Source organism: Stegostoma tigrinum, chromosome 33, assembly GCF_030684315.1.
Source record: "Stegostoma tigrinum isolate sSteTig4 chromosome 33, sSteTig4.hap1, whole genome shotgun sequence".
NCBI lineage: Eukaryota > Metazoa > Chordata > Chondrichthyes > Orectolobiformes > Stegostomatidae > Stegostoma > Stegostoma tigrinum.
Window position 1 is genome coordinate 12,656,361 of NC_081386.1, and position 288,358 is coordinate 12,944,718.

Genomic DNA, 288,358 nt, shown 5'->3' on the forward strand with positions numbered 1-288,358 from the left:
TGTTAAAGTGGCAGGTAACTGGAAGCTCAGGTCCATTTTTGCAGGCAGAACATAGTTGTTCAGTGAAGCGGTCACCCCTCTGTGCTTTGTTTCCCCAGTGCAGAGGAGACAACACTGTGAGCAGAAAAATGCAGTGGACTGGATTGTGAGAAGTGAAGATGAAGTGTTGTTTTACCTGGAAGGTTTGTTTGGGCTCTTGGATACTAAGGAGGGAGGAGATAAATGGGCAAGGGTTACAAATTTGACGATTGCAAGCCAAAGTGCTGTGGTATTGTGAAAATGTGTTAGGAGTGAAGGAAAAGTAGACCAGGGTATCCTGGAGGAAACAGTCCCTGTGGAAAGCAGACAAGAGGGGGTGTGGAATATAGTGTGGAGCTGGAGGAACACAGCAGGTCAGGCATCATCAGAGGAGGGGAATATGTGTTGATAGTGGCATCTCACTGGAGGTAGCAGAAATGGCGGCTGCTGATCTTCTGTATATTGATGCTGGTGGGATAGTGGGTAATGTTGAATCTTGCTTCAACAAGATATAGTCAGTTTTGAAGTAGGGAAGATAACAAAGATTGAAGATGTGAGTGCAAGAAGAAAGCTCAAGAACACAGGAAGCCAAACATTCCATAGACTCAATGAAGTATATTTTAACTGCAGTGAATATCATTCTATAAGAATTTTTTCAGCGAATTTATACACAACTTCATTCGACAAACAGCAATGAGATAATGCTTCAATTATGTTTACTAAGGGATAAATATTGGGGAGGACACTCCTGCTCATTAGCCATTTTAAAAAAAAGCTAATGGAATGTTGACGTCATTAGCTAGGCCAACATTTATTGGTCATTTCTAAGAGCCCAGAGGGCAATTAAGACTCAACCCCTCTGGAGTCACATGTAGGCCAGACCAGGTAAAGTGACCAAATTTTCTTCCCTGAAGGAAAATAATGACCCTAGTGGATTTATTTTTTTTAATCAGCAGTGATTAGAAGGCCAGCTTGTGCAAGAGGCCATTGTGTTTGCACCAGTTAACAAAGATTTGAGGCCTTTAATCAAATTTTACAGTTTTAGGTCTACGACCTTGAAGGTTATGGCAACACAAGTGAATATCTAAATACTGCTTAAACGTTGTGAGAATTTCTGACTCAACCACTCCTTCAAGTAAAAACTCCCTCAAAATTCTAAGCGAAAACATTTCTCCTCAACTCTCCTCTTAGCTTCTATATCTTTTCTTAACTCTATGCTGCTTGGTTGTTGAGCTGTCTACTAATGTCCTCCTGTCCATCCTATCTTTTCCCCTTAAAATCATGTACACCTATATCAGCTCCCTTCTCAACTTTTGCTTCTCCAAAAAAGCAATCTTAGTTTATTCAACCCTTCTTCGTATCTCAGTCCTTCCAGACCAGGCAGTATCCTGGCAAACTGTCTGTTATCATCTTCAGTCAATCACATCCTTCCTATAATGTGGCGACTCGGACTGCATGCAATACTCCAGTTGTGTTTAATGCAGTTGTAAAATAGTGTCCTTGCTCTTGAATTCTATGCCTTGTCTAATGAAGGCAAGCATCCCATATTTTTAATGGTGATTTTTATTGAATTTGAATTTCACTGTCTGCCATGGTAGGATTTGAGCTCCTGTCCCCTGAACATTAACTTGAGGTTCTGAATTATGATCCGGTATCATTAGGCCGACACCATCCCCCCATTGCCGTAAGATCATTTACATTCTATGAGAGGAAGGAGAGGACCACAGTTTCATCTGAAAGACAGCATTTTCAACATTGCAGCATCCCATTCCAATACTATACTTGATTGCCAACCTGACTCAGAAACCAAAGTTTTATTTATTGGGCAATAACTAAACATATACTCCAGTAATTTTGGGTGATACCACAACCTAATTGTATCTATATTTCAATTTTACTACAGTCTTGATTACGTTCATGGAGAAAGCAATTTTTCTCTTATAATAATTCACTACAGAATATGAGCCAAAGGCAATTTTATCTGTTTTCCATTTCCCTTTTTCCTCAGCTAAGTATCCATTTTAGTTGAAAGATATACATATGTCACGGTGCTGATCTGAACAGCTAAACTTAAAAAAAAACACGGTCATGCAAGAGTTAAATCACAGCACTGTCACAAAGTGTCCTTGCGATGTGTAGGCAAAAAGTCAAAGCGTCCTTGGGTTCAATTGTTCCTTCAGCACTTCACTGTTCAAAAGACTACCTGGCATACTCTACATTATTAATGACACTCTCCACGGCCTCTTTTGCACAGAGCCTTGGCAGAGTGCCATTTATAACACCAGAGAACTTGATGTTTCTGTACACTGTATGATAATGGACAAAAAGATCAGTTTGCAGAACAATAATAATCTGCCAATTTGAATTGATTTTCAGAGTCCTCAGATCAATTGTGTTGGCAGATGGTATCTGTTACATTGGCCCAATAATCTCGGCTGTGTGGCATATTTTTACAGCTGTCAATCTGTTAAATTAGTTAGGCATGCTGTTTCTTAATATAACTATATTAAAAGTCATAATGATGATTCCTTTGTGGCGTATGTTTCCTAGACCAAACTGGAAAAAAAAATTCTTCTTGAAGAATTAAAAGATGTCGGATGATAATAATGGACTCCAGTCATTTGGAGGTGAACTGGATAGGTTATAAAGCAATGTGCATTACTTTTATCTTTGGAGCAAAGATATTTGAACACATGCAAATATCAGACAACATATTACCTTTTCAATTAAAATTAATAATTAATGTTTTAACTAAATAGAATAAATATGCACTCGTTTTGGATTATTTAACTTTGAAGTCATGATCACTGTTAACCTCTGCAAGGAAAGGCCTAAATGCTTATAGGTAATGTGAAATGAAATTATCTTGCTAGCAACCTATCAGTTTTGTGATTAAAAGAGGTTATTGACTTACTATGTACCAATCAACACATCTTACTGCAATTCCGTACCCCCAACTCATACCCACATTTGAACTGACACAAAAATTATAGGAGCGAAATATAATCAAGGAATATTGTTGTAATTCAATCATTAAGAACTTAATCAACAAGTTTGTAACTCCCCCTGTAAACTGGGAGGACAAACCCATCTTTGCTTATGAACGTAATGGGGATAAATAATAATCTGATTAAAATAATATAGAATTGGTATGAATGAATTTCAAAATAATTGTCCAAATTCCTTAGGCGACTTCCTTCATTGTAAGTTTATAGCAAGAAATCTAAAAACATGTACTGATATAACCACATTAGTTGCAGTGCAGTAGTTTTGAAACAGTGAGCAACATGACAACTGCTTTTTGGCTTCTGGGGTAATGGAATGGTTTCATCCAAAGGCAATAAAAAGCAGACAGATCATCCATAATGAGGCTCTTAGAGGTAAGAACTATATTGGGGAGGGATTAGTATTAAAGTAAATAATGATCAGACATACAGTTCACTGGATAATGTATTAAATCTATTTATAACATAAAACAAACATGTTAAGTTACACCAAAGTGTACATGTTTTCTCTTTTATCTAGGTCTGCTCTACAATACTATGCAGTGCCTGGAAAAGACATCATCATGTAATAATTGCTTGTGACGACATTGGCATTACAAGCTCATCATCAACACTGAAAACTGCACCAATGGGAATTCCACCAGAATAAGTGATCTATCTTCTACTTAGCAAACTAACATTATTATGCTTTCTACTGTGATGAATAGATTTTGTTTCTGGATCAGATCTCTGGAGTAGACCTGTACAATTGATGATGACTTTCTTGCCCCATTATTTGCTGCACTACTGTTATGCAAAAGTAACACAAAATGCTGTGTACCCACAGGCAAATGGTAGTGTGGACTGCAGTTCGAGTTTGACTATTCATTTAGGTGTCCATTTGATCCAGTACATTTCTACTGTTTATTGATAGTATCTAGGAGATTGTTGGTATGGTTATCATCTATACCATCAGACTATATCATCTCAATAGAAAAAAATGAGGTTCTTGGCTAAGATTGATACTCTTGGGACTTGGAAATAGCTCGAGACAGATAAGGATTTAATATTACATGAGAAAACAAAATGAACCCTTTTTAAAACAATTACTCCATACTTTCTGCTTGCTTCATCTTATAATGCCAATCATGTTGTTGTTCTGTATGGCAGCTACAAGGGACAAATTAATCTTCAAAACAAAATAGCTTGACATCCCTCCTTTTCTTACTTTATCTCCATAGTCTCAACAATAAACTGACACATGACTTGGCAGTTCAACTGATTACATACTCTAACTCCAGTATTAACTTAGTAATGTATTCCAATAAATACGATCAGATGAAAGATTTGTTCATGAACTGAAAAATAGTTCATGAGATCATATAAGTTGTCTTCTCTCTCAATTAGGATACCATCTAACATTGGGTGTAGTTTCATGTCCTTCACCTGCAAGGAGATGTTTGAATCAGATACAATGCTTCAGAATAGCTTTGCAGTGCCCTGAATGTTCAATTCTGTGTGATAATTTGTGACTGTGATTAGCAGTGATCTTAAATCCTTTGTGTTAGCAACAACAAATGGAGTCATATAATCATAGGGTATGGAAACAGACCATTCAGTCCAACTTGTCCATTCTGATCCAATATCCTAAATTAATCTAGTCCCATTTGGTGGCATTTGGCCCATATGCCTCTAAACCCTTCATATTCATATACCCATCCAATTGTCTTTTAAATTTTGTGGTTTTACCAGCCTCTACAACATCCTCTGGCAGCACAGTCCACACACACACCACCCTCTGCATGGAGAGGTTGCCCCAAATATCCCTTTAAAATCTTTTCCCTCTCACTTTAAACCTATGATCTCTAGTTTTGAACTCTGCTACCCTGGAGAAAAGACCTTGGCTATTCATTCTATCTATACCCCTCATGATTTTATAAACCTCTATGATGTCACCCCTCAGCCTCCGATGCACCAGGCAAAATAGCCCCAGTCTATTCAGCCTCCTAATTTAGCTCTAACCCTCCAACCCTGGCAACATCCTTGTAAATCTTTTCTGAACCCTTTCAAGTTTCACAACATCCTTCCTATAGCAGGGAGACCAGAACTGCACGCAGTATTCCACAAGTGGTCTAACCAATGTCCTGTGCAGCTGCAATATGACCTGCTAACTTCTACACTCAATGCACTGACCAGTAAAGGCAAGCATAACGAATTCCTTCTTCACTATCCTATCTACCCACGACTCTCCTTTCAAGGAACTATGAACCTACACTTGAAAGCCTCTTTGTTCATTAATGCTCCCAGGACCTTACCATAAAGTGTATAAGCCCTGCCCAATATGCCTTTCCAAAATGTATCACCTCACGTTTATCTAAATTAAACTCCATCTGCCAATGCTCGGCCCAACGTTCTGTCTGACCAAGGTCCCACTCTACTCTGGGGTAACCTTCTTGGTTGTCCACTGCATCTCCAATTTTGGTGTCATCTGCAAACCTACCATCCATACTTCCTACATTCACATCCAAATTGTTTATATAAATAAGAAAAAAAATGGACCCAGCATGATCCTTGCGGCACGACACTGGTCTCAGGCCTCCAGTCTGTGGTTGCATGCTTTCCAACATGGCCATTACTTTTCCCAAGCACCTTATCACCTGGCCTTAATGGCGTAACACTGAATTTCATGTTCCATTTTGCATTTCTGCCAAATTAAGTTTGAGTATCTTTGAAAGGCCCGGAAGTAGACGAACTGTAAACAACAGAAAGACTGGTAAAATCTCAAGAACCCACTTATTACCTTTATTGAAAACCATCCACCCTTTGTGTAGCAGAGCTTGTGGACCTGATATTGGAAGCTATGTCACAACACTGGAATGGAAGAAAGTCATTCTTGATCCCAAAGGACTGGGTAAGAAAACAAAGAAACTCTTTTGATTCTTTGTTCTCTGTTATGCTTGTATATATGTTGCTTATTAGCTGCATGGAGTTGCTGGGGAAAACATGTTCGCATTGTGTTTGCGAAAGTGCAAAATTTAATATGAGTGTAAGAATGTATAACCAGCTGGAGGCTTTCCAGTAGTCGAATGAGGAGTTGCTCTAGAATTGTGAACAAAACAATAGATTTTGTACTTTCAAATATAACTTTGCTGCTTTTCAATGTACACATCTCTCAATTTCTCTATTAGCCATTGGCCTATAAGGTGAGATTTTATAATAAGTGAAATGTAAGTGTTGACAAATTTGCTGAACTCATTGGGTTGAATGGAAGTCCATTGTCACTTATCACCACGCATAGAATTACACACAAGATGAAGGTCTGAGATGACCAGTTTAATTGAAGTGAGCATATTATTTTGTTAACTGTCTTCTGTGACAACAAGTAGGTGTGCACCAGTGCGCATGTCTGTGAAATCAACACTAATTTTGATCCATGGTTTGGAGATAGTTCAGATAGTTTGAGGGAATCGTAAAGATTTGACAAACATTGATTGACTTTAGACTCGACCATAAGATCAATTTCAGCCAACCATTCCTTCCCCTGAGGACTTTCTTGGTTTTAGCAGTTCCCCAGTGACCTACATGTGGTAAATTGATGACACATGCCCTTAAAGCATGTGGAATGGCAATATAGTTACTGCGTAATACGTTGTTGTTGTAACGTGCAATTTGATTATCAAGGCAATGAAAAATTATCAGGGATATGTCGTAGCGTAGAGCTAAGGTTAAAATCAGATCGACCATGATCTTATCGAGTGGCGGAGCAGATTTTATGGCCGCATTCCTTGTTCGCATGACTCTATGTTGTAAATTGTAGTTGTGATGATGAGCCCATTTTGAATGTTATGAAGACAGTGTGAGAGTAATTTTGTTTGCAGAGACTCCATTAATCACATCTTTCCAATTTTGTGATTCCATTCCCATTATAAACTGTTACAACACCTTGTCTTATTTTATTGTTGCCTGGAGTCAGCTGGTTTTAGCACTTTGGCATTGCATTTAGATTTATGCTGTTCAGATATTGCATCATACTGATATAGGGATTGTATATATGTTACAGCAATTATGTGTAGATCTGTGGTGATGTGAAAATTGATAAGTTTATCTCTGCTCCAGATATCAAAATAAAATACAATGTTGGTTTTGGCATTTTTAAATCAGACTGGCATTTTAAAAGCCTTGAAAATTTTCCATTGTTTTCTCTGGTGTACAGAGAATGGTGTAATTCTGAAATTGACAGAAACACCAGTACCTGTATCAGTTTCTACATCAATGCAGCCAATGGTAACTGTGGCATACAGCTTGTTTCTGTGTTTGGAAGAGACTCAGGGTCATCTGCCTCTACTTTGGCTGCATTCTGTCCCCCTTTAGCTGTGGCAGGCATATATGGTATCCTTCTGTTGATGGCAGTCTTCATAGTCAATATTACAGATGAGTAGTGAACATGAGAGTGGTGATAGGTTTTCCACAGGGTTTGCAGTGCCAGGCACTCTGTGCAGTGCAGATAAGTACTGCACCAATGGACATATCACACATCTGTAAAACAGCGGGTGCCTTAGTTTTCAAATACGAAAGTAATGAACAGCATTTACAGGACTTAAACTCGCAGTGTAGCCTTTGGTAGCTACAACTTCAACAGATTTGGGCAGCGATAACAACCTTGCAGACTCCAGCAGCTCTGATGATTTTCTACACTTCCTCACTGTTTTGCAGCATAGTTGGAGAGATATCCTTTGTTGAAAGTTCTATAATTTTATCTCATTTTAAATCTGTTCAAATCACAAAAGTAGTATTAACCTGCTAACATACAGGCATGCGAACAGGGAATGGGATTTGGTCATTCGGCCCTTCAAGCCCGCTTTGCCTTTCAATAAGATCATGGCTGGTCTGATTTTATCCTCAACTCTACATTCCTAAATATCCCATTGATACTTATAACTCTATCTACCTCTGCCTTAATAATAGTTAAAGACTCTGTGTGTATTGACTTAAGGAAGGGACATCCAAAGACCCACAGCCCACTGAGAGAAGAAAAATCTTCATCTCTGTCTTTATTGGGTGACTCCTGATTATTAAATCAGGATCCCTCTTCTGGATCATCCTGCAGGAGAAAATAACCTTTCCACATTCTCCCGATGAAGTCCTTTAGGGATCTTCGAAAATCTCAGGAGGTCTGGCAGCATCTGTGGAGAGAAAGTGGCGTTAACATTTCAGGCCCAGTGAACCTTCTTTAGAACTAATTGCAGCTGGGAAAAGATTGATATATGCAGAAGGTAGGAGGGGGAGGGGAGAGAGGTAAATGATAGGTGGAGGTGGAGGGTGGTGGGATAGAAAAATAAGTGAGCAGATAAAGGAATGGGTAAAGGACAGCTTGAAAGAATCAATATTAGCTAACGGGCACCATTAGTGTATGACAGTGGGTTGTTTAAAGTAGCAGCCCCATGTAATGACAAGGACTGGTTTGTGGGGGGTATGTGAGAGAGTACTCGGAGCCTAAAATTAGTGAACTCAATATTGAGTCCTGAAGGTTGCAGGGTCCCTAAGGGAAACTGATGTGATGTTCTTCCAGCTTGTGCTGAGCTTTGCTATAGCACTATAGCAAGCCTGAGACAGAGATGTTGACCAGGAAATAGGGTGGTCTGTTGAAGCAGTAGGCAACAGGAAGCTAGGGGTCATTTTTCTGGACAGGAAGTGGGTGTTCTGCAAAACAATAAACCAACCTACATTTTTTGTCCCCAGTATAGAGGAGATCACATTGTGAGCAGCAAATACAATAGGTTGGATTGGTTGAAGTGCAGATAAATCACAGCTTCATCTGGAAGGTGTGTTGTTGGCTTTGGAAAGTAAGGACAGAGGAAATAAATAGCAGATTTTACACCTTGTACAATTGCATGGGAAGGTGTCTTAGTGTTGTGTGAGGGCATGTTGGGAGTGGAGGAGGAATGGACCAAGGTATCCTGGAGGGAACAGTGCCTGCAGAATGCTGACAAGGGATGGCAGGGAACATTTGTCTGCTGGTGGCTTCCTACTGGAAGTGATGGAAATGGAAGCTTATGATCCTTTGGATGTGGATACCAGAGTGTGGGAAGTGAGGATGTTGGGCGCATTATTGTTGTTGTGGGAGGGAAGAGAAGAGGTGGGAGCAGAAATACTGCGGATGGTTTGGACGCAGGTTGAGGAAAATGTGCACATTTCAAATGCTGTTTGTAGAAGTTGGTATCGTCAGAACAGGTGTGACGGAGATGGGGGATCTGGGAGAATGGGAGTCTTTACAGGAAGCGGGGTGTGAGGATATACAGTTGAGGTAACTGTGGGAGTCAATGGATTTACAGTGGATATTGGTAACTAGCCTATCCCCAGGTTTGGAAACAGGTGATGGGGAAGGGATGGAAGGAGCCAGAGATAGACGAGGTGAACGTGAGATCAGGATGTAAATTGGAGGTGAAATGGATAAATTTTCCAATTCTGGATGAGACACAGAAGTTACATGTCATTAATGTACCAGAGAAAGTGTTATGGGTGCAGATCTGAGTAGGACTGGGAGAAGGAATGTTCCACGTGCCCAACAAAAAGACAGGAATAACTAGGTCCTCACTTATTACCCCAGCAACATCCACATCTAAAGCATCATAAGCTGTCACTTCTGCCATTCCCAGTGAGATACTGCTGCCAGACACAGGGTCCCCTTCCCTTCCTTGTCAGCCTTCTGCACAGACTGTTACATAAAAGACAACAACTTTTCCCAACACCTCCACGCAGCCTCACAGCACATTTCCATGCACTTGCGGAAGCTAAAACACTGCATGCTCAGTATGCAAGTTCATGGATACAACTTCCAGGTGAAGCAGCAACTTACCTGCACTTCATCCAATCTAGTCCACTGTTTTCGCTGCTCACTGTGTGGTCTCAACTCTGGGGAGAAGAAACGCAGAATGGGTGACCACTTCGCAAAACACCTATGTTAGGTCTGCAGAAATGATGCTGATCTTCTTGTTGCCTGCCACTTCAACACACCAACATATTCCCCAGTTAACACCCCTGTCTCGGGCTTGCTGCAGTGCTCCAGTGAAGCTCAGCCCAAGTTCAAAAAACAGGACCTCGTTTTTCATTTGGGGACACTACAGCCTTTTGGACTTAATAGCTAGTTCAGTAATTTTAAGGCCAAAGCCCCTTGTCCCATGCCCTTATTCCAACCCCTACACATCAGGCCTTGTCATCACAAATGTTACTACTTTAACAACCTATTGTTAGCGACAAATGGCCCCCATTAGCAGTTATTGATTCTCCCACACTGACCTTTACCCATTCCTTTTTCTGCCCGACTATTTCTCTCTCTCTCTCTCTCTCTCTTTCTCTCTCTCTCACTGGGCTCCATCTCCACCTATTGTTTACTTCCCCCACTTCCCAACACCACATTCACCATTAAGGGCAGTACGGTGGCTCAGTGGTTAGCACTGCACCCTCACAGCGCCAGGGACCCGGGTTCAATTCAGCCTCAGGCAACTCTCTGTGTGGAGCTTGCACATTCTCCCTGTATCTCTGTGGGTTTCCTCTAGGTGCTCTGGCTTCCTCCCACAGTCCAAAGATGTGCAGGCTAGATGGATTGGCCGTGCTAAATTGCCCGTAGTGTTCAGGGGTGTGTGGGTTATAGAGGGATGGGTCTGAGTGGGATGCTGCAAGAGGCAGTGTGGACTTGTTGGGCTGAAAGGCCAGTTTCCACACTGTAGGGAATCTGATCTGATAAGTACCAAACATTTCCCAGTTACAATCAGTTCTGAGGAAGGGTCACTGGACCTAAAATGTTAACTCTGTATTTTCCTTCACAGATGCTGCCAGATCTGCTGAGCTTTTCCAGCAAATTTGTTTTTGTTCCTGATGTATAGCATCTGCAGTTCTTTCATGTTTTTTGTATATTGTGCCAGACCTGCTGAGTTTGATGGGAATTTTGAGCATCCACAGATCTTTGGAGGTTTTTACACCCTCAAAATCTTACAAATTTCAATTAAGGCACCTCTTCTAAATTCCAGAGAACACAGACCTAAACTGTCTAATCCTTCCTCATAAAGTAATCTGCACATTACAGAAATTACTGTAGTAAACCTTCTCTGAACTATTTCCAATGCATTAACATGCTTCTTTAAGTATGGGTACAAATGAGGTCTCACCAATGTCCTGCATAACTGAAATATAACTTGTCTTTCTTTGCATTCAATTCCCCTCACAATAAAATGCAACACTCCAAAAGCTTAGAGATAACAAGGTGTGGAGCTGGATGAACACAGCAGGCCAAGCAGCATCTTAGGAGCAGGAAAGCTGATGTTTTGGGCCTAGACACTTCATCAGAAATGGGGGAGGGGAAGAGGGTTTCCTGATTATTGGCTATGATTAACCTTCTGCAATTAATTCTCTAGAATACTCACAAAGCTCTACAACCACTTAGATAATGTGCTTCCATTGTTTTTCTTTCTGCCATAATGGACAATTGCCACTTTCCCACCTTGTATACCATTTGCCAGATTTTTGCCCACTTGCTTAACCTTTCGATGTCCCTTTTTTGGCTCCTTATGTCCTCATCACAACCCAACCACTAGGTTGTGCTGCACGAGTTGATTGTCTCCTTGGTTTGTTGCATTGTGTATCTAAAAATAATCATCTCATATCTTGTATTTTCTTTCACTTGCAGAGGGCCCTTTTGGCACAATCATAGTGTCCCAACTATAGGAGCAGGCAACCTTGGTTCAAGTCCCACCTGCTATAGAGGTGTGTTACAACAACTCTGAGCAGGTTGCATAAGAAATGCACAATTTCTATGGCTTGAAAGAAGATGTACTTGCCTTAGCCACTGGCTAATAGTCATTTTGCTCAAGTACTTCAGAAATATCTTCTGCTTCTGCGCTGGTGTATACCCTTTATCCTTTGTTCTCTGTAATGACAAAATCTGCCATGTCTTCTTCAAAGTGCCTCAACCATCTTTGCCCATATGGGGATATGAAGAATAATTTAAATTTGCCCCTGGTGGTGTGCTGGTTAGGATTTTGTGCTTTCACTGTCACTGCCTGGGTTCTATTCTCAGTCAGGGAATAGAAGTTCTGTTGTGTTATTTTGTAGGGTGGCACAGTGGCTCAGTGGTTAGCTCTGCTGCCTCATAGCACCATGGACCCCCAGTTTGATTCCACCAGCTGGAAACTGCGTATGTGGAGTTTGCACATTCTCCCTGCGTCCGCATGGAAAGATGTGTAGGCTAGGTGGATTGACCATGCTAAATTGCCCATAGTGTCAAGGGATGTGGAGATTAGGTGGGTTATAGGGGGATGGGTTGGTGTAGACTTGTTGGGCTGAAGAGACTCTGTGAACTCCAGAATGTCTTCATAATGGAGTGAATTGGGTATATACAGTGCTTTTGTTACCAGCAACTTCGAGGTTCATTCTTTGTAAAACTCTCCTGCTAGCTAACCCTGTTCAGATTTTGTGCTTTGAATGTAGTCTGCAGCATGCTGTTTGAAATACTGCATGTGACATGAAATTATTTTCTCTGCAAATTCTTATTTAGCATTACCTTCATCAATAATATGTGGTGATTGTCCAAGCTTGAAGTTCCAGAACTTAAAAAGAGATAGAGATAGATCAAGTTTTAGCAAACAATATGAATCTTTTATTAAATGATTACTCCATGTTGACTCTTTCATTCATTTTGCAACTCTGTTTGTTGGCATTTTTAGGTATGGCAATTACAAGTGAAGAATATATCCAAATTACAGTTTGAAGCAACATGGCACTGAAGAAGGTAAATCAGAAATTCATTAGGGAAGGATCACATGCCAATTACAAAGCAAATCCAGATTTCTTTCCATTCAAATGCTCTGCCTTGCTGCCCAACTAGAAGATATTTTGTACCCAATTTTTTGGCAAACCATGTGGAAGGTGTTTTGAGGAGCGGTGAGTAGTGTGGCGTTGATTTCCATTTAATCGGCAAAACATTGAAAAATTCCCTTTCTATTACATATTGCTCTCTCCCTTGAGTGGGCACTTAGATCCTCAGATACCAGTCCAACACCACTGTCAGCTCTTGACAGCATGCTTCTTTTTTCCCTTCTTTCGGCATAAAACTTCTAATCCCTGAACCAACATTCGCTATAAAGATTACCCTGGAGATGTATCTTTTTTGTCAAAGGTAAACATGTCTTTCAACCTTGCTAAGAAAAATCCTCAATCTCAGCTGTCACCTTACTCCAGTCTTAGAATTTCAGCAGTATGAAAGCAGGCCATTTAGCCCACCCTGACCTTCCAAAGAGTATATCACCCAGGCCCACCTTAACCTTGCATTTACTAATGGTTAACCAACCTACTTGCACAATTTAGCATGATCAATCCATTTCACCCACACACGTATTTAGACTTTGGGAGAAAACCAGATCACCCAGAGGAAACCCACACAGACACATGAAGAACATGCAAACTCCGCACAGATAGTTGCCCAATTGAACCTCCACGCCTGGTACTGTGAGGCAGCAGTGCTAGCCACCGTGCCACTGTGCTGCCTAGGCTATGTGATAATCGTTAGGAGCTGGCTGAGTTCTATTCTCTGTTCTCTCAGAAAGGCCTGTCTGTGTAGTTCAGGGATACATTTTGGAAAGTAACTTAATACTAAATGTCATGTTATAGACTCTTATCCTCTTGAAGCTCATTTCCATGGCAAAAAGAATCACATGAGCCTTGTAGCCAGTTGGGAATGGTAATTAGCTATCTTCTTGATCATCAACTCTAACCCATTTTGCTGTTAGCAAATCTGACAACCCATACACCTCATTATGACTTGAAGATTAACGGTTTATCCTCCATCAGGTTTATATGCTTGAATTCCCTTTATTCATTCAGGAGATGAGGGTGTCGCTGGCAGCATTTATTGCCAATCCCTAATTGCCCAGAGGGCAGTTAAGAGTCAACTACATTGCTGTGGGCCTGGAGTCACATGTAGGCCAGACCAGGTAAGGATGGCAGTTTCCTTCCCTAAAGGACATGAGTGGACCAGATGGGTTTTTCTAACAATTGACAATGGATTCATCATCATCATTAGATTCTTCATTCCAGATATTTGTAGCATTTAAATTACACCTTCTGCCATGGCAGGAGTTGAACCAGGTCCCCAGAATATTATCAGGATCTCTGGATTAACAACCCAGTGATAATACCACTAGGCCATGCACTTTCTTCCCAATAAGACAAAGCTGTCCCCTACCCTTACTTTAAATTGTAGCAACCAGACCATTCAACTTTGCTATAATGATAAATTTGAAACAGGCAGCATTAGCCCCTTTATTTCTTCATTTTTCCCTTAAAGAGGCAGCCCCAAAACAAAGCAATCTTACAAACTTCATACACGTAACATAATTAATGTGATGCTTATGTCCCCATAACGAATGGATGAGTTGGTGCATATCACGTCAAATAAACAGTCCTGGATTCCTGTTTAATGTGTTTCCATTCTGAACTTATCATGACCTCTTGATCACAAACAATGGTTATTCTCATTACTCTCATTTTAGAACTGAACAATTTTCTTAATACCTTTTGCGTGTTAGAATACATTAGGTTCAAAACTAATAGACACCGATATTTTCCTAAATGTATTTCTGAGAATAAAGTTTGACAAAGGAGTTCCAAATTAATGTCACCTATTCAATCACTCTGCTGATTGCTACAGTAATGAAGGTGATTCAGTACTTTACTGCTCCAGTTAAGGATCCCAAAATAATGCCAGGTTATTCTTCTGCTCTAGATTCAACCCCTGAGACAATTGTGTTATTTTCAGTCGTTTATTTTAGAACTACCATAGCCTCGTGCTATAACTCTCTCTGAAATAGCCTGACCTCTGATACAACACACAGTATTTAAGATTGTTCACAGTAACACAGTAACTAACACAAAATTTAAGATTCCGTCACTAGCACTTTTTGATGTGGGCTTACAGTATAATTATTTCATCTATTGCTTTGAAATTCATCTATTTCCCTTTCTCATTCCCTTTCCTTACTACTCTCATAACATTTCTATGTATGCCTCTGCTTGGTTACGGTTCAAAGAAATTTTCTGCAGTGAATCTTTGTTTGTTATGAAAAACATTCCAACGTTTGGTGAGCTGGCCATTCAACCATTTTGCAAAAATGTGACGTAGAGGATGCTTGATACTTTGATGACCAGGGTGAATCTTCCTAGAACGCAATGCATCGCTTGTGAATCTCAGCCATTAGTGGCATCAATTCCTGATGCTGCATAATGTGGCCAATAATACTGGGGCCCAGGATTTGCACTCTGCACTGTAGGTTAATGCCTAGGATTCACACAGTGCTTGCAGATGTCTTCACAGAATGATTGTCTGTGCACTGCTTTGTACTCTAGAAAGGCCTGACATTGCTCACAGAATGAAATGCTGACTTGCCCAAACCAAGTTGGGGCAGCTATTTTCATCCCCGCTGCACATTGATGGAAGGAAACCGCTGTTGTTTCTCAAGCAGCGAGTCTCAGGCTCAGCCTTGTACCCTCTGAATCCCCCCACAAACTATACAAACTCCCTCTTTGGTCATTTTCCCTTAGCTTTCAATGACTCCACATTTCCATGCAACTTTTTCTATCTAAAGCTTCATCTGCTCACTGTATCACTTCACCTGTTGGCATAGCGAGTCAACATGCCAGATAGTAGTGTACTGACCCCCCATGGAGACCAGGATTGCCACTTATTGTTGACAACACCAGCCCTGTGTGCAAAGTGTCCTGGCAGCAGAATTGTAATATATGGTGCCAGTGCACTCTAAAGACAAGCAATGATGTGCAGAACCATACTGTAAGTGGAATGTAAATGTGCCATGAGTGTGTAGGGAGGCTGGCACATGTCAGATGCCAAGGGTTTGTGGATGGCTGGTGCTGGTAGTCACCGCCCATGGAGTACACTCCATGATGGTATAGCTTGGTGGCCAAAGTTGAGGTATAAATTATTTTTCATTTTCATGTTGGGAATTGATACAGTCTGGTTTCTGTCAGATGGGTGGAAGAATGGGATACTATGCATTAACGATGAGGTAGTAGTGAGATGTTAATGCATGTTAACAAATGCACATTGGTCTCTCACTGCTCACTAACCAGAATCTTGTCTCACCATTCAATATTTCGTTGGAAATTAGGACTTTTTGATCTTGAAGTCAACAAAGTCTTTGCTGGCCATCTCATACAAGTTTCCCAATTGTCTCACTGTGGTCTTCTGAAGCTGGGAAGATTCTACCTGATATTCTCATGCAAAATGCATGCTCTTCATTCATTTTTTTTCAATATCCTATTTCCCAAAGTACATGAGGGCTGTTAATTCGGATGCTGGACGGCTGGATTACAATGCAGAGTGATGCCGACAGCATTGTTACAATTCCCATACCAGCTGAAGTTACCATAAAGACTGCCCTTCTCAACCTCACACCTTGGCTGAGGCATAGAATCCCTCAGGTTCAACTACACCAGTTGTCTCTTTTTTTAATGAGAGAGTAGCCCCAAGGCCTGGTAAGACTATGGTGACTTTACCTTATCATTACAAAATACAATTTCATAGAACCCATCAAATGCTGCAGATAGGAACCTCTACCAGTTCAGTCAGCCTATCAGATGATTGCACTTCCTTTCACCATGCAGTTTACATCTGTGCTTTATAAACTGTCAAAACTGAGCAATATTTTACGTCTCCACATCCTATTTCTGTTGATAAGACATGAACTCAGGATTACTCTAAATATGAGACAATATCTCATGGTCTAAAAGCATCAGCAGACAATGATTTATTTTCCAAGACTAAAATGTGACTTAAATCTTCACTGTCGTGAAAAATAAAACAGCAAAGATTAGCCTTACGTTGCGCAGGTATATTATTCTTCATGGCTGTGGATAGGACAATGTGTCCTGCTGCATTCCCAAAAATCCGAAAAGAATGATGGCTTAGCACTGTGTCTCTATTATGCGTATGTGTAAGTTAATTATCTTCCTTGCTTTTGTGCTGAGCTATTTGTAATTTTTTTTTCTTTTTACTATGAACACACAAAAAAAAGCAGTTTTTTTAGGAAAGAACCCACCACAGATGTGTGAAATGTCTGACTAAAGCAATTCGGTTCATACAGAGTACTTGAACTAAAAACATTGATGTCCTACATCAGAATTGTTGTCCATACAAATGAATTTTTTAATTAAACATTATTGCAATGGTTTCTGAGCTAAGTAATGAACCAAGCTCAGATCAAACACAGAGCTACTATTTAAACTTAATAAATCATCACGCATAGATATATACAAATCCACAGAGCATCAGTCAAGACGTTAATCTTTGACATTGAAATTATGCTGTATGGGGATTAGCATGCAAATGATTAGTGCAGTTTACTAAAATTCCACTGTCCGCTGAACAAAATCCAAATGGTTAATATCCCCATTAAGGTAAATGCCAAGCCATATCACATGAACACATTTAGGATTTGGACCTAGAATTTACACAACCTAATTTCAAGGCCTTGTGGTTTGGTCATTGACACTATCCAGACATACACACAGACCCTGCCCTTCATTTGTCTTGATCAATTACAATGAATATCTGGCTTTCCAAAGGAAATTTAAATGGCCTATGAAAATACTGGCTGGGTACAGCAGGAGTTTTCGTTATTGGCCATGTGTTCTTCAAGTAAGACAACTTCAACCTAAGCTACTGCAGTTCAATAGAGGTCACATTAATTCTTATAAACAAAACTTTGAGTATGATTTTTATGCATTAATTTGCAACTCTTGTCCTAAAATAAAGCTAAAATGCAGGTTTCCAGGCAGTTTTGATTGTTGGAAAGAGGTTAAGTAGCAAAGCACTTTACAATATCTGTACTTATATTTTACAATGGATTAATAGAGGTCACATGCTACTGGCCATCTTTCCACTTTGATCAGAGTTAGCAATGAGTGATGAGCTTGCCTGAAGACAGGTCCTTGGTTCGTTGTCCACTGATGCTTCTTCCCATGACTTTCAGCTGCCAGGGGCCGGACAAGGCAACAGGTTCCAAGTGTAACTCAGCCACTACAGTAACCAAAGCTGCTCTGTTGGTGTTTCTCAGAGCCACACACTGGCAACTCAGTCAACTGACCAACTACCAGAATATACCCAACTCAATAAGTCACATCCATTTGGCTGAATTTTGCTAATAAGATGGACAGTCCAAGTAGCTAGAAGTGCATCTTGCTGTCATGTACAGACATGCAGCAGGTCCTCCATGTCAGTATTACAGTCAACAGGCTGTCATTATATTAAGGATGACATTAGACAAGGGCTGGTAGCACTGGAGTTTCAGGGTACCACCAGAATTAATGGTTGTATCTGAGGCAGGCTGAAGGCCAGGGATCTAAAGCAGGTAAGCCAAAAAAAATACAAATCAGAAGAAGTTCCTCCTCATCTTCGTCTTTAATGTGTGATCCCTTACTCTGAGGTTATGCCCTCTTGTCTTTGGCTCTCCCACAACGGGAAAGAACCTTTCTGCATCTACCCTGTTAGGTGCCCTAAGATTTTTATAGGTTTCAATAAGGTCTTGTCTCATTCTTTTGAACTTCAGCAGGTATGTGCCCAACCTATTCAAACATTTTCATAAGAAAATTCTTCCATACCCAAAATCAACCAAGTGAACCTTCTCTGGGGACTGCACCCAATGCCAATAAATCTTCACATATATACAGAAATAGTCTTGTATATAAGATGATAAAGACTGTTCACAGTATTCAAGGTGTGGTCTGATTGGAGTCCAGCATCAGTTTAGCATGACCTCCCTATTTTCACAGTTCATTATCTTTGAAATCAAGTCCAACATTCCATTTGCCTTGCCTATTACGCGCTGAATTTGGATGTAACTTTTTTTTGCATTTGCGCATGAGAATGCCAAATTCCTTTATACTGCAGCTTTTTGCAGTCTTTCCCCAGATAATAATATTCAGCTCTTGTACTACTTCTTTCAAAGTGCGTAAAGTCACATCATCCTACATTGTGCTCCATTTTCCAAGTTTTTGTTCACTCATTTAACCTGTTTATGTCCCTTGGATGATTCTTTATGTCATCCTCACTACTTCCCACCTCCTTTTGTGTTATTCTCAAACTTGGTGATTACACTTTTCACTTCATTTTCCATACCAAGTGAGGCAACAGTACTAACCATCTAGTACTAACAGTACTAACCAATAATCATGGCCCTAGCAATAATACCTAACAACCACACTACGAAAGTTAAAAAATGCCATCCTGAAAATTCCTTCCTTCATCCCAATTCTCTGTTTTTTATTATCTGGTTAATCCTCTATCCATGCGAATATACTCCCCCCATGGACTCTAATCACATTAAATATTCTTATGTGTGGTACCTTATCAAATGCATTTTGGCAATCTAAATACGCTACACATATTGGATTCCCTTTAACTGTTCAGCTTGTTACTTTCTCAGTGAACTCTCTTAAATTTATCAAGAATGATGTCTCTTTTGTGAACCCATGCTGAATCAGATTGATTATATTATATGTTTCAAATACTCTACGATAACTTCCTTGAGAATTGATACAAATATTTTCCCATGACAGCCATTAATCTAACTGGCCTATCATTACTAGTTTTTGACTCCCTCCTTCCTAAACAATGATATAACATTGACAGCTTTCCAATCCTCTCTCACTTTTTCAGAATTTTCTGGAAGATTGCAACAAGTGTGGAAGCATGGTGGCTAGATATTGCCTCACAGCGTTGGGGACACTGGTTTGATTCTACCCTCGGAGAATGTCTGTAAATTGTGCAGTGTCCAGGGATGTGCGGGTGGATTAGCCATTAGAAATACAGGGATAGGGTAGAGCCTTAGGTTTGGGAGAGATGCTCTTCAGATGGTCAGTGTGAACTCACTGGGCCAAAAGACCTGCTTCCACAAAGTAGGAATTCCATGATTGTAAATGCACCCAGCCTCTGCTTCATCTACACCATCCTATGCCTTTCAACTCATTTTAAAAGTAAGTGAGTCCTTTGGTGAATTCAAAGGCAGATTTTGCACTCACCCCCAGCATCTTTTGAGGTGGTGGGTTGTGCTACCATATTGAAATATACCTCTCCCCTCATTGCAAGGGGGCAAAGGAAATGCAAGGCACTTTCATCACATTCTAGGTGCTCCTAGTGACAGAATGGAGCCAGCTAGCACCCACAGTTCACCATAATCATAGAATCCCTATAGTGTGGAAGCGGTCTATTCCGCCCATCGACTCCACAGCAATCCTCCAAAGAGCATTCCACCAAAACCCTAACCTATCCCCATAACCCCGCATTTTCCATGGTCAGTCCATCTAAACTGTACATCTTTGGATTCTGGGAGGAAACTGGAGCACGCAGAGGAAACCCGCACATACACGGGATGAATTTGCAAACTTTGTATAAACTGTCACTCAAGGCTGGAATTAAACCCATTTCCCTGGCACTGTGAGGCAGAAGTGCTAAGCACTGAGCTACCCTGTCGCCCCCTGTTATCATAACACATGCCAATGGAGGAAGAATCATTCTTTTATCCCAAACAATAGTACAATTTGAAACTCTTCTCATTCAGTAACGAATGTTGGATAGAGAATGTACCAGCCTCCTAAGCAGCTGGTCCATTACAGAATTTTAAGAGAAGCCTGTCTATGTAGTTCAGTTTCCCCTTGGGGTGGATGGGTGGGGGGAAGGTGTGATTACGTGACTTTTATATCCCTCTCTGACTTATCGGACCATAGCCCAAATGACTTGGTGCCTATAGAGGTGCTCCTGGACCACCTCAGCATCTTCAGTGTGAACTTCCCCTTCAGAGGAAATCTCCCAATCCCCCACAACTGCTGTGCGAGATATTGTCTGGACTGTAGTGCATGCATTGTCTGGGCAGTCTTGCCATCTGAATCCAACCCTCAGTAGTCCTGTGGTTGGCTCTACAATGACCCACCTGGAGCCTCATGCAGTATCGTTCCTCTCTATGGTATTATTCTGTGGACTCCTGACTGACGTCGTGAGCCATGGTTTGAGGAGGTAGCCATCATTGCCAACCAAACATCTCCATATGTGTCAGCATGGTGGGGAGCTAAAAGAGGCAGGCTGCTGCCAGTGTTCTAGAATTAGACTCATCACTGCTCCCTAGATTCTGTGCACAAACTTGCATTATCCAGCCTCTGTGGTCGCAGAGAGGAAGCTTTTTCTATTGATGAATACTATTGGTCACTAACAAGGTGCTCTGATGACTATGTAAATACAATTGATTGTACCTAACACCCATGGAAATCCTGTGATGACAGCAAACCCACTAGCCCTGGCCAACTGACTCACAGCATCCAAAAATCACAAAATGGTTGGTCTTAGCAAGCTGAATGTCAATCAGCTTCTAGCTACATTTAAGCCCAGTAGACTCTGCAGAGGTCCTCAGTATCTCCCGCAAGTGATCCACAAGCATACTGAGGGTTACTGTCACTGTCAAGGCAGTTCGAATGGAATTTTCTCCTCATCCCTGCGGTTGCAGGTTATCATCCAGGAGCTGACAGTGTAGCGGAGAACATCCCAGGACTTTGTAAGGACTCTCAGTTTGTCACACACATCAAACCCTGATGACTTGGTTTCGGTTTCAAGAAACCTGAGGATAATTGATGTCATACAGATAGTCAATAACCTTGTAGGATTTCACATTACTACCTAGCTTCAGCATGCATAGAAAGGTCTGCAAATTACCATTATTTCCCACCTGGCCTCCCCCCACCCACACCACCAACTATGGATAACTGCTTCCTGTGTGACTTCAAAGGACACCGCTTGCGAGTCACATGAAATGTGCACGATGGCAGTGTGTATTGTCCTGGATATTGTAAGCATGCCAGTGCAGCTGCCTATGCACAATTGTTGGCTTCCCTTCAGAAAGACTGAAGAAGAGCCCTTCTAACGTGACCTTGGCATGATGGTGCTGTCTGCAGAACCCCAACCCTACCCCTCCCTTGATCAAAAACTCTTGCCACTCTTCCCCATGTTTGGCAGTGCCATGCAGCCAGGATGCAAAAACTTGCAGTGCTTGTAATGTTTGACTTATGTCATTAGGGCAATTTCCTACATTGGTCATTCCCCCCTCACTGCAATTACATGCTGTATACCTGATAGATCATGAGATGGCAGTCAGGTGAAAAGGTGCTTTGGATCAAGAGATCTTATTGGAATTTGATTACTTGCAACCTGTTGAAAATCTGATAGTGTAACAACTGTGGGCAGCTGGACCTGATTTTCCATGCACTGGGTTTCTGATTATTATGGGACTCCTTCAGTTGTCCAAAATAAAGCATAACTCCATTCCATGCCAAATGAGAACATCTCCAAATTGGGCTGCCGCAATTTCCACAGTGATAGAGCCTTGCATAGTTCATTTGAGAGACCCTCCTTCAGCCTGGTGAGAGTCAAAGAGATCATTGAGCCACTCCCAACTCATCTTGTGACCTTCTGTTGTCTCCCGTGTTGTTAACTGCCACTCTCACCATGACCTAGTTTGGACTGCATCACATCCGCTGACCCCCAGAATGATTGGAGCACAAACCCTGAATGGGCTGACTTGAGCATACTGTTGCTTGACCTATCCTTCTGCCCATTCACTGCTTTCATGGTTGTATGTGGTTCAGAAAGTAAGTTGCCATCTGTTTCCCAGGTGCCAACTGGACTTGGAGATAGCCCTGGGAGACAGAACGCCTGTGTCCCCTTGGACATGTTGATTGTACTTGGAGAAATGAAAGTGTGACTGCAAGATTCATTTCAAGCCACAAGACTAAACGCGCAAAGCAGCAAGTAATTACCCAGAAGTGGATGACAGAAACACAATTCAGCAATTACACCTCTGCTTTCTGCTGTCAGCTTTCTCAAGAATTAACTTTTTTCAATTGAGTAGCCTTTAACTGGAAAGGAAAGACTAATTTCAGTGAGCTGTGATATTAATAAGACTCATACTTCCAACAGTGTGTTTTATCTGATGTAACAATGGGTATGTTGTCTTCTATAAAGTAAGGACATGGGCATGGATATTGTGGTATTTTAGACATTTATTGCAATTAACTGTCTTTCTGAAAAAATCAGATTCCTCAGACATATAATTATTCCAGCTAACATTAAGATATGAGTTTAAAACAAAGAATCATGCTTTCAGGAGACAATGTTCACTTTCCTTAGCCTCTACCACCTACACCCTCCCTCCCCACACTATACCCCTCCTAATACACACTTAAATGTCTCTCAATGTTTAGGATAAAAATTTTTGAAAAAGCTCCAGTTCATGAAATGCATCAAGGTATTTGTTGACTCACCATTTTGAAAAGTTGAGGTCAAATGTCCAACTTGTATGGAGCCTGCAAGATGATTTCTTAGACTATTGAGCATCTTAAAGATCACATCTCAATATTTCACCCATCATTTTGCTTTCTTCACCATAGCTGCATCTTCCAATATTCCGATTCCTCTCCTCCCCAATTATCAGGTGTGACATGATGCATATCATGGGTGCTACCATTGTCACACCGAAACCAATTGTAATTATTCAATTCCAGTTTTGAACCTCAGGTTATGTACTTCCCACATACTTGGTTTCTTTTCTTTGTTGGTTTGGTTAAAAGCATCAAGACTATCATTCAGACCAATTTATCAATCCATTTACAGTAGTTGCATTGGGATTTTAAGCTTGACCCACAATAGCAATTTCAATTGCTAACAGAGTACATATAATGACTGCCACAAATATATATGCAATAATTATAGATTAAAGCAGCCATCACACCAATTATTTGAGGGTAGCCTCACTGCCATCTTTTGTACGTTTCGTGCCTTGAACATGTTTGTCATATGTCACATTTGATGAAGCTTTTAATCATTCTCAATCGAACACATGTATATGAAGCTATGTATTTCTTTCATCTAAACTTACTGTGATTTGTATAAGAGTGTGGTTTGTTAACACAGGCTTTGATGAAGCCATTTTAAGAAACAAGATACAGTCATTTTGAACTGATTAAGGAGTTCTAAGTGGCACTAAACATTTGAAGCTGAATTTAGGGCACACAACGGAGTAATTTGTAACAATTAACTACAACCAGCCACATGCATACATTCAAGGAATCAGGACCGAATGTGTAAGATATGCCACAACATTTCAGAAATCCTGACATGTAGACTTACCTTGGAGCAATGGATCCATGGTAACAGGGGGAAGAGAGAGTTATGGTCCAATCTTTGATTAGCAGAGAACATACAGAAATGTTTAATACACTCATGCCTCATTCTTCTGTCTGTTACTTTCCGTCAGGCACTAACCTGTTTAGTGTAAATGGGTTAACACCCATCTAAAAATAATAGTTGCCTTAAGAATCAGTACATGAACTTTGCCAAACAGACATTATACTTCATGTGTTGAAGTATTGCCAATCAGATGCTTATTTGCAATTTAACAATAAATAAATAGCACAATATCTACATACGAAAATAAAATAATTTTCTTCATTATTTTGGTTTAACATCTGGGATCTACTTTATTAAGAAAAGAACAGTGGGCAGATTTTGAGGTGGCTCTTTGAATTGTTCCTATGGTACAATACCACATTAGGCATTGGCAAACTCCAAGGATTTCTATGCATGATATGTAAAGATAACAGACATAATCATAAGCAAGTGTAGCTAGCACCAGGGTGTCAATGTTCTATATATGCTTTTAGCCTTGGACTCTCCCTGTATCCTGCTGATTTAAGGGCTCTGGTTAGAAGGGTAACCATTTGATGTGCCCTTTCTAAGCACATAAGTGATTCTTCAATATGCTGAAATTTCTTTTTTTGTGGGATGACCCTGTGAAGAATTTTTGTATTGAGGAAATATCCACCCTGCATCTGTTCCAAGTAGCAGATGCTGGGAGATGTTATCACCACTTCCACCATGTACTTTGGGTGTAACTTGCTGAACTTTTCTCCTCAAGCATTCTCAGAGCTGCTACTTTGAATGTGGCAATCATGAGCATAGGACTCTATGCTGTATAAAAGTTACAACATAAGGCTGTGGCTCTAAATTTTCTTTCAATTTTTGTCTGAAAGGCATATATTGAGGAAAAAATAACATGTGTCTCCATGTGCTATGCAAAGCTATATTTAGAATCTGTGCATTAACATCAGACACTGTCTTGGTAAATGATTTCACTAAACCTAGGGTTTGCATTTTTCTTGTCCTGGAGCTAATGTCCAATAAGCCAAATTAGTGCAACAAAGGCCAAAAACTTCATTTCTGGCTCCGCTGCTGCTAAATCTGTTTAACTCTATGACATTTCAAATGGACGTCCGAACTTGTTGTTGAAATTACTGTGTCTAATCCTCTTCTGTATTTCAAGCTCATTTGAAATATTACGTACATATCACATCTGATTACCTTATTTCAAAGGGTCTTTAGTATCTTTCCTCTACACATTATGGGAGCAAAATATAACTTGATGGATTCTTTAAAAACGATGTGTCCAGTGTATACATTCAAAACACATTCACAATACTGTGAGTAAGCAGTGCCACATGTGATCTACTCCTGTCTACTATGACACTCACTCACCTACTTCATTGAGACAGTTATTTCACCCTGCAGGTAGCCAACTAACATTAACTCTCTCCTTATTTGCTATAGTATTGTGGATAAAATTTCTTTGAAATACATCTTACAGGATCGCAAAGATGAACTGTGATGTGAAGGATCCATACCAATTGAAGAATGAAACCTTTTAAATTTTTCTGACAAAAAAAGGCATGCTGCTGAAACTCTTTGTCTTTCACACATCAGGACAGATGCAAGAATGTCAAATTTCAAAGAGAACAGCAATTTACACTGAATGAGAAAACGGTTCTGATTAGTTGGCAAGTCACATAATGACATATGGCATTTGCAATTTAGAAATTCATGAATGTATGAAACTACATGTCAGAAAAATAGAGAAATGAATAGAATAGCCCGAGACAATTCAGAAAAGATATTCCAATTATGGAATTAGCACTCTTAATGTACAGAAAATGTGTTGGCATAATTAAAAGCCATGAAAATATGATTGTTAAAATAGTCAGAATTATGTAACACAACTACATTGATATTTTAGAGTAACGATGTGGCCAGAATCATATTTGGAGTAATTGTGCATAATTCCTGATTGCCATATAACAATTTGGACATGCTATCATCAGAGAAGGGTGTAGAAGAGTACCCATAAAGATTCTGAGTGTATGGGAGCGAGATGGTTGGAACAATAAACCTTAATCTGCTCAAAAAAGAAATGGAAGATTAAGGAAGGAATTGAGTTGGATTTTCCATTGCTTTGGTGGGCAGTTTTGGGTTGGATAGCTGTTGGACTGTCTCTTTGAAGAGGTGACTCCTGATGTCAGACCTGTAGCCAGACACTGCAGCAGAGAGATTTTACAACCAACATCTGCAAATACAAACATCACTGAACAAGCCAACGATAGCTTGAAGATACATTTCCACTATCGTGGGTGATATACTCCAGGACGAAAGGCCTCACTTCTTGTATTGTAGGCATTTGCCGTACACAGAGTATCATAACTGTGCAAAAAAGGCTGGAGATGAATTGAAAGAATGGCCACATGCTTGCACACAGAAAGACGGAAATGAAGAAGAAGAGGAGCAATCCAGTACCTAACATTGCTGAGAGCATCGGAGGCATTATGGTGACTGGCTGGCTGGCACGATCACAAGTGTTCTTCCTTTTTTCCTTCTAGCTTCTTTTAGTTCTAGTTCTTGTAGCCACTTCTTCTAGCTTCACCTTTGCTCTGCTCACATTTCACATGAGACCACATCAATGCTGGTTGACTATCCTTCTCCAAATCACCCTGTCAGTCTGCTGTTTTTCCACTTCCATTTTGTTGGAGTATCTCACCATTATGTCTCCCCATCCATCTTAGATCTTTCTCTCCTCCCTCCGATTTGCTGTCCCATCTCCAGCATTCTTTCACCACATTTCCTCTCTCTCTTCACAACAAATTACTATTTCAATTGCATCTTGGTTACTTTCAAAGACTCAAAGTCTTCACCCTTCTCACTCCATTGGTCCATCTCAGTTGTATCCAGTCATTGTTCCTCTCTTCTTACATTGCTCTGTATAACAAGGCTGCATTCACACTGTCTTGCAAACATTTCTTTTCGGTTTCAGTGGTACTTTTCAATTATACAATGCTACAATGTATATTTTTAATTACTCTAACCAAAGCAAACCCATTGTTTAATTTCCATTTCTGTATTTTGAGACCATTGTTTCGCAGATACATAAAGTTAATCACTTGTTCCAAGTCTGAGGGATCTATTGTCATTCAAAACACTAAGATCTCCACTGCTAATTTTTTCCCATTGCTCAGACCACAGCATCACAGTAAACCTAGTAACGTCCCATCTGCTCACTGCACCCCTTAACTTCATGCCCTTTTCACATCCGTAAAGATTATCACAAAACCTTGAACAAAGACTTAAATAATAATTATTAAATCACTGGCAAACTGTGCCCTTTCCTTTTCCACTTCCAAGCTCACCCAGTGCTCTCCCTTCTACATGAGTTTGACACACTGACTGAGATGAATGTGTTTGAGCTGAAGGCATGGTGGAATGATGCGATAGAGCTAACCCAGAAATTTCCATTCCCCAGCAGCACAGACCAGCAGTAACTGAGATGCAATATATTGTTCACCATTCAGTAGTAGCCCTGTGGGAAACACAACAAGGCAGTGATGAGAATTTAGACTACACAGGATGTTGCATTTTCACTTGTGATGTGGACATCCCTGGCTGGGTCAGCATTTATTGTCCATTCCTAATTTATTGATCATTCCTAAGATAGTGGAGACTGATCTTCTTCAACTGGTAAAATCCTTGGGATGAAGGAGCACCCACTGAGCTATTGGTCAAGGAGTTCCAGATTTTTGAATCAGCAACAGTGAAGGAACAACAATATAATTCCAAGTCAGGATAGTGTGTGGATTGGAAGTGAGCTTTCAGGTGGTGATTTTACCACATATCAAACACCCTTGATCTTCTTGGTAGAGGTTGTGGGGGTTTGGAACATAGTGCCAGAGGAGCCTTAGTGAGTTACCGCAGTGGGCACTCCGCATTGCTGCCACTGTGATGAAGGGAATCAATGTTGAAGCTGTTGTACTAGGTCACATTCAGGTGCCTTTACATTTAACCCAACAGATAACAGTTGTCAAAGAGCCGTAGAATGCATTGGGTGTGAGTTTCCTCCGTCCTCTTTACCTGAAGACATTGATATTAAAGAATTCTGCTCTCAGCAGCATTCTAACTTACCAGTGCCCACGTACAGTCAAACGCAACCCTCGTGATTTCCTATGCCATCCCACTATGGTGTAAGAGTGTGGAGATCTGGTGCAGCACCGGCCATCAGAAGATTCAAGCTATTCAAGCTAACATGGAATATAACACTGCTCATTGACACCCACTGTGACTCACAGGTTAAGGATGTTGACTGTTGTTGCTCTGAACGATCAAGTTACCTGACAGAACTGAGGTGAATGATGGACACTTGGTCCGCTGAGCCCATAGGAATACAGGTGTTGGAGGTCTATCAACTGGATGTTGCTTGCCATTCATGGTCTAGATTATATTGGGCTGTTTCAGCAGTTTCTACATTGGATCTTTGCCTTTATGGCACTTATCTCCATTGCCACCTACAGGCAGACCCTCTTTGGGTCTCTATGCATGTATGTTTGTTTCAGACACAAACCTCCTGCCTAGACAGCCAGGAGAGAAAGCCAAGAACATTGTCTGTGTTCCTGGATGCCTACTTATACCAGCACTGATCCTCAAGGTCCCCACATCTCCTTTACATCAGTGAACAGAAAGCCAAGCTATAGCTTCTGTTTGCCATTCAAAAGGCCCTCATCCCCATTGTTAGGCTGTTCCTGGCACCACAAATTCAGCACTGAGTTCATCTTTGGGAGAACTAGCCACTTTGCAGTTGGAAATCATATGACATTGAAGCTGGCATGGTACAGGACGGTGTTAAGTTCCTCAATCAGGATTTGAAAATCCAGTCGACTGCTGAAGTGTTAGACATGTTAAATTTGTCAACAGAAATCTTGAAAATCATAATCCATTGAGAGGTCATAATAGGATGAAATCAGCTTCAATGAAACTGATAGCTGATAGCATGCGGAACGTTTCCAGATAAAGGGTGCTAAGTAGCTAGTAAAGGTACTAGGCATCATGTTTGTACCTAAGATGCACCATAAGTGGGAACTTGCAAATTTTTCACTGTATTCATGTGAGTACATGTGACAATAAAGCTAATTCAAACTGTGGAAAGAAAGACACAGGCCTGACACTACACAAGTATTTTTATCAGAGGTCAGAACAGCTTCTCATTCTTCAGTTGCCTGTCATTTCTTGTCTGCCCAATTTCTTTGAAAGGTCTTGTGTCTTGAATCTTGGTTCTATATATAACGGACTCTGTACCATCTGGAGGAACCTTTCTACTTTTCTCTTTTTTATGATGGATTTCCACTTGAAGTCGAACTTACAATTTGGAACCTCACATACTTGTAGCTGAAAGTTTTGCGTGTCAGGTACTATTAACCAGCGATATTAAGGAGATGGCCTAGAGGCATTATCACTGGACTGTTAATCCAGACACCCAGTTAATGTTCGGGGACCCAGGATTGAATACCACCAAGGCAGATGGTGGAATATAAATTCAGTAAAAATCTGGAATTAAGAGTCTGATAAATTTGATTATCAGGGAAAAACCTATCTGGCTCACCTTTAGGAAGGCAACTGCCATCCTTATCTGGTCCGCAGTGCATGTGACTCCAGACCTACAGCAATGTCATTGACTCTAAACTGCTCTCTGGGCAATTAAGGATAGACAATAAATGCTGGCCTAGACAGTGATGTACCTCATTCTGTAAATGATTTCTTTGTTTTAATACATTTATGTAATCTTTATTATCCGTTTAGATCTGAAGAAGTCCTTAGGTTTTGGCACCAGTAACTCCTCCTTCAGCTGAAACATATCCTAGTGGCTATCCTAGGTCACGGTGTTGTTGAAGATTTACTGAAGAACTCATTTTAACTGAAGGGCCTTTTATCCTTCCTTTATGACCAGCTGGGAAGACTGAGATAGCCTCCAAGTAAGTGGAAATGGGTGGATTCCCTGGAGAGGCAGTTCCTGTTAGCTAGATTACAATAGTTGTCATCTAGGCAATCAGAAAGGAGGGAAGCAGAAGAGACGATAAAGTACTACAGCTGCATGGGATGTAACATAAATGTAGGATGCTAAGACTATAAACAATTGAATGTAATCTTACATCCTACAATACACAGAACTGTCCCTGTGGGACACTCTACATTAACCCTCCATGTATAATCACAGTGATTATTTTCCTGCTTCATTTACAATTAAGTATGTATAGGTTTAAATTAAATGACAAATAAAATTTAAATACAATTACTACTAAGCACAAAATACACCTTTTACTGTTTTAAATTCTAACATTTAGCTTATGTGGAGAGTTGTAATCATTTTCTCCTCCAGAAATCTAATATTATCATGTGGAATGTTTAGACTCGAGTATTATGCTGTAGACTGAGATATTATTTGCAGTTACATTTAGCTCAGCAACACATAGTTTTGATAAGGAACCTGCTTCCAGTAAGCAGACAAAGGCTAATTGTTACCGCATCCATAATAAAATCATTTGATGGCTTAGTGCTGTGTCCTGTTACATGTGATACGTCTAGCTAGCTGAAGTATTGCATTTTATAAGATTGCACAAAGTAGGATGTGAAAAGTTGAAATGCATTTGCATGTCTGTGCTTCATAGGCATTGTAATCAAAAATAACAAACTGTCCCCAGATTGCCCCCATTTTCAAATCCCCACAATGTAAAAACAAGACATTGCAGATACTTGAACTCTGAACTAAAACCGAAAGCGCTGGGAATCTCAGCAGGTCTGCTGGTTGCAGCAAGAGACAGAATTAAAGTAACAAGTCCATCATGACTCTTCCTCAGAAATGAATCATCTTCTGAATCATCACTGTTAGCTTCTACTTTGTTGTCCTTATTATCAGGATTGAATGATATACCAATGTGTTTTTGCATGTCCATTTAATACATGTTTTTGTGATAAGAAAATAATACACAAAGATACAGAAGAGACAGCAATATCCTATCCACAATACAAATCCAAACCACCCGGTCAGATCTGAAGTGCACATATCACGGGTTAGAACTTCATCAATTCAGAAATACAACTCTGGATTCTCTGTTTTTTAAAGAGAGTGTCCTACTCACTAACTCAATATTATAGACTTATGATCCAAAAACCAAAATAGGCCTATACCAGCAGTAAAGTGTAAATAATTGTGCATGAAATACTAACTATGAGAGTCATAATATTTGACAAATATATCTTTTATCCTCACCCCTCCACCTTCCTCATTCAACATCACCCAATCTAGAAAATACATCTGGGATAAAAAAAATCCCCATCAAATACAGTGCAAAGTCTGGCACCATGGAAACTACTAGATAAAGGGAGGTTATTTTGGCCAAAAGGTGAAAACAGGATTTAAATGGATGCAATATCAATAAGAGACACCTTTTTGAAAGTCAAGTTTTAGGTACATAATTGTGCCTTAACTTCTGTTCAGTATAATTTGGACACCTCTACAAGAACTAAGCAGAAACCTGTAATATAACTGACTGATCCCATTGGCAGGATGGATACATTTGAAGCTCTGCAATCTGGTAATCATCTAAATGCTTGACAATCCAGATATGTATCTTCCCTGTTCACACAGCAGCTTCATAATGCAGACTTCAAATTCCAATACAGAGTTTCTGCACTAATGACTAAATCACTCCAGGTTTCAAACATATTCAAATTTTCAACCAAGGCTTCTTACTAACATTAAAAGACTTTACCTAACCTAATTATGGTTGTCACTTAAAAGAAAAGAATGTCATGGCCAAATTTACATATTTAATAATTGTTTTCTGCCACCGTTATGAATGGGGCAATTCAAAGCTGATCACATAGATTTCTCTTCATTTGGGCAGAGAGGCTATTCTTCCGCCTTTTGATTGCCTGTGATATTACTCCAGGGACCAATTCAATACAGGGCATAAGTGGTGCCTTTCATTAATTTCAGCACCACATTTAGAAATTCAACTTGTCAGTGAATCAATTTCAGGTGTATCCCAATGGGTAACGCTTGAAAACGCGTTGAAATTGATTAAGTCTAAGGGATACAATGGGATATGAAACGTCTTTCTGATGTACACAGCAAATACAGTTGACTGAGAAGGAAAACATTATTCATAGGTAATTTGTGGATTTGGTTGGCTTTTTTTGTGTGTATTTATGTATCAGCTGGCAGAACACCAGGATTCAGCAAGAAGAAACTGTGATGAAGACAAATATTACATAAACCTGACACTAATGGGATCACCGGGCAAAGCATAGGCACAATCAATCCTATTGTTCACTTATATCCATTTGCTCACTGTGTCTCTTGTTCAGATTATCCTGTATTTTGAATGTGCTGGTATAAATTGGGAAGGGAGGAAGGCTGAAGAGGAAGGAGAGATGGAAGAAGGACAGAAAGTGAAGGCAGCAATGAAATCAAAAGATTGAAGAAAGGGAGGAAGGAGAAAGGAAAGGAGAAAGGGAAATGAGGATGAGAGAAAGTAAGGTTGGAAGGGACACTTGCATTTGCAAGACATCTTTCACAACCTGAGGATATGTCAAATTATCACTGTTGTAAATAATTTGACAGAATATACAATTTATGCATGTGTAGCATGTTGTTAAGCAGTCAAGTCTGAGTAATCTATTGGTCCTTGTTATCTTTGCATCTCAGCTTTGTATCAGTCCCTCTGTTAGGAATCTACATGAACGCTTAATTGAAAACTGGCGGGGTTTAAATAAACTGATTATTGTACAGGGATGGGACCAGGTAATGCAGTTTGTGGAAGGAAGTGGACAGAGATTTAAAGAAGCTAATCAAAGCCAAAGGTATTTACTTTCACTCAGTGATGTGCATGAGTTCACATATGTCTATTGTGAAGGTGCAGTTTTGAAGTAATGATAACACATTCCTTTTGTCTTCTTTAATGACTGTCAATCATTTCTCCATTAAATTATTCTCTTGCTTCTCTGTACTGTTAAAGATTGAATGAAATAATCTCATTAGTAGATTATAGATAATGTGGTTGAACTGCTATGCTAAGAAATGGCCATTTGTCAGTCATAATTCTTTTGCTTACAATGTATATTTAGCAGTTTATGCCTTCTAAAGCATGAGGAAAAACCCAAGGCTTGACATTTCCCAATTCATGAAAAAAGCTTGATGCATGTGTTTTGTACTTAACAGATCCTGCTAACCAAGTTACCACAGCTTGAAAGCAAATTCTTAAGCAGTAATGACAAAGTAACAACTAATCATAAAGCAACTGCAATAATAATCTTTTCATGCTTCTGAAGCAGCTAATGAACCGCTCAATCCCCATAAATTTTGAAAAGTCCCAGAATCTAGAACATGAAATGATGGCAGAAATGGTTCAGCAACCAGCAGCCTGGAGCTACTTTCAGGAAGGCAGTTCTGCAAGTGCTGGCAACGGTGTTGGTGGAGAATTTTGGACAAATTTTTGATGAGCAAGAACAGCCCTTCATATGGAGCTCCCAGATATGATGAAATATTGGTCACACCATCAACTATTACTCATCTACTAAGACAATGCAAGGGAACATCTGGAAGAAATTGCATAATTTTAAGAGATGCACAAAAGTGAGCAATGAGTACTTATGAAGATAAGGCAAAATTGGACATCAATCTCATAAGGGAAACATGGAATATGAGAGAAAGACTTTATTTGTCATTGTAACTGGCTAACAAACATGACCTCCAGTCTTTACCTCCCTATTTTTTTCAACTGAATTTCACAAGACTATTTACATCCCTCTATTCATTTAAGAGCCTCACTTAAACTTTTCTCAAGCCTCATTTTTCAATACTGAATAGCTCTTATCCTTATGGTATAAGCCTACTCACTCTTTTCTGCACCTTTTCTAAAGGGACAATATATTTTGCATTTGAGGCAAAGTAAATTGGTTACAGTAGTCCATGCCTGAATGTGATACAGGCTTTAAACTGAATAAATAGGACTTCATATTTTGTGTTGATGTACATTGATCTCATGGTACTATCACAAAGGAAGCTCTGCTTGCTCTTCCATCCAATATTTATTTCTCCACCAACATCACTCAAATGGTGATGAACTCATTACCAGTTTTGGGGCTTGATGGTTGCCGCATTTTCTACATGTCAACAGTGAGTACTCATTAAAAGTATGTTATTTGTGGTGAATGTTTGGGATGTTCTGAGAGCATTAAATGCAGCTTATAACTGTAAATGCTTGCTTTGCATTTCTTAATGACAAGTGCATTACACTTCAGATGTCCATTTTAATGATATTTGCCACTCCAACAACACTCAGAAAGCTCAACACCAATCAGGACATAGCAGTCAGTTAACTAACACTTTCACCACCGATGCACTGTGGCAGAAGTGTTTATCAGTTACAGGATGCACTGCCTTATCTTATAAAAGGGTGTTTCAAAAGAATCTTCCAAACCAATGTCCTCTACCCCCTTGAAGGATAAAGGCAGCAGGGGGCAGGAACACCACCACCTACAGGTTCAGTTTCATACCACACACCATCCTGATTTGGGAAAATATTGCCTTCTCTTTGTCACTGTGCCAAATTCCAGGAGCTCTCTCCCAAACAGTACTGTGTATGTTCCTATGCCAAATGGCTAGCACGAGGGGTCATAGTTTTAAGCTGGTTGGTGGAAAGTATCGAGGGGATGTCAGAGGCAGGTTCTTTACGCAGAGAATTGTGAGAGCATGGAATGCGTTGCCAGCAGCAGTTGTGGAAGCAAGGTCATTGGGGTCATTTAAGAGACTGCTGGACATGTATATGGTCACAGAAATTTGAGGGTGCATACATGAGGATCAATGGTCGGCACAACATTGTGGGCTGAAGGGCCTGTTCTGTGCTGTACTGTTCTATGTTCTATGTTCTAAATGGATTGCAACAGTTCATGAAGATGGTTCACCACCACTCCTCAAGAGCTAGGTGGAATGAGCAGTAAATGCTGACCTAATAAACAATGTCCATGTCCAGTGAAAACACATATTTAAATTATGAACCGACTTATTGAATATGACTATGTCAGAGCAGATGATTGGATTTGAAAATACAAACATTACCTATCAATTGAAGATTATTTTATTTTATCACCATTAAAATATATAAGAAAAGACGAACAATTTTCCCAAACAAAGTTTTGGGGGACATTTCAACCCTACCTGCATGTAGGTGACAGTTAAATTAATCCTGACCTTCCCTCAAGCTTAGCAAATATGGCCAGTGCAATTTTTATGCTCTAATTCCACATGGGCAGTTAGCCTATCCACATGAATCAAGTCTGTTCTATATGTAGACTGCTCTACGTCGATCTCATCAGCACTGGCTGCAACTTTAATTCAAGTTTGAGAGGTGAGGTCAATGAGAGACACAAATCGGTAGCTTTTCTGCTTTTTGTGGGGCTATAAAACAGAAATGCATCCCTGATTTCGACTCTCCCCCACCATACCCTCTGACAACCTGCTTGCCTGATTGAAGACTACCACATAACACCTCCAATCATAAAGTGGCATTAATAATGAATTTCAAGGATTAACATGGGCTTTGTATGACTCGCACAGCTGCATGTAGGTTGCAAATTTACCTCAATATTCAAACAGGAGCTTTGCTGCTGTACTTCCTGGTGATCTGTTTCTTATATTTTCTTAAAATGGGATCATTTAATCCAATGGGTGGGATCAAACCATTGTCTAAGTTATATTATTTTATATTTCCTTCAGAACAGGATTGGATGTCTCATCACTAAGAACAATTTATATAGCTACATCTAGTAATACAATTTTAACCATTTGCCAATTCTGCAAAACAGCAATTGTAGCCTTGATTTCAGATGTGCAAGTTGATGCAGTCAGTTCATAAACAAATGTTATGTTTTTATACCAAATCTGTCCCAAATAAATGCTTCAAAACACAGTATTATCCAAAGTAATTGTTTCCTGGTTTCTAATATTATAAGAAAAATTGCAACCTTTTCTGTCATAAGCTGCTATTTCCTTTTCTAATGTAATCTTAGTATATTGGTTTTACTAATTCTTGATTGGATTTTACAATTGTCCCTGCTTTCTTAACAATTGAGTCTTATGTCTGTACATTAGTTCCTTATTTGTAGGTTAATTGCTCTGTAAATGCCCCTAGCCATTTCAGTTTCACACAAATTTGATTTGTTTCTTCTCTTGGAATAAAAGTGAATATTTTGTTCTTCAGCTTGGATTACTTCCAAATCACATCTAATCCCAAACTGCATTCTTCCACGTACTTCCCCTACGTTCTCTGCCACTGAGTGTAGAATTCATCCGATTGTAACTTGGTATTAGCAGTAACAGCATTCATTTGTCTCAACAATTTAACTGTAACAGCATCGTGATTGCTATTGCCAATGTGCTCCCCACAGAGAATGGGCACAGTTGCTGGAACCCTAATGAATGATCAACAGTCAAATTATTTTTATAGATCATAAGTCACAGTGAGAAAGCAGGCCATTCAGCCATCAAGTCTACAACAACCCTCTGAAGAGCAATCCACCCAGACCCAACACCTACAAGATACACATTGGGCAATTTAGCATAGCCAATTCACCTAACTTGCACATCTTTGGACTGTGGGAGAAAACGGGAGCACCCAGAGGAAGCCCACACAGACACGGGGAAAATGTGCAAACTCCACATAGACAGTCGCCTGAGGCTGGAATTCAACCTGGGACTCTGGTGCTGTGAGGCAGCAAGGTTAACTTTGCCTACACTTTAGATACATTTATAGGACTGTAGTAGCAAACTCCATAGAAATAATCTTGCATTTTGTTTTCAAAATTTTCCAAAAATATAAATATTTTGGCTCAGTATATACCAATGTCACCCTGTATGTGTGCTGGACACATGCTTCAAAGCATTTTAGAAATCATTAATGGTCCCACAGTAAAATATTTCTTTTAGTATTGGTTTAATTTTTCATATTGGGCGTGACAAAGTATGTTGAGCAGGGATGCAAAGAAATCTACGAGATGGTAGACATTGGAGTGGGATCCATTGCCAGCTTATCTATGTCTCTCTGTAACCTACAACATCCTTCGTCACTAACCACATCTACACCGACCTTAGTGTTTTCTGCAAATTTACTAACCCATCCTTCTATGCCCTCATCCAGGTCATTTATAAAAATGACAAACAGCAGTGGGCTCAACACCGACCCTTGCGGTACACCACTAGTAACTGGTCTCCAGGATGAACATTTCCCATCAACTACCACCCTCTGTCTTCTTTCAACAAGCCAATTTCTGATCCAAACTGCTATATCTCCCACAATCCCATTCCTCCGCATTTTGTACAATAGCCTACTATGGGGAACCTTTTCGAATGCCTTGCTGAAATCCATATACACCACATCAACCGGTTTACTCTCATCTATCTGCTTGGTCACCTTCTCAAAGAACTTAATAAGGTTTGTGAGGCACGACCTACCCTTCACAAAACCATGCTAACTATCCCTAATCAAATGATTCTTTTCTAGATGAGTATAAATCCTATCTCTTAGAACCTTTTTCACCACTTTACCAACAACTGAAGTAAGGCTCACTGGTCTTTAATTACCAGGGTTGTCTGTACTCCCCTTCTTGAACAGGGGAACCACATTTGCTATCCTCCAGTCGTCTGGCACTATTCCTGTAGACAATGACGAGTTAAAGATCAATGCCAAAGGCTTGGCAATCTCCTCCCTGGCTTCCCAGAGGATCCTGGGATAAATCCCATCTGGCACAGGGGACTTATCTATCTTCACATTCTGTAAGATTTCTGATACCTCTTCCTTGTGAACCTCAATCCCACCTAGCCTCGTAGCCTATATCTCAGTATTCTCCTGGACAACATTGTCATTTTCTAGAGTGAATACTGTCAAAAAATATTCATTTAGTGCTTCCCCTATCTCCTCTGACTCCACACACAACTTCCCACTACTATCCTTGATTGGCTCTAATCTTACTCTCATCATTCTTTTATTCCTTAAATACCTATAGAAAGCCTTAGGGTTTACCCTGATTCTATCTTCCAGCAACTTCTCATGTCTCCTCCTGGCTCTTCTGAGCTCTCTCTTTCGGTCTTTCCTGGCTACCTTGTAACCCTTAAGCGCCCTAACTGAGCCTTCACATCTCATCCTGACATAAGCCTTCTTCTTCCTCTTGACCAGAAATTCCACTTCCTTCGTAAACCACGGCTCCCATGCTCTACAGCTTCCTCCCTGCCTGACAGGTACATACTTATCTAGGACACACAGGAGCTTTTCCTTGAATCAGCTCCACATTTCTAATGTGCCCATCCCCTGCAGTTTCCTTCCCCATCCTATGCTCCCTAAATCTTGCCTAATCTCATTGTTATTGCCTTCTCCCCAGCTATAACTCTTGCCCAGTGGTATACACCTATCCCTTTCCATCACTAAAGTAAACATAACAGAATTGTGATCGCTATCACCAAAGTGCTCACCTACTTCCAAATCTAATAACTGGCCAGGCTCATTACCCAGTACCAAATCTAACGTGGCTTTGCCCCTTGTTGGCCTGTCTACATACTATGTCAGGAAGCCCTCCTGCACACACTGGACAAAAACTGACCCATCTATAGTACTCGAACTATAGTGTTCCCAGTCAATATTTGGAAAGTTGAAGTCCCCCATGACAACTACCCTGTCTGTCTCACTCCCATCAAGAATCATCTTTGCAATCCTTTTTTCTACATACCTGGAACTATTTGGAGGCCTATAGAAAACTCCCAACAGGGTGACCTCTCCTTTCCTGTTTCTAACCTCAGCCCACACTACCTCAGTTGACTGGTCCCCAAACATCCTTTCTGCAACTGTAGTACTGTCCTTGACCAACAATGCCACACCTCCCCCGCTTTTACTGTCTTCTCTGTTTTTACTGAAACATCTAAATCCTGGAACCTGCAACAAGCATTCCTGTCCCTGCTCTATCCACATCTCCGAAATGGCCACAACATCGAAGTCCCAGGTACCAACCCATGCTACAAGTTCACCCACCTTATTCCAGACACTCCTGGCATTGAAGTAGACACACTTCAAACCAACTTCTTGCTTGCCGGAGCCATCTTGTGTCCCTGAAACTTTATTTCGGACCACCCTACTCTCAACCTTTTCTATAGTCGAACTACAATTTTGGTGCCCATCCCCCTGCTGAATTAGTTTAAACCCACCCCAATAGCTTTAGCAAATATCCCCCCCCAGGATATTGGTACCCCTCTGGTTCAGGTGAAGACCATCCTGCTTGTAGAGGTCCCACCTACCCCAGAAAGAGCCCCAATTATCCAAGAATCCAAAACCCTCCCTCCTGCACCATCCCTGTAGCCACGTGTTCAACTCCTCTCTCTCCCTATTCCTCGCCTCACTAGCACGTGGCACGGGCTTCCTCGCCTCACTAAACCTGGCTGATTCGATGTAAAAGCGCACCTAATTCATCTGAGACCTATATAATTGGCCATAACTCCACTTTGGTCAAATTTAAAGACTGTTTTAATCAGTAAAGGAGTAAGTGCGCACTTTTAACCTTGGTTACAACTAATATTTGGGTGCTTATGCCTGGCATGGTTCTCATGGGTATAATGAGATTATAATTCTGATGGCACTTTTGTCCTTTTTCAAGTAATGCATTGCAAATGGCTGATTCATGAGATATTCCCTGTGGGTCTTTTAATATGTCATCATATATGAGTAGAGGCAGTGGTGCAATATCATTGATGCAATAGAGGTCTGGTTTTCTAGTTTGTAATTCATTGTGACAAAAATGCTACATGAATTAAAAGAACCTCATCCTTCTGGTTGGACCAAAGAGCCTGCCTCTGTGCTGTATGATTGCATGACTCTATGACTATGACTCTCATATTCCTTTATCAGAAATACCTGACAATGGATCTCACTCCCATGTTCGTTATCTGGAAGCTTGTTTTCACCCCTGCTCACACATTACAACTGTTCGACACATCTTTGTCATGCCCAATCTGAACTCTGGTAAAGTACTTTGCTTTCATTGTGTAATTCTAAAGTAGTTGTTCTTTTCTCAGCAAGCTCAATCAGCCTTTTTCCCAGCATTTTGCCAGCAGTTTTGAAAGCTTTCTTCCAGAAATAAGAAGATTCAATACACAACAAATAGCCTGCTGTTGTTTTCCTCCTCTGCTCAATTATGGTTCACACACCTTCACGCTTTGTATAGCTTCACAAATAGAGGAATATCACCCTCCAAACCAATATATTCAGCATTTGAAGAAAGTCAAAAAACAGTGCTTCAAGGCCTGAACTGCATATTTTAAAAAATGATGTAAAGGATAACATTCCCTTCTATCAAATAGAATTCCTTCTTCCTAAGCAACAATATGCTCATAATTCTCTCATCAAAATGCCATTAGCTTGCATCACGTGCGCAAAGCTAGACATGATAAACAAAATTCGGAGCCTTGACAGAAATCGTTGACAGATAATATTCTTTTCAACATTTCAAATGTTGGAGCTTTCAACCCAGTCCCAGTATCCGCAGACCCAACAGAGAGTACTCCTACCATTTGGGATAAATGGCACTTCGCAATACAAGCAAAATATTCAAAACTATTAAACATATACTGAAGATAAATGCATTAAATGCCTGTTAGAATTATTATCAAATACCTTCAATAAGAGCACCGTTAAGTAATATAAATAGAGCACTGGATGGTAATTCAGGCAGATTATACTCATTACCATTTATCAAAAGCTTTTTTCAACCCTCCCGAATTCCTGATTGAAGCAAGTCTTTGTTGTGACAGATTAATGACTGTAGCAAAAGAATCCAATGAATTCAGTGCTAGAGATCAGAAAGACTAGTGCTAGCCAGATTTTAACAGAGATACCATTAGTGCTTCATATAAATCACGCATGTTTAGAGTGAGGATACATTTTAAAGACCATCTGGACTTTTTAACCTCAGCATTTATATCCAGTACTCCTTGGCTATGCAATGCAACTTAAAATGAATGCATGGATTTCTTAACTCTGGAAGGACTGGATTGAAATGAATTTATTAGCAAGCTATGCATTTTTATTTTGGTTTGTTAATTTGCACAATGCCCAACTTAAAATCAAAGAACGAAGGAATAAGAATAAAAATAAGTGGATGATGAAAATCTGAAACAAACACAGAAAAAGCTAGTGAAACTCAACAAATCTGGCAGCATCTAAAGAGAGCGAATCAGAGTGTTAATGTGTTGAGGCTGACATGAGCCTCCTACAGAAATCCTCTTCCAGTTCTGAAGAATGGTCCTATTAATCTTGAGACATTACGTCTGATTCTCTTTCTAAGAAATAAAGAATTATTCCATCACTATTTGGTCTTAGATCAAAGATTTGACCTGTTTCCTTGCCATCACTTTGTGAGTCTGTCTATTAACCTGTCGATTCTAGGCCAGGAAGCAATTACAACCTATTAGATCTTGCATCATAAGCAAAGAACATCAGAAGAGATTCCATTGTGAAGAAATTTTAGCGGTTACTTCATCACATTTATCTGCGGCACCTGTGCTTCCTCAGCCTGTGAGAAAGCTGAAAGAACAATATGTTCACAATTGAAAGGTGGCCTATTCCAGTGAAGGAGATAACCTCCATAATAATTATTGGGTCCCTGAATTTCTAAGAAAGTTTTAGCAACCTGACAGTTGATAAACATACAATTAACAAAGTGTTTCAGAGATAGCAGGAACTGCAGATGCCAGACAATCTGAAATAACAAGGTGCAGAGCTGGATAATCACAGCGGGCCAAGCAGCAGGAAGGCTAACATTTCAGGCCTATACCCTTCCTGTGTTCATCCAGCTCTGCACCTTGCTATCTCAGTTAACAAAGTGACCTCTTTTGAACAGCCCACAGCAGTAGCTCGAGAAGGTAGAAGCATATGAATAGTAACAACGATGTTTAATTTGAGAAGAAATAGCAGGGAATATTGTGATCAGAGATAATGGGAACTGCAGATGCTGGAGAATCCAAGATAACAAAGTGTTGGCATGGATGAACACAGCAGGCCAAGCAGCATCTTAGGAACATGAAGGGTCTAGTACCGAAACGTCAGCTTTTGTGCTCCTAAGATGCTGCTTGGCCTGTTGTGTTCATCCAGCCCAACACTTTGTTATCTTAGCAGGGAATATTAGTCTGATTAGGGTTTTATTCAATGATATGCAAAATGCATCTTGCATGTAATACTTTTCCACATGCAATCTAAAAATAATTTTAATTGTAAGACCCAGGCTGGAGTATACACAAGGCACCCCACTGCCAAAATTATTTGGAATGGAAATTCAATTTAGTATGATCTGCCTGTAAAGCAGGTAAGACAACATTTCATCCATGTGACAATAATACATCAAATCAAAGTATAAGTCCAAAAAGGAGTCTGTGTAATTATGCCACTGCAGCTTTTCTCCTGAACATGCGCTAGATTTTGAATGGAAATTATATAAGTAAGGCTGAGGCATTGCTGGGAAGATTGTTACACAAATTGATAGCCCTCAGCCCAACCAGTCTCTGCTTGTGTTCACACTCCTCATGAATTTCCTCCCTCCCAAATCTATCTCATCCAATCAGCAGAAGAAAATTCTATGATTCTTCTTAAAACTTAATTCTCAACCTATGGTTATCACTGGGAAGGCTGGCATTTGTTTGGCATACCTACTTGGCCTGAGAAGATGGCAGCGGTCCTTCATTTTTTTGCCAGTGATGGCTCTTTAATGGGACTGATGGCTTGCTTATTCTCTTGTTCACTGTGCCACCAGGCCAGGGTGGTATGGTGGCTCAGTAATTAGCATTATTGTCTCACAATGACAGGGACCTGGGTTTGGTTCCAGTCTCAGGTGACTGTTTGTGTGGAGTATGCACATTCTCACTATGTCTGTGTGGGTTTGCTGCCGCTTCCTCCCACAGTCCAAAGGATGTGCATGTTAGGGAGGATTAGTCATGCTACATTGCCCATAGTGTCTGGGGACATCCAGGCTGGGTGGATTAGCCATAAAAAATGTGAGTATAGGGTACGGGGGATAGGTCTGGGTGGCTGCTCTTCAGAGGGGCGACGTGGGCTCGATGGACTGAGTGGCCTGCTTTCATGCTGTAGGAATTCTATGAGAAGTCAGTTAAGAGGAATTCTGGTAGGACTGGAGTCACATGTAGGGAATGTTGGCAGGTCTTCTTCTCTGAAGAAAGGTCAGTGGACTCAAAAGGTTAACTCTGATTTCTCTCCACAGATGCTGCCAGACTTGTTAAGTCTTCCTAATAGTTTCGGTTTTTGCTTCTGATTTCGAGCATCCACAGTTCTTTTTTTTGTTTGCCCAATGATTTCAAGCTGCTGCTCTGTTTTACTTTGAAGATTTATTACTGTATGTAATAAATTGTTCCATTGGGAATGCCCAGCATGGGTTCAAGCAGGGTAGGTCATTTTTAACTAATTTGGTGGAATTCTTTAAGGACATGACTTGCATGGTGGACAATGGGCAACCTGTGGATGTGGTGTATCTGGATTTCCAGAAGGCGTTTGACAAGGAGCCACACCAAAGGCCATTACATAAGATAAAGTTGCACGGTATTACAGGTAATGTATTGGCATGGATAGAGGATTGGTTGACCAGTAGAAAGCAAAGAGTAGGGGTAAATGGGTATTTTTCTGATTGATGGTCAGTAGCTAGTGGTGTGCCTCAGGGATCAGTGTTTGGACCATAATTGTTTACAATTTACATAGATGATTTGGTGTTGGGGACTAAGTGTGGTGTGCCAAAATTTGCAGATGACACTAAGATGAGTGGTAGACCAAAGTATGCAGAAGACACTGAAGGTCTGCAGAGGGATATAGATAGTCTAAGTGAGTGGGCACAGGTCTGGCAGATGGAGTACAATGTTGACAAGTGTGAGATCATCCATTTTGGTAGGAATAACAGCAAAATGGGCTACGTTTTAAATGGTGAAAAATTGTAGCACGCTGCTGTGCAGAGGAACGCGGGTGTCCTTGTGTATGAATCGCTAAAAGTAGGATTGCGGGTGCAGCAGGTAATTAAACGGGCAAATGGAATTTTGCCTGCCATTGCTAGAGGGGTGGAGTTTAAAATCAGGGAGGCTGTGATGCAGCTGCATAGGGGCCTGGTGAGTCCACACGTGGAATACTGTGTGTAGTTTTGGTCTCCTTACATGAGAAGAGATATACTAGCACTGGAGAGGGTGCAGAGAAAATTCACTCAGTTGATTCCAGAGATGAGAGGGTTGAATTATGAGGAGAGACTGAGTAGATAGGGCTTATACTCATTGGAATTCAAAAGAATGAGGGGAGATCTTGCAGAAACATATAAGATTATGAAGGGAATAGATAAGGTGGAGGCAAAGAGGTTGTTTCTGCTAGCAGGTGAAACTAGGACTAGAGGGCATTGCCTCAAAATAAAGTGAAGCAGATGTAGGACTGAGGTCAGGAGGAACTTCTTCATTCAAAGGGTTTGGAATCTGTAGAATTCCCTGTCCAGTGAAGCGGTTGAAGCTACCGCATTGAATGCTTTTAAGTCAAGGCTAGATAATTTTTTGAACAGTGAAGGAATTAAGGGTTATGGTGAGTAGGCGGGTAAGTGTAGCAGAGTCTCAAAAAGATCAGCCATGATCTTATTAAATGGTGGGGCGGGCTCGAGGGGCCAGATGGCCTATGCCTGCTCCTAGTTCTTATGTTTTTATGTGAGACATAAGTGGGCATATCCAAACTATATGACAACTGTTGCGTGAGACCAAACACGTTACTGCATCAGCCGGGAAAAATGATATATAATTACTTTCAACGTTGCTATTGCTTTTAGGGAAGGAATGTATTCTTGAGGAACTTTCTGAAGAACTATGATAATATTGACATCTGGGCAACATTTGGGCAGGATCAGAATTCCTGTAGGACTGAAGGCTGTTATAGAACAAAGATTTTGTGCTGTCCTAATTTTCTAATAGTCATTCCAGATAACAAAGCAGGTAGCTCACATCTGTACCAAACAAGGACAAACACTAGATTTGCCAAAGACAAGACATTGAAAGGAGGCATCAGCTTGACAAGACTTGCCACTTTCATTGAAAGGCAAGATTGCACTAAGTTGGCATTTTAATATGGTCATTGACAATATGGTCAATAAGGACGCAGCTGTTCCTTTTAATACTTTCATCATCAGTTGGGATTTGCACTTGCTCACTGTTCAAGGGCTGCATGGAGCAAGGGAAGAGATAGTAGTGGCTTTGCTTTATTCTTTCATGGGATGTGGGTGCTCCTGGCAATGCCAACATTTATTGCCCATGCCCAATCACCCTTGAACTGAATGGCTCACTATGCCATTTCAGAGAGCAGGTGTGCGTTAATTTCAGTCTTGAGGGCCTGGAGTCACATACAGGAAAACGAACACTTGATGGATGGGTTGGCCATGAACAGAGCTGTTCTCTGCATTCACAGTAGGCAGGCCAGCAGTTATTGATGCTCCCTAAGTACGCTTAAGAAGGTGACAAGGAACTGCTTTCTTGGACCACTGTACCTAAATACACTCACAGCACTATTAGGAAGGGAGCTCCAGGATTTTGACTCAGGAACAGTGAATGTACAGCAATTTAGTTCCAAGTTAGGATAGGGAGGAACTTACAGGTGATTATGTTTTGATGCATCTGCTGGCCTTGTCCTTCTAAGCATGCTGGAGGCCATGTGGTTAGAAGATGCTGTTGAAGGAATCTGGTGAATCACTCTTGTGCATTTGTAGATGGTACATGCTGTTGTCACTGTATATCAATGGTGAAGAGCACAAATGTTGATGTTCGTAGATGGGGTGCCAATCAAGCAGGGTGATTTGATTCAGATGGTATTAAGTATTGACCATTATAGCGGTCCTCATTCAGGCAATTGGAGAATATTCCATCACTTGTATTTACATAGTATCTTTCACTTGCTCAAACCATCCCAAAGTGCATCGCAGCCAGTTGTGCATTTTTGCAGTGTAGTCACAGTGTGATGCAAGGAAATTGTGCAGCAAATTTGTACAAAGAAACCTCCCCCAAACAACAATGGAATAATGACCAGCACATCATTTTAAAGATGATGATTTAGAAATCAATTTATGTCAGGACATCCCTGTTCTTCATATCATACCACAAGATGCGTTTTATCCATCAGAATGAAGAGATAGAGCTTCAATGTAACATCTTCTCTCGGAGATGGCACTGTAACAATGCAGCCCTCCTTCTGTACTGCACTGACATGTCGAAGTGTATTTTGTGCTCAAGATTCTGGAGCCAAAGATATATAATTCAGAACTAATGTGACATTCGCATAACTGCTGAATCCTTATGTATGTGTTTGCGGCTCAAACTTAAATGTTTGGTCAAACACATACATGTTTTATTTATCTAATAAGGTCAGTTATTAAAATGACTGAGATATTTGTGGCTTGAAATCATCCTGTGAGATATTGGAGGCAAATAAGTGAACCTGTTGGATTTGAAATTCTTTTATCTGCAATTAAATAAAAGAATTACTTATGTACACATGCATCTTGGAATAAGTTCTGGATCCTTACAATCTTTCTCAGAATTCCACCCTCCCCATGGAGCTACATCTTTTCTTAGCATTTGTCGTGGCTCTGTTAAAATTATAACTATAACTGGGTGGTTTGTATGTGGAATGAACTGCCAGAAAGAAGTAATAGAGACAGGTACAGTTACAACAACATTTAAAAAACATTTGGACAGGTACATGTATAGGAAAGGTTTAGAGAAATATGGGCAAAATGCAGGCAAAAGGGCCTAGTTTAGCAGGGAAAACCTGGGTAGCTTGGACAAGTTGACTTGGTATTTCTGTGCTGTATGGTTCTATGACTTCATTAGGTTCAAGCTAATAGTTCCTATTTTGAATTTATATCCACCTTTCGTGCTTTTAATTATTTGCCTCAAATGTGATCTGAACAGAATTTTTAATGAAGAAACACAAGATACAACTTAAATCCCTCTGGTGACGTTGACCATAACTCACACAAATTTCAATACCATTGTATAACCAGTTCAGACGACTTATTGGATATAAATCAGATCCCACAGCTCCTCACTGTGTATCTATTTGCTAAAACAGTAAAGAAACAAATGACCATGTTCTGTTAGCCAAGGTTAAGCTTCTCACTAAAAGTGAACACTCTTCTCTAAAAGAATTCAGAGTTAAAGGTCAGAAATTTCACAATAAACTTTATGGTTTTGGCATTATTTCAGGATGAACTTGAATACTGTGATTATTAAAGTGTTTGCTCTAACCTGTCTGGTCATTCACTTTTTCAGAAACATGAGGATCAATTTTAACCATTCCGTTCCAATTTCCTGCCTCCAGGATCCCACAAGAACAGTTAGAACTCCCTGACTGTGGACTCCTCCTACCTATCACTGTCACAAAACTGCCGTTAAACAGCTGATCCTAGCGCTTGTTCTCAATAGGCAGTCCCCAAGAATTAACTGAAGCCAGGCAGCTAAAAATGGATAATATTTTTGCAACTTGAAATTAAAGTCAGGACCACAATATTTGTTACAAGAGTTGCTTGGCAGAATGGCAGATAACCTCAGAAAATGTGGGGAGAGATTTCCTCAGACTGTTGGACATAATAGAATACCTAATACAGCAAATAAGAGAAAATATAGGTTAGAATAATAAGGCGACTTGGCACGAATATCACAGACTTCTACATAGCCTACATTCTGTGCTTAATGATTATTGCTGCACATTAAACTTAACTGACTGATTAGACACATCTTACTGTCACATTGAATGAGGTTGTGACTAAAGGTAAGGCAGGTCCCTTTGTACTAGGACATCACATGTTAAGGCATCATGTAACACATGCTGCCTTTCTAAAGTAAAAACCTGTTGCCTTTAAGTGGTCTCTGTTCCTCTGTCCCCTGCCTATTCATGTATCTGTCAAGATGCCTCTTCAACATTGCTGTTATATCTGCCTCCACCACGCCCTCTGGCAGAGCATTCCTGGCACTTACCACCCTCTGAGTAAAAATCTTGCCCCTCTCATCTTCTTTTAACTTATCCCCTTTTACCTTAAACCTAAGCTCCCTAGTGATTGACATTTTTGCCCTGGGAAAAAGTCTCCAACTATCCATACTACCCATGACTCTCATAATTCCATAAACTTCTATCAAATCATCCCTCATCCGTTGATGTCAAGCGAAAACAATCCGAGGTTGTCCAATCTCTTCTCATAACTAATACCGTCCAAACCAGGCAACATCCTGGTAAGAGATAGTGGGAACTGCAGATGCTGGAGAATCCAAGATAACAAAGTGTGTAGCTGAATGAACACAGCAGGCCAAGCAGCATCTCAGAAGCACAAAAGCTGATGTACGGGCCTAGACCAGGCCCGAAATGTCAGCTTTTGTGCTCCTGAGATGCTGCTTGGCCTGCTGTGTTCATTCAGCTACACACTTCATTATCTAACATCCTGGTAAACTGTTTCTGTACCATCCCCAAAACCTCTGCATTCTTCTGGTTGTGTGGCAACCGGAACTGTAATATTTCAGTATTTCAAAGGTGACCTAACTAAATATTGGATCAGGTTTTCTAAGGAGTGGTAAAGTCACCATGCTGATAGCTGTTTTGGTTTGCAGAACTGTTGGAGGAAAGCAAAACATGCCCCTCTTTTCTCAAAGATAACAAAGTGTGGAACTGGAGGAACACAGCAGGCCAGGCAGCATCAGAGAAACAGGAAAGTTGACCTTTTGGGTCAGGACCCTTCTTCAGATTTTCTCCTGCTCCACACTTCATTATCTTTGACTCCAGTATCTGCAGTTCTTGCTATTCCCTCTTCCCTCAGCTGTGAGCTGTTACATTCTGGGACTTGGAAGTTCAGAATCTCAAACAGCCAAGTGACAGCTGCTGTCAAATGGTAGGTAGACACTGTAGATGTCAGATCACAGTGTCAGGAGAGTACTGTGTCAGAAGGGTTAGAGGGGTACGATACCAGATATGTAGGGTGCCAGCTAGATACATTGCCAGTTAACTGGGTAGGGGTAGGATTTGAAGGAAATGGACGCTAGATGTATAGAATGCCAACTGGTAAGGGTTGCCAGGGAGAAGGACATCGGGTACTTACAACGTTAAGTGGGTATGATGTCACACTGATAGGGAATATGATCCAAAGAACAGGGTGCCACGGTATCATGTGGCAAAGAGGTCAGGTAAGTAATGAAGTGTTCAGTGTTGGTTGAGGTGGGTGGCACAAATTGGGCTTGGCACAGGTGAAGTGGTGTCAAGTCCAAGATGAGGGAAGGGTGATTGCGCCCAGGATGGGGGCAGGGTGGCTGGTCCTGGGTTTGTCAGTTCAGGGTCTAGGCTCTATATGTGGTCTGGGGGAGGTGTAGTTGAGGGTGTGTGAGGTAAGTATGGGTTTAGTTGAATAGTTACTTGGGAGTTCAGCTATGTCCTTAATGTTTTAACTTTTCTAGAGTATCTATTTAATTAATTTCATCAGAATCTCCTGATTTCTCCTAATTAAAAAGGTACTTTCAGAGGGTTCTGAACATAGATGAAATGCCAGAGGAATGTCTAACTTGTCAAGAAATTCCTTTGGAATTTACTACAATGGGGATTGCACAGGGTCCCCATGTGCAACTTCTGCCTCGATTGAAATAATGTGTGTCAGATCTTTGGAAAATTTGGGTCATTGCCTCTCCACATTTAGTTAATAACTTTGGCAGATGTAGCACATAACTAGTTTTAGTTCTTACTATGTTTTGGCAGTGTGACTTCTCTCTGCAGTGTGCTGTCTGTCATCATGGATGGATGCGTGTCATTTTGTTGTCGATGTGTGATTGCTGTCTGGATTGATATCTTCAGGATCTGTTCTGCATTTGTGTGGACGTTGTTGATGATGTACAGTTTGAATATGTGGACTTCATCACTGCTCATTACCTTAACATAGGCTGCAAAAATAGAAGTCGCTGAAAAGCTCAGCAGGTCTGGCAGCTTCTGTGAAGAAAAAATCAGAAAGTTTTGGGTCCGGTGACCCATCCTCAGATCTGATGGTGGCTGGGAAAATATCAGTTTATATGCAGGAAATAGGGAGGGGGGAGGGCCTGGGAGTAAACAATAGGATAGGGCCCAAAGTGAGAGAAGAATAGAGCTAGTAGGAATTGCAGACGCTAGAGAATCTGAGATAACAAGGTGTAGAGCTGGATGAACACAGCAGGCCAAGCAGCATCAGAAGAGCATGAAGAAGGGTCTAGGCCCAAAACATCAGCCTTCCTACTTTTCTGATGCTGCTTGGCCTGCTGTGTTCATCCAGCTCTACACCTTGTAATCTCAGGGAGAAGAACAGTTGGACGGACAAAGGAGTTGCCAGTGATCAGGCTGGGACGGTGAATAGTTGTTAATGGCAGCTGTCAGAGACTAACAACAGGTGGTATGTCATGGCACACTTTGTGATAACTAGGCCTGGTATGAGGGGTAGGGGGCTAGGACATGGGATAATTTTGGCCCTAAAATTAGTGAGGCTGATATCGAGTCTGGAGAGCTGCAGGGTCCCCAAGCAGAAAATGAGGTGTTGTTCTCCCAGCTTGTGCAGATCTTCGCTGGAACACTGCAACAAGCCAGAGACAGAGATGTTGGCGACGGAACAGGGTGGTGTGTTAAAATGGCAGGCAACAGGTAGCTCAGGGTCATTTTTTGTGAGCAAAATGCAGATGTTCTGTGGAGTGGTCACCAAGTCGACACTTCATTTCCCCAGTGTAGAGGAGACCACATTGTGAGCAGCGAATGCAGTAGCCTAGATTCTGGGACGTGCAGGTAAAGTGTTGCTTCACCTGGAAGGTATGTTTGGGCCCTTGGATACTGGGGAGGGAAGAGGTAAATGGGCAGGTGTCGCACCTTTACCAGTTACAAGAGAAGGTGTCAAAGAGCTGTGAAGAGGTGTTGGGGTAAAGGAAATGTGGACCAGGGTGACTCGGAGGGAATGGTCCCCGCGGAAGGCAGGCAAGGGAGGGGAGGAGAATATGTGTCTGGTGGTGGCATCTTGCTGGATGTGGCGGAAAAGGCATTTGACGATCATCTGGATGTGGATGCTGGTGGGATGGTGGGTGAGGATAAGGGGAACTCTATTGCTGTTGTGGGAGGGAAGAGAAGGGGTGAGCGTGGAAGTGCGGGAGATAGGTCAGATCTGGTTGAGGGCCCTGTCGACAATGGTGCTGGGGATTCCTAAATTGAGGAAGAAGGTGGGGCATGTTGCAGGTGCCCTTGTTGAAGTTGGCCTCATCTGAACATATGCGATGGAGACGGAGGAACTGGGAGAATGGAATGGAGTCTTTACAGGAAGTGGGGTGTGAGGATGTATGGCCCAGGTAGCTGTGGGAGTCGGTGGGTTTATAGTGGACATTCGTAGCACGAACAACACCTCATTTTCTGCTTGGGGACCCTGCAGATCTCCGGACTCCGAGCTCAAAGATTTTAGGGCCCGAACTATCCCACGTCCTAGCCGCTTACCACACACACCAGGCCTTGCTATCGTAAAGTCTACCATTACACACTACTATTTTTAGTCACTAACAGTCCCCGTTAACAACTATTCACCCTCCCAGCTGGATTATCATCAACTCCTTTGCCTGTCCAACTGCCTTTCTCTCTCTTTGGGCTCTATCCTATCCTTTACCCCCCACCTCAGCTCCTTCCCTATTTTCTGCATATAAACTAATGTTTTTCCAGCCACCATCAGTTCTGAGGAAGGGTCACCGGACCTGACACATTCTGTTTTTCCCTTCACAGATGTTGCCAGATCTGACGAGCTTTCCCAGCAACTTCTGATTTTGTTGCTGAATTACCACATGCACTGTTTTTCTTTTGGTTTTTACATAAAATCGGCTGATCTAGGCATGTCATCGCAACACAGTATCTTGCCACAAACATATGCGTTAGTCTGAAAATCTCAAACTCTCAGGCTCTGCCCTGGTTCGAGTTGGGGTAATTGCATGCTCATTGCCATTTTTTTCCTTTCCAACAGTGCATCAAGCCCATGTGTTTGAATGGTGGCAGTGTGGAAGGCAATAATTGTGTAGGCCTGTCTTTGAAACAAGACTGCAGCTCGTGAGGATAAACCATTACCTTGAGTAGTAGCATGTAGATTTAACGTAGGTGTTTGAAAATCTAGGCAAGTCTTTTTACATTTAACTAATGTGGATTTTGCTGTATGAAGGAATGCATCTTGTGATATTGCTCGACTGAGGGTAGTGAGGAGAATGGGAATGTTTTGAATATTCCCACTTCCAGCACAAGCCTTAGAAAGGTGCACTAATGTATTGTGGACTGCCAGCAGGCTCATTTTATTGAGCAACATGAAGCGTACTGAATATGCCAGCCAAAATATTGCACAAAAGGGAACTAGGGGAAATACCCAGCCTTCAGAATGTAATTGCATCACCAGGCATGGAAAGACATCAGTCACAAACTTGCCCCTTGGCTCAGAAGAAATTTAATGTAGGAGGAAAGGTTCTCCCGATTGTTCAGGTTGATGGATAGACTCAATGTTGCAATTTGGTATGTTTAATTTTTTTATCTCATGGATTGTCATAATATAGAGGTCCATGCATGTGGGAGTGTGTTAAATTGAGCACATATATTATCTAGCTAGGATCTGTAAGTTGTGATATTGCAGGTACTTCTCAGATTGCTTTGGCTTGCTTGTTTACATGGGTGAAACTTTAGAAGTCTCTTATTCCTCAGTTGACTTTTCTTCTCGTGCTATTGTGGGGCATTGTGTTGCACCTTGTGTTTACCTGGGCAATTAGATTCCTTCCACATTTTAGCTCAATGTCTTCTTGTAGAATTTCGCTTGCATATGTCATAAAATGCTGAACACTACCTTTCTGGGTGAGATAAGACATATTTTATTCAAGGTTTGGACATTTTCTGAAATTTTTGTTGCAATAGTGATGTAGAATCAAACACTGGAAGATGTTGCTGACTGGTTATGATTATTTCAGACTGACATGTTCTTCTAGCAATGCATCAATGACACGTTCCTTAGGTTTATCTAGATATGCTTTTCAGAAGTACTTTTTGAAGGATTTAATGGGTGTAGATGAAATGAACATTCTGGATTCTTTTCCGCTAAGATAACTGGTGAACTTACATTTTGTATCTTTACTTTGATAACCGTTGGTAATTAGTTGAGTCTTTTACCTGCCTTTTGTCAATACAATGTGATTTCAAGGCTGTATATCTTGAAATTAACTCAATTTTTACTTTGGTCTTCTAAAACTTGAAAAATTTGTTATGAACTTAGAGGCGATCATCAGACCTATCCAAGAATTTGATCCATTTTTATTATTTGTTTCCCGAAGCGATAAGGCTTTTGGCTGTTTGTCTTTCATTATCAGTGATTTGCTGGTCTAAAAATGAAAGATTGGTAATTTCTATAAATAATTAAAATTCTGTAAGAATGCTGATAGACTGCCATTCCATGCTTAGATATTCATTTTCCATCTTTACTGAGTTCTTGATGCTTTTTAAAAAATGCCTCAGTAAAAATTTGTGTTGTAATATACTTTATTTTCTTTTCTTTTAAGTTCCTTTGTTGTCTTCTCCTTTTCTTTTCTAGGTGTAACTTCAAAAGTAGCAGGCTGTGCCTGTATGTGATGTTCATGTCAAGAAAATGTGAACAGTGAAGTCACACAGGTCTTTTTAGTGTGTCAAGTGGGAAGATAATGATGTCTAGATACAAGTAAAGCCTTCTTTTGACAGGGATGTGTTGATATCAGTGCTTTCTTCCTCTATTTTGTTCTAGGATTGCTACAGTAGATTGGACCTGTCTTTTAGCACTTTGAAAACTCCTGTTTCTGTTTAAACATGGGATCAGTTACAGCTTCCTTTTTCATTTAAAGAGAGAATGTCCTTATAACTGTTCCTCAATTATGGTTTCTGCGTTTCAGTACACCTTATAGCACTTTATTCTTGACTGTTAACTTCAGGTCTGAACTCAAGTAGATGATGAGGAATGACTGTTGGGAAAACAAATCTTTGTAACTGTCACTGTTACCATCTTTACAATCTTTATTGCTAACTATCTGTCAATGACTAACTGTTACCATTAGCTTTTAATGCCCACTGATGCCATCATGAAATCATTCCTTGGGTCAAACACCACTGCCAGTATGATATGGTCCAAGTGTGGCCCTTTATACTAACACACTTGACACATACCATAAAGATCAATTCTTGTTGAAACAAATGTCTTGAAGTTTATGAACAACTACCTATAAATGTTGCTAAATTATTGCAGGTTTATACTTAATTTGGGTCCTGTACTTGCTGACTCTTATTGTACATTACATACATCTAACTGATTGCTGAATGCAGTACACTGACTGTTTTATTAAGATTGTGACTGAGAGTGAGGCAGAAACCTTTATACCAGAACATCACATTTACTGATATCATGTAACTATCTTAAAGGTATATGGTCAGTCTGGTCTTAAATCTGCAATAATACAAGACGGGTATGGGGATCTGTGATCAATGTTGGGGTGGTGGGGGGGAGAGGACTACACTGAAAATGGAGTCGACCCAAATTCTTCCTTTGTAAAAGAGCAATAATGGCAAAGAGGTCATAATGCAGAGACTTGGGCTGATGCATGTCCACCATGGGTTGATGTCCTACAATGGCACAGAGTGGAATGTAAATTCAATTACTGAAACTCAGAATTAAATGTTAACTTCAGTAATTGTGACATGGCTGTCGGCCATTTAACCCAGCTGTTTCACTGTCGTCCTTTAGGGATGGAAATCTGCCATCCTGACCTGATCTGGCTTAAATGTGACGCCAAGCCCACAGCAATATGTGTCACCCTTAACTAAAATGTGCCAAGAAAACAACTCAGTGCAAGGGGTTCTAGGGATGGTCAACAAACACTGGCCTTGCCAATGATACCCTCATTCCATGAAAGAAATAAAAGAATTTTAAATTATTTAGAAAACCAGACAAATTGCCCTACAGGGATAATGGGAACTGCAGATGCTGGAGAATCCAAGATAACAAAGTGTGGAGCTGGATGAACACAGCAGGCCAAGCAGCATCTCAGGAGCACAAAAGCTGATGTTTCGGGCCTAGACCCTTCATCAGAGAGGGGGATGGGGAGAGGGTTCTGGAATAAATAGGGAGAGAGGGGGAGGCGGACCGAAGATGGAGAGAAAAGAAGATAGGTGGAGAGGAGAGTATAGGTGGGGAAGTAGGGAGGGGATAGGTCAGTCCAGGGAAGACAGACAGGTCAAGGAGGTGGGATGAGGTTAGTAGGTAGGAGATAGAGGTGCGGCTTGAGGTGGGAGGAGGGAACGGGTGAGAGGAAGAACAGGTTAGGGAGGCAGAGACAGGCTGGACTGGTTTTGAGATGCAGTGGGGGGAGGGGACGAGTTGGGCTGGTTTTGTGATGCAGTGGGGGGAGGGGGTGAAGGGGGCTGGTTTTGGGATGCAGTGGGGGAAGGGGAGATTTTGAAGCTTGTGAAGTCCACATTGATACCTCCTGCAGTGTCACAATGATGCCAGCCGTAGGTTGCAGGAATAGCAACTCATATTCCGCTTGGGAACTCTGCAGCCCAATAGTATCAATGTGGACTTCACAAGCTTCAAAATCTCCCCTTCCCCCACTGCATCCCAAAACCAGCCCCCTTCACCCCCTCCCCCCACTGCATCACAAAACCAGCCCAGCCTGTCTCTGCCTCCCTAACTTGTTCTTCCTCTCACCCATCCCTTCCTCCCACCTCAAGCCGCACCTCCATTTCCTACCTACTAACCTCACCCCGCCTCCTTGACCTGTCCGTCTTCCCTGGGCTGACCTATCCCCTCCCTACCTCGCCACCTATACTCTCCTCTCCACCTATCTTCTTTTCTCTCCGTCTTCGGTCTGCCTCCCCATCCCTCCCTATTTATTCCAGAACCCTCTCCCGATTGCCCTATAGGCCTGTGATTCTCTGTAGTGTATTATCCTCTAGATGCTGCATCCAGCTCTGATTCATACTCAAAATACAGCACATGTGGGGCAATTCTAGAATAAGAAAGAAGAACACTGGAAGAAGCTCAGCAGTTCAGGAGGATTAGTTTTGAGAAGCCTTTCCCTTTGATGATCTTTGAAGGAATGTCATCAACTTGAAATGTTAACTCCATTTCACTGCACAGTTACATTCTGAACTGCTGAGTTGCCTCCCTCCGAAGCATTTTATTGTAGAATCCCGGAAATGTGGAAGCAGGCCATTCAGCCCATCAAGTCCATGCCAACCTTCTGAAGAGCACCTTATCCCTGCATTTCCCCTGGCAAATCCACCTAGCTAGCACATCCCTGGGCACTACCGGCAATTTAGCATGGCCAATCCACCAAGCCTGCACATCTTTCGACTGTGGGAGGAAACCGGGACACACGAAGAAAGCTCATATAGACACAGGGAGAATGTGCAAACTCCGCACAGCGTGAGGGTGGAATCAAACCCAGGTCCCTGGAGCTGTGATGCAGCAGTGCTAACTACTGAGACACTGTGCCACCCTTTGCGATTATCTCAGAATTTCCAGCATCAGCAGTATTTCTCTTTTGTTTTCTTTGGAAAGCCTGCCACCTCATCTCTTTATCTTTTCAAATGACCGTTTAAAACATGATACTCCATACACACTTACTCAACCACTGCATTGATAGTTTATCATTAATAAGTGCATACGTTGGAGATCAAGTGGCTTTTTATATCAACTAGGCTGGCATGCAAACTAACAGTTTATCTTTTCTTTGTTTTGCTGAATCCTTTTTACAATGGTGTATTACTGAAATGTTATTCAAGTATGATTTCTGATGTTCTATCAAGGCTGTACATCCTGAAAATGTCTAACACTTCCTAGAGGGAATGTTTCGGCTTGGGATACAGCCCTGCTTGCACACAATAAAACAGATTTGTAGCAGATTATTGACATCAGCACTTGCCTTGGACTGATCTATATATATGACCTGGGATTAAGTCCCTGAACACACAACAGGAGCAGCTGGCCTGAGTATTCTGACAATAAATACCCATTTTTTCAGACTTCAGCAACTTTGCCACTTCCTGGAGGGTGCAATTTCTTCCCCTTGAATTTTTCTCTTACTCAAACTGCAGCCTTTGTTTCAACGACTCACTGCTTCCACATGTCCCTGTTGCACTGAATTATCTGTGAAGGGCTATCTTTTGTTTCCCCTACCTCTGCACACAGGAAAAGGATATGAACAAGAGTAAATTACTGATTTGATTTAAGGGTCAAAGAGTTAGGGGTCAAAGCAAATCTTTTCAAGCGCCTTGGTGGGGCTGTGAAAGATGTGGGGCTTTTATGTACCTTTGCTCGGAAGTAACTTTTCATAGCAGCTGACGAAATTATGTAAACAGAGATAGACATATGGAGCACTCATGAGCTATTACTGTTAGAACAAAATTCAGCTGTCAGAGGCAGTGGCTTTCAATTTATATCCTGTAGTGTTTTCAGATCTAAAACACAAAAATAAGTGATGATGATTTAATTCCTCTCTTCTTTGGTGAATTGGCTGTAAGTGGAGTAATTTTATAGTTACTTTACAATTAATTACATGGACATTGCAGCATAGAAACAAGCCATTCAGCCCAATTTGTTTAGTTATATTAAAACTGAAAGAACTGTGGATGCTGTAAATCAGAAACAGAAACAGAAATTGCTCGAAAAGCTCAGCAGGTCAGGCAGCATCTGTGGAGAGAAATCAGAGTCAACGTTCTGGATTGAGTGACCCTTCCTGAGGACACTTGAGGAAGTTAGTATCAACTCTGATTTCTCTGCACAGATAGTGCCGAACCTGCTGAGCTTTTCCAGCAACTTCTGTTTATGTCTATGCTAGAACTTACACTCCATCAGCCATGGCTCAATTGGCAGCACTCTCAGCTTCTTGAATCACAAGGGCCCAAGTTGAAGTCTCATTGTAAGAGTGTAAGATTCTACATTGACAGTTCTGTCATAATGTTGTGGGAGCACTATACCACCAGATATGTCCTCCTTTGATGTTCATCCAAGGCCCCACCTGTCCCATGGCACTGTTTAGAAGAAGAATAGGTGTGTCCTGTCTAATATTTGTTCATCATATAGCATTGCAAAACCAGATTTGCAGGTTATTATTGCCTTGCTGTTTGCTGAGCGCAAGTTGCCAGCTATGTTTTAATATTGCAATCGTAATGAGACTTCAAAGTGACTATAAAGTGCTTTGAGTCATTCAGTAGCCGGGACAGATGCTATGTCAATGTAAGTATTTCTTTATGCTTTTGTTTTCCAGTATAAGTTCATTCCTGCTCTACCACATCTGACAGTTCTCTTTTCTTCCTCTTGTACTTGCAATTAAATTAATTTCACAAACATTTGTGCTTAGTTTTCCAGTGGATGATCTTATTTTGTCTCACATATACACGAAGGTGAAATTGTGAGGGAATATGAATGGATAATTGAAAAATTCCACATGAAGGCCAATGTATTCGGGTGGGGACCAATGCAAAATTCATGCAAATTCAGTTATGTAATTTTTTAGTTTAAACAATTGGGATTAGAGAAGCTCCAGTGTGTTGATTTATGACTGGTGATGATAGATTGATGAATGAAATATACTCTGAAGGATGAGATATAGTACAATCAGCGTTCTCCTCATCAGTGAATCCTGTGGGCACTGCAATTTCTTTTCACAAAATGTACATTTCTAATGTAAATTATTTTCTATTGGGTTGCACAATATAGAGCCAATCCTAAGAGAACATCAGTGCAAGGTGAAAACATCTGTGCAGGACATTACAAATGTAATGGGCTGAATTTGACAGTTCCAGGACAGTTTTCGCTGTCAGAAGAGTTTAGGGTCTGTACCCCTGGTTGGATAATCAGTGCATTGCGGAGATGTAAACCTCAAACCAAGATGGAAGAAGATAACTTTGAGCAAACCTGGGGCCACCTATAGCTACCTCTGCATTTTGAGCATTACCTATGAGCCAGGAGAGACTAGGTCTTGTCTGAGAACACCCTCTGACTATCCCTTTGCACAGAAAATGGTCACACCACATTTGATTTGCATATAGTCTGACCTCCTGTTGTGCTCTTGCCTTCTTTGAGTAGGTACAGCAAGGAGTCTAAGCATCATTGTGTTATGGAGGGAACGTTGCCATTAATCACTTTCTCAATGACATGAATTGGCTTTCCATCTCTGACTGCTCACATTAGGCTTAGCCTTTGCAAAAGGTGGCAGAAACACATCAGCAAGCTGGTCCAACAAATCTTACTCCAATTTTATTTACACCCCCTCCTTCAAATCTGCATCCAAACGCCTGATGAAGTTCCACCTGTGGAACATGATTAATAGTCAGGGCACACTTTCCCTATTTCTCCAACCTCCACTAGATCATTTTTTGCCAGTGCTCTTTTAATTTTGGAGACTAACTTAGCCAAATATCTGATGCCTTCATGGTGAATCCTATAAGTTATTGGAATATGATGATATGAGTAGTATTTTCTGGAAGCTCCTCTGCTGCTCTCTGAGCTCAAGTCCTGAGCAGTGGAGTGCCTACACCAGCCACCCAGCTGACGAGTTGGCACCAAGCCCACTTTTAGAAGTCCAGGGGTCCCCAACCTGCTCTTTCAGCTGTTGACCTGTTAATTAGCATAGGTAGTGGCATCTATCCTCAGCCGGGAGGGAAATGCCAGGGCCATCTGTTTGCCCGACTACTCCCCGGGCTCAGAATATACCTAGATCCAGACATACGCCAGTATTGTCCAGCAGGAGTCAGGAATTTGAATCAGGTGCTTGGAGTGCCAACACTTGAGTTGCGAGCTATGCCACAAGTCAATACCGAAGGCTACAGGTGGCACTTGTACTGACTTGATAAGCACATTTTATACAAACAGCTCTCAGTATGCCCACCGTAATGACACTCTGGAATCACCCAGAATGATGTAATTGAAAAGTGAAACTTTTGATAAAACAGAAGAGTACGAATGAATTTATTGTGGAAGGAAGACATAATTATGTATAATGTTAATGGAAAATCTTCAAGGCTCCATTTGTCTGATCCCCCACCTACCCCCAAAACAATGCAAAATGTTCTTTTCAAATCACAATGAAACAAACATTAATGTATTTGATTGTTCCATCTAAGCCATTGTATTGATACAATTTGTATCTATTTTTTAAGTTGTTTGCCTTGGATGATGTCAGCAATCATAAGACAAAATCTGCTTTCAGTACAAATAAGCCAAACATCTTCTACTTTCATGTTTTACTGATTTCTAAACAGTATGTAATTTAGCTACACATCCAATTAATTACCTTTTTCACCCAAATAAATTCAAGTACAGCTTTGAATAAAATGTCTCGAGGATGTTTAAGGCATATGTCACTTTGAGCTGCCATATTCTACCTTCCTGCAATCCATAACATTTCACATTTGTTTAGCATGATACAGAGCAAATATACATGAAATATGTAATTGAACAGCAGATTACTGACATGTACTGGGAATGCAAAATGACTCCGCAGACTGAGATAAATATGTTGTTTTGCAATGGAGCAAGGGGAAGAGGCTGTACACTGTAGGAAATGAGCAATCATGCAAGAGTCCCCATTTCCTTATATTGTAGTTTACCTAAGTGTAGTGCAACTACACGTCTAAGATTTATTTTTACAGAGCAGTACACGCAGATTTATATATTGGAGTGCTTTCACTGAGCTAGATTGAGCCAGAAGAATAAGATTTGCTGAAAGGGCATTAGCTCCATTCACTATTTATTGCTGTGGAGATTTTGTTTCATCTCCAGCAGTATCCCGAATTACAATGAGGATACATTAGGTGTCTTTGTGGAACTGTGAAATGCAGTTAAAATGGTACAAATGTGAGGTTGCTCCCATGATATCTGACAAAGTGAAATATCCTCTTCTCCAACAGAGGAAACAAACTGTAAAACTTGCAAGTGACACATACCAGTCTGACTCGTCTTGTATACTTCAAATTGAGCTCCAATATATCCAATATACTTATTTCAAAGCATTAGTTTTTTTAAAAAATAACTCTTTCTTCCCCCTCAGGATGTGGAGGTTAGCATGGGGGTGTGCCCATGTAATTCTATCTTAAGTCCCTTGACTTTCTTCCTGACCACATTAGCTCAAAGGTGTCCAGATAGCATTTCCTCCAGTGTCAATAAAAGGAGCTTTGAGCAAGCCTATAAGCAGCCACAAGTATCAGATTGGGGAAAAAATACAATTCTAAGGTTGAATATAGTACCTATAAAAATTGTGGGTCTTTAAGGTACCTTACTTAGACCTGCCTGATGCTGTTTTGGAGGTTTGATGCCTGAAACTTCAAAAGACTGCGATATCGAGTTCTGCACCCTCTTGCCATCCTGTAATTTTTTTGTATTGTTGACTCATGGGATATGGGGGTGACTGGGTGATCAGCATTTATTGCCCACCCCAGCACTCCTTGAATTGAGTGGTTTACTAGGTCACTTCATGGTGTAGTTGAGAGCCAACCACATTGTTGTGGCTCTGGAGTGACATGTAGGCCAGATCAGATGAGGATGGCAGATTTCCTGCCCTGATGGACATCAGTGAGTCAGATGGGTTTTTCCGACAATCGGCAATGGTTCCACTGTCATCAATAGATTCTTAAGTTCAGGTTTCTTATTAATTGTATTCAAATTCCATCATCTGCCATGATAGCATTCGGACCCATATCCCCAGAACATTAGCTGAGTTCCTAGGTTAATAGTCTAGTGATAATGCCACTAGGCCATTGTTCCCTTGACGAAGTTGTCATTTGGGAGAGTTGGTGTTCCCCTAGGGTCAGAACAACCGATAGGATCCAAATTAATTGTTTTCTGCCTCTTACAGTCGGAAAACAGAAATGTATTCCATTCTGTCAAAATTTGGGGTGACGACCTAAAGATAATGGGCTGGATCCAAAGAGAATCACAAAGATAACACCAGGGATGAAGTCTTAGTTATGAAGAATTATTTGATAAAAATGTACATTTTTCATTTAAAATAAGACAACTATCAAGCAATGTTCAAAATTATTGGAGGTTTTTGTGAGGCAACAAAGGAAGATTTATTTTTTCTGTTCAGTGATTCAGTAACTAAAGGAACTTAAAATTAATATCTTCGCAGAAAGAGGAAAGGAAAACATTTTGAAATGTATTTTATACACATAGGAGATGCAACATTCTACAGGGAATAGCAAATAAACAGAATTCACACTTCACTTTGAAAAGAGAAATGCATGAACTTTGAGGAAGATGAATTTGAAGGATATGAGGTGGAGCAAGAGAAATGACTATCTGAATAGAGCTTTCAGGTTGTTGGCCAAACCTATGGGCAAGGTAACCTGCTTCTGGGCAGGTTTCTAAAATGCTGTTTACTGCAACATTTGAGATTTATATCTCTCTCAAATACTGCTACGCGTGTCTGGACTTTCTCCACAAGGTGTACGCCCCAATGTTAGGAACATATGCTTCATTGGAGAATGTGGGAGAGCAGACGCCATCTTCCTTGAGCTGACCTATTAAATACCCACAATCAAACTCACTGTCTAACTAAGGATAGCATGCAGGTTTTAGAGGGCGTCAAGCTAATCAGAAGTGCCACAAAGAGAGGTATGTGGGCTGAGACATTTAATATTTAATCAGTGTTAGATAGATAACCCCTTCGATGGTAGCCTGGGCAACTCCTGTGTAGCCTGTGCTTCTCTTTGGACTGTGCTGCATCTCACTCTCCCCTGCTCATGGCCTTTTTTTAAATTGGTTTGTGCGATGTGGGCATTACTGGCCAGCCAGTATTTCTTGCCCATCCCTAGTTGCCCTTGAGAAGGTGGTGGTGAGCTGCCTTTTTGGGCCACTGCAGTCCTCCTGTTGGTTGACCCACAATGCTATTAGGGAGGGAATTCCAGGATTTGGACCCAGCGACAGTGAAGGAACAGCGATATATTTCCAAGTCAGGATTGTGAGTGACTTGGAGGGGAACTTGAAGCTGGTGGTGTTCCCGTATATCTGCTGCCCTGGTCCTTCTAGATGGAAGTGATGGCCTGAGAAGATGTCGCTCAATGATGGCCCTCAATTAGGCCTTTAATTGATTTAATTGGCCATTTACCTCCACTTGGGAGGTAGGAGTGAATTGCCAGCATTCCTACTCCTAAGAAATATCTCTAGCACCATTACTGTATCAAGAAGCACCCCCTGATTCAACATGGCTCCCTGGCATTTGGCCCATGTTCCAGCCTAGGACCAGGTTTTTTAGAGCAAGTCTAATGATGAAATGTATTAGAATTGACACTGCACCTAGTTCTAACTCAAGGGAGCCCTGAGGAGTTAAAAGACGTGACTTTCACCTCATCTGATGCGCTCATTCCACACTTAAGAAGTGAAAAAGGGCTTTTCATTCATGCACCAACTCCATTGCACAGTTGAGAATTTCAAAGGGGATGTGTCATCCTGCAAACAAAACTGACATGAAAAGTCTGATCTGAATTGTATTTCTATATGACTATACTCTTACAATGTAATGTCGCCATAGTCCCAGAGGACTGCTCTCTCATTAGGGAAAGACAACTGGTAGAATTTTAACTCGAAGGTTACCAAACCTTAGACAAGGGCGGACGATGGGAAAGTGGCACTTTCATGGTGACCTCAACTGGTGCAGGGATTAAACCCATGCTGTTGGTGTCACTCTGCATCACAGACCAGCTGTCCAACCAACTGAGAAAGCCAAGCCCCAGTTTTCATGCTATTATATACCTTGCTTGACTGCATTCCCAAATTCCAAACTTTCTCCCTAATGTTTGTACCATGAACACCAGTTTATCTAGTAACTTAAGCCGTCTACAATTTAAAACATTAAAAGGCCGTTATTCTTAGCTAGCCAGATCCAACAAAAAAAAGTGTAAACAGAACAACCAAAAGCAAAAGACTTCAGATGCTGTAAATTCACAACAGCTTCTTAGATAGCACCTTCCAAACCCACAATCACTTCCATTTCCAAGGACAAGGACAGCAGATACTTGGGAACACCACCATCAACATCATGATACCCACCATCCTGACTTCAAAATATATTGCCATTCCTTCAGTACTGCTGAGTCAAAATTAGATCCTAATGACATCATGGGCTTACCTATATACAACATACTGCAGCTGTTCAAGAAGGCAACACACCACCAGCTTTTAATGGGCAAATATAGATGGGTAATAAATTTTGGCCCATCCAGCAACACCCATATCCTTCAAGTAAATAACAGAAAAACAGAAAATGCTGGAGAAACTCAACAGGTCTGACAGTATCAATGGAGACGGAAAGACGGGGAGCATTTTGAGTCCAGTATAACTCTCCTTCAGCAGCGAGCCAAAGAAGAGTCATACAGGAATTGAGAGCTGCTAAATCTCTCCTGTTTCTTCTGTTTTTATATGTGTCAAAAGAGTAAAATCATTCTGAATAACTGAGTTCAACCTCTACGTTGAAGATAAGTTCATATGAACAGTAATTAAATCATTTCACCCTGAACATATCCCACTATTTAAAGAGATTGTGGCTGATGTGTAGCTTATATCTACCTTTGCCCCTTATCTCCTTTAACACCTTTGGTTAATAAAGATCTATCAATTTTAGATTTAGGATTAACAATTTGATGTAGCATCAATTGTCATGGGTGGAATAGAATTCCATGCTTCCATCAGCCTTTGTTTATGTAGAATTATTTCTTAATTTCTTTCCTGAATGATCTGACATTAATTTATAGATTCAAATCATCGCCTTGCACTCCCTCTGCAAGTGGTATAGTCTCTCTGACTAGCTGCCTTCATTCTCTTTTTAGGTCAGTTCATGAATTTGCCTTAAGATACATGAAGATCAGCACATTGACAAAAACATCACTATTTAAATTAACTGACATTAAGGTGTGAGGTATAGCCAGCAATTGAAATAATTGTTTACGTCTTACACATAGTAATCATTCATTCACCAACTTTGACTGTAAACTTATCATTGAAAATGGAATAAGTAGTTCACGCTTTCCTGGGAATATCCTCAGAAAGTGCTATAAAAAGTTATAATGCCTCTTTTGTTTGCAGCTTTAAAAAAAACCTTTTCTCTCTGTTTCGCTGCAGCACCATCTGCTGGCTCAGGTGATGTCTCCTAGTCACGAGAAAGGTTTGCTACATTTGGTCAAAGTTATCACTGTTGTCAATTGCGCACTCAGATTTTCACTGAAACTTTGTTAAACGGACCATCACAGTATCTTAGAAAGGAAGCAACAACCTGAGACTCTCTGTTAAACTTCAACAAGAAGCATACAGCCTGAGGCAAACAATGATTTCATTTGTAATTGAGGCCCAAGATATGTACACTACATGACAGAAAATAGTGCCCATCCTTTTCAATGACCTTTCCTGGCCGAATAATTGTATTTTAGAGACTGTGACCCATGTACTTCTGCTAGACCTGATCACATGCAATGACACCAGCAATCTGGCAGATCATTTATTGCAGCTGATGAAATTGATACTTCATTTTCATTCGAATAACAGTTATCGATCAAAACTCAATATGAAAAGAGGCTACACCAAATCATGACACATTGCAGGCTGCCTGTGTCTGTCACTCTCCGAATTAATTTAAAAACAGCTGTTATGAGAGAGAACTTGAACCAATTCATCAATGGGTTTCACTTGAAGAGAAGCAAATACAGTTATTTTCCAAAATTTCTCTCTGCAAGGCTTTAAGCCTTTGTCCTTATCAGAAAATGCTCCCATTGTAATGAAAAGTTTGAGTGAAAAACTCCTTCTAAATGAGAGCAAAGGGTTATGCCAAGTGGCAGTAAAACAGAGCACCAATACAGCAACTTATAAAGAGGTTTGTACATGAGCTCGCAAGGCCCTAGTAGTGGTTATGAACTCTTCCTCCTCCACACTTTTTTTTCCTTACTCTCTTTGTTCAACTCATTGGAAAAATTGAATAGACAGGTCCAGGTTTCAGAATGTTGGTGGTGTCACATTCGAAGGCTGTTAATAATGATCTTCCACTGTTAATAAAACTGACTGATTAGCCATGCAGAATGTCAGGAGGATGATCACATCAATTAATAATGACAAGCCCAGAGAGTTAGCAACCACTTTAAGACGTACGCAGTGTATTCTGGTTCAAGTTACACAAATAAAAGAAAGCATGTCACTTTATGCTGGTTATTAATTTGATATGAAAGCTGCATATTTCCTCAGACGTTTGACATTGTAAGAAATCAAGATATTGAGTGCACACATCATGAATGTTTTTCAAATTCCTCATCTTGCCCAGCAACGTTGACATTGCAGATAAGAAGGTGGATGAAAGTGATTAAAAAGCCCCCTCCTCTGCTCAGGGACTAGTACTGCTTCTGAATTGGAGGCTTACATTTGTTTTGAGAGAAAGTGATGTATATCAGCCTGGTGCACCCCTGTCTCCACAGCATCCAGCTGACAAATGATAAAACCCATCATAATTATGATAAGGAAGATCTGTTGGTCTCCACTGGGATTTGAATCTGCAACACTGAGGTACGGGCAACAGAGTATTAAAGACAAGCTGGGAAAGCCAGTCAATTAGTGAGCCTCCTGAGTGACATGCCTTCCAGACAGTTCTGTATCTCATGAACAGTACCACCATTGGTCTCTCTTCCTCTATCTTCCACTATGTCGCTCTCTAACGCTCTCAGCAATACATAGTTCGTAGCACATAATGCAGTGTTCAAAACATGCTCACTGATCCTTCATATTGATGCCTGATGTCTTCTCATGCATTGACATATCAGGGCTAGTAGCACACAGGACTATGATAATAAAAATGAGCTCTTTCTGTACTGGTCCGCATTAAATTAAGACCTGAACTGGAAAATCCAGGTAAATTCAGTTCTTACGCTGCAGTATTTGCTCTGCAGCTAAAATTAATTGAATTCCCCTTTCACCCCAGTTAGGCAAATCACCGTCGGCAGAATTATCAACCTTCCATCGCAACTGATCTGTCGCCACAGAAGCTGATTGCAGAAGGCCCTCTAAAGACATGTACCGTACATCTGCAAGAGACATGAATTGACTTATCCTGACAGGCTCAACTGGAATATTTTCCACGACAATGTTTAGCCTGCAAGGATTGCAAAACAGTACCATTAATGCTCCAGGTTGACTGCAGAAGTGACTTTGAAATGACAGCATGCAATGAATGAGTTAATGAGGCAGTCCCATGTTTCATCAGTCAGGGAAACTGTAATCAGCAGGATTTCTTCATCGTGATGACAGCAAACACCAAAGCCAAGTGATAAGGAGAGCAATTGTCTGGATCTGCATTTACACACCACTGGCTACAGGGGTAAGTTTTAACAAAAGTCAAACAAGCCCATCGTTTTTGTTAAAACCTGGTGAACGAGCTCTTTCCCAAATCTGATGCTTAGTAAAACATAAACTGCACAATCAAGATTTCCAAGTACTGTTTAAAATAACTTCAGTAAATGACGATTTGCTCAAAGATGACTGCTGTTTAAATCAAAGGGGTAGTCAGTAATATCAATTCCCAAATAATGTTGTGGCCTTACGATATCTGTCATTAGGCACTCTTATTCAAAAGAATTTTAATAACAGTTAAATTGCAGGGGTAGAGTTCTGTTTTCAGTTTCACCGATTTTTTTCATCACATTTCACCTGCGATTCACATAAATATCACAAAAGATTGCAAAATTTTAAGTGGAAATGACAGATGCAGATGCAAATCAAGTTATCATGATCTAGTTTTAACAACTATTGTGTTAGAAACAGGCCTTATCCACAAAAGCTACCTGTATCCTTAGTGTGAATTATTCAACATTATGAGATTTCACTCGATGATCTTGATTACAATGCTTAAAAAAAAGCCAGATATTTTGGGAGCATCGGCATTAATATGCATGCTTTAAAAACAACTTGCAAAATTTTATTTTATATATTTAATCAGAAATTGACTAAGTAGAAAGCAGCTCATCATTTGTTCTAAGTTGTTGTTAGAAGTATAAAATCGGGTTGCACATAGGTGGTGGATTGACGCAGATTTAAAATTTTTTGTGATAAGCATGCTTTTAGTTTTGCTGTGACCACACACAGAGAAGTCTGTGAACTATGAACTCATGTAGTTTATTTAGCCTCATTTTAGCTTTAGAGAGTACATTTTAAAAAAGAGCCAGCAGCAAAACTACAGTCTGAAGCAAGATAATGGCTAGTGTATTGCAGACTGTACATTCTCCAGTGTCTGCGCGGGTTTCGTCTGGGTGCGCTGATATCCCCTACCATCCAAAGATGAACACTCTAAGTGGATAAGCCATGGGAACTGCAGGATTGCAGGGATAGGGCACTGGGTCTGGGTGGTATGCCTTTTGGAGGGTCGTTGCAGACTCAATGCCTGAATGACTTCTTTCCCCACGTAGCGATTCTATCAACGCAATGGTTTAGCTTCTTGACACTAGCTCAATGAGCCATGGTCAGATTAATGATTGTTAAGAATATCCAAACTATAGCCAGAATCCCCTCATTGAGCTGCTCATGTAAACCTAGCGACACAAAACACATGCCCAATGTCCAGCATGAAACCTTCTTGGATTTTCAGTGCTGTCATTCCACTTTAAAAGCAACATCACAACCATTTTTGTCAAGTCAATTCCTAAAGCAGGTTTACAGAGGAGCTCTTGAAGCTGATACATTCTCTGTTCTCTCCAGTTCATCTACTCCAAAGTATCAAGGTCCTTCTTTAAACGTTGAGGGTAAGGTTATTTATTTAGAGGTTTTGAGTATAATCCTGTGTTTCCTAGCAGTATGGTGTGACACTTGCAACTTTGCAGCTTTGAAGTATAGTGGAAACATACAGAACATGTGCTCGCAGTCTCCCAGGATTAACTCTATACAATCAGTTGCACAATTTGTATTCCTCCATAATAAGAACACCATAAGCATTTCTGTGCTGACATTGAAACTTTACCATAAACTCAAATTTTTGTACTTTTTATATTTTTGTTTGAAGACTTGTGTTTGTATCTGCTCTTAGTACATTACACTTCCAGTTTTGAGAAATGAACTCTGTGGTTATAGAATACTGTATAAAGTCGATTCTTGAGTAACTTCCCTTATATTAAAGATTCACAGAACCTACCTCAGGCTTCTGATGGAGGGTATCTCACACAGTGAAATACTTAAACAGGCTCCTCAGTCATGTCATAGATTTTTTCATGTGTTTCAAGTCAGCTTGCTCAATTTCAAGCACATAGGCATTAAATCATAGTGCTAGATAACTAACTGCCACTTTCAGCATACCATGTGTGTTCCAAGAGTTTGTTCAAGGTTAGTTGAAATGAGTTCTGTGTAACAGGGTGTCAGCGTTGCCTCAGCAATCACACACTCACCTCCAACACAGAGGGTCAGAAGTTCAAGCACCACTCCAGGACTTGAGCACATAATCCAGGCTAATAGTTCAGTGCTGTTCTCAGGGATTTGCTATGTTGCCAAAAAAAAGCACCTTCATTTAGGTAGAGATTAAAAGATCCCCATGACATGGAATTAGATCAGCCAGTTCTCTCAGCAACCCAGCAAACATTTATCTGTCAACTGACAATACTAAATACAAATGAATCTCATTGTTCATTGTTGGTTCTTGCTTTGCGACATTTGGCCCCTCTCATAGGCCCAAATTAGCACCAACTGGCATCATGAATGGTGCTTGATGAAGCCATAACCAGGGTATGTTACTTGCTTTTTTTTCTCCATGATCACTCTGCAGCCAGTACACAGTTGATCACAGGAGCAACTTTCCCTGCCTCTCTTGGCCCTTTTAGCTCCGTGGAGCTGCTCTTGTTTGTTTCATTCTTAATTATCTGACCATAGCCACAATACCTCCAGCAACAGCTTCTCATCTTCTCCTTGCATCATAACTTCCAGTGTCCCATTGCACTCCTTTACGACTAAATGGTAGTGGCTATGAGTTTGGAATGTGCTGTATAAGGAGCTTCAGGAATAATATAGCAAATGGCACACACTGTTGCTGCTGAGTGTCAGTGATGGAGGGACTGAATGTTTGCGGATGTGTTACCAATCAATCATGCTTTGTCCTAGATGGTGTCAAACCTCTTGAGTGCTGTTGGAGCTGCACCTATCCGTCTAAGTGTAGAGTCTGCCACCACATTCCTAGTTTGTGCCTAGTGTGTGGTGGACAGACCCTGGGGAGCCAGGAGGTAGGTTACTCATTGTGGTATTTCTAGCGTCTGACTTGCTCTTATAGCCAGTGTGTTTATATAGTTAATCCAGTTTGGTTTCTGGTCAATGGTAAATCCCAGGATGTTGATAGTAGAGCATTCGGTGATGATAACACCATTGAATATCAAGGGACAGTGACTAGGTTGCCTGTTATTGGAAACATTCATTGCCTGGCATTTGTGTGGCTCACATGTTAAACAGATGCAATCGAGTTAATACATCAGTGTATCTTAAAGATACATGCTCAGGATATCACCTTTCTGTCATACAACAAAACCTAAAGGCAAAAATGTCTCTGATTCCATCTTAACTCAGGTCACTTGACCCATGATGGAACTATTGATGGAAGCATTTTCCTCTTTGTAACCAATAGCTTAACATTTGCCCAGAAATGGATTGTCTATGCATGTAATATTTGAATGTATTTGAGACCTATCATAAATGTTTGTTGTCTCTTCCAACACCATGTTAACTATGCCCTAGTTTTAATGCTATGAGAGGTAATGTAATCTTTACTGCATCAGGTAACGAAATGTTACTGCATACAAAACACGCATCGTGATGACATTCGCGGCCATCTGCAAAAGAAGTCCAAGATTTTAGCAGCAGATATTTGTTAACCAAATTGAAAGTCAACCAAAAACAGCTTTGAATGGTAATGAATTTGGATGTTTAGCAGCATCAACCAGAGTAAGCATAAGTTTGTGTGAGAAGAGTGACCAGTGAGAAGCAAGAGCTACTATCTTTTTGATGTCTCACTTAAAAGAGGTTCTCTCCTTAAAAGAAAATAGTGCTTGGAGTTCTGATAAAAATATAAACTACAGCCAAGGGGTAGTGACTTCAGTTACAAAACTTTCCTAAAAAAGTACATAGCAAAAATAAAAATTTAGGAAGCATTGTTCTATACTAACAAGCCTTATCTGTGTCCAGAGATCATTTGATGCTGCCAGTTTCCTCCAACAAATCAAAAGCAAAATATAGGGCATTTCACATCATACATTATTTGATGTGAATGACGTTTAGAGTCAGAAACATGTAGCTACAAGGCTGTAATTTTTTTAAAAATTATCGGCCAGTAATTCTTCAAATAACGATCTTAACTAGGCCAAGGCTAGCACCAAGAGAAATAATGGGGAACAAAGCAAAAGGCATAAGTGTAACTTTTTCAAAGCCGAACTGAGAGACTAGTTGAGCTAATCACCCAAACAACAATTAAAGATTTTAGCAAGCATCTCCTTGGCAAGAAAATGAAATATGCTATTGACACATAACTCAAGAGCAAACACAATTTGCAAGCCCATTTTCATTCTTTAGACTCAATTAACATTGCTATGGTCAATGAATTGCATAAAACCAACAAAATTGGCAACACGTGATTTGTCACAATGTTCTGAGAGCTGTCCAGCTTTTCTTAATAAATGGAAACCAGACGGCATCAAGGGACAGATTTACAGGGAATCTGTTTCCACAAACAAGCCAAACTACTGAGAAATACACAAGGTGGTCAAACAGTATTATAAAGGCAGCAAAGAAATTGTTAAGAAAGTACATAAATGCAAATACTTTCATGAGTCAAACAAGCAAAGAGGCAAATTTCACCAGATTCTCGAGGTTTCCAGATTGTTACCTCACACACTACATTAGAAGGCAACAAAACCTTTAACAACAATTTATATCATAAGTCCTGAAAATGCAGAGCAATTGACCCTGAGAGATATTGCCACTGTGCATTCTGAAAGGTATTTGACAATTAGATTAGATTCTCTACCGTGTGAAAACAGGCCCTTTGGCCCAACAAGTCCACACTGCCCCTTGTAGCAACCCACCCAGACCCATCCCCCCATAACACACACCCCCCTGAACACTACGGGCAATTTAGCATGGCCGATCCACTTAGCCTGCACATCTTTTAACGATGGGAGGAAACCGGAGCACCCAGAGGAAACCCATGCAGACATGGGGAGAGTATGTAAACTCCGCACAGACAGTTGCCCGAGGCTGGAATTGAACCCGGGTCCCTGGTGCTGTGAAGCTTCAGTGCCACCCATATACATATCTATATCAGCAAATGGCACTCCGTGGTACATTCCATGAGAAACTCACTTTATATAAGGGATTATGAATTCATGCAGAGGCAGGATCATACAAAACTGCTCACCTTGGCTTCCTAAAATGTTCTAGTTGGTTGATACCAATGTCCAGCAGTGGCAGTGATTACTGATATGCACTGATCTTGGTATCAACATAACACATTAAATTCAAGCCATACCCATTTAGTGGAACAGACAAGGCATGATTTAACTGAATCAATGGATGATCTCACACCCTGTACCCAGACTGGTGTGATGTGGTTAAAATAGTATCAGAGATAATGGGAACTGCAGATGCTGGAGATTCCAAGATAATAAAATGTGAGGCTGGATGAACACAGCAGGCCAAGCAGCATCTCAGGAGCACAAAAGCTGATGTTTCGGGCCTAGACCCTTCATCAGAGATGGGGATGGGGAGAGGGAACTGGAATAAATAGGGAGAGAGGGGGAGGCGGACCGAAGATGGAGAGTAAAGAAGATAGGTGGAGAGAGTGTAGGTGGGGAGGTAGGGAGGAGATAGGTCAGTCCAGGGAAGACGGACAGGTCAAGGAGGTGGGATGAGGTTAGTAGGTAGCTGGGGGTGCGGCTTGGGGTGGGAGGAAGGGATGGGTGAGAGGAAGAACCGGTTAGGGAGGCAGACCTCCAGGGCAAGAGATGAAAATGTAGGGCTTAATTTTAATCCGGTACTATCACACTCTACCGCTTCTCTGCTCTCCTGTATTTTGAGTGTTCTCACATGAATGGTGCTATTAATGTGAAGCATAAAATACATTTCTGTTCTTGGCGGCAGCCTCACACATTGTGGCATTAATACTATTTAGTGCAACGGGAATTCATCTCAGTGCTGAAGAGCTTAACTATCTCTCTTGGCATCCACATTGCTGATGCTTTGGAGAAAATTGGTCTCATTGTACATATATATTTCAAGAATATTGCACATTTATTTCCTGTAAGGCAATATATGACCTTTAATATTGTGCAGATAGGACCTGAGGAATTCCCATATTTTTCAAAACTTTCACTGCAAAGCTTCAAATCCATATTTTCATTCAAGCAGTTAGAGTTGTATACTTCAGAAGAAGGCAATAATTTCAATGTATTTGAAAGCCTTAAAGTAGAAAGCATGATTATTCAAACTGCTTCAATACATTCAATGAGAACTTTACTGCAAAATAAACTTTGCTTGCCTTCAGCAGACTTTTAAATGAAGATCCTTTGTTATATTTAAAGTCGGATACATGCAGCAAATCTCCTGGCAGTATATTCTGCTGATGTGAGAAATGTCGCAGACATTATCCTTGTGTGGACTTTATTTTATGGCCTGCAGCACAGCCACATGATGATAGCATAAAATTATGTGAATTGCCCAGTGTGCAGGTCTGAGAGATAATGACTAATATATTAATTATCAATCCAAATCAATGTTAAGCAAGTTGACTTCTTCTCTGTTACACTAAAGGAATTAAAAAGTTATTTTGCCATCACCATGAATAAAACACAGGAAACTACAAAGATGATGACTTGTGCATCTGTATATGTGACAGTAAAGTACTGTATGTGTTTTTTTATTCACTTGTGGGTCATGGACATAGCTGGCTGGCCAGCATTTATTGCCCATTCCAAGTATCCTTTGTGAAGGTAGTGGTGGGCTGCCTTCTTGGATCATTGCAGTCTACAACTGTAGGTTAACCTACAATGCCCTGAGGGAGAGAATTCCAGGATTTTGACCCAACACCTGTGAAGGAACGGAGGTATATTTCCAAGATGAGTGGCTTGGATGGGAATTTGCCAGAGGTGGTGTTCCCATTATTTCTACTGCCCTTATCCTTCTAGATTGAAGTGGTCATTGGTTTGGAAGGCTCTGTCTAAGGATTGTTGGTGAATTTTTGCAGTGCATTTTGTAGAAAGTACAAACTGCTGCTGTGAGTGATGCTGGTGGAGGGTGTGGTTGATTGTGGAGGTGGTGCCAATCAAGCAGGCTACCTTGTACTGGATGATATCAATCTTCTTGAGTGTTGTTGAAGCTGCACTCATCCAGGCAAGTGGGGAGTATTCCATTACACTCCTGAATCGTGCCTTCCAGATGGCGGGCAGGGTTTAGGGAGCTAGGAGGTGAGTTACTCACCGCAGTATTCCTAGCTTCTGACCTGTTCTTGTAGCCCCTGTGTCTATGTGATGAGTCCACTTGAGTTTCTGGCCAATGGTAACCCCTAGGATATTGATAATTGGGGATTAAGTGATGGTAACACCATTGAATGTCAAGGGATGGTGATTAAATTGTGTCTTCTTGGTGATGGTCATAGTATGGCTTTTGTGTGGTGCAAATATTACTTGCCACTTGTCAACCCAAGTCTGCATATCATCTAGATCTTGTTGCATTTGAACATGGATTGTTTCAGTATTAGAGGAGTCGCGTCTCGTGCTGAGCATTGTGCAATCATTGGCGAATATCCTCACTCTGACCATATGATGGAGGGAAGGCCATTGATGAAGCAGCTGAAGATGGTTGGGTCTAGGACACTACCCTGGGGAGCCCCTGGTATGATGGCCCAGAGCTGATGATGCCCTCCAACAGCCATGACCATCTTCCTATGTTCCAGGTATGACTGCAACCAGCAGAGAGTTTGCCTCTGATACCCATTGAATCCAGTTCAGCTAGACATTCTTGATGCCACATGTGGGCAAATGCATTTTTGCTGTTAAGGGCTATCATTCTCACTTTATCTCTGGAATTCAGCTCTTTTGTCCATGCTTGAACAAAGTCTGTAATGAGGTCAGGAGCTGAGTGGCCCTGGCAGAATCCAAACTGGGCATCACTGAGCAGGTCATTGCTGAGCAGGTGCAGGATGACAGTACTGTTGATGACACCTTCTATCACTTTACTGATGACTGAGAGTAGACTGATGGAGCAGTAAACAGCTAAGATAACAAGGTGTAGAGCTGGATGAACACAGCAGGCCAAACAACATCATAGGAGCAGGAAAGTTGACGTTTCAGGCCTAGACCCTTCTTCAGAAATAGGGGAGAGGGAGGAGGTTCTGAAATAGTAGGAAGAGAGGGGGAGGCGGATAGAAGAGATCCACTGAGGTTTTTTCCAGAGGGAGAAGGGTAATTTCTTCAGGAAAGGCATCCTTAGGAGGGGCTTCGCAGTGGGGTTAAAATTGTTTCAGAGATAGTAGGAACTACAGATGCTGAAGAATCTGAGATAACAAGGTGTAGAGCTGGATAAACACTGCAGGCCAAGCAGCATCATAGGAGCAGGATTATAAATAGCTGGATTGGATTTGTCTTGATTTTTGTGTACAGGGCATAACTGGACAATTTTACTCATTGTCAGGTAGATAGCTGTGTTATAAGTGTACTGGAAGAGCTTGGCTAGGAGAGCAGCAAGTTCTGGAGCATGAGTCTTCAGCAATTTTGCCAGAATGATGTCAGCGCCCATAGCCTATGCAGGATCCAGTGACTTCAACTATCTCTTGGTATCACGTGGAGTGGATTAAATTGGCTGAAGACTAGTATCTGTAAAGTTGAGAACTACTGGAGGAGGTTGAGATGGGCCATCTGCTCGGCATTTCTGGCTGAAGATTGTTGAATGATTCGGCCTTATTTTTCCACTGATGTCCTGGTCTCTTCCAGCATTGAGGATGCAGTTAATTGTAGACCGTTCTTCTCCAGTGAGTTGCTTAATTGTCCACCACCATTCATGATGGGATGTGGTAGGACGGCAGAGCTTAAAGCAGATCTGTTGGTTGTGGGATCACTTAGCTCTGTCTATCACCTGCTGCTTATGCTATTTGGTACACAACAGTTCTTTTGGTAGCTTTAGCAGGTTGACATCTCCTCTTCAGGTATGTTTGGTGCTGCTCCTGGTGTGCCCTCCTGCTCCCTCCTTTGAACAGCGGTTGATCCCTTAGCCTGATAATAATGGTTGAATCGGGGATATGCCAGGCCATGAGGCTATGGATTGTGCTGGTGTACAATTCCACTGCTGATGGCCCACTGCCCCTCATGGATGCACAGGCTTAAGTTAGTAGATCTGTTTGACTTCTGTCCCATTTAGTACACCTGATAGTTCCATACAACACAATGGAGGGTATTTTCAATGCAAAGTCGGGACTTCATCGCCTTAAGTGCTGTGCTGTAGTCGCTCTTACCAAAACTGTCATGGACCAGCAGACTGGTAAGGATAAGTTCAAGCATGTTTTTCCCTCTTTTTGGTTCCCTCACCACCTGCTGCAGACCCAGTCTGGCAGCCATGTCCTTTAGGATCCAACCAGCTCAATCAGTAGTACTGCTGCTGAGCTACACTTAGTAAACATTGAAATCCCTCATCCAGAGTACATTTTGCACCCTTGCCACCGTCAGTGATTCATCCAAGTGTTGTTCAGTATGGAGGAGTACTGATTCATCAGCAGAAGGAGGGCAGTATGTAGTAATCAGCCGGAGGTTTCCTTGTAATATGAAGCAGTGAGTCTTCATGGAGTCCGGAGTTAATATTAAGATCTCTAAGGACGACTCCTTCCTGACTGTATGCCACTGTTCTGCAATGTCTGTTAGGTCTGTCCTGCCGGTGAGACAGAATTTATCCAGGGATGGTGATGGTGGTGCCTGGGATATTGTCAGTAAGGTATGATTCTGTGAGTATAGTTGTTAGGGAGTTGCTTGACTAGTCTGCGATGTAGACAAGCCAGTTTGGCACTAGCCCTCAGATGTTAGTACAGAGGACTTTGCAGGGTCAACAGAGCTGTTTCTGTTGTTGTTTTCCAATGCCTAGTTTGATGCCAGATGGTCCATCCAGTTCCATTTCTTCCTTGAGACCTCAATGTCTTTGTCAATGTGACTGAGGAGGAGGACAATTGAACATACAACATTTCAAAGTGCAATAGTTTGGTGGCATGTCAGGGAATAATCATTGTAATGTAGCATTTTACAACCTACTTGTAACTATTTCAACAAAAATTAGTTCCAAACATGTTTAAAACCAATCAGTCTAAACTGTTGAAATTGGTGGTTCTAATCCTATAAGGGGAACTTTGATCAAAAGGAACTCCCTTCAAGTCTGAAAGGATTTATTGTTTTACTCTAAGTTTATTATTCACATTGTGGAAAACCATTCTGACCAAAGTGTAAGCACTGCTTCCTGCTGTTCTATTGGATGTACGTGAGTTGCTACCCAACATGCGGCAAGTTGATTATTTATTTTCTTTTACATGCTCCTCTTCCCCAGTTCAGGGTACTTAAATTGACTGAATCTTAGAATCCCTACAATGTAGAAAGAAACTGTTTTGCCCCATCAAGTCTACACCAATTCTCTGAAGAGCACCCCACTCAAATCCAGCCCTCTACCTTATTCCCATTTTTTACCATTGCTAACCCACCTAGCCTGCCCATCCCTAGGCACTAGAGACAATTTAGCGTGACCAATCCACCTCACCTACGTGTTTCAACTGTGGGAGGAAACAAGAGTACCTGAAGGAAACCCAGACAGGCATGGGGAGAACGTGCAAACTTCACACAGATAGTTGCCTAGTGCTAGAATTGAACGTATATCCTTGACAGTGCTAGCCACTGTGCCACCTGCTGGATTGTTCAATGGCTTAGTAGCCTGTTACTTCAAAGGTTTCATCAAAATGTTGCTCATAAGATTTGATAACCTGGAATATAATGCCATATTCTCACCTACTCCTTGATAATCTTTCAGTCATTGTTTATTGAAAAGCTACCTAACTCTCCTTTACAAATATTCAAATTTGCTGCTTTTGTCTCCTTCTGGAGAAAAGAGCTCAAAAGTATCACAGCCCTCTGTGAGAAAATAATTCTCCGTATCTCTATCTTAAATGGACAAGTCCTTATTTTGAAACAGTGACCCCTAATTCTAGATTGCTCGACAAGAGGAAATAATCTTCCTCTGTGATCTTACGTACATTAATCAAATCTTCTAAACACCAACAGATATGAACCTTGTCCCATCCAACCTTTCCTCATAAGAAAAGTTTAAGTATTCCAGTCAGTAAACCTTCTCTGAACAGTTTCTAACACATTCAAATCCATCCTTAAAAATGATGAATACCTCGGCGAGCAAGTCCACAACCTCATCCACAACCTGACCTCCAGGTCTTTGCCAAAACTTTGAAGATGTCTACCCTATACAATATCCCAGATGTGGTCTCACTGGTGCCCTGTGTTAATGAAGCATAACCTCCCTACTTTTGTATTTAATTATCCTTACAATAAATAATCACATCCTAATAGCTTTCCTAATTATTTGTTGTACCTCCATGCTAACCTTTGGCAATTCAAGCACAAGAACACCTTCTGCACCTCAATATTCTGTAAACCCTCAATATTTAGATAACATGATTTCTTGATTATCATTCCTGAAAGAGTATACAAATTCAAACTCCAGTGATTGGAACCAGGGTCAGATGGATCTCATTGACGATGAGATTTTTGATTCGGCTTGTTAACCTGGGACAATCAGGGAACCCTGGCTGACAGATATTCACAGGAGATTCAGGAAGTATCATCAGTCTAGGCTTTGAGCTGCCTTGTCAGATCCTTTGTACTGGCACAACTAAATAAGGGTTGATTTGCTGACAGGATACTAGCCTCTATGCAGTTATTTCACATAGTTTCTCACTGTATGTTCCATTTGTCAGATCTTAGCCTGCTCAGTTAATCTATCTGCATCCCTTTGTTGTCTCTTTATGTCCTGTTCACAACTCACTTTCCTAACTAGCATTGTGTCATCAGCAAACTTAGCATTCGCACCTATGTTCCCTTCATTCAAACGATTTACTTAAATTGTAAAAAGATGGGGGCTCAGCACGGAACACAGAAGCACACCAATTGTTAATTTACTATGTAGAAAATGATCCATTTATGCCTAATATCCATTTCCTGTTGGTTGGCCAATCTTCCATTCATGCCAATATGTTACCCAGACACCGTAAGCTTTTGAAAAATTTTCCACAATAGACTTTGATAGGGCACCTTATCAGGTAGCTTCTGGAAATCTAAATAGAGAACATCCACTGGTTCCCCTTTGTCCATAACACATGTCCTCAAGCAATAAATTGGTTAAATGCATGCTTCATTTCACAGGGCATCAATACAAGTGTGCAGAAAATGTTCAGTAGAAACATTTTAAAATGATATATTGAGCATCTGCCTCTCACACAATGTAATGTAGTTCCAGTAAGGAATTTAGGGAGGAATGCAGACATAGGGGTGCGATGTTAAACAAGGCCAGGACCTTTCTATATCTCTGGTCCTAATGGATGGAAACTCCCAGAAACAATTAAGGCTGCAAGTCTGTGGTTAAAATTTGTATTCCTCATGAGAGTCACAGTTTAAAATCAACAGTCCACTAAGCTTTTAAGCCAGGGAAAGGTACTCTCATGTGACAATGTAAACAGCTCCATAAGTCCCTCTCCCACTATAACCTCGATAACTAGACCCCTCCATTCATAGGCAGCTGGGATGCCTCAACACATGCAGATTTACTGCATGACTTGCTAAGTGCTCATGACACTGTCAAATGGCCCCATGCTTTTCCCAGCTTTGCGCAGCCTCAGACAGCACGCAGTAGTATATCAGCAGGCACAATTCCACTCTTCGTATTCAGACATACATTCTTCTGTGTAGTGCAGCTACCTTCCTCTCCCTATCACAATGATGTGGGTCTGTTATATAGGAAGAACATTTTCCAAAGCGGATGGATATTCCATTCACAGTGTCTATAACTGGGAACAAATTTGATTATCAGGTTCTGTATCCAAGCAATTTATCACCCCAATTTCTTGTGGAAATCTATCAGCCAGTGAGAATAGTCCAAAACAAGAAAGAAAGCAAGTATTTTCAAATCTAAATTCCCCTAATAGCCCAATCCTGCACACCCTCCCTCACCCCATAACCACTCCTCCCTCACCCCAGAAGCTTTCAATCCAGGTAATATCATTTCTATGTCATAACATAAATAGCTCCTTAGGCTCCCCTCACTTGGCAACTTCCAAGACTAGCTCCCTTGCTTCTGGACAACAGGAAGGCCTCCATCAATGCATATTTATGTAAGATCTATTGAGTATTCAAGGCATTGTCAGTATTTCAAGACTGAAACATTAATATTTCTGAAGCATTATAGCATGCTTTCAAAATATCCTCACCTTCAAAGGTGTAATTAAAAAAAAGTAAATTCTCGCAGTCTAAATTGGGGATGTGCATTTGAAATCTTAGCAGCTCGAAGGAGACAGTTTAAATTTGATTAATGCCATCTTTTTTCCACAGCCTTCCAACATGGTCCACAAAATGATTTTTCGTATTGCGGGATTTTGATAGTACCAAGACCTGGTGTGAATTAGGAAAGAAGCTGCACCAACTTGCAATAAAACACTAGAAATGGAATTCATTAGGTCGGTAGAAATCCTTGCAATTATTCTCTCCTTTAATTATCTATGAAAATGTTAGTTGATTACAGTTACATATTGATTAACAGTCATTCAGCTGACTAGCTATTAAACCCCAATCGTGGTGTCCTCTGTTTTAATCAGTCATTTGTTCGAATCAAAATCAAATTAATCTGGTTAAAATGTATATCATTTTCCATTTCATTTCAAAACAAATTTCACCAAGTAAGTCCAGTAACAATATCAAAATTATATTTAGCTTGAAAAGTATTATTCCCTTACAAATTCTTTTCAATGAATCAAACAAAAGCAGAAGAGGAAGCAGGTGACTTTATTAACAAAGAAGTGATTCTGGAGATCACTGTACTTAAATATTCAAGTCACAGCTTTAATGATTTAGGGGGTCTTTAAATGGAGACTTCAGCAGTGTACGGCTGCACTTAAGTACTGAGTGTTGTAAATTAACTGTACTTTCCACTAAAAGGCTAGCTCTACCAAGGTTGTTTCAGGTCTCTGAGGCCTATGTGTCTTCTAAAATGCGTTGATTACTCTCTGAAGAAAACTGCATTGGGAGATATTTGCTGACCAAAGCTATACATTACTGTCCAATTAGTATAAAGATTGCCAGGCAAGTGTTCACTGTAACCAATGACCGTCACATTCCCCTGAGGCACAGCAGAAGAAAGTGCAATGAGCTCAGATCAAATTAACCTCTGTTTAGAAAACTGAATGTCCATATTATATTATTTTCCTTTCAATTAATTCTTGTAAAGTAAAGTAAACAACAGGCACAATACAAATCTGTTATACAAACTAAATGTACATTCACTGACAAGGTACTGGAACTAAAATAACTCAGTTGCAATCAATGGCTACAGTAGGGCAGAATAACAGAATTATGAAGTATATCTGTGTCCATTACAATCACAACAAATTTATTTTATTTTCTTTGTCTTCTGGAGGCTGCAAATAGCTTCTTTGTAAATATATCCAGTTCTCGGACATTCCAACTAGATAGCATGACTGGATCTTGCTCCATTTACGCAAGTTGCTTTTCTGAGGGTCAGCTTTGAAGTGTATCTCTACATGTGGTTCTTGATGTCAAACCAAAGGAATTATCTGTGCACAGATGGAAGGAACTGCAGATGCTGGAGAATCTGAGATAACAAGACCCTTTCTGATGATCTTTTCTGAAGAAGGGTCTAGGCCCGAAACATCAGCCTTCCTGCTCTTCTGATGCTGCTTGGCCTGCTGTGTTCATCCAGCTCTACACTTTCTTATCTTGAATTACCTATGCAGTTTTGCATTGGTGAATGCAGTTACTGTATTTTAATGCAAAAAGGGACAAGTCATCAGCTTTATTTGAAGGAGATCACAAATACACCATCTATGAGGCTGTTAATCAGTAGATCAAGCGTTAACTCTGCTTTTTGAACAGTGTTAAGGAAAAGTTGCTAGCAATCAGGGGATTCAATGTGGTAAAAGTATTAGATGCTTATTCTGTTGTTTGGCAGTCACTCAATTCAAAAGCTGCAACGATTAATTAAGTTTTAACCTACACTTTAAATCTTTAACTGCAGTTACTTAACAGTTTGGGTTAACAAGAATATGCAGTGAAACCTTCTTTTTCTCAATGCCTCTGCAGCTTTGGACACAGTTAATCACAACACACTCCTTCAGTATATTCCATTTGTCCACCTCTACAGTTTCCCAAATTCACCCTTCACCCAATCTTCTTCCTTACCCATCTACTTTCCTTTGACAGTATGATGCAAGAACGTGAGTACAACAAGTATGCTAAAAACACATGATTTCCATCACCTCTCCTCATCATGATGGAACCATTTCAACTAAACGGCCTTGGGACGTGATGGCCGAGTGGTATTATTGATGGACTGTTCATCCTGACACTCAGATAATGCTCTGTGGACCTGGATTTAAATTCCACCACAGTAGAATTTGAATTCAATTTTCAAAAATCTGTAACTAGGAGCCTAATGATGACCATAAATTTATTGTGGATTGTCAGAAAAAAAGAACTCTGGTTCACTAATGCCTTTTAAGGAGGGAAACTGCCATCCTTTACCCGGTCTGGCCTGCGCGTGACTCCAGGCCCATGGCAATGTGGCTGGCTCTTAACTTTTCTCTGGGTAATTAGGGATGGGAAATAAATATTGCCCTAGTCAATGAAGCTCTCATCCTATGAATAATAAAAAAGACATTTTCACCAAATAATTGAAACCAATATAAAATACAATGGCACACGTAATTCTGATACATAAAAGTGACAATTTTCCTTCTAGATGTGGCAATCAGTCGTATGTTTGGATACTGAATTTCTGTTCCATCTTGACCTGCTGAATAAAGCATAACCCATTGTACTTTTTAAATGTAAATACTTCTCATAATTTCACAGTACGGATCATGCATTTACAGAGCCGCCACATAGACTAGCTTAATGTCGCAACTACGCTGATCAGATCTTCCAAAGGTTAACACATTTGCTACATTAGGCAGCTGAAATATGCATATACAGATATTTTGCTACCCGCTCATCTGAGGTTTACCTTTTCTGATGTAAAATAAAAGAAAATAAAATAAAAGAATAAACCCATAGAGCCAAAATGAAGTCATTCTGGCATGCTCTGCATGTTTGATGCTCTCCTTGTCTTTCAGTAAACCAGCAGCAAGAGCTACTAATGGCATCTGTATTTCAACAAACAGCACAATATTGAAGTGACCAAAAAAACTTCCCAAATAACTTAAGCTTGTGTGTTGTCAACTAGTTACAGGTCATGAATTCTTTTCAGAGCAGCAGGGTGAATTCTACAGACATTATACAATGTCATGTGGATCATCACTCATTTTGCCATTTTGTTTCTCGTGCAGCTTAAGTGTAATTGCTTTTCCCCAAGTTTAATTTTACTTTGCAATATTTTCTGTGCATGCATGGATTGAGGGGTGTACAGTGAACCAGAGCATAATGAAGCTATCATATGCTGGTACTGTGATAAGGAACTTTTCACCCACCACCCCCACCCCACCCTCCACACCATCACCACCACCACTAAAATATACGTTGCTTTGCTACCTACTGTACCTCATCTGATGCAAATTCCATGCAAGAACATACTTGATCTGGTTCAAGTGTTCCCAAGAGGATTGGCACATAATATATTGAATTAGAAAGTGCATGCGTACATTACAGGTCTGAACTAGGTCATTTTTTTATCAATTCCACCCAAGCTGTATGTGCACACTCTCTGCTGTTAGCTATCAGATACTGACGTTATTTCTCTGTTCTAATTGTGAGTTATTAGTGCACAGAAACAAATGTGTAAATGAGATACCCTAAGCCCAACCACCTGTGCTGAGCTGTGAAATAAATATGCTAACATTTCATGTAAGGTTTGACATCCAGCTTATAAAAGATAACCTATTATAAACCAACCAAAGGGAGTAATGCCTTTTCCTAATTTAGAATCTGATTTCAAATCCCTTAGGGCAAAATAGGCTCTGGTGTCATGCTCTGATGTCTAGAGAGAATGACAGTCTGACCTGTTTGGGGCAATGTCAATTAATGTCACCAAAATATCTGTGTGCAAGTACTTCCTTGCCAACATGAGCTTTAACTTCTACAAATATCCACACCCACCCACAAAACATTCAAGCTATTAGCTGATATTATTTGGAAAATAAGTACTAGTGAAACAAATTTTCTGGTAAGTATGCAATCACAACATCTCTGCATGTATCAAATTTTGCATCTTATGCACTGAATATTTCTGAATATATCAATCAAAAATGTCAGATGTTCTCATTTTATAAATATTTAGCATTGATATTTAAAATGTTATATTTGCTTGATCCATGTGTAGATCACATGTTTGGAAACAGCTTGCAATTCGTTGTGTTTTTACAGATTATTCCAGCGGTTATTAAAAAGTTAGTTGATTGCCGCACAATCAGCAGAGTCAACACTTGTTGTAATTTCAATGTGCATGCTCATTTCCAATGGATCATCCAACCTCTGTAGAGATAGACAGCATATCTGACCTCTCAGGTCACCTAATGTCACAGAGATCATTCCACACAACTGAAAATAATCCTTTACTGCCGCGAATGTAAAGAATGCAGAAGAAGCCTGACATTAGCAGGTGCACTCTGTCAGCAGCGCTATAACTTTTTGTCCAGTGTCCAGAATAGTTTCAGTAATGCTCTGTCACTATGTCAAAATCCCACAGTGTGGCACACCATCTGCCCTGAGACCAGACTTTGTGGCACCTATGAGGTCAGCACAGCTATAGGCTTCTCTCATTTAAATCTCTTGGAGGTCTGAAATTAGAATTGCTAGCATATATATGGACTGTAACTACATACCATTAATTGGTATCCTCTACACAACCTCTAGAAAAGAAAGAGAAAATGTCACTTCAAAAAATTGGCAAACAGAACTCCACACTAATTTACTTCAGAAAGTGTTATGCATTATTTATATGGCACACTGATTGTCAAAAAGTCATAACTAAATACCTTGCAATAGCATTATACTGTGCAATAGATTGCCAATGTTCATCTATTGCAACGCAAAAAAGAATACAAATTAGGGATTTAGGTGTCAGTTGGGCATACTGTATGGCCATTAACAGACAATAATTCCCACTATAATTTTTCTCTGTGAATTTATTGGAATGTCAACACAATTACATTAAGTTACACAGCAGTATAGTTTGTTTTTATTTTGCTAACACCCAAGGGATAGCAGGAACCAGATTGACAATATGCAATATTACTGGTGTCAACATGTAATATTTGTGTCAAACAAACCAGGCGTAGCAGTAGCAATCGCCATTCTATTTCATTGGTGCCAGATGTGTTTGTTTTTAGAGGTGCTGCCACCTCTACCAACTGTGCCCATTTAATGATACTACCTTTGTTAATGATCTCTGTTGTTCCAACTGAGTTAAGCCATGACTAACCACAATTTAATTTGGACTGTGGCAGCTGTGTCACCTACATCAACTGTAAAACTGTGCCAATTTTTATAATTATGCCAACCAGCTTTGATGAGCTATTGTGCATAGGATGCCAATAGTTGCGATTATGCCAAGCTTCTTCCAAATAATAGGGCCATTGATACTGTAACTGCTATGAAGTGCAGCATCATTCTTTACCATACAATAATCCGATTAAATAAGATTTGTCACTGGTATCACTAAATCACTTCCAACTACAATAAACAATATGGCCAAATTATGATTTAATTCAGCTATACTTTCACCATTTCTACTTGACTATGACACCATGTTAAGTACAGGGTAAAGATTTCTGGCTGTATCAGTTAGCTATTAAAATTGACATGTTAATCTCCTATTATCCCCAATGTCAATGTATGCTTAGCAAGCTACAGCCTCTACTTCTGCCATCTTCAGTGCATTATTGGGAGAGTACCATATATGTGTAAATGCTGTCTTTCAGATAGAATGATAAAACAAAGCCCTGCTTGCCTGATTGATGAGATGTGAAAAATACTATGGCACCATTCAAAAAGAGCAGGAGAATCTTAGTATCCTCACCAATATTGATATCTTTATAAATATCTGAAAGACATTCATTCGTGATCAGTTATGCAAGTTCATTAATTGATTCTGTTTGCATGTAAACTGTCCCATGATTATTTTAAGGCAGGAAGGGGGTGTTCCACTCAGAGTACTGACCAGGATTTATTGCTCAACTGATATTCCTAAAATAGATCATCAGGTCTTTGGCACAATGGGCTAAATTTTATCAGAAAACTAATAAGTGTCATTTTTGTCAGATTTCAAGGAGGGCTTCTCTCCTTGAGGCCCAGAGATGTTTTCTTGTGGGATCGTTGCTAACATACCTCTTTAACACACCCATGATGCCCCGCTCACTTAATCCCAGCCGTATTCTCAAAACTAAATGCTGGCAGGAGTGCACACCATGGTTGGGATATCCCAAGATACCTAGCACCAGCACCATAGTTACTGGGCCATCACACACTCAATCAAGCATTGGCAGCTGGTACTGCTCTCTGTGGCTGATATCTTCTCCCAGACAGGGCAGACAAGGCAAAATAAGCCTCACGCTTTGCAGACAGGGACCTGGAGGTCCTGATGATTGGGGTAGTGCAGAGATAAAATATTCACTTCTTCCATGACACCAAAGGGAGCAATGGTACCAGATTCTGCCAACTGACGTCACCACCCAAGTTGGTGTTGTCTCAACTGGCCAAAGGAATGTCCTGATGAAGGGTCTAGACCTAAAACATCAACCATCCTGCTCTTCTGATGCTGCCTGACCTGCTGTTTTCCTCCAGCTCCAACCGTATTAACAAAAGAATGCACAGACGTCCCGCAAGAAGGTCAATGATCTTTTATGCCTGCCAGGAAAAGTGCCACCATCTTCTTTATAATGGGCAATGAATACTGGTCCGTACTCTGAGTGGAACAGCCCTCTCCTGCCTTATTTCAGAGACAGCAGCATTATGACTGCCTCTGCACTGATGGTGCTTTTTGAAGAATCTCACATCACTCGAAATGGAAGCCCCCTCCCGCAAAGCACAAATGCTGACCCTGCCCCCTCCAGGTGGGGTTGCAGCCATTTTCAACTCCATTGAGTACTTCGTATATACAGCACAATGGATGGAACGACAGTTATTCCTCAAGCAACGAGTCTCATGTTCGGCCTCTTACTGTACTAAATCCTCAATTTTAAACATTCCCTTCTTGGTGGCCCTGCTTGTTACACCCACAGGCTTTGAAATCACTCAGCACCGACTCATCCCATTACTCAAAGTCTCTATCTGCTCACTGTAAGCTGAAGTCACCAAGTGCCCTCTCACACTCTAACATTGAGAATGCCAATGTCTCATTTCTATCTGATGAGTGAGAGAATGGGAAACTGAATAGTAATGAGGTAAAATTAGGATATAATTAGGGTGATAACAAGTAAAAAGCCATTCTAATTGGCTTCCCAGCATTCATCTTGAAGACCTGAACTGATTTGGAATCTGTGTCCTTCGTGGTCTCATTATCAAGAAATCCATCACTCAACATTTACTCACTTTTTCATAAACTTATTACCAGAGCCCACATTATTCAGGGTCAGGGAAAATTCCACCCATTGCATTCTATGAGGCCTTGCTGTGTATGGATTGCAGCTAACCTTTATTGAAATACACCAAAACCCAGAGTGGTAGCCTTCTATCTTCGTGCTGGCTCAGGTTGTGATGGTTAGCTTGATATTATATATAACCTGGTGTGGTTCAGCTGTCCTACACTGGTAAGGTCATCTTTTCTGTCAGATTTGCTACAGTGCGAGACAATAGGCAATGAAGATGCACAGTTCACTGGGAACTGTTGTATATCAGCATCCCTCTGGGGCAGCTGTGGCTATCATTTCTGCGCATCTCTTCCAATACCTAACACTTAACTGCATGCCAAAGTATCTTGACACATCCACAGTTTGTGGACGATGCAATATAAATGCAAGACCTTCTTTATATTTCCAGAGATCACAAGCAATATGTCCTTTTTCCTTACCAATTATTGTGAACTACACACAAGCGCTAGGTCCAACACAGCAGAGAAGAAAAACTAAATGGAAAGCAATTGCCATTAAGTTTGCTGAAGTGTACCTGATTCCACACACTATAAATGGTAATTCATTCTTATATCACCTTATGTTCTGAGCTTTATCAATCACACTTCCATTGAGATACTTTTTGTACTGTTGGCCATTTTCTGTTGCAGTTCTTCATTCGTAATGTTGTTTGCAGCAGTGAACCCGAGCTCAGTGTTCAGAGTCATGTCACTCTGCTGCCATTCAAGTGACCCAACTGTTCTTCGTAATTGGGAACTGCCAAAAGGGTTATTTAATCTTCCAAAATCCCAGCTGGAATGGGAAAAGGAATGGTAATTTAGTCAACATGGACTCTGAGAAGCTTGAATTAAAGTAATAGTGTTGTGCTACTAACTACTGGCATCACACCTATTGTACAGTAATTAGGCTCATGGGATTAGACCCAACATTTTTGTACATTTAATGGAAAATGGAAAGTGCTACTGTTAAAAAAACACACACTTTGATAGCTGCTATGAAATGCATTACTATTATCGACTGGTGAAAATTGTACATCTTGTTCACCTTAACTGCACAATTTGTAGACTTGTCTGCAGGGAATAAATACATGTCCGTTGCCGAACTAAATAGTATAATAATTGTTACAGTCAATTTCGTAACGTATGGTTTTATAAGGTACTGAGCATATGCTATTTTGGTTGTCAAGTATATGTAAAAACCTATGATTGTTTTTAAAATTCTAAGCCTATCTTATTTTATGGGGCATTACCTCAAATTTATCTGCTATTCGCAATATTCCCATCACTAAATTGGTTGCTATCATTACCCCGGATTCACTGCAAGAACTGTGTAAATACCATGAATACAAGTGTTGGCCACAGCCTCGGACTTCCGTAGAATGTTGCTCACCTCCACTAACTCACTGCTCACTAACCAAAGACAGTCCACTAGCTATAATGCAAAAGTCAGGAGTGAGATGGAGATCTCTCTGCTTGCTTGGATAAGTGCAACTTTAACAACACTTAATAGTTCAATTCGACACAGGACAAGAAAAATATTTAATTGTTGCCCATTCAGATCCTTTGAAAATTCTTTCTCTCCACCATTGGCACGTGGGCGACAGCCATGTGTACAATCCACAAGAAATCACTGCAGCCAATCATGAAGGCTTATTTGGTAGCATTTTCCAAATGGTTTCTCCACAATTTTTCTTTAATTCAAAAAAATAGCTCAGTGTCTGGACCATTGCATGAGGGCAATAATTCCCTAGTGCATTAACCGTGACGATTCCTCAACTATTTAGATTCTGTTTACCAACCAATCAGTGCACTTTCCTCATGCAGTTTGAATGATTGCTTCCGGTACTATTTGTATTTTTGCACCAGCCCTGATGATTGCAAGGTGATAAACTTCAGCAACCTGGATCAATTGCTTTGTTTTGTTGGCTAATTCTTGTTGCATGAAATGCCAGGACTTTTGCAGGGAGCAAGTTTTTTTTGTCATATCTTACCAAACTTGCCTCAATATCTATCTAGGCCACTGCTGCGCAGCCTTATCTTAACATGCATGCTCCCAGAACAACTCACCACTCAGTTTATAACCCAGAAATTCCTGGCATCCTTTATAACCATCTTTAAAAATATGTTGTACGCATGGACAAGCACTGTCATTCTGGAGTTACATTGCACCAGTCTTGACATTTGCCCTGGACATAGTAGAAAGGAGGCACCTTGCACCCTGCTTTGTGGGAAGGCACCTGAATGCCCTGTTTAATAGAGTATTGAAGAGGCAGAACTTCCTCTGACTTCAGGACCAGCAGTGAACACCATTCCAACCCAGAGGTTGTCACCTAGGTCAATGCAATCTCAGCTGTCTGGAGGAATGCACAGCAATATACTCAAAAGTTCATGACCTTCACAACTCCACCAGGATAAGTGCCGCCATCTTTACTCTGCCACATCCATCACTCTATCTCTGATACAATGCCAAACTCCCACCAAGGCTCATGTTCTACAACTCCCACTGTTGCATACAAACACCTCCCTTTACATTGACACACCCTGGTACTCAACACCATCCGCCTTCATGCCTTCTATGCTATTGACTTGCTCACTCGGGACATCTCCTAACCTGCACCAAATGTAACAGCTGTGCCACCCACTTTCTTCTCCCTTAATATTTGCTTTGCTGTCATTCTAGAAAGAAAGCAGCCTGAAAGAGTCAAGGCCATCCAATATCCTGACTCTGAGCACCCAGAGCAGCTGGATCACCTTATCAAGTCTGTTGAACTATCAGAGACTATCCTTCACCTACTGTGCTGGGACCCACTGAGCAAAGGCTATCCCTTTGACTTCACAGAATCTATACAGTGAGGAAGAAAGCCATTCAGCCCATTGAGTCCACACTGAACCTTCCAAGAGCATCCGACCCAGACCCACTCCCCTTCCCTATCTCTGTAATCCTGCATTTCCCATGACCAACCTACCCAGCCTGCACATCCATGGATGTTATGGACAGTCTAGCAGGGCAAATCCACCTAATCTGCACATCTTTGGATTTTATTGAGGCATGCTGACAAGTTTTTTTCTTTTGTTTCTGCACTAAACAGTAAGGCATGGCAGAAGTAATTTGAGCCTGGCATTTCTGGTTCAGGAGGAAAGGTAGAAAAAGACAAGGCAGGGATACAGTGAGTGCCCATGTAGGGCCAGAGTGTGTGGGGGCTATGACAGTGAGTTACATGCAGCTTGGTCCAGTCGACGAGCTGGCTGTTTGTCCCTGAGCACACAGTGTCTTTGGTGCAGCATCACCAGTTGCTGCTAAAGCTCAAGGTGCAGAATTGAAGTGCAGAAACATCCTGTAAGTGGGTCAGAAATGTTCCATGAGGGCTATTAGAGGCTGATAAATGCCCATTGATATCAATGATCATGGATGTTGGGATCATGTGGCCAATGTCTATGGAGCAAGCCTGGGGATGTTGGTGCTCAGGGTCCAACATGGATGTTGCTTGGAGCAAGCAGGGAGCTGAATCTGCCAGATAACCAGTCTGATTTCCATATTGTGTTTTCATGTTCTTTGGTGCAATTGAAAAGATAGAAAGCTGAATATTAATCAGGAGTATTGATATGTCAACATGGTGTTCAATGAACCACAATTCCCTTTCACTGTCAATTTGCTGCTATACACAACATGCTGCTTGTCAAAATCAGAAAAGATGGAACAAGGCATTCTTCTCTAGATGTTTCATCTATTTGTTTGATGACTTTTGCCGCAGCCCATGTTGCTCAGATTCCACTCGACGTTTCTCTTTTCAATAATTAGGGGCAGCACAGTGGCACAGTGGTTAGCACTGCTGCCTCACAGTGCCAGGGACCCGAATTCAATTCCATCCTCAGGCAACTGTCTATGCCGAGATTGCACATTCTCCCCATGTCTGCGTGGGTTTCCTCCGGGTGCTCTGGTTTCCTCCCACAGTCCAAAGATGTGCACGCTAGGTGGATTTGCCATGCTAAATTGCCTGTAGTGTTCAGGGATGTGTAGATTAGGTGAGTTAAAGGGGGATGGATTTGATGGGTGCTCTCAGGGTCAGTGTGAACTTGTTGGGCTGAAGATCCTATTTCCACACTGTAGGGATTCTATGAATTCTCTTTCACAATGGGGAGAGGGGGTGTTTAAAACCTGAAACAGGTTTGTTTGTGCCAATGTTAGGATAGTAAATACTTCAAAACCAATCTCCATTCTACCCTGGTTTTAGCAGAAGTGGGATCAACCTGCATTATCCAAGAGGCAGGTTGGACATTTAAGTATTACACAGAAACTGCATGCCTCAGATGTAATCACTTTCAATTTAACCCTCGTCAGCTGGATTCCCTCACCTTCAGAATTCGCCTAACTAAAGGGAGGTCATGGCAGCAGCAATCAAAAGACATTTTCCCACATATCTCCATCAGTTCCAGTTTAACTGGAACCTTTTCTGCACCTTGTCCAATGATCAAGGACATCTCCTGAGTCATAATCTTCCCCTCCCCAACTCCAGCTCCTTTCATCCATCTCTCCCTCCTCTGCCATTGTTTCATAGAATCATAGAATCCCTACAGTGTGAAAACAGGCCATTTGGCCCAACAAGTCCACACTGGACCTCAGGCATCCCATTCAAACCCATCCCTATAACCCACCAAATCTATACATCCCTGAACACTGCGGGCTATTCAGCATGGCCAATCCACCTAGCCTGCACATCTTTGGACTGCGGGAGGAAACCGGAGCACCTGCAGGAAACCCAGGCAGTGACCTCTGATTTCTTGCTGCTCTCTCATTCTCCCAATCCCCCTGTTTTAAATATAAGGCTGTTTGGCAGATAAGTTGTGGTGGCACAGTGGTTAGCACTGCTGCCTCAGAGAGCCATGGACCTGGGTTCAATTGTACCCTCAGGTGACTGTCAGTGTGAAGTTTGCACATCCTCCCCGTGTCTGCGTGGGCTTCCTCTGAGTGCTCTGGTTTCCTCCCACCGTCCAAAGATGTGCAACTTGGGTGGATTGGTTGTGATGTGCATGCTTAGGTGGATTAACCATGAGAAAGCTTAGGGGTGGATATGAGTTTAATGCTCTTTGGACGGTCAGTGTTGACTTGATGGGCTGAATGGCCTGCTTCCACACTGTTAGGATTCTCAGAGAAAGGGAGGTTTTGGTGAGATCACATCTAGTGTATCGCACACTGAATTAATCTCTATACCTGAGGAGATATGAATTTGATTTTGTGTTGATGCAACAGAGGCTTGTTAGATTGATTATTTCTTGGGATGGAAAGGTTGAATTATTGAATCATTACTGTGCAAAAAAACAGGCCTTTCAACCCCAGTTTCTCAAAGGACCAATTAAGGAGCTTCCTCTACCCTGCTATCTCCCTACACCCCTGCACGTTACCTCACGTTTAGATGGTTAGGATTGAGATGAATAGAGATTTATTCATTCAAAGGGTTTTAAATCTTTGGAATTCTCTATGATAGAGGACTCAGGATGTTGTTGAACATATTCAATTCTTAAATCAATAGATTTTTCAAGAGAATAAAGGGTCAGAGTGATAAGGCAGGAAATGAGTTGAGTCAAAGATCAACGATGAGCTTACCAGGTGGTCGATCAAAATCAAGGGATGGAATATTCCATTCCTGCCTTTATTCCTTCTGTATTTCAACAGAGGTCTACCTCTTGAATATATTTTGTTTTCCGTGAAACAGAATTTGTTCCTGACTGAATTTTCTTCACTTCAGAAATTATGTGAGTCACTGTTCTCCTGTGTGCTCCCTCTCCAAATGCCAGATATTTTGTGTAGTAAATTCTAATACTACTTGAACTCTCCTTCTATATTAGTGTAGATCCACCTACATCTTATAAATCAAGCCAGGAGTGTTATTTGTTTTCATAGTTTATACCATTATGCCTCCACTGATTCCCACTTCACAAGATCAAAGACTTATTTTTATCAAATGCTAGTAGCTTTTATTCATGATTGTACTGTAGCAACATCTCCTTTGTTTAATGTTTGTCACGTTTTCACTGGTAAAATGTAGTGCTTGAATTGTTGCACATTTTTCTCATGGCTCCATAAAACGTGCCAGCGATGCCTTATTCTGTACCAACAATTAGGTACAGGAAAGAATCAAAACTTTTTGTGTGTTTTTGCAGCCAGTGAAAGCTCAGAAAGATGTTTGATGATCTATTTTAGTTTCCTTCAGCTTTAGCTTCCTTTTTCTGAACGAAATTCTCTCTCCCGCCATTGGAAAGTACGTAATTTAGGGATTTTTTCATTCGAAGTACAAATCTGGTGCACATTTCTTCAACTCACACACTGTGAGCTGGGATCCTTTGTTCAAAAACTGTATAAGGGTGAAGTTTCTCCTATTAATCATTTTAACAAGCATCTTAATTTACACTCTCACTAACAACTCAGCTAAAATTAAACATAATTGAACAGCTATGCATCATTACAAAAATAGTGTAATTTGAGGCTTGATACTCAACAAAAGTGTTCTTATTTCTTTAAATTTAACCAATTTAAATAATAACTGAAATAATCAATGTTTTTCCAATTGATAATGTATGGATCCACAATCATTATTGATCAAATATAATACGAGTATTCTGTGATACCAAAGGTTATTAGTGTGAAATTTCGAAATGTATTTCAATTCCATGTAAAAGATAGCACATTGTTTTTGAGCCGAAGGTTCTTGAGTGGATTTGAGGCTAGGGTTATGGATACTGTGGTTGGTTGGCTCACCAAGCTGGTTCGTTAGTTCGCAGACATTTCATTGCCCTGCTGGGAAACATCATCAGTGCAGCCTCCAATGAAACACTGTCGTGTTTCCCCACCTGGTATTTAAACTCTGGGGTCTGTTGGAATTGGTTACATTATTTCTGGTTGTCCTTCACTGTGGCATATGTATAGGGTCTAATTGTACATGTTTATTGATGGCCTTCTTGGTGGAGAATCAGGTTTCTAGGAATTCCCGTGCTTGTCTCTGTTTGGCCCATTCTAAGATCAGACTGGTGATCCCAATCAAACTGGTGGTTCTCTTTATTCATGTGAATGGAGACGAGTGAGTACTGGTCATGCGTTTCATGGTGGGTGAGTAGATAAAAATTCTGACATCTTGTGATGATGCCCACTGGATCCCAATACTGTTGAACTGAATGATATGATGGCTCAGCGGTTAGCATTGCTGTCTCATATTAGGAGGGACATGGGCTCAATTCCACTCTTGGGTGATTGTGTGGAGCTTACACATTCTCCCTGTGTGGGTTTCTTTCAAGTGCTCTGCTTTCCTTTCACAGATGTGCAGGTTAAGTGGATTGGCCATGTTAAATTGCCCATAGTGTTCAGGGATGTGCAGGCTAGGTGGATTAGCCATGGGAAATGTGGGGTTACACGAATGGGGTGTGGGGCTGAGTGGGATGCTCTTGATAAGCTGAATGGCCTGATTCTACACTGTGAGACTCTGCTTCACTCTCTCATTTTTAGGGGCGATGACTAATTCATAAGAGCAAGATCTTGAAGCACCAGGACATTTTTGGAGAATGGCAGTTAAACTTCAGGACCTTTGAATTCAGCAGTCATTAGTTTTTCTTTGACATTTTGCAGGTGTTAAATGTATACAGCCATGCTGAAACCATACTTTGAGTACTTTTCAGAGTTTTTTTCTATATATTACTTGGAGGAAGTGGAAGCATTGTAGTAAGTGCAAAAAGAATTTGTAAAATAAGTCACCAGAACTGATGCCCTAATCATCAGAGCTATTCATTGCAATGGGATTCTTTTCTCTAATCAGGAGGGTAGAATTGTGTGAATTTGAATTGAATTAATTGAAATAGTTATCTTGTCACATCTGTTTTCCAAAGAACAAGAGCTGCAGTGAGGGTGAACTTTGCCATTAGAAGTAATATATAGATTTAGCATTTGTAACCAAACCTCTTGACAAGTCGCTTCATATTTGATTGTAATGGATTCTACCATACAAACAATACATTTTATAAATTTATGTAACAGAGGAAAGTGGGGAGAATAAATAATATCTTGGACATTGCATTTCCTGTAGATGTTTTGCAAACCTATATAGTGAGGGCCATAGTCAAACACAATATGCTGAGGAACATCGAACATACTGAATACAGCTGTCAATGTGTTGCTCTCGTGGTTTCTCCACTTTGTTGCTCAAGAACAAATTTGATGAAGCAGCCAGTGAGCAGAATGTAAGTGCAGAGACCAGTGGGCACTGCAGGAGCTGAGGTGCATCATCTCCCCAGATAATGTTGTGATGTTTCGATTTTAACAAGTTTCTGTCTTCAATTTGTAAGTACCTGTTGACTGTTAGATTTTGTTTTTTTTTATGATGCCCACCAGTGGTTGTTAAACCACTTGAATTGGATTTTAAAAATAGAAAGAAACTGTAAAAGCAAGGGAAAATTCAGGCCAATCAACTTGTACTTTTAATTGTAATTCTTGAGTGTAGTATATCATATTGCAAATGTCCATAGATGTTTCCTTTGAAATTGAGGTGGTTTACTTTCAAAATATTAGACTCTGGTTTCCCTGATTGAGATCAAAAGTCACAATGTCTGTAAATACATCTATTCTAATCCATGCTCCAACTCTGTTGATAAAGTGAGACCAATAACATTTTGGAATGTATTTCAAATATTAAGGACATGGAAACTAATTGCATGCTTTATCAGGTTAAGGCAGTGAATATGATTGATTTCTGTTTTGCCGCACCTAGCTATGATGTCAAGTGGTCTTCACAAAAATGCTGTCTTTTCAAATGGTTGGACTGAGTTCACTTGTAAATTGCTGCATCTGTTTAATACTGAGTTATACCCTAGTATAGCAGCTATTCTCCCTTATTGAAATAACTCCACATAGACTAGTATCCCATCACCAAATCATGCTTTAGCTATACGTGGTAAGTCGGTTACAATAATCCAGATTCTTCAGAGCCAGGTCTCTGAGTGAACAGAACCTCTGATATTCCTGTTTATCTCTGTCAGCCAGGACTTCCCGATTGGACCAGGTTAACAGCCCCAATCAGGGAACTCACATTCTATGCGGTCCACCTGACTGACCTCTTTACAATCACTGAACTTATTATCTTCAGTTAGTCCCAAGCAGGGACTTAATCCATACTAGGAGCTCACCTTGAATGCTTATTAGACTTACCTGAGATAATCCATTGTGGTTATATGTTTCCAGGTTATGTACATGTAAAGCCTGAAGCTCACATTTCTGAAGCCTCAGCACTGGGACCAGAAAACCTGCACTATAATTAGCAAATTAACTAATAGAACTGCAGGACATAAGTGCAAATTAATGGGAAGTAAATTTGGAACAGTTATTACAAGGTTTTTTTTTATTTAGAGCTCCATGAGCATTTGAAGTATTGTCAGGTGAAGTAGGGAAGTTGAAATTATATGTGACTTACTAACAGCAAACGTAATAATGCATTGATATGATTTTCATTTGTCCACTTTTGCAAAAACAAAACATTAATCTATTTGAGTTAACTCCTTTATTTAATTTTAATGGGAACAGAGCCATGATAATTTATATCTTAATATTTGTAACAAGAGGAAAAGTGAAGCAAATGTTTCAAGAGAATATGGAGTGGCTTAGTTAATGCAGCAAGCCACTTATTCCATCATTTCCTCTGTTGTTTCCAGCATGTAAAGGTCCCCACATTCTAGTAACATACAGAGAGAAGGCTAACCTGTATTCTACCCCATTTCCCATTCATGTCAAAATGTATTTGAAATGCAAAGACGATTTCTGTCCCTTCCATGTTCTCAGGTGATGAGTTTCACAACACAGAACCCACTGCATGAAAACATTTCTCTCCAAACTCCTTCCAATCCTCTGCCAATCATGTAAATGTACACAACTTAGTTATTGCCCTCTCCACTACAGACAATAAGCTGTTTCTGTGTAATTTATCTGCACTTCTCATAATTTGACCACATGAGTTAAATCTTGCCTCAGCCTTCCTGTTTCAAAGAAGCAAGCCAGCCTGTCTAATATAACAAAGTGTGGAGGTGGATGAACACAGCAGGCCAAGCAGCAACTCAGGAGCACAAAAGCTGACGTTTCGGGCCTAGAGCTCTGATGAAGGGTCTAGGCCGGAAACATCAGCTTTTGTGCTCCTGAGATGCTGCTTGGCCTGCTGTGTTCATCCAGCTACACACTTTGTTATCTTGGATTCTCCAGCATCTGCAGTTCCCATTATCACCAGCCTGTCTAATATTTCCTACAAGCTGAAATTCTCAATTCCTAGCAACATCCTTGTATCCTCTCTGGTATGTTCCCATACTTCTAATGCAGGCAGTATTATTGTAGCTATCTAAAGTTTTTTGTACCATTCTGGCATATGGAGGCACCATTGCAACAGTGCAAGCTCGCTGGAAAATCATTATGATTACTTCAATTCAAATCAATTTTTTAAAAAAGAAATCCACACATACCTACAGCATAAACAGATGTAAATATATCAGATATATATGTAAAGCTATGCTTTTGAATGAAACAAATAAAAGAAACATATTTAAACATAAATTACTCAGATTTAAATTACTCAGTGCTCTATCTAATTAGTACCTCCATCAGTGCTTGCAAACATTATTAAAATGTAGCCGTTAATGCATTGCAAATGAAAAGGTTAAAGACTGGGTTAAAAAGAACAACAGTCGGAATTCTATGCAAACATGTTAACCAGTCTGCTGAAAAGAGCATACAGAAATCATGCAGCTCTAAATATATTCATGTGAGGCATGTTATACTCCTAACGTGGGCTGTGTGCTTGTATATGTTTTGCTGGGTGCCTCATTGAAGAAAATAGACGAAGAAATAATCTCTAAGTGGAAAAATACACTTTTGCATTTGATTAAAGTACACAGTGTAAGAAGAAGTAACTCACAGATCTAAGTAGGATGTAGTTAATGGAAGATAGCACACAATCAGCTAGGTAATCTGCCTTTTATTTCGCAAGCAAGTTATCTAAGTCTTTTTTTCCTGAGTGGAATAAGAGACAGATTGCACTGTCTTACTGGGTAATCTTTTTATTATATGTGCGTGATTTCTTATAAGGAACTACAAATACGTGAACAGCATTCACATTCTGTCACCATCCTGTTGCACTCATTCAATGTTAAATTTGAGAAAATACGCTCCTTGATAAACAGATTTGGAGTGAGAGCAAAGGTTGTACTTAATAGTAACAAGCCAGTCATGGAAAATGCACCATCAATGAGTCCCAGACCTTATTTTGTTCAGGAACATGTAGAAACTTTATACGGTAACTGCATAGTAATGCTTTAGGGTAAAACATATTTCAATGTATGTATAACGTCAACTAAAATAAAATTGATCTACATAGTAGGTAATATAACATTTTCTATTACCTAAATTATGACTTAAAACTGTCAAAATCATTTTAATAGGACCCTCAATGTCTTTTTCTTCTGTGACACCCATCCAACTTCCACTCCCTCATTCTTTAAATGTGGTTATTTCCTTGCACAGTGCTTTGCCTAACATCTAGAAAATGTACTATGACAATATTATTTAAATAATGTGCAGTTAACAATTTGCCACCAGGCTACTTCCTAGTTGCACAACAAAGTGATATCAATTCAAATCATCCATGTAGCATTATATTTAATGGGGCAGTAGTGGTGATATCTCTGATTTTTGTTCCTTGCTGACCTGACAATATTAATATGTATTTATGTTCTTATAAATTTAAAATAGTCCCCAGACAAATTATTACAAACTTATTATTTAGAATATTAACCAAGATAGTTTTGGGAAGCGAAGAGGAGTGGTGGGGCTAACCCAAGCACAGCAGCTGAATAGTTTATACAAATGAGCCACTATTGAATTAAAAAATGTGCTTTCAACAGTCTTAATGTTTCTACATAAGCTGAATAAAATATACATATTTAGGTGCAATAGTTCATTCACTCAAATTTGAACATTAACATTGTACGTTAAATGTTGCTTATAATCAATCTTCATTTTATCTTAATTAAGGTTAAATTACTATACACCAAGCTATTTCCTACTGCATTTAAGATGGAGCCAGATTAGAATGAGTTCCATTTAAGAGCAGGTTTCATCCACACCGTCTTTCACTTCACGTTCATATGACTAGATTCTTTGTTAAGTCGAAGCTGTCTTGCACAAAGTTTGAAATTTCAGTTTTTGTATGTTTTAGCAATCAATGCACTATATGAAATTGCAACTTCATTTCAACATGAAAAAAATTGACCTCACACTAGTTGAAGTTAACAGTTAAAATATGGGTGATAAAATGCATACTGTGATAAAATCTCAATTAGGTCACACAGGCAACGGGCAATTGTATGAAATCAGCTTTTCCCCTTTGCTAGGTTCTTAAACTAGCAGCTTGCATGGTCATTTTCTGGTACTAATCTGTAAATTGCCACATTCTTGAATTCAATTTCATAATTTATTTTTGTGGGATTTGAATTTAGGACTATTGGGTAGCATAACCAGTATGCTACCATTTATCACTACAGTGGTGACAGTTATTGTTTGTATTTGAGTAAATGATTTAAATTTATCTTTTTTGCATCAGATGAAATTTAAATTTGAAAGGAACATATCAGCTATTCGTTCAACCAAATTCACCAGCAGCAATTATGTATGGATCATAATCTTCACCGACACTTCTCGTCTCTGTAGCATTAATGATATAAGCCACAGATGCTGAGCTTTGAACAAATACAGTTTTAAAGTAGTGTTGTATATGCATAACTGATCCAGGCGCCTGTAATATTAAACAGTTTTGACTCTTTCTTTATGTTGGGATATTCCTAACTTGATGGTTTCCATCAACATTGTAATATCTCAAACTGCAGTCTTGCTTTTTAAATTTGATCCATCAGAAGATAACTAAATAAGTATTTTTACTTATAAACACCCAATTATGACACAAATATAACATTGTAAAGCAGCTAATTAGGTTAAGCAGAAAATATCTCTGTGTTTTCTCTCATGTTCTTGTATCTACCCAAACCGGTATGATTTCCAAAGCAGTAATTTTAATAAATCAAGTAAATCCTGCAATGTGCATTCTAGTTTTTAATTGGAGACAATGTTTTTCAGTGGCATGGGAGAAACTTTACTTGTACTGCATTTATCAAGTGACACACTGTCAGCAAACTAAATGCATTGCCATCATAAAGATAAAGGCTACAATCAGTCATTAAAATCAAGGATAAAGACCCTCACAGAGAATAAGACAAAAGGAAAATCAATATTATGATAAAAAAACACAGCAGCAACAGAAATACATTATGGTCTTCTATTCCTTTCTCACCATTCCACTGCCTGTGTTCCTTGCTACTTGATTCAGTCTTTCATTTTGTTCTGGTTACAGCTTGGTTTCAACTTAATTCAAAATAAATAAGATTGATAAACAGTGCTTTCATGGTTTGGAAAATCAAATAGCTTTATAATTCTTGGAAGAAGTAGTAGTCTGGGAGACAATAGATCCATTAGCTTCCTACTTCAAAACCTATTTCAAATGCATTTTACAGCTCTATTAACATTGCAGAGGGCTGCTGTGTTTCGTGAAATTTCAATACTACCTAAAACAACAAATTGCCAGGTCTAACTATGTCCATGTTGATGGTCTCATCAATGTCTATCTTCACAATCTTCAGGTTGATGTGTAAAACGCTTTTCGACAAAAGAATGATCTAACCCTTTAATAAATGCAGAACTGTAGAATTAATCCAAACATATCTCAGGTGGAAAAACAAGAGGAATCATTTCCTTGACACTTTCTCAAAAGGGGCTGCAATCACAGACTCAAACAATTCAGAAATCATTTCATGATTTCATTAGTAAATTTACAATCAAACAATTGTCCTTGTGTAATTTAGTCCAGTGTTACTTCAAAGCATGTAAACATCCATATAAATAACCTGAAGCTCTTGGGAGTCAACAACTTATTTTAATATGCTAGACCCAAATTAAGCAGCAATAATTTTTGAAAGTTTTATTTTAATGGCGTACACTATACTAAAATGCAATAAAAAGCAGCAGACGGAAAATCAGCTGAAAGTGATCCCAGCAGTCATAAAAATTTCATCATAATAATTGTTTTGATAATAACACATCTTAGCATAAGCTTATTTTCCATTTCAGATGCTACAATAGCAAAAAAATGATTCAGGATAAAGTTTGGAACAGTTTTCCCCAAATATATAAATCTCATCATTGTTTTACTACCCAGTGGAATTTGAATAATGGTTCAACTTTACTGTTAATTGTTAGAATATATAACTATCAGCGTATTTTATTTCTGTCGCCTTTCACAATGTTGTCATTGACCATTGTGGTTTTACTTAATTACAAAGGTAAAAAATAGTTGCAAGTTTTTGTCACCAATAAACATTGATAGTATACTTGAGAACAGGTCTCTTTCCGAACTGAATATTTTTTCTCCATCTTTTTAGATATATTGTAGCAGGACACCCAGACACACAATGAGCAATTTCTAACATATCACAAAGTAAAAATCATTAATGCCATTTTATCATACTGCAAAAAAACATCTCAGTGGCTTTCACTAACATTTTATGTAGTCCACATTAGTGAGAGCAATGCAAAGTACAATGCAGTGTGATGAAATGGGTGTTGCCATCTCTCATCCAGAAATTGTCTTTAAGATCACTGTTTGGATAAATATTAATTAAGTGAAATAATTGAACAATGCAGTTAAACACAAGCATCCTATTGATCTTGTATTGTGCAACCCACCCACTTCATGATACCTTTGCTTAGTTTGAATTTTGTTCTTATTTTAGAAAATTACACTTAATAATCAAAACAAATCATTATTGTTGTAGTGTTTTGATTTATATCAGCATTTCAAGGTCACATTGTACATTGCATCCTACATCAAAAACTTATGCCTATCAAATATACGGTGGCTCCTTCATTTACTGCTAGCTACGAATCAAGACTTACCCACCAAAACCAAATTGCTCCAAGAATGGTTCCTTTCCCAACATTCGCAGCTAGTCCCAGCTCTGCATTTGGAAGGGCATGGCAAAGCTATCATGGAAGATAGGCAGCAGAAAACACATAAAAGAAGAAAGCGTTTCACGTTTTCCCTGCAATGTTGCGGAAACGCAAGACTGGGACCCCCCAACAGGCACCTTTATATAGCAATGCACAGAGTGACAAAACACTCGCTGTCATAATATGCCAGTTAGCATGTCCAATATGAGGCGATCGTTAGAATCCCAAGGGTTAGGAGACAGGAGCGCTGAAGGAAAAAAGAAGGGAAAAAAAAAGCACAAGGATCAATAGTGCTCTGGGAAATAAGGTAGAAAAGGTTATTTACTCTGCATTGATCTGTTGCTGCAGTAGTAAAGAGCCAGCCTGTTTTCCAGACAAATCTTTTGTTAACCTTTTAGCTGAAACATACTCACAAGGCAACAAGGGAAAGCACTAACAGGTGTAGATTATGGATCGAAGCAGGTCATGGTACTGCTGTCACTGCCTTGTGCCCATGTAACAACAACCTGAAGAAATTCAAACATCAATAGGGATAATAAGGGCAAATTTATCAAGAGCTGGCCTAGGCTTGCTGGAAGCCTGGCTTCCTCCAATTGCCCAGATGAGGCTCAATTGATTTGGACATTCTTTTTCCTCAACATTTTATCAATACTGACATAGCAAATTTGTTTGCTTCCCTGCGCTACACTTACTCTCAGCAGCACAAACAGCTTGATTGCTACTGAGTACAAGTCCTCTTAATGATTGAATGGATGCAATTATAATAAAAACTGATTAATTAAAGTAATAATATCCCCTCATGTTGCCTTTTAAAAGCTCTATGGCAGTTCAAGCTTATAAGGGTAGACTCTGTACGCAGCAGAGACTATTTACAGAAGCAGTACTTTGCTTTTCAAATATTTCATTAGTTGTAATTGCAACTAAGAAAAGGGATAACATGAAACAGTAATAAAGAAGTAGTGAGAGCAGTAAGTGTGTTCCTCATTCATAAAATTCTCTATTCTCAGAATTTTTGTATAAATTAACCAGAATATTTCTTTTATCTTTAGTCAAGTATTGTTGGCCTGAGCTCTAATGGATTTGTTTAGCATGTGTCTTTTAAAACATTTGGTGAATATTTCAGCAATAAGAAATAAACCAAATATTTCACAATAAGAAATGAAGTTCAAATATGAATTTTGTCATATTGTGGGTACCTGGAGCAATGTTTCTTAAATTGGCTTATTTGGGTGTAGGTAAACATCAGCTATTTACTCGTTTTGGTTTTATGCTTTTGACTTGTAAATATGACTAAACGTTGTTTGCATTTAAATCAAATTGCTCTCGTATTAAGAAAAATCAAGGTAAACCATTTCACTGAAGTCATCAGAGACGATCCTTTTGCCATTAAAGTTCCCTTCAGGCTAAGATATGATCATTCTTTCATGGAAGGATTAGTGAGGCCAGGAGTTAGCCTGTAAAATTTGACAAGAATTGACAACTTGTTTTTAGCATAAGGACTCAACCTTTTTATATTCCTGGATTGGTATAACTCAAATTCTTCAGTGTTTCATCTATTTGTCCAATTTAATGCTTTAAGTTCATGACCATTCAAGACATACAGGAGAGTATATGAAAGAATGAAACCAATAGAACCACATTTGCAATTAAATGTTAATTAGAAGCATTTTAAATTGGGCAAATTTCAAACCATCTGATTTAAAGTTTGTATATTTTTGGATAAGAGGACACCTACAAGAGTTATCTTCAGAAATGTTTAATAAATTAAAACTTAAAGATTCAGGATTAAACACCAGTAGGTACGAAAATTCAAAATTCGAACAATAGGCCACTTGGCCCATCAAGCCAGTTGTGCCATTCAGTAGGATCATGGTTGATCTAATTTCTCCACATGCCCAAATACTGTCAATAAGTTTTCATTCACTTCTTTGTCAAGCATCTTATTTACCTCTGCTGTAAAAAAGTTCCAAGACCCTGCTTGTACTGTCCTTTGAAAAGTGAGTTCCAGAGCCTCTTGACCCTCTGTAAATAAAAAGTTCACATCATCTCTGCCTAAAGTGAGTCACCCCTTATTTGGAGATACCAATCATCCCTCCCAGTCCTATAATTTATACAGATGTCTTGGATGAAAGGATTAAAAATATGATTGTTAAATTTGCCAATGACACAAAGACGGGTACAAAAGAAAATTGTGAGCAGGGCCTAAGGAAGCAACAAAGGATATCTATAAGTTAAAGGAGTGGATCTGCCAAATGGAGAATAAGTGGGAAATTATCTATTTTGGCAGAACGAATTTTTTTAAAAGGCATATTATCTAAATGGTGAGAAATTGCAGATTTGATGCCGTGGAATCTGGGTGTCCTTGTGGCATATACAAAGCATATAGGTGCAGCAAGTGATTTGGAAAGCTAATGAAATATTATTGCTTATTGTGAGGGGAATTGAATTAAAAAATGCAGACGTATGCCTCAGCTATCTGCAAAGATTCTTGCAATTTCTAGCCTCCTTTCTCACATTTCAATTTTCCTGTTTTTATTAACAGTTTTCATCATCCTGTGTTTTTTTAAACAATATTCTGCCTAATCTCCTGATCTACCACCCACCTTTATTCAATTATAGGCTTTTCTTTTCTTGAGGTTTAGTATCTGTCTCTAATTTTTTATCCACTGATAGTGGGTCTTCCTCCACTTTGAATTTTTCTTTCTCGTTAGACTGCATCTCATCCACGCTTTAGGAAATATTCCCTTAAATAGCTGCCACTGCATCCCTATCAACCTTTCCCCTAACCAATTTGGCAGTTCACATTAGCTAGCTGTTTCCATGCCTTCATAGTTGCATTTATTTAAATTTAAAATGCTCGTCTTGGGCACACTCTTTTCTGCTGCAAACTGAATGCAATGTTCAATCACATAATTGCTGCTACCTAGTGATGGCTTCAGCATGAAGTTATTAATTAATCTTATCAATATCACATCTAACACAGACTGCTCTCTGTTTGGCTCCAGAATATGCTGTTCTAAGCATCTATTCTGAAAACATTCTATGAGCTCCTCAACTCAGTTGCGTTTGCCCATCTGATTTTTCCAGTTTGTGGGTAGATTAAAATCCCTCATGATTATTGCTATGCCTTTCTGATGAGCTGCAATCATTATTTCTTTCATGCTTTATCTGCGACAAGCCTACTGTCAGGGAGGCTGTACGCCAGTCTCACAAGTGACTTTGTAATTTCTGCACTCTGGTATCCAAAATTAGCTCATCACTCTCTGTTATATTAATATCATCATTAATAAATAGAGCTACCCCTCCACTTTTTCTGTAGTTTCCTGTCTCTCCTAAATGTTGTGTGCCTTTCTACATTCAGGTCACAATCTATTTTGGTTCATGGAACCCACAACATATGAGGATCCAACAGCATCTCTAAAGTTAAGCTATACTAATCTTAAGAGGATTCAATAAATTAGAAAGACATCATCATAAATACTTAAAGACTCCTGGACCGAATGGTATAAATGGCTATCCATGTATCCTGCTCCTCAATTAAATAATTAAACCCCTTTGGATTGCGATTTTCCACATTTAAGTTTGCAAGACTGCAAAACTCATCTTCAATGTCTCTCAGTTTTTTTTCTCCAGTATAAAGACTTTACGTGAAAACAGGCTGCTCTTGTCTCTCAAAACCAGGAGGTCCAGCATTTCAGAGGCTCAGAAGTTAGCACTGCTGCCTCACAGTGCCAGGGACCCATGTTCAATCTCACCCTCGGGGTGACTGTCTGTGTGGAGTTTGTATGTTCTTCTTGTGTCTGCGTCGGTCCCCTCCAGGAGCTCACGTTTCCTCCCTCGGTCCAAAGATGAGTAAGTTAGTTGGATTGGTCATGCTAATTTGCCCATACTGTCCAGGTATGTGCAGACTAGGTGATTAGCTGTGGGAAGCGCAGGATTGCATGGAGAGGGTAGGGGAGGCAGTGTGTTTGGATGGGCTGTTATTTGGAGAATCGACATCGCCTCGATGAGCCAAATTGCTGCTTCCACACTGTAGTGATTCTGTGACTGTCTTTAGTCTGACAAGGTGGCATATTTATACTTTTAAATACGCAAATCATTCCAAGGTGCTTCACAGGAACATTACCAGAGAAAACTAGACACCACGTCACTTGAGGAAATCTATTATTGTTGGCCAAAAGTGTGCCTGAAGTAGGTATTAAGGATCTGTGCATTTACCAGAATAGATCTCAGGTTCAAGAAAAGTTTGTCGGCTTTCTCACCACGCCAAAATTCAAACCCGAAGGAAAGACATAAATGGGCCAAGATACTGAATTTTAACCAAAGCAATTAAATGCAGAAAGGAAGTCGATGCTTAACTTTGGCAGAAACTCCAGCTTATGCCAATTCATTCCCTCATGAATGGGCACAACAACGTGTTGCTTAAGTAAAAGATTAGGATGTGGATTTAGTAAATTATGAGTGCAATATGTCATGTGCAGAGAGTAATTTAAGGGATGCAAAAAACAATACAACAATGCAGTCAAAATACTGAAACTCTGTTCTTAACTGCATTTGTGGGTATACCAATATGAACTGGACTTCAATGGCTCAAAAAGATGTCTGAGACTAATCAAGGGCGTTTCTGAATGGGCAATAAATGCCAGTGTAGGTGACAAGGTTCTCATCCTGTGAAAGTATAGAAAAACTGGCTTCATTCCATTTTAGGCTATCAATAGCTGAATGGATCCGGGAGTTGATCTTCTTTTGTTGTCCCTGAGATGACTAAATAGGCAAAGAAAGTGTATCTCTCTTTACATAGATGACATTTGCTTTGTAAGGTGCACATACATTTAATCATCTTTAAGTTTAATGTTTTTGCTGTTCAAAACCAAATATACAGATCGTAACTGTAAGTTCTTGAAATTGAGATAATTTCAGTGTAAATATCAATTCTCTTCACTTTCTTTTTCAGTATTTTAAAAGAAAAATTCTAAGTATAATGAAATGAAAAGCAGAGGCAGTTAAAATCATTTATAATTTGCCTACAAGCAGTGATTAAGAGACATCTTCACCTCACAGCTCTGTAGTCTCTTTTGTGAAAGTTTATTGGGATGCGAACAAATAGATGCTTGGGTTTTGTTTTGACATATCCAGCATAACTCTTCCTGTTAAATGAGGCAATACTTTCTTCAATCAGAATGCATGGCAGGCAATTCCACTGGATGGGTAATGGGGTATATGAAGGATTTTACTGGCGAAGTGAGAGTTGAGGTAAACAAGGCACCAATTTTAGAGGCACTAGGGGAATGGCGAAGCAAGAGCTAGTCAGATAAGTTAGCAATTGTTGTTGAGCACTGCTTGATTCTCTATAGGGAGGTAAAGTCAACATGCCTAGCTAGAGACAGCATTATTTGTAATGGCACTGATCATTGCATGGACTTTATTGTAACAGTGGGCTTCTTCTGTTCATAGCTAAAGCAAATGCTGAAGATAGTAGCCTAGACATTAAAAGACCCATCTTTCAGTCTTCCTTCACCTTCAGGTAAGCCAGCAAACCTTAAATGCAGCAATTTCACAGGAAGTAAGCAATGCTTGGATGATGCAGTATTAAAAGTATTACCTGCTGCACAGAAAGAATAGGATGCTTATCTGCTCTTGTAAGCCATGTGCTTAGGGACGCAGGTGGACACAAATCCCATTATGCATTGCAAATTTAGTGCAATGAAATAGCAAGGTCTATCATTCAGCTGGTGTTGTTCACAGGCAAAGGGGATGGTAGTGTTGGGTCTGCTGAACCAACAGCAGAAATTGCCACAGCCTAAATTACCGATGTCCCAGTACGGCCTGCAAAATAACTCCACAGAGGGCTGTGTCCTGTCACTAAGTCACCCTTTATGTACACATACAAAGTTCTTGTCACGGATCCAGCTCTTTCAGTGCCGGCTCTCAGACTGATTAGAACCTCTGATACTCCTGTTTATATGTGTCAGCCAGGTATCCCTGGTTGGAACAGATTAACAGCCCTAATCAGGGAACTCATATTCTATGAGGCCCACCTGGCTGACTTTGTTACAATCACTACAGCCAGGAAAGAGCCATTCATATGAAAATGCAGGGCAATAACGCCCTGTTCAAGGTTCTATTTCTCTTGGAAAAAGAAGACTCTGCTCTGGAGCAGTTTACCGGCATTTCGCAATTGTCCAAAATCCGTCACAAGGATTGTTCCTTCATAACTCCTTGAGCCTATAACTATACAGTGAGTAAAATATTGGCCAGTGAAGTTAGTCTTCTTCAATAACCCCTACGATGCCAATGGGGAATCATTAATTAATGCCCTCGCGCAGCTCGCAGGTATGATTTCCCCTGGTAATGGACAATGGACTGTTCATCTGAAACTCAACACCTGAGCCCTTGGTGCCTCCATTTGGGCCCTTCTTGTGGCTCAGTGATAGTGTCCCTGTCCCTGGACTGTGGTGCAAGGGGGTGCAGGGAAGCATGTGTTCACATCCCACCTGCTCCAGAGACCTGTAATAACATCTATGAACAGGCTGGTAAGAAAAATATGTTAAATAAATAAAAAAAGCAAACCTGGGGATAGATCTGGTGAACAGTCTGTCCCATGCTAGGACATGCCTCTGCACACTGTCAGTAATGACTCAATTTTGATGCTCAAATCATGCTCTTTTCCAGTTGGATTTCCTGCGTTATTACAAATACCCTTCAGATATTCTGAGCATCCCATCTTTGTCTCTTTGTATCCTCCATTAAATGAAATCACAAAGAATCACGAAGAACACTTCCTACAGATTACAAAGTGTGAGACAGAAAGTTTACTTTATACTCAATTTAATGAAATCAGTTGTCTTGGTTTGGAAATCTAACTGGTCTTCAGCTGACATTCGAGATGGAAGAAATTCATGCACAACACATGTAGTGTATAGGTAGAGGGCAGGTCCTGAATTCCCTCCCCTAGCTGTGACAAAACATTTGCATTGATGATGATTCAACCGATACTCCAAGAAGGGCAGTGGACATTTTCTGGGAAACACCATAGCAATTATTAGTGCTTTTCACTGGGTGCAAAGTGAGTATATTCAGGAAATTAGGGGGTTTTCATTGCTTCAGTGTACTTAATTGCTGATATTGTAAGAATGTATTTGAAAGATATTCTTAAGTCGTGATCATGAAATAATCACAATAGCTAGTGCAAGCATACAAATGTAATAAATATTCAACTTAAACTCAACGGAACGGGTTAGATTGGCAGGTTTCTTTCAAATTCCATCCTCTTTCTTTGTCAAAACAAAAGCACATGTATATCCAGGTAAGAACTTGAGGAACTGCTGAAATTCTGGTTTCCGAAACACAACTTCAAAAATCAAGACTTGTAAAAAAAACATTTAATGTTCTTTCTCCAAAGAAATGACAATGTACAACTGAAAATCTCCTGCCTCAACTTGATAGCCATTCACTCACATTAATGAATAGATTCAAATACACCTTTTCACACTTAAACAAGCTCATTTCCTGAATTCAGTGAAAATCACCAACATCTGGAAAATTATTTTACACGTAAAATGGATTTTAAAATTAATCATGAATATAGTTATTAACTGATAGTTCAATTTTGTTACAGTCAGTTATGTTTTGAATAACCCAATGAGAATTACAGACAGAAAATTCACACCAGAAACACTTATTGTGATTAAAATGTAAAATAAAATGCTTTTGAGGTGTCTTTAAAATGCAATCACGTTAAAAAAGTCACTTCAGAAATTTTGCACAAGGTCATTGGATAATTTGCCACATTGCTCAGGTTTTCAGTAATATCAGCAGCAGAAACTGCCCTGCTTTTCATACTTCATTGGTTCATCCTTATTAAAACAGAACTGGCCTTTGTTGAAAATGTTTATTAAATTCATTAGATTGGACTAGTTAATGGGTCTCACTCTCCCTTAAGTTGTGTCCATTCTGACCTGCATACTTGCATTGGCCTGGAATCTGTCTGGCACATGTCCCAGCCACCATTATGGAGCAAACCTTGCATCAATCACTGGTGTAGACATGAAAATGGCACTCGCCCGATGTGCTGGGTGGTAACTGCTTATCTTTCCATATGCTAGATCTTGTAAGCGGATACTTCACGCCAAAGCTTGCTTGTGCCAATGCAAATGTATTCTCACATCCTGCTTAGCAAAATGTGTCCTGACATTTTCATTTATCAATTTAAGCACGGTATTAACTTTCTCGCTGAGCTTGAATCAACATGATACTAATATATTTTCCCAAGTGCTCTGAAAATATTCAGTATCAGCTTATGGTGGAGGAAACAGTGTCCCTTTTGTATGTGCTCATGAAAAGTGTTGCTTAAAGGGGCATTATTATCTAGTGAATGTCTAACAAGATATTGTAGCAGGACTTTAAGCAGAGGTGGGCATGTTGGCATAACACAATGATCTCATTATGCTGTTGAACGTGCCTGTCACTACAAATTCTTAAACTGTAATTCAAACCTAATCTGAATGATAAACTCTGCAGAAGTTTAGGCTGCAGCCCAGATACATTTGCAGTATAGCACACGTAACTTGACATATGTCTGCACATTGCCAACAAATCTCAGCAGTCAAACTTATGAACTTTGTTATTCAAAGAACACAGCCTGTTCAAAAAGCATTGCAGTGTTGGTTCCATTTTTGCATCAAATCAGGATATGCAGGATTATCTTAAATGTAAGAATGCTATTACTCATTTTGCATGTCCAAGTTAAAATTGGTATGTTGCAAAATCTATCTCAGGCCCATTAACTCTAAACTTGCATTTTCCATAGTAAACACAATATTCAGGCTTTATGACATAATGACAAACTTATCAGTTTGTCCATTGCAGAGAAGACTTAACTAAAGTACATTGACCAGAAACACTCCTCTCTGAAAGCCCAACAAAAAACTAACAAGTGCAGACACATCATTAACACTGTATCTCAATGGAGTCTGCCCAAAGCTTGTTGGTATTCCTGAGCAAGGAGATGGCCCTGACTGAGTGTTGCAGACTGGCACATTCCAAGGTCCAAGACTATGTGCTGAGGGACACACTAAAGCTTTGGGGCAGTTGCCGCCAAGGCACAGTGGGGAAAGATCACCCTCTAAGGACTTCCTGCAGAAGTTAAGTGGGTGTCCATTCAGTTATCAGACCATCCTGGTGCCTCAACATAAATATTTTCTTGTACAAGTAAAAAATGCCTTGGATTTGTTCTCTAGATAGAGTCAAACTCCAATGTTTGTTTGTTTCCTTATATGCTACTGAAAAGAACAGTGCAGAACAGAACTGGGGTAGCACAGTGGTTCAGTGTTTAGCCCTGCTGCCTCACATTGCCAGGTACCTGGGTTCAATTCCAATTTCAGGCGATTGCCTGTGTGGAGTTTGTACATTCTCCCCATGTCTGTGTGGGTTTCCTGCGGGTGCTCTGGTTTCCTCCCACAGTCCAAAGATGTGCAGTCTAGGTGGATTGGCCATGCTAAATTGCACATAGTATTCAGGGATATTTGGGTTAGGTGGGCTAGACATGAGGAAATGCAGGAGTTAGGGAGGTGGGTCTGGGTGGGATGCTGTTTGGAGGGGCAGTGTGGACTCGTTGGGCCAAATGGCCTGTTTCCATACTGTAGGGATTCTGCACTTTAGAGGCTTTGTATGTATATAAAGATATTTTTACGAATAAAGTATATTTTTAAAATTAGAAAGAACTGTCTCGTTGGGGGGCAGATGGAGAGTGAGGCACATTATTACTTTCTCTACAGAGTATGACACAGAAGAGCTCACTGGGTTTTGGATGAAAACACTGTAAATGTGGCAAAAAGCCTGAATGGATGCCTGAAATCAGAGCCTTCTGATAAAAATCAGCAAACATGAAAGGTTGACATGTGCAAATATGGGAGTTTGACTGATGAACTTGATTTGTCCATGATCTACCCTCTTCCTTCAAACATTTGATTTGAGGACACTGATCTAAATTTTAACAACAAACCTCATGGAATGTAGAAAATCAAGGAAGCATAACATGATACTGGTGTTCATAGTGTAGTAATTTATATGTAGCTTACGTCTTTAAATTTAAATAAAAAAGGCAAAACTGTAGTACTGTTAGTAAAAAAAATTCCTAAGGTGAATTAATACTGCTTTCATCAACTTGGTTACTCACTACCATCAAAATTCTTTTGAACTTCCAGTTCTCTTGCTCTTTCATGTCTGGGAATTATACGTCACAGAAAGAGAAGTCCTTCTCAGGAGCTTTCATGAACTCTTTCAAGCTTACCATGATTAAATGCTAGTTTCTAGTATCCCATTGTTTTTAATGCACTTTCTGTTCCAGCAAACATTTCACAGGTTGAATGTTGATTCATGGCAATTATGGCAGTACCAAATATTGAGGCCTAACTCCTTAACATATCCATACAATAAATTTGACCCTCTGTTCTATTAACCTTAGATCACGGAACACTTAGATAACAATGAGAATTTAGTGATATTACAGTTGTAGCATTTTAATTGGATCAATGCAACCAAGACAATAGGACAATGAGGACTTTCAGAGGAACACAGGAAGTTTTCATCACATTTCAGGGACAGTGCTCTGTTTTGCCAAAATGAAATCGGGCAGATGCAGTCCAGAAATTTGACCTAACTGAATAGAAGAGACTTACTGGTCTGTCATGATTTATAGGGCACCCAATATACAATGAGAATACAAGGATATTGAACAATTTTGCATCTACTTTTCTTCAGTTTTAGAAAGAAAGTTTTATTCCACACTAACACCCACCCCCTGCAGATTACGCACTGTTAAAAATATATTTTTAGAACCACCGTAGCAAAGAAAGAATAAGCACAATAATTTATTTTGTGATTGATAATTATCCCTCAGGCCACTAACCCACAGAAAAGGCTTCATTGATTAATCAGACAACCAACGTTCTGAATTTTTAAAACTTTAATTTTTTAACAAAATCACTACTGGAAATTATTACGTGTTCTGTAATTTTCGATTGCGATGAAACTGAATAATAAATCACACAAATCATTGTTACATTATAGTCTTCTGATTTACAACAGAATGTGGAGAAAATGCATTGAGGTAGAATAAAACACATCTATAATATATCTGATTTTATTTGAGCTTTTTAGATAATTATGTTATATATTATGTTCTCTGCATTTCTGAGATGTTTTTCAGGCATAAGCAATGCAGGGGCCATGAGTTTGCTGACCCCTCTCTGTTTTAACCTTCCTCTCTGCAATGGAAGTGCTGAACAATGAATACTCACCTAACCATCAACTAAAAGATTTACACTGCTAGTTTCTTTAGTTTCCTTAAAATTAAAATAGATTACATTTAAAAAAAAACTATGTGCAAATTTTTATGAAATGCACAGGAAAGCCTTGAAAATCCTTTGGTAACAAAATATCAAATTCAATTATAGCTTTTAATGTCGACGTCATGTTCAACTTAGCTAGACTTTACTTACCAATGATATTTCAGGTAAGTCATTTTTTTGGATCAAGGTTTGCATCTTCATGCATCATTTTAAGTTGCTCTCGCTCACCAAAATACTGTTAGCAAAAGAGGTCTGGCGGAAATTCAGGTGTGGATGATCATTGTAATATTCCAGTGCATTTCTGTGATCAAACGATTAACATCGTCTTATTATCAAGTGAACCTTAGAACATTCAATACATTACTATGAACATTTTCCATGCTTTCCTGGAATTTGTGTGCTACATAGGTTCTGGATGAATCTGGAAAGGAACCAGGAACAATCTAGAGTAAGAAAGATTTACTGGGCAAAACAAAACCTTACTGGGGTAAGTGTGAGACCAGATAAATTAGAATTAAAGGCTAGCTGATAAATCTGTAACTGAATAACATAACTTAAAGGAAGAGATAGTTAAAATTCAGTCAGGAAAAATACCACAAGGGGGAAAGGGCAAACAAATCTAATCTCCCCGCATGATAGAAATCATGGAAATTAAAATGGAGAAGACAAAGTGTGCTCAGGACAAATATCAGGGGAATAATGCATTGAGAACATTGCTTAACTTAGAAGGTCAGAGTTTTATTGTGTAAAAGAAGCAAAGCTAGAGTATGGGAAGAGACTGGCAGCTAACATAAATGGAAATCCAAAAGACTGTATAGATGTTTAAATAGTGAAAGAGGAGAGCTGAATTCACTCGGATCAAAAAGGAGAATTGTGCATAGAGACCTAAAGAAGGGCTGAGGCTTTGTATTTGTCTTTTGCTTTATGCTTAATATTTATTATTTTGTATCTGTTTTTATGAAGGAAGGTTGTGCTGGCAAGATCAAGTTGAAATAACGGGTGTCTGGATAAGTTCAGAAAGTACAGGCCGCTCAGTTATCCTCAATGCTGAGGAAGATTTCAGAGACAATAATTTGGGCCGCAAGTTTACATCGCTTGTAGACAGGGTAGTTTAAGAAGGAATTTTGCGCATTTGCTTTCATTGCACAGATCTTTGCTTATAGGAGTTGGGAAGTCACGTGGAGATTGTACAGGACATTGGTGAGGCCTCTTCTGGAATATTGTGTTCAGTTCTGGTCTCCCTGTTGTGGGGAGGATATTATTATGCTGGAGAAGATTCAGAAAAGTCTTACTAGGATGGGGCAGAGAATGGAGGGTTTGAGTTATAAAGAAAGGCTGGATTGGTTGGAGCTATTTTCACTGGAACATAGGAGGTTGAGAGGTGACTTATAGAGGTTTATAAAATCATAAGGGGTATAGATAAGGTGAATAGCGTGTGTCTTTTATCTCAGGTGAGGTATTTCAAGACTGTGGGCATATTTTTAAGTTGACAGGAGAAAGATTTTAAAAAGATGTGAGGTGCAATCCTTTTACACAGAGAGTGGTTTGTGTGTGGAATGAACTTCCAGAAGAAGTAATGGATATGGGTGCAGTTACAACAATTAAAAGATATTTGGATAAGTACATGAATAAGAAATGTTTGCAGGGATATGGACGCTGAGCATGCAGGTGGGACTAGTTCAGTTTGGGATTATGGTCAGCATGTTTGGACCAAAGGGGGTGTTTGTGTGCTGTGTGACTGTAAGACTATAATTAAAGGTCATTTTGGCACATATGGGTTAATTATAGAAAGCCAGCATGGATTTGTTAAGGGTAAATCATGTCTAATTAACTTTTTTATGTTTTATGATGAGGCAACAAAAAACATTTTTTTGAGGGTAATGTCATCTATGTAAACATTCAAAGACTATTATCATTGTTCTGCACAACAGACTTGACTAAAATTAGTGCTCATGGAATAAAAAGGGCTGTGTAAAATGGGCACTAAATTGGTGAGCAACAGAAAACATACAGCAGTCACAAATGGCTGTTTGTTAGATTGTAGAAACGTTCACAATGGAGTTCTCCTTTGACTGGCATTAGGATCCTTGTTCTTCTTGATAACAATCCACACCTTAATATTCAGGGCATAATTTCAAGATTTGTTGGAGGCATTATGAATAGTGGGAAGGATGGTGTAGAACTTCAAAAGGGCACATATATGTTGGCGGAAGAGGTGTACAAATGGCAAATAAATTCAATGCAGAGAAATGTGAAGTAATTCATTTTATGATAATCATAGAATCCCTATAGTATGGAAACAGGCCAATCATCCCAACAAGTCCACACTGCTCCTCTGAAGAACATCCCACCCAGAACGATCCCCATATATTTCCCAGGTTTCCTCTACCTAATCTAGACATCCTTGGGCACTATGGGCAATTTAGGATAGTCAATCCACCTAGCCTGCACATCTTTAGACTGTGGCAGGAAACCAGAGCACCTGGAGGAAACCCATGCAGACACAGGGAGAATGTGCAAACTCCAAACAGGCAGTCACCCAAGGTTGGGAGACCACAGTTTGTCGAACATACCGACATTATGGGCTTTATCAATAATGGCATAGAGTACAAAAGCAAGGAAAATTTTTGTTAAACCTCGACAAATGCATTGCTTTATCTTCAACTGCCACACTGCATCCAGTTCAGAACCCCACAAATTCTGATGGATGTGAAGATGTTAGTGAAGGTGTGGAATTAAGAACTTCACAAGAATAATTCCAGGTTTGATGAGCTTTAGTTACATAGAAAAAAATGGAAGATTGGGGAATGTTTTCCTTGGAGAATAGAAGGTTAGGAGGAGATTTGATTGAGGTGTTCAAAGTCATTAAGGATCTGCACAAAGGAGATAGAGAGACATGGTTCCCAGTGACAGGAGAACCAAAATCTAGAGAGTGCAGCTTAAAGGTAAGTAGCAAATGAAGTAGTGGCAGCCTACAGTGAGTGGCTCAGATCTAGATTGAACTGGCTGAGAGTCTTACATGACAAAAACCAAAAGAATTGCAGGTGCTGTAAATTAAGAACAAAAACAGAAGTTGCTGGAAAGGTTCAGCAAATCTGGCAGCATCTGTAAAGGAGAAAATAGAGTTAATGTTTCGAGTCCAGGTTCTGAGGAAGGTCACCGGACCTGAAACTTTAAATCTGTTTTCTCCTTCACAGATGCTGCCAGACCAGCGAGTTTTTCCAGCAACTTTGTTTTTGTTCCAGTTTAGCATGATCTTAGGGCTGTTCTCTCATTAAGAGACAAAACTTATGGCAGTTTATCCTGAAGATCACCGTAGCTCAGACAAAGGGAGAGAATTTAAGAAGGGGTATCTTTCGTGGTTACCTCAGCTAGTTTGGAAATAGAACCCATGTTTTTGGCACCATTCTGCATTACAAACCAGCAGCCAGCTGGCTGAGCTAAATTATGCCTGGAAATGTAGGTCTGACCGATTAACACATTCACAATTGAATCATTACCTGAAGAGGAAAAGAAATGCAACTGGTAAAGGCTGGAAAGGCAGTGATTTGTAGGCCAGTGAAGACACAATAGGAAGGATGACCTCCTTCAGTTCTGAAACCATTCTATGAATTCAGCTAGAATCTTTGGCTAGCTACATCTGAACCTTGGAAAGTCAGGTTTAGTGTGCTCACAGATCATTCAATTTATGAGACTTTCTCCAAATTTAAATGACTCCTTGGCTGTTCCACTGTCTCACTAAAGCCACCTATACTTATTCCAATCACTTACATTTACTTATTCATCATTATTAGTTTTTTCAGTTCTGAGTAAATTGATGTGCACAAAACACCTGCAATTTTCAGTCATGAACAAGCCTAGAAATTTACACTTTTGTCAAAAATTCAAACTTAGTTTGCTGGCTTCATTTGATGTCCTCATAAAAAAGGTCAATAATAATTTTATTCATCAATAATGAATAATCTGTAATGAGTTATGATGGCCTGAATTCGCAGATCAGATGTAAAAACAGACATAAAGAATCAAATGTCTCATAGGCATACCACATCTTTAAAGAACTGTAGATTAAAAATTGTTTAGGAAATTATATTTCCATTCATTGAATCCCCTTCCGTGTCAGTCCAGATGGTAGAAGAACCATCACTTCCGTGTTTACATCTGTGCTGCGTGCTGAAGTTGCTGCTAATTAGAAAACCAGCGAAGAAAGGCAAAATATCAAGATGAGATTGGAGAACTAGATGGCGAGATTAATGATGTGCATCATCAATCTCATCACAGCCAGAAAATCTAGGCCATTGAAACTATCAACCTGCTGCAATGCCTGTCACTCTCTGAGGAGAAGTGCTGATTACGCACTTCACTGATCGAAGGAAGATTCAGCAAGCTACTGAAGTGACTGAAAACTCAAAATTCTTGAAAATGGCATATAGCAAAGGATGTCAACTGATACAAATGCCATCTGAGTTTGTTTAGCATTCGAAATGAATAGGCTTTTTTTAATTCTCTATCCAGGAAAGGAACACTGAGAGCTGACCTGATACATTCCTTTAAAATTATGGGCAGATTTGCAAGGGGTAAATGTAGAAAGGAGATTTCCATTTGTGAGAAACCCATAACTAGATTTGTAAACCTAAGGCAGATGCCAATGATGAATTCCTGACCAACGCTTTACCCAGAGCGTGGGAGAAAGTGGAGCTTTCTATCACATTGAGGTGAATCGCATAGGTGCATTAAGAGGAAGCTAGGTAAATACATGAGGGAAAAAAGATTGGAAGGATGTATTGATAGTACACCATGAAGCAAAGTGGGAATAGACTTACGTAAAGGTAAAGCATCAGTACAGACCTATGCAGTCAAAAGATGAGCTATGAGTGCCTTAGTAATTCAAGATGAACTGATATTTAAAGCTTACAAGCAGTTCTACTACAACTCCAAATATAAAGACAAAGAGCAGAGTCCATTTGTTTCATACTGGAAACCAAGGTTATCTTCAGAAAGCTGAAGGAGTAATTTATTAGCGTCTGGTAAATGAAGACATGTAGACATAGATGACAATGTCTGATACTTTCAAACAGAACAATGAAAGAAAAAAGCTTATTATCCATCAGATGCCAGAAAGGCCTTGAAAGAAAATTGAGTGTGACGTGGGTGAAGTGAAAGGAAGATACTATTTCTCATATTCTATTCAGGTGAGAAAATGAATCTTGTTTCACCCAGAGCTATTGTGTTATGTCTCACAGCAGATATGAGATTTCCCTTCAAAATACATGTTCAGGGTGTCATCACCAAATCATTGCATGTGACTTAATGGTATAAAGGTTTCAGTTTCGAGCTATCTTGTTGTATGACACATTGAGCAAACGATTCTACATTACAATCAAATTACTGATCTTGAGCTCAAATACACAAGAGCTTGTTCATGTAATGTACATATGTAAACACCAATAATTTCATAAAAAATGTTCATTGAAGTCTTCAGTACTATAACAATAATTGCCCTCCAATCTGTGTGGCCATGCTTCGAAATTCCTCTGGAAAGTGAGCCAATGCTGTGACTTCTGCTGACAGATAGCTGAGCATGGAGCTCAGATGTCTGTGCACTAACAAACAATTCAAGGGACTATTGTCTTGGAGATGTCAGGGACCAGCACTAGACTCCCTACAGCTCTCCTGAAGCCTGTCCAAGAGAAAGGTAAAGCCCTTTTCCCTGAAAAAGCCATCCCAACAGCCTGGACAGAGGTGACTGCAGAGGTCAGTATCATTGAACAGCCCAAGAGAACCACAAGAGGATGAATGATTCCCTACACTCTGTACACCGTACTTCATGCTCCTGTGAGTGAGAGTTCACACTGCAAGGCTGCATATTCCACAGGACTATCACACAGAAGGTTGGGTGCCAGGTATCACGATCAGATGTTTCATCTGCATCCAATGTCTGTCACTTCATTACACCTGGCAATTAGAATTAGATTTAGAATTGGATTTTACTGTCATATGTACTCAAATTTAGGACAACATGAGTATGGTGAAAAGTGTACGAAGTCACCAATCTTTGGTCCCATCTTGATTACAAAACTAAAACTTCAAACAAAAACAGCAGAAATGAAGGAAAACTAAAAGGTAAGAAAAAGGTCCAGATCTCAAAGTCTGAGCCTTATCACCATAAAAGGGTTTTGTAACCACCGATGCAGGCACCCAGATCTAACTATGGCCTGAAGGCTCTCAGCCAAATGTCAAGGCAGAGATAGATGCACAAAATGTCATCATCATAATCACCTTGACAGCTACTGGCAATGAGGCCCCTTCGCTGAGTTTGCAAATGTGGCTCCAGTGAGTAGCAAATTCCCATGAGGACATCCTTTACAGAAGGGTAAAAATTGCACATACAGGCCTTTGCTGAGGCTCAGTTTGGAAAGTTGCTTGTTGAATACCCTGGCAGAAGATGGCATCTTGCAGAGTGCTGCTCAACCCCGTGGCCCTCCTTCATCTTCCAACACAGTGTCCCGCTCTGTGTGGTCTTGGCTCATTTTCTCTGCAGGCTGCATTCCAAAGTGAATGCTTACCAGTGCAACTCTGTCTGGGCACATTTGGCTTGTGCAGGAGCCTTGAGCAAAGAAAAATCTCTTTGAGTAACTATCACATTGCTTTTCAAGTATTCAATACATGCAGAGTGAATTTGTCAAATGTTGATCAAAGGCAAACAGTCCATTCCCTGTAGATTTTATTACTTGGAAGACTGTAGATAGTGGTGATGCCTCAGTCAGCCTGCCAGCCTCACTTTGATCACTGAAAGGAGCTTTGCCATCACTGCTGCCACTGCCTGTCCTGAATGCCACCTTGCTGTCACCTCCAATTGCCGAGAGGAGCCCATGTCCACCGCTACTGCCACATCGACCACCAGGAGGCTGTGCATTCCTGCTGCCTTGCCGATGCCATCAATTGACCTGCTACAAAAGGGTTTGAAGAAAAGTGAGAAAAAAGAACAAAACAAAGAAAAGAAAATGGAGTAGAAGTTAAAAGAGAAATGAAATAGAAAGAAAGCAGTCAGGAGCAGACAAGCTCCAGGCCCACACACAGCCCTGCTACTCCTCCACAATCTTGTTCAAAAGCTACAGCACAACTGGCACCACACTGGCACTACCTCTCACACATCCACCAGGGTTCACACTTAAACAGTGAAAGCACACAACAGCTCACACACCATTAAGTCACTGGGCCTTCATCACAACTTGGAGAGTTTACACATTTTGATAGCTTTTCATCAAAACTGTACTAGGGACAAGGACATAACCAGAAAAAAGAACCCAAAAAAACTGTGGATATTGTAAATCAGGAACAAAAACAAAGTTGCTGGAAAAGGTCAGCAGGCCTGGCAACATCCGTGAAGAAAAAGTCAGAGTTAACATTTCCGTCCAGTGACCCTTCCTCAGAACTTCCTCATGACCAGAAAAGATGGCTGCAGAGTTGAGTCTCTTTTATGTTCAGCCCCAGTTACCCACCCCAATCTGATTGCTGGCATCAGTCAGCATAGCTGCCTCATTTGGGCGAGATTATTGGGCACGTCAGGCTTCAACCCGTAACACCATGAGCATTTAATGACAAGAAGCCAGAGTGTATATGACTGAGATTTCTCATGAGTTGATCAACATGGAGGGTTTTCTACCCTAACACTGTGAGCATTTGCACAAAGAGTCACCTTGTTTATGAGGGAGTACTGTAACTCAGGAAGATTGTAGCCACCAGTGTTTTGAGGCAGAAGTATGCCATCAGATATGTATTTCATATATTCAAACAAATTTGTGAAAACTCATGTTTCCCATTTTTGGCGAACACATTTACACTTGTACATGTAAATTGTAGTGGTTTGTGGAGACAATGAATATTCATGATTCGCTAATGAATGCAAAAGGGAAAACCAACCCAATTTTCCTTTCTGCCCTATTGAGTTCCTTCCATCGCCTTTGTAAAAACTTCAGATGAGCAAGCTCAATTCTGCCTATTGTATTGCTTAAAATATGAATGAAAATATGTTTGACATAAACAGTTAATCCTATTGACAGCAAAACACAACAAATTTATTTAATAAACATTGAGTGCTAATCACGATATCATGACTACACAGGTATTACTGCAATATACACATTTTTTAAACGAAAATAAAGTGTGCTGCTAGTTTGGGTCTCAGTAGGTCAAACAACACTTGCAATATCCATTCAATTCAGTGAAGAAAATGTTCTTCAACCTGCTAAATTTGCATTATTTCCAATCTTTTCCTAAATGGAAACATAAACCAGCATTATGCACTTGTCCCATTGGAGCAGAGGCCAGGGCTAGCATCTAACAGAAATACTTGCAATACACAATTGAACCAGAACCTGTAGAGCACAGCTGTACTATATGTTATTAACGGATAAAATCTATGGAAGAGATAACCTCGGGATGAACCCTATGCATTTGAAGATTTCACCTTACTACTGAAAATGTTCTTACAGTCAAATGTCTATCTACAGTGCTGCTAGTCAATAGATAGCATGCAAGACAGCCTGGGCTTCACTAGTGTCGAGGAAGATAGCATAACCCCAGCACCTGCAGCAAAAAACCTTTTGTTTGCTGTTATGGATAGGAGCAGATACATTATAAACAGCAGCAATGCTGGTCTACCGCAAGCAGATCTCGATGTTGCTACTTGAGCCTTCACGTCTTGAGGTCTGCGATAGGTTACATAATGGGTGAAGGTAAATTGCACAGAATCAATCCCACCGATAGGTGCTCCCACCCCTGCTCAAGTCACACATGTCCAATTTGGTGATAAAGCTTCTTAGGATTTTCTACTTCAGGAAAGAACAACATGTTTCTGAAAGATTTTGTCTCGCGCGCATCACAGTAAACCTCAGCAGGAGCTTGGGACTCAATCGATTAAAACCATGGACAACAATGAAAATATTTGCAGTGAGTACTGGAATTTCAAGGCTACGCCATTTATTTCAACATACGTGGTATCATTTAAACTGAACTCGATGGACAATTTTGCAAGTCCTATTTCAGCGAAGGTATGAGGCCAGGCACGGGGCTTGTACGTACTAGGCAGGATGCAGAATATATTGAATCAGCCCGCACTTGCAAAACGCAAAATTAATTTGACCTATTAGTTCTGATGCTGTAATTAGCACTTGCCAAATAATCCTGACAGTGCTAATAGCAACACTATCAACTGATTTAAGATTATCAGTCAAACTCAGATGATGGCTCATTTATACTAGCCCATAGAGACATGATTTGAGTTTCTCTGCAAGGAAAAGGAATATGTTTGAGCCCTGTGCCTTTCATTAATTTACTTGTAGGCTTGGGGAGTCCATCGCTCTCCATAGCTTTCATCATTGCAATGCCTCAACTAATCAAAGTTGGCTTACCAAATGACTGTAATGAGGTCAGCCAAGTGGACCTCATAGAATATGAGAGATAATGGGAACTGCAGATGCTGGAGAATCCAAGACAACAAAATGTGAGCCTGGATGAACACAGCAGGCCAAGCAGCATCTCAGGAGCACAAAAGCTGACGTTTCGGGCCTAGACCCTTCGTCAGAGCTCTGATGAAGGGTCTAGGCCCGAAACATCAGCTTTTGCGCTCCTGAGATGCTGCTTGGCCTGCTGTGTTCATCCAGCCTCACATTTTGTTCTCATAGAATATGAGTTGCCTGACTGGGGCTATTCATCTGCTCCAATCATGGAGCCCTGACAATTGTGAACAGAAGTATCAGAAATTCTATTCACTCTGAGAGCTGCTTCGAGGAGTGTCAAGGACTCATGTGTAAATAAAAGGTGTTCTTTGTGATGGTATACTGGCTTCTGCAGAGCTATTTCAACAGAACAGCACCAACATTTTCTCCTGTAGCACAAATTTTGTAATCATTTGAAATTTGGTGTTCTTGCTTTTGCTCTGATGAGCACGAGGAAAGGTTTCAGCAAATGTTGCACCTCTCATCAATATTCCAGATATTTTTACTGTGATGTAGGCCCCTATCTGCGCCCATGAATCATTAGTGACTTGAATGAGTACAGAATGCTCACTAACTGTGTGCAGAATATTGAAATTTACAATTGACATTGTAAGTCACAACTGAGGCCTCACCAGACCCCAAGCTGGGAAATTTATTCAGCCAATATCACAGCCTGAATGTCTATGTTTTAGACAACAGATGATGATCAGTTTTCTTGCATCTTCTTAGAGTCTTCTTCCAGCTCAAGGTCCTTTAAAGATGACCAGCCCTCCCACTCTCAACCTCCCTGAAACTCACTTTAACTGATTAAGCAGTAATTCCAAAACAGGGCTTTTGAGCATTTTAAACTGACAAATTTCCTCTTGTACTGCAATGGCGCAATCCCTATCTCTGAGCCAGGAGAGCTACATTCAAGTTCTACCTGCTCCAGAAGTGTGTAATACCATCTCTGAACAGATTAAATAGGAAAATATTACAAACCTCCTAGTTTGGCTCTTGTGGCATAATGGTAGTGTACCTATATCTGGTTCAAAAGATTTATGTTCAAGTTCTAACTGCTCCAGGGTTTGTTATAATATACCTGAACAGGTTGTTTAAAATTATTCACAAGCTTCCTAGGATAACGACGCTTGGTCTGGGGAAAACCACAGAATAAGGACTTCCTTCTTCATGCAGTATCAGAAAATACATTGAAGTAGACAAAAAATGTGAAAATCTAATAAAACGGAAATAAAATATAAAAGGCCAAACTGGGTGGAAAGATTAAAAGAAATGAACGGGTAAAATGAGAGATAATGGGAACTGCAGATGCTGGAGAATTCCAAGATAATAAAAGGTGAGGCTGGATGAACACAGCAGGCAAAGCAGCATCTCAGGAGCACAAAAGCTGACGTTTCGGGCCTAGACCCTTCATCAGAGAGGGGGATGGGGAGAGGGAACTGGAATAAATAGGGAGAGGGGGGAGGTGGACCGAAGATGGAGAGAAAAGAAGATAGGTGGAGAGAGTATAGGTGGGGAGGTAGGGAGGGGATAGGTCAGTCCAGGGAAGACGGACAGGTCAAGGAGGTGGGATGAGGTTAGTAGGTAGCTGGGGGTGCGGCTTGGGGTGGGAGGAAGGGATGGGTGAGAGGAAAAACCGGTTAGGGAGGCAGAGACAGGTTGGACTGGTTTTGGGATGCAGTGGGTGGGGGGGAAGAGCTGGGCTGGTTGTGTGGTGCAGTGGGGGGAGGGGACGAACTGGGCTGGTTTAGGGATGCAGTGAGGGAAGGGGAGATTTTGAAACTGGTGAAGTCCACATTGATACCATATGGCTGCAGGGTTCCCAGGCGGAATATGAGTTGCTGTTCCTGCAACCTTCGGGTGGCATCATTGTGGCAGTGCAGGAGGCCCATGATGGACATGTCATCTAGAGAATGGGAGGGGGAGTGGAAATGGTTTGCGACTGGGAGGTGCAGTTGTTTGTTGCGAACTGAGCGGAGGTGTTCTGCAAAGTGGTCCCCAAGCCTCCACTTGGTTTCCCCAATGTAGAGGAAGCTGCACCGGGTACAGTGGATGCAGTATACCACATTGGCAGATGTGCAGGTGAACCTCTGCTTAATGTGGAATGTCATCTTGGTAAAATGAGTTTATTACAATCATAAGGATGATGTTTATACAATTCTCTTTTCCTTCCATTGCCAAAATGTAAGTGGCATATGGAAACTCTGTGTTAAATGTAAAATATGATTAGTAATTCTAGAATGGGGACAATTAAACCTTCTGAAAAGTGTGCAAATTTATGAAGTTGCATTTGTAATAAATGTTGTGATTCTAGCCCTGAGGACAGTTACATCATCAAAATACAATAACTGAATTTAATGATTTTAAAAATGTTATGATTTTGCAATAGAGAATGTTAATTCAATGTCACTTTTGAAAAGGCACAAGGTTTAATGAAGCTTCTCAAAAAACATGAAAATCTTGGCATTTCTTGATGCACATACATTTGCAGCAAATGTCTATCAAGATCTTACAAGAAAGAACTACAATAGGAAGAAGAGTGCACTCTAATAGTATTATGTCAATTAATTGGATGATGCCTCCTTATACAGGTAATCTTTCATGCTCTACATTTTGTGGAAAAATCACTATTAAAACTAAAAAAGAAATACTTTGTGTAGCGCTTGAATCTCTAGGGCTTTGACAGAGTGCATTGTTCAACACAGAACATTGTTCACTGTGAGAGAGCTGTGAACACTCATGTCTGACGCAGTGGATGTGTTCCCAGAAATTAAGTGCATTCTGGACAACTCATCAATTGCTGTCGAGCTACAGAACACAAAGATTGCACACTTGCAGCTGGAGTAACAACAAGACAAAGCCGTTTATATCAGTTGAATGACCTCTTCTACACAGAAAAGCATCAAAAGATTTCTGAACTAAAAACAGATAAAAACATGCCTGGCAACATTGGTAGAGAGAGTGAAGCAGAGTTAATATTTTATGCTAAATATGATTCAATCTTAGAATGGAAGGCAGGAGAAATATGTTGGGTTTTTCAAGATTACTAGGTGTCATGCTACCACAAATGTTTGGTGTCAAGCATCGCCTAACTCGCAATTCTTCTAGCAAGTTTAAATAGCGAAGATTTTAATACATTTTATTCCAGTTACTTCAGAAGAAAACAGGAGGACTGTATTAACTGAATGGCGATAGATTGGGAAAGGTGAGGTTTCAACAAGACCTGTGTCCTTGTATACCTGTTGCTGAAATTAAGCACGTAGGTGCAGCAAGCAGTGTACAGGGCAAATGGCATATTAGTCTTCGTAACAAGAGGATTCAAGTACAGAAGCAGGGATATCTTGGTAATAGGACCTTAGTATGACCACAGCTGGTACATTGTGTGCAGTTTTGTTCTCCTTATCTGGGGATGGATGTTCTGGCTACGGAGGGAGTGCAGATAAACGACATGCGGATAAAGACTGCATCAGTTATGATTATATTCACTAGCGTTTAGAAGAATGAGGGGAGGATATCTTATAGAAACATTAAAAAAAACTATAACAGGGCCAGACAGGTTACTGCAGGAAAGATGCTTCTGATGACCAGGGAATCCAGAATCAGTGTACATAGATGAAGTGTATGGGAGAGGCCATTAGGACTAAGATTGGGAGAAATTTCTTGACTCGGCTAGTAGTGAGCTTGGAGCATTCCCTGTCACAGAAAGTGGTTAAGGCTAAAACATTGAAGGAAGTGTATATATAGTTGTTAGGGATAGCTAAAGGGATCAGACTAAATAGAGAGACAATGTGAACAGGATACTGAGTGGGATGACGAATCATGATCGTATTGAATGATGGAGCAGGCTTGAAGGGCTTCTCCTGTTTTCTATGTTTCATTTTGAACAGAAGAAAGGATAGCCCCCAAACGGAGACTTTGGTGGTTTAAGTAATCATCAAAATTCCAATATTGTTCCAACATTAATCTCAGTCATACATGGAAACATGTACATATGCATATCTCAGTGGTGAAGATGACCCATCCATAAATATGTGTCTACAGGATTTGTAAAATCAATTCAGCAGAGATTTGAAATGTATTGTGTTTATTCGTGGGATGTGGGCATTGCTATCTATTAATTGCCAAGAAAGGCTCTTAAGAGTCAGCCACATTGCTCTGAATCAATTAAGCTCACTGTCTAATTTTTTTCTTATTGAGTTCACATTTTATAACATGTCATGTTGGGCTTTGAACTCATGCCCAGAGCATTTACCTGGGATTTTATGTTACCAGTTCACAGATATTACCACTACTCCATTCTAAGTTACCAACATTTGAGACACCCTCAGAAGAAATTTTCACCCCAATCAACCTGATGCAGGTAAATAAAAGTCAGAAGGGCATTTAATTAATTGTGCAAATCATGCACCAGTAATGTCATCAAGACCTGACAGCTTTGTTTATTTAAGGTCTGAGCAAATGAGCAGAAGTGATTTCCCCTGGATGACAGCTGTCATGAAGCAAAACCAGGCAGAAGAGACTCAGGTAAATGTTGAAGCTGTTCAAAGTGTTCTTGAAGAATCATTTTAGCCTAAAATATCCTTTTCAATTTTTAAACGTATTATAGGGAGACCACACAAAAGAAAATAGTAAAACTGACAAAATGAGACATAATGCAGATGGCTCATCTTGCAACCTTCAAAATTAATGACCAGCATGACTAGTATGATCATTTCCAAGTATTATTGGATTTTCACTGGATTATACCTCTGGGAAGAAGGATTAAGAATGATCCTCCTTGTCCCACCAGGAAACCCTCCATTGACTGCTATGAGAGAGCTTCTGCTCAGTCTAATGGTATAGTAATATCAGATTCCATCTTATATTGAACCATTTAAAGCATGACATACAAATGAAAGTACCTTAGTAACCTAATACATTACTTTTATCCCAGATGCTAATGTGCTTGTAATATTTGCAAATATGAAATGCCATGTATCAATACTGTCTATATTAAATGCTTGCTAGATCCTTCACTATCATACTATGCAAACCTCATATCTTGCGTGACAATGGATAACCTAAGCATTGCAATATCAGGTAAAATATCCTGGTAGGGGGGAATCTGACATTGAGAATTAGGCAGGATGTATAACACAGAAACAAGTCACTTGACCCAATTGGCCTACATTGATGTTTATGCTGTAAACAAATATCAATTCAGTTTTAAGCTCAGCAGGTCTGGTAGCATCTGAGAACAAAAAAAAAACAGGGTTAATGTTTTGGGTCCGGTGACCCTTCCTCAGAACTGAGGAAAGGTTACCGGGCCCGAAACATTAACTCTGTTTTTCCCTTCACAGATGCTGCCAGACCTACTGAGCTTTTCCAGCAACTTTCTTTTTGTTCCTGATTTACCGCATCCACAGTTCTTCTGGTTTTTCCTAATTCAGTTTTACCTTATCATCAGACCTGAATCTCTGATTGATACATTTCCCAGTATCCCACTAATATTTACTCGTGTCTACCTTATCACCTAGCAAAATGAATGGATCAATGTTGACTGAAAGTACAAGACAAATTAAAGCAAATTAGAGGAAATTATAATTCAGAAGCAATCAAGAAAAGAAATGCTAGCTTGTATGACATTTTTACAAAGATATTTCCTGTTTTCAATACATGGAATGTGGGTTGACAGCATTGAGAATAAAGGTTAAGGATACTTGCTCTCAAATAGTCCCCACTCAGATTTATATCAGTATTTGGCATGGTGAAGGACAACATTATCCATTATTTATGGGCACTGGTAAAACTAAAAATTACACACCTCAGCCCTAGTTTTGTAGGAACTAATGGAAATTTATGATAACTGTTCATATATTTATGAAATGTAGCTCAAAGCACACTATTTTACATGAATCAGCTTACTTTTGCAAAATCTATTTTATAAGAATTTTTTTTAAAAGTCTTCTTTATTAAAATCTGTTTCCTTCAGAGTCATCATATCAGCTGTGAAGCTTCTTCAGTTTGTTATTGATACAATCAACAAAAAGTAAATTATATTTCAGCCTTAATAATAGCCCAACTTAAATGTAAAAAGACTAACAGGATAATCTAGCCACATGTGACTCATGTTCACAAATTCTAAAATAATCTTCGGATATTCCAGGGATATTTTCTTCTTCACATATTCCAAGCAAATCCTCCAGAACTAAAATACACGAAATCACAGAAAATTTTCAATAAATTGGCATTTATTCCAATTACAGATCAAAATGAGAAAAATCTCAATAAAAATACTTTGGCTGCCTCTCACTACTTGTTTTCCTGTGAAACAAGCACCCTTGTTTTTGAAATCTTGTAGTAGCATTTGAACACCTGACAGATCTAAAACAAATGAACTGCCATTACATTACAGAGAATAATGTTTTGTGTGGTGAAGTATTGGGTAGAATTGCATATGGGGACAAGTTTCATATCAATTGATCTTACAAAAACAATTTAGACCATTCCCTAGCCACCATTTGAATTGCACTATACAATATAAACATATCATGATTGACCAACTGAATCTTTTTCCATTTTAATTCAATGAATGACTACTAGAACAATTTTACCAACACCATTAGCCTAAGACTGTGGGGTTAAGCATTGGAAAATGGGATTAGAATAGTTAGCTGGCTGTCTTTGGATGGTGTTGATTCAATGAGTCGAAGGGCCTTTTTCTGTGCTGTCATTGCTTATGCCTCTGTGATGCAATCCTTTACAAGATTCAAACTAACCCATTGATGGTCCATTCTGTTTGTAAAAGGCATTGCCTGGGTTGAAAAGATTCAGCTATGAAGAGCTGTGTGAGCTGACCAGAATTCCAGCAGTCGCATCGTCAAGGTCTGGAAGAGTTGGCGGTGAGGGGGCTGGGGTCCCCTAGCTGGGATTCTGGGTGTTGGCAGCGAGAAGGCATTGTGGGGAAGAGATTGAACATAGCACAGGGGAGAAGAATGAGCTCAGCACAGGTGACGGAAATGAGCCCAGCACAAGGAGGAGAATGAGCCCAGGGTGAAGAAGAGATTTAGCCCAGTGCGGGAAGGGGAATGAACCCAATGCAGGGGAGGGGAGTGAGCCCAGCGTGGGGAAAAATTGAGGCCAGTGCAGGGAATGGGAATGAGCCCAGTGCGGGGGAAGAGATCGAGCCCGGTTCAGTGGAGAGCATGCCCAGTGCAGAAGACAGATTGAGCCCAGTGTGGGGGATGAATTGGGCCCTCATGGGGAAAGCCCAGCGTGGAGCTTTTGCAAGCCCATGGGCAAAAAAGGACTGCAATACTGAAATTTTAACTTTATTTCTTTACTTCTACTTTATACTACGAAGAACTGTAATGTTGAACTTTTAACTTATTTCTTGATTTTTCTACTTTGTACCTCAGAGTTTATACCTAGATACCTTTGTACCTAAGATGATGCCGGGAATGGCAACATGGTACACTTTTCATTGTACTCCTCCATCCCTGTACTTCAGTAAATGTGACAATAAAACCTAATCCTAATTCTAAGAGGTATTAAATTGGCTGGGTTTGTTTTAGCGCAAAGGAAACTGATGGTAGAGCCATGACTGCGATGTACAAATTTTGAGGGGCATAAATAGAGTGGATAGTTGGCAACATTTCTCTAAAAGAGCTTTCAATAAGCAGGCAGTACAGTTTTAAGGTGAGGTATACAAGATTTAAAGGGAATTTGAGGTAAGGAGATTTTACCTAGAGGGTGGTGGATGACTGAAACTCACTGCCCAAAAGGGTAGGTAGACACAGTTATTAAGAATTCGGATAAATTCTTGAAGCACCACAGAAAACAAAACAATGGGCCAAATGCTGGAAAGTGGGATTTGAATGGATGGATTCTTGATGTCTGGCACAGACCTTTTGGGCTGAAAGGCCTTTTTCTGTGCTGTACAAACTCGATGGCTCTTTGGGTCTACACTTTTAAACAAAAAATAAATGGAAAATAAAGCCACCTTGACACTGTCTCCATCAAACTCTCCCAGGACAGGTAGAGCACATGGTTAGAGGAGCAGTAAAGCTGCCTCTATTCTTTTAAAAAGAAAGACAAACAAAACTCAATGTAAATTTATGATCACAGATAATGGGAACTGCAGTTGCTGGAGAATCTGAGATAACAAAGTGTGGAGCTGGATGAACACAGCAGGCCAAGCAGCATCTTAGGAGCACCAAAGCTGATGTTTCGGGCCTAGACCCTTCCCGAAATGTCAGCTTTTGTGCTCCTAAGACACTGCTTGGCCTGCTGTGTTCATCCTGCTCCACACTTCGTTATCAATGTAAATTTACATCAGTGCAAATACAAAAAAAAGTTATACATGTCATGATTTTTAATTCTGTCACCTATAGCATGTAATTTCCAAAACCAGCCACAATAAAAAGGATGGAGTTGCAAAATCCAATTAAACAGGTAACAACAGATAAGCATAAGTGTATTCCAGAGTTCACCTTTTAAAAACGTTCATATTCATTAGGTTTCTCTTAGAGCCCCCGATGACTCCTAACGTATTCTGCAAAGATTGGAATTGTCTGTGTTTCTGGATCAATTGCAGCTTAAACTTGCCAAACTGTTCCAATTATTTGATGAAATGTACCACATACATATTGCAGATGCATAACCACACCTGATTTTACGTATGACATACCTCTTGGGTGTTCTTACAACAATACAGGAGTAGCAGTCAGAAAACTTAGCAAAAGTACTTTTAGAGTCACTATACAATGTTCATCCAGTTTTGGATATAATACTCCAATGAAGGATGAGTGGAGAACTTTAGACTTTGTGGGCTGGTTTGGGTGCAGCACAGGGGTTGTACAGAGGTGAGGGGGCATGAGGAGGGATGAGGGTGAGTGATGGAGAAATGTCTTCTATTTTCCCCTTTGAAAGAGATCAGGGTAAGGGATGTTTTAGGATTCTGAGAAGGTGTGCACGTAGGTAAAAAGTGCATTTACCCATTGGGACTTGCAAAGTTATCACCAAATTGTCCAAAAAAAACGTGATTAAAAGAAGTGCTTGAAAGCATCTAATTCTATGAAAGCATTATAGTCTATGTACTGCATGAATGATTTTATGTTCATTGTCCTTTTCACAATGGAATTCTTGTTGCAAGCTCCACCTCGTTATTGAAAGGAAGTGATTGTTAACTAATATCACTTTATTAGTTATATCTAATAAATATAACTCATACCTAAGATTTTTATGTGAGGTATTAACTATTTAATTGAAATCATTGTTTATATAACCCGATGAATATTTAAATGCAATATTTGTTTTGTATCAATGACAGTATGCTATTTTTTAATGGTTACAGAATCAATACATTTGTAACTTTGCTTTCTGAAATAATATCTCCTTATTAATGCCCATGCTGGATAATAAGTAAACTGGAACCATTAATTTCCTCAGGGTGTAGTGTCCCATGTCCAACTATCTTCAGCTGCTTCATCAATGACCTGTCCTCCCCTATAAAGTCAGAAGTAGGGATATTCACTGACAGATTGCACAATATTCAGCACCATTCATGGTTCCTCAGGAGCTGAAGCAGTCCCTGTTCACATGCAAGATCTGAACAATATTCAGGCTTTGGCTAATAATTGGCAAGTAACATTTACACTATGCTAGAGTGAAGCAATGACCTTTCCCAGCAAGACCACGACCCTTTGACATTCAATGGCATTACCATCACATTTCCCCAACTATAGCAGTCTGGGTTACTAGTGATGAGAAACTGAACTAAATTAGATATGCAACAGGTATAGTAGGAACTGCCGATGCTGGAGCATCTGCGATAACACAGTGTGAGACTGGATGAACACAACAGGCCAAGCAGCATCAGAGGAGCAGGAAAGCTTGACGTTTCGGGTCGGGATCCTTCTTCAGAAATGGGATGAAGAAGGGCCCCAACCTGAAACAGCAAGTTTTCCTGCTCCTCTGATGCTGCTTGGCCTGCTGTGTTCATCCAGCCTCACACCGTGTTATCTCTGAATTAGATATGCACCTCCTGTGGCCACAATTGGTTCCTGGCTAGGAATTCTGTGTTGAATAACTCATTTACGGTCTCCCCAGTGTCTGTCCTCCAACTACTCAGCACAAGTTAAGAGTGTGAATGAATATTCTCCAGTTGCCTGGATGGATACAGCTCCAACAACAGTCAAGAAAGTTGACACCATTGAGGATAAAGCGCCTGCATCTATCACCTTGAATATTCAGCCAATTCAACTCCAATGTGAGCTGTCTGCAAGGCACATAGCAGCAGTTCACCAAGCCTCCTTTGAGAACACGTTCTAAACACACAGCCTCTACCACCTGCAGGAACAAGGGAAGCATACTGATGAGAACATTGCAAACTCTAACATCCAAGTCACACATCATTCTGACTGAACTGTACATCGCTGCTCCTTCACTGTGACTGACCAAAATCCTGAAACTCCCTCCCTAATACCATTGTGGGTGAACCTATCATACCAGAACTGCTGTGGGTCACGATGGCAGCTCATCACCACTTTCTCCAGGCTAATTAAGAGTGCCAATAAATATTGGCCTAGCCAGCAAAACCAACAATCCTTTGATTGTTTAAAAAAATTACTGTGATTGTATTTTCCCCAGCATTTCAGGGGCAAAGCAACCCTTCACTCCAATATGTTTTGAGCGCTGCAATGAATTCAGGTCTCCCAGAGCCACTGTACTAGTGTCGAGCCTAGTGGCACCAATTGTCCCAGGCTCTAGGTAATGTGCAAGGATAATGTGACTGACCTAGTCAAAGTCAACAAAGATTGTGGTACACCTTGGACACAGGCACCGGGATTGTTATTTCTGACTTTGATGGGAAACTTTGGCACTCTGAGAAGATCTAAAAACCAATTGGATGGATTTGAATGTGGAGCTCCACGACTGGAAATTTTACAGAACTACAGTTAAAAAAAAGACCATTCAGCCCAAACACTCTATGCTGGCATTAATGTTTCATTCAAGTTCCTTTCCACCATTCTTCATCTAAATCTATTAACGTAACTCTCTGCCCTTTCCTCCCACGTGTAGCCTCCCCTTAAACATGTCTATGCCAGGCACTTCAGTTATTCTGTGTGGTGGCCATTCATATGAATGGACTTGAGATAAAGGGGAGATTTGAAATGGGAAGGAAATTTCCAATGGAAAATTGGCCTAGGGTGAATCTATTTTGAAGAGAGTGACAGCAGAAGCAAAGAAGGGGTGACAAAGCTGCCCGAGGGTGGGGGAAGGTGTATCAACTAGTCCAGGACGGAAATTAGATATCCAGTAATTCAGTGGCAACAGAACAAGTGGAATCATGAATGAACTGAGGTAGTATATAGATCAAGGAGAAATTGGAGGGAGTTTCTGTTATGCATTCATGGGAAGTGGGCAACACTGGCATTTATTGTCCACCCCAAAGTCACGTGTAGGCCAGACCAGGTAAGAACAGCAGTTACCTTCTCTACAGGTCTACAATGAAACAGATGCTTTTTCCTAACAAATGACAGTTGTCACCATTAGATTCTTAATGCCAAATTTTTGTTGGATTCAAATTCTACCATGGTGGGATTTAAACCCAGATTCGCAGAACATTACCCTGGTCTTTGGATTAATTGTCTAGCAATGATACCACTAGACCATTGCCTAGTTTAGGGCTAAGGGGGTAGTTTGTTTGACAAGGAACTAGATCAGAAGTTACCATTCAGTCTGTCCAGCTCAGGGGAGAAGTTGCATACATGACAGCAAAGATGCAGACCAAAGTCATGATGTCCCTCAAAGTGACATATATTTATTTAATAACATAAGCACAGTGGCAAGGGAAAGCGTTAGGTATCCCATTGCAATGCAATGGCAATTTGATGCCTTGTATATTTCTAAAGACATCTTTAAAGTAATTCAGGCTCATACATTATGTATTGATGTCATTTAAATTGATCTGTTTAAAGACACTAAAGTTTTCATTAAAACAAGATAATAGGAGTCTACATAATGATAGCTGTACTCTGACCATTCTAGAATGTGTTTGCAGGCTGCTATGTATGGCACGTCAGATAAACTTCCAGGAAGGTTGCAGGGAGTGGAGAAGGGAAATGGTTATCAACATATTTTGATGGTAGCCTCAAGGGGACAAAACAGTGTGCTGAACATTTGTCACATGCAGTTCTTATCTGTTAATGGAAGAGTTGTTTAATTCACATTACATCTGCAGCAGATGCAAACATTTGTTCACTGGTTCACAGCAGTTGGAATTAATTAACCACGGACTGTAATTTACACACTTAAGGCATGGCAAAATTCCTCACAACAAAACAAAACTGGTGGGACGTCTATGTTTCACTGCAATTAACAAACCACTAACAAAACTACATTCACCAAAATTACACAGTTCTGAGCTATATGCTCCCATAATTGATTTGCAGATGATTAATTTTGGAGGAAGATGAGCTTTCTCCTCATTTTTGATTAAAATAAAGGTATTTTACCCAGAATGACATCTGTTGGATTGGACTTTATGTCATTAACACGATCAGACATTTTTTGCCATCAATGAATTGTATTTCATGTGAGGAAGGATATGCTGATCATTGGTGAATCAAAACCACAAAAAGGATAGAGGTCCTTGATTTGATTGTTGACTGTAGTGAGCCACCAACCTCAGTGTACTTAGATTATCGACGGAAGATTGTCCAGGGGCCTTGTTACCATTATCATGCCACTCCTCACTGCCACCCAAGCTGGAAACTGGAAGCATGGATGTCACATGAGAGAATGGCTACGACACTCAGAGATCAGGTTCATACTTCGCAGGTGGCTATTTGTTTATATAATAGAGATTTGGAACAAAACCTCAACAGCAACTTTACGGGAGGCAAGATTGAGTGCAGCACTGAAAAATGGTGGAGAAAAATTGGTAAGAAAGGATTAAAAACAGGACTTGATGTGCGGTAAATTGCTGAAAAAAATAATTGCATGAGTGGACTTCTCAGGTCACAAGACCTCACAGGAAATTTCTGAGATGAATATGTCTCACTTCCTGTCACAGCTTGTCCCCTCGCATACTCTCAAGGACTCAGACAATCTACTTTTGTAAATAGAACTGTGCTTTATATTTCTCTATTACCTCTAGCTGGCCGTATCAATAATGCAGGAAACGCATCTGTCCAGCGAGATGAGATTATTTTTCTGATTTCGGCTGACAGTTATGGTAATAGTTTGGCAAACAATCTACTCCTTCGACAATGACCGCAGATTACAGCTGTTTTTAAATCTCAGCAGCTCATGAAAGCCAATGATTGATTAGACTGTAGGAGACAGAAACCTACAGCCTTCACATTTCACCAGTGCTTAACCCTTTCAACACTACTACAGGAGAGCTGCAAACGAAATGTTTATTTATTACAATTGTGAATTTTGGTTCGGAATCTCATTGTTTCTTTTCATTTATTCCTCAATATTTAGACCCTTCCCCATAATGGACTTCTTTGAAAGAATTGTTAGGGTGAGTGATGGAGCTTCAGAACATATATCAGTCCAGCTCGAAGACAACCATGAGGGAAGGGCAGATAGTAATTCATGCCTCCTCTTCAGCACCATTGCAAAATATTCCTGTTAACACTTCAGTTGATTTCGTGTTGAACTTTAAATCCCGACAGTGCAGATAGAGGCCATTAGGCCCATTGTGTCTGCACTGGCATTCCTAAGAGCACCCCACCCAATCCCTGTAACCCCGCATTGCCCATGGTTAATCCACCCAACCTGTACACCCCTGGACATTACGGGGCAATTTAGCATGGCCAATTCACCCAATTCACATCTTTGGAGTGTGGGAAGAAACCAGAGCACCCAGAGGAAACCCACACAGATACAGGGAGAACATGCAAACTCCACACAGACAGTCACCCGAGGGTGGATTCAAACCCCAGTCCCTGGTGCTGTGAGGCTGCAGTGCTAACCACTGTGCCACCCTGGTCTTGTTTCTAAATTTGAACGTAAACTGTGCTGAACAGGTCTGACAAATAGCCATGATGAGACTCAGATGTAAGGTGTCCATTTTTGGGGGCAGAACAATGCTTTTCATGACACTAGGCTTCATGGAAGTGCTTATTTGTGAACATTAGTGAGAATGAAGCAGCCCAGCCTAAGTATACTGTACATTTATCACATTTACAGGTAACATGATTGTCATGAAGGATAACAACTTTCTCCTGGGCAGTGAATTGAAAGGTATCAACGGTACCCTCAAAATTTATTTTCTCCTTGAGTAAGTTGTGGGTATGTAAATTTTGGCTCAATGAGCATGGGTGGAGAAAAGGCCTTGGAAAGCTTAGGATGCTTATTTTCATTCTATTTTACCCAGTTTGCTTGTACAAATAAAATGATATAGAACTAGAATTGGAAAGCAGTGGTACTGTGGTATTTTCACTTGACTGGTGCAATCCAGGCTAATGCTTTGGGAACATGTCTCTGAATCCCACTATTTTTGCAGATGGTGAGACTCAATTAATAAATCTGGAATTAAAAGCTAATGCCATTGTGGCCACGAACCCTGAAAAACACATATGATTCATGAATAGCCTTTACAGAAGCAAAGTCTGGTGTCTGCACCAGGTCTGGTCAACATGTGACTCCAGATGGTGGAGATGTACTTAATTCTCAGGCATTTAATGGCCTATCAAGCCACTCACTTGGAGGTAACCACTACAATGCTCATTAAAAGGAATGAATATAGATAGACCAGCTAACATCAACTGAAACACCTAAAATGACAGCTGTAAACACAAACATTTTAACCCGGCCAAGTCCTCCTTCCTAATTTCTGAGAGCTGGAATATACGCGTGGTGGCACAGAGTGGGAGCCATACTGCCTGCAGTCCTAAACAGTGACTCCAGAAATCATGATATCTCTTGGAATATTGTACAACTATGGTCAAGGAAACCTCCTGCTAATTGAGGCACGTTTTACCTCCTCCCCCAACAACCCACAGTCCCTGCAGCTGTTGAACACCATATGAATGAGACACAGAGGTTGGTGAGGGTACAGAAAGTACCCTGGGTCAGAAAGTCCAGTATTAGCAAAAGTGGTTTGTTCATTTCACAACTGACCTCACTGAGATCTAAAGGACAGAGGCTGATGGAAGAGGTCTGCAGCAGATGGTGAAGGAGCCAACAAGAAAGAAAAACATACTTGACTTTGTTCTGACCAATCTACCTGGAGTACATATTTCATCATTGTAGGGAGCTACCACTACATAGTCGCTGTGGGGATCAAGTACTGCCTTTATATTTGAGGATAATCTCCAGCATGCTGAATAGGATAGATTTCAAACTGATCGAGTATCACATGGTCAGGCATCCATGAGGCACTGTGGACCATCAGCAAATCTGTATACGATCACATTCTGTAACTTCAAGGCCCCCTCTCTATGATTACCATCAAACCAGAGGCTTAACCCTAATTCAATCAACAGTGCAGGTGAGCAGGTCAAGAGCAGTATTAGACATATGTAAGAATGAGGTGACAAACTGGTAAGCCTGCACAACAAGACTAGCTGCATGTCAAGGAGTATAAGCAGCAAGTGTTATACAAAGCTAAGCAATTGCACAACCAACAGAGCAGATCTAAGCTCAGCTAGTCTTGACACATCCAGTTATGAATTTGCTGGAAAAGGAGGCTCCAAACAAGACCTCAATTTCAATGGTGGGGTAGCTCAGTACACTGGTGCAAAGGAAAGGGTAACACATTTGTAAGCATCTTCAGGCAGAACTGCTGAGAGGTCCACCCTGGCCTCCTTCTATGTTTCTAGAATTACAATTGTCAAACTTCCACTAATTCAATTCACTCAAATGATAAAAATGGCCGAAGGCACTGTATAATGGAAAGGCTCTGGGCCCCAACAATATCATAAGATAACACTGAAGACGTGTACCCCAGACCTACTGACACCCCTCGCCAAATTATTCCAGTACAGTTACAACTCCAGTATCTATCTGAAAATGTACAAAAATTACGCAGGTGCATCCTCTACACGAGCAGCAGGATAAATTCAACATTGTCAGTTACTGTCTCATCGGTCTACCCTTGCTCAGCAATAAACTGACAGAAGTTGTCATTAACAAGTCTCTCAAATAACACTTATTCAACAACAACTTGTTCACTCACACTCAGTGTGTAGTCTGCCAGGCCCTTTAACTTCATTACAGCCTTGGTCTGAACACGAACCGAAGAGCTCAATCCCAGAGGGACAGTGAGAGATACAACAAAGTTACACTTGATCAAGTGTGGCACCAAAGAAGTTTTAGTAAAACTAAAAGCAATGGGAATTGGGATAAATCTCTTCATGGTGGGTGTTGTACCTAGCACAAAGGAATGTGGTTGTGGTTATTGAAAGTTAATCATCTCAGTAATGGGAAATCATTGCAGGAGTTATTCAGGATAGTATCCTAAGCCCAACTATCATCCATTGCTTTATCAGGTCAGAGGTGGACTGTTTTCTGACGACTTCACAATGTTCAGAACCATTTGCTTTCCCTCAGATACTAAAGCAGTCCGTGTCTAAATGCAGCAAAACAAGACAACAATAGACCTGGTGGTAAGTAATGTTTGCACCATCCAAATTCCAGGCAATGACCATCTCTAACAAGAGAGAATCGAACCATTGCTCCTTTATATTCAATGGCAATGCAATCACTGAGCCCCCCATTACCAACAACTCAAGAGAGTGTACCTAGGTACCTTTGCATCTAAAGTGGTACCATAAGTGGCAAATTACAAACTAATCACTGTAGTCATGTGAGTACATGTGGCAATAAAGCTAATTTAATTCAATTCAGTTCAATCCTGGGGGTTACCATTGACAGGCATCTGAACTGGACCAGACATATAAATGTTATGGCCTCAAATGATGTTAAGAAATTGGTGGCAATTAGTTCATCTCCTCACTTCTCAAAGCCTGTGCACCATCAACAAGGTCCTAGTCAGGAGTACTTCCTCTCACCCGTCCCTTCCTCCCACCCCCAAGCCGCACCTCCATTTCCTACCTACTAACCTCATCCCACCTCCTTGACCTGTCCGTCTTCCCCGGACTGACCTGTCCCCTCCCTACCTCTCCACCTATACTCTCCTCTCCACCTATCTTCTTTTCTCTCCATCTTCGGTCCGCCTCCCCCTCTCTCCCTATTTATTCCAGAACCCTCACCCCATCCCCCTCTCTGATGAAGGGTCTAGGCCCGAAATGTCAGTTTTTGTGCTCCTGAGACGCTGCTTGGCCTGCTGTGTTTATCCAGCTTCACGCTTTATTATCCTAGTCAGGAGTGTACTGGAAAATTCCCCACTTGCCTGGATAAGTGCTGCTTCAACCTCCTACATGAAACTTGACACCATCCAGGACAAAGCGGCCCTCTTGACTGGCACTCCATCTGACACCTACAACATTCATTCCCTCCAACACTAACTCAAAATAGCTGAAGTTTACTCAGTTGACATGACACACTGTAACAATTCACCAAGGGTCCTTGCGCTGCACCTTCCAACCTCTACGAATGAGAAAGACAACACCAACAGATGGGACCACCATCAACTGCAAGGCTTCCTTAAAGCCACACAGTATACTTGACTTTATCACCGTTCTTTCACTGTCATTGCATCAAAATCCTGGAGCTCCCTCCCTAACAGCACTACGAGTATATTCACGATAAATGGACTGCACCGATTAAAGAAGGTAGCTCACTGCCAATTTCTCCAGGGCAATTAGTGATGGCTAATAAATAGAGGCCCAGCTAGTGATACCCACATCCCATTAATGAATAAAAACTATTTATATTACCAATAGTATTTGCATGTTTGTTACTATTATGAATTATTAGAGCACTTTAACATGGTAGCTCTAGTACAATGCATTCAACTCACCCCTAAATGGGAAATTTTTAGGTAATGTTTAGGTTACAATCAGGACATCTGAATTATAAAATGAAAAACAAAAATGCTGGAAGTGCCATGACTTTATTTTCAGGATAGTTAGACAGGCAGCAAATGAGGTATTGCCGGTGTTAACCATATTCTAAAATCAATTTTAAAAATAAACTGAGTGCTCATTTTTACTTCGGCTTGGCTGGGATCCAAAATAATTAGTCAACTTAATAAGGAGTTGGAATCAGTTGTAACTATCTCCTCTAAATGCAGCAAGCAAAACAGGCAATCAGATGGCAGCTAGACTGGCATTTCTGTTTATGTGTTGGCACGTCACTTTTCCAAATTGCAAAGATAATTGGAGCTGACTTTTGAGAAAATGGAAAATTAACAAATGTGACAACGTTTTTACTCCACCAGATGATTGTAGATGGTAACATCGCTCCTTCTTCCAACTTACTGTAAAGTTGTAATGTAGTTGTCCTCTTGAATGTAATATTTTCAACATTTATCTACATAACACTGGTGACTGGGATTCAGTTTAAAGGATTTTAAGATATCCCATGAATATTACAAGGCAGTCTATAAATGTAAGTTTTTTTTGTACATTTTGTTTAAACACACACATATATTCCATTCATTAAAATAACAAAAGCTAATATTACAACAATGTAACCAAATGCAAATCTCTCAAATATTCTAGGAATGCTGCTGACCAATTCAGCTTTTAAAAATATTTCACGCATTGTTTTCAACTTCTTAGCCTTTTCAAAATAGTAAACTTAACTTTAATCTGATCTATTATGGAAAAGTTTCGATTTTGCTATTTTGAATTCTGTTAGTGAAAATGTGCCATGGATTTAACTTATTTTGCTCAGAATGAAATAAATGTGTTTGGTTAAGCATCCTAATTAAATAATTAGTCTTTTCTGTTAAATAATCAATTAATTTAGTTACAACACACTTGGCATAAAAGCACATGGGAGTTGTACATTGCTGTCCTGGGTTTATGTACCATTTAGTGTTACTTTGTCATCTGCAGAACAAATATCAATATAGATTAATCTTTTCTGAATGCAGTCTAATAAATTATGTGATATGGCTAATGTGATTCAGTCAGCGAAATATGGTCTTTTTGTCCCATCCTTATGTTTATCAAGAAAAATCCAATCAATCAATCAGTTTGAGAAGGTTTGATTTTGATTGTCATCATCAGCTGTTATTCCATCTAATGGTTTCAATTTACATTTGAAGTACCTATCCAGTGGAGAGGTTATTATCACAACAGCTTTTGACAGATAGTTGATATTATTTAGCCTTGAACACCAATGAAAGAATTAGATCTATTGATTAGATTAAGTGCATTTATCCATCTCAATGTGTCTTTTTGTCATCACTGTCTGATAAAAGTGCAAACACTTGCATTTATATATTTATTTTATTCATTCATGGGGATATGAGCATTGCAGGCTAGACCAGCATTTGTTGCCCACCATGAATGGCCTCGAAAGTATTGTGGTGAGCTGCGTTCTTGAACTGCTGCAGCCCATGTTGGGGCAATAGACAAATACACTGCCAGTGACATTTGGAAGAGAATTCCAGAATTTTGACCCAGTGACAGTGCAGAAGCACTGATATAGCTCCAAAACAGGGTGGTCTGTGACTTGAAGTGAACCTTGCAGGGATGGTGCTGCCATGTTCCTGCTGTTATTCTGGGTGGTGGATGTTGCAGGTCTTGCAGATGCTGTCAAATAAAATTGGATAGAAATTAAAGTCCCAAAACAGGCTGGTTGGTCCAATCACATTATATAACAAGACCCAAAAGAGATCATGCTTTGATAATAAAATGTGAGGCTGGACGAACACAGCAGGCCAAGCAGCATCTCAGGAGCACTTTTGTGCTCCTGAGATGCTGCTTGGCCTGCTGTGTTCGTCCAGCCTCACATTTTATTATCTTGGAATCTCCAGCATCTGCAGTTCCCATTATCTCAGAGATCATGCTTTCCATAGTTACCAGATATCTCAAAGCACTTCCCAACCCCCGTCGACTTCATCCAGCAAAACAGTCAACATCAGTCCAACATCTCATCTGAATGATGCCACCTCAGACTGTAAATGTTCTCTCAGTAACAGGGATTAATGTTTGATCAAGGCCTTTGAATGGGATTTGGACTCAGGACCTTGTGATTCAAAGGTGAGTATGCTACCACATCAACCATAGTTAACATCATTTCTCAAAGCCTGTCTCTGCAGGATCAAGAAAATTTAAATAAAATAATTTATGTTTAGCATGTTATTTTGGGAAAGTTAACTGCTGTCAGTCACTCCCAAGTGTAGAAATCACACAAGGATGAATTGTATTTGAAAGAAACATTGGTCTGAATAATTTTTTATAGGTTAAGAGCAAGTTGTATGGAGGTTTTGGTAAGTTTTTCACTGTGAGATCTAGCAAGATTTCTCACCTCCTTAGCTCATTATTATGCAAACTTGGCCCTCACTCACTCTCCCCACTAGCCTCAGCGATGCCTGCTTATGCCCTCTGATCACCTCAATATCTTTCAAACTTATGCACCAGCACTAGCAACCATGCCACCAATTTTCATCTCACTCAATCCCTCCCTTTCTCCTCTACCGGATGAAGAAAGACCACAATAAGCCAGAAAGATCTTGGACAGGTGGAGGGTTAAACTCCAAAAGTCCCAACAAGAGAGAATCCTGGACTTCACAGGGACCAGGGCTGTTCTTGTGGGAATGCCAAGGCATCAGTGTCCCAACACCTGAGTAGATATTACTCTATGTGTCACTGCAATTTTCACAACAATCCCATTGTCAGTTTCATTCATTTATCCCCACTTCAAACCCTTGGTTTTGACACCTTCTCTCTCACAGGGGTCAGTTGATGTCTGTGGCCTTGGTGGCAAATGGTCTGCTCTATCAGAAGCTACCTCTGTGACCCCTGAGGACAAGAGTAGCAAGGCCGCAGAAGAAGCTTCAACAAGGCCATCGCCTGCATCTTCCGCCAGATATTGACATCTCTGGCAAAATTTTCAAAAGTTTACAACCATACTGTGTCAGCTGGCTGAGCGGCATCTACTCCAGGTCACTGGCACTCGAAGGACAGCTGTAGGCCAAGCCCCAGATATGAAAGGACCTTCTGCTGTTAGCAACCTGCAGATATTGTGTCGTATAGACAACTGAAGGTTCATTCACCGATGTTGGAGCATGATAATTGGGAATGCATGTGAGTGCCAATAATTTGGAGGATTGTGAGGTAAAGGTGGTTACACAATTAGGAAGGATAAGGCGGTGGAGGGATTTCAAAGCAAGGAAGAGAATTTTAAAGCCTTTATTTTACTGAGAATCAATCTTGATCACTAAGCACAGAAGTATGATGAGAATGGGCCTTGCTGTGTGTTAAGGTACAGATAAGAGATCTTTGAATAACCTCAGGTTAACAGATGGTAGAATGAGGGAGTACCATGAGGAGTAGATTTAAATAGTTAAATCTAGTGATAAGGAAGTCATGAATTAAACATAACATTATCTGAAACAAAGATGAAGTTGGGTGATGCTACAGAGGCAGAAATCAGTAATCCTTGGTAATGGCATGAACATGTGTTTGAAAACTCACTTTGGAATCAAATACTTCACAAAGATTATGAACAACTGCCTTATTCTCAAAATAAGGATAAAGATAAGGATTGGATCAATTGTTAAGAACAGCATTTTTAACAGTGACTTGAAATAACATCTTTCAATATTTAATTTGAGAAAATTTCTTCTCAACAGCGCAAGATATATTGCGATCGTACTCAAAGTGGACAGCCAATATTGAACTTTTAGCATTTGATTTTACATTCTGAATCTTTCATGATTTTAAGAAGGGCGTCACTGTCTTAAAATAGCTACTGGCTTACCTGAATAAGTCCAGCATCCCACACGGAATATATAAACTGGCAGTTTCAAAGGATTATTTTAGTCAAAAAGCAATCAAAATCATTGAGGCATCAAGAATTTGGCTACTCCTGTTTCACTCATACTTGCATGATAAATTCACATGTTGAGAGATGGCAAGTTGTCTACAACCATCCAGGTTGGAATTAAACACTGACACAAATACCAACGTCTACAAAGGAACTATATTTTAAAGCAAACTTTCAGCAAAAAAAGAGAGGGAGAAGACAACATGGACTGATAACAGTAAGGTTACTGAAAGCGGTTCTTTCTTTTTCTCTCTCTCTCAAGCTCAGGAACGAGTTAACGGGAAGCAATTTGCAACAACAACAGCCATTCACTGGGGACTCCTGTTCTGAGGAAGGGTCATTAGACCGAAACTTTAACTCTGATTTCTTTCTAAAGATGCTGCTGGAACTGCTGAGCTTTTCTAGAAATTTCTGTTTTTGTTTCTGATTTTCAACACCCGCAGTTCTTCCAGTTTTCCAAGAGAAAGAGACCCGCTGGACATATCATGCAAGGGTGTTGTTTCTTTGGTTAAAAAAATCACAATGATGGTAACTTCACAAGTAACAAACGAAGACACTTACTTAAACCTCATATTAATTATATTACAATAGTTATATGATTATAATAATAGATGACTTGAGAAAAAAGAAATCAGCGGCCCCCAAGGAATTCAATTTCAAAGATATAGTCTATGCAATGTCATGCAACTGTATAATATTAAATTCTAACATCCTTGAATATTGCAACTAGATTATGGACCCTTTCATTTACAGTGTATTTTAAAAAGTATCACAGCTCTCAAATTATCATCCTGCTTTTATAGCTCATGATTTAATGCTTTCCTGGTGCAATAACAAACCATTCATAAGACTCTTTTATAACATAATTTCACTTTCAGAGCTTCTCAAAAAACATATTTCTTCTAAAACTGCAATGGATTGACATGTTTGCAGTCATTACTGATATTGATAGGTAGCCGTTGATTGTGGACAGGCTTACAAAGGAAATTTAGGAGCTCATAGATTCTGGGGAAAGCTGATGGTGGGAGTGAATTGATCATTTGAGAAGAGGCTGGATCAGGGAGGTTGCAGTGCTTGAAGGGTGGTGCTAGTTTATTGAATATGGGTTTGGGAGGAGCACACCTGCCTCCTGGTCAGCAAATTTCAAAAACTTAAAGTTTTGATAGCAGGCGACTCCATGATCTGGAACCAACAGCTCAAGGAAAATCTACCATGAAAAGTGAATATCAAACAGGTATTAAACATTTCATTCTCATATGTAAAAGGATTAGTGTCTATCAATTTCACAAAGTTGGCAGAGCAATTCAAGTTAGGAATATATATTCTCAATTGCTGCCCACCTCATTAAAGGTTTAGTACATTGGCAAGCACCCAAACAATGCGTTCTGCTTGGGTAAAATTGTTAACAAGTCTTGCTTGATTCTATTCTTTTTATGGTTCTAGAACACAGTAGGTATGGACATTGTCTGGACCTAAAAAGTTAGCTTGACTTTCTCTCCACAGATGCTGCCCAACCTGTTGAGTTTCTCCAACAATTTAATTTTTGTTTCTGATTTCTGGAATCTGCAGTTCTCGTTCCTTTTTTTGTTTGGTATAATATATGTGCATTGGTTAATTGAACCATGAGGAAGCTCAACCTCAGAGTTCTGTTATATTCTCAGTTACATTTTATGATGGACTGTTTAAGATTGTATAAGTGAACATGAAATATTCATCCACATATTTTCAATGATAAACACTATCTTATTCCATAGCTCAAGATTGTTGAAAAAACGACCTGTCTCCAAACCTTTTCTTCTTGCAAACATCAGGACAAATGCAAAAATGCCAAATTTTAGCAGGTCTCAACAATTTATACTACAGGTCCATAAGGTGTTGATCAGCTAGCAAGCTAAATCTCAATGGTCAAGGTGTTATCATAGAGATAACAATAGGGAAGTCTTGGCTCCCTAGCTCCCTGGACTAGTCCAGAAAGGCTCAAAGCGTAAACATATTCCTTTCATTTATATCCAAAGATTCCTTTCATATGAATGCATGTTGCTTCTAGCAAATGTGAATCAGCCACATTGCAAGCTTAACTGATTCTCTCCAACTGGTTGCTCATATTGCTATTCTCATATTTAGGATTGGTCAGCAAATGCTATCCTATTTCAGAATTATATCTAATAGTGAACATTTGTTTTAATGGCAGTAGCTATTTCTAGTGTTGCTCCAAGCAAAATTCAGCTCAAGAAAATTGTAAAGAAATGCTGGAACCAGAGGCTTGTGAACAACAGCTGATATAATATCAATTCTGGGCCTCGCTTTGTCAGGGAACTATGTAGTGAAAAACAGTTTTAAAGAAAATGAATGCTTATAGTCAGGTACGTAACAAATGTTTCCCATCTCTCTTAGTAACTAATTGGCTATTTAGGATGCATAAATATGACTTAGCTAGACCCGTGAAACAATCAATGACTTAGAGTAAGTTACAGTCCTGTCTCAGACTTTGCCCCCACTTTGAAAAGATGACACTCCTGTTCCTGTGTCAAAACCACAGTAACAGCCAAGATTGTATTTTTTTCAGCTGGTTCTAAAAACACAGGATAAGGCAGGGCATTTAACATCAGCTGCATTATATTTCAATTTCAATGCAGGCTGAAGCACCAATGCTGGTGTTCCATGGAGTGTTGGGGTATGCACTCAGCTGAAACCTATGGGTTCAGCCTTTCTCCTCGTGACAGGCATTGCATGGAGGCCATGTACCTTTCAAAGAGATGGATGTAAAAGCAAGCCAGCTATGATCTGAGATAATAAAATGTGAGGCTGGATGAACACAGCAGGCCAAGCAGCATCTCAGGAGCACAAAAGCTGACGTTTCGGGCCTAGACCCCTTCATCAGCTATGATCTGAGTTGGAATCATTTTGGTTTTGACTCTAAACTGGACCCAGGTCACATGTCTGTCCTCTGAGGTACAGTTTGAAGAAGCTTGGGGAACAAGATAAACAAAGAAGCAAAGCATGGTGAAGGGAAAAAGGCATGAGATAAATAAATTACAGCATTGCACTGCAGTAGGGAAGAAATGTTGTATATTTATCTGAACCTTCCCAGTTTGCAACTATGCTCTAGTCGAAAGGGCAAACAGATTGAGCTGCTGATTTCTCCAAAACACTTAAAAATTATGCATATTTCTAGAGAAAAAGCACAGTCAAGCTAATATGTTCATTATGTTTTCCTGATATTTGAGACTTATGGGCATTAAATAATTTATATTGCACATCTGATACAAGTTAACAAACTCTATTTTTACGAAGCAAAAGGCTAGCACTCGACTGAGTTGTTATGTTAATGCACTGTATAATATTCTCCAAGAAGGAAAGCAAATTGGATATTTCAAATGACTCCATGCTGATAGGTGAACTCTTTTAGCGTATTCTTAGAGCTTAGTCTCCCCAGTAATTTTCCTTCACACAGCGATAAACAGCAGTCACAGATTTTCACACACAATCTGAATTTACAGATGAAGGGAGCATTAATAAAATAGCTCAGTTGAAGTCCCATTTAAAATAAAAACAAGTGCCAATCACCTGAGGTCATTCTGATCAAATATTGAGCCCCTCTACTTGACGAGAAGGACATATTCCAAGCGGTGTCTTTTTTTGAAAATAAAATTCCCATGGAGAGACAAAAAAATTGGATCAAATTCAGCTTTTGCATCTCTGAATTGAAAAGAGATTTCACTCCAGGGGATGTGTTTTCAGTGTGACGCCCGAAAGTATGTTGGAGGAGATTACAAATTTCCAAATGAATTAGTTGATCTCAGCCAGGAGCAAAAGTAAGGTGTGGCACAATTGGCTTCGGTGTTTCCGAGGAAAAGCTAGCCAGTTCTCCTGTTCTTAATCACTATAGCTGTTAAAAAGTGGATATATCTGGATGCTGGGTGAGCATAGAATCAGGTTGCGCAGTGCATTCCTCATCCTAGGGAGAATCTGCACCTTTAGAAGAGGAGGGGAAAGTAAAGTGTGTTCCTCCATGAGAAATTGCCTCAATAGCAGAGGTTAAACTTGGCACAATTCAGCATGCAGCACCTCGCACACAGAAGACGTTTTCTTTGAGGTGTATTTCTTAAGTTCCTTCCCATTTGGCTGCTATTCAGAAAAAACTGAGACAAATATATCTTTTAATAGATGCCAAGCACAGAGGAACATTTTTGAAGAAGGGTTCTGACCCAAAACATTCCTGCTCCTCTGATGGTGCCTGGTCTGCTGTGTTCCTCCAGCTCCATGCTGTGTTCTTCCAACTCCACACTGTGTTGTCCCTGACTCCAGCACCTGCAGTTCTTGCTATCTCTGGAGCATTTTGACTCTCTGAGTTGAGATCCATTCATGGGAGCCGCTCCAGGGGATAGAAGCAAAAAAAGGTGTGTATTTATATTTCGTACTCACAACCTCAGGATATCCCAAAGACCTTTAAAATCAATTCATGCACCTTTGAAGTTATAAGGTAGGGAATGCAGAAGCCAGTTTGCACACAGCCAACTCTCAGAAAAGCAGTGTGATAAAGACCAAATAATCTGATTTACTCGTTAATTCAAGGAGAAATGTCAGCCAAAACATCAGAAATAACTTCTTGGCTCTTCATCAAAATAATGCCATGGGATCTTTCACATCCACGCGAGAGAGTAGATGGGGTTCATTTTAAAATCTCATCTAAAAGCCAACACCTTTGATAATCCAGCACTCTTTCAATACTGCAATGATTTGTCATCTTAGATTTTTGTGCTTAATCTGCTGAACTGGGACTTGAACAAGCAACCTCTTGAATCAGAAGCAAAAAGTAACTAAATTGAGCTACAGCTGACAGCTAAAACATTTAGAAGAATTTATAATTCAAATGGATTTCTTCCACTATGTGACTAAATTCAACAGGCTTTTCACAGACTGCTTTCTATATCTTACAGACATGTGAAGACATGGTGCTCTCCATTAATCTCAGCGCAAATTGTTTATAAATATCTACTAGACTCTAAAGAATGGCTATTCCCATTCCAGACATAAGTTTGAATCAGATGCCAAAGGAAGGGGATCTCCAGCTGTCCAACAGCTGTGGTGTCAGGGCTGGAGAGGTTTCTCAGAAGTAGCTATGAATGTAGTACACTGTCAGCAACTTAGACACATCTCGTTCAAGAAGGAACTGCTGTTTCAGCAGTTTTTACAGTGAGACTTGGTAGCATAAAACAGCAGAAAAAGGACATGTTCTTAGCAGTTGAGTGATTTCTAATTCATCATAGCCTTACGAGACTTATTTGTGAACCCTACAGAGCACAGAATAGAGATTTAAAACATTTACAGAATCATCTGGTTCACTTCAGACTCCAGATGTTGCTCTCAGTTTCAAAGGGATTATGACAGTGAAGGCTAGCCATTTCATCATCATTACAGTCACAAATCCAGGCCCACACAATGACACATCTTTTAATTCAAACTTATCAACTTTGATTGGACTTCAATTTCTGCTTCAGAATCATTGCTCAACAAATCAGACAAATTAGTTAGTCAGCGCTTAATGTAGACAACTAAACTTAGTTACATAAATATCGTTCTTAATTCACGATAGAAGCATCCACTTATAAATAAATAAGATTGATAAAGTACTTTTGAGAGCATTCACAGCATGAATACCACAATGTCAATTGAGATACTGCATGCAATTTTGTAAGAATTTTGCAAACAAAAGCAATTTTCCAGCTCATGGGGTTAAGAAGTGAATAACTGCCATTTAAAAACAAACCAAGCCAAAAATGAATAACTCCTGGCTTTGATCTGGTACGACTGAACCATCTAAATTTAAATTAGCTCCAAATTCTGGCCAGGAGTTTTAGATTTCCCTAATGTTTACTGAACTAACTGTAAGTGCTTGATCCCAAAATGACCTTTGCAGTAAGTCAACAAACCCATAGCTGCCAACCTTGGCACATTACAAGGAGTGAGAGTTTATAAGCACAAAGGAGGAGACAAACGCACGGAAATAAATAAAAATGCATCTTTTTTCAAAGAGTGGGAAACAGGGAAACAATGACCCTTACTCCTAAATAGTGAGACTTGGCAGGTCTCCAAAACCTGTGAGATCTTTGGGTACTCTGTTTTGTCTGGATCGTTTTAATATACTACTTAAGTTGTCGTAAGATACCTTGGGCTCTTAACTGGGCAGATTGTCTCTGAAGTCCATGTGCAAAATATAATCATACCATTAAACATTTAATGGCTACAGCAAAATAGATCACTTTTGGGTCAAGGATACATCACAGCAACATTGCTGAGCATTAGCAGATCTTTTTGCTGTTATGCCCCTGAGGTTTCAAAACAGCACAAACCTCCTGAAGGCTTAATGCTGACAGTCCAGTTACAGATGAAGCAAAAGATCAACTGTATTAGCCCCATAAATAAAGAAATCACAAGCTATTCCTGCTGAAATGCAGTCAGATTGAGTTCTGATAAGTGCTTGTGAAATGTTGTTATGAATCAATCTGTTAAACTGAAAGTTTAAAACACAACTACAAATAAGGATATGCAGCATTAAGGCTCTTTTCAATGAATGACAATTTCAGCGACAGTTATGATGCTGCTAATTTATACATTATTGTTTTTCAAGACAAAGATTCATTGAATGATGATGCAGTCGAAAAATATACTTAATATTCTACTTGTCCTGTTCTTTAGCCAACAGTGGGCACATTCAAAGTCCTAACTCATTTGTTGCTTTACATTTGATTAACTTTTTTTTGTTCCTATTTATTCACTCATTTCTTCATTTGGTCATTCACCTCTATCATAAAGATTTCCATGTACTTATCATTTCAAGAATATTATACAACATCTTGTGTCACACTCCTGCAGCACTCAGTTTCTGCAGAACATGCCACAGATTTGAAGTATCAAGGTTAAAAATGTCTATATCATTCTGACACAATAATGAAATTCTATGTAGTTTGAAAAACATAGCCTTCATCTCAGAAAGTTTATTCATAAATCTGTTGGAACTAGGCTGTTGGAACTAGCCTATATATTATGTATGTATTGGATCCTTGAAACAAGAGCATTTAGCATTTGATCTTAACCAGCAGTAATTGTGACTGTATTATATGACAATCTGATCATCTGTGGACACATCACCAACACACTGTTTCATTAACTAGCGCTTCTGGGCCAACACTAATACTACTGGTTTCTGGAGTGGCATTTGACATTATCTACATGTTAGCCAGAGACTAGGAGATGTCAGGATTGGTATGGTGAAGAGATCAGAACAGTAACAATGGATAATGAAGAAGAGATTTCACTGTGCAACGGTCAGGGAAGGTCAAAACCTGGTGTTGTAGCAGAAGTGGTGGAAATGAGACTTTGCTTATAAAAGAGTATCACAAGAGGTAATTGAGGTTAAGAATTGCAACTGTACCTGACTTGAAAAAAATGTTAGCTTTGGTTACAGTTCAGTGCAGAATTGAAAGATCCTAAGAGGATTTATTTAAATTTAAAATGTAGAGATAATTGAATATCAAATGTACCTATGCATGAATGTACCTCCTCATAAAACTTTTGCAGTTTCGCTATTATGAAAATGCAAACCATGTAGATGCCCCTGTCCCCCAGTGTGTTTCCCAACTGAGCCACAGAGAGCAGATCCTCAGTTTGTGCAAAATTGTGTTGATCCCAGCCAAAGTGGTCTACTTAAAGTCATTGTGCTGAGGAGGAGAAAATCAGCTCGGTGTGCTGCTTCTGATTGCTGGGAAGTGACCCTGCTGCACGTGTGAGTGTTCGATAAGAATGATCTAAAAGCTGAGGTGCCTCATATAACTCTATGCCGGGATTTTCGTGAGCGATTGAATACTGGAGTCTGACATCAATGTGAGTCATCGCCGAAGGGAAAGAGGGCAAGGTGGGAGGGAAGGTCACGCAAAGAAAGTCATGGAATTGGATCATATTCAAAGCACTGGGCTGTCAAACCTTTCTGATACTTACCTGATGTTCTCACTCTCATATTCTCTCAGCTGATGAACTGTCCTCAAGAGAAGGCTGCTGGCAATAGATACACATGGGTGCCCGACTCTTCTCTCTCCAGCAATGACGCATTCATGGCTACCATTGAGTTGAAGCGCTACAAAATGACTGAAACCAAGATAGAAATTGCTGGCAAAACTCAACAGGTCAGGTAGCATCTGTGAGTAGAGAAAGCAGAGGTCATGTTTGAGTCTGGTGACTTTTCATCAGAATAGTGTAAATGGATCTCACATGTTAAGGCTGCTTTCTCTGCATTGGTGCTGCTAGACCTGCTGAGTTTCACCAGCATTTTCTGTTTTTGCTTCGGATCTCCAGTATCTGCAGTTCTTTGCTCTATGCTACAAATGGCTCTTTGCTTGTTCTGTGGTCCATCATAAACTTTGTTTTGTTCAGTTTGTTTGGTTTGTAAAACTAACATTTTATCTCATATCTATCATAAATCTGGGGGAATAAAACCGAATCTGGAATTCTAATCGAGTCCCCAACTGTAAGACTTTCAAAATGGTTACCAATCACTTCAAGAGGGAGGCTGCGATATGATAGATAATGAAGATGATAAAGTCTGCTCATAATAGATCTCATTAAAAGTAAATTAAAATTAAATAAAATGCTAATTAATATTCAAACTATTTAATTGTAGGACATGTTTTATAAACAAAAAGTGCTGTACTGGGTAGTAAAATGCCATTTTTATTCCATTTTATGAAACAGACTGTTGCTCACATGTGAAATTATGAATTATTTTCCATTGCTCCCCGCAGCATATCGTCCACGTATCTTTGGATTTTCCTTGAAGCCACTTCCCAATGAATCATATATTGACAGCTTTTGGTGTTTAGATCGCAGTTTTGAATGGAACATCACAGCGAAAGGTTTTGGCATTAAAACCTGTGTTCCAAGAAAATTAACTTCAGGACTGGAGGATTTTATGCTTCAAAGAAAGAGTACAAAAAATCATTTCAATGAGTCACTTCTGGTCTGGGAGGTCTCTGGAAGCACACAGCTTACTTGTTAGAGAGTACGACCTAATTAGGCTCATGAATAAATAAAACTCCCTTCTTTTACATTTTCATGGTCCTTCTTGCTATCAGGTTGCACCACCAGTAATATTCTGACAGAATATTTATACCAATTGATGCAATAAGATTTAATGTAACAATTTTACAAGTACATAACTAATCTCCATTTATCTGACCGCTCATTTTATTCCAGTTAGTCCTTTTTATTAATGGAAAATAAATTTTCCAAAAACACATCTTACTTCTGATAATTCTATCATGTTTGGCAATAAAAATTGTATGATATTATCCTTTGAAGTGAGCAGTGCAAACATTGGCAACGAGAATTCCATGCTAAAACAACTGAATTATCTGACAATCTGAATGCAGCAACTTGCAGGATTAAACTGTAAATTTTGCCTTTAGGAGTCATAACATCAGTCTACAGTTATGCAAGCAAACAAAATATATAGCACTGGTACCAAATTCAGTGCATTCAGTTGGAAATGCAAGCCTTCCAAAATCATTAAAAGGAAAAAGCTGCAAAATGGTTCTCTGTAGATACGATTGTCAGATAAGCACAGAAGTGCGAAATTGTAGTCGCAAAGCTATTTAGAGCAAAGCAAACAGCCTTATTACCCTGCCATTTTTACTGTTTTGTGTGACATTAGTAAGTCAGGCCTGACATATATTTTTTATGGCTTCATAAAGTCGTCCTCTGACCAGGTCACCCTCCTCATAACTAGGGAGCAGTACACTTGAAAAACCCATTAATCACCGTTGAAAGGAGCTCCTGTCTACCCCTTCAATATGCACAGTCTGGCAAGAATTGTTCAGTGCAAATGCTAAGTTACTTGTTCTCCAATGCCAAATGACCCATTCATTTCTATTAGCATGGCTGCTGTGAAGGGCAGGCTTGCTTTCCTTGCATGCACTGTCTTATGGGAAATATCTTGGCACAAAGACAGCACACCACACAAGATCATTCATATTCATTTCCTTTGATGATGAACCAATGTCGAACCTGAAGTCGATGCCAGCCAAAAAAGTATTTCTGTTGCTGTTTGGCCTCAATGTTTCCTCCATGAATCTGTGCAGAATGTTCAGATTAATCCAGGTTTTGCACTTAACTGTCTAAACTGTTAAGGGATCAAAGCTAATTAGGAATCTTGAGTTCACATTTTAAAAGCTTGATTGATAAGAGAGGTGAAATCTCCAGTATACTTCAAGCAGAATGGGTTGAGATTCTTAATAAACTGGCAAAGTCTTGGATGCAAATATCATGTACTAATGATATAGGTAGACAAAGGGACGGGGTCCTGTGAAACGAGTGTAGGGAGTTAGGTAAGACGTTAAAAAGTGGCACCTCAAGGATAGTGATCTCTGGATTACACTTCACTGTGACTCACCAATGAGGCTAAAAATAGAAAGATGGATCAGGTGAATGTTTGGCTGAGGAGCTAGTGTAAGGGGCAGGCTTTTCAGTTCTTCATCATTGAATCATTGAATAAAGTGTGGAAACAGCCCTTTGACCCAATAAGTGAACACCGACCCTCAACGCATTCCACCCGTACCCATTTCCCCTTTAAACCACCTAATCTACACATCTCTGAACATTATGGGCAATTTAGCAAGGCCAATTCACCTAGCCTCTACATCTTTTGGACTGTGGGAGGAAACACACACAGACACAGGCATAACATGCAATCTCCACACAGACATAGAAATAAGGGAAACAAGTGGGGATGTTTTGGACATATTATCAGAGAGGAGGTGTTTGCAGCCTTTGATCACATTATGGCAGAACAATCCCCTGGACTTGATCAAGCCCATCCTCAGATGTTGTGGAAGGCTAGGGAAGAAATTGCAGAGGCCCTAGCAGAGATTTTTGCTTCATCTTTAGCCACTGGTGAAGTTTCGGAAAACTGGAGGATGGCTAATGATGTTCCGTTGTTTAAGAAAGGCAGCAAAGACAAGCCAGGGAAGCAGGCCAGTGAGCCCGACATCAATCGTAGGCAAGTTACTGGAGGGGATACTGAGGGACAGAATCCACTAACATTTGGATAGTTAAGGACTAATAAGGGATAGTCAGCACAGATTAATGCACAGCAAGTCATATCTGATAAATCTTTCAGTTTTTCAAAGAGGTAACCAAGAGGATAGACGAGGGTTGGGCAGTGGATGTAGTCTGTATGAACTTTAATAAGGCCTTTGACAAGGCCCCAGATAGCAGTCTAGTCATGAAGGCTAGGGCGCAAGGGATCTAGGGAGAGCTAGCTAATTGGATTCAAAATTGGCTCAATGGTAGGAAGCACAGGATGATGCTGGAATGTTGTTTCTTTGTTTAGAGGCCTGTGAATAGAGGTGTATTACAGGGTTCGATGCTCGGACATTTGTTATTTGTTATTTGCATAAATGATCTGAATGTGGATGCACAAGACATGATTAGTAAGTTTGCAGATTATACAAAATTAGGAGGTAATGTTGATAGCAAGGAAAGTTATCAACAATTACAGCAAGAGCGATCTTGATGAGATGGGGAAATAGGCTAAGGATTGGCAAATGCAATTCAACACAGATAGGTGTGAGGCGTTGCATTTTGAAAAGTCAAACCAAGGTAGGATGTATACAGTAAATGGTAAGGTCCTGAGGAATGGTGTGGAGCATAGGGACTGAGAGTACAAGTACGTGGTTCAGCCAAAACAGTGTCACAGGACAGGGTGATGAAGAAGGGATTTAGTATACTGGCCTTCATCGGTTGAGGTATTGAGTAAAGAAGTTGGGACATTACGTTACAGTTGTATAAGGCATTGGTGAGGCTTGGAGTATTGTGCATAGTTTTGGTCACCCTGATATAGGAAAGACATAGTTAATCTGGAAAGTGTGCAAAGAAGATTTATGAGAACGTTGCCATGGCTAGTAGGGCTGAGTTATAGGGAGGGTTTGGCCAGGATAGGATTTTATTCTTTGGAATGTAGGAGAATGAGGAGTGGCCTAATTCAGGTGTACACAATCATGAGGGGCATAGATAGGATGAATGCGTGTAGTCTTTTTCCAAGGGATGGAGAATTGAAAACTGTATGGCATGGGTTAAAGGTGAGAGGGGAAAGATTTAAAAAGGATTGAGGGGCAACCTCTTCACACAGAGATAGTACATATATGGAATGGGCTGCTGGAGAAAGTGGTTGAGGCAGGTACAATGGCAACTTTAAAAAAAACATTTGGATGGGTACATGGATGGGTTTAGAGGGATATGGACAAAGTGCAGGCAGTTGGAGCCAGCTGAATGAGCACCATGGTCAGCATGAACCACTTTAGGCTGAAGAGCCTGTTTCCATGCTGTATTACTCTATGACTCTATCACTCTACTGCTGAGAATAGACTCATATCACAAGGTATCAGGGATGCAACTCTTCTGAACATTGCATCATTGCAAATTGAAAGCGTTTCCTCCCGGTTCTTCACTTAGTTGACAATCCCAGTCATGACAATCTTTAGATTTTGAACGATCAGCTATACACATGGGACCATGTGCAAAGGCAATTACACACTGAGTACATCAGCAAGCATTAGACAAAATACACTTCCACATCCCAAACCACATTGTGGCATGGTGGCATGGTGGGTCATTCGATAGCATTGCAGTCTCACAGTGCCAGGGACCCACACTCAAATCCAACTTTGGGCAACGTTTTGTGAGGAGTTTGTATGCTTTCCTTGTATATGTGTGGGTTTCCTCCAGGTGCTCCAGTTTCCTCCCACAGTCCAAAAGTGTGCAGGCTAGGTGGGTTGGCCATGCTAAATTTCCCCTAGTGTCCAGGGATGAGCAGGCTAGATGGATGAGCCATGGGAAATGCAGGGTTACAGGGGTGGGGTAGGGGGTGTCAGTCTGGGTGGATGCTCTTCAGAGGGCCAGTGTTGAATCAATGGACTGAATGGCCTATTTCCACACTGTAGGGATTCTATATCACCAGGCAAATACACAATCCACTCCTCCCTGTTCACACCATTGAGCTGAATTCCCAATTAAGCATTGTTAGCTGAAGAGGGCATGGATCATAATGGTCAGTATCACCACTCCTGCCATCTTTGAGCAAGAACTCTCTGTTCAGATTCAACCCAGGACTTAATGGTGAACAAAAATACATTTATAATGTGACCTAGCAGGCTGAGTATCAATCCATAAATCCAACAAGCGCCCATGCCAGCCGATAAGAGTGAGAGATATTCCTGGTTAGCCATCTGATGGAGAAAAAACATTGCAGCCTGTACCATCACTATCTGTAGCTCCAGACTACAACATGCATTTAAAAATATATGTTGTCATAGCAACACAGACTTCATGAGTGAACTGTAACTCCAAGAAGGACAGGAAATGCTGGTCAGCAGACCTCTGTTCCATCCATTAACTTAAATAGGAAGAAGATCAGGGTCGGAGTCGATGATTTGCTAAATATTGTTTCCTGCACAGGATAACTCCTAGCTGAGAAGGACCAAATAAGGAATTTGCCTTTATAAAGATTGAAATCTTCTTATCCTAACAGAAAAACTCAAACACATACTATTAGCCCTCTACTTGAAATGCAACCAACATTTAGCCCGCCAAAAAAAATTCACTTCCATTCTGAAATAAGTCAATCATGATGAACATCTGGAATTTTTACCCTTACATAAAATAACATCACATAGCAACTGAAGGCTACTTTAATTCAACTGCAGCTGCATGCGCAAAGTTAGACAAGTTTTGGCTCACCGTTTGTTGTTCCAAAAGCTGAAGTTTTATATTGTTGAAATCCAATCAAGTTTTGTTTTTGAAACAGTGCACATTCAATCAGTATACAGCGTGTATGATCTACAAAATATACTGCAACAACTCACTAAGGCTCCTCCAGTAGCAACTTCCACACCTGTGACCTCTACTATCCAGAGAAAAGGACTAGAAGGTGCATAGGAACACCACATTTCAAGTCACGCACCATCCTGACTTGGGACTCTATCAATCTTCCTTCACTGTTGCTGGATCAAAATTCCAAAAATGGCTCGACACCCACCTTCTCACCACTAACACTGTGGGCACAACCCAACACTTGTGAAGTGCACCAGTTTTAGAAGGCAGCTCACCTCAAGTCTCATTAGGGATGGTCAGTAAATCCTTGACTAGCCAGTGACATCCATTTCCCAAAAGTACATAAATAAAAAGAAAACTAAATGAAAAAACTAAATGAAAACATAAGAAAACTGTAAAGTATTTTTGAATTAATTAATCATGGGAAAATAAGGACAATTTTAAAAACGCATCTTAAAATAAGGCAATCATATGCACAATGAATGGCTGAAAAATTGGCCCAGAAATCTTCCCTGCCTGTCTTTAGACCGCGATGCATGGAATAAAGTAGTTGAAGTAAAGTTAATTTATTAACTTGCAGTTAGCTGTCTGACAGTTTAGTTTGAGTTAAACACATTTGGTACGAAGTAATTCATTAAGTATGAGCATTTTATTATTCAGAGTCCATTGATTGACATTTCCTTGTCCATGCTGCATTCATCTTTTGGTTTAACTGTGAGAAAATAGGATCAAAGCTTTATTTTTAATGTTTCCTTCATTTTGAAGCAATTAGTCATATACATTAGGAGCAAAATAACATCATGTTGTCAATTAAGTTAGCATTCCCTGACTGTCTTATGGAAAAATATAAATTTCAATGATGCACACATTTTGCTGCACTTTGCATTATCATGTAATTATTTACAGACACCGCTGCGCTACATTTCTTAAATCCAATTGCGATGAAACCATTTATAACTTGTGTCAGTCAACCTGTCTTTGCAGAATTATGGAAAATTGGAGGGAAAATTATTATTGCAATAACTACCTCTGCAGGATTTTGTAATGGTTGGCAATATTGGGAGCAAAACAAAGTTTTTAAAATTCAGTGTTAATAGATGTTTTGGAGAATAGAAGTGTCTGAATGCATTTAGTTTATGATCATCACTGATTAAGTGGCCATCAAGGAACTAAATAGTGCTGAGGAATGAAAGATTTCTGCAGGTACAATGAATCCTAAGTTTGAGGCATGGACCAGGTGAAATGCAAATCTCAGTTGAACATTTGTTGGTGGTTACTTAATCACTAGTTCAAAAGAACAGTCCTTTCTGAGCCTGTGGGAGAGTATAATCTCCCAAATTAAGTGTGAGTTTGCTGTTTGGTGAAGTCTTGCAGCGCAAGTAATTAGCTGCCTTACTTATGGTCACTGAGCTTCTCAATATTGGATTATGAACTCACACAATTTATAATTTGTTACAGTTCATATTTTGTGGAAGTTTAATTTACGTTGAGAGTACACGATGCTAAATCACAAACTACTTTTTTTGCCAATTTATAATCCTTCTCCTGAAGGCAATCACTACAGTAAGGATAGCGGTTTGATTGCTTCTGGCAGCCGTTCATTGGCCAACTGAAAATCCAATCTGCATTTATGCAGTGAAGCACAGGAGTGGTAAGTCCATTTGGCCATGAGTTGATGCGCATTGTAGCTGTGGGGCTGACTTTTCCCAGTCCCATGGTAAAAGAGCTGGGAAGCCAATTTAAATGGTTAACACCTTGAGTAGAGGGAGCCAGACAATTCGACAGCACATACCTGTTGGCAAATTAACCCTCCACCATCTGTAGATACGACCATTTCCACAGATACAGCCACAATTGGCAATGGCAGGAGGAAGAGGATTTGGACCCAGTGCCTGATGCAGGACCTGGCAGCTTCAGTGGCGCCTGCATTTCCGCGATCGGCCCTATGAGGAGTCACAGCAGCGATGGCATTGGAAGAGTCAAGATGGCGCCGAAGCATGGTAACATGACTCTGTGACCACGGCATAGCGAAGGGACTCGTGGCTAACAGACTGCTTTATGCTGGTGTTGGTCTCAGCGTCAAGAAGGAGAAGCCTGAATCCGGGCCCATGGCTAAGCATTTAAGGAGGACTGTACTGTTGAACTTTTAGCCTTATTTCTTTATTTTTCTACCGTTATACTCTACGTCTAGTTAATCCTATGTCTTAATATGACGCTGGTGAATGGCAACATTGTACAACATTTTTCATTGCATTTGTGACAAACACATGTAACAAATACACGTGACAATAAACACATATATCAATCAATATTGGCCAATTCATCTACTCGCTGAGCAACTGAGGAATGAAAACAATTTTAAGTCAATAAAACAACATCTACTAATCTAAATATTTAATTATTATTTGTTGCATCCGTGAATGCTAATTGTTTTCACATAATGAGCCTTATTCTTAAACAGGCCAGATATGCAAAATGAAAGATTGTTCCACAACTTTTGAAAAAATATAACAGCTTTAAAACAATAAAGTTTAGATTCAACTCAAATAAAATTTGTCTTAATTTTCAGACTATTTTGACAGCAAACCTAAGTTTGTGAAGTAGAGCAAATTCATTCTTGTTGCACACATTTTGCACCCTGAATGAATCTGCTGAACTTTAGAAGGTCCATGTGCAACTGAAGGGAGACTGTAAATAATTTATTGACAGTGATAGTCACTGAAGAGGAACAAATAGTGTTTCACTGAGAACTGTCAACCCCTGACCTTCTCTTTTGCTGGAATACCTGAAGTGAAAGCCTGATTGCATTAGTGAAATATTTATTTGATGGCATTTTAATATTCTGTCTTGATGACTTCTTAGCAGCATTTAGTTTCAGGGGTCTTATGTGCTTCCTCCTAGGAAATGAAACATGTCAAAACTCATTACAAAAATCAAAATTTAAATACTTGAGCCACATTAGGTTTATGTGCGCAATCCCAGTAGCGCATAAACACAGTTCACAAGTACTCATTTGCTTGCTCAACTCTAATGAATAAGTTTGATGAAGCATGGTGGGTCATGAAACATACGTTACCAATCTAACTTAACCTGTTACTTGCTGGCACCTTGTGGATTATGCATAAATTCTTAAGGAGCAATGACGGGTATGATGTCGAGTTTCAATCCTAGCCTACTGATGTTGCAGGGGCTGCAGTGTTTAACATGCATTTCATTGTAATTCATAATTAATTACAGCGTGAATCAATAGAGCAAACGTTGCTTTGCAGTCAATGTTTAAAACAAATACAACAGAGCCAGGATTTTGCAGTACAAGTCCCTTAACTTCAAAATCAATTTATTAGGCAAAAAGATTTAATTCAATATATATTAACTCCTCTAATATTCAGTGATGCAGCATACAAATTGTCAGATCATAAATGTTAAGTGTGGCATGCATATTTTATAGCAGCAAATGGAAGCAGAAAAAACCGACTTGTGCACAAGAAGGTCACCAGCACTGAGGCCAATGAGAACATTTTGAATAGGGTCTTGTTTAGGTCTGCTGCCCATTAAAACACGGGTGCAACTCACATTGCTTCTATTATTCAATTCCTCTAACGTTCCAACAAGCAGAATGTTTTCTTTATTTATTCACTTGCAAAGATGGTCTGTCACAAATGTCTTGAGTTATACAGTTTGAATGAGAATTTAAGAAATGTGGGAGGGTGGTGGTGTAGATGTTTTTTTTTAATTCTTCATGGTCCCTGAATGAACAGAGATAAGGACATGTTGTTATGTTTTGGCTTTCAGTTCATTAATAGACATTGTACGGAGGAGCATATCATTTTCGGATGAATTACATCTTTACACAGAACCCACTGTGCAGCTGTATCTTTGATCTCTTATTTTGATGATGCAGCTGAAAATATAACTCTATTACATCAGATGTTATTCTCAAATTTTCAAGTTCTCAGTGGAAATCAAGTCAATGAACAGATGACTTGGAGACTCCCTGTCCCAAATGGCTGCTGTAGGTACCCAGTAAGATACATTCCAATGGTTTCAGACTGGTCTCTACTAGATACTGCACAAAGTCCCCTCTGTACCCAATGACCATGGATGCAAATCTCAAATCTGGGAAATCAGAGTGATAAAGTAGAATAGTCCAAAATAACACTGGAAGTTCCTCTTGTCACTCATAGGTAGGAGTGAAAGTTTCATTATAATTTGAAAGTATTTGGAAGATTTTTTTAAAATTCTTTACATTTAAGGTGCCTGCAAGGTGATCTAACAGTGGCAAATTGAAAGATGGTGGTTAGATATTAACATTTCAATTATGCACTAAGAAAAACATCCCATGGGGCCACGACTTACTTTAGTTAGAATTGCTCTTGCAAAGGATTTAGAAGTCATTTGAGTCAGAAGTTGCTGCAAGTATCATTAACAAGTGTCATTGATATTGGACAAGTGCAGGAAACCATGTATCTGGCATCTGGGTGAACAGGAGAAATAGTGATGTGCCTCCTTAACCAGTCAGATTTAAAGGATAGTGAAATTAATAATGCAAGGAGTGAGAAGGAACTATATGAATTAAATGTCATATCAGGAAGCCAAAGATGAATATAAAGCATGAAAGGCTGTATCAAGAGAGTGAGATAATAAAACACAAAAGGAAAAAAGTGTAAAAAATTGCATTTAAAATTTATGCTTTTTTGTGTCTCCAATGTTTAAAATCTGAAGAATGTAATGTCTTTCAGTGTCAGAAAGTTTGTTTGATAACACATCACTTACTGAAAGGTTATTTTGACTTAAAATGACAAGACTTAACTTTCTGTGGCAAGTTTAAATAATAGTTAACACACAAGTTATTTCACATCGTTCAATGTGTTCCTGCTATGAGCCAGACAGCATAGAGCTGTTTTACAAAGTTAATGGCAGATGTGGCACAACTCGCACAGCGAACTTTGGCTAAAGTCTTTGTCATCACACATCAAGGTCTAACATTGAAACTCTTGTGTTATGCGTACGTAAATACCAGCAAGCACTATCAACCGCAGTTTTGATTTTGGACAGCAAGTTCTGGCCCAAAGCTTTTTATTCGTCAATTTTTTTAAGGTAGAAAGGGATCCGTTTATGGTTAAAGCAATCAATCAATCATTAATATAAATGTCTTGTTTCCTTTTGTAACGCAAACCTCCATGAAAATTGAAGGTATTCCTTTCCCAAAGTGACTCACCCTTTTAATTTGTTAAAGCTCTTTTTTTAGTTATTGACATTATATCGTGCTCACCCAACATAAAGTGCAGATATTTAATGTTGAGAAACACTGCAAATGCTAATAAGTATAATAATAAACACAAATCTTTGGAAATAATCATCAACTCCATCAGCAACTTAAAATACAAAAAAAGCATCTAATATATGAAATTCAATCTCTTAAAGGCTGACTTCTTTGCGTTTCATCCAGACCTATACACTACCAATCAGTTTAAAAATATCTGTTTGCAGGCTATTAAACCCAGTTGTTGCCTCTTCGTAATAGTACTTGGTAATATTTATGCCAACCCCAATGATCTCCTCTCCCTTCTTTATTCAGCAATGAAATTCTCCCACATCTTTTATGTTATGACAAATGATTTCAGCTCAGGAAAATCCACTGTCTTATTACTTTTTGGATGCTATCGTACTTACCATGTATGTCAGCAATGTTTTGCATTTATTTAAAATCTGGTTAATTTTTTGTCTCCAACCGGCTGATTTAAGAAAATTGGACAAACGAAAAGGAATTTCTATAACCAAAATGCATATATTACCGAGTGCTGAGTGATTTTATATGCCTGACACTGAGTTATTCTTCTGTAACAGGAATTTATGCTAATGGTTCTCTGCATATGCTTAACTCTGATATCTATATTAAAGTTAATAGACTGTTACATTACTTCTTAACCCTGGTTCCATACGCAATTAGCTTTCTGATTTTTCTAAAACATTAACAACATTGGAAACATACAGCAGCCTTTATGCACTGCACACTAACTTTTATACTGGCTGCTAGAGCTGTAAAGATTATTTGAATTTTTAATTAATTGTAAATTATCGCCATAGTCAAACCAGATGAATCCTACTTATAGTTTCTTTCTTTGACATTTAATAGAATTGGTATGAAGAATTTTCATAAAATTAGGCTGATCACGTTACACATGTAACCAACATCCTGTCTGACCTTTGGCTGCTCATTAATGTAAATACCTAACAGGACACCTTTTGATAACTTACCTCAGATTATTTGGAGCTCCTTAAAGCTAGCCTAGAGACAGGTAGACTTTTTACTGTTTATTAAGATTGAATAGTCAACAATTTATTTCTTCTGATTGTGTTTTTAATCAATTTTATATTTTTTACAGCTGTAAATTGGCAAAAATCTATTCCTGAAATATGTGGAAAAGTATAATATTCCATCAGTAATGGGTTGTAAAATAAGGAATGGGGTATATCATAGGGCAAGGTGACTTGGGGTCAAGACTTCTTGATTTTCCTCCCAAAATAAAATGATGCTCGAAAGTCAAATGGATCCGGCTTTATACCAATATCAATACCAATATTATTCCATTTGACCAAACATGGATACGTTGAAGGATGCAAATGGCTCTAAGAAGAATTTAGGTAGTGGAAATAATCATTAATCCAACCATTGACAGAAGATTTCCAAACTAAACAAAAAAATTAGATTTCATTTTAAAAAGCATTCTAATATATTCAATTTTCTCTTTTATTTAGATTGTTTAATGCATGATATGGAGGCAAAAAAACTTTTTGTCACTTGATCATTAAAAATGGTTGATTTTCAGTCACAAATGTGAAATGAAGTTAGGAAGGAGTTGTATCTGCAAGCCCCCTAATTGTGCCTGTGTAAGCCTTCAGGGTCAGACTTACATGATAAAAGCGGTATTCTTGGGTTTGGTTAGTTGTTTCACCACAGTTATGTCCAACATTTGGTTGTGTTTTAAATTGTAGGACACAAAATCATTCCAACTGGTGAAAGGGCAATTTTCAACATTGTTGGGTATATGTCAATGTTATAGATGAACTGGAATGATGTGGCTAAGGACACAGCTAATTTGGGAGCACGTGGCTTCAGTACTATTGCTGGAGTTTTGTCAGGGCCCACAGCCTTTGCAATATCATGTAGCATCGGCTGCTTTTGGATATCAAATGGAGTCACATGAATTATCTGAAGACTGGTATCTGGTGATATTGGAAACTTTAGTAAGAGGATGAGAGGAATCATCCATCCACTACTTCTGGGTAAAGATGCTCGCAAAAGCTTCAGCTTTGTCTTTTGCAATAATGTGCTGAACTCCCCCATTGCTGAGGTTAAGGATATTTGTGGAGCTTCCTTCTGTAACTAGCTGTCCACCAAAATTCATGACTGAATGCAATAGGAATGCAGAGCTTAGATCTGATCTGTTAATTATAGGTTGTTTATTCTTAATCCATTGCATTCTGCTCCCACCACATATTATGCAGGTAATCATGTGTTGCAGCTTCATTAGGTTTGCACATTACTATTTTAGATGTGCCTTCTGCAGATTCCTGCACTCTTCATTGAACCTACAGTAGCACATACACTCACAGATTGTATTGATTCAAGAAGCTGACTCACCATCACCATCTTAAGTGCAGTTAGGGATGGGTGATCCATGCTGACTTTACAGAGAAGCCCACATCCCATGAATGAATAGAAAATACATTGAGAAATTTGAAGCAATTACCAAGATTTGTAAGAATTAGCTCCCTGCTCTTTAGTTCTATGCATAATATCAATATATAGTAAATCAGAAACAGAGTATATGTCTCCACCTATTTAATCTCATTGTTATAGGTGCATAAGAAAAAGGGAAATCACAGCAATTATATCTGCATGTAGCTAAATCTAGAACAAGTTTAAAAAATTCATTTGCACATCTTTCCTCTCCAATACTTCTTTCCTAATTTCTCACCTCCCCCTTGCTCTATCAATGTATTGACACTATCAATGAGGTATTATCCCAGCTTCAAGTGTCATTTTTCACATTAAAATTATTTGTCAACATACCATCAGACTGTGGAGATGTCACAGATGACCGTTGTCTTGTTTCCAACTATGGTTCTATTTGAACGTGGTGTACAGGAATCATGCATAAGAATCGTGGTCAATATTCCCATCCCTAATTCATTATTGCTCTCACTAACTGTAGCAGCCCTGACTAATGCTGTTGTTGCAACTGATGAGATGTGGAAATAGTTTTGTTATGGCTTACAAGTATACACTTGAAGAAATTTAGAACAGATCTGATAGACATGTTCAAAGTGATGAGACTTATAAAATTCTTCGCTGTATTTTTCATGTAAAGTTACAGGTAAAAATAAATTTCTATTCTATTCAAAAAGGGTGAGGAGTTTGATAAGGTACATGAGGAGCAATGATTTCACTGGTTAGTGATTCAATAACTAAAACACATCCAGGAACAATCATTGAAAGAATGAAAGGGTAGGAATGAAATAAGTAATTTTTGAGTCCAAATTATGTTAAGATTTGGAAACTACTGGCAGAAATGGTGGTGAAAGGAGAAACTGGAATAATTTGTAGAAATGAATAAGTATTTGACCAAAACATTGAAAAAGCAAAAGACATGGAACAGGTACAGCCAGAGAGTGGAACTAGCTGCATTGATCTTGCAGAGGGCTGACATTGACACACTGGGTGGGATAGTCTTTTCCAGTGATGGGAACCAATTTGTTATTCTAAGATGCATTAGATGCAATGCACTAAATGACCGATTGTAATATTCGACTTCCCATGTATAAACACTACGATTCCTCACTGAGGGAGGTCACTTAACCCATTCATTTCATCCTTAATTAGAAAGTTACAATCTATCCATTACAGATTTCCACCACCTCTTGAATAACTCTAGACAATTTGCCTCCACTATTCTCTCCAGAAGACAGCTCCACAAAGTGATCATTCTGTGTGAGAAAGTGCTTGAATTTGCAGTTACCTTCTCTTGCAGCATTTGATATCACTCTAAAAATATCCTTGGTCAACAATATTCCAAATAAACCGAGCAGCTGCCGTAATTCTAATATCTATCAACATTAAAAAGACTAACATGCAAAAATTATAACATAATTAATATTCCAAATATTCAACTAATCCATTGCAATTAATCATCAATAAACAAGCTTTAACTCCACAAAAACCTCATTTGGCAAAATGTGATGATTTCCTGTTAGGGTTAATAATGAGACATTGTTCATGACTGATACTTTGGGCAGACATAGTAAACGGGCAATGTTGGTCTAAGTTTGACTTTAAAGTAGGAGCAGACTCAAATTGATTTTTTTTTGCTTTATCAATCCATCAGCTGTTTCTTGAGTGCAGGAATATCAGTGGAGGGGAGAGAAACTGTGGTTGTAAAAAGCAGATCTTAAAAAGAGATCGATAATAAAAAGTGAAAAAGAAACATCAAATAGATATCAGCTGTTGAAAAAACAGAATAAATTTGAAATTGGTATAAGAAAGGGAACTTAAGAAGGAAAAGTGCAAATATTCTTACCTGTTTAAGAAATTCATTCATGGCTAATGGAAGTCACTTGCAGTGGTGAGCTGCCTACTTTACCTGTTGCAAGAATTTTGGCACAGGCAGACGCACAATGGTGTTAGGGAGAGAATTCCAGGATCCCAGTGACACTGGACGCTGTATCTGTAATGAATTAGTGGATAACTATTCATAACAATGAATAACTACAGTGGAACAAATTACCCTAGCTTAAAAAAATTATCTTACTCTTTTCCCCTCTTCACATCAATAGTAAGAATTATGCAGTAAAGGCAGATTTACACATCGTGTGAATGTGCGCTGAGATATTATATGCAGTGTCCACATATGAAACAATCAGTGACTAAATTTGAACTATATATAATCAATTTTTGTGGTTTTAAATCGCCTTTTCAAGATACGTTCGGAGTAAATCAACTATTGTTAAGCAGTATACAATTGATCTTCCAGTAGGGTTGGGCAAGGAATGTCCGGAACTAAATAAAACTTGGAAAGAGGTGATGGCTATCTGTTAATCAAGAGGGAATTGGTGAGAACTTGACTGGTGATGTGACAGTGTGACAACAAAAACAGGGAATGCCGGAGCAGCTCAGCTCCTGTCTCATAAATGTGGAGTATGGGCCACTGAAATAATCAATGAACTTTCATTGCAGCCAATAGTATTTACATAGCTACATGACAACCACAGGTATTTGTGTGTCTGGCTCAATTTGAACAATTTGAATATCCTGCAGCAGACTTCCCTCAGTGTGTCATGCTGAGGAAAGTACGATGGAAATGGAGACCTTTACACTATTAGTTCACATGCAATAATATTAGTGATGGCATCATGAGAACATCTCTTAACTGTCCCTCAAATTACAAATCTACTGTGACATATAACACAACTGAATACAAACGAGAAGAACTGTGTCTAATGTAAATCAGAGGCAAAAATAGAAATTGCTGGAAAAGCTCAGCAGCTCTGACAGCATCTGTGGAGAGAAATCAGAGTTAACGGTTTGGGTTGAGCGACCTTTCCTCAGAATTGGAACAGTCACTCGACCTAAAACGTTAACTTTGACTTCTTTCTACAGATGCTGCCAGACCTGCTGAGATTTTCAGTAATTTCTATTTTTGTCACTTAACACAACTGGGTGTATTTATTTTTTTTAATGGGAAATAGGCATCCCAGGCTAGGGGAGCAAGAAATGAGTGGTGTTGGTTCTCTGTGATGTGTGGGTTGGAAGAGAGCTCTGAACAGGAAAGCAAACGCCTAGACTTCATCTTACCAACATTTAATATCTGTTGCTAAATGTACAGAAATCTAGCAGATGCACTCTGCCTCTAAACTTTGCTCTTTCCACTTTGTATAAGATGCCTTACTTATACTCGGAAGTGCCTAAAGATTAGGTTTGAAACTAGGAAGTGTACTGCTGACAATCTGACAGGAGTGAGAACAGTCTCCTGGCCATGTATCATTATTGATTTCATTTGTTCATGGAATGTGGGTTTTGCTGACTTGGCCTAATTAGCTTGGAGAAGGTGTTCATGAGCTGCCTTCTTGAACCACTGCAGTCCTTGCGGTACATGCAAACCCATGGCACTATCAGAAATGGAGGTGAATCTGTTAATGCACTAACACACTACTCCATTGCAAAGCCAACTCAATGACTTTAACAACTTTTACAATGCCTAAACAGAAATACATTAAATAAATTGTGAAGGTTTGATTGTCTTTTGTTACCCAGCCTACGAAAAAAGTCTGATGAAGAAGAAGAAACATTTAAGCACCTGAGTGATTTTATAAAAAATGAGTTCAGGCACTAAGGTACAATCCATGCAACTGTAAAAGAACCAGTATTGTTCCATTCGTACTTTCAAAAGAAAGTTCATTCAAAGGCTTAATGCACTTTCCTGTTGTGAAATAAACCCATCAATACAGACAATTATGTAGCATTTACATCAAGCAATTTTAAAATTTTCCGTCATTAAACAAAAACTGAATAGTGAAAAGCATGAAGACAAAAAGTATCAGTTTAAGACAGACTGAGTCCTTCTGTCCTTCCATCTCTGACCTACAAATTACTCTCAGTTATTTTATTGTAACAGATTTCCAGAAAGGATTTTTATTTCACTGTTAATACAGGAACAGACAGCGTATTAACAACCATTGCCTTGTTTCAGACTCACATTTGAAGCCAAGCCTAGCTGTTGTGAATGGATCCTCTTTTCCCACTTGGCTGCATGGTAAAAAGGTTAAAATACTTCAGAGATAAGCCCATCAGTTTGGTTTAATTCCTTCTGTAATTTGTCAGGCAAAATATCAGGCTTTTACATCAAAATGAGAACCTTGGAAAGCAGAATTCCCAACTGGGAGAGGCAAGGAGAACGACAATTTGTCCCAAGGAATAATTAACTGCTAGAGATACAGGTGCTTGGGAAAAAAAAAGACACAGAAACTAATTTGCTAGTATAATGGCTGAGAGCTCATATATGATACTTAAATGTCACCATTTATAACTCAGTCTACCTTGTTAACCTTTTCTTTTCCCAACTATGTAGAGCTGCATGTTATGGATGGAGTGCACTACATTTTTTTCTTGGCAGTGGTTCTAAAAACCTGAAAGTCAGGTGATTCCTGTGCATTGCATGAAAGTCTTCAGGAGCCTCAGCAAAGGGTTTTCTGACTGCTTTCTGCTCGCCTTCACTTTTACCAACTGCTGATAATTCTAAAAAAAAACAAAGACAAGAACAAATGAAGGTAATACATGAAAATGGACAAGAATAGCATGTCAGAGCAGCTGTTGAAGAATGCATATCAGCTCAAGGTGATTCCAGAGTGGTCTCCTGGCCTTGAGAGCCTCAAGATGAAGCCTGGTATGGTCTGGAGTCAAGACCCAGTTTGGCATGGAGGCTAGGTACCAGTGTGAACTGAATTGGAAGGACTGTTGGCCTGAACTTTTTATTTGTCTATTTTCTAAGTTATTCCAATGATCTGTCATGGACTGTCTATTTATTTATTTCTCTCTTTTTTTTCCCTAAGAACTTTTATTGAAGATTCGTTACCTAGGTAGCTTGTAGCTAAGATGGCCCCATAAGTGACAGCTTGTAACCTTTTCACTGTACTCATTTCAGTATATGTGACAATGAAGCTAATTTAATCAATTCAATTCAATTCAGAGAGATACACATTATCACTTTTTAAAATTTTTTTTCTTGCCCACTAATTGCTCCAGTTATAATGACTCTCCTAAATAAATACAACTTCAGTTTTACAGTTCCATGCAATATTTCTCACTGAAAATTAGCATCAACTTACTGAATATGATCTTGATATTGATTGATTTCTTTCAACAGATCTCAGTACTTAATGTCATTGTGTTAAGTGTGCTGAAAAAATGTCATTTTGTCAATGTTTTACATCTTGCACTCATTACAATAATTCACCAATGCAAAGGAAAAACAATATTTTATATCTCATGGAAAGACAGTGATGGTGGTTGGCAAATAGGCTCTGATTTATAGTATCATGGCCATGGGGAATGCAATAGTTAGATGCTGATGGACAGTTAAATGCTAAACATTGTTCTAAGTTTTACCCAGGCAGGTTAGCTCTGAATGATCAAGGTTTGCCCTGAGGAATGAAACAGGAAATAGCTGTCACATGTTTTGTTGTGTTGTAAAAGGCACAGCAAATACATGTGTCTTTGAGTACATGCAAGTGCATCACGATGCAAGTCTGACTGACAATGCTAAATGGGCTTCAGCACAATTCTCAGAGCACTCAGGGTTATTTAACAAAATGTTGTCCAATCACATAATGACATCCGATGTTGGGAACTGTGTTGTCTATTTTGTAAGCACAGACTGGTTGGCTATGGTGAGTAGGTTCTCGATTGTGGAAAGACAAAGGGGTATGCTATCCTATATAATTGGCTAGTCTTTGGGATATAAGGCCTAAATATCGAGCATTAAACTGGCAATACTATATTGCTCTTTTGTGCATTAGGTAAACAGCTTTTTGAATTAACAGGTGTGCAGTGTTGGCAGCAAAAATTACTTCTGTTGCTACCACATAGTAACAGTGAGAAACAGCGAGCTTAACCTATTACTCTAAACTTTGAGAAACTATACATCCCTTTGATAGACTTTGTACTTCCCAGGACTAAAGGTCATGCTGACAATCAATATACATTTACATTAATGATTGATTAAAACCATACAAAAGTGACTATATTTTGAAAAAACAAGGTCAATCCTACATTTTATTTCATAGACAGCAGCTAAAAACTTATTTAACCTCTTAAAAAGTTCCTTCATTTTAATTTTGATCTGATTGTAAAGCTGAATAAACTGGATTTTTCATTATCTCATTCAAGTCAAAATCTTCCACTGGGCTTGCTAAAGAGTTCTAATAACTTTAACAACTATGTGCTGAATCCAAATTATACAACGGGACATTCTTACAGTAATGAACTGGCAAACTGCAATTCAGTACATAGTGAGAATCACTTCTGTTAATCATACTTCAATTGCATCTCGCTAGCATTAACCTCATCAACAATACCAGCAGCAATTTAACAAGAGCATTAAAGAGATATTTTGGCTTTTAATGAAGCATTTACTGTACGATGAACACCTAAATTGTAATTAAAATTTTTTTTCCAGTCTTTTTATATTGCATCTGGCATTAACTTTAAAGTGGCTGTTACCCTATTGACTGTCAAGATATAACAGCGAAAACCTTGAATTTCTCACACAGATTTATGATGATGCAGTCAGAATACATAAACTATGGCCTTAAATTTCCACTTGACTGCACTGAATTTTTCAATGAAAATTAGTCAAAAATCAGCACCAACACTGCAAAAAGGTCCACTCAAAAAATTGTCATGATCCCAGATTGAATTAATCACTATTGGGAGTTAGTGCTAATTGCATTCATATGCAAGGCTTTAGAAAGGCTTTAAAATAAAACTGGTTCTTTTGGTCACAGAAACATTAAGAAAGATGGTTTAAACTCTTTTACATATGAATATTCATTTCATTTTTTGTAAGTTTGACTAACTAGAAAATAGTTTGACACTGTTGTTAAAAGTTAAACTCAGCTATTGCATTGACAATGTGCACTTTTTCTCTAATGTTTTAGTCAAGCCTCACCAAGGTATCTCTTTATAATGTGAAGGAAAACTGCACTGAGCGATATGAAAATGAGATCATGTGAAAATTCAGAGCCAGAAAACTTAGTCGCAAATCAAGTGTTATTCTAAATGGCATTTGTGCTGGAACTGGTAATTGTCTCCACTGCTCTGATGGCAGTGTTTGGTGCCATCTATGTTAGTTCTATGCATGAAATTGAAACATTAAAGTTTAAAAAGTAGCAAATTCAAAGAAAATGTTAAAAGAGAAATGGCTTTGAGGAAACTTTTTGTACTCAATGCGAAGTTTGAAAGGTTTAATGTCTGATAATAGTGATGCCAAGTGATCTTAAAAATTGATTTATTTAGCTTATTTTCCTATTACTTTGATAATGTTTGAGTATAATTTGATTAACTGCGAAAGTATATGCTAGATGGACAATGGTTAACTAAATACAAAGCAACCGTACCATTACTTTTTCTGCCTCTATGTTGAACATGTTTATTTTTAATACAGTTTTGGACTCTTGTTCTTCAAATGTATCGTCATTGATATCCAAAAACAGTAGATCAGTAAGGACTCTGTGCTTTTGACTGTAGCTTCCATGTTAAATGGTTTACATTATCATTTCATAAGAAAAAGCAGAAGGTGACATCTGCCCACCAGTAGCCTCTGTCTTCAATGGGATGCATTCATCAAAAAAAAACACTGTCCCCTGAGCTTGCAACCATATGCTGTTTCAAAATGTCACCAGTTAAAAAGGTATTCATTTGCCATTTTCAAAACTCCATTTGATATTCATGTGTTCCAAGTATTTCAGTGCAGATTTCTGTAACTCAGTAAGATCCAGCATTGCACAGGAAATCAGACAGCTGTTGCTTATTGTGCTTTCAAAAAGAATTCTGAGATGAAATGATTAAAAAAGAAACAACAACATTATTGGCTCCTTCCAGCATTTGTCTGAGCCAATACGCTATTAACCAAAACATATGGACCCTGTATTTGTCACAAGTCACAGAACTGGAACGCTCTTACCTAAAATGTTCCACCACAATTGTTAAGGTACAACTTAATGATAATTGACAATCTGTAAGAAGATGCAGAATTAATAAGAAAGGAGCAAAGTCTCCAAGGTCAGGCATGAGGATCTCAGTGGGCCATTATTTCCTTCAAACCAAGACTTGGATCCTGCAAACTTCATGCTGGGTTAATAAAATGTGAGGCTGGATGAACACAGCAGGCCCAGCAGCATCTCAGGAGCACAAAAGCTGACGTTTCGGGCCTAGGTGCCCGAAACGTCAGCATTTGTGCTCTTGAGATGCTGCTGGGCCTGCTGTGTTCATCCAGCCTCACATTTTATTATCTCGGATTCTCCAGCATCAGCAGTTCCCATTATCACTGATACAACTTCATGCTGGGCCTGCTTATATGAATTTGTGGTGTAACTTAGCACTAAATTCACAGCTGAAAGGCTGCAAACATCAATAAGAGGAAAGCATCACTCAAAGTGCACACATTTCAGAGATTCAGTCTGGTATTGTATGTTCTGGCTTGGAGAAGACCTGATGGAAGGATGGAGCAGTAAGTAAACAGGGAGACTGCTCCACAATTTTGGGCAGAGTCCACAGTGCAGCAAGTGGACCAGAGAGATGAGATTCTCCAGAAAAGTACTGAGCTAGCAGGAAGGGTGGATAGTCGTTGTCATCAATGCCTGCAGTCTGGTACCAAGGAGGTTGATGCAATGCTGTGAGAATTTCAAAGCCCACATAAGTGGTCAAGGCCAGCGACTGCATTCTTATATGACATTGTTTTACGATCGAACCAATAGCCTCATACACTGCCTCTTGTTTTTTGTACAGTTTGCAAAGTGCGCCCTGTAGATTCTAAGTGAGTCATGTCTCCTCCCATTAGAATCTTTCTCCCCCCTCTTTCTCTGAACAGCTTTTTTTACTCTGCTGCCTCTGCTCTTCTCACTGCTGGTGCCAAATGCTAAGGCAAACTGCAACCAAAGCCCATGTGATTCAGAGAAACTGGAGAACTCAGAGGCTTTTCAAAATCAAACATGCCTACCTACTGTTCATTATCACTAAAGTCTTTAGCAAGATTTCTGAACTCCTTTAACAAACCAGTATTTCCAAAGAAACAGCAACAGCACTGAACAGTAATGAGTAATGTGGAAATAGAATAGTGGTGCTCTTTAATCACATTGGTGAGGGGTTCCTCATGCTTCAGAACATATGCACAACTGTGTGCATTGAGAAGATATAATTCCTCAGTGTAGCGAGATCAAAAATGGCGGATCCGGTATCATATCAAATGGATTGATGTCATGATCTAGTTGAGTGGTTGATTGCTTTTATTGTCACATGTACCAAAACACAGTGCAAAGCTTTGTATACAAGCGTTCAAGTAGATCACAGAAAGCAAAGGATGTACAGATCAAATAGACTTGGAGGCATATAAGTTACATTGCAGGTACATTATCTGAAGCGAGAGCCCATTCAACAGTCTAATAACAGCTGGAAAGAAGCTGTTCCTGAACCTGCTTGTGTGCTTGTGTTCAGGCTTCTGTAACTTCTGCCCAATGGAAGAGGTTGTACGAGATCATACCGTGGTGCAATGTGTCTTTGGCGATGTTGGCAGCCTTTCCACAGCAGCGATCCATGTAAATGGAGTCCATGGATGGAAGGTTGGCTTCTGTGATGGTCTGGGCTGTGTGCACCACCTTCTGTAGTTTCTTATGATCCCGGGCAGAGCAGTTGCCGTACCAGGCCGTTATGCACCCCTGACAGTATGCTTTCAATGGTGCATCTGTAGAAGTAGGTGAAGGACCTTATGGACATGTTAGATTTCCTGAGCTGCTTGGGGAAGAAGAGGCGTTCCTGTGCCTTCTTGACTGTCACATCTACATGGTAAGTGCAGGGCAGGTAATCAGTTATTGTCACTCTGTGGAACATGCTTCTGCCAATTTCACATGGCAATCTTTCTATCACCTTCTACAATGTGGCATTCTCCACAGGCCACACTGGGAGTGGGCAGAAGCAGCTCAGACAACACTAATACTGAAAACAACATCTGTAGAGATGAGGATGCCAGTGCTATAGAATGGCATCTTACAGCCCATGTAACGTGAAATGTCACAATCATGAGAAAAAACTGTATCTGGTTTCTAAGCATTTTGCTAACTTTCCAATAATGTATTTCAACAGAAAAATCACTTGATATCTATGTTGGACATGCAATGTTAGATGCTTAAAAGGCAGAAATCTCATTCACTGAGAACCTCTTCATCAATGAAGAGAATGGAGTTAATGGCCAGGGTCAAACAACTCATTGTATGCATTCAAAGAGCAGAATCTATGATTATCTGATACATTCGAGCAGATGATCATTGAATTTTGCAGCAGAGAAGAGGTTAATTAGAATTTACATTCCTGTCACAAGTGTTCAGGAGAGACAAACAGCCCTCTTGCTTCCCGCTCCACAAATTCACTTTCAACTTTTATAAGATCATTTAGATATACATTTTTAATGTGGTTCTTCAGTCACTGCTAAGTATGTTTCAGGAAAATCTGACCTGTATAATAGTTTGGAAATCCCATTCTTTACTTGAAAGCATAATCAATTTTGAAAATTGAGTGTGCCAATTTACTCACATTCTTTTGTGGACAAGTAGAATTACAAAGTTCTATTTGCTCCCTGGTTAATTATGTTTCAAATTTGGTTAAACGTTGAAAATGTTTACCAATGCTTAGGAGATTACAGCAATGAATGTTATTCTGCCTAATATGTACCCAACATAGAATGAAGCTAAATAAGTTCATTTCAACATTACAAAAAGGAGATTTAGCCAAGATTAATGGCTGTAAAAGAAGGTGTATAAAACATCTGAGCAGAATTGGGAAATGTTTAAGTAATGGATGGATAACAGGATTTCAACTGAGAGCCAAGGGATATGTAAAAGGCAGGCTATCCATGGGTAAACAACAACATGTATTCATACAGTATTTTTAATGTAATCAAATGTTCCAAGGTGTGTTATGAAACACAGCATGGCACTGAGCCACATAAGAAGATGAGGTGAGATGACAAAAAGTGTGGTCAAAAATACAGGCTTTAAATAGTGCACTAAAAGAGAAAAGTAGGCAGAGATGTGGAGCAATGTCAGAGGGAATTCCAAGACAAAGATGAGAATTTTCACTCGAGTGGAAACGAGTGCTAGTCAGTGAGCATAGGGTGATAAATGAATTTGAATTAGGATATTGGTCTTGGATTTGGAGGATCACAGGTTTATGAGGAGCAGGAAGTGGGAGACCTGCAGGAAATCTATCAACATCAAGTCTGTACTCATGCAAGTGACCATTTAGAGACTTTATTGAACATTGTCATACAAGAAGGATGCCTTTCTGGAATTTATATGTGATCTATAACACATTGATAAATATCCTTTTGCACATGCTCAGTCTCTATTCTCAGAGTAAAAATACAGTTAACACTTTACCAGCTGGAGTTTCTTACAATATTCAAATCTAGAGATAATGACGATTCAAATGAAGATTTCAACAACAAATGAGCTGAGGCAAAGGCAAGGTGAGGTAATGTTAAAGTGGTGGAAATAGAGTCTATGTGTTGGCATGAGGCCTGATTCTCATTTCAGGGTCAAATGTCACACCAAGGTTGTCAATAAACTGATTTAATCTCCACTTGTTGCCAGGGTGATGAATAGAGTGATAATGGGAACTGCAGATGCTGGAGAATCCAAGATCACAAAAGTGTGGAGCTGGATGAACACAGCAGGCCCAGCAGCATCTCAGGAGCACAAAAGCTGATGTTTCGGGCCTAGACCCTTCATCAGAGAGGGGGATGGGGTGAGGGAACTGGAATAAATAGGGAGAGAGGGGGAGGCGGACCGAAGATGGAGAGAAAACAAGATAGGTAGAGAGGAGTGTATAGGTGGGGAGGTAGGGAGGGGATAGGTCAGTCCAGGGAAGATGGACAGGTCAAGGAGGCGGGATGAGGTGGTAGGTAGGAAATGGAGGTGTGGCTTGAGGTGGGAGGAAAGGATGGGTGAGAGGAAGAACAGGTTAGGGAAGCAGAGACAGGTTGGGCTGGTTTTGGGATGCAGTGGGGGGGAGCTGAAGAGCTGGGCTGGTTTTGTGATGCAGTGGGGGGAGGGGAGATTTTGAAGCTTGTGAAGTCCACATTGATATCATTGGGCTGCAGGGTTCCCAAGCGGAATATGAGTTGCTGTTCCTGCAACCTTCAGGTGGCATCATTGTGGCACTGCAGGGGGCCCATGATGGACATGTCATCTGAGGAATGGGAGGGGGAGTTGAAATGGTTCGCGACTGGGAGGTGCAGTTGTTTGTTGCAAACTGAGCGGAGGTGTTCTGCAAAGCGGTCCCCAAGCCTCCGCTTGGTTTCCCCAATGTAGAGGAAGCCACAATGGGTGCAATGGATACAATATACCACATTGGCAGATGTGCAGATCCTCCGACACTTCTGCCATCTAAAATCTGACACCACCACCCAAGCTATTTTTCAATCCCCACCCTTGTCTGCCTTCCAGAGTGACCACTCTCTCCGCGACTCCCTTGTCCGCTCGACACTCCCCTCCAACCCCACCACACTTGGCACCTTCCCCTGCAACCGCAGGAAGTGCTACACTTGCCCCCACACCTCCTCCCTCATCCTTATCCCAGGCCCCAATATGACCTTCTATATCAAGCAGATATTCACCTGCACATCTGCCAATGTGGTATATTGTATCCATTGCACCCGCTGCATCCCAAAACCAGCCCAACCTGTCTCTGCTTCCCTAACCTGTTCTTCCTCTCACCCATCCCTAAATCCCACCTCAAGCCGCACCTCCATTTCCTACCTACCACCTCATCCCGCCTCCTTGACCTGTCCATCTTCCCTGGACTGACCTATTCCTTCCCTACCTCCCCACCTATACTCTCCTCTCTACCTATCTTGTTTTCTCTCCATCTTCGGTCCGCCCCCCCCCCCCTCCCTATTTATTCTAGTTCCCTCTCCCCATCCCCCTCTCTGATGAAGGGTCTAGGCCCGAAACAGCAGCTTTTGTGCCCCTGAGATGCTGCTTGGCCAGCTGTGTTCATCTAGCTCCACACTTTTATGATGAATAGAGTCTCTAGTTAGGGCACAGGGCTTAGGCTGGGATCTGAAAACAATGATTTCAATTTGCCAATATTTAATTGGAGGAAATTTTTGCTCATCCAATACTTGATATCAAAGAAGCAATGATTTAATACCTTAAATCTCTATCTCCAATATTTTATTAAAATCATTAAATAGTTTAATAATAGAAAAATAAAATTTGGAAGGCATTAAGTCTTAATTTGAGAACATCACACCATATGCTCACATCACAAGGTATAATTTTAAGGCACAGATGTCCCAATTGTTCTTATCTCACAACATTAATAGTAACAAGAGCCACAAAATGCAAAACAGCAACTCTGCAAAATCTATTTCAACATTGCTTAGGCAAGGAACCCTAAGAAATTTAGATTGCGATATGAATAAGTTATTAAGAAGCTTATAAAATTATGAGGGGCATAGAAAGGGTTGAGAGTCAGCATCTTTTTCCCAGAGTTGAAATGTCTAATACTAGAGGGAATGGATTTAACGTAACAAGGGGAAAGTTGGAAGGAGATGTGAGGGGCAGTTTTTCACACAAAGAGTGGTAGGTGCCTGGAATGTACGGTCAGAGGAGTGGTAGAAGCAGGTACTTAGGGGCATTTAAGGGGTTTTCAGAGAAGAACATGAATATGCAAGGTATGTCAACCATGGGCGAAGGGCCTGTTCCAGTGTTGCACTGCTCTATGTTCTATGTAATTACACCATGAAATTTATCAGTCATGCGTGAGCATGAATCACTGGCAATCACAACACAGAGAAGGCCCAATTTTAACTCTCGGTGCTAAAAGGTCCTTGCAGCAACAAACTGATATCATGCTCCCTGGCGTTCTATTGCCAGCCAATTTAATAGATGCATTCCCAGAGAAAGTCACTAGTAATGAGTCTATCTTCAACGTGTTACTTTTATAGTTATTGAATATTACAACACAAGAAGAGGCCCTTTGACCCATCAGGTCCATACCAGTCACCAAGAATTTATCTATTCTAATTCCATGTCCCAACGCTTAGGTCCATAGCCTCGTATGCTACAGCATTTAAAGCATTTCATGATTTAATCTTTAATGGTTTCTGCCTTAATCCTCTGAATAGAAAGCAACAATATCAGGGGTGATGTGACTAGGTCATGGTATACTTGGCATTTCTGCAAGCAGAATCTTTCTCAGCTTCATAAAGCTGGTGTATTTTTCTTGTATGTTTATCTATCTCTTTTTGTGAGTGCGGTGATGGGGAGGGATTAATTCGTCTACAGTTTTAGGGTTGGGGCTCAGTATATATCAAACAGGGATGCATATCTGTTCTTAAAATGCAGCCTGTAAACTACATCCCCAACTGTTCCAGAGGCTTACTGTTTCCACCAAGCACATCTAGCTCTGAGGCAAAGACATCATTGCTCGCCAACAGGCTATAACTGTATTTTTTTTTGTACATTTAAATGAAAAGGTGCTAGACGTGAGTAATTTTATTAAACTATAAAGTCTCCACCTTCCCTGGACAAAGACCTCAGATCTCACTGTTATTTAAATCTTCTTAGCTAATCTTACCTTGCTGCATTAAACCTTGACATTAGTTTTGTGAAGCTATGCTGATATTGGATCTATGACACAGCATTTAAACCACCTCTGGTTATATCAAAGTAAATCTACTTAAAACAAGAAAATTCTTTGTTTCCAACATGAACAAAAATGAGCCAAGTGAATACCGCAGATACTATGGTAGAGCTGGGAGATTTTATCATCCACTGATTAACTGTCATTCGAGACTCCAGTCAGCATCATTCACATTTCTCAACTTCTCATCTTTTTAGGAAGTCCTTCTTGTGATAGTATAGTGCCACACAGCAATCACTGAAGGTGCTGCAGAATAAATTGATTTGTCAGTCTAAATGTTATGAAAACACTTTCTACAATATAACACCTATGTGCACTGATAATATTTAGCTAATAAATTGTGCAGTCAGTAACAATTTAGATAAAACTGTGTCTATCAGCCTTGGTCATACTGAACTGATAAAGCTGAAGAAACTCTGGGCTGATTAAAATGTTTGTGACAATGATACTCAAAATAGTGTAATGACCGTGTGTTATTACAGTCGTGTTTGCTCCAGAGCTGTGTGTCATGCTTACGTTATCTTGAAATGATGTTAATTGGAAATAAACTATTATTATGTCAATACTTTCTGAAATGGAGATAAATTCAATCTGGAAAATTATAAATGCCTTCATTTTGCTTCAGTATCAAGTAAAACAACAGACCAATTATCAGGAAATTTGGGAATTATCTGCATCCAGCAACTTGGCAAATCACAATCAGCATTGCTTCTGACTGATTCACTTTGGCTGTTACAGTAAGAAGGTGACATCTTACATGGGCTGCTTTAAAATAGCTGAATGCGTTATCCCTCCTTAGTTACTTCAAAATGGTGGTGGTGAGCCTTTATAATTTGAGATTGCTTCTACAACTGAGTGACTTACTAGACCACTTCAGAAGACATTAGAGGACAGCTCCATAGGGAGGGCTAGGACCAGGTGTAGCAAGAGCAGGTAGAATGACTGATTTCCTTCCCTGAATGACATTAATTAGCACAGAAAGGGTAGCCCATTCAGTCCCTTAGACCATGCTTGCCATTTGATTAGATTATGGATGATATACACCTCCACTTTTTCTCCCCCTTTCATATCATTTTATATGCCTATCTAACATAGAATTGACCGATGTAGGCTTGCAAGCTCCTGTGTATTTGTGTCCACAGCCCTTTGGGGAGAGAGTGCCAAATTTCTACAAAACTTTGTATGTAAAATTGCCTCCTGGTTTCACACAAGAATAGCCAAACTCTAATTTTAAGAATACCTCCCCTTGTTCCTGCGTCCCAAGACAAAATTTCTCTGTATCTTGAAATACCGTCATTTGAGCACCAATCAATTATCCCTTGATCTCCTATACTCAAGGAAATGCAACCCTAGTTGACGTAACCTATTATAACTTAACTATTTCAAGAGTTCAGGCTCCAGGCCTGCCGCATCCAGGAGACCCCGCTCCAAGCACTGCTGTTGTTGCTTGGAGTCGCAATCCACAACACTGACACTGCAGCTGCTGACCCAACGACATCACTCTGGCCTTGTAGATGAAGCAAGAAAAGGAAAAGAAAAAAAAAGATGAAAAGGAGACAGAGATGAAGATGCTACCAGTTTGAAGTGCATTAATGTGTTCAGCTTTTGACTTTGGGGTTAATTTTGAAGTAACTGTGTATTGCAGGATTTGGTTTCTCTAACTTGTTCAATTCTGTCTTATATAAGAAAACACAGCGTGGTACTGGAGGAACACAGCAGGCTAGGCAACATCAGAGGAGCAGGAAAGCTGATGTTTTGGGTCAGGACCTTCTTCAGAAATTTGTCTTATGTTTGGCCCATCTCTGACATTGAGTCGTTTTTCAAAATATTACTTCTTCAAACATTTCTTCTTATGATGTTTATTGATCTCTATTCCTTTAAAACTGCTTTATGTCTGTGGCATCTTAAGTCCACTTGCAATCTGCTGTTTTTAAGTATGCACCCTTTAACTAAACCATTGTTTGAATTCTGTTGTCTTAAAAGATTCCTTTTAAGGCTTTTAAGCACTGTTTACAAAACAATGTTGCAGTATTTCCTTTGTCTGCAGCCCATTGCATTCTGTATCATAGCAATGCTTTCAGAAATTCTTCCAAGAAAGCTTTAAATTCAGTTAACAAACAAGATTATATTGAGTTACTTCTTCCAAGCTGTAAATTGTGTTAAATAGCAATACCACATCTCTGTATTGGATCTTCCCACCTTTCTTAATGATTAAAAGGGTGTTTTCCTGCTTTCTGAAGAATTGTCTTGTCTTCTATCTTTAGGGTGGAGGTTTCCTGCTTCTTCACAGTCAAGATATACATTTCCCACCCTTTAATGGCGCAAAGCGGAGATGATGATTTAGTAGCATTATCGCTCGACTGTTAATCCAAAGACCCGGGTAACATCCTGGGATCCTGAGTTTTGAATCCTGCCATTGAAGATGGTGGAATGTGAATTCAATGAAAATCTGGAATTAAGATTCTAATAATGAACTTTTCAATTATCAGGAAAATCACTGATGTCCTTTAGAGAAGGAAACTGCCATCTTTACCTAGTCTGGCATCCATGTGATTCCAGACCCACAGTAACGTGGTTGACTCTGAACTGCTCTTTGGGCAATTAGGGATTGTGAATAAATGCTGCCTAGACAGCGATGCCCTCAACCATGAATGAATAAAGTAGTATCCTCTCCAAAAACTTGCCTACCACTGATGTCAGGCTCACTGGCCTGTAGTTCTCTGGCTTGTCTTTGCTACCTTTTTAAAAAGTGGTTGGCTCCTAACTGCCCTCTGGAATGGGCAATAAATGCCAGTCTAGCCAGTGGAACCAACATTCCTTGAATTAATTTTAAAAAATAACAATATGCATCACCTTGCACAATTGTTGAAATAATCTTTTGTAGCTAAGACCTTAATAATTTGTCCTGCTGAAATCACAGTTTGATTTATACAGTTTCTAAAGCCTCAGCATTTTTCTAATCTTCTTGTTCCATTAGACACCTTCCTTAAATTTTCCAAATTTGCCTTTCTGCCTCTTAAACTAAACTCTACACGCTTTTCAATGCTGCAGTCTGGATATAAATTAATATTTTGGCCCTTGCACTGCCTATTGTAGCCATGCCTCAAGCTGAACATTTGCAATGATAGTGATGGCAGAGGAAAGGAGTGTGAAACTCCTTGGGTGGCCTTCCTGCCCGTGAATACAAAATTGGCTAAGTGACAAGGAACAGTGAACAGAAGTTAATGGATGCATTTTGGACTGGAAGAAGGTTTATAGTGGAGTTTTCCAGAGCCAGTGTTAGGTCCCCTGCTCTTCCTAGTATATATAATTGATACTGGTTTTGATGTAAATACCATGATTTTAAAATGTGTAAATGAGGCAAACTTTGGAAGTGTTATTAATTGTGAAGAAGATGCCTTCACAGTTCAAAAGGACTGACAGGTTTTTGAAATGGGCAAACAAATGGCAGATGAGATTTAATGTAGAGAAATGCAAAATGATTCATTTTTGGTAGAAAGAATGGAGATAGGTAAAACAAAATAAAGGACACAATTCAAAAGTGGGTGTAGGTGCAGTCAGATTTGGGTGTACATATCTATAAATCATTGAAGATGGCAAGGCAGGCTGAGAGAGTGGTTAATATATCACATGAGATTCTAGGTTTTATTCAGAGGTGCACAGTTTTCAACAGCAAGGAAATTATATTAATTGTGTATAAAAGACCAGTACAACCGCAATTGATTTATTATATCCAGTCCTTTATTTCCATGAAAGATGTGAAATCTTTTGACAGAGTGCAGAAAACATTCATGAGAATGGATCCAGTAGTGAGTAACTTCATTTAGGACTATACTCCTTAGAAGGGTAAGAGGAAATTTCAAAAAGGTATTCAAATTCTTGCAGGGTTTGAGCAGAAACGATAGGCAGAAATTGTGCCCATTTGAGGAAGAATTTAAGGTCATTGGCAACAGAACCAATGGGGACGCGTAGAAACCCTTAGCACACAGACAGGGGTTAGATCCTGAGAATCACTGCATGAGAGTGTGTTATAAGCCAGGTCAGTTAAGGCTTTAAGAATGGAATTGAATGCTTATCTGAACAGGAATAATGTGCAGGGATATTCAGCAGAGACAAGAGAGTGACTGTAGATGAATTGATCTTTCTGAGAGCTAGCACAGATGTCAATGGTCTCCTTATATGCTGTAACCATTCCATGGTTCAGTATCTTGACGAAATATTGTCTTTTTCTTGGTTTGAATTTGCAAATTTAGGAATAAAAGGTTGATTTTTTTTGCATACTGGTGTAGTCCTCCTGTGTCGGGGCTTGAATAGATTTAGAGTTCAGATTCTAGCAGTCCTTAAAGAAATCTCAGCAGGATGCAGAAAACCTGACTCAAAATTACGAAAATACTTAGTTTTTGCAATGTTGTGTAGTTAAATGCTCTTTTCACCAATATTGGTAGATATTGTTTAAATAACTTACAAATTCTTAATACTGCACAACATAATTTTTGAAACCTTTCTCTCTAAGATTCTATGCTGAGATTTTCATTTCATTTTCTCCTTGTCACTCTTGTATCCTTTCTGTTTCTCTTTGTGTGATTTTAAGTTTTATTTTCATCATTCGTACCCATGCCTGTGTTCTGTTCTCTCAAAGAACCAGTTCCATCTGCTGAAGCAGAATGTTTGATAAGCACTTGGGAACAAGGATTGGCACAAATCAATGCAGAGGAATCCGTGCATTCAAAAGAAAGGTATATGGGAAAGCCCTTGTGTGATCAATTCAAAAGAAACATAAACTCCAGCAATTAAATTATGTTAATGTCATCTTTAATTTATAATAACAATTAGGACATTCTTTCCTTGTGAATTTGCCAGTGCTGTCTCCCAGTACCAACTTTCCTCTTTTTGATACTATGGATAGATTTTCATTGAGCCCCATTCATGTACAGTTGGTTCATAGTAAGTATGCTTCCAATTGTTAAGAATCTTTCACATGCCATTCAGAGCAGAACATTGGACATAAACAGTAAATCGATTTCCAAACCCAGATCCAGGTAAATTTGAACATCCTGTAGAGAAAAATCCTCGATTTTGGATCAGAGCATAACTAGAATTCCTGCACATATGTCTACTGACATTGGAGAGGCAACATAGACAGAGTGTTAATACCTTTGTAACATTTTGGTCAAGGTTCTTATTCAAATGGTTGCATTTAGTTTCACTGTTCAGCTATCAGGAATGGTTCTCCCTTTGTTTGGGAAATTAAGTGACACTTTACCTCTGGTACTTTAAGAATCAGATTTTTGGACCAACCAAGTGCTATTTATGAATCAAAGTGCCAAGCTGATCTGAAAACTTAGAAATGTTGAGACCCATATAAATCAGCTTCACAAGATGGTCATATCAAGACTCTTCATCTGGGATGTCAGTTTTTGGATACTCAAGCACCATTATTCATTTTCAGCTAATTATGCAGGTATAATGTTTTGGCGCTCCCAAAATAATGAAATATATGGACAGTGTCAACACATTTATGCAATTAAACCTCATTTTTCAGTAATCAATCGTTCCTCTGAAAGCCATATATCACCGTGCACATGAAGGTCGGTCTATAATAGCAAATAAAAATATCATTTTGCTGAGTCTGGGGAATGCTCAGTTCCTGGGCACCGCAAAGAAAAAAAACAGTATCTAGCCACATTTTACTAACCCAGATTTTCCTAACCGAGCCATGACCATTCCTTTCCCAAAGTCCTTCAAATCCAATGGCAAGAGAGGCAGTCCAGTAGGAACCAACTCAGAATCACAGATACCCTACAGTGCATATAGAGACCATTTCACCATCGAGTCTGCACTGACGCTCAGAAGAGCATCCCACCCAGACCCAACCCCCTACCTATTCTCATTACCCTACATTTTCCCTGGCTAATTGACTTAGCCTACATATCCCTGGGCACTAGATGGCCCATCCACCTAACCTGCCTGCAATGCCCACATCCCACAAATGAATAAAAAAGTTTGCCAATGTTTTGGTGAATATAAATAAATTCACTTGAACTTTACTCATTGGTGTGAGTTTTTTTAAGCAAAGACTCATACGGAGCGATTTGAACTGAGTAATGTATGGACAGTTATTTCTAAAGCACCTTATCATGTGTTCTGAAGTGCTTCACCAGATCATGCCATTTTGCTGGAACTGAAAGTTAACTGTTCTCATAGAACGATCAACAGCAGTGGAGCACGATTGCTCTATAATTATTAAGGTTTCATCAAATTTGCACAGACCACAGTAGTTAAAGCTGCCCCAAAAAATGAACATGATATGGCGTTAGGGGCCTGTTATAGAGGTACAAGATGTTACTGTTCATGAAATGCGGAATTTCTTGGTTGAAAAAAAATGGTACCTACAGTTGTACAGTTAGCCAACAGAGCTCCCTAGGGATAAATTGCTGGAACTCAACTATTCCACAGTGTACATAAAAAGAAAAATCCAGTTTGGGGAACAACACTGAATCTCAAAACTTAGAGATGACTCAAAATTATACAGGACATCAAAATCAGCAGAAGCATTGAACTCTGGAACAATTCAGGAGTTATGCTAGAGATTGGAAGGGTGGACAGTATTTAATGCAATCAGATACACATATTGTACAGAAGTAAATAACACAAACTTTATGACAAGACAAAGGGTCAGACTTTAATGAAGGTTGAACTGTAGGAGGATTTGGAAGCAGTCTCAAGCTGCAGCGTGAGACAGCAATTAAAAAGGCAAATATAGAATACATCAGATGTGCTGTCAGAAGCAATTGTTGTGTTAGTTAAAAAATGTGGCATTAAATGTGTAAAATAAACTAGTGGCACCATAGCAAGAATACTCTGTTCAGATGAGGTCACTGTAACTTCAAGAGGGACATATATATCGAAAATAATTACGTGCTAGTGGCTTAATGCTGAAACTAGATTGTGAGTGGCCTTTACATCCTAAATGAAAGAGCATAAATGCATGCGCGTCCAATAGTTTCCACTTAAAATTAGCTAAAGGTTTTTAACAATAAATTGATTATTAGTTACACGCCCTTCTGAGTTATAAATAGGCCTTGAAAGATAAAGCAAAACACATACAAATACTCTACCAGGTGCATGACCTGAGGGTTAAATCAAACCAAACCTTTTGAGAGAATTCCATTGCCCTTCTGGTGAATTACATCACACTGATGCCTGCTATCTGGTTTCAGTTTTTATCTGAGAAGCACAACACCTTAGGTCAAACAGTATCAGACTCATTTTCCCTCCTTCCTTGTTTTTCTTCTCTTTCTTTGCTTTTTTTTGCTCTCTTAAGTGCATTTTCCCATGCTCTGCTTCCATCGGTTGAACAAAGGCCAGACAAAAGGAGTAGAAGTGAAACAAAGTACTGTATGCATGGCTCGCTGTGTGTGCAGCTAAAGCCTTGTTTAGATTGCTAAAAGCAGTGCGAGGCCATGATATTTTGTAAAGAGCACATAAAGCAACACACCTGGTGCTATATTAAACTATGACTCATTTCCCAAAGAAATTAAGCCCTTTAAGCTGGTTTCTTCACAGTGGAATTCTTTTCTCCATTTCTTTTATGCACCTTACCTTAGGATACAGAATCCAATGTGGTGTTTCAGCATCAATGTTAAGCTTGGAGATGCATCAAAAAAAAGCCTCTTAAAATTTTCAGTGATAACAAGGTGTAGAGCTGAATGAGCACGGCAGGCCAAGCAGCATCAGAGAAGTAGGAAGGCTGGCGTTTTGGGCCTAGACCGTTTCTCCAGCATCTGCAGTTCCTACTCTCTCAAAATTTTCATTTTGTTTTGCTGCTAAACAAAACAATGAGAAAAATATGGCTCCTGGCTGAGGAAACAGGATCTTCACAAAGATCATGTCAAATGCTGAGAGTGCAGTCAAATTTTGACAGTCAGGGATTAAATAAGGCAAAGACGTGGCAGCAAATACAGAAATGATGTAGCACCTGATTAATTTCCTTCTCCAAGACTTAGTGAAAAATGCCCAGGTTTTCTAAACAGCCTGGAAAAGGTCAATAAATACTTTTTCAAAGTATTATCTTTAATAAGCCTGAAGTCCAACATATGTAAGCTGAGAAAAAGGGGATATGATTTCTTGGAACCTCAGTGGAAGGTTACCATAACTTTCCTAAAACAATAACAAATTCTACCCTATGATAGGGTGTGAAAGAAAAATAATTCCAGATGATTCAACAATTGTAACATTGGCCTAACTCCCCCAACCCTCATCCGTTAAAATCTTGACAGGTTCTGCAAAAATATTGTACTAAACAAAAGTGAAGCAGCTTTCATATTGCAGTGGTGTTTATTTTTCTTGTAGATCTGCTGACAGAGAGGCGCAGGATGTGTAGGATCGCATGTTTTTCCTCTCTTAACAATGGGCTGAGGGATGGAGGCTTGGTCCCAGTAGTGCCTGCACCTCACAAATTCATTTCCTCATATTTGATTCAGACATCCCCCTTTTGTTATTTCAGCGCAGTGTGAGCGCGTGTCGGGCAATGGCTCTCCAACAAATATTTTTGCCACTGCTGGTGTAGAGACAGTTTCCTGAGGAGGCAAGGTCACAACTTTTACTGCTGGCCGTGCACAGGAAGAGATAGGAGGCTGAGGCTGTATGCACGGCACCAATGAAAAGCTCACCAGCGTACTGCTGGTGTGCTGCACTCAAAAGAAGTATTTTAATGGGTTGGTAATACAGATTTCCTGTCGGCAGTCTTCAGTCCCACTGCAATATTCAATCAATGACACAGAAACTCCCACACACACACACAAGGGAAGTTCTGCGATAGAAGATAAAGATTCTGCTTTCAGTCCTTGCTGTAGCACAACTTTATAATTCAGAATTTTGATGGAAAGGCTTTTTCCATTGAAAGTTTGCTTCATAACATGCCTTTTTTTCTTGTACAGGATTGAATGCAAAACATATCAAACTTGAAACACATTTTCATATATATTCACTACTGAATATAGTAAGATGGTGTAGCAAATAAAGAGGAACCTTGCTTTATTCATTTCATACGTTATTCTTCTGTATTTATTTTAATGTAATGCAGCTGGATGTACTATCTGTTTAACTAAACATACCAGCCATCTCAAGGTGGAATTACACCAGCCTTTATCGAACAGAATTAGATGCCCAGAAATGTTAATAAGGTTGAATATTAATTCAGAAGCTTTCTCTTCTATGTTTGGAACATCTGGCTCAAGAGAAGGATTCCCAGCCGTTTGAGTCAGTCGACTCCACAAAGTATGATTCACCATGTCATGGACTCTATCCAATTCATTCAGTTTCACAAGGGAAGTAACCAAGCACCTGGTAAAGCTTCTGAAAAATAGGGTGATGGGCAATTACTCCCCATCACCAAGGTAACTCCTGTATATTAGCCTTATTTACAACATACTCTAGTTAACTCTCAATCAGTTACATTCCACAAGACATTTCTTGATTACAGTAGATAATAGTTTTTACTTAGCAGTTTTAAAATGATTGAAATGACATCTCATTTAATTTAGTTTCTTAGCCCCGGCTTATTCATCTTATGCTAGTATTCTGTGATCACTGTCAATGTGAGACAGTTTGTTTCAATTCAGATTAAAGAATTTTTTTAATGTATGGAATTACAAGTGAGACAGGAATTTAGGTGGAGTATTTGGTATTTCTTAAATGAGTGTGATTAGGGAAAGTGATGTCCAAAGACACCCACGTGTCCTTGTTCATGGGTCACTGGAAGTTAAATGTGGATCCAGCAAGCTATTAGGAAGGCATGTGTTGCAGCAATATGGTTTAGGTATGGGGGTAAAAATACCTTTGTGTATACAGATTTGTGTGACGGTATCTGGAGCACTATTCAGCAAAGTTTTGGTCTCCCGACTGTCATTTTGATACAAAATATGGACCTTTAATGTTAAAATCTAACCAACTAAAAGCTTTGGAATTTGCTTCAAGAGAACAACAGACAGGAAGAAAGAGGGTACTTTTAAATAGCTACCAAAGTCACCTGATGAAGGACAGCCCTCTGAAAGCTTGTGATTTCAAATAACCCTGTAGGACTAGAACCTGGTGTCATGTGACTTCCAACTTTGTCCACACCATCCAACACCAGCACCTCCACATCACGGCCAGCATCTGTGGAGAGAAAGCAGAGTTACAGTTTCGGGTGCAGTGACCATTCTACAGGACTGAGTGTAGCCGCAAAAAATGTTAGTATATATGATCAAGATAGGGAGAAGGAGAAGTAAATGATAGGTGCAGATAGAGCCCAGAGAGAGAATAACAGTTGGGCAGACAAAGGAATGGGTAAAGGGCAGCCTGGGAATGAACAGCTACTAATGGGGACCATTAGTGGCTGACAATGGGTTATGTGTGTTAGCAGTCCTTGTAATGACAAGGCCTGGTTTGTAGGGTTGGGGTATGGGCATGGGAGAAAGTGCTCAGGCCCTAAAATTATTGAATTCAATATTAGGGCCTGAAGACTGCAGGATCCCCAAGTGGAAAATGAGATGTTATTGTTTTAACTTGTGCTGGAGCACTGCAGCAAGCCCAAGACAGAGATGTTGGCCAGTGAACACAGTGGTGTGTTGAAGTAGCAGGCAGCAGGAAGCTCAGGATCATTTTTGTAGAAGCATGTGGGTGTTCTGCAAAGTGGTTGCCCAGTGTGCATTTTGTCTCCCTGATGTCGAGGAGACTACATTGTGAATACTGTAGACTAGAGTTTTAGGGTACAGACCATTTGGGTTAACTTGTCCATGCTCACCAGGTATCCCATATAAATCTAGTCCCATTTGCCAGCATTTGGCCATATCTCTCTGAACCCTTTGTATTCATAAGCCCATCCAAAAGCCTTTTAAATGTTGTAATGTTGTTGTGTGGAGTTTGCATATTCTCCCTGTGTCTGCGTGGGTTTCCTTCGGGCGCTCCGGTTTCCTCCCACAGTCCAAAGATGTGCAGGCTAGGTGGATTGGCCATGTTAAATTGCCCCTAGTGCTCAGGAGTGTGTGGGTTATAGGGGGATGGGTCTCGGTGGAATTCTTCAAGGTGCAGTGTGGACTTGTTGGGTCGAAGGGCCTGTTTCCACATTGTAGGTAATCTCATCTAATCTAATTGTACCTGCCGCGACTGCTTCATCTGACAACTCATTCTGTACATGTACTACCCTCTGCGTGAAAAAGTTGCCCCTCTCACCCTAAACTTAAGTCCTCTAGTCTTGGGCTCCCCCACCCTGGGGAAAAGGCCTTGTCTATTTCCCCTATCCTTGCCCCTCATGGTATTATAAACCTCTATAATGTCACCCTTAAACAGAGATGTGAAGATTGTTTTTTTTCTTTTGGAGCATTATTATAACTCAGATTATATTCTCTTTCCCAGAAGGTAGAGGAGCCTAGATCTTTGCATTTGTCCAGACTGAAAAAAATAGGTTTTTGATTGACAAGAGAGTTAAGGATTGTACAGAAAGAAAAGTGGAGATGAGGCCACAATGAGATCAACTATGATCTATCATATAGTGAAGTGCAGTCAAATGGCTAACTGGCCTCTCTCTGCTTCGAAGTCCTACGTACCTATGTCATCTGCTCAGTGGATCCATAATTCCTGATTGTGCTACCTCAATTTCAATGGTGAGTATTATAAGAGGAAAATGCATTTCTCACAATGGACTTTATCTGCACAATGGAGGGAGTCAGTTAGCTCATTTGGCTGGAAAGTTGCCTTGTGATGCAGGGTGATGCCAACAGTTGCGGGTTCAATTCCCAGCTGAGCTTACTAGCCTTCTCAATCTCACCACTCAGCTGAGACATGGTTACCCTCAAGTTAAATTCGCCACCAGCCACCCTCTCGCATGGATTATGGTGACTTTATATCTGCAAGCTACTGCAGCCCAGTCGAGTTCCGTAGCAGACAGTGTGTTCATACTGTGGTTTAAATTATTACAACTCCGAATTTCAATGCATCAGGCTTACTTCTGGCAGCTGCTGAAGCTTTATGCGTCTTGGTTGGTGTGCATTCCCACACACAGCAAATCACAGGCACCCAACTGGCCTTAGCTAGTGATACTGTCTTGTTCCCAAAGATCCTTTAGAATTGGCAGGAGATGACTCTGGACTTTCAAGCCATGGTAATATTATCAAAAGACCAGCCACTTTTGCTGGGCACAACTCTCCACATGCAAAGAGTTTAACTTTTCAAGGACCATGAAGTGTTGTGTTCTCTTAATGCACAACTTGTGTTATATTTTACAGTTAATAAGCAGTATACCTAGAAGAGGCATTTTATGATATCACCGCTATATCATAGCACATAGCCTGAGAATATAAAAGAGTCAGATTCCATCTTATCTAGGGCCACATGAAGCATGACATGCTGATGTGAGCATGTGTCTGTTTGGAGCCAAATAGTTTAATTTTAACCCAGACACTGAAGTGACAGTTCTGAGGAAGGGTCACTGGAACCGAAACATTAACTCTGTTTTCTCGTATATGTAGGGAAATGTTCATATCACAGTGATGGATTGCAACTCTCTTAATTTGACTTCCTGGAGAAGTTCATAGGGTCTTGTCCCTTTCCCGGTAGCTCTTATGATGTCTATGTGGCACTGAAGGATAATATTCACCCTCAGCTGTCAAGAAGCAAACTCTTGCAGAGTGGTTTATAGGGGGTTGCCACTGGAGAATCACAATTAGCCACAAAAAGACATTGAAGAACTTAACAAGGGCAATTATTAAAGAAGAAAACAGGGCTATGATATCCATTGAGAGTTAACTGCCACACTGTCTGGGGTTCCTTGTTAGTGCCATCAGGCTTTGATTCTGCCCTCTACCAGAGGGACGCAATGCTGGCACAAAATAGACCTCATGCAATTTTTATACTGACAGGAATGTTAGACTTGTAAAAATACATCAGTACTAAAAGAACTGTGGATGTTGTAAATCAGAAACAAAATGAGAAATTGCTGGAAAACTTCAGCAGGTCTGGCAGCGTCTGTGAAGAGAAACCAGAGTTAACATTTTGGGTCCGGGGACTCATCCTCACAACTGAGCCTGATCAGTGAGCTTTTCCAGCAACTTCTGTCTTTGTAAAGAAAAATCAGTGTATTATTCTGTTGTTGAGAAGGAACTGTCTTTTTCTTTGCCTGTTCCTTTACTATTACAAAGCCCCATTGTTGTGAACGTAGAAGTGAATTACCACAGAGAATTGAAAGTGGAAGGAGGTCATCAGTGCCAGCACCTTGCTGGAGTAATCTAAAACTAATTCCACAGTCTTGCTTTGTCCTTGTGCTCCTTCGTTTCAGATATTTATCAAATGTTCCCTTTAAAATATACAACAGTGTTTGCCTCAACCATTCCCTGAGAAAAAAGCATCCCCTGTCCAAAATCTCCACATGGAAAGAAATAGCTCCAATTCCTTTCCTTTTTCTCCTAGTGACAATTTTAAACTGATGGCCTTTGTTGTAAAGGGGAAGTAGCCAAACAATAATTGATAGGACTGCTGATGATATTACTAGCAATTCCATCACATCTCAGTTCATAGTACATCTTACTCTATGATGGTTGTGCAGGGATTTCTCATTGATCCATATAGAATATGTGCAGAGCAATGAAAGATTCTGGTTACAAAGACATGCTTCTTGTCTTGTAAGCACACTTACAACATGGGAACAGTAAAACCGAGAAAACGTTTCCTCCGGACAATGGCTACACTGTGCCGTCGTGCCAAACACAGGCATGAAATTTTAAACAATGGTAAGCAATTATGTTCCAACACTGAAGTGGGACAGGAGAAAAAGAATCGAGTCAGGCACAAGAGGGAAATGCATTCAGCAAACCAAACCAACGCACACAGGCTCAGGCAACAGGCCAGAAGAAAGGAAATAGCAAGTACCAGCAAAGGCAGAGCAGACAGGCTTCAGGGACAGGCAAGTGGCTGAACATAGCAGACAGACTCCTAATAACAGACAAAACAGCGGAACACCATGGAGACAGATCTAGCTGTAAGTAAATGTCAAAACACAAAGATTCCAGTGGCAGGACCAACCAGCCGTTATGTGAATAGGCAGGGTCTAGCAGTAAGCAAAAATGGCAGGAATCACAACATCAGCCTCAAACAATATGTAAAGTGGCAAAGGGAAGTTCAACTTGATTCCTGACACAATATATTGCAAGTTAACCTAGTTATAGGAAAGACCACGCTCTGCCCAAGCCACCCCACTGTGTGGAATCCTTGGACCAGGTACACAATAACAACAAGGGTTTCAATGGAAAAAAAAACTCAAGGGTGTGGAGAGCCTTCAGGAGGTCCAACAACTTAACAGAAGACTTCCGAAAAGATAAACTTCCCTCGGTCATAAAGGTCAGAAGTTGGGATGTTCACCAATGTTCTGTACTATTAATGATTTCTCAGAGACTGGAGCAGTGTGTGTCCAAATCTAGCAATACCTGAACAATATCCAGCCTTGGGCTGTAAAGTAGCAAGTAACAAGCGCACCACACAAATGCCAGGCAACGACTATCTCCAGTAAGAGATTATTTAACCACTATCCTTTGACATTCAATGGTTTGCCATCACTGAATCCCCCACTATCAACATCCTGGGCTTACCATGGAGCAGAACCTGAACTGGACTCACCATTTAAATACTGTGGCCACAAGAGTAGGTCAGAGGTTAAGAATACAGCAGCAAGTGACTCACTTCCTGACTCCCCAAAGCATGTCCACCATCTACAAGACACAAGTCAGGACAGTGATGAATGCAGTTCTAACAACATTCAAGAAGTTTAATACCATCCAGGACAAAGCAGCTCACTTGGCTGGCACCACATCTACACATTATAGATCCCTCAACCATCGACTCCCAGTGGCAGCAGAGGGTACCACCTGCAAGATGCGTAGCAGACTCACTAAGGCTCCCTAAACATAACGTTCCAAACCCACAACGGCTTCCGTTTAGAAGAACAAAGACAGGAGGTACATGGGAACACCGCTACCTGCAAGTTCCTTTCCAAGTTGCTCACTACCCTGACTTGCAAATAAATCATCGCTCCTTCGGTGACACTGGGACAAAATCCTCCAACTTCCTCCTTGATAACATTGTAGCTTTACCAACACCAAATGGACTACAAGGTCCCAGAAGGTAGCTTAGCACCATTCATTCCAATTAATCTCAATTCATTCTCAAACGAATCCTTTCTCAAGGGATGCGCAATAAACACTGGCCCAGCCAGTGCTGCCCACATCCTATGAATCTATTAAAAGAATTTCATTCATCTTGAAGTTGCTTGAAAATCCTAGAATGCTTTTTCAATGGGTCAACTTAACTGTCCTGGACTACAGCATTTGAAGAAGACAGCTCACCACCACCTTCTCAAAGTCAATTAGGTCTGAGCCATAAATGCCATCATATCCACATCATGTGAATGCATATTTCTTTTTTAAAACATTGTTTCCTGGAGCTACTAATTTCAAATATCGAAAAGCAAGCTCATTTATTACACCAATGTAAAAGGTTCAAATTTCAACTAACAGTTTCTTATGTAAATGTAACTGAGAAAGCAAAGTCATAGAGCTAATCTTTTAGCAACTTTGTTTCATTCCCAACTGACGCTAAGTATTCTTTTAAAAAAAAATTCTGAGCTGTAGGATGCAATTACAATTCTTTCTGCAGAATGTACTTCTGTAAATGTCACATGCAAGAATGTTTTATTTACACAGATCTTCAGTCATACTGCTGCTCTAAATCAGTAAAGTGCTCCAAGGATCTTTCTGCCATTCCTTTTTCTTTGCCCTGTCTGCTTTCAGCTAATGTGATTTGTTGAACAAACTGTCCCATTAATCCCATCCTATTTGACAGACTGAGAAAATAAGTGCCAAATGGCAAGATTCACAAGAAGCTAACTCTCTGTCTTCCTCAAGGTAAATAGTTATTACATTTGTGTGTCAAATTAGTGAAAATGATGTGCTTTCATTTTAAAACTGTAAATGTCACTCTTGCCAACAAGTTCAAAGCTGTGTAATGTGACATATAGGTGACAAATGAAGCAAGGGCATGATGGATTTCGACAAGGATTCTCAATTCTGTTGTATGTGGAATCTGTTGCCAAATGTTCACAAAAATGGACTGAAACTTACAATTTGCAAGGAAATCATCTCTGGTTTGTAATTGTGATTTTGCAAGTCATTGTGATAATACAAATTATCTTTAGGTATTGCTAAGTATTCATACAGGTATTCAGTATTGATATATTAATACACTTGTACTTTGGTGGAAATTGTGGACTGTAACAACAGCTAGAAGTAGTGTTAGGATGACATAATTACTGGAATTTATTGCTCAAGTTGCCTTCCTAATCAGGCGAACAACCACCATGTTATTTGAATGCTATTCACCTAAACGTCTAATCTCACTCCTAGTTCTAAGCTATAAATAGTGACAGAGAAACTCAGCAAGTCTGGCAGCATCTGTGGAGAGGGAAACAGAATTAATGTTTCAAGTCGATATGGCTCTTTTTAGGAACACACAAAGAAAAAGAAGGAGAAAAATTGGAACCAACACTCATTTGCAGAAATCCGGTCAAGATGGCGACAAAGTAGGATGCTCCTTTTGGAGCTCTTCTGGTCCCTGCATTTCTTTCTCTTTTTTCCCCCTTTAGTCTCTCAGTGGGTTCAGGCTGGTCTCCCAGTGGCTTGTGGCAGGTCCTGGGTTCTCAGTCTGGTCTCTCGGTAGCCCCTGACAGGTCCTGGCCTGGTGTCTTTGGGGCTCGTAGTAGATCTCAGGCCTGGTCTGTCGACAGTGTGGCTGCCCTCAGCCAGGTCTCTTGGTGGCTCATGGCAGTGTCAATGCTCAGCGTGCGAATGGATCTTGCCCAGTCCTAAGGCAACAGGGAGGAACGGAGAAGCAGTGGGTTCGGGAGTAGCAACATTATTTGTGGCGGCCGCTTCAAGAACAGATAGCTGAGGTTTCTCAGAGAGCCAGATAAGCTGAGGACTCATCACAGGCTGTTGAACTTTTAGCTTTTTCCTTTATTTTCTTAGTTTAAACTATGAAAGACTTTAATATAAATTATAACCTATTTCTTTATTTTTCTACTGTTCTATGAAATAATGATTAACTTTGTAACTCTCGTTTCTCTTATTAATTTATTAACAAGCTTTTTTTGCACCGAGTTCCCTTGGTACCTAAGATGGTGACATACGTGGTAACATTATACATTTTTCATTGTACCCCTACTTGAGTACACATGACAATAAAATCTAAAACCTCAAATCTCAAATCACCCTTCATTTTTAACTACTTCATAACTGTATGGTCATAACTAAACCAGCAACTCAAAATTGCTTAAAAACTGCTGGCGGAACAATGTAAAGGCAAATGGAAATGGTTTTATTGTCATCACATTATTGCTGCAAAAAGCACTCGTGGCCCACCTATCTCTACTGGGCCCTACATAAAGAAATTAATTCTTGAACTACTATTCGTCTTCCCTCTTCCAATTTGAGACTCCGCCTTCTTTTGTAATTAATTTAAACATATCAATTGGCATGGACAAATTTTATTTGGGAAGGGGAAAAAAAAATTACTCTTGGAGAATGAAAATATCATGAAACCAATTGAATATGGACAACAAATGACAATAACTATACCATATCTGTGTTTTTTTTAAAACAGACCTGTTTTATAAGTTAGAGAGACTGCACTTTTAGATTTTCTGCTGCATTCTTGTAGCATGCAATGTTAAAGCTAAGAAAGAAGTACCTTTATTCTGTGTACTTTCAAATTTTATGAATTATGCATAAATAGTCGTGTCCAATTGACCACATCTCAACCCTTAGATTGAGATCAGACGATATCCTTTATTTATTGCGCTGGCACCCGCTGACTGTTGACTGTCCACCTTGATGTCTCTTGACTTAGCTGAAGAATACTCACATTCAAATTCGAGACATGGCTTTTTGGCTGAAGGATTTGCAGTAGGTTTGCTGCACAAACTGCTGGCACATGATGCAGGTGTCACGTTGGTATAGCCTGGTGCCATATAGGAACAAATCAACACCTTTGACTGAGCACTGCTCGCAACCTGGTTAATATTCTGGCTCTGAATCTGTGCTAAAAGACAAGACAAGAGAAAAACACTATGAGCTTCTAAGCTCTAAATGAGGAAGAAAAACACAAATAGACAAAGCAAAGACGATATGAGCATCCAAGCAGTGGCAAAAGGAACAAGATGACTGTTCTGCTTTGATCTCTGAGATGGGAGTCTGTCCCTGTGTGCAAACGGTCTGATAGCACCATTGGAATACAAGGTGTTGAAGTGCACTAAAATACAGTATTGAAGTGGTGAACTCTCAATTCATTTAGAATGGATGCGCCATCATGATGTGGTGAAGCTGTTGAGTGTGTCTGATGCTAACCTCCAAGAATGAAGGATGCAAGGGGTGGCGGTAATGCTGGCCAAAGAGGAGAAAGCTGGCATCTCTCGGCCTCTGCCTCCAACTTTCATGTCAGGGATTATCACTATCTTTTCTCCACTGCTTGTATGGCAAATCTGTATAAGTGAGTTGAGAATTAGATGTTAATACATGCAATTTGGCCAGTCGCTGCTTACAAGCAAGATTCTCAAACTCAATATCAAAAATTTAACTTTTCCTATCTTGCTTTATTTTCCCCATTGTCTCGCTATTGCCGACATAGTTCAGAATCTAGGAAGACACCACTATAAATTTCCATCTTAAACTTACCAACAGACATTCATTTCTAAGCATAAGTTCTGCATGGTAGAAAGTGTTCCTTCTACTCAAAACTGCGCTCCATCACATTGCCAGTCAAAGATATTAGAGGATTCAAGACGCGAAGATGCATTGAATCTCCTGTACAAGGTAATGAATTTTATCTTTCTTCAGTGAATCATTGGAACATTTTAAAGGGAAATATAAGGGGAGACATTCAATTATAATCTCCCTTAGTCAGGGAGGATAAAAAAAATTGCAAAACTGAATTCAAGCATCCACTTCTGCTTTTAGTGTACACAAATCAATGGATGAGAAGTATGTCTATTGAAAGGTGACGAGGATGAATTCATGAGCTATAAATCCCTCTGACACTGTTTGAGGACTGGGCGGCTAGGAGCATAGATCCTGTCCTCTCTTGCCAAACTTCTTTAACCAGCATCATCCACCATCGCTTCACCCAACCTCACAATATTAAACTCACCTTATTATCGCTGGGTGATATTGTGCCCAGTAGCCTGCCTGAACATGGCTTGCTTTTGAGCAGGAAACATGGAGATCACCTAAAACAGATCCTCCCAATACATTCAGGCTCTGACCCATCCTGGCTTCCCACCATTCCATTCTCCTTTTAGCTCTGAATAACTACTGAGCCGAGGAGTTTGTTTCTTTAAAACAAAATCAGGCGTGGAGGTTTCTCTCTTTTCACAGAGGATGTGAAGATGGGGAACAAATTATGGAAATAAGAATGTCACTAAAAAAGGCATTATTTGTTTGTGATACAGTGAAGATTTCTTCATCAAATATCTGTCAAAACTAACAGTTTAATACATAGTCCGTTCCAGAATGAAATATAAAACCCATGAGTAGAACTATCTAATCTTGGCTCATTAAACACATGGGGAAAACTGGTTCATTGTGCATTCCAATAGGTGACTCCTTTCAAGTTCTTTTTTAGTTTCAGTAACAGTGAGAAGCGGGAAATATTGCCCTTTGCCTTTGGAGATTTGAGGCTAATCTCAGCCCTGACATGAGTAACAAAGGTGGCTTCTTTCCAAAATTTAAATGAATTTTCATAATCTTTGTTGAATGTCCAGAGGAAACATTTCTGAGGCAAAATCTTGCCCTTCCTCTGTCAATCTTAGTGTGTGCATATCGTTTTTAGAAAAGTAACATGAACATGTAAGGTGCCCACTACAGAATCCCTATAGTTTGAAATCAAGCCATATAGTCCCTGCAAAAGCATCTCACCCAGTCCCACTCCATTCCTGTAACTGTGCGTTTCCCATGAAGCATCAAAATAGCCTGCATATCTGTGGACACTACAGAGAAGTTAACATGGCCACTCCACCTAATCCACTGTGGCAGGAAACCCACACAGGGAGAATGTGTAAATTGCACACTGACACTGACAGTCACCCCAAGGGTGGAATTGAACCCAGGACCCTGGTGCTGTGAGGTAGCAGTGCTAACCACTAGGGCACTATGCTGCCCATTTGGTCAACTCAGCAAAAACAAATGTTGCCCTTTTCCCTAGCTTAGTAGCTCATGACTTCTCCCCACTCCTCCAACCCCCTGCCCCATCATAAAGCCTTGATTACTTCAGGAGAATTTGCACAATTAACTCGATCTCGCCGAATAATATGATCTGCAACAGATACTCCAAAAAGAAACAAAAAATACAATTTTTATCTTTTCATTAATCTGCACGTAATTCTTCAGGTGGCGAGGTATAATCCTAATGCCTGCAACACTGGGCAAAAATGCAATTTCATTACATAGCTGACTACAACTCACACATTCTCAAGCTTCAGGCTACTTGTTAGATTTTGCTTCTGGACACACTTAGGCCAACCTTGGTGCAATTTAATTGCATAAAATAAGGCACATCACGGAGTTAACAGTGAAATTTTTCAGATTATTCAGTACAATCTTGAGTGTGGCCATCAGAAATTTTGTCAATTTGGCGGTTATTTGTACAAGCATCTACGGCAGCCAGAAAACGTCCCAGCAATTAATCACCTGCACAGAGGAATTTATACCATCCAGATGGGAAAGCCATCCAAAATGAGAAAAATAATAAGACTAATTAATTCTTATCTGCATAGCACAATTAGATAAATGACCAACAGGCTCTGTCACCTATGGTTAGGGCTTGAATCCCAAGAAATTACTCGATACTCCCCCACCCCTTACTTTTTAATGCAAGATCGTTCACTTTAAACAATGGTGGGAATGAAAAAAGATGGGTGAAGAAAGCTATTATTTAGATTAAACAAAATAAAGGATCAAACAAATAATAGTGTCGGACACGTTGATGTATTAAACGTTACAAACAGAACTCTCTAGAATACACCTTGGAAGCATTTAATATGTTGCACTGAATTTTTCGTTCGATTGCCTGGTTGATTTGAATATTTACAAAGTAATAAATAATGAGGAGGTTTTCTCAGTTTTTTATAATTATTTTTGCCATGGTATTAGGCACTTCGATGGAACTCAAGACTGAAGATTCAGTTGGGCAATGTCGAGCCATCACTCAACTGTTGCAACCAGAATCTAAACTATATGATTTAATCTAAAATATGAGCTTAACCAATGGTTAAATCCCCTAGAGACCACAAAGAATTTACTGTTTGCCAACAAAACTTACAAGTGTCCCAGCTGTGTCTTAAATTTGAACATGCAAATAGAATAACAAGTTATCTGTATTATTATTTTTAGGAATAAGTAATTATATTACTCATAATATGTCTGAAATACTTTAAGAAAAAAGGTACTTTTTAAAAAAATGCTGAACAACTCGAAATAGCATGAAAAAAACATGTTCAAAACAGACATACTATTCAATTTTAGGATCTATGTTAAAAGGATTCTACAGTTTTTAATTGGAAATATTCTTCAGTGTCGACTCCATTTGATAACAATATCCCACGCGATCATTAACTATTGCATGGCTCATCTCTACCTGACAGCAGCAAACACTCAGATGGGGAGGGGGAACCAGGTCTATGTGGCAAAACAAAAATTGTGTGTAAACCTGTTTTCTAAGTCCAATAACATGGTCAATTTGAAAGGGTCTTCCTGCATGAGAGAAGAGCAGTGTTGAATTTTATACAATGCTAATGGTGAAGGGTAATAAAATACTTCTGTCACTAGATGTTAGCTAATAGAAGACCAGAATGACGATGTTGAATGTGTCATTACCAAGGATCTGTGTCTCATGCCCTGTCCATAGGCCTACTCTTCATTAAACTGTGCCTGGTTAAATTGCAGATTTGGATAAACAGTGGGTAATATCAAGGCTTCAATCTGATAAAATAGTGTGCTAATGCCCTCCAGTCACATTTTTTGCTGAGTTCAACACCAACAACATAACAAGATACAGTAGACACTTTATTAACAGTTTTCAGCAATAATGCTTGCTTTCTTATTAATTCATTTGCACCCATTACTGAAAAATTAAATATTTAATCCTCTGACTGCTTTTCATTTTTGAAAGAATTGGTGCTTGACGGCAATACAGTAAAAGTGTTTTGCTTTCATGGCAAATTGCAGCATTCAATAGTACTTTGCAGCTCTGCTCATGAATAGTGAATCCTTTAATGCTAAGATACTTCATTTTCACAGTAGTCGGCTCTTGTTAATTTGCCTACATTACTACTTTTGAGTATAATATATTATTGGGGGATATTCTTGTTTAAATTGAATAAAGGGGCATATGTGTTGTGTCCCTCCCCTTAACAACAAACTGGGTGAGGGATTGGAGCTCACTGGGGCTTGGAACTATGAGCTGTAGCCTGTATAAACACTGTCCAAGATGACAACCTTGGCTCATTCACAACCCCATCTGCAGCAGTAGGGGAATCCATTATTTTTATAATCCCAAGGGAGAGAAAGGTCCCTAGCATCATTACTTCCAGGGAAATGTAACTGACTTCACAGCACACCCTAATTTGCTCACCGTAATTATAGGTCATGCACTCCTTTGTAATTTATAAAACCTTTGTTCTTATCAATAATGAATGGCCATTGCCAAATCATACAACTATAATATTTTTATATTATGAAAATGTTAATGTGCTGCAGCTGAGGCTTATCAGCGGTCAGGCGCTCTATTAAATAGTCACCAGTTAGTTCACGCAAATTGGTTATGTTAATGTCCTGCAACTAGAATGTAATACTTGGACAGGATGAGGTTTTGGCAATTAATTTTTTTCAGTCACCAGACAGACAGGCAAATTTATTTTCCCCCACTCTGGGAATAGGCTAAGAGGAGGTGAGGTGGAAAAAGCACTTCAGAGAGATATGTGACCTAATTGAATGCTCTAAATAAAGCAGAAACAATGGGAAGGATTGCATCCTCATTCATTCAGCTGACAATGTTTTGCAACTTAAACCTGTTTTATTAATTATGTTTGACATTTCCTTAATTAGTTTCATTTACATCAAATCAGCCCCTACCAGACTATTGCACCATACATCATTTCTCAGAATCTGCATACCTACAGAAAGCCAACTCGATTTAATTATACATAAAAAGTGTCTGGCTTATTCTCTGTGAGATGTTGTAAGAGAGGAATGGGTTGTAGCCCAAGTGCCATTACTTCTCCCCATTTATCTTTTTTTCACGTCAAAAAAAAAATCAGGCCAAAAGGGCCTGGCATCTTATGCCCATCTCTAGGGTTGTGTCATAAAGCATTAACACAAAGGATGTGCTGGAAATGACAAGCATGGAGATTTTAATGTTAGAGTTTATTAACTGTCACAGACTGCCGTTATGCTCTTTCAACACATGCCGCACCTGAGATAAGCAGACATCACTAAATTAGGCTGATAGATAGATGGGCCTGACAGGCGTAAGCAGCTGGTGTTGAACAACTTAATCACCCAGCGTTTTTGTAAGAGTTTGAATATCTACTGATCCAGTTAAAATTAAAAACAGATTGAGAAGGAGTCATGGCCTTAGAATAAGTTATAAAGCGCTCTTTTCTTTTCAAAAAGTGTCAATTAAAAACTGATTATTTTGCCAAAGTTGTTTATTTAGAGCTTTTGTACAAATGGAATTAGATGTTGATACAATAAATTGTTTTTCTTTTCATTGTGTTGAATCAACTGTCTTATTTGGAATAGTAAAACCCATGTACACTAAAGTTATATATCATGGTTTATGCAAATCCATGAAATCTTCACATAACAGCAAAATGACTGAACAGATAAAATGAGCTAAGTAGGGTTGTGCTGTGCTGAATCACAATTGACTGTATTTAATTAATTTTTCCCTTACTGTCCTTTTTCATGGTCTGTAACAAATGGATTCAACTCTGGAAATACCTCCATGAACCTTGTACCTTGTGCTCCTTAAAAATTCCTCAAAATGCATCTTTTTGAACAAGCTTTCAGTCATTTCTCACAATTTGATGTATCTCGTTTGGCATTGATTTCCATTTGGCTAGCTGTGTAGTAGCTCAGGATGTAGATTATGGTTAAAGATGTTATTTCTTACAAGAAGTTGTTGCTTAAGAATAAGAGGTGCCGATGTTAACAAATCCAAGGCAAATGCTTATCCAAACAGTACTATATTCTCAAGCTATTGAGATTGTACAAACATTGAATTTGCACTTTTAATTGCTTGTATTTCTCATTACATTTTGTTTAAAAAAATTGTTTGCATACTTAAGCTGAAATGCTATAGAGTCACTTTTAGCTTCATACCACCTGTATTGCTTACAATCAACATTTTGCATCAAGCTTGACAATAACAGTAGGAGCATATGGTACATTGATAAAGGAAGATGACAACTGTTCAGGTAAACTGACAGTGAAAACAGGAATTGTTGGATCCCATGTATTTTTGGTTTGCAACCTGTGAATAGATAGCTGAGAGCAGCCATGTTGGTATTAAATACATATGTAAATGTTGATACCAGGTTGTGGAGGGATGAGTAAATCAGTTTTCTAACTCTGGATTCTGAGCCAATGTCCATAAGCATGGATGTTTATCCGGTGAGCATAGGATCAGCAGTGTCATTGCAAAGATGAAATAGCTATTGTGCTGATGAAACTCGCACATGAATAATGGCTACATTGAGGCAGAACTGGAGGCATGCAGAGTTTGTGGAAATGTACCCCAACACCTTCAAAAGAACGAGAAATGTTTAAGGAATAGCAATAAAAATTTGCCATGCATGACAGGCCCAAACGACGATTGTTTTTGTAATAATCAGTGGGAATTGTGATACAGCAGAATAATATTGTTGGTAATAGAAACTACACTGTTGCAAACCTATCTTTCACCAACTTTAAACTTAAAAGCCTTCACTTTAAACAAAAACAACTAATTTGTTGGGCTACCAAGGTGGAACTGCACTAAGGGCATTGCTACTGTGTCTCAGTACCCTGCAGCCTGACCCTGTTTCTATAGCAGCATGCTGCACAGCAGCAAGTGCAGTAGATTCAGGATCACATCCCTCTTACTCAAAAACTGCATGCAGAGATCTACAGACAGCACACTGAGCTTCGCACAATTCTTAAATTATATTTTTTTAAAAATGAAAATGCCATTCAATCCCCTTTCATCTTTGCATACCGTAAATCAATCAATCTCTTTTTAGGGGCAGAGGAGATTTCCTTATAGCAATCCAAGCAAGGATTATGGTGGCCTCTCCTTACAGCTGCTTAAAAATAAATGTTAAGCTACAACCAGAATAGAACAAACAAGAAAAGAATTAGCACAATAACCAAAATCAAATATTCTCGACCAGTTCTGTAATGGATTTAAAACAGCCATTTTATTTAGAAGAAAGCACCCTTAAATTTCATTTTGCTATAACATTAGTACACAAGGGCAGTACTTTAATGTGCTCATCTCTCAGGCAGTCAATCCGTTACCTGTTTCAGGCCTAGTTTTCATCAATGGGAATTAAAATGAAAAGTAAAGAATCAGTGGTCCATTACCAGTAATAGTACTTTTCAATTAATCATTAAGTGGATACAAGCAAGAAAATAAAATGTATTCAAATGACTTGCTGCTTCCAAAAGTCCAGGCTTTTCTTTTGTAGAACACATGGTAAGTTGTATCAGCAATTGCTGCTGTGATATTTACATCGTTTCACTGCTCTTTAATGCTCATCAGGTTTCACAACAGATTATTGAAAAGGGCAATAGTTAAAGTATGTTCATAGATACAATTATATTTAAAAGTGTCGGGTTATATAAAATAATTTAAGACTGTATTAATGCAGTTGTGGATGAACTGATGTCATCATCGAGAATAACAAAATAGCCTTACATGTCAGCCAAGTTAAGGCACCAGCTAAGATTAAATATACTGTGTTAACAATTCAACCACCATTTCAATGTTGGTTGGGCCCAGTGCAGATGGCGGTGAGGCTGTGGAGAAGGGATGGCAATGCAGATGTTGCTGATGATGAGCTGACTCAGGACTAATGGACTCTCTTTAAGCTCTATCTTTCTATCTCTTTTCTTCTTCTTAAAACTATTTAAATGGCGCCAGATCGTGATGACAATGGAAAAGCTTTTCACTATAGTTTACTGTTTTTCTCACTGTAGAATACACATGACAATAAAATCATTCATCATTCATTCAAAAAGCACAATTGTGGATTTATAACATGTTAATAGGACCCAGAGTAACTCCAGGTTTTTTCTGTTATCATTTCTTTTGGAGCCCTGTGCTTTTACTACAATTTTTAAAAAATGATTGACACCCTCAGACAGCCATGATTTCCTTGTAACAAGACATTCCTGTCCCAAAGCGTTCAGTATTTTCAGCCTAATGCTATAATGTTCTTAATTGACTACTATACATACTTAAGACCCATTTATGCGTTGCAGTCATAATTTTGGTCGCTTTTCATGCATATTTCAGAAAAGTAGTTTTAAATCTTAAAGAACACAGGGGCAACATTTTTTTTCCCCTCAATGCTCCCATTCTAACATTCCCCGCATAACACAAATGCTGCATTTTCATTTTCCCAGACTCAACATTTCAAAAATGATTTTAACACAGTTTTTAGGTGATTTTCCTTTCACAATAGAAAGCACAAATGCCATTAAGTTAAACCTCAGAGCAATTCACACATTGTAACTTTGTTGTAAGCATGTTTAAACTGTAGCCATTAAAAGCCATTAACGCTTTACTATTGCTGTTGGCCTAAAAAAACTGATCTACTCATCTTGATGAAATCAGAAACTGTGAATTCAGTACTAATCATCTACCCCATTTAGAGCAGTAAATGGAAGCTAAATTAACCTATAATTCATCTGCTGTTTTCCAGTATAAATGGTACTGTTTCATCTGATTCAACCTTTCCAGAGAAATGACAGGCACAAATACGTATCCTGGACATTGCTACTTAGAGCAATGATGAGGCTGCCGTCAGCCTGAATAAAAGGAGAAAATTATGAGCTATCTTCGTGCCAGTAATGTGGTGCAACACCAAAGTAAAATACTTTAGATGCTGAAATTCTGAGATAAAAACAAGAAAGTCTGGGAAAAGAAAAATCTGCAGGTCAGGCGGAGAAAAAAGAACAGGATGTGATTTGCCAATTCTCAGGCATTTTGCGAGCAAGGAGGGAAAGTCTCGGGAAGATTTTAAAACATGGACACTTCAAAATCAAGAATAACTCAATTGTAAATGCATTGTTGATTTTTACATTTATTCAATTAGATAGTACAAATTCAAAAAAACAGAAATTGCTGGAAAAGCTCAGCTGCATCTGTGGAGAGAAATCAGAGTTACTAGACCTGAAATATTAACTGATTTCTCTCCACAGATGCTGCTGAGATTTTCCAGCAATTTCAGTTTTGTTTTTAATTTCCAGCATCTGCCGTTCTTTTGGTTTTTAATTCAGGTAGCTCAGATTGAGTTGTCTGAAACTTGATTGAAATGACATGATCAGTGGTGTGAGATTGGATTGGATTCCTAGAGTCTAAACTCATGCCTAGGATGTTCAATAATAATTTATAGGGTCATAGAATTCCTGCAGTGTGGAAGCAGGTCGTCTAGCCCATTGAATCCACTCCGACCATCCCATCCATACCCAACCCCTACCCTATATCCCTGCATCTCCCATGGCTAACCCACACAGCCTGCATATCCCTGGACTGCATGTTCAATTTAGCATGATCAATCCACCTAACCTGCACATCTTTAACCGTGGGAGGAAACCCAGAGGAAACTCACACAGACACGAGTAAAATGTTCAAATTCCACATAGACAGTCACTCGAAGATGGGTTCAAACCTGGGTCCCCACCACTGTTGAGGCAGCAGTGCTAACCAATGAGCCATCCCATCATCACTGCTATCATCTCTGTTGAAAGATTTTCTACCTTTAGCAATAAATATCAGATAAATGCCTACCTACTGATTTCTTCACGACGTAGTGGGTATTTTATGTGGCTACTTGCCAATAGAAGGTAGGAATAAATTTAGCACAAGTTACAATGAGTGAAATGAAATAGTTGAATTTTAATTGATCACAAGATGGCAATTGCTGATTCTCAATGGAACTCAGAGGGATAACTGCATCAACCTCTAATATTGAAAACTTACAGTTATGCATTTCCTGTTCTGCCTTCCATCATACTTTTATGACAATACTTTCCATTTCAAATTCCAATGTCCTTGTTTATAAGGTAAACTATCTTTGTTAACTTAGCATGGTGCAATTATAACATCTTGCTAGTGTCTCTCACATTAACATCTTTAGTCCTCGCTATATAACTTTTTTAAATTAACTTCTTCATTCATGGCCTGTGGGCCAACATTTATTGCCCATCCCTAGCCTCCCTTGAGAAGCTGGTCGTGAGCTGCCATCTTGAACGGCTGTAGTCCTTGTGCTGCAAGTAGACTCACAATGCCATCAGGGAGGATGTTCCAGGATTTTGAGCCAGCGACACTGCAGGAACTGAGACATATTTCCAAGTTAGAATAGTGAGTAGCTGGGAGGGAAATTTGCCTGTGGTGGTATTCCCATGAATCTGCTGCTATTGTCCATCTAGAAGATAGTGGTTGTGGGTTTGGAACATGCTGTCTAAACAGCCTTCAAGAATTTCTTGAGTCCTTCTTATTGTTGATACACACTGCCGCTACTGAGCATCAGCGATGGAGGGAGTGGATGCTTGTTGACTGAGAGCTTCTTAACCAACTCTAGAAGATAAAACACAGAACAGTACAGCACAGGAGCAGGCCCTTTAGACCACCATGTCTGTACTGACCCTGATGCCATTCCAAACTAATCCCATCTGCTTGCACGTCATCTGTATCCCTCTATTCCCTGCCCCTTCATTTACCTGCCTCTTATAACGCCTCTATTTCAAAGTTTCCCAAATTCCATTTTTCAGACGAAATGTTAAATCAAGGTCACATCTGCCTTTAGGTTGGAAATAAAATATCCTGTGGATCCATTTCATGGCAGAACAATTGCGTATGTGCAGGTTCTTGGCTATTGCTCCCACTGAATCCATACCTGCTGTGAATCACTTGCAGAAGTTATGACAGAAAGCTGAAGGATGGCAGTTGATGAACCCGAGTTGAATTAAAGTGAAGGGAAATTGCACATGGTCAGTCTACTCTCTCATCCTGACTTATGTTAACCTAGTGACGAAATGTTTCTAGACTGTTAAAGATAGATCGCAATACAACCGGTGACCAGGACATCTTTCGTATCTTGCCAAGTTCTATGTATCCCACAACACAGTGCTGACCTGCCTTCATAACATTTGAGTCTTAGATTGGTCTCATCCATTCAGTCCACATGGATCTTCACATGCCGGGTAGCTAAGTTGCTACTATGATGAGGGTAGGAGACCCATAGGCTACACTCAGCTACCAAGTCCTGCTCATTGAACTAGTTTATTGAGGTGTGACCACTATCATTAGCCAAGTGCTTGAAGTCACAGCTGAGTGCTGGGTAATGATCAATACAGAACGAACCACTACAAAATGCTCACTGGTAAAAGTGTCTGTAAGCCCTCCTCTTTAAATTAAAACTATCTACAAATGCATTAATGAGAAATAAAAAACTGATGTAATTTTACTAACATAGCAGAAAATCATTTAATTGCAAAACACAAGCATGTTTAATACGCTTTCATTCAAACGTGTGGGCTAGTATTAAATAATTGAAAATGACTTAGCAAAATGATCCTGAGCCATTTAGTAGTTTAACTGCTGTGCACCAGTTAGCTTACTGGTTAATTTAATTTTTTTTTAAAATATTTAAAATCTTATTAAAAAGGTGCCTATTAATGTCTGTCTGCCTATGTACAAACAAAATTAATTGCAATTAGTTAACTGCACTTAAAATTCTGCAGGTTTTTGTTCTGGATTGGCTGTTTCAGCCATTTGCACTCAAAAAAACCGACACAAATTAAACAGACAGTCCAGAATGTTGTACTTTGACTAATCAGCATCAATTCCACTGAGTAATTTCATGCAAATAGTAGGTTTTTGCCTATGAAATTCAAGCATCAGAATTCTTAAAAACATAGCAACATCAGAGTTAGTATAGCAAAAGGTCCTTGTTCTGAAAGGGTTAATGTTAGAGCCCATATTACCCTCTCAGCAATCTGATCATGTCATGTAATGCTGGGCAGGGAAGTCAGGAGAACAGATTTGTATCTCAAAGGAATCATCCAGTGTCCTAACAGTCTCCAAAGTGATGTCTGACTAGCTAATGTAACTTGTGCATAATTGTTATCAAAGAATAAACTGCATCTTATTAACATGAGAATTTTCTTCTTAAAACTCATAAGTAGTTGCTTCCTCTATCACTGTAAACCAAATAGGCTCATAGATGAGTCAAGGAAAGAGAATTGGAGGCAGTATTGTACTTAGAAATGTGACATGGTGATCAGCAGTGGTCACTGTTGCTTAATATTGCAAGATACAATGATAAGAAAATCCCACCACTGGAGCAAGATGAAGACATTTTGAAATGATTAATAGTGTACACAGCTTTAAAGACTTTACTGCTTTATGAAGTACTTCTTGAGACAGTCAACAGCTTCAAGCACTTCAACAAAGAAGCAGTTAGCAGGAAAGACCAACAAGGGAAAATCAGCACCACAAGCTAAAACTTTTAAGACAAATCTAGTGAGAAGCACAAAAATAGGCTAGAACAAGCTTAGCTTAACTTGATAGCTGCACATTCTATCAGACAGCAAGGGCCTGTTGCAACATTCTCAGTTAGAGATTTGGCTAGGAAGTGAACATATTGGATCTACACGAGTAAAGTTAAAAATCAATGTTGGACTAGGAGGAAATTCTTTAAATGAACAACACAAAAACCAGGCTGGAAAGACTAAAGAGTTCAAAAAAGAATTCCTATAGTTCACAATGAGTGTTGCAGCCGTAGTGATTGGATATCATGAGGCATGGTGGCATTGGAAATGCAGCAAAGCAGAATTAAGACAAAAAATGTAACAATTTAAAGGCTAAAGCAGTCAAGGTCTTACAGAAGATCATTAAAAGACTTTTGAGGCCATGATAAAAATGAAAAGCCTGTAATGCAATTCGGATGGGAAGAATCTATTAAATAGGCAGAATACTTTTATTGGAAATTTGTGGAGAGAAACAAATGTTCTTTATTAGGAAGGTGGGAAATTATCAACTTTGCTTGCAAAAAAAGTGGGGAACCATTTTTACTGCAAACATTTGGGTAAATCCCCAGGTAGCAGCACAATTATATTGCATTAATATTTAATGGCACTAAATCTTTAAAAGAAGGAAAAGAATACAGCTTTGCTAACATTGAACAGTTTAAAACCCCTGAGTCAAAAAGGTAATACAATTCGCTGAAGTAATATTCCTCAAGGCAAAGAGATTATAACAACTTTGAAGTACTGCAAAATCTAAAAGCTTTCAAGTTTAAAAAAAAACCTCACTAAGATGGCATGACAGGAAAAATAATGCTACCTGCAAGAATCAATACCAGAGATGGGCTTAATAGAACGCAGGATTAGACATCTTGAAGAAAACAATTCTTTTGATTCACGGTTGCCTCAAATCTAAAAGCCAAAATCACAAGAAAATCACTATTGAAAATGACTTACATGACAGAAAATTCTGAAGACAAAATTCAGCAAATGTTGCTCCAAGAAACACATACTGAGAGCAGGAATGAGGCACACAGTCCTCTTGAACTCAATGACAAAAATGTAACTGAAATGGATCAGACAGCAAAACAGTCTGTTGAACAATTTGGTGCACTACTTTTGTCTTTGATGCTGGATGATGAACTGACACCTGTTCAAGAAAAACCTTCCAATCTTTTGTCTTTCAGAGAAGGATTGTCAGTATCACTGACAAGAGATAATGTTAAGTAAGCAGCAGTCCACAAGTTACATGACTGATGACGTGTAAGAGGTTAGTTCCACAGTAAGGCAGCCACAGTGGGCAAACGTAGATGTGCAAACCAATCAATATGGTGAGGTAAAGAGCTTACATACTTCAACCCAGATGTATCAGCAGATGGAAGGTAAAGGTTTGCTTCACAAACTTGGTTGTGCCACTTGCAATTCCATGGAAACCAAACCAACATCCAGAGATTCAGGATGTTATCAAAAAGAAATCATTGTCTAATCTTAAAATCCAGGATTCAACAAGGCAGAAAATACTTTTTTAAAATTCATTCATGGGATGTGGGCATCACTGGCTGGGCCAGCATTTATTGCCCATTCCTAACTGCTCAGAGGGCAGTTAACAATTGATTACATTGCTGTGAGCAGAGCAGCTAATTTCCATAGTAGACCTTTTTGAGATTAAAAGCCCCCTAAATGATGTTATGGGGCGACTATGTAATTCTGCAGTGAGGAGTTCCTCTATGAAAGGAATACAGGAGATTAAAGCTTCACCAGGGAAGGTAAGGAATAAGCACTGGCTTTGGACAGATTAATGACCTGTGAAGGATACTCAAGAGATGAAAGATCCTTGAGCAGAGAAATCTTTTAAAAATCAGAATTAAATCAAACAAGAAAAGCGATCAGTTTTCTAAGTTCAAAGGGAACATATACTAGAAGAATTCTGAAACCTCCAGATAGCCTGAACTGTGAATTCAGAGACTCGTGGGACTGCGGATACGAGTGTGTGTAAGTATAGCTAAATACTGAGTGCATAAGAGTTAACCATGGAAAAAACAAAATTCTTGGGGAAAGATATTGCTGAGGTAATGTTGAAGCTGTTTTAAAAAACTACCCACTTTTATGAAGTCACACAGTCTTTAGGAAGAGAACAACGGTCTACCACGAGGTCTCAATGGATTCAGGTGTGTCATGTCTGTCTCCTGATAGGCTTTGTAATTATGCCTAACCATTCAATGTAACTTGTTTATTGCAAAATAACAATAGACACTACATCTTTGCCAAGACAAGTGCCTTTTCTTATTAAGGCAGAAAAGATGGTTTATCCTCTACCACTGCTAATAAGATATATCCTATATGTGAGCATTGAAAGGAGTATTTGGGGGTCATGGTGCAGTGGTAGAGTCCCTACCTCTGGATCAGAAGGCCTAGATTCAAGTCCCACCTGCTCCAAAGATATATTATAACATACCTAAACAGTTTGATGAAAAGATCAATGAGACCCATCAAGGTGTTTATCTAACTTAGTTATTTCTCATTTAAAAATAATAGAAAAGAGGATTGGAGGCAACACAGTAACAGCCTTCCAGCTGTTGCTATTGTAACATTAGATGTGTACTAGACATATTCACGGTGAGGAATGGACTAGATAATCATCCAGTGATGAGCTTCATGGTTCCACAGTTAACATAATTTTAGAGCTGTCTAACAATAAGTACGCTAGGTAAGTAGAGCATCAAGCAATGCTCATCACGAATGCACCTAAAAGTCTGGGAGTAGTTCTCGGTATGACTATGGGAGAGACATGCTTAGTCAGTCTGCTTTTCCCCACTTCTGCCAGTTACTTGATTCTATCAATCCCATTACTGCAACACAGAATCCTGTTAACCAGGTCCATTCATATGAGGTCTGACCCTGCTTTTTCAGAGATACCAGACCTCAAGTATATCTACAGAGTGATGTTTAAATCTAGCTGCCCAGTATCGTAGAAAGCTGGGACATTTATCTCCAGTACTGCCAGCACTTTGAATACACCCTGTGTTCCATAAAATGCTAGATCTGATGATAATGAAAAGGAACCCTCAGTGAATCAAATTGTACAGTCCCCAACCACACGCCATCCACCCCCAACCCTGCACACAGACCTTAGAATATTCAATTGACTACAGCACTACAGGAACATAAGGCATGTTTCCAATGTCTCCACACACCAGGATTCTTCCTTTATCATGGTAGGGCTTGGGGTGGGGGGGGGGGGTTGCAGGTTCTGCATATATGCTTTGTCTCATCTAACTAAGTCACATTCCCTCTTATTTCCTAATTTAACTTATTCCCAATCTGATTCCCTATCTATCCCCCTTTCTGCTTCACTCTCCGGATAGATGTGTGGACAGAGATGGTGGGCTTTTTGATGGAAGCAGTGAGGTGACAGGACAGAGGAAAGAGCCATTTGGAGATGGGGCATTTTGAAAACTGAGCAGGGGGCCCTCGAGGGAGACTGAGGTCTGAGCAGGGGTGACCTGCTGAGCTCCCCAACCCCCCACATCCTCCCTCCAGTTTCAAAAACGCCCCTGGACAGAAAGCAGTTCTGAAGTGAATGATAATTGGCAGCTTAATGGTCTCAAATGAGGCACTGAGCAGATAGGTAAACTAGTGGACAGATCAGCGGAAGGTGGGAAGGCAGTAGGCAGGACATCCAGTGGCTACTATAGACCTCACCATCTCTATAAACCCCTCAATGTAAAATTCTGTTTTTTTGTCATCCTCTCCCCATCATTGATTTTTCCTCCTGTTTTTTTCTGCCTACTGGTTGCAGAGACAAGGGGCATGATCGCTAATTGTTATTTCATAAACTAAGATGAATTTATTCGCTGCTCCATTCATTAAATTATTTTGTTTGGGAATTAAGACATTTCTTATTTGTACACTTGTCCACAACTTATACCAATTGTTAAGAAACAAAAGCTTGTACGGAATCTCAGCTTCTAGTCTCCAAAAGTGAGGCACTCCACTACTAGTTTGTAATGTTTACCATTCATTTACTAAACTGGAAATTAACCAAATACACACTGGAGGTGATGATAATCTAAAGTTCAGTCAGCATTAGGATTTGAGCTTAAACATTCTAGTTGAGGAGCCAACACTACCACTGGTCTTTCAGAGCAGCACAGTAATTTTTTTTTGTCAGTATCTTACTAATAAGCTCCTTTAACTCTGTGCTTTGCAAAGATTTTGTTGGTCATGATCTGTGAGTTGATGAAGAGCAATTGTTTGTCAGTTCTTTACAAGGAATTTTAATTGGAAATTCAAACCAATTTACAATGACAATTTTTTAAAAACATATTTCCAGTTGCGCTTTATAGGCTAGAAGGAAGGAAGAAGGGATGAGGAAATAGAAACAATCTTTCAATTCTTCTGGCAGTTAATTGAATGCATTACTAAAGTATAAATCTGGACTTGTCTTATGGGTTTATCCTTTAAGACATCTTTTTGTGTCATTCCCCCAAAGTCGAACACTTGTTGATTCTTGTTTGCAAGTTGCATATTCCACTTACAAATGACGGAGGTTGTTCAGGAAAATGGAAATGTTACTTGTTTTACTGACATTGGGATTGAGAAGCATTGCTTCGGCAGTGTAAAGGCAGCTTTGCTGTGCATCTAATTCATGCCATATTTAATTGAAGAATTTTGGAAGCAAAATGTAAACTATTGAAAAATCTAACATTCCACATTCCCAGAAATTGTAACAAAAAAAACAAAAGTGGTTCATGTACCCTAACATTATTTCAACAATGCAACATCACGCAAAATAATGCAAGAATATCCTCATGGTGACAGTCTCTTGACTTGAAAAGTATAAATACTTAATTAAAGGAGGCAGGTAATATTGTGATCCACTGAAAACAGTAAAAGTCAACAGACTAATAATTTTCCCCATTACTTTATGACATTGCTGCACTGTAGTGCACTATTCTGCTGCAAAAAATTGCAAAATAAACTCATACAAAATCTTTCACAATTATTTCTGTATTTTTTGTGTATTCTTTCTTTCCCCTGCATTCTTCATACAGCTGCCCTTTTAACACAAACAGTTTTTGACCCTTTTAATGTCATTACTCAACTGCTTGTGGGTTGTGGGAGGAATAAAACAGAACACTTCAGTTGGCCTTTCCATCGCGATTCAAAAGGAGTCTCCACTACGTTTTCTATGTATCAGAAATAATGTACATTGTAAGCTTCATTCACTTTAATTGAGACCTCATCCAGTTGTCAAAGGAGAGGCAACACAGCCAGTCTTGGCCCTTCAAAATTTCAGAGGGAGAGAGCTATTTTTAGATGATCTTGACATCAAAAGTGCTTTAAGCAGTAGCCTGACCGTAGCAAAGGAGACAACTTAACTTGGTCCCTAATTTCCATCTTGTTAATACCTTACAGAACACTCTCAGTGGAATAGTCAGGAATACATTTTGAAGCTTTTCTCTTTCTCTTATCTGTGTCGGTAGTGTTCCCCAATACACAATGTGAATACTACACAGAAATGAATACAAAAGCAGCCTCTGCTGATTCACTGATTAGATTCAGCAGGTTATCTGTGTCAGCTTGTAGCTCAGATGAAGGCTCCCCATTGGCTCGAGAGGACAGCTCATTTCTTGTATCACAGTATATCCCCTGCTCATAACCAGCTTGAATAAATATGGATTTTAAACAATTCCAGACCCGATTGGAATCACAGTAATTCTTTCATTTTAAGCACATAATGTATGACTCATTCTCATAAAAATTTATACCTCCATTCTCTACTTTAATTTATGACCAACCTTGAGGCTGATGTTATATGAACATTAATAAAATGCCTGTAGATCAAAAGCATCACATTCTTTGCATTCTCTGATATTATTACTTCAAAATGTTATGTTTTGCTTAATGTACACTCTTGTCAGCCATCCAACTCACAACAATTACAATTGAATAACATATTAGAAAATCACATTGCCTTAATCATTCTAATAATTTGGATTTACTTTATTAAATTTAAATTAATTTTTAATGACCGGTCTGCACCATGTCACTTAATATGCTATAAGTTTGGTACTTTGTTCATATTTCAGTTTATTCTGATCATTAATAAAAAGTAATGCTATGTTTTTATTGTCATTGCTCTCGATCATTCAACTCACGTTTTATTTAATTTCTGTCAAATATGGATACAGTGACTAATTCTTGTGATTTAAATTTTAATATTACCAAAGAAAATATTAAAACATTTATAAGATCCAATTTTATGGCAGTACTGTTCACTTTTGCATTTTGTTTTATTTTATGTTCAAGCTTTTTTTGCCTGCGTAGTAAGTTGCATTATCCAAGCTGCTCAGCAGAATGCATTCAGTTCCCTGTCCACTGCATCTGATCATCACTATTAGCCAAAGGCGTTCATGTTTTAATAGCATCCGCAATCACCATTTTCTCAAAAAAAAGTCCTTACGTTTTTACTTACAGTTATCCATGTTTTTTTTTCCCATGTATTTGAAGTATTTATTTCTCATCAGCCCACTCCTTGATCCTTCTTAATTTCATTCCTGCCTCTATCTCTTTTCCTAATCTGTACCATGTTGCATCCCGTTTTGCACTCACTTATTTTCTTTTACTCTCATTTTTGGGGTAAATTTATGTGGCAGTGCAATGCCAGTCTGCAGTACTACTACATCAGGTGGACCAGAGCTTAAATGCACAGCGGAGCTCCTTACACTGCCAAACAATGCACCTTAACCCTGCCTGCAGAAGTGTATCTGTTTGCCATTCTCAAGCATTCCTGAATTAGCTCAATGATGAATGCACAATTATGCCCCAAGTGGGGCCTGTGTTGAGACTCCCTAAACTCATTTCACATCATGCAGAGGCTTTCATCTCTTCTTTCTGTGTTGAATTCTAACTCTTGCTTGTTGCGATTTCACAGATGCTGACAGCACTCCATCACTTTGTCCCCACGACTCCACCAGTGTGAATGTAAGTAGTGAATGTCAGAGAGCTGCTGCATGGGAGAGAATCGAAGGAGGCAGTGAGGTCATCACAGCACAGTACAATCCTGTTGTCAACCAACATCCATGCACACAGCCTATCTGACTTCTTAATGATACCAACACCGAGCTAAGATAATCCGATTTGGCATAGTTTAACAGATCACCCTGAGATTTTCCGGGCTTAGAAGATTCTTTATTGATCCATAAATTACACCCCACCACCCGCGACTTTTTCCATCCTTTTCTACTATCCTAATATCAAACCATTCCCTTGTTTTTCTTTAAAAATACATTCAGCCTTACTTTTTTTGCCCAGCCTTTCTACTAATACTAATCCCTGGATATAATCCCTTTTATAGTCCAATTGCAATTACAGTTGAATTACCATGAAAAAACAACACCAGACAAACAGAATGTTCTGTACATGACATTTAGGGAAGAAAAGACTTGTACTAGAAGCAACAAACAGAGACAGTTTTATTCCCCTTTAAAAGGAAAGACATTCAACTCAGAAAATAGCTTCATAAAACATAATGGAAAATTTTAAATTCTTCTTAATCTTATATTCAAACACAAGATTACTCACTAGAGTTTTCTTTCAATGCACTTCACCTACAACGTAACTGTACAGCAATTTGAGCTCACATAAACATTGAGGACATATGGTTCTGACAACGTGAAATAGCAGTACGCAAGTTACATTTGGAATTTTCTAGAAACTAAGGGAGCAAAAGCAATATTTCATATAAATCTACTGAAAAGTAAGAATGACAAATAACTTGAGCACTTAAAACATAAACCTCACGATCAAGAAAAAACTCTTCTGGTCACAAAATTGGTTTGAAGGGTTTGTCTGCTCTGTTTTGTGAAATTCTAAAAATGCCCTCAGAGTTTTTCAACAACTTTGGATGTATGAACTTAACTAACTCAACAAATTTTTTAAAAGGCCAATCCTTTGGTATGGGCAGTATTATTGCCCCTTCCAGGTTTCCCTGGTAAGGTGGTGACATTGTTCTAAGCTTGTTTTTTTTAAACAACTGACTGATTTGCTAGCTTCCTTCAGTGTAGACAGAATTTTGTGGACCCGCATTAAGTTGATAGGCCAGATTGGGTGTGAACACTGGATTCCCTTCCCTGAAGGACTTGAATAAATTAGTTAAGTTTTATGACAATTTTTAATGGTCACCTTTTTTTAAACCTCAAGTCAGCCCACATATTTATTGAGATCTATTTGATGTTGTTTCACAATGTTCCATGTGGGAATTGAAGCTGTGTTATCTGGGGTGCTGGCCTATGAATGAACACTGTACCACCAAAACAGAAATGCTGAAAATTTTCCTTCCTGCTACAATCTTCTGATAAACCCTTTAACCCCAATAATTGGTCTTCATTTAATTCCATTACCTTTTTTGAGAATAGGCCTGGATTTAAGTTTACGTCTTTTGGAAATTCCTTACATTTTGACGACAAGCTCTTCACAGATACACTCACAGTATGTATTAAACAATCATCAAAACAATTTTCTCCCTTCAATTGTTGATTCGTGTTCATAAGCCATTTCCATTACTACCTTGTTTTGTGCTACAAGCTTTAAGCAACTATTTGCTTGTGGGATGTAAAATTTTAACTTCTCTCATTTATTTGTTTGACATTTTAATTTGTCATATTTTGAACTCAATGAGCACACAGCCTGGTCTGTATTCCCTGCCAAAGTATTAATGGTAAAACAATGCAGATTATTGTTATACTCTAATAAAAGTTATTATTTCAACACTGTCAGAAAGACCAGTAAAATAGCATTTTAATTGAGTATAAAATTATTTGATTAACAATATTTAAACATTGAAAATATTTATTACATACAAAGAATACCAAAATATTTATTTTAATGACTAAATTACTGCATGCAAGATATTTTGGTTTCCTGTGATAAATATAAGATTTCATTTTCATTTACTGCTTATCTTGCTATAATATAATTATGTATTTGATACATACATCTTTTTTAAATGTATAGTGTTTCTACTTACATTATCACTATAGGGTCTGAAGCAACAAACTACAATAAAAAAAGCCATGAATGAGAATTTTTGTCGACACCAAAACTGCTGAAGTGTCTGCAAAACCATAATGCTATATAATAAAAGCAACTGTACAATATTGATTTAAATGCCCTTTTTGATTAATTGACTCAGCTATTTAATTGTCTAAAAAGTGTTTGGTCCTGCTGCTGTGTAATTAAAAGGGAAGAATTGCACTTTCTTTCAGACCCAAGAGAGTAGAGGAGTTGAAATAAAATGATAAGTCATGGAGAAAGGACTTGAAGAAAGGTAATGGACATTTTGAAGGTCAGCTGGTCATTTGCTCTTCCAATGGCCCTAAAACATAAACTCACTGCCTAGTGAGTTTCAAGCAGTCCACCAGTGCTTAAAGAACCTAAATGGAAAATATAGTCATTGGATCATCCTTCTTACAGACCGACTAAAAGAGCTTAGATTCAGTTAATTACCTTTGCATGTTTTGTAAGTTGCTGCTATTCTTCAGCCATGAAGTTCTGCAAACCTCAACACCTTTATTTCCATGTAACATAGCACCTGGCACAAATCCTGCTGCATAAGCTATCACAGTGAATAAGCCAACTTTGCAGTGCACTGATCAGATTTTAATTGATCAATGAATGCTTTTTTGTGCATTCAATAATTTGCCAACCCTATTACACTGCTTGTGAATATTTTGTGCCTGATGATACTGTAAATCTCTGCTGGGACTGCTAATCAGAAATCATTTCTGTTTACTGAAGTGAATTTGGATGCAGTCCAGGCCTTGTGTAAGGCTTTGACTCTATATTCTATGTAAAATTAAATACATAACTGTGTCACTGACACAGCATTTTCTGAAAAAAGAAGTGCGGCTCCAAACTCCACTGATTGAAGCTGCTCCATTTAATGAGGTTTAAGATAACTTTTGTTTGTTTCTTTCCCATTTTACTTCTTGCTGTTGGGTTTCAAGTCATATAGCATCAACTCTACTCTATTAATTAACCACCTGATACTTTTTTCCTGGATAATTAGGTACCCATTAGTTCTAATCAAGTAGTTACTTAATTATTTCAGTAATTAGTCTAATGGTCTAGCAAATTGAAGCTTTATCACTTTTGGATACTTAATGTTCTTGGCAGGAAGGATCGGGGTGTCAGGATTCTTGCTCTGGCAATCAGGCAGAAAAACTGTTTAACAAATAGCTGAACACTAATAAAGTAGAAAAAATAGGTAGCAATATTTTGATTTCTGACATATTAATAGAGAGTTTAAAGAATGTACTTTTAATCAATATAAGATTTGTTGTTGATTATCTTGTTTGTTGCTTCTGCTTACATGTCAAGAAACATGTATAATAAATCTTTATGATTGTTTTTAATGAGATGTAGCACAAAAGAAAATTATTATTTGTATTTTGTCAAAAACATTCGCAAAAATCTTATACTCTCTGTGCCTTCATTTCTTTTAGCCAATCTGACTATTTTGTACTAGCTTTATTCACTCATGATTGTTACATGAAATGTTCCCAAATTTCTTGACACAACTACTGTAAAATTAGAACCGCTTTTGATTTAGAAGCAACTAGATTTGTTTGTTTCAAGTGAACATTGTCTATTTAACTGAAATGTTAGTTTACATTCTCTTTTAGTACAGACAGCTGGCTAAGAAGGAATTGACTGTTCCCTCAGAACAGTTTTAAAAACTGAAGTGTTGTGAGCACAAACCATCCCCAGAATATTTATCTCTCAAATTTGAACACACTCTTTTGTGGGGCTGTAAAATGCCACTATATTTAAAATTATGGCTAACATGGGATGATGGATCATTGTGATATATTAATTAACCATCTCTAACGACATGAGTGTCTTTTAAATTCCTTTCCTACTGACATCCCAGACCATGTACTCAGTGTACCCAAGACAACAAGTTGCTATCAGGTCTCTGTAAAGCTGAATTAGCTATTTATAGTCAGACAAAAGTGGCATCGACATGGTTCTCCCTTCCATGTTTTCTTCTTCTTGCCACTCTCCAAACCACGTAGTTCCAAAGAAATTGTGGGCTCTATATTTTCCAATAATTGGAGCTGATTTTTTGCAATTCTGCAGTGTGGGAATTTACAGAACAGATCCACATGCTGCAACAGTGTGCCGTTGATGTTCTATCATCCCATTTGTCTCTCTCTTTTTAAAGGAAGCCCCATGGAGTTTATTCGTTCGTCACAGATGCCAGCTTCACAGAGCAGATCGTCAACTAATGACCATTTTCCAAATGTAGGAGCGTGCTCAGAAAAACATTTAGTCAGATACACAAGCAGGATAAATACTTCACACTGGCAGCCTCTTTCTCCACTATACACTCATGACATTCAGTGACAGCCGCGGCACTTATAGACTTGCTGAGTTTTCCCAGTAATTTCTGCTTTTGTCATTTACAGATGTACACAATGCTGTGCATCAGAACACCACACATAGGTAGAAATAAACTGTACAACTAACTTCATGAACCAAAACAGTGGAAACAATAAAGGCAGCAGAAAATTTGTTTGAATATGTTTATTGGAGACAAATGGGACAAACGCATAAGATAACAGTGACTTAAACTTGACTGATTTTTTTTAAAGAAAACTGTGATGTTGATTTCACTGATTCTCATCTCTCAACACAAAGAAGATAGTTCACTGCAGCCACTCCCCAAATCAATAACTAAATTTTATGCTGGAAAGATTTTCCAGCAACATCATCAAATTTCAAGAAAACAAGACTGACATTAAAAGTATTCCTTAGAGAATGACTCTTAATGTAAATCAGCCTCATTCACCACCTGACAGATATATTCCCTCTGCCACTGTTGCACAGTTGTATTACAGCAATTTGTCAAGGTTACTTTAAAAGCAGTTTTCAAACCTGAGGCCTCAAATGTTTAGAAGGATGAAGGAAACAGGCACAGTGGAACATCACCAAAAGGTCCTCTCCAAGTGACACCCAATCCCGACAAAATCACCATTTTTTCACGGTTGTTGAGCCAAAAATCCTGGAACTACCTGCTTGAAACCATTGTGACTGTATCTGTTCCATATACACTGCTGCAGTTTACAAATGATGTGTAGGTGCCTGTGTTGACTGGGGTGGACAAGGTTAAAAGTCACAAGACACTAAGCTATAATCCAACAGGTGAACCTGACAAATATGGGCAGCACTGCAAAAGCTTGTGATTTCCAATAAACCTGTTGGACTATAACCTGGTGTCATCTGACTTTTGGCGCAATTTAAGAAGGCAGCTCACTACCACCTTCTCAAGGGCTAGTAAGGATGAGCAATAAATGCACCCTTTTAGTACAAACGCAAAAAGGGTAATTTCCTAAGTGAGAATAGTAATGAACTCACCCTATTGGCACCTAGTTATAGAAGATAGTGTAACAAGATGAAAGTTTTTAAATGATAAAAGGCAAGAGGTGATTTAGAGAAGAAAATAAACTGTAAATGTTGAAAATATAATAGAAAATTCTGGAAATGAGTCTCAAGATGTGAAGCAAGTAAAAGATGTCTATTTTCATTTGCACAATAAAATGTTGCCAAGTGAATTTAGCTGAGAAATAATGTCTCACTCTGCTGTGATAGGAATGCACGTAATTCTCAAATAATATAAGAGTTACTTTCCTGAAAATCAGAGCATGAAGTGAAACTGCATTATTGGAAACACATATTCCCTTAGAAACCCATGACAATGTTTTGGATTATGTTCCCAGATGTTAACAGGTCAATTTTCCATCCTTTTTTAACAGGATGGATGTCTCTGCTGCTGCCCTTCTATTTGTGATACAATGAACAATGCTGCCTCCAATCACACTCCTAGGGGTTGAAATTGCTGATAGTGGTCAGCCCTTGTTGTCGTCCTATATTGGACATTTGTGATACAGATAATTAACATTACATGAGAAATTTGCAACCAGTTATGAAACTACAAATCATATGGAGGAAACAGTCAAGATAGAAATTAAAAACTTGTCCAAGTTGGCAGTGGGAGTAAGATTCCTGAGCCAGAGCGCATCTGCTCCCTCGACTTCTTTTTCTCCCTTTTTCATGCTTTTTCTTCCTACTTTCTTCTTGCCTCCCATCATCGGGTGGCATTGACAAGGATTGTGATGAAGCCAGCGTGCACTTCTGGTCTCAAGGTGAAGCCAGAGCTCACTCAAAGCCTTGAAATGAAGATCATTGCAGACGCCCATTTTGAAGTGAAGCCCAGCATAGACTCTCGGCCTCGCATTGAAGGCAGTGCAGACTCCCAGCCTCAAGAGCCTCAAGGTAAAGCTCAGCGCAGATAGGAGGCAAGACTGGAGGTGAGGCCTGGCACAGTCTGGAGGTGAGGTCCAGTGCAGTTCAGAGGCCAGTGCGGACTTGTCTGCTCCATCTTCTCTGCTTGGAAGGACTGTAATTCTGAAAATATTGTTTCTTTATTCTCCTAATTAATTCCTAAGATTTGGTACCTAGATACCTTATGTACTTAAGATGGCACAAAGGTCTGTAATGCTGAACTTTTAAAATTTCTTTATTTTCCTAATTTATTTCTGAGAATCGGTACCTAGGTACTTTTGTACCTAAGATGGAGCCATAAACAATGACTTTGTAAACTTTTCACTGCACTCATGTGCCAATAAACCTAATTCTAACACTAGTTCTAAATTCCAGACATGGCTGGATAGGTTTGGAACAGTAAGTATAGAGACTTAGAAATGAAACAATGTGCTTTGTGAGGTAGGAACAAATATCAATCACCCATAAATGTCAGCTCTAACATTGCTTATACATTTGTCAGCATATCAGTGATCAATAAAAATCATGTTATTGTGAATCAGTCATGTTATTGGAATTGAGTAGTTATGTAAAATCTGTGTTATGGCAAAACTGCAATATTTGGAGTCACATTAAGTGATGGCTACTTGTATACTAATGATTCATTAACTGCATTGTAATTAAATCAAATAATAAAACCTACAATCTTACAAAGCCTTTAAAAATATTGTGCTACCAACATTAAAACATACAATTCTCTTTTGAAAAGTTGAAAATAAATTTAAATGATCTGTGTCAAAAATCAGTCTGCTAGGATTATTAATCAACATAATTTTTCGATAAAGATTGCTTACTTATCAGTACATATTGGAGATGTGACATTGCTGTACACTTTATTCTGCAACATGTGTTAAATTTACACATATTCCAGCATGCAGTGTAAACAACAGAGTCATAGAATCATAGGATTATACAGCACAGAAACAGAGCTTTCAGTCCAACAAGATCTGGACAATATCCAGGCTTGGGCTGACAAGTGACATTTGCGCCAGACAAATGCCAGGCTATGACTATCACCAATAACAGACAATCTAACCACTGTCCCTCCAAATTCAACAGTGTTACCATCACTGAATCCCCCACTATCAACATTCTGGGTGTTACCATTGACCAGAAACTCAACGGGACTCTCCACATTAATACAGTGCGTACAGAGCAGGCCAGAAACTAGGAATGCTGCAGTGAGTAACTCACCTCCTGACTCCTCAAAGCCTGTCCACCATCTACGAGGCACAAGTCAGGAGTGTGATGGGATACTCCCCACTTGCCTGAATGAGTACAGCCCCAACAACACTCAAGAAGCTTGACACATTCCAGGCTAAAGCAGTCTGCTTGATTGGCACCACACCCACAAGCATCCACTCCTTCCACCACTGATGCTCAGTAGCAGCAGTGTGCATTATCTACAAGATGCATTGCGGAAATTCACCAAAGATCCTCAGACACCACCTTCCAACCCCACACCCACTTCCATCTAGAAGGGCGAGGGCAGCAGATACATTGAAACTCCACCACCTCCAAGTTCCCCTCCAAGTCACTCACAATCCTGACTTGGAAACATATCGCCATTCCTTCACTGCCGCTGGGTCAAAATCCTGGCATTCCCTCCCAAATAGCATTGTGGGGCAGCCCACAGCAGGAGGTCTGCAGCAGTTCGAGAAGGCAGCTCACCACCACCTTGTCAAGGGCAACTAGAGATGGGCATAAAGGCTGGCCAGACAGCAACGCCCACACCCTACAAATGAATAGAAAAAAATCTGTCAATGTTGACGAGATATCCTAAACTGATCTCGTCCCATTTACCAGCATTTGGCCCATATCCTTCTAAACCAGCTTCCACTACTTTCTCCGGCAGTTTGTTCCATACACACACACCTTCTGCAAGAAAAGGTTGCACCTCATGTCCTTTCTAAAATTTCCCCACCCCACCCCCCCAGCTTAAACCTACACCCTCTAGTTTTGGACTTTCCTACCTTGGGAAAAAGACCTTTGCTTTATTCATAGAATCCCTACAGTGTGGAAAAAGGCCCTTCAGCCCAACAAGTCCACACCAAACCTCAGTGCAACCCACCTAGACCCATTCCCTGTATAACCCCCTACAACCCACCTAAGATACAGATCCTGAACACTACGGGCAATTTAGCATGGCCAATCCACCTAACCTGCACATCTTTGGACTGACCTGGGTCCCTGGTGCTGTGAGGCAGCAGTGCTAACCACTGTGCCACCGTGCCACCCTGCTTTCACCCTATCTATGCACCTCATAATTTTATAAACCTCTATAAGTTCACCTATCAGCCTCTGACTCTCCAGGGAAAATAGCCCCAGCCTATTCAGTCTCTCCCTGTAGCTCAAACCCTCCAATGCAGGCAACATTCTTGTAAGTCTTTTCTGTAAAATAAAGCTGGTAGAATTTATTTGTGATTCTAAAAAAATCTGTTTTTATTTTGGTTTTGCATTAGAAATGTAAGTGAAGAAGGAGAGTTGCATTAACATAGCATCTTTGACATTCTTAAGGCACCCCAAAACACTTTCCAGCCAGTTAAGTATTTCTGAAGTGTAGTCGCTATTCTAAAATAGGAACCCTGGCTCCAACCTGCATGTAATGAGCTCCCACCAAATACAACAATAACAATGATTTGTTATTAAAATATATTGTCTTTAGTGTTGTTGATTGAAGGATAAATATTGGTCAAGACACCAGGATAAAGTGTCTGAATTCTGTAGACTGATATCAGTGGGATGCATTGTTATATCATGACCAGATTTATATCTATTGTGTTGATATATTTTTGGAGTCATAATGCTACTTAGCATTAACATTTAGGACTATCAATTCAAATTTCATTTGATGCCATTTGTTGGGAGGTTGCATTGGGTTTTGACTGTAAAGTAGCTGATCATTGCCTTGCATTGTATAGGGACTATATCTATCCAAATTGTTGTATCCAAATAAACAAGTGATAATAGTTTCTTCATAAACCAGCTCAAGTTACATCAAAAATCATTAAATCTCTTACTTAAACATCACTGCACTTATTTCAACAAGGAAATCCTTACAAAATAGAATTAATAAACAAGCTTGAAGCCATTTAAATATGAACCTCTCATCCAGAGTGCTTTAATTTTGTATTTCAATCTCAGTCTTTTGGACATGATTGTAAATGCTTCAGTCTTCACTCTCACTGTCTGTAATCTGTCTCAGCACCTCAATTAACTGAGTCTCTTCTTGTTGGGACAACATGATGAAAGCTTTCCTGTGCATGTAAATATTATACTTGAGCTGCGATTAAATTGCCGCTTCGCAGTGTCACATCCTTAGCTTGTTGAGCACTCAGTACAAGAGTGACAAAAAGAAATCTGTGTTTCAAGTTAATGGTAAGGTAAAGTTGCCACAGACACAGAGGACCATAGGGATTAGGGTCATTAGAGAGAGACAGATAGACATACAGAGAGAGAGAGCAGGAAACGGCTCGTGGTGATTTTAACCTGAGGGTCATCACATCTTCGGGGAGTGTGAAGCTGAGAAGGCAGGACCTTGATGGTTACCTCAGCTGGTGGAGGAATTGAACCCGCACTGTTGGCATCATACTGCATCACAAACGAGCCATCCCAGCCAACTGATTTAATTTTTGTAATGAACATGCATTATTTTATCTAACTGCTAAATTGTATTGTTTGTTGCTATCAGCTGTCTTAAATGAGCATTTTATTAGTAAATAACCACGATACAATTCTAGGACAACACAAGTGCAAATTTACAAGAATGTGCTGTCAGTAATGAGGAAAGCTTCATGTTCAATGTTAGCACTTCAAAAATAGCAGATCAGCGCAAAAAACGGAGTTGGGAATTAGGGAATCTTAATGCAAAGCCTGCAATTATTCTAATTAACAATCAATTAATTGACTAATTATTATACAATGAGTACCTACCACACATTGGTTTTATTTCTTTTAACCTTTAGAATGAAAAATTGTGTTTCTAATATACATTTCTAATAAATGGATACGGCTTTTGCAGTGGGCACAAAATGTGATCCGATTATTATTTTTACGTGGCATTTATATCTTTGATATAACATCTTTAAAGGGCAGTATTAAACCGATTACCTGATACAAAAACCTGGTAGGAAGGCGATTAATATTATTCGGGATGCTTGCCCACAGCTGTTCTGCACTATTCCTACTATTTGCTGAGGAGGAAGCAAATATGCCACAAAAAACATCTTTGACTCTTTTTGAAATAAGTAAACAAATAGCAAAACATCTTCAAGACGTCTTCAAGCCTTGAACGTAATTTTAGTTGCAACCTAACTGAGAAACATGTGATGGTTTTGTCATCGGGCAAAAACAGCAAGATAAAGGAGATAGGGCCAGAGCATGTTCAAACAGGTAATATTGTTTATTAAAATTGTTGAAAGAATACGTCCCCACAAAGACAATTCAGACCTCCTCTGTACCCCCAGGTCAATTTTCTTAGCTGTTCTGGGAATGGGTACACTCGTTTTAGAAAATCAAGGGTCTGTCATTCACTATTTTTAAACTATTGATTTCAACAATAGAAAATCATGGATTGGCATAAACTAAAATGTAAATGCAGTGGGCAAGATTCCTCACAACTATTTGCAAACCAAGAAATAAGATGCCTATTAAGGTCTTCCACACAATGGTGGCTTGCTGATCTCAAGATCATCTGGTGCAGCAGTGAGCACAAGGCAAGCAATAGTTTCATCTCGACTTTCAATTTAGCTTTCCTAAACAAACGGCTGTACACAGGGATTTGTCATAGAACATAGAACTTTACAGCACAGTACCGGCCCTTCAGCCCTCAGCGTTGCGCTGACCTGTGAAACCAATCTGAAGCCCATCTAACCTACGCTATGCCATTATTATCCACACGTTTATCCAATGGCCATTTAAATGCCCTTAAAGTTGGCGAGTCTACTACTGTTGCAGGCAGGGCATTCCACGCCCTTACTACTCTCTGAGTAAAGAACTTACCTCTGACATCTGTCCTATATCTATCACCGCTCAGTTTAAGCTATGACCCCTCATGCTAGCCATCACCATCCGAGGAAAAAGGCTCTCATGGTCCACCCTATCGAATCCTCTGATCATTTTGTAATTAGCTCAAACTCACTGTGCCTAGCTGAATGTAAGACAGATGGAGAAAACAAGAGAAAATACATTCCTAAAAGACAAGACAAAAGGGCACACTGATCTGGATCGGTTTCATTTAGATTGGATTGGCTTCAATGTCACAAATAAAATCAACTGAACTAATTCTGTGAAAGCCTTACTTTTGACAAAATTAAATTATCATTGGGTGACTATGGATCCATAGTTTTGTGGTCTGAGTCCAGATTTGAGAGATTTTAATGACAAGTAGTATTAACTTTTCACTTCATGGAACACATTGTGGCATATTTTAACAATGATTGAATGGTAATTAAGAAAGAAAGAAGAAGATATGCAGTCATTCTTTCCTGGATACATAATAAATGCTAATTTAGCCACATAAAAAATATCAAAGTGTCATCAGTGATTACCACATGCAAATTGGAATTATTTTTATCAGAGCATAGTAGGTTAACATACTGAACAATTTGGAAATGCCTCATCAGTAGTTGCCAAAGCCTAAAAGATAGCTTTGTGTCAGCTAATCAATGTTAACCTTGTCATTGCATGTAACCTGATCAATCTCCCATTTCAATGACAAAACATTGCACATAGATCAAGGGAAGATCACTTTGGTTGTGATTTCTTTACCAGAGTTCGATACATTCCATATTCTTTCAATTTGATTCCTCAATTACTTATGTGGTGGACTATTTTAAAGCTTAACACCGGGTTTTACATTCAAATGTCAAGCAGTCTTTATTTACACTGGGATACCAACTGAGAACACATTGTCTAAAAAACATAACCCTATACAGGAAGGCATTTCATAAAAAAAGAATATTCTATGAAACATTGTAATATTTATTCAGAGGCAGATTGATCAATACCATTTTCTGTTGTTCAGTTCAACTGCTTTTTAACATTTTAGAACTTCTAATTAATCCTTCTTTAACTTTTACTGCCCCAAGAAATAAACTTGTAGTTTTGCAAGAGTCTTATTGCAACTGTACAGTTTAATCATTCACGTGTATCTGCATTTTACCTTTTTCATTGCTCCGGTATGGTTTGATGATGGAATGCTCAAAACTATGTACAGCATTCTAACTGTAGTCTAAATAAATGTCCTCTAGGCATACATCATCATGTCTTTTTTTGTATCTAAATTTCTTCTTTCCTTTCATCTTAACATTTGCAAATTTCAACAAACAAACTTTATTTTCAGTAGATCATAGATGTTTTTTTTTAATAAGCTTCATTGTAGTGTATGGCTTCACTTAACGATCTCTGCACTGCTTGCCTGTCTTCACTGTACCAACATGACGAAAGCTGAATTCAATAAAAGTACAGCACCAGGCTTGTTGCAAGGATAAATAATATGGTTTAGTTCTCCTCACACTTCGCTCAACTGGAAGAAACGTTGGCCAATTGGGCATAGCATGTTGCAGCCCAACTGGTGGTCCTCCTAGTTTTTCAACAAATGTAGAATTAAGAAGAATGCATATTGAGCGCTGGGTCAATGCCCCATCCCTATCAAACAAGGCTCTATGTTGAAAGCGATGGTTCATGAAATTTATTCCATGATATCCTTCATTATAAATGAGTTGACACTCATTGACTGCCATGCACATTACAAGGAGGTTGATAGCATCCACATATTCACACCTTCCTTGGAAAAAATCGAGCACTGTACTATTCATCTTGTAAGGCATCTCTGAAAACATTATATATTCCACATAATCGTCTCAAACATCATTAGCACATTTCCTTACTGAGACAAATGAATTTACTCGCAGTACTTATTGTTTTACAGTAACTGAATCCAAGTGTGCAGCAAAAGCCATATTGAGATAATTTAGAATCTTGCAATTGTATAATTCATGGACATTATATTTAACAGCAGCACACCCTGATTGGCACCGATGAATTAATATCTATGGCTGAATTTAAATGCATTTCAAGCAAGCATTCAACATCTGTGTGGCCCAGAAGAAATGTCTTTCAACGCATCAAAAAATTAACTTTCTTCTTTAGATCTGCAAACACTGAATTTTCAAAAAAGCCTAGTTATACAAGTTGGCACAGAACAACTATGTCAAGGCAGACGTAACCACCAAGCAAAATATTTTGGATGACTCACTCTGTAAACTCTGTACTGCAAACTTTTGTGTCGATATTGCTTTGTGATGGCAGAAAGACGATACAATTAAGACTTTTTTCAGAATTTTCTCATTTTCAGTCAGAAGTGTTTTGTCAAGTGAGATACATGGCATCTGGTCTCTCAAGGCTCAGATAGACTTTTCTCGCGCAATTCTCCACTGCATCCTCATTGATCATGCATCACATTCTCGGGGAATTGCAGACCCGGAGATGAGTAAGTGATTGCCACAACCAGCACTTTCCGGCTTTCACACTTCTGGTGTCATATTGAAAGCCCAGCTGCACGTCACTTCTGACACTGCAAGCTGGGATTTGGGCCTCAATCTCTGGTAGCGGCTTGAGGTTCAATGATAAAGCATTGTTCAGGTTGAAGCAAATCTCAGTCCCTGTTTTGTGGACAGGAATCTGGAAGTATTGCTGGTAGAGAGAAAGGTGGACCTTTTCCCAGTGGCCTGCAACAGAATGCTATGCCATCACACCCAGCCAATCTAGCCATAAAATCACAGCCCAGGTCAACACTGTGTCCTGGGTGAAGTGTCGCAAGAAGAAGGGTAATGATCTTTGAAGTGTTGCAGGACGAAGGATAATGATCTTCTGTGCTCTATGCCAAGGTAAATTCCTGTATCTTCTCTCTGGTACCTCATGCTCATGTTAACTCTGCCACTGCACACACCACTCATTAAGGTTCAAGAGTTACAACTCTCACCATTATGATCATTGTTCACCCAATGGCTCTCACGAACTTCATCCACCCAAGTTACTAGCCTTTCCTGTCCTCAGCATTTTACTCTCTGACTGGGGATACCTCACCACCTCATGCATTCCCTGTGACTACCCTTCCATCTACTTCTATCAGAATTAACTCTTCCTTCGTCACATCACAAGAAATATTAAAGGATGCTTTGAGGGTAGCACAACAGCTCAGTCGTTAGCACTGTTGTCTCACAGTGCCGGGGAACCTCTTGGAAAACTGTCTGTGTGGAGTTTGCACACGCCCCCCCGTGTCTGCGTGGGTTTCCTCCGGTTGTTCTGGTTTCCTCCCACAGGACATACAGGGTCACAGGGATAGGGTAGGGGGTCGGTCAGGTGGGCTGCTCTTTGGAGGATCAGTGTGGAGTTGATGGGCCAACTGGCCTGCTTCCGTGCTGTAGGGATTCAGTTCAGGGAAGCAGTTCAGGGAAATTTAGCAGTCATACACACACAATGAAACATTGAAGGAAGCCCAATGATGGAAGTGTCAAAGAAGATTGTTTCAGGGTTGCTCTCAACCTGCGGCTATCAGGAGAAATTTCACTGTCCAACACTTTGGTATGAAGAATGAAGGGCACTGTATCTTCTATCTGCATCAAAGCGAGAGTTTCATCAGCCATTGCAGGAGGTATCCCTTGCCTCCCAGCACCATCCAGTATGGCATGAGGATCCTGGCATGAAGCATAGCATGTTGAGGTGCGACCTTATAGAAGTTTATAAAATCATGAGGGGTATAGATAGGTTAATGGTAGTTGGCTTTTCCCTAGGATGGGGTTTTCAAGACCAGGGCACATTTTTAAAGGGAGAGGAGAGAGGTTTAAAAAAGACGTGAGGGACAAATGTTTTACACAGAGGGTGGTTTGCATGTGGAGTGAACTTCCTGAGGGAAGTGGTGGGTATGGGTACAATTACTATGCTTTAAAGACTTTTGGATAGTACATGAAAAGGAAAGGTTTGGAGGGATAATGGGCCAGGTGTAGGCAGGTGGGACTAGTGTAGTCTGGGATTATGCTCAGCATGGACTGGTTGGGCTGAAGGGTCTGTTTCCTTGCTGTGTGACTCTTTGACTATGTCAGCTCTCCAATATGTAAGAGTCATGGGATTTCCTGAGAAATCAGATAAAGACTCCAAAATGTGGCAGTAATGTTCACATGCCATTTGAATTTTGACTGTGGAAGTCCTTTCTGTTGATGAACTCTACAGATTGATGATAGGGCTCTCTCAAAGTCATGCATTGGCAGTTAGTTGTGCCCTGTACTTGGGGAAAGTCAGCAATAAAACCCACTTCCCAAGTTGTTTGATTCACACTGTCAAAGGAGAAAGGAAATGAAAGGCAGTGCTTTGATTATATCATTAATTCATTGATGGGCTGAGGATTGGGTGACACCACACAAATCTTCGGTTGCTTTTTGAAAGAAGCCATCAACATAAAAATTCAAGGCAGCTGTAAGCTTGATGGTCATTGGGTTGGGATGGCCATCCAGTGCTTTTGAATGCAAGTCTTACTCTGGAAAATGATACAGTTCAGTGATGATGGCCTGGGCATCCTTAATTAGTGCCTGCACTACCCTTCAGATAAGTGAAGAAATAACAATGAAACCTGTAGATGTGAGTCATCACCATTCTCCTTTGTGTCTTCTCATGCTGTTTCTTCTTCTGGAGACTGTGCAGCAATTGCAGGAGGTTACTGTTCTAGCTGGGCTTGCTGACAAAGTAGCAAATGTTATCTCCTTCTGTGCTTTTTTTTAAACCATACCAGGGGTACAGAGGCCTCTTGTGATAGAGATTTCTAAATTAGATATATATGAGCAGATAATCTGTGGGGAATGTCAGAAAGATAACACCACTTTATTGAAGGAACTCCTGAGCCCTCACATCCATCACAGTGAAGACACATTTTATGTCCTCACCCAGTGTGGCCTAGAGGCTTCAAGGAGATTGATGTCATTGTCTTGATAAGGAATTCTGAGGTAAATCACTTCATTCAAATAAACATTGCACAAAGGATTGAAGGTTTCTGCTGTCCATTGTCAATGTCGCCAACACACACAGGAGGGTTAATAACACTGCTGACATGCTTGACACTAAGTTTGAGGCATTCTTTCAAACACACCATTCCTCAGATGACCAAAAGCAAATCCATTAGCAGGATCCAATATCAGTGACCTCTCTCAGGCCAACATGGCCACTGTCGATCAATCAGCTGTTTTGGGTGGGCTTCATTGACAATGTGCCTAACAAAACTATCGAATAAGCTCTCTGCTCTGATCTTTGTCATGACAAGAGGTTATCAGGAAGGCAGTAGGAATGCTTCAAATATATCCTTAAAGCCTCCCTGAAAAGTACAACAGTCTCATTAACTTGTGGGAATCTCAGGCCAAAGACTGCCCAAACTGGAGTGGCCCAGTGGTTGGCACTGCTGCATCACAAGGTTTGGTTCCAGTGTTGGGTGACTGTCTCTGTGGAGTTTGCATATTCTCTCTGCGTCTGCATGGGTTTCCTTCCACAGTTCAAAGATATGCAGGCAAGGTGGATCGGCCATGATAAATTGCTTGTAGTAGCCAGTGGTGTGTAAGTTAGGTGATTAGGCATGGGAAATACGAGGTAATAGGGAATGTGTCTGGGTGAGATGCTCTTCAGTGAGGTAGTGTGGACTTGCTGGGCTGAATGGCGAGTTTCCACGCTATAGGGATTCTATGCAATCTAATCCGTGAAGGACCCAACCATTTTGGGATCTCCAACAGGTCCAAATGGAGAATAAGCAAGAACATGCAGAAGGTTGAGCACACCACTTCAGCAAAGACCCGTAACAGTGTTTGCATGTCCAGTATTGACTTATTTAATCATCTCAGAGCACACTGAGCTGGATTGGAAGAAAGTCATCTTCGATCCCAACAAACTGCCAAAGGAAAGGAAGATGTTGTGCACTCAAAGTTTTCAGGTAACAACTGGCAATTCAGATTCTGCCAGTAAGTCACCATTTAACCCCATCGCTCTCCAGAAAAAGAAGAGTCACATTTACATCACAGATCATGTCATTGTATACTTACATTTCAGACTCCAAGTGGGGAGGCTGCAAAGGGTTGTCTTCCAGTGTTAGCTACAGAATGTGTATGTGAAATGAAAACTTCAGGTGTTGCTATTGAGTGTCACTGAGGTATACAATAAGGAAACAGACCCTTCAGTCCAACTCGTCCATGCTGAAAGCACAGCGCTTCATCTCTGGCTGGCCTTGAACTATCAACTTGCCAATTAACAGCCAAACATGCTGACCAATATATCTGGTGAGCTAACGTGACAAGGAGGCAATTAATGCATATAATGTCATAGTCGTGATGGCCGGAGGCCATAGGTCTCAATGCACGCTCTTGGACAATGAATGACCTGACAATGAAGTGTTAATTGTAGCCAGATGGATGGCATTACTGAAAGAGTGGAAGCAATCGCTTGAATTTTAAAAGACTTACTCCATCCCCAAAGAAGAAAAGTCACTTTCTCCAACCATTCTGCATTGGTTGGTGGTGGCCACTTTGTATAGTTATCGAGCAGTTGGCTTTCAATTCAACATAGCAATGTTTCAATATCATTTCAGTGTGAGTGACTGGCAGGCTATATCTGTGATAAATGGAGATTCCCCTTCCTTCACATTCTGTTTAAGTACAACCAAGGAATGAGAGGATCCACCACTCAAACCTGTTCTGTCATTCAATAAAATCATAGGTAATCTATTTTTTAACCTCAGCTCAACATTCCTGCGCATCCCCAATAGTTTTTCATCCTCTTGTCAATCAAAAATCTATCAACAACTGTCTAAAAATATTTAAAGCTTCTGCACCCATTATTGAAGAAGAGGTTCCAAAGACTCTCATCCTTCTCAGAGAGAGAAAAAAAGTTTTCTTATCTCTGCCCTAAATGCGAGTTTAGTGTTCCTATCGCGGTGGAGCCCACAATGTTTCAGCTCCTTCCCTTTTCCAGTGAGCTGCTTCACATAGCTATTAAAGTTTTCACTTTGTCCCCAAGCATGGCCCATGACTTTACGAATTCCTATGCCCTTATTCACCTTATACCTACCACATGTCGAAGCTATTGAAGGCTTGAGGGGAAAATGAATAAAAAAACTTCTCAACAAGTTTCTAATAGTTTCCTCTCTCTCAGTATTTTTCCACTTTCCTTGCCATTGCCCTGCTGAATTCTGATACAGCAGATTTGTAATATTCACCTTCTACAAATGCAATATATCAATTTAACACCGATTAGTATGTGATCACAAACAATGTTGAATTATGTCTGTTTGGATTAATTCTCATCTGAAATAGAAATGAATGGGAAAGGTGCATTGAACTTGTCTGTATGGAAAGGATTATGACTGATTATGATATTCATCCACTGAGATTGCACTGTACTTAGAGTCTGACTGAGATGGACTGTGAAGTGTAGAACTGACAAAAGCTCTATGGACTCCTAAGCACATTAGGTAAGAAACCTCCATTGGGTTGAATAGTTCAATTACATGGCTGGTAATAGCCTAAGTTTAAACAATTACCACCTAAATATTAAAATACTGTTTTCTCTTTTAATTTATAGTTGACCTGCCACTTCCCTTGAGCTTCCGTGGTCCCAAAGTATGAATAGCTTGGCTGCCTAACAGTGGCCCAAATGTCTCACACCTCAATGATTGCAGTAAGCTTGAGAACCTACTAGATTCAAGCTGCAATTTTAATGTGTGATGTCTTTAAGCGGAATCTTTAACTGACTGCCTAATCTATGTACAGAATTGATCTCATGATACAATGTCTGTATAATCACAGCACCTGGAAAGTAATAAGCTATTAACACGTTTCCACCAGGGAATATAGACATACTATATTTGCACCACCTTCACCAGCATTAACAGCTGCACCATCCACTTTCCGCTTACTCAATCTCCCCGTTCTTTTATTCCAAGTGAAAACAGCCTGCAAAAGGGCTAAAAAAGTCATGACAGCTCATGGAATACACAACATTTGGCTTTTCACCCCCCTGACGGGGAATCATGACCCTGATCACCCAGCATAGTTCAATGACCATATCCAAACCTCTGCATTGATATTGGAGGCTGCCCTTGATTTACTGAGCCAGGACTTCTGTGCTGAAAGGTTTCTCCCTTGACTTGACTGAGGACTATTCTCCTTCGACTTTGAGGCATGGCCATTTGATTGAAGCACATGCAGAGTTGTTTGCCACGTAAGCTGCTGGCACATGGTATAGGTGGGAGATTGACATGGTACAGCATCATTCAACAAAATGCCCACCCCCTTGACTGATCACCTCCAACAACCAACCCAGTGTGGTATCTGTGCTCAAAGGCAAATCAAGACGGATTTGCAAGACAGCACTGGCTGTGGGACAAAGCCTACAAATATAAGGCAAGGTGGGGATATTGTGAACGCCCAGGTGGGTACTAAGTGACAGATCATTCAAAATAGAGGTAACAACTCTGGGATGTAGTCTGGTCCAATCCATGAGTTGGTGCCTGTAAAAGCACACAGAATGTCCATACAACATCATTCCAATGATAATTACCAGGATACTCCACACTGTCATTAGCAAGTGTCCAACATCAGCGTTTGTGAATCTAGGATGCGTGTAACTGATTCCCTGCAGTGCTGGCGCCAGAGATCTGGAGGAGAAAGCTGCTAACTGGACCATCAGGTCCCCACTCTGCCTGACATGTCAAGATTTCTAGATGTCTGGTTTCTATCTGGTGGAATGGGAAGGTGCCCAGCAAAGGAGGTGAGATTAGGCAGTAATGAGGGGTAACAATCCTCGTGAATAGGCCTCTTACCACTCCAGCAGTGAGAATTTCATCTCGACTTCTGAAACTTTGTTGGAAAATTCAACTTTTGCTCCTGACAGCGAGAAAGGCCTCATTGGACATCTCACCTGATTGTCCAAATTTCTCGTCATAGTCCACGTCATTCTGGGCCTGCAAAGATTCTTGGGAAGTGTGTTAATTTTAGTGGAAAAAAGTGTGTATGTTGACAACAAGACAGATAGTTTTCTTATCCAATTGCACACTTACGCTGAGCCATAGACTCATACGGAACGGATACAGGCCCTTTGGTCCAACTTGTCCATCCTGACCAGGTTTCCTAAACTGAACTCATCCCATTTGCCTGTGTTTTCCCCATATCTCTCTAAACCTTTCCTATCTATGTACCTGTCCAAATGTCTTATAAATGTTGTAATTGTACTTGCCTCCACCAATTCCCCTAGCAACTAGTTCCACATACACATCACACTGTGTGAAACGTTTCGCCTCAGGTCCATTTTAAATCTTTCCCCTTTCACCTTAAACCTATGCCCCCTACTCCCACGCCCTATGACCCCTAGTTTTGGATTCCCCTAATGTGGGGAAAATACATTGGCCATCACCTTATCCCTGACCCTCATGATTTTACAAACCTCTACAAGGCAATCCCTCAACCTCCTATTTCCAGGGAAAGAAAATCCCAGCCCATCCAGCATCTACTTATAATTCAAACCTTTCAGTCTCAGTAACATCCTTATAAATCATTATTGCACCCTTTCCAGTTTACTAACATCCTTCCTCTAGCAGGCGGCCAGTAATATATGCAGTACTCCATATGTGGCAAAGCTAACATCTTGGACAGCCGTAACAGAGTATCCCGACTTTGTTTCAGGACAACTGACCTCCAAAAACCACAAAACGTTCCGTGTGCCAGGTATTTCTTCACACAATGCAGAGAACACCCTCCAACCCCCACTGGCCTCCAACTCCTTTTGATTCCAGTTTCGATAAAGCTTCTTAATGGCACACTCAATCAAATGTGGCCTTGATGTTGAGGCCAGTGAATCTCACCTCTCCTCTGGAACTCAGCTCCTTTGTCCATTGTAGGTTCAGAGCTGTACATTGCACTTTTCACCTTTGTTGCCAGACCTGCTGAATATTTACAATACATTTGGTTGTCCAATGCCTCCAGGGCTGGTTTTGCACCTCAACTCTATCTTTTCATTTTTCCTTACCCAGAGTTGTGTATGCAATTTTGGTCTCCTTACCTCAGGAAGGATATTATTGCACTCCGTCTATTGCAAGAAAGGTTCACCAGACTTATTCCCAAGTAGCTATAAAGACAGATTGGGCAAACTGGGACTGAGCTCTCTAGCATTTTGAAGAACAAGGTGACCTCATCAAAATCTACAAAATTCTTAAAGCGATAGACAGTTTAGAAACAAGTGAGAACATTTCCCTGTTTGTGAACCGGGGGGTCGCTATTTAAAAGCAAAGGAATCCATTTCAGATGTTTGTGTGGAAATTTTATTTTTACCTCAAAGGACAGTGAATCTTTGGAATTCTCTATCCCAGAGAGCTGTGGAAACTGTTTTTGAATATGGTTGGAGTCGAAGTGTCATAGAATCATACAGCATGGAAACAGACCCCACAGTCCAATTTGTCTATGCCAACCAAGTTTCTCAAACTAAACTTGCCCCACTTGTCCGCACTTGGCTCATATTCCTCCAAACTTTCCTAACCATGCCCCTGACTTTTAAATGTTGTAACTGTACTTGCATCAATCACTTTCTCTGGCAATTCATTCCATGTACACACCACTTCTGTGTGAAAACATTGCCCCTCAGGTCCCTTCTAAATCTTTCTCCTCTCACCTTAAAAATATGCCCCCCTAGTATTGAATTCCCCCACCCCCAGCAAAAAGGCCTTTGCTATTTACCTTATCTAAGCCCGTCATGATTTTATACACCTCTAATAAGGTCACTTCTCAACCTCCTGTGCACCAGTGAAAAAGGTTCCAGCCTATACAGCTTCTCCTTATAACTTGAACCCTCCAGTCCTGGCAACACACTGGCAAATCTTTTCTGAATGGTGTCCAATTTAATAATATCTTTCCTATAGCAGGGCAGCCAGCACTGTACTTTGTACACAGATTAAAGTAGAGATTGGTAGATTTCTGATTATCAATGGCATTAAAAGTTATGGGACACTGTGGTTTAAAAGCATTGAAGTGTTTTGATCAGGTTTGACTGGTTGAGTGCCTATTCCTGTTCCTATCTCCGTATCTGTTCATTCCCTTCACACCTAAAAATCTTTAAACCTTCATTTTGATTATATTCGACAACCAGGCATCTGTATTTGTCTGGGGTAGAGAATTCTAAAGTTTAGAACCATTTGAGGGAAGAAGTTTCTCATCTCAATCCTGAATGATTAACATTTTTTTCTGAAACTATAATCCGATGTTTTAGATTCTCTAATCAGGGCAAACAAGTTTTCAGTACCCACTTTATCAAGCTCCCCAAGAACTGTATATTTCAACTAGATTACATCATACTCTTCTCAACTCTACACAATATGGGCCTCCATAGTCACCCCTTATAAAACAATCCCTTTAATGCAGCCATGAGGCCAGTGAACATCCCTTTCATGGGCATGTGTGTCCTTCCTTGAATAAGAAGATCAAGCTGCGCATAGAATTCATGATAATACATCACCAATACCTTATATAATTTTAGCAAAATTTCTTTCCTCATATTCCAATGTATTTTTAACTAGAGTTACACATACCATTTAATTTGCCTCTCTAATGGTACATGCAGGTTACCTTTCGGAGATTCATGCACAGCACACACATAGCTCTGAATGCAAACATTTACTGGACTCTCACCATTCAAATATATTTTGCTCTTTCATTTTTCTGATGAAGTACATAACCTCCCACTCATTGTATTGCATTTGCCATATCACAACATGTCATATGCTCCCACAACCTCATAACATCCCCCTCACTGCATACTTTTTCACCCAACTTTTCACTGTTTCTAGACTTGCAAGGGAATCAAACAGCATGAAGGTGGACAGAAATAAGATTGAGGTCACAATCAGATCAACCACTGTCTTATCAAATAGCAGAACAAGCTTAAGGAGCTGAATAGCTTACAGCATTTTCTAATTTATATGCTTACACATAAACTTGGATATCAGAGAATCCCTACAGTGTGGATGCAGGCCATTTGGTCCATTGAGTCACACCAACCTCTGAAGAGCATCCCACACAGTTCCACCCCCTATCCTATAATCCTGCATTCCAATGGCTAACCCACATAGCCTGCTCAATGCTGGACACTACCGACAATTTAGCATGGCCAATTCACCTAACCCGCATATCTTTAGACTGTGGGAGGAAACTGGAGCACATTGAAGAATTCCACACAGAGACAGGGCGAATGTGCGATATCTACACAGACATGTGCCTGAGGGTGGAATTGACCCCAGACTCCTGGTGTTGTGAGGCAGCTGTGCTAACCACTGAGCCACTGTGATGTCCCATGTGTGTTGAATGACCTGTGATATGCAACACTCAGTTCCCTGATACAAATCATCAGTATACCATGGAAATAGCTGAGGACAAAATAGTGATCCTTGCAATACTCCAATTCGTTACTGTCTGTCAATTCAAAAAGGTCCCATTTATTCTCCTTTCATAAGCCTGAAAATCAGAAGCTAAAACAGAAGTTGCTGGAAAAACTCAGAAGGTCTTGCACCATTTGTGGAGAGAAATCAGAGTTAATGTTTTGGGTCTGGTGACCCTCCTTCAGAACTGATTGTAGTTAGGAAAATGTTGGTACATGTGCGAGAGAAGGGGTGAGGGGAGCAGTAGGAGTCTGTGCCCAACTACTTTTCTCCTTTCCTGGCCTCCATCTCCACCAATAGTTTAATCCTCGTTGAAGTGAATCTTATAAGTGGTTTGGAGTTTTAGCTAGTAGCGCTATATGTCATTGATTCATATTTATTTAACTGTAGCTAAAATCTATGTGTAAGAAACAGTAATTCTTATTAAGTCCAGAAATCTGTTACACGCTGCTGTCTTGGGACTATAACACAGGTAAACTGAGGAATTTTACATTCTTTTATAAAATCTTTCATTTTTTGGACTACCCTGGGAACAGCAGGACTTGATTTCTAACAAATTACCTGCGTGAAATTTGACAGTTTACAAATCTTTAATACAGGGAACGAAATGTAACACAAATGCTTAAAGAAAGTATGATTAGAACTCCATATACTCTCTGTTTAGAAATCTATACTATTATAATAATCAGCTTTCAGAAACATATTCTGAAAGATGAACTCTGACAGTTCTGATGACTGTGCATGCTGAACATACTTTTTTCAACTTGGTAGTAGAATCAGATTTCTTCAAGGCTTCAGCTTCTAGTCTTTCAAACTTGGCATGCCGAGTCATGTTCATTGAAAATGTTTTTTACTGTTAAGATCTCTTAAGGGCTTGGAAAAGGCCAATCAGTGTAATGTTAAGGAGGCATTGTAGAATATAAATAGGTTCTAGTTTGTAGCTTATAACTGGTTATAGTGAACTAAACAAAAGGCAAGATTTTGAAGTATCACTTCAGCACCTGAAGTTACATTGAGTTTTCAGCCTCCGGGCATGAGAGTGGCCTTTATTTGGCAGCTACATGTTGGTGCAACTAGAGCAGGAAAAGATCACAGCCTGTGGAGTACATGAAATTCATTGGCTATCAATGGTAGATTTTTCCTTGACAAGACCAGCATTTATTGTTCATCTGAATTGCCCTCAAGAAGATAGTGGTGAGCTGCCTTGTTGAACTGCTGCAGTCCATGTGGTGCAGGTATCACCATATGGAATCAGTGCATAATTGTAAGGCTGCTCCAATGAGCAAACAAACATATTTATTTACACCCATTCACATCCCCACGGCATATCTGGGCTGCTCTGTAAAAGAATCCATTTTGAATTATAATTACTTTTACAAAAGCATAAAATTCAGTCTGAAGAAGAACAACGAACCCAGCTTTTCCCTCACAACTGTGGTTTCTTGTGAACCATAGTGTATATGTTTCCCATCCCACTTCCCTGGGAGGAGAGGAAAACCAAATCAAAACACAGGACAATGAGGAAAACAAAATCTGGAAAATGACTCTCTGATCCCCTTAGGCATCCAAAAGTAAACACTCAGACTTTGCTTAATGTCATAGGGAACTGGCCTGCTTTAAGAGGTGATCTCCATCACAGCTTGAAGTACATCCAGCTCTTGTTTGAAACAATTCAATGAACCGACATTCGCTACACACATATCAGTAGTGCATTCTTTCAGTGAACAAAACAGCTTTCTAATATCTACCTTACTTCTGTCTGTACATAACTTAAGATTGTGAAACCTTTTCCACTCTGCCTGCTGAATATAAACAAAATATCCACACAGACAAAATCTAATCAGTTGGACATCTTATTAATCATAATCAAATGGGCCGGATTCAGTCAGCATGGTTGAGGTCCAATTGTCAGATTAGAGACTGGCAATTAGTTGCTGAGAAATGTCAGTCACTGAGAGGACAATTATCTGCAATGTAATGATGGCCACTCACCATTGTCAGACTCATCTGCCTTTTTAATGACAATATGCCTGCTAGAATTGGCTAGGCCTTTGAAACACAAAGTTCATGTGCTTCTGTGCACCATGCTCCCACTATATTTCTGTGTACACAATTAGACATTGATGAGCTTGAAATGAACTGAATGAAACATTATGCCAAATTGGCTCATTCAACTTTTGCACATGAATGTTGCTGACCAGCAATCCTATATTGGAATCCCTAATTTGATGCCAGTCAACGTCTCTTTTAATTATAAAATTCTACAAGGTTTTTACATTCTGTGAGGATTGTATACAAGACCCTTCCACAGGCTGGACCTTACTGTATTTACACAATGAAGTATCAATTCAAATAATCATACTATTCAATCAAAAGATTTTCATAAAGTTGGTCCTACAAAGTTAAAATTTTAAACACTTTCATTTAATAATCACATGTAGAGATCCTGAGTTCTTCACATTCTTATTTTCACATGCAATCTCAAACTCATTCATACATCATCAGATACTAATTTAAAATCACTGCACCTACAATGGATAAAGCAAATCATTTTTAACTAGCCCATTCAGCCAAATTATGACATCTTCAGGGTAGCTGGGATTTGAACCTAGACCTTGTGTTCCACAGGTTGAGATACTACCTTTGCCAAAAGACACTGAGTGCCAGTGTATAGCATTAACATGACTAATGCTACAAGATGAGGTGAATAGAATTTCACATCAGTCTGAGCCATGGGATAATGCTGTTTCTCATTGTTTATGTCACCTCTCATTGCTTTGCTTGCTTGTTCCCATTGGCTTCTGGTCTACCAATACCTAAATGTTAAAATTCACACCCTTTCTGCAATTGGGTTTGTCCCTCTTTAATTCTGCAACTTCCTTCAATCCTCCACTGCTCCACCTGTTGCCTCTTGTGCATTCCCAGTTTCCCCCACTGGTGCCCATGCTTCAGTTGTCTGGGCTCTAACCTTTGGAATTTCTTCCACAAACTTGTCCCAACTCATTCTCATCACTTTGAGAATTCCATCAAAAGTTGCCACTCTTAGAAAGTCTTTGCTCATCTGTCCTAATGTTTGCCTCTTTGGCTTGATATGAATTTCAGTTTTATTGTGGTCCTGCAAAATATTTTGGAAAATTTTATGTGAATTGCTGTAATGGCTAATTGACAAAAAAAATTATGGCGGTAATTTCTCATCATATTGAATGTTATTTATATACGTAGAAACATCCAATCGAGAAAAAGTGATGATCTGTTGTCAAATCATTGTGACATTAAAAAAAAACTTACCTTACTGATAAGCGGTTCTTTCACATCTAAAATACAACAATAAGAATGCATTTTCCATGCAACGTTAGCCAAGGATCATATGAATTGATTGCAGTACCAAAATAAGCAAATCTATAATAAGACGCTGCAATTTAGCTCGATTAGAAACACAAGACATGAGAAATGCCATCAAGAACCATAATCAGCTACCTTTCTATTCCTTTGATCAAAATTATCACTGAATAAATACTTTCTGGGGAATTATTTTTTCCTCATTCAGCAGAATTAGTTTGATAAGCTTTTTGCCAACATTGCATTGCAAATGCAACACTTTTCCTGCAGATGCTATCAAGTCAGATTATAATCTGGTCCCAGAAATAGCATCAAATTAATTTAATCGAATGGAACAAATTTCTGCTGCTTTATGGAGGAAACTATCAAAATCAGTTTACAAGTCTAACTTGATCCTGATAATAGATCTCTATGATGCAATGGCCAAATGCACTCCAGGTGTAACAAAGGGTGAGACCAGAGTCAGAAGGCAAATCCAAAATAAACTAGAAAATGCCAAAAATGTTTAACAGGTCAAATGGCATCTGAGGAGTGGGTAGTAGAGTTAACCTTTCAGATCATGGCCTTTCTGTTTTATTGAATGGTTAACATGATGGTTTCTGTTTTCTCTTATCTCAGAATCAGAAAAGGTGAGATTCTGGAGTGGTCTCAGCTAGTTGTGCTCAGGTCGAGCAGTATAGGAAGGATGACATTAGGTCATCCTCCCAGTCTCAGAGGGAGAAGAAGGATCACCCAGTATTTCTCACTTTATAAACTGTTAAGTAGCAATAACAGAAATTGTTGGACGTTGACAGAATTAGCCAGGCTTGAGTCTGATGCATGTGTCGTTGGTGCCCTCCGAGATTCCTTCATATAGCACAGAACATTAATTTAGTTTGATTTGTATATGTGGGGATGGGCTGTGTAAATAGAACTGAGGTGTTCTATCAGCTCTGATTGTATTGAATGACAGAGAAAACTTGATAGGCTGATTAGCCTACTTCTACTCCTATGTCTAATTTTTATGATTCTCAAACGCTAAGAATAATATCAAAGTGATATGCAATACAAGATAAGGAAAACATATATCTAGAACAGCACTCAGAGTACACAGGGGCAGAGAGAAATGGGATGGGAGTTTAGGATGAGACCTGGGGAAGAGTTAAGGTAGAATGAGAACTGAGGTGGGAAGAGGTTGCAAGGTTCTTGAGGGATAGAAAGAGCCTTCTGGGGGGTGGGGTGGGGGACAGCAGTTACTTGGGGTGTTGGGGTAGAAATGAAAGAATGTGCAAGGAGTGTGGGAAAGGCTATAAGGGGTGAAGGAACGGAAAACTGAAAGAGAAAGAGGAAGGAAGAATAAAAAAAGGGAGAAAAGGGGGAGAAGAATTCTAAAAATGGAACAAAAGTGGCAGGCTATAAGGAAGAAGAACAGTTTTCAACTTGCCAATAAAGGAATAATCGGCTAACTAGGGGCCAATAAAACGTGAAATCTCTAAGGTAATGAATTCCTCCAAAACAAATGTGGAAATAGCTTAACAACGCATATGTGCAAAAGTATGTGGAAAAATGTAGCTCAATAGAGCTCAATGCCCTAATCCCACCCTCCTCACCCCTTTAGCCACATGAGACAGATCTACCTCCTTCTTGAAAGGATGTAATCTTTGGCTTTAACCACCTTCTGTGGTGGTGAATTCCATAGTCTCACCATGCTCTAAATTAAGAAATTTCTCCTCATCTCGGCCCTAAAATTTTTCTTTCAGTTCATTCAGCGAAAATGGTAGGATGATAGCAGTGACCTTCTTTTTATTCATTGTTGGGATGTGGGCACAGCTGGCTGGGCCAGCATTTTTTACCCATTCCTAATTCGGTTTGAACTGTCTGACTTGTTGGCGCAACTTCAAACAGCATTTGAGAGACACCAGGTGAACCAGACCAGACAGTGATGACAGATTTCCTTCTCTTGAGGACATAAGTGAACCAGGTGGGTTTTACAATAATTGGCAATAGTTATATAGTCAACATTAGGTGTGCTTTTTGTTCCAGTCATGCATTGAATACAATTTCAGCATCTGCCATCGTGAGATATAAACCCATATTAGCATTAACCTGGCTCTCTGGATTACCAGTTCGGTGACATTTGCTCACAGCAAAGATGTTATTGCAGAGGAGTCTATGTAGGCCCTTTATCTGCCTGATTTCTGTATTAGAGTGATTACTGCAAGGTGATAATTTTGCACTTTTGACACTCCAGTGGGCAGTGCACTCCTGGTTTGTGATCAGCATGCATTTCTTACTAAGTATACCTGGCTTTGTAGGCTGCATATCCAGAGAAAGTGGGCCAGATTTCTAGGTCAATTATTTCAGGAGAGAGCACTACAGAGGAAAAAGAAAACAATGGAAGATTGCTGAATTTTCTGCTCTCTCCAGTGACTGCACTGGCAAATATGACAATTCAGCACTATTTGTTAAATGTGCATTCTCCCAAACTGTTCTTCCCTGAAACAGCAAAGTATTTGTTACAATAGCATATTGTAAATATTAATATAGCAACGTGGTGAGAGTTCTTGTACGCACTCATTGTGTACCCAGGTTCCCACATTCTCTTGCCAAATTCAAATGGCATGTTGGACTCAGTTAAATTAAAGTTTGCTGAGATACAGAACTAGCACAGCAAGACACATGCCTTTGGGATTGTGCCCAAAAATACATGCTTAAGATCTTTCTCAGCAAGTTCCATTCCACATGCAGCACTGGACACAGCATGTGTTGGACAACAAAGTTTAATAAGAGGCCATAATTATGGTAAGACATTTTTTTCTCGTTGTCCTTTGCAAGGGCTGTGGACTGTGAGCATCTGAAGCAGTAAAGCTCTGAGCTGTCTCTTGACTGCTGTCGAAAAGTAAGTGCTTCAGTTTGGAATTTTCCCTTCAATGCAACCCAGTTTTCTGCTGCAATGCACTCAAACTCATTATTCCTCCATTAGCTTTGACCCCTTTGATTAGACTCTTGTTGGCTTTCAAAAGCCTTTTCCCAATATTTCAGAGCAAACTAACACGTGATCTCCATTGGCAACAGCCTGAGAGTAGGAGCTGGATTATTGCTCCTGAGGCAGATCACTTGAGTCATGAAATTTCCTGACCAAGCTTGATGAAAGTGCTCATAAATGTGCAATCCCCACTCCATGGCTGGGATCAGGATAACTCTGAAAGCAGAGTGTAAACAGCAACTGGGGCTGGTGAGCACCAAAGTGGGCTTATGGAACATCAGTCTCATTTCCCTGGGAGTCTCAGTGATTTTACAGAGTTATTAGATGCTTTAATCCTCACCCCTTACACCCCCCTCATCCCACCTACTCCTCATAGCAGAGCCTCCATTTCCCAAAGCCATACCACTCCCCATTCCTCTTTGTACCTCTGTGCCAGTTCCATAGTTACTCACACACTTTCCTGAGGCGCACTTTAGGTGCCATCTACCCTTCCAACACCATGCAGTACCCTCCTCCTCAGAAAAAGGTGCACACACATCTCTGTCAATATTCTAGCATTCATATTCTGGTAAAGATGATTATTTTGCATCAGAGGCATTAGAAGGTTGTGGGGACATTGAAAACACATCATACCACATTTTCATAATCTTTAGAAAGGGAGCAGTGAAAAATCAATGTAAAAGCAAACAAGCATTATTTCATGTAAATGATAATTATTCTGCATATAGCAAATATTTAGTTTAACTATGCTTCAATGCTTTTTTTTGCCATTTGTTCATGAAATGTTGATATTGCTGCTGGGCCAGCATTTATTTCCCAAATCGCCTTGGAGAAGTTCATAGTGAGCTGCCTTCCTGAACTAAGATAAGAAAATGTGAGGCTGGATGCACACAGCAGGCCAAGCAGCATCTCAGGAGCACAAAAGCTGACGTTTCGGGCCTAGACCCTTCATCAGAGAGGGGGATGGGGAGAGGGAACTGGAATAAATAGGGAGAGAGGGGGAGGCGGACCGAAGATGGAGAGTAAAGAAGATAGGTGGAGAGAGTATAGGTGGGGAGGTAGGGAGGGGATAGGTCAGTCCAGGGAAGACGGACAGGTCAAGGAGGTGGGATGAGGTTAGTAGGTAGCTGGGGGTGCGGCTTGGGGTGGGAGGAAGGGATGGGTGAGAGGAAGAACCGGTTAGGGAGGCAGAGACAGGTTGGACTGGTTTTGGGATGCAGTGGGTGGGGGGAAGAGCTGGGCTGGTTGTGTGGTGCAGTGGGGGGAGGGAACGAACTGGGCTGGTTTAGGGATGCAGTAGGGGAAGGGGAGATTTTGAAACTGGTGAAGTCCACATTGATACCATTGGGCTGCAGGGTTCCCAGGCGGAATATGAGTTGCTGTTCCTGCAACCTTCGGGTGGCATCATTGTGGCAGTGCAGGAGGCCCATGATGGACATGTCATCTAGAGAATGGGAGGGGGAGTGGAAATGCTTCGCGACTGGGAGGTGCAGTTGTTTTTTGCGAACTGAGCAGAGGTGTTCTGCAAAGCGGTCTCCAAGCCTCCGCTTGGTTTCCCCAATGTAGAGGAAGCCACACCGGGTACAGTGGATGCAGTATACCACATTGGCAGATGTGCAGGTGAGCCTCTGCTTAATGTGGAATGTCATCTTGGGGCCTGGGATAGGGGTGAGGGAGGAGGTGTGGGGGCAAGTGTAGCATTTCCTGCGGTTGCAGGGGAAGGTGCCGGGTGTGGTGGGGTTGGAGGGCAGTGTGGAGCGAACAAGGGAGTCACAGAGAGAGTGGTCTCTCCGGAAAGCAGACAGGGGTGGGGATGGAAAAATGTCTTGGGTGGTGGGGTCGGATTGTAAATGGCGGAAGTGTCAGAGGATGATGCGTTGTATGCGGAGGTTGGTAGGGTGGTGTGTGAGAACGAGGGGGATCCTCTTTGGGCGGCTGTGGCGGGGGCGGGGTGTGAGGGATGTGTTGCGGGAAATACGGGAGACGCGGTCAAGGGCGTTCTCGATCACTGTGGGGGGAAAGTTGCAGTCTTTGAAGAACTTGGACATCTGGGATGTGCGGGAGTGGAATGTCTTATCATGGGAGCAGATGCGGCGGAGGCGGAGGAATTGGGAATAGGGGATGGAATTTTTGCAGGAGGGTGGGTGGGAGGAGGTGTATTCTAGGTAGCTGTGGGAGTCGGTGGGCTTGAAATGGACATCAGTTACAAGCTGGTTGCCTGAGATGGAGACTGAGAGGTCCAGGAAGGTGAGGGATGTGCTGGAGATGGCCCTGGTGAACTGAAGGTGGGGTGGAAGGTGTTGGTGAAGTGGATGAGGCGGCGCCGATACAGTCATCAATGTACCGGAGGAAGAGGTGGGGTTTGGGGCCTGTGTAGGTGTGGAAGTGGGACTGTTCCACGTAACCTACAAAGAGGCAGGCATAGCTGGGGCCCATGCAGGTGCCCAAGGCCACTCCCTTAGTCTGTAGGAAGTGGGAGGAGTCAAAAGAGAAGTTGTTGAGGGTGAGGACGAGTTCAGCTAGGCGGATGAGGGTGTCGGTGGAGGGGGACTGGTCGGGCCTGCGGGACAGGAAGAAGCGGAGGGCTGTGAGGCCATCTGCATGCAGAATGCAGGTGTATAGGGACTGGACGTCCAATGTGAAGATGAGGTGTTGGGGGCCAGGGAATTGGAAGTCCTGGAGGAGGTGGAGGGCGTGGGTGGTGTCACGGACGTAGGTGGGGAGTTCCTGGACCAAAGGGGAGAACATGGAGTCCAGATAGGTGGAGATGAGTTCGGTGGGGCAGGAGCAGGCTGAGACGATGGGTCGACCAGGGCAGGCAGGTTTGTGGATTTTGGGAAGGAGATAGAAACCTTCCTGAACTGCTGTGGACCTTTTAGGCAGAAGCAGACCCATAGTGCTGTGAGGAAGAGATTTCTGAAATTTTGTTTCAGTAAGACTGAAGGAATAATGATTTGGTTTCAAAGTAATCAAGTTTCAAGTCTAGTTTGTGGTCCATGTAAAGTTGAAGGATGTTGTCAGTCAGGAGATGAAGTACCCGTTGTAGCTACCCATCCTCTGACCTACTCTTGTAGCCACTATAAAGCTGATTGAATTCAGTTCTGGGCAATGGGGATTGAGTGATGATTGATAGTCAAGGGCAATGGTCAGATTGTCTGTTATGGAGACTGTCATTGCTTAGCATTTGTATAGTGCGAATGTTATTTGCCACTTTTCAGCCTAAGCTTGGATTTTATCCAGGTCTTGCTGTAGTTGGACAGAGATTGCTTCAGTATGTGAGGAGTCACAATTGGTGCTGAACATTGTGCAACCATCAGTGAAGATGTTCACGCCTTCTCTGGAGGGAAAAAATGTTGAAGATGGTTGGACTTAGGACATTACCCTGAGAAATTCCTGCAGTGATATCTGGAGTCAGGATGATTGAGCTCCAACCATCTTCATTCATGCCAACCAGCTCTCCCTGATTTCCATTCTCTCCAGATTTTATGGGACTCCTTGATGCCACACTCAGTCAAATGCAGCCTTGATATGAAGGGCAGTCACTGTCACCTCACCTCGGGAGTCCAGCTTTTTTGCCTATATTCGGACCAAGGCTATGATGAGGTCAGGAGTTGAGGTTCCTGGCCTGAACCCAAACTGGGCATCAGTTAGTCAGTTATTCCTTTGCAAGCACTGCTTGATAGCACTGTCAACAACCTTTCTGTCACTTTGCTGATGATCGAGAGTAGACTGATAGGTTGGTGATTGGATTGGATTTTTCTTGCTTTTTGTTCACAGGACAAACCTGGGCAACTCTCCTCATTAAAAGAAAGCATTTTCAGCGCTTTCTGTTTTTACTTCAAGTTTCCTCATTTTCGGGTAGATGCCAGTGCCAAAGTTATACTGGAGCAGTTTGACCAGGAGTGTGGCTAGGTCAGGAGCAAACACCTTCAATATAATTGGCAGACTGTGGTCAGGACCCATAGCCTTTACAGTGTCCTGTGTCTTCAGTCATTTCCTGATGTCATACAGTGAATCAAATTTGTTAAAAAGTGACATCTGTGATGCTGGGGACCTCAAAAGGCAGCAAGATGCATATTATTAAAAGCCAGTATAGATTTTTTAAAAAAGCATATTGTGGGATTTTTGAACTTATGACAAAATTATTAATGATTGGTAAGCAAAACATTGAGAACATCGATACACTGAAAAGCTGAAAATGTTAGGTATATCGTAGATAATTCCGCAAGCTGCATTCAAAAACACTGTTTTAAGAATATCACAAAACTCAGTAAATTTGTCATTCTCTGTCTGTCATACTCTACCCTAACATCACCACAATTAAGGATTCTGAAATTGTAATGGGTGAAAACACACCTAAATTGATTCATGAGAAATTCCTTCCTCTACATCAATAGTAAATGATAATCACTTAAACAGATTAACATTAACTTCTTCTTACTATGATCTGAAGTCTCCATCTGCTTCAAGAGGACCACCGTCATCCAGGTGCCAAAGAAAAATCATGTAGCGTGCCTCACGCTGTCGAGTGACCGCCACCCGTTGGCTCTGACCTCCATTATTTTGAAGTGCCTCAAGGAGTTAGTCATGGCTCACATCAACTCCAGCCTACCAAAAGGCCTTGATCCTTTGCAGTTTGCTTACAGACATAAAAGGTCCATGGCAGATGCCAACTCCCTGGCCCTACACTCATCCCTGGAACATTTGGATAGCAAGGATACCTACTCAGGCTCTTACTTATTTGATTACAGGTCTGCCTTCCACTCCAGAATTCCAAGCAAACTCATCTCCAAACTCCAAGACCTAGGTCTCAGCTCCCCAATTCACCCCCAGCATCTGAAATGGATCCTCCACCTCCAGACCCATATACTACAATCAGTAAGGATAGGCGACAAAACCTCCTCCATCACAAGCCTCAACTCCAGTGCCCCACAAGGCTGCGTATTCAGTCGCCTGCTGTACTCCTTATACACTTATGACCGTGTGGCCAAATTTCACCCCAACTCCATTTGCACATTTGCTGTTGTCACCACCGTTGGAGGTCAGATCTCAAACATGACGAGACAGAATACAGGACAGAGTTTGAGTGCTTAGTGGCATGGAGTAAAGACAACAATCTCTCCATTAATGTCAGTAAAATGAAGGACCTGGTCAGTGACTTCAGGACCAGGGTGTAGGGCATGGCCCAGTCTGCATCAGTGGTGCTGAGGTGGAGGTGGCCGAGAACATCAAGTTTCTGGGAATGGTGATCACCAACAATCTGTCCTTTTCCACCCATCAAGAAATCACAACAATGTCTCTATCTCCTCAGGAGGCGATAAATTCGGCATTGCCACAAAGATTCTTACCAACTTTTATAGAAGCAGCATAGAAAGAATCCTATCTGGATGCATCACAACTTGGTTTGGCAACTGCTTTTTACAAAGACTGTAAAAAAAATAGAGTCGTGAACATTGCCCAGTCCATCATCTATACCAGCCTTCCATCCACAGACTTTATCTATAGTTCCCACTGGCTGGGGAAAGCAGCCAACATAATTAAAGGACCTCTCCCACCCTGTTTATACTCTTTTCCACCCTCTTCCATCAGACAGAAGATATAAAAGTTTGAATACATGTATCAACCGATTCAAGAACAGATTTGTTTCCACTATTATTAGACTTTTGAACGGACATCTCAAATGTTAATGTTGATCTCTTTGCACCTTCTCTGTGGCTGCAGCACTGTATTCTGCTGTCTGTTCTGCTCCTCTGATGCACTTTGTATGGCACGATCTGCCTGTATTGCAAGCAAAACAACACTTTTCAATGTATCTCGGTACACATGATAACAATGAATCAAACTCATTTAAGTTTGATTGTTTCTCCTCATCTAAGTGTTCATGCTTTGATGTCCACAACATCATTTCAGCATCAGTGTTTAATAATATTTTAAACCAACTCCAAAACTAAAACTCTGGGCATAAAGTAGGGTGGCATGATGTCTCAAAGCACCAGGGGCCCGGGTTCGATTGCGCCCTCAGGCGACTGTGTGTGTGGAGTTTGCACATTTTCCCCGTGCCTGCGGGGGATTTCACCGGGTGCGCCGGTTTCCTCCCACAGTCCAAAAATGAGCAGGTTAGATGGGTTGGCCATGCTAAATTACCCTGTAGCGTCCATTAGACATGGGAAATGTAGGTTTACAGGGAAAGGAGTATGGGAATAGATCTGGGTGGGATGGTCTTTGGAGGGTCGGCATGGGCTTGTTGGGCTGAATAGCCTGTTTCCACAATGTGAATTCCATTCTATGGCAAGTAAATTTATGCATTTTTCCAAAACATACTCCCACATTGGAATATCTATAAATACTACCTATGTATGAAAGAAAGAGTCTAAATTCCTCTAACACCTTATATTTGCTTTTCAATCTGACTTAGTTGAATGGTAACATTCCTGCATGAGAGAAATCACAAGATATGACAAAAATCTTGGTTTGATAAAAGGAAAGTAGAGGCTAAAGAAAAGAATTATTTTCTTTTTGAATAAATCCAACTCCAACTTTTTGTGCTAAATATTTAGGAATTTGTAAAGTGTGTCACTTTCCTAAATGTATGAACTATGCACACTATTGAAGGTCCTTATGAAAAATCATGCTGCGTCATCTAACACATGTAATCTGGATCAACAGCCCAGCTGACATTATGCAAAACCATTTTAAGAATGGGAGGCAAGCTATTGGTCTTTGTTCCAGACCCAACATAGATGCTCTAACACAATAAACTGCTTTGTGCAGGCTTGTTCAGACCTATGAATTGAGGACTCTGCTGTAACTAAGCCTCTGTCTGCAAAATGGATTGAGCAGCAGTTAAGCACAACAGCAAGAAAGCTTCCCTTTCAGTCCAACCACATATAACATTTCTATTGGAATTACTTGCTAAAATTATCTGTATGTATAACAACAGGTGAAAACTACACTAAGTATTAAGTCCTGGCAGCTAGCAACTACCTGTAATCTAATATGGTCTTGTGTTCCAAAGAGGAACCATTTGCTCTGTCTATATATCACCAAACTAAATGCTCCTGTTTAAATTTGAACTGCAGAATTTGCACTGAAACTCTGCACTTATAAATGACTATGTAACCTGTGCCAACTGCTTTTCTTTTCAGAACAGGCCCAGGCAATAAAGTTTTGTGCATTTATTTTTAAAATCAAGACTCAGTCACTAGTGGCCCTTTCTCCTGTAGGGTCAGTGATCATTGTACCTGCAGCAAACTACATGACAGAGAAGTTGGTGTGAATTGAATGCCTGTTTGTGCTGTCATCACCTTCCAATTAGCTGCAGTTGATTGCAGTATTTGATGAAAGAACATTTCGGCAGGTGAAGTGAAGTGTCTGAAAGGTGCTCCAGCCAGGCAGACCTGTCTAATGCAATGGTCTTACCCCACCTGTCAAACGGACAAATCAGATTACTCGGAAGACTGACGATGGACTAGTTTTAAACCTAACAATAATTTCACAACTGAGACAGTAGTGTGACATCTGACCACAATTTGCCACTACCTGACATCCTGGATACAATAATTATTCCTAGCGACCAAAGAACTTAGTGTCGCAACATTAAGAGAATAATCAAGAAGCTGTTATTTTCTGTTCCAGACTGCAGTTTAAACAAAATTCTTTTCAAATCATTACAGTGACTGTGTAAGGTCCCACATCACCCCTCAGTATAAGGTTTACCGAGATAATCTCTATTGAAGGCTTAATTGAACTGGAGTAATTTAAGAACAGTTCCTTTATTACACAATTGAGCATGGCATCATGGTATCAGCATATCTGAACACATGAGGAGGGGCTTTTGCTATTGATTCAGTTCAGTTTCTCTCTCTCTGAAGAAATACACTTGACTGGTATGCAAATGCAGGATGATGAATGGGAAAATAGCCAGACCTTTTTGTACCTTACCAACCATCCACTGTCAGGATTTCTTGGACCATTTATCAAGTAGCTTTGCAAGATTTCACTCAGACTGATTAAGTTAGAAACATTGTATGGCAGATTTCAAAAACGCCCCTGGCACACATAAAATAATCTTCCACTATTTTATATTTACATTAACCACATGGTACTATATTGGCAGAAACAATGGAGTATCTTATTAATATATATTTTATACACATCTATACACACATTTGAATATCAAAAGTTCAAAAGTCATGATGTCACAAAGTGTAATTTAATATTATATCATATAATATAATCTCAGAATTTAACATACTTTTTGGTAAGGGTTGAGACTGTGTCATTGTCTTGCATCGACCAGCAAAGTATAAAGATATCCCTTTTTTCAAAGCAATTTGAAAAAATTCTCTTGACGCTCAGATCACTGAAATCTCCAATTTATTACTGCCCCCACAAAAGCCAAAACAGCAAGAGAAAAGGCAGAATTTGAATACTGTGAGAAATGCAGTCATTATTATAAAGCGCATGTCGCTGTCCTGTACCACATTGCGAATTGTGAACAATATGAGCTAACTGTTTTTTTCTCAGTGATGAGTCTAAAGGCTAGGATGCAAAATACTCAAAGTGATTACATATAAAAAAAATTTTGAACACTGCGTATGAGCATAATCACACATTAAAGCTTTGAGATTACCATTCTCAGAGTCCACCAGGAAAATGACAGACAGCAACAAAATGGGTGCCATTTCAAGGCTGTAATATCATCTCACAGTTCAGATGACAGTTACAGAATGCATAAGCTTTTTAACTCAGTTCATAATGTCACCTGACCCTCAATGAGATCACTGCATTATAAGAATGCACGGATATTAAATATTGTCTGTAGGATATATAAGTTAAATCAACTGGAGTCTAAATATTTCCCCAGTAGTTAGATATTTTTACAGCAATTATATGGTTTATCATTGTCGTGTCCAATATTTTGTATACTGATAATAGTACTTTAGATACATTTTCAAAATTATTTAACGTTTTCACAATTCCCCAAGCTTAATGTCCTCACTGGACAATGGAAAAATAATCAAACCTTTTTGTACCTTACCAACCATCCACTGTCAGGATTTCTTGGACCATTTATCAAGTAGCATTGCAAGGCTTCAGTCAGACTGGCAGGTCATGGGCTCGGAGTTTGGTCAGAACTCTGTTTGGTGATCACATCTGGCGGTGATGGCTGTCCCTTAAGTTAAGGTTGGTACCTATTCAGGGGTTTCTTTATGTGACTGAACACAGAGCCTTGAACAGGGGGGGAGGGACAGTGCCAGCCACAAGTGAGTGGGATCCAGATTGCAGGATTTGCTAACTTTCCTTTTCGTCTCTGCCACCACTCTGCCTCTTCATTCAGGATTTAGAGCTCGAAGTGTGAGGCAACTTGTTTGGCAAGTTGTCACCATTTTGAGAAATTGCTAGCAAGCTCCTCCCTGTCATTAATGTTCGTGCCACTGTGCTTCAAGCAGAGTTTCAGAGTTTCTTTGAAGTGTTTTCTTTGTCCTCCTCTGAAATACTGAGTGTTGACAAAACGGGGCCTGGTAAGGAAGATATTTTTGAATCATTAAGACACAGTGTTCTGTCCATTGAAGAGTTAATTTTGCTGGTGTTTCTCTTAAATGCTTATGGAGCCAGGCTTCAAGAAGGACACCAGGATTTATTAGTAGTGATAATGGGAACTGCAGATGCTGGAGAATCCAAGATAACAAAGTGTGGAGCTGGATGAACACAGCAGGCCAAGCAGCATCTCAGGAGCACAAAAGCTGACGTTTCAGGCCTAGACCCTTCATCTGATGAAGCCTGAAACGTCAGCTTTTGTGCTCCTGAGATGCTGCTTGGCCTGCTGTGTTCATCCAGCTCCACAGGATTTATTAATAGTCCATCCATTGAATCCAAAGAATACAGCAGAGGCAGCTTCTGCATGTTGCTCATACAAAGGGTGGGTCCCACTGCAGTCCTCGAGTGTGATAACAACAACTGCTCCGTTCTTTCAGACCTTTCTTGATTGACAGATGACTTTGTTGTCTAACCCTTGCTACTGTAGTTTATAGAGACCTGAGTTGGTACAGCTGTTCCAGCAATATACCTCCTCATCAATGGTGGGTTTCGAGAGTGTGGTTTGTCATGGTTTGGGAATTGTTCAACATAATTCTCTTCTTCAACATAAATGGTGGGTAGAATATGTCGCATGCAGCTAAACTGGGTCCACACCTCACCCTGTGGTAGCCTTGTCATCATCTTCACAGTATAGGGATCTATAGGGCAACTATAGTCTAATGTGGCAGCAGAAACACCTCTAACTGGTTTAACGGGAAGACGTTCCTGCACTGAATGAGTAGCATGTGAGCAACATGTTTCACTGATGTGATAGACATTGTTACAGAGACTATGAAGAAGAATCAGATGTGATCTGTTATTCCTGCAAGGTCCAAGCTGTTCTCCCATCAAGTCCATATTACAGCCCCAAAGTGGGCAGAACTTCCAGCATTCCTTTATCCTTTCAGACCTTTTCAAAAGTATATACATCTCTTGTCAAGCTTTAGTTCATACCCCGTTATTAATATTGTATATTTACGCATATAATTACATTTGCCACTACACTATTTACCAGCCCCAGCCCCCACCAAGTCTCTGACTTTAAACACTCAGACAGTCTGGAGATGTTGTTATTCTCCTGAAATGTGTTCTTTTCACTTTTGGAAGATTGCAGGTTTGCTGCATTGAGAAGAATTGTCATTGATTTTCTTCCCAATAGTCAGACGGGAAATTGGGCTAGAAAATGGGAGCACGATAGTAGGTGTTTGTTTTTGGTTGGCATGGACATGATGGGCCAAAGGGCCTTTTACAGTGTTGTAGGTCTCTATGACTCTACTTGTAGCTTCATTTTGCTGTGACATCCCCTTCTGGCTTTCTTGGACCATTTGTCAAGTAATGTTGCAAGGTTTCAGCAGTAGACTGTCTACAACAAGATTTCTTTTTGGGGTTCCTTCCATTGTGCGAACAATACACAATTGCTGCAGGTGTGCAACTCCTTAGATGTCTGTACCTTTCTTGCTCAGATTTCTTGACCACACTTGTTTCCCCCGTTCTAAATGTGCCAGCAGTGATAGTTTCATGGAGGTAAATTACCATCTGTATGGCTTTCTCTCGATAAATCTTTTGATTATAATAAACTTGAGAAAGAATCATCCACAATTTCAACAACAATTCAGTATCTTATGTATCTGTCTTCAAATGGCAATTGCTGTGCTTTTCCAGATCATTAAATAAATTACCTCCAGGCTCCCCAGGCTGCTGAACTCTTATATCAAATATTCCTCTTTTAGTCTGAAGTTGAAGTCAGTCAAAAGTTTTTAGTATATTAATGTATTTGTCACTTCTTTTATCCCTTGGCAGGCTGTAACAACAGTTATGTTGCATATAAAGTGTACTAACTTGTTATGCTTCAATTTAGCACGTAGTTTGGAAGCTAAACCATATATTTAAGGTTAGTTTTCTTCAAAATGTCCAATTCTGTGTTGTGCTTGATCCATGTTTGAAATTTAATGTTCTTGGAAACATTATTTTGAACGCTTTGTCTTCCTAATACGATTATTTGTTTTCCTATCTCAGTACAATTTTATTCCAAAGTAATAGCACAACTGTTCCTTTATGGTTCCAGGAGATCACATATTTTAACATTGTATTGATTGACCCAGTCCTAGTGATGCTGATGCTTGAACTGGACTCAAGTGTCAAGTACAGAGGAATTTATTTGATCCCGGTATCCTGGAACTGAGTTGGATGCGTGACTGCGAGATGCCCTTCGGAATTCCTTTCTTTGGGTTGAGCTGAGACATTGATCCTTCTCACCTGGACTTCTGGGCCTTGTGGAGTCTAAGTGGTACAGTGAATGCTCATCAGCCATGGAACATGTTAAAAACCTGTCCAGCAGGTACAATCCCCCCACTCAAATCTTTTTCCCAAACAATGACATAATCCAGGAGGAGCCAATGCTTTGATTTAGATGCCTCCATTTGATTTTGAATTCATACTTCTGGCTGAAGATCATGTGTGTTATAATGAGACCATGCTATCAGTAAGAAGTCACCATTTGCATTTGGTTTTTCCCCATCAGCTTTTCTCGATGGTTTCCACTCGTGCACAATGTTCCCTCTAGGATGCGTGGATTGGAACATCACAGTTGTGCATTGACCTTGAAAGTCTGCATAGAAAAAAAATGAGAAGGAATGCTGTTTGTGGTCAACCTTAGACTGCCCACAATTTTCTACCAAGGAATTCCTAGATACACACACGTTTACAGAGACGAAGGAAGGAGGTTGGTTTTGGCAGTGATGGTCTTCCCTGTCAAATGTGTGCAAATATCAGCATCAGCTTTATCACCAATGTCTTTCTTCTGTGCCATAGTCATTGTATGAAAGAAACAATTACATGTATGTTATATCTTTCACAATGTCAAGGTGTTATAAAATATTTGACAAGCAGCAAATACTTTTGAGGCATGGGTCGCATGTTTATCATAGGTTTTGATGACACCTGGTTATATGATATGAAGACTAATCCAACTTCATGAGAGAGGAACTGCTGATGCTGGACACTGAGATCACAAGGTGTGGAGCTGGATGAACACAGCCGGGCAGGCAGCATCAGAGGAGCAGGAAAGCTGATGTTTCAGATCGGTACCTCCAGACACGAAACATCTGCTTCTCTGATGCTGCCTGGCCTGCTGTGTTCATCCAGATCCACACCTTGTTATCTAATCCATCTTTATCATATGTTCATAAATTTGAACAGAACTAGACAGGTTGGATGCTGGGAGGATGTTCCTGATGGTGGGTGCACCCAGAACCAAGTGTCACAGTCTGAGGATTCGGGGTAGACCATTCAGGACAGAGATGAGGAGACATTTCTTCACCCAAAGGATGGTGAGCCTGTGGAATTTATTACCTCAGGAAGTAGTTAATGCCAAAACATTGAATATTTTCAACAGGCAGCTAGATACAGCCCTCGGGAAAAATGGAATGAAAGGTTATGGGGAGAAAGCAGGATTAAGCTATTGAGAGAGAGATTCCTCCCCTTCTCTCCCTATTTATTCCAGTTCCCTCTCCCCATCCCCCTCTCTGATGAAGGGTCTAGGCCAGAAACGTCAGCTTTTGTGCTCCTGAGATGCTGCTTGCCCTGCTGTGTTCATCCAGTTCCACACTTTGTTATCTTAAGCTATTGAGTTGAATGATTAGCCATGATTGTGATGAATAGTGGAAAAGGCTCAAAGGGCCAAATGGCCTCCTCCTGATCCTGTGTTCCATGTGTCTACGTTTCTATGTCCATGCACTGACATGAGTCTTCCAAACTAGAGTGTTCTAGCTCTGCCCAAGTTGTGCTATTTCTACCCAGTAACATGCAGCTCCATGACATCAATGCAAAGTTGCTCCAAGGTCCTGAAGCCCTTACAAAACACCCCTCCCCAAGCTTTTCTCCTCTGTCATTAACATTGAATAACTTGTATACACATTTGAAAATGATTACAGAGGTTATTTCTTTTTACATTTACTTTGTAGTTTGTCTTTATCTCTCACACCTTTCCCAAGTCTTTGACTTAATTTATCTATTGTTGATTGTGGATAAGAAAGGAGTATTACAAGGTACAGAAACATTTGAGGTAAGGCTGGTGATTTTGTTGGCTTTCTATTGTTAGATAGAGATTTAATTAATCAGACTGAAGAAGCTTGTATTGATGTAACTCTGGGAGTTTAGGAGAATGTAACTGTACTGTCCTGCTCCATTAATAGTGTCAGATGCCATTGCTAAGTTCTGGAGGGACTGTTGCTCGTGCAAAGAACCTTTTTCCCTTGCTGTGTGTTTTTCTTCAAAGTTCGGTTCTGTACATTACGGTACAAAATGGACTGGGAATGATTCGATTTACTGCTCAGTATGTTCTTTGGACTGTAGGACATCTTCAAGCAGTGACCTCTTATGTAGAAATAAGTACATTGTTGGTAGATGACTGGACAATTTTGTTTTCACTGATGTGGGATTTTAGAAACACAATGCAAGCTCAGTATTGCTAAGAATTTTGGGTTGATCTTGTCACATGCATATTGTTCAGATAAGAAGTCTACCTCCTTGGTTCGGGTGATTTATTGATCTATAGGTAGTCTATATACACTGTAAAATGTTTCACATTAAGTGGCACCTCAAGACTCTGCATCTTTTGTTATTTGGACTGCTTATTCTAGATTGAGATCTTCATTCGATTGAAGAAGTTCAGTAAATGATGTATTGTTGTTGAGTAAGTAGTTCTGAATTCATTATCAGAACTCCTAACTATATTCTGCAACCTCATAGTTTTCTGGGTGGTAAGAAAACTTTCTCGACCCTTCCTTTAAAGGATCAAATTTGCTTTGGGTATTCAGTAATATTGTCATGAGTACTAAATTTGAATTCTTCTCCTAGCTAATAGTGGGTTTTAACGGCTCACACTGCATTTTTTTAAAATAAACACTGTTCCCCCATTACTGTCTGTAAAATATTTGACTTAATTGCATCAGTGTTCTGGCATTCTTTTTTCCAGGAGATGTTATCTTTGCAGAGAGGTTTCCTTCATACCAAGCACTCAATTTTGAGGTTTCTGCAGCTATTAGCAAATTTCAAAGCTGTACTGATGTTTTTATTTAAATAAAAGATATGTTTTTGTAATCCTCACTCCTCCAGATGACCTCATCCCTGAAGGAGTGGCACTGGACCCAAAACATTAATTCAGATTTCTCTCCACAGCTGCTGCCAGATCTGCTGAACTTTTCCAGCAATTTCTGTTTTTGATCTCAGCCCTGTCTTGGTCTTTGATGCTGCCTCAATTTTCAAGGCAGAATGTCCCAAAGCTGCATAAACTTCTATTGGATGGTTTGATGACCCATTGAGATTGGATTTGAGACAAGCTGTTTGAGAAGACAAAGTCAAGAACTTTCTTCAGGCTTAGACTTCAAAGGAATACAGTGTATTTACACCAGTGCCAAATACTGTGATTCACTTGTAGCTCTAAACATAATGTTAACTCAAAAGCATACCCAAATGCTTTGTTTTAAGTGTTTTGAACACTCTCCTATTAGTCGTTAGACTTTGGGTTGATGAGTGCACGTGTGCAGTATAAATCCAGCCATGATCCTAGATATTTAAGCAATTAATTGGTAATGGCACAAAGTATGGGAAGTGGGGACAGTCGTAATGGTATTAGTTTTTTTTAATTATTCACAGGATGAGAGTATTGCTGGCTAGACAAACATTTATTGCGATTTATTTATATCCTAATTTCTCAAAGGGCAGTAAAGAGTCAACCATATTGCTGTGGGTCTGGAGTCCCATGTAGGGCAAACCTGTTTCCTTCCTGAAAAGGCATTAGTGAGTAACCTTGGGAGTATGTTTCAGAAATTAATAATAGACACAAGTTAGGATAACGTGAAGGGGAATTTGCTCGGTACTTTATCTATGTATTTTCTGGCCTGAAGGTCTTGGTGCTGACAATGGCTAACAAGAATTGAAATACTACTTAGCTTGTTCCAATTATGTCCCCAAAATTAGTGAGTACAAGCTTCATTGGAAGTTAATAAACAGTGCATTTTTGGCGACAGTATGTATTATGTATTCTCAGAAATGTATATTCCTTTTAAATAGATCTAATCCCTCAACTGGATGGCTGCTTTCTACTTTGACAATATTAGTATTATATTTGTTGTATCTCACCTACTGCCACACAAATTTCATGAACTACAAACAGTGGACGAGCCAACCATGCCCACATTCTGTGAAAGAATACTAAAAAAAATTGTACAGTACAACACTAACAATTTCCACGCCATTTTGAGCAGGTAACATAAGACACCTACCCTCCCAAGTCAGTAAAACCTCTTAAGCAGTACCTCAAATGTCTTTTCAAAGAAAACTCTCATGTTCTGTTTCAATTGAGTCACTATATATCTTATTTAGCTCAAAGGAATGTAGAAATAGTTCAAAATTCAAACAATTTATGTACATGATTAAAATTCTTACAACTTTTAGTATACATGTCACATGGTTCAGAGCAAATATCTAGTCTCTCTTTAAAATTTTCTCTCTGAGAATCAATGGTCATTCATTTGACTCTTTAATCCATCCAGAGGTGAAAGCAATCAAACGGTACACCAGGGTCTATGATCAGACAGGATTAATCAAACACAACATCTAGCTCACCCATATACTTTCTTGTAGCTGTTCTGCAGAGTGTGGAATCGTGAAGAGGTATCATTAGCAATGGTGGCGTTGCATAATCCACATCTCCTGAGAGATAATCATCCATTTTTATTTCCCTCTCAGGGAACAGCAGCACCATATTGCTTCAGAATGAAAGCAGAATGTGTATCCCCTATGAATCGTGCATTGAGATGCAATATATTCTTCCATGGATCACATACCATTTTCAAATTCATAAAATAACAACCTTTCCTTTTTAGGTACACCATTCAATTGATGATGATCTCATGAAAGGTTACACATATATAATTAAAATGTTCTAAGAGAATGCTTAATGTTAGTTAGCACAACACATGATATTCAGTGCAGAGAAAACGTTAGTGTTGACTGTCCCTCTTGTCTATTTCAATCACTTGACACATGTCAATCACAACTTCTCTGACATTTATCCCTACTCATCTACATTTGCTCCATTATGCCCAGGCAGCTGAACTACTTGGAGCAGGCCTGCTGATCAGAGGAATGCCTGCCATGAGTCATACGCCCACCATGAATACTATGCTGTTGGATCATATTCTTCAGCCACTTATACTATAAAGGGTGGGTCAATTAGCTCAGTTGGCTTGACAGCTGGTTTGTGATGTGAACAGTGCAGGTTCAATTCTTACAGCAGCTGAAGTTACTATGGACGTCTTGCCTTCTCAACGTCGTCCCTGCCTGATGCTCGGCAGCACCTCTGGGGTTATGGAAACTTTACCTATATGATATTGCATGGTAGTAATCATGACCACTGAATGCATAGTTTGGGTCAAAGTTCCACCCACTGTTCCAGTGTTGCTTCAAAATAATTGTAACTCAAGTCTGTCTTGAAGAAAAACATTCTCCTTCCGAATTGCTTAAAACCTTAAGTGACCTTTATTAGCTTAAATTCTGGTATACCCTCTTTTTTCTACTTAGTTCTCATTCAATTTTTAGGAAATCTTTAGAGAAGAACCAAGTATACACAAATAGTCTATTAGCTTTTCTTGCCAATGTTAAATCTTGTCTTGCTCCATGTACTTTGTTTATATCAAATATTCACTAAATTTAAAAAAAACTAGCAGAGTGCCAGAGAAAGTCAACAGGTCATGGAGTCATAGAGGTCTACAGCATGGAAACAGGTGCTTCAGCCCAGTTTGCCCTTGTTGTGGCAGACCATTCCAGACACCCACTACCATTTATGTGAAAAGTTTGCCCCTCTGGACCCTTTTGTATCTTTCCCCCTCACCTTAACCCTATGCCATCTAGTTTTAGACTCCCCTACCATGGGGAAAAGCTGTTGGCTCTCTACCGTACCTAAGCCTCTTGTGATTTTATAGACCTCTATAAGGTCACCCCTCAGTCTCCTACGCTCCAGGAAATAAAGTCCCAGCCGATCCTACCTTTCCTTATAACTCAAACTTTCCTGTCCAGGTAGCATCCTAGTAAATCTTTTCTGCTTTCTTAAGTTTAATAATATCCTTTCTATAGTACTGCATGCAATACTCCAAATGTGACCTCACCAACATCTCATACAGCTGTAATAATACGTCACAACTCTAATACTCGATGCTCTCACTGATGATCCAGCAGCAATTTTGCAGAAAAGTTAAGTAATTATTTCAAATCTGTTATGAGTCTTTTTCAGGTGCCATGCTGAGTTTGTTCCGCACTTTCTGTTTTTATTTTAGGGTCCAACATCCACAGTATTTTATCTCCACTAAATACAAATATGGCGTCTTGCACTTCAGATCAGCAATGGTCTTAAATAGCAAAAGAAATCAGACGAATATACATGCATTCTAAATTGAATTTGTCTGCTCCATGATCAAGAGATTGACTGAACAATTGATTATAGTCACCAGCAAACCTTGTAAGAAAATGAATCATGTTTCCAATCTAACAGATTGAAAACAGGTCTGTTCTTCACAAGACACAACTGTGGGTCTTCTTTCTGGGAAGCGTGCAAATAAAAAAACTTGCTTAAAGAATATTGTGGTTTCTCAATTAATGAAGTAACCATAAATAACATGTTACAGCCAAGGTGATATTACATCAGGGAATTTTCACTGGAGGCATGGAGAGAGCTGCTTTTATCCACTAGCAAGGATTTTCATAGTTGTGGGCTTATTCCTCTGCTTTGGCCATGAACTGTGCCTAGTAATTTATCCAGCCTGGGTATTTTTTTCATATTACAGACTACTAAATTCCATTATAATTTTAAATGATTCAATTTACATACCATAAACATCTTATGATATACCAATTATACATTAAACATGATGTCAGTAATCTACTGTACATTAAGTTTTACAACAAAGGAAAAAATGACCATCAAATCACTCAAATAAGGATTGGTTATTTACAACAAAGGTGATCGCTTCTCAGACACCACAGAGCGGTGGGTTGAAGTGGTCAATATATCAAAAACACTGAACAGTGATGTCATGGATGTCTTTAAGTGATTTTGCAGGTTTACGGATGTAACAGACAGCACTCGTTTAAAAAGAAACTATTCTATTAAACAAAATGAAAACTCCAGTGGCAACAGCATAAGAGCTGAAGGATTTATTTTGTCAAAACACCATAAGAGTAATTTGTCAGTGGTTAGTTTTTGGGGGGCTGAATCTGCCATCATGTCTCTAAACCAACATTAATTACACGTTCACCTTTCACCTTATGTTGAGTGCTCTGATCGGCCCAGGTCATGTATAAATTGTCTCTCTAGCCTCTGCTGAAAATTCCATAACATTCAGTACTCGACAGTGATGTGTGAAAATTGACATGAAGATTTTAAAATTGGGACCATGGGAGCTCAAGCATAAAATAACTTCAATCTAGTGCTCTCTCTCTAAGGAATTACGCAAAGACCCAACCAACAACAAAAGTATAGGAGAAGGTATGAGTTATTAGTGAGAAAAACACTTCTCCTGCACAAACAGAAAGGATGATCAATGGACTTAGTCAGTGAGATATTCAAGCAGAAAATTGCAGCTGTTTTTTCCTTTTTGTCAATGTGGTGATGCACTGCCAAAATCTATCTCGCCCAAAAAGAGAAGCTATAAAACAGTATTGAAAAAGGTGTAACAGCAAACTTACATTTTTGTAATTTTAAAAAGTCCCTTTTAATGTAAAATTTTACCAAATATAGAAAAATAAATGTTTATGTTTGTTTCTGATTGTAAAGATAGACACTGATTGTCGATTCCTTGAATGTGATTATTTTAATGACAGCATTTATAAAGCTCTAATTGCTTAACTTATAAAAGACATTTATCTCATCTTTCCACTGGAAGTGCTGAAAATTCATTGCAGGGTCTTACATATCTTGGTAGTTCAACTATCAACTTCTTGTTAGGGATAAAAAGATACACGAATACAGATTGTTAAGTAAATCCAAATACAACCAAGAAAATCCGTAGCCAGGCTGCTGTCTGAATTAGAATCAAATCCAAAGTCACCTTCTTCACATCAAAATTGACATTTTCATCTGCTCATGTATTAAGACCATAGTAACGTTTTAATAGATGATTATTAACAAAGGCTCTTTTCGAGTACCAGAATGAAGCATTGACTGTGCGGCTCTTCCTTACATGTGCTAATCAAATTATCTTTTGGTTAGAACTATTCACTATCAAAGTACAGGGGTGAACAATGAAATTAGTATTTTCTGTTCATCCCTGCTCTATAGAAATTCTCTGTGCCCCCTCTCCATTCTAAACAGACCTTTGGGGAAATGAATTCTCTGCTTATAAAAATGAGGAGCGCTCTTTTAGATTCAATATCCGCGTTGGGCATTTTCAGATCCAGTATATCTTGTGCCAGATGCTAGGCAAAGTTGTTGAATCTTCAAAATGTGATTTAATCATAGTCTCAGTTGAGTTCCCCGATATATGTCATATGCATTCCACACCCTAGCTATTAGAACAAGATCTCTTAAGGAATTATTGGTGGCTTACTCTGGGGATTTGCACCCACCGGGTACAAAATCCATGCTGAAAACACTTGAAAGAAAAGTTTAGCTTGACAGATAGAACTACAGTCTCCATCCAATTTTGAATTTGGGACTCCTTGTACATTGACAATTTGTACATTTTCATGAAACTTCTTATGAATGAATTGCATTTTTCTGAATGCAATACTCCTAATTTTAAATTAATGACGATCAGATAGAAATGGTCCAAAAATTTGGGATATGTCTTTCTCCCTTACCCCACCTCCACCTCTTAAAAGTGATGACGCATGTTCAGATAAGATTCCACAGCTCAGTGATTCTGTGCTACTTTGGCAATTTTATTGGCGATCTGCTATTCAACCAAAGGATCCATCACAACCATTCTGATTTGGGAGTATCCAGGGGTCAACAGATAGCTATAATAATGCAAGCCTGTTAATTCACATTTTCTCCAGCTGAGCGTGACCAATCTGTCCCTAAAAAGTAACCAACTGGAAATCTTGAGAGTGTGTTATGTTTCATAAACACCAAGACAATCTTTAGAACAAAACCTCTTGGAAAGATTTGCTATGGAATTCAAGTGAACAACTGGTGTTAAACAGAGGTATAAATCTTAGCTGCTCACTTAGATCAATAACATGAATCATAGTAAGGGAAGTAGAGAAATATGAAAGAATAAAACTAATTTTTACTTCAAATATCGCATTGTCTTCTTTTCTTCAGTTTCTGTAATAGCCAAAAGACATGAATCATGGGAGGCTTGGCATAATTTACCTTTGTCTCAGAACATAATACATCAAGATAGTGCACAATGGTCACCACATCATGGACCTCCAGTAGTTATGTGATTTTCAAAAAAATCTCACATTTCTGTTCCAATTATATAGACTTGTTCTGATTTTCTTAGTATCTGTCTGCTAAGATGACAGATGACATGTTAGGCAAGGTATTTATCACAGGTTTTGCACAACAATATATTGGCATAATTACAATACTGTGATTCTGTAAATAATTTGGAAACAATACAGCACAGTACAAAAGAACAATTACAGCAAAAGTGAAAAGCAATTCATTCTTGTTTGCATTTTATTCGATTTAGATTCATTGTGCAGCATTAACATATTTTGCTTCTCGTTTTCATTATTCATATGCTTTTGCACCTAGAAATACACACTGCAACCAACTTCACGTTGGCAAGCCAGCCACCTGATGTTTTTTTGGAATGAAGGACAGACACTTGTGGAATTGAAGGGGTACAATACCGAGTTTCATAATCACACAATTAAATAGACAGGAGCTTCCCAGCTTTTCCAAGAGCTTCCAAGGAACCCCAAAAGGATTTGTGCATCTTGTTCCTGGACTGGTGAAACTCTCTTGCCCACTGGTAGGTTGGTACTCACAGCAATGAAATGCAGCTCCTTAGCAGGCATTATTTGCAATTGGTGGCCAGACAGAGAGACTATCCTTTGATCTTTCCACCATAGATTTTAATCAGTCAAGAAAGCAGCAGGATTCCCATCTAATTAAACAATCCCCTCCTCTTCCACAACCAAACTGAAAGATTCTACCCAAAGGTTGAGTGCTTTATAACAGACAAAGTAAACCTCAATAATCAGAGGGGTAACTGTCCTGCCTGAAGGCACGGCCAATATTTCTTTGCTGCTACTTAGCACTGATGTATTTGTATTTAAAATAAAAATATGTTTTTATGCATTCAGCATGGGCTGCAGTTTTTGACAGTCACCAGTTCAATCTTCTGCCAATTGACATCAATCTCACAGCATTGATGACCTCTTAGGTAACTGAAGTCCAAGTGTTCATCTAGCAAACTAAATCCATCAGGCGTAGCTAGCTTTTCCATACACACGTAGCCAGCAAACAATGTATTTTTCTCTGCACTTTTGTCAGGAACTATATTTGTTTCACACAATTCATGAAGCTTCACCTAATTAAGAGGGCCCCATAAACTTCATCAGTCGCTTTGAAGATCAAGCCTAAACACTAGATACGGTAAATCTTGATGTACAAGTTTATGCAGTACATAAGATGACCCCATTTTGCTCCCTCCAAAAATCCAGTGTTTGAATATGCTCTGTGTATAAACCAAGCCCCTTTTCAGTCAGTTCATGCCAAGTTCACATAAGTCGTAAACCTCAAGACTGCACCTCACAAATAATAACTACAAGTGTCCACTAACTGGATGCAAGAGGTCAGGTAGGCAAGATGTGCTGCATTGCAACAGATGATAAGAGTTTAAGACATGCCCACTGTTTGCGTCAGACGTCAAGAACATTTCAAAATTGTGGCTATCCACACCACACACTAGGGATTCACTATTATGCTTAGTGTATAAGTCCACCCCTGTTTTTGGAGTGAATTTTCAAGGGTCAGCCCACGTACTGACCTTTGTGGTAGTTCATGGGATGCACACACATCAGAGGCTCTCAGCTGAAAAATGCAGCCAGTGAGGAAAGACACAGATGCGAATATTACAGGAAGCCCACAAATGCTACAGAGGCCAGACAATTGTCTGTGTCAATTGTCTCAGTGTCAGTTTGTGACTCATTCTGAGCAATGCCTTGGAGATTTTCCAACATTGAAGGTGCTATATGAATCCAAAGATAGTAGGAACTGCAGATGCTGGAGAATCTGAGATAACAAGGTGTAAAGCTGGATGAACACAGCAGGCCAAGCAGCATCAGAGGAGTAAAGGTGAGTGTAGGTGGGGAGTTAGGCAGGAGATAGGTTAGTCCAAGGGGGACGGGGCGGGATGAGGTTCGTAGGTCGGAGATGGGGGTGGGGCTTGAGGTGTGAGGAGGGGATAGTTGGAAGGAAGGACAGGTTAGGGAGGTGGGGACAAGCTGGGCTGGTTTTGGGATGCGGTGGGGGCCGGGGAGATTTTGAAGCTTGTGAAGTCCACATCGATACCATTGGGCTGCAGGGTTCCCAAGCGGAATATGAGTTGCTGTTCCTGCAACCTTCAGTTAGCATCGTTGTGGCACTGCAGGAGGCCCAGGATGGACATGTCATCTAAAGAATGGGAGGGGGAGTTGAAATGGTTCACGAATGGGAGGTGCAGTTGTTTAGTGCGAACCGAGCGTAGGTGTTCTGCAAAGTGGTCACCTTTACTGGCTCCATCCCCACCTCTTTGACCTGCCTGTCTCCTCTCCCCTTATCTTCTCCTCTATCCATCTTCTATTCACCTCCCCCTCTCTCCCTATTTATTTCAGAACCCCCTTCCCCTCCCCCATTTCTGAAGAAGGGTCCAGGCCTGAAACGTCAGCTTTCCTGCTGCTCTGATGCTGCTTGGCCTGCTGTGTTCATCCAGCTCCACACCGTTATATGTGAATCCAAGTTGTTTTTATTCAAATACATGTTGGCAATGATTTGCTGTGGACACACAAATTGAAACACACTGCTGAAAATTGCAAGTGCATAATGTTTAATGAACAGCAAATTTAAGGTCCTATTCACCTGACCTTCTCCCTCATGAATTTCACTCACTGCTTGGAGAACAGGATCATTTTTTACAAAAACAAATTGAAAGTTAAAAAAAATCGCTTCTCCCCATGATCACACCTGTAAGCTAAACCTGTTAGAATGCATTTTTTCCTTTCTTCCCTCAAAATGGTTAAGATAAAACCAACTGTATTCCCCTGAGGTTATTATTAGTCATTTACTTTTGATCATATACCACAGGAATACCTGTTGAAATTCGGGGGACAAAAGATGCTACTTATTCTTGTTAATATTGCATGACAAGCACATATCCCTCAAAAAGAAATCAGGAGGTGAGGTTTCATCAGAAAAACAGGCAGTAAATGATGGAACACAACCATAACTGTTTATAAAAGAGATCCAGTTTGTTTTTACAGCTGCCTTATAGATGTTTCCATAAGCTGCGACATTACACTTCACTGAAGGATCATTAACTCTTAGTCAAATACATATCTGTTCAAATTTCACTTATATATTACTCAACATTTTTTGTCAATATTTTATACCTTCTCTAGCCTCCTTAACACTGCAATGTTCCGTGTAGAGCGGCCTGAGTTTAGGATTCCCAAGAGTAAAGTGATGCATGCAGTGTTTTGGTCAGATACGGGCTCTTTAATTCCCTAATGTCTGTCTGCCCTAAAAAAAATTTGCTTAAAAAACTGCAACTGGAAAGTTCATAACAGTAATGTTTTCTTGACCCTTGAAAGGTCGTGGCTTTGGGTGCAGAGCTGAGTTTTACTTCATAGGAGCAGAGATTGGAGAATAGAGTCTAAGTGTCAGCAGAGACCAATTCACATCAGTCCTAGGAACATTGGCTAAAAAGGTAGCTCCACAAACTCGGTGTCTGACTCGATTCCTGGATCTCCGTTCCACGCTCAAGAACGATCCAGACTCTATGCCAGGAGCAAAGTCTTCTCGTTTTCAATTGATATTTTGCGTTCCGCTTTGTCGAAGCATTTCACTCTCCCTCCTATTGTCTCTGTGTCGTTTTGTGACTCATTATCCTCCTTTGAAATGCCTTGGAAATTGTTCAATGTGTGATATGAATGGCAGTTTGTTTTAGTAAACTTCATGTTGGAAATGATACGCAATGGATGCTTTGATTTATTTAAACATACTGCTTGATATACACTGCTGAAATTGCAGATCCATAATTAGACGGTAAATATTACACCTCATTTGCTCGATCGGGTCTCCAATGAATGTTACTCCATGCTCGCAGAGCAAGAACAGATTTTGTACAGAAACAGGAATTGCTAGAGAAACTCAGCAGGTCTGGCAGCATCTGCGGTGATAAAACTGAGTTAAAGTTCCACTCCAGTGACCTTGTCAGAACGTTCTGAAGAAGGCTCACTGGACCCGAAACATTGACTCTACATTCTCTCCACAGATGCTGCCGGACCTGCTGAGCTTTTTCAGCATCTTTTTTTGTTTCAGAGAGCTAGCATCCACAGTTCATTGTTTCTTGGTGTTCATGAGTTGTTGACGTACAAACCCAGCAGCAGGATTTGCACTTCACCTCCCTTTCTAGGGAAATCACCGAAATATTCACGTAAGAAAACAGCGAAAGAAGGAAATCTCCTTTGCTCGTAGGATAAGGGAGATCTTTCCTCTCGCAGTGCAGAGCCTTTGAGCTCTGTCAGTGCACTTTTCTGAAAGGGCAAGCAAGCTGAAGCGTATCTAAAAACTAATGCTGTCAACAACAAATATTCAGTCAAGTTCATATCCACATGTCTATTTCTTTTGGTAGATGTGCACCAAACTTGAAGGGCATGTTGGTGGATATGAACTTTTGTACTAGTTCTTGACACAAAAAGCATAAACCTATGTACCTCTGCAAACCGTGGTTTGGCAAAGGTATAGAAGAAGCGAGTGCAAACAACTGGTCTCACAGAGGCTTGAGGGAAATCCTGAGTGCCGATGTCACTGTACCTGCAAGAACGCACAGTACTTTAATTTCTCTTTAAATGCAATGCCTACATTTTCATAACCAGTATAAAGTCATCAGTCAAAGAATGGTAATTAATAGGACAAGTAGATAAGCAGAAAGTGAATCCGCCCACGATGAAATTTCTTTTTAATGCTCAGTAAGATATTACTTTCTTGTTTGCCTGTGGCTTGTATTTTGGTGCTGTGTTTAGCAAATTTAGAGTGCATTACGGATAATGCAGTAATTGGTAAATCTGCACCGAAGCACCCTGCAGCTTCTTCTGAAGGCATCATCTGTCTCCGTTCTAACCCTCATAGCTCTTGCAACTGGTTAGATCCAATTAAAACCCTGCAGACTATTTGTCAAGGAAAAAACTGGAACCCAATATTTGTTTTAAAATAATTGGCATGCAAATAGCTGCAAATGAGAAACAATGCAACGGAGACAACATAGGCTCCATTGAGCTGTCATAAGAACAGCCTATCACTATTACTAATCTACAGTTTCCATATTCCTTTTAAAAGGGAAATGCCTGCATTATCTAAGCTGTTTAATGTCACACTACATTCTTTGATTTAACACTAGTTATACAGCCCAGCAAAAGAGCAGTTTGAAGCTATTTCATGCTCTAGTAGATAACTGTTGTTTATTAACCATGTCGGCAAAACACAATGTCACTGTAACACAGGATTTTTATCTTAATCTGTAATCTTTGATGTGTCAACACATCTATCTAGAACATTTAAATAAATGGCCAACTGGCACATTCATATTGGAGGCGAATCTTTAATATTAATCTTCAATTGAAATTACAGGTGAACATTTGAAATCTGAACAATACCACTACTTAAAGCATCAATTAAAATTCGCATTCATGCAACTGCAAAGTTCACCTTTGAATGTTTACTATCAGTGATTACTTAATGCGTCAGTTGGCCACAGTATTTGATTAGGCAACAACGTAGGAAGTCGGGTGTAAACAAATTTCCAGAAAAGATGAACATTAGCTGTTTAATGTGGTGCAAGGGAAAACGTAACTTTTTTTAAAAATTATTTTATCTGTTTTTTCTTGTTTCTTACCAAAACATGAAAAAAGAGCTTCTTAGGTTTAGTCCCACAGTAGCATTTGTGAGCGAGGGCTTGAACATCTCAAGGGCATTGCGCCTGAAATTACACACACTACGGAACCATTTATCATTGGCTGACATGTGTCATGTTCCAGACTGGAGCAGGGAGAGGTTACAAGTGAAGACTGCTCCTTTGTTGATCAGCATCTAACATAACATAAGCGCTTATTTAAGAAAATAATAATAGAAGGAAAACTCAGCCATTCAGTAGCATATCATATATATTTGTATTTTTCTGCAAATGTCCATTTTCTAAAAGTGTAAATTTGGAATTATTGACTTGTTTTGAGAAGAACAATTATTCAGCTATCCTCAAACTCAAGGTGAAAAATAACTTGTTTGTAAATCCTTTTTACTTACCTAAGATAATGTTTCCTTTGCGAGAAGCAATGAGTATACTACAGCACTGTAATAACATTGACCTGATAGACTAAGCTCCTGTAATTTCTCAAAGCACGAGGTTTATTAGCCAAAGTGCATTTGGTATGTGATTGGACAGGTTAATACTGGCAAATTCCATTCAGCCTCTTTGAAGGTTGTAGCTCCAAAACATGTTTGAAATATTAAATAACTAATTCTACGCTTTTCCTCAACTTACATTGTTTTGTAAACAAATCATATCCAAGGTCTTGTTCTGTAAGAATCTGCCAAAAGATCTTATTTTTCTCTCCATAATTATGTCGAATGTTTTGACTTATTTTTAACCACAATTTGCACAGTTTTGACACTGAAGCTGCTGCACTGAAGGCAGGAGGTTTTGCTGAAGTTTGCGCTCTTATTCCAGTTCAAAGACCTTGAAGCCAGTAAGTTTATGAGTGCAGATTTTTTTGATTGAATGCATTAAGCAGATGGCTTTTTCACATGTCCCTCAGACATTTTTTGCAGGCTGGCAGGTCTCATCCTAAACCCCTGTACTGTAAACAACATTTAGCATGTTTAGAGCTTTGGTTTAGAAGCTGTTACAAAGTTTGAATATCTGTAGCTAGTATTCCTGAAACAAGTCACATTGCATGATGTCACTGTGTATCATATATTAATGAGTAAAATTGTGGATACTGTGGAATAATTTCATTAGCCATTCAGCTGTTGGGTTTCAGAGTCCAGGAAGATCTCAGATCAAATTAAAGCCTGCCTGCACCATGCAGTCGTATATATTTCTTTGAAAGTCAACTCCGGCTCCCCCCACCTCACACACACATAAAACACAACCTCCATCTGATGCTGACCGGTGTGCCCATTCCCCCCACCCCCCCAAGCACCCACATGCACATGCGCGCGTGCGCGCGCACACACACACACACACACACACACACATATGGCCTCCTGCTCAACGTTGACCAGTGCTCACATTGGGCATGTTCTTGTGACTGAATAGGGGTGTTGTGTGAATTGGAGTATTCATCTGGTCCAATCCACTTGAATGCTGCCCTACGCTCAGTCACTAGATGATGGAATTGAATTAGTAGAAGAATTGAATCACACTCTGATGTCTCCATGTCTCCATTGTTAGGTGGCTTGGCCATGCTATATTGCCCATAGTGTTTAGGGATGTGCAGGCTAAATGGGTGGCCTTGGGAATGCAGGGTTACAGGCATAGGATAGAGGAGTGCGTCTCGGTGGGATGCTCTTCAGAGGGTCAATGTGAACTCGATGGGCTGAATGGCCTGTTTCCGCACTGTAGGGTTCCTATGATTCTGTGTCCTTTAGCTGAAATCCCTTTCCATGGAGAATTCCCCAGACAGCTTCAGAAGAGACCAGGAACTCACCTTCCTTAGTTCTGATCCCAAGCCGAAAGCTTCAAGGAACTTTCTTCTGTAAACTAGGAAAACTTTCTGAGGCCTTTTTACCTTTGAATGAATAAACTGTGATTTGACAATAATATTGCAAATAATGCATTGTATTTTTAATCAAATAGTTACCCAGCTTTGAAAGAATTCAACCTTCATTAAAAACATTGGAGCCATGGTCTTGGCATGTGAAGACATTGTCTCCTATCAATTAAAAACCATCAATGCTCTAATTTAGTCTGTGTTGACAATCACAAGGTCGTATTCTGTTAAGAGTCATAATCAATATATAATAAAGCTGTCAAAGCAGGAATAATAGAGTATGAATGGAAATTTTGCCAGCAAGTTTCTAGCGAGTAACTGATGTAATGAGTAAACAGTAGAGATCTCTATATGTCTGAACTGGTCTTAATCATGTCACCTTACTGTAGGCTCCCTCTTACTGTCATTGTGCTTCTCAACACTTTGGTCACCTTTAAGGACATTGGTTAGGCCACTATTACAATACTGTGTTCAATTTCGGTCTCCCTGCTATTGGAAAGATGTTGTGAAACTTGAAAAGGATTCAGAAAAGATTTGCAAGGATGTTGCCAGGGTGGGAGGGTTTAAGATTGAGATTTAGGGAATGGCTGGGGCTATTTTCCCTGGAGCATCAGAGGCTGAGGTGTAACCTTATAGAAGTTTATAAAATCATGAAAAGTATGGTTAGGATGATTTTCCAAAGTCTTGTCCCAAGGGTAGGGGAGTTTAAAACTGGAGGGCTTAGGTTTAAGATGAAGGGGGAAAGATTTTAAAGGGACCTATGGGGCAACTTTTTCACACAGAGGGTGGCATGTGAATGGAATGAGCTGCCAGAGGTGGTGGTGGAGGCTGGTACAATTACAACATTTAAAAGGCATCTGGATAGGTATATGAATAGGAATGATTTAAAGGAATAAGGGCTAAATGCTGGCAAATTAATTTAGGATATCTGGTTGGGAGGGACGTGTTGAAACAATGGGTCTATTTTGCTGTTGTACATCTGCATGACTTCAAGTGACTTAACAGAAATAAAAGAAAGACAAAACGTTCAAATAAAATAAGCGGAAGAAAAATACAAGGACTGAAAATATAACATCCTATGGCTGGTTTCCACTATTAGTGCAGGTTCTGATCGCTCAAATTTGAGATTGAACTTTGAAACATTTATGCTCGAAATCAAGAAGAGAATATTTACAACAGTGTCTGGGCCATTTGATTTTGCAGTAAATGCAAAGAAACAACCGAGAATTGAAGAAATATGTATCAGAGGAAATGAAAAGGCAGTTGATAGAAGAGAGCCACAAGTAAAATCAATATTTTCTGTTACTACTGGGACAAGTAGCTTTGGAAGTCGAGACCATTAGACTTTAGTGAACAATATTCCTGGGCCAGTAACTTGGTGACATGGAGGAGAGAATGAAAAGTCCAGGTCTACAGGGGAGGGAAGTAATATAAGTGAATTACTCATGGGAAATAGGGTTAGCTGTATTTACTTTTTTACAGGTAGTCTATATAATAACATTATTTAAGTGTCAGGTTTGTCAATGAGAGTTGACCTCAAAATGTTCTGACATAAGGCACATTCTCTTAGAACAGAGGCAAGTGAAGATACTTTACTGTTTAAGTTAATGGAATAATCAAATTGAGATCTTAGAGAAGTAATTAGCTTCCTAACCTGTATAGCTAAATGAAATAAATTGTCAAACAAAAATACTTTAATTGTAAGTTGCTGTCAGTCATTTACTGCATATGTTATACAGTGTGGATCATACAGCAGTAAAAGACTGAATCTTATTCACATACCTTTAGTTTTACTTGCTTCCATCTTTAAAAATAGAGATGCATTTTGGTTGTTATGGAAACCTGAGTTTGACTGCTTACTTTTTTTTATTCCCATGGCTGACTAAATGATTAGCTTTAATATCAGTTCCATGTATTTGTAATTTCTATGGCCAATTGTACATGCATGACCTTTAACCAAGGGATGGATTCAGATATAAATTAGTCCCCCACATGTTTTTATACGACAATATAGGTTTGACCTTAACTGCACCTAGTTATCGCAATATTTAGTGCAAAGTGATGCATCTACTGTCATTACTGCACCAACATCGATTGTTAGAGCAAAATATAGCCTATTCACTTGAAGGGATGTCGGATAAGAGCAAATACTGCTCTAGAATAGTTCAGTCCCCTTTAGGATTTTTGATTTGTTTCCACAACACTGAAAGGCTGTCTCGCCTAAAAACAAATGGATTATTTTTACAGCCGCAGTTTAGTTAATAACCTGAGGTGACTGTATTTTTCGCTCCATTAATTACCCTTCGATAACTCAGTCACACAATAATCATATCTAGCTATGCAGCTGGCCCTCATGCCACATCATGGGACTTTCCCAGCCATGGTTTATGGCTCTGAGAGGTCACTGTAGGCTACTTGCTCATGGTTCTCCTTCGCCTTGTGCCCTTCTCCAAAATTACAGTGATCGGTGTCCTATCAAACTCATGCCGTCCTCGGCCTGGATACTGCAGTAGGCAATGGATTTACAGAACTTCCCAGTATCATTTATTGAATGCCTCACCATTCAATACCCTTCTCTGTTTTAATCTGTCTGATTCTCACTCTAATCCTTCAGTATGTTGTGTTCTACTTTATTTTCTGCAACTTGACCTCTATTTTCCACTCTCCTGGCTCTTGCTGCCTTTTCATAGCTGTTCTTTCTTGAGATGCATTTTGTCTCTCTCATAGGCATGCAAACATCATTGGCCAACTTACCGATCCCATTATGAATGATTGCTGCATACATACCTGTCAATGGGAAGTATCAATATTTGTGCTGTTCATATCCTCGTTTGAATCTTCCATTTTTAAAATGTCCTCAAATGTTTTGTGCCTGTACTTGTCCAGCTTTCATGTATTATATGCAATGATGGCATTCACAATGATGAATCCTGTGCATTGTCTGAATCTGGTCTTAATGAAATAAATAGGAATATGTGCTTTAGTTCTGAACATGTCTATCCGTGCCAAACTTTCTCTTTAGGTCATGAACTTGCACAATTGGTTTTTAACACCCATCTGTGTTACAGCCCTGTCATGCTCAACCCCTATCTCCTATCACCTTTGCAGGTCAAGAGGTCTTCCACAATGGTATATTAACCCCAGGACATAGGCCTAGAGCTCTGTGTTACCACTTCAGTGACATTCTCACTCCCCGCCTGCCTCCCCTCTATCCAGTCCCCGAACATAAGCCAATATGACTTGGCAAATGTACTATTTCTCTCATTCTTTATTCGTCATTTCCTTTAACTCATTTCTTGCAAAAATTCTCATCAATGAAGCTGTTTTGCATTATTGAAGTTCTTAAGAGGGTTTTACACAGTAATGTAATTTTAGCATTTTACAATGTAAGATTATAGAGACTTTTCAGCCCTGTTGTTTATAACCTTCAAAAATAATTATCTCAAGGAAAATATTATTTATTTGGACAATAGAATCTTTCAGAGATCAGAAGAGCCCTTTCTCCAGGGATGTGACCAAGCAATGACTCTGAAATAACTGCACAGAGCCTGGTATCTCTTCACTAAGTCACCAACTATTTACACGTTCACAGTACACTGGCTGCAGTCAGCAGCTCAGAGTCAGTTGCCTGCACTCTGTTTATATTGGTCAGCCAGGGCTTTCCTGATTGGCGCAGGTTGACAACACCAATCAACATCACAACCAATGAGGCCGACCTGGTTCCAATCACTACAGACTCCCTCTGTCATGTTCACACTGTGTCTTCCTTCTGGCGTCTCTTACTATAGTGCTGTACAATTTTGACAGTGAGTCTTCAACAGATCCGATGTCCTCCACACATACTTTGTTCACAATCAGTGCCTAGAATTCCATTTTGCTCACTGAAGTATCAAGTCTAAGATTATTGTGCGATTCTACTAGAGTCTTTCTTTTCAGGTTGAGGTTTAATTTTATACAGCACAGAGCTATACAAAGCTGGGAGCAACCCTGGAACCGTTTAGTATTGATGACTAGGTTAAAGATTCTGTAATAACAACATTGGCAAGACAAAATGAGTTTCATATGGAGCACAACTGGCCTTTCAGTGTAATGGTGGTAGGTGATGATCTCGTGTAGTATACTGAGTCTATATGAGATAAAAAGCAAAGCTTAAAAACTCCAGGACAGCCTGCAAAGTGTAGGTGAAGAGCATTTCATGAACTCACTAGAAAAGCCAAAACACCAAAGGACAATGAAGAATAGAATTGTGAACGAGATAAAACCAGTATGTCACAGGAGTATTTAGAAATGTTAGGGGAGACAGGCAACTTTTACAACCACTGACAAGATGGTACATGGATTTAGATCTAATTATTCATTCACAGGATGTGCCCATTCCTGACTGGGCCAGCATTTATTATCCCTAATTACCCTTGAGCAGACTGTGGTGAGCTGCCTTATTATTCCTTTGCAGTCAATTTGGTGCCACTCAAACAGGCTACTTTGGCTGGATAGTGTCTAACTTCTTCAATGTTGTTGGAGCTGCTGTCATCTAGGAAAAGCACACTGCTGACTCTTCTCTTGTAAATAGTGTAAAGGCTTTGAGAAGTCAGGAGATGAGTTAGTCAGCACAGATGCCTAGGCTCTGACCAGCTCTTGTAGCCAGTGTAGTTGTTTGCCAGGTCCAGGCTCTGGTCAGTGGATACTGCCAGTGGGGGATTTAGTGGCGGTAATGCCATTGAACATCAAGTGGTAATGGGTTAGATACTTTCTCATTGGAATTGCATGTATGTGTCTTTATCAGAGCCAAAATTGAATTGCAAGCAATCAGAAATAATCAAACAGCAAGTGCATTTATTTCCAAAAACAGGGACAGAAATTGCTGGAAAAACTCAGTCAGTCTGGCAGCATCTCTGGAGTCAGAGTTAACGTTTCAGATCTAATTGCACTGAACTGCTCCTGTTATGTTAACTCTGCTTTCTCTCCACAGACGTTGCCATAACTACTGAGCTTTTTCCAGCAATGTCTGGTTTCATTTCTGATTTCCAGCATCCTCAGTTCTTGGCTTATTTTTCACTTTTCTTTTCAAGCCTTGTTCGTTTCAATGGAAAAGTTTTTGTTTTATGTTGAAATTTCTGGCAAGTGGTTGTGTGGAAGGTCACATGCGGAAGGTTAATGATGATCAGATTGGCACAAGTCATAAAATTGTAAAAGACAGAAGATTTTCTGCCAAATGCGTCTGTACTACTTTTTGAAGGTTCACTTCCATTATATTGGGCTATACCATGAAATTGAACAGATGCAATTTAGGCTGTGTGATTTTATTCATGAAAAAGACATCACACTAGGATTGTGAAAGTGGAGAGGATGATCTAAAGTCTCCTTCACTGCAGTAACTATTTCTGTTATATGGGACTGCTTCACTGGGTCTGTAACCGTTCTGTAAGTGTGCATTTACACTGTAAGTTTATACGCTTCACAACAATACGTTTAGCGTCTGGTTCTCATCTGACTACAAAGTCTGAAATCACATGACATCAGGTTGTACCTGTTGGACTATAACCTAGTGTCATGCGATTTCTGACCTTGTCCACACTAGTCCAACCCTGGGATCTTCACATCCTGACTACAAAGGGAAGAAGTACAAAAGCCCCTGGAGGGACTTTGACACCAAATAGAGTGTAATTCTAGTGCTGTGTTACATTGGAGTTCATAATTATTCAGAAGATGGCTTTGACTTCATTAGCACCTTTTAAACTTAGTCAAAACTGCTCTGGGATTGTGAATATTCCAGCTAATGATTAAAATTTGATGCCTGTGAGCAGAATCTTGCAGGAATGTTCAGTTCCCTTCCCTGGTTGGGAGGAATGAAATCAGAGTCGGTGAGTCTAAACAAGGTATTGCTGATTGGAACCCTTACTGCATTTATCAGTGTTAAATTTTAAATAGAGAATCTGTGCTGAAGCAAATTGTAAAGGCAAAAAAAAGCTTGTGTTTGCACAGTTCTGAAGTAGGTCCGTAACAAAGAAAGGTGAAATACTACACATGTTGGAGACACAAAATAAAAACAAAAAATACTGGAGAATCTCAGCAGTTCCAGCAGCATCTGCGAAGGGAGAAGCAGAGTTAATTCTTCTAGAAATTGCTGGAAAAGCCCAGCAGGTCTGGTGGCATCTGTAAAGAGAAATCAGAGTTAACATTTCAGGTTGTCTGAGGAAGGGTCAGTTGACCTGAAATGTTAGCTCTGATTTATTTCCACAGACGCTGCCAGACCTGCTGAGCTTTTCCAGCAATTTCTGGTTTTGTTTCTGATTTAAGCGTCTGCAGTTCTCTTTGTTTTATTTCGTATTTTGAAAGCTCATTTATATTGAACCAAAATATGCCTATATAACATGTGGCAAAACAATTTCAATTAATCTTAACATTATGACAATGGGTTTTAAAGGACATGATGGCATGTTTAATGCAGTTGTAATTACAGTCTCCCCAATAACATTGGACCTGATGATCATGGGCGACTGTCTATATTGAGTGATTGTGGGTAATCATTTGTGATTTCCACTTGCAAAGACATTGCTCAACTTCAGCAGGTATTTTGGGCAATTCAGAATGCAATTCTGGTGTTTAATGATTTATCCAAGGAGAGGACTACAGTGCTATACAATGCCCTGGTTCGCATCTGGGTTTAATTTTATTTCTGGCTGAGGCTTGAGAGAAGTGCACAATGCCAATTATCAGCTGTAGACTTGAGTGGTTAGACATCTTTGATAGGAACTAAATTGGATGCGTGTGTGTCATTGTGCTGTCTTAGTCTTACAGCCAGCAACTTAAGAACTACATCCTCTAAGGTCTTGGCTGGATGAGGCAGGAAATCTAGACCAGATTTGAGTTCAGTAAGTAAATGTCTCAAAGATTCAACAGCTTTTAGTTGATGACTGGAATACCACCTACATCTTTTAGTAAGTGAATCCCATTAATATTATGTGGCCTCCCAGAAACAGTGGGCACTGTGCTACTATATCATTAGAATATTGAAAGGAAGAACTTGCATTGATAACAAATCTTTAGGATGAACAAACTGAGTTGAGGACGTTGAATCACTCTTAAATCTGGTCACTGCTGACTTTTATGTTGATCCAGAAGCTAAATTGTATCCAAAAGTCTCACCAATAATAACCAATATACCAGTTTTCAGAAACATTGGAGGATGGATGAATGACACAGGTCTTTTACCAAGAGTATCAGGTGACTTTGCACACCCATCGCAGCAAGCAGACATCCTAGCATTAAAACCACACCAGTACTGATTGGAACATTAACCTCGATAATAAACACATGTCTTGGAGTGGAGTCTGAACCAACAGTGTTTTGGTCTCCAAAGGAAGAGTGTGGGCGCTGAACCAAACAGCGAGTGCTGTAATGAAAACAAAAAGTGCTGGAAGCCATGGGGGTCAGGCAACAGCCATGGAGAGAAAGCAAGCTGAGATTTTGAGTCTCGATGACTCTTCTTCAGAGTTGATGTAATTCCACTAAAAATGAGGGTCCAACACATTGGAATCGCACGTGTTTATATAATTTCAGGAACACGGACTCGTTATGATGCAGAATGAGGCCATTCAGCCCGTCATGCTTGCACTGGCTCCTCAAACAAGTATCATCCCTTACTCCCTATCTTCTGCCTTTTCCAAATGCCCTTTCCCACTATTCCTATCCAAACAATCATCCAATGCCTTCTTCATTGCTTCTGTTGAACCTACCCCCTAACAACGTTTCCAGGAAGTGCATTCCACACCCCAGCTACTCACTTGGGTGAGTGAGTTCTTTCTCATGTCGCTGTTGCTTTTTTTGCACATCACTTTAAATCCATGCCCTCTTATTCTTGTTTGTCTTATGATTGGGAGTATCTTCTCCCTGCATACTCTTTGCAGCCCGCTCATGAGTTGGAAGCCTCAGTTAGATCTGCTCTCAGCCTTCTTCCCTCCAGGGAGAACAGTCCCGACATCTTCAATCTGTAACTGAAGCTTCTCGTTTCTGGTACCATTCCTGCGAATGGCTTCTGCACGCTGTCTGATACGTTCACACCTTTCCTGTGATGTGGCACCCGTATTTACCCCAAATAGAGCTATCTGCGGCAAAGTAGAGCAGAAAGATGAGATGATTCAAACTTGTGACCTTGGTCTCACCTCCCAAATTGGCGCGTACTATAATGTGAGACAGTAATTTTCACTGGTGTGCGGTGAATTGGAGCGGGTCTCCATTTAAGCTAACTCTGAAAAGCCCTGACTGATAGGAAGGAAATAATTGTTGCCAAGTTCAAGCAATGCCGCCTCGTCAGTTACTTGCCACCACTTTCCTGATCTATAAAGCCCTGTAGCTCTCTTCTTGTGGATTGAGGAGTCAACTATTCTGACTGAGGCAATTTCCCGGCAGAACTTTGGCAGCTGCAATATGTGCCAGAGCCGAAATAAACCACAGGAAAGTACAGATAAAATACAAGATGTTGGGAACTGTAGGGTGTAACTGGCTGTTTACTCACTGAATTGTTCCCGTCCTCCTCTACTCCTTTGGTGCTTTGCCAAGGGAGAAAAACAAAGAAATAAATATGGGAAATTCAGATAAATAAATACACAAGTAATCAGACAGATTGTAAAAACACCACCAGAGGATATGAGACTTGAAATGCTGTTTGTTGAATCTAACTGAAGATTAATTCTTAATATATTTTTAAGACAGCTCAAGCTACTTTCCTTGAACTCAAATTTAAATAGTCTGGTCTGATTTGCAAAACATTTCCATTGCACCTTCTTTATTGTTGTAATGTTGTACAAGTTCTTCATTTTTTGATAGGTCAAAGAGGGTAAAGTAGTCAGTAAATGAGAAGATTGAGTCTTTGACAGATGCTAAATGTAACACGTGGCCGGTGGAAGCAGTTAAAACAACTCAAAACGTGTGACTTTACTGCCCTCTGCTGTTTGCCCATTGCAAGAGCATAATTAGCTGAAGATTTAATGATTTTCAATCATACAGAACATTTCTTAAAAATAACATTTAAAAATCTACAGTTTGACAAGTTGAACGCAGCTAACTTTGCCAAGAGTTAATAAGATGGACTTGTGGACAATAATTTGTAAAAGATTGAAATTTAAAATGACTTCAGTCAAGATAAATTCTCCTTTATAAAATTAAATCAACTGATCAGATTCCTTTAAAAATAAATCCATGATTCCTTGCAACTCTTACATAACAGGAAGTGTTATCACGAAAAGTGAAATTTGTTTCAGTCAGGATGTCTTTTGAATAAGTTACCAGATATTTATCAAAACAACCACTGAGATGTTGAGATATTTTCTAATCAACCTGCTCAGAGATGTT

General features: G+C 39.8%; 1 long non-coding RNA gene across 1 annotated transcript; it reads left to right on the forward strand.

The window, feature by feature from the left end:
- The first annotated feature begins 67,449 nt into the window (after positions 1–67,449).
- On the forward strand, positions 67,450–226,843 carry LOC132206170 (uncharacterized). The gene is made up of 4 exons (XR_009442882.1): positions 67,450–67,729; positions 108,776–108,845; positions 220,237–220,286; positions 226,121–226,843. It is a non-coding gene; the product is annotated as an uncharacterized LOC132206170 (long non-coding RNA).
- The last annotated feature ends 61,515 nt before the right edge of the window (positions 226,844–288,358 follow it).